General features: G+C 43.7%; 1 protein-coding gene across 6 annotated transcripts; it reads right to left on the bottom strand.

The window, feature by feature from the left end:
* Positions 1-6,710: 6,710 nt before the first annotated feature.
* Positions 6,711-182,071, bottom strand: Vwa3b (von Willebrand factor A domain containing 3B). Of its 6 annotated transcripts, none has more exons than XR_005870130.1 (29): positions 181,936-182,037; positions 175,925-176,147; positions 167,183-167,277; positions 164,286-164,536; positions 161,554-161,716; positions 152,879-153,048; positions 149,801-149,916; positions 118,608-118,733; positions 102,855-103,045; positions 97,110-97,264; positions 91,847-91,985; positions 90,706-90,837; positions 81,713-81,811; positions 75,491-75,670; positions 67,313-67,446; positions 64,438-64,571; positions 57,603-57,710; positions 56,188-56,275; positions 55,937-56,093; positions 43,638-43,756; positions 37,861-37,911; positions 36,184-36,385; positions 23,591-23,702; positions 18,524-18,648; positions 17,033-17,170; positions 15,628-15,728; positions 7,621-7,794; positions 7,172-7,410; positions 6,711-6,767 (listed from the first exon to the last, which is right to left on the bottom strand). XR_005870130.1 is itself a non-coding variant. In XM_040729482.1 (29 exons), exons 3-29 carry the CDS (start codon positions 176,037-176,039, stop codon positions 7,284-7,286), a joined length of 3,702 nt encoding a protein of 1,233 aa, XP_040585416.1. In that variant the 5' UTR covers positions 176,040-176,147; positions 179,126-179,186; positions 181,936-182,071; the 3' UTR covers positions 6,711-7,283. The 6 variants fall into 6 exon arrangements, 5 of the variants coding, with proteins under 5 accessions (XP_040585416.1, XP_040585419.1, XP_040585415.1 ...); XM_040729482.1 differs by adding an exon at positions 179,126-179,186 and having other exon boundaries at positions 6,711-7,410; positions 181,936-182,071; XM_040729485.1 differs by having other exon boundaries at positions 6,711-7,415.
* Positions 182,072-243,793: the final 61,722 nt, after the last annotated feature.

The raw sequence follows: 243,793 nt of genomic DNA, 5'->3' as shown, positions 1-243,793 counted from the left end.
CACAAAATTGGGTAGGGAAGGGAGAGAGAGTGGATCTGGAGGGAGTTGGGGGAGAGGGGTGATTATGATCCCAAGACATTGAAGTTCTTAAAGAACTAATAAAAATGAATTAAAATGAAAAAAGTTAAGCCATTTTTGAAAGAGTGAAGAAAAGAGAGCTGAGCATTGAGATGCATGTGCTCATTGCTCTCTTCTTTTGACTGTAGACACAGTTGGACCCATGTGACCGGCTGCTCCAAGATTCAGCTGCAGTGACTTTTCCACTACTGTGGGCTATATATATCTTGGACCATGAGTTAAAGTGAAATCTTTCTCCATTACAAAGAACCAGATTTTAAACATATACACAAACAAACACTCTCAGAATGTTTCCATGACTTTAGGGCAGGTGAAATTTTCTTAGGATACAAAAAGTTTTATACACCAGAGCAATGAACTGTACTTCATCGAATTGAAAAACATTCTTTCCCTGCCAAACAATACCTTCAAGTAAGTGAAGAAAATGGTCTATGAAATATATAGCATGTACTCTATAAAGTTATATCAAAAATGGTGAATGAGTAAATGAGCGAGGAAATACTCAGATAATAGGAAACTGGTTGTGGTTCAGACCCCCAAATGTTGCAACTTTTTTCTATAAAGCATATTGTGGGGCACCTAGTGAGTTTAGAACAAGGTCTGCTGATTATGAAACCCTGCCGGTGTTCATGTTAGTCATGCACAAGTTCAAAGCCAGTCTGGGCTACACAGCAAGAGCCTGTCTCAAAAAGCAAGCTAACAAAATTACATGACGTACACACGGGAGACAGAAGCAGAGATAATGTGGTAAAACAGAGGTAGATATGGTGAAATACTAACACTTGTGGTTCGTGAGAAAGACTGTGGAAATTCTTTGGACTGTTTTTGCAGCTTTTCTGAAAGTTTTAAGTTATTAGCTCCCACACAGATTAGAGCTGATAAAGGATTCATTTTTAAAGTGAATAAAAAGTCCACATCAACAACAACAACAAAACTTGTAAGTGGGATGACTATTTGAACAGACACCTTGTCAAGGAACATACAATGGATGGGAAATCTTTCCATGAAAAATACTCAATGTAACGAGTAGTAAAAATTCCGATAAGAAGGTTAAAATGCAAACTAACATTACAGTGAGTGACTAGTGTCAACAAAATTGTCCCATGGTTCCTAGAGTCATCATTAGGAAAGGATTGAGACTTATATATAATATGATATATATATTCCCAGCATGGGAGAATCATTCTATATATATCCTGGAAGAATAGAAACATTCACAAAGGCTTCTGAGACTGAGAAGGTTTGCTAGATTGTGCCTCCAAAAGCTCCCAGGGAGAGGCTTCAACGCCTCCCAGCCTTCCTACAAAGACCATGTGCAAGTCCTCACAATGGCGAAACTACTTTTGAAACAAAAATTGAATCAGGATAGAAAGACAAAAACAGTTATGGAGACATTGGAAGAAAAAGGAGTCTCTCACTTAGGAGTGTGTCTGAGGCCACTCACCAGCTGAGAATCAAGAATTCTAGTAGACGGCCTGAAGAGATGGTTCAGTGTTTAGGAGCACTGGCTGCTCTTGCAGAGGACCCAGGTTTAGTTCCCAGCACACACAGGGTTGCTCCTGCAAAGGTCTGGGGGATTCAGCACCCTCTACTAGCCTCCATGGATACCAGGCATGTACATAGAGCACAGATGTACATGCAAACAAAACACCCACACACATAAAATAAAAATAAATCTTTAAGACAACTTCCTGTATAATTATCAATATCTTCAATGAAGGCTGGCAATCTAGAGACAATATTTGTTTTGTTGTATAGAGGAATATTTTCAATGAGGAAAGTCAAATAACAGAAAATCAACCTGATCCTAGATGGCCTCCAAGTGGCTTCACTCCTTTCCTGGATTTTCTGGAACTCTCGAAAACAAGATGATTAACTTTTGTCTACAATGACACGCCCTAACTTCCTGCATCCCTGTGACCTAGGGTTCGAACTTAGGATGATGTGTTTTAATATGGAACAGAACAACGTAAAATGGTAAGATGGTGAATTGTTATACATTTTTACCGTAATTATTTTAGTTTCCTTTCTGTGGCTGTGATAAAACACTCTGACCAAAAGCAATTGTGTGTCTGTGTGGGGGGGGTAATTTGCTTAAGCATCTAGATTTCAATTCATCCTTGAGAGAGACCAGGGTAAGAACACAAGTCAAGAACCATGGAGGGGACACTGCTTGCTGGCGTGCTCACTCACAGGCTCATGCTTAGCTAGCTTTCTTATAGATCCCAGCACCACATGCCTAGGGAATGATACCTCCCACAGTGGGCTGGAGCCTTCCACACACACTGACAGTCTAGGGAATCCCTCATAGCCGTGTACACAGACCAACCTGACAAAAGACAACTACTCAACCAACAGTCTTTTTTTCCCCAGGCGGTTCTAGGCTGCTGACAGTGAGTGCTACCAGAATGCTCCACATAATGAAAATCCCACCCGAGCAGGAGGCACCGGCCTTTGCAGCAAAAGCAAAGGTTTCCAGTCACACATTTGCCAGATTTAGGGAATAGACCTTGTCTTAGTTAGGGTTTCTGTTGCTGCGAAGAGGCACCGCGGCCCCAGCAACTCTTATAAAAGAAACACGTTAAATTGGGGCGGCTTAGGTTTTCAGAGGTTCAGTCCATTGTCGTCATGGTGGGGAGCATGGCAGCGTGCAGTCACGCTGCAGGAGGAGCTGCTGCCTGTCAATACACAGGCAACAGGAAGTAGACAAACACCGGATATGACGTGAGTGTAGATGGGACTTCTAAGCCTGCCTCCATATTGACACACTTTCTTTGTATAGTCGACGTTAATGGATATGTCCATTTGTCAAAGTTCATTGGTAATTCCCCCCAAATCAGTGGTCCGGGCACTTTTACAGATAGGAATATGGTAAAAGCAGTGAAGACATCTACTACCCAACTGATTTCATTATTCTAAGATATATTTAGTGGTGAATTTCTTTTTCCATCTTTGTGCTTATTATCGAGATGATTTCATTGACTGAAATATCCCTAAAGTTGGGGCTGGAGAGATGGCTCGGAGGACTCGCTGCTCTTGCAGAGGACCCGAGTTCAGGTCCCAGCACCATTATGGAGGCTCACCATGGTCTATAACCCCCGTTCCAGGGGCTCCAGCACCACCTTCTGGCTTCTGCGGGTACACATGTGCACAAGTACACATGTAGGCAAACATACACATGGCATAATGCATTAAACAAAGACAGGACAAAAGAAAATAAAATACCCTACAGCTTAGTGCCGAAGTGCCTTAATGAAACTGACACAGAGAAATGTTTTAGATAAACTTCGTTCAGGCTTCTGGTGTGTTGGGCGCGTGTTAACCATCAGTATCTATTAAGGCCGTCTCTACAGGTCTCTGTGAGCCTCTGTTGGCTCCATCCTCGTTTCTGAAGGTGAAGTTTTCCCCTTTGCTCTTCTTTGCCTCTTTCTTCCTGAACCTATGCTTCTTTTGCTACTTGGGGCTTCCTTATTGTTTCTCTAAAACTCCCCCCTGCTGCCATGTGACTGCCTACTGCAAGTGGCTGACCTGCCCGCCCCATCCCCCCATCCCCCCATCTCAGCTTAATTTAAGCAGCAGGGCTCTTTTTGTCTTTTCTGCTCCGTTCTCTTCCTCTGGGCAACTATAGGGATTGTCTGCCCTGTGGTCTGTCTTTTAAACTCGAATAAAATCGTTCCCAAGCTTCTGTTGGAGTTTGTTCTTAAATGATTTCATTAATGATACTATCCCCCCCCCCCGCCCCGCAAGAACACCCTGATTCTAGCAACATATTTGGCAGCTTGTTTTGGAATATTACAGAAGCTCTTCTGCATACAACAGGTGACCAGAACTAGAACTCCAGGTCCTTAGGCAAACTCTTTTATCTCTGTCTTGGAGCTGATAAGCTGTTGGCCTGGTCCTCTGCCTCCCTGGGAGAAAGAAAACACACACACACACACACACACACACACACACACACACACACACACACACAACTTTTTTTTTCTTCTTTCCCAGGCTTCCTAGGACATGTGGAGTGCACATACACGTTTCTGTCTTTCTTGGGTTGTTCGTCCTTCCTTCCTCTTCTCTGGCGCTGTATGTCTGCGGTCATGTGCTGGGAGACTTTGGAGCAGGTATGCAGGAAGGGAGGGAAACACTCACAACGTTATGTGTCCCACCATAACGTTGGGTGAGCACCAGCTCTATCGGACTGCATGGTCCCCAGCCCCAGGCAGATGCTTTTCTAACCCAGTAACGTTTTAAATCACGACTATTTGTAACAAGTTGGTTTCTAAGAGACGAGAATTTCTGCTCACATGGGGAGGAGGAAAGAGGGGGGAGGGTCGGTCACAGATCTGTTCTCAGCTGCCATACTGGGGACCAAGGTTACAGTCTCCTTCCCAGTTTCTCCATGCCGTCTCAAAGCAACAGCGCCACCTATGGGTCTTGGCGCAGTTCCTCATTCCTTCACTTCCTTCATGGGATCCTTTTGTAGCATCTTGTTACCCAGATCAAAACAAGATCCAGATGATATCATTTGACATTCCCAATTACAATGCTGGTAAGACATATGGACTCTTTGTCCTTGGGACACCGTGGAATTCCTTCCTCCTTCCTTTTTTCTGTTTTGCTATTTGGCCTACACTCTCCAGCATTTTCTCCTGGCCCAGCTGCTATCTTTATGCTATATTAACTCGGGTGGGTTTGTTTTTGTGTTTGTTTTGTTTTGTTTTAAAGAAAAGGGATGACTGTCCACATTTAATCTGCTAGATGCTGAATCCCACTGGAAATTATATACTTGTGGGGAAATGGGCTCAATTTATCCTGGAGCTGAGCTCACAATTGACAGAGAGTAATTATGTAACATTGTTACTATTTTGGCTAGTGGTGTCATCAACATGGTAGAAACTACATGACTTGGCCACCATCTTGGCTGGTGATATCATCAAGATAACGATGACCATGTAACTTCATCATCATCTTGGTTAAAGCAACCACATAGCATAAACCAAACGGTGGCACCTATAGACTTCCCAGCATACCCGAGTCCTTGGGGGATTCCCACGTAGAAGCTCCTGTGACACAGGCATTTAGTCACAAATCCCAATCTTTTTCTTTTTCTTTTCCTTTCCTAGCTGCTTAATGGGAGGAGGAGTTGCCCGGTGAGGAGGAGTTGACACTTTTAAGACAGCTAGACTGGCCAGGCGTTGGTGGGCCATGCCTTTAATCCCAGCACTGGGGAAGCAGAGGCAGGTGGATCTCTGTGAGTTCCAGGCCAGCCTGGTCTACAGAATGAGTTCCAGACAGCTAGACTGGGAAGCTCGTGCGTATTTGCAGCAGCTAGGGATCAGTCTTTCTCTGCTTTTGTTTCTGCCCTGCTGTGCTTTGGGTGCCTGACTTCCGTTTCTACTGTCCAGTTGCAGTGTGACACAGTAGCATAAGAAAAAGGAGCAGGCTGACGCCATCTCTTCCTGCGTTCTTATAGATGTTTTCTTATTTCCGGTATTTGGTATTTTGTAAATGATAGGGACTTCAATTCAAGTTCCGTGTGGTAAATTACAATGTGGCTGTTCTAATCCAGGTAGCTTTATTGATAGCCATCTCCCCTGGAGTGTTTATTGTTCTTGATTCATCTAGACTGAGAAATGTGATACAGACTAACAGGTTATACATTTGAGGAAAAGGGGGCAAAGGGAATGTTTAAGAGAAATATTGGATGTTCAACCTACAAAGGCGCTTAGACGCCCCCTTCCCCGACTTCTATGACCGCTGGAGGTTGGCTGACTTCCCTGACACAAGGGTCAGTATCTTCTCTAGGAGGTTTTTTTTTTGTAACCCATTAAAGCAAAGTCTAGTAAGAAAAGGAGGAGGAGGAGGAGGAAGAAGGAGGAGGAGGAGGAGGAGGAGCAGAGATGGGGAGATGGAATATAGAGGTGATCATCCTCCAGTGTCTCCTGGCTAGCCTGAAGCCTGAAGATGGCCCTGATGCCAGACTCGTTGCCAACACTGAGCTTACTTAACAGTTGAGCAAATGAATGAATGCATGAGGGTATCCATGCTTTCAGGGAGTGAAGGAATTCCCTCCTCCCCACCAGTGCTCCCTAGGCACAGAACCACCACACAGGCTTTTCTGTCAGGACTGGAGAGGAAAGTTGCTTCAGGGCTATCCTTCCAATAAGGGCTTGAGTTTTATCCTTGGGGCGAGGGTGTGGGAGGTGTAGCAGCCACCCAAGGGCTCCCCTGCCTGGCTTCCCATTTCCTCCCACACTTCAACGCTTTTCTTCCTCATTTCCTTATCTTTTCCAGCCTAAGCCCGAGCTGATGTTTCTCATTCTCCCTCGAGTTTGGAAGTGGGTTCCTCCTCTCAAGTCTTCAACTTTCGCTTTCAGGAACGTGAGCAGCATGCTTAATCAGCTTGTTCACGTTTTGAGTATCAGAATTCTTCCTATCTTTTCTATTTTCCAAAGATCTCCAATATGTCTCTTCTTAATAACATTATGGCTTTTTTTATAGACCAAGGACTATGACCACTTGGAAAAAGGAGACTTTGAGCTATTTCAGTTTTGAAATTAGTGAGCAGAACTCAATACTTTTTACATTGGTACTAAACAGTTTAAAGAAGACAGTAGCAATGAGTAGCCAGAGCAACGTTTCCAATGTAAGAGTTTATTCAGGTTCTGCACTCAATTAGAGGTACCTACAACAGACTACAGACAAAACCAATTAGGAAGGGCTCAATAAAAATGTTCAGAAAACAGTAACACAGAGAGTGCTCACTCTTACAGATCTCAAACAAGCTACCAACCAGGTCTTAATTTCAATCTTCATGTTGTGTGACAACATTCTTAATTCACAAGGAAGAACCAATTTAAAACAAGGGCGTCGGGGTGGGGCCTAACTATGCAGACTCCCCAAAAGAACCCTGAGAACGTTCTGACAGCTCATCAAAAGCTACATATCAAAAGGCCAGAACAATTTGTGGTGATGGGGGAACGTAGGATACAGAATGGCTAGAATAATCCCCAAATTCAAACAGTAGGTTGGGGTTGTGGGCGGGGAGCTTGTTCTCATTATCGGGGAAGGCATTGGGTGGAATGAAGGCAACCCTTACCTCAGCAGAGAGGCTTGCTCCACAGGGTCCAAAGGCTGGGTGGGCTCTGAGCAGCCCTGGAGGAACAGTGGCTTGCTTAAAGTTAGCTGCCACTAGGATGCCTTAGGGTTCCTCAGCTACGGTTCCTCAGCACCTTGCGCTGTCGGTGGTGGCTGGAATCTGACAGCACAGGGCTGCTCCTGGTGACGGTGTAGCAGCGAAGTCGAGATTGGCAGTGTCCTAAGCCACAAGCGGAGAGCCTTCTCTGGGAAAGTGGGTGTCAGCATGACTTGGAGGGAGGGGCTGGTGTTTTGTTGTGCTGGGACCTGACCTACACTGACCTGGAAACTGGGGCATGAGCTCACATACACTATTCTTGAAAGAGGTTTCAAAGGGTCATAGAGGTTCAGGGTGCCTCCCAATCCCCCACCCTGGACTCAGGGAAGGTGTTGGGGTTAGACTCTGGGGACCTGGTGCCATGGGAAGAGCCATCCGAATCTGAGGACATCGTCTCCTGGAGAAGGGACCTCTTGGTGGACTTCTTTTTCTTTTTCTTAAGGCTCTCTTGTCTCAGTTGCAAATTTTCAGGGTCTTCTTCAGTCACTGTCCAGAGTGGGAAAGATCTACTTGCCTCTAATTCTTCCCTAAAGAGAGAGAGAGACCGAGGAGAGCTTGAAACTAATTTTAGGCACACCCTGCATCTGACAGCTACGGTGTGTTTGCAGAGATCTCCAGCTCATCTCTGCAGAAGTAGCCAAGCCTTGACTACTGCCTGAGGTGTTGGACACTCTAGGCTTAAATTACATTTGGTTCATGTCCATATGCAGGAGCCCCGCATAGAAGGGAAAACCTAACCATGTGGCCCCTACCTAATCAGTCAAGAAACAGCTAACTCATGCTCACATGCCGGTGCACGCTTTGGCTCTAACCACTGTCCCCCACAGGTCATCATTCTAGCTCTATCACAGCTCAGGGTTCTCAAATTATGTGGGTCAAGGTGCATCATCAGGAATTCCCAAATGTCAACAGTGATGTGACTTTTTATTACATTTAATAGAAAAGGCACAGGCATGCCTATGATGTCACACTTATTTAGAAAATGGACTGGATGAAGTTTATCTATCAAGGATTGTTGACTTTTCTTCAGGGAAAGCATCCTGGGAACGCCATGACTTCATCTCTAGCCCACTCACTGCAGTCCACTGATTTGTCAGTTTCTCTTTTTCAGAGCATCAAGGCTGTGTTAAGAGCACTAAATACCTTAAACCTCACTTTTGTTTCACACTTTTACATAGGTTGCCTTGACCACCCTTACTCCACTCAATCAGTTTTGGTTTTCCCTAAATCACTTCGGATCATTACTGTTTCCGATGCTTCTGGAAGATGTGAGAGAAAAAGATGAACTGGGAAGAGGCTTTTAGTTATTTTTCAAACAGAAAATCCCATTATTCAAATTACTCTGTAATGGATCAAGATTGTATCACATGTGATTATTTTCAAAGACTGGCACAAGACTCAGAAGGGAATTCCCAAGAGAGGCTAAAAAATTGGCTCAAGCAGTAGAGGTAGCATGTAATAAAAAGGCTTTCCTTGACTCCCCCACACAAACTATCTTTTGCGAGGTCTGAGCTTGTGTAGATGTCAAATCTCTGGGAGAACATGTGCCTAGAGACATGGAGGCCACACCTCAAGCTCACACCCAGGACACCTGTCCTGTGAAATCTGAACTCTTGACACACTTCTCTTTTACTGTTCCCCACACTGCTACCTCCCTCGAAGCTAAGTCGGCTCTGTTTTGCTTTTCTCCACTGGCCATGCATTAGCATTGATTTGTTTTATGACAGTCAGCTTCTTAGGAAGATTAGCAGCAAGGAAAGGGTAGCAGGGGTTTTCCAGAGGTGCTAGAAGTACTCAAAGCATACACAGAGAGACCTGTCTACCTACCCGAAGGAGACAAGTGAGGAGGAGGAGAGGGGCTGAGAAGCAATACATGTATAGCTTTTGGAGGGGCTGGTCATATGACTGAGTTATAGGCAATCTCCTAATGGAATTTTAGGCAGGCAGTAATGAAATAGCAGGGGTTACTGTTATGGAAAGAGGTAATGAATATATTAGTAAGTGGGAAGGAGTTACACATATTTTCATTTTTGCTATTAGGGCTATGAATAGGCAAGGAAGACTAGACACTTTGAAGTACCCTAAAAACAGCTGCCTCTGGGAAATGGATTCCAATAGAATTGATATGCTCCCCATCTTTTTACATGAAAAAATTCATGTATTTATTTGCTCACTTTTGTGTGTATGGATGTTTTGCCTGCATGTACGTCTGTGTACCACGTGTGTGCCTGGTGACTGTGGAGGGCAGAGGAGGGGGTCGGATCTTCTGAGAGTAAAGATATGGACAGTGTTGAGCCTCCACGTGGGTCTTGGGAATGGAACTTGGTCCTCTGAAAGAGCAGCTAGTGCCCCTAACCACTGAACCATCTCTCCAACCCCATGTTTTCCACATTTAAAATGTGTTTTTGCAACTGTTATACATGATAAGGAATAAAACAGTAGAGCTTTTGGCTTTGAAGAAAAATATGAATCAATGCAGCAGATGAAAAAAATCTGGAAGAATGCTTTTGACATGTTAGGCTGAGGATTTTAAAAGGTTTTCCAGTGGCTTTTAATTTATAAGTACTATTAACTGTGTATTGCTTTTGGAATGAGAACAAAACAAGACAAGTTGCCATGGTTAGAACAAAAGGTTTCATCAGGAGAAAACTTTAAAAAAAGATTCATTTATTTAAGTGCACTGTGTGTGTGTGTGTGTGTGTGTGTGTGTGTGTGTGAGCGCACACCAGGAGATCATCTGGCTGGAAATTGGTTTGCCTTAGTCTACGAGAGTACATCTTCTACACCGTGCTGATATGCAAGCTTCTATCTCTGATAAAGGCTGCCAATGAGCCCATAGACATAAGCCATAACTGTGACTGGACATGACCCATCCAAGGGCTTTCTTTTGTTCATTAAACTAGGTGATGTATTAATTATTTCAGGTTATAGATTTGAATGAATACAACAGGGTTAAATGTCCCTTATCTGAAATATTAAGGACCAGAAGCATTCTAGAATCTGGATTCTTTGCGTATATGTAATGAGACACTTTGCAGAGGGAACCCAAGTCTAAAACATGAAGCTCAGTTCTGTTTCCCGCACACCTTTATCCATCTTGTATAAGCTAATGTATCCTATATCTCTGGCTCTGAATTGTGACTGTGGCCTAGCACCTGAGTCAGCTGCGAAGCTTTTCACTCGTGGCATTATGTTTGTTTTTAAAAAGTTAAGAATTTCTGAGTGTGGTAATTGGAATGGAGATGGCCCCAAGGACTCATAGGAACTGCACTATTGGGTGTGACTTGTTGGAGTAGGTGTGGTGCTGTTGGAAGACATCCTAAGCAGGCTTTGAGTCTAAAATGCTCAAGCCAGCACTAGTAAAACATCCACTTCCTGATGCCTGCTGATCCAGATGTAGAACTCTCAGCTGCCTCTCCAGCACCATGTCTTCCCGCCATGACGGTAATGGACTAGGCCTCTGACCTGTAAGCCAGCCCCAATAAAACCCTAACTAAGACACTGGGCATGTCGGATTTTTTGAATTAGGGACGTCCAAACTGCAACATGATAAACAGGATCCAAGAGAACACAGTGGGATAGAATGGGGAGCCAGTCACTGTGTCTTAACTGGCTCTTTAGAAGGTTCTGGTCTCACTTCTAGGGAGAAAGTGCTGAGAAACCATGGTACGTGTTTCTCCTGGGTTCAAAATTCACCTATTCAGTTGATCAAGATTTGCCAATATCCTGGTTCTCTTGCTGGCCCCCAGAGGCTTGTTTCCTACACTGTCCCTATTGTCTCTTTTGCTCTGGAAAAGGCACCAGACATTTGTCTCATGGTGATCAGGAGGCATCTGAATTGACAACTGAAGGAGCAGAAAGAAGATCAAGAGACTGATACCAATGGTCTAAGGGTCCTTGTGACTCTTGAGGACATCTTGAAAATCAGAAATGGCCTTTGTCCTTATGGACAACACAGGATATGCACAGGCAGAGGTTTTGGCTGAACGCTCATTTTTTAAGGCTTGGCTCCAGGAGAGAAAACGGGACTCTCATCTGAGTACAGGGATGAAGGGATAATGAGATGCACAGACCGTTGATTTCAAACGCCTAGCTCGCTCCCAGGGAAGCACTGTCAGGAGGGACTACGTCAGAGAGAGTGAAGTGATGTGTCCACGCAACGCCAGAAGCAGCACTGGGCCGTGATGTTTCTGTCAATGAATTCATCCCGCTGCTGCTGAGAAGGCAGTGTGCGGCTGTTTCTGCACTGTCCAGGAAGGAGGCTAAGTCACTGGGGAACCGCCTCTCCCACGGAAACATATGCCTAAATCCGTGGGAAGTCACCCAGCTGCTCAGAGAGACGATGGGAGGCTAATGCTTTGTGCAACGGGGAATAGCGAGCTGACCACAGACTCAAACAAACCACCTCCAAGTCCTGGGAAAGTCTTCCTTTTGGCAATCTCACACACAGCAGTGTCCCCAAGACCACACAGCGCCAGTCAAGCAGCAAGGGAAGCCGACACCTTCCCCTCAGGTGCCTGCTTTTCTTTCTTCCCATCAGATGGATATTTCTAGAGTCCCGCCACCCCAAATGATTTGTCTTACTTGGCCTTCCTGCAATCACATTTGGAATATTGTCACTACTGTTGCTATTATTGCCATTGTAATTAAGAAACAATAAACCCTCTCAAGAGAATGTCTTTCTAGAGGGCTGACTTGCCTGGGCCTTGCTCTGTCAAATGGGCAGGCAGACTCCAGCTCTGCTAGAGGGGTTTGCAGCCAGCTAAGGGCACCAGGTGTGTGGATTCTGCTCAGACCTGTCAGATGCCCTGGTCTGGAGATAGATAGCTTCATGACACCTGGCTGAGGTGATTTTCCTCAGGGGAGAAAACCAGAAGCTGGAGCATCAAACCCACCAGGTGCCGCCTTCCCCCTGCGGCAATCAGAGGCCTTAGCCTTCTGACAGGACAGAACAGGACCCTGAAAGAGGTAGCCAGGGAAATCCCTGCCTGGGGGAAGACAGGGATGCCTAATGGGGGGGGAGCCCATGGGGGAGGCAGGTGGGGGGGGCTGGTGGTGGTGGTGGTGGGGAATCTTCCTGTTCTGCTCACTTCTTAGAGCTCCTGAGATCACATAAGAGAAATGAAATGACATATATTTCTTGAAATGAATGTTCTAGAACAGAGACTATTTTCACTCAGAAAGGGTATGTATGATGCCACAGAACATAGAGGAAAGCCCAGGGACACTGAGAGAAAGAGGGAAGGAAGAGAAGTTGGGTCCCCTTGGCGGACCGACTCCTAGTGGGCAGCACACGAAGAAAGAAGCAGCCAGCACCCTTGTCACACATTTCCGGAGGCAAACAAAGTGATGCTGGTACTGTCCCTTGAGAGACAGACTTTTGCTAACATGGTGACATATTTTGCAAGCCACTCTCACTAGAAGTCTCCAAGAGTCACTTAGCTGTCAAGCATGGGTTGAAAATGGAAAACTGCATGAGCTCTAGTTGGTCAGTTTTGATCTTAGCATTCTGTTTAACAGTTTCCTTCCCATCCTTCACTGGTTATACCTTCCATCAAGGACTAGGACAGGGTGGGGCCACCACCACAAATCCACTGGCGGAACAAGACGCCACTGCATCTATCTATAGGAAATACTACATTAGGCAGGCCCCAAGAAGGAAGACAAGGGGGTGAAATGATAGAGAATGTTGGGCATACTGGTCTACCCAGGTGTCTGGAGGTGAAGAGCCCTGACTAATGGCCCCTGACTCATAGGCACAACCGAGTCAATACCTGAAACTAATGTTCTGTTGGAGTCACCACCTGTGGTACTTTAATGACACATGAACATGAGAATCAGGATTCTCAATAATGACCTCCTTGGTACAAAGGCCCGAAGACTTACTACGGATGTTAAAAAGGAGATGGGCACAAATGAGAGTTAGGTACCACTGGAAGACCTAAAAGAAGGTGGAGATTAGAAAACAGCTAAATTTATTCTTGTAATCAGCCCTGGTTATAGAGGCAGAGATGGATCAAGCTCTGAAATTAGCCAGCTGAAGGTGGCTCCTGCTTAGGAAAATTAAACATAGCTTGTTGTTCCTAGGAAGGCATTGAGAGTTAAAAAAGAAAAAAGAAAAGAAATGAGAGAGTCAATGAATACATCTCCTGTGTGAAACCCCAGAGGTGAGAATAGATAATTAGCAGCTAAGAAATTAAATAAGGCCCAGGGAATGTGGGAAACAAAGAGTTTTTTCCTTCATATAGAAAGAAATGAATTTCAATTAAAAATGATTAGTGGTAATGTTGAGTTCGGAGAAAATAGTAAATAGCTAGACTAATATTCATATTGCCTTATCATGGGCTAGAATTTAAGAATATTTTTCTCCAAAGGTTCATATGCTTTGGGGTTGGTCTTCAGTGTGGCCATGTGAAGAGGTGATGGCCCTTTAAAAGGTGAGACCCAGCAGGTGATAATTAGGTCACTGGGGACTTGGTCCCTTTAAGAGATTACTGGGGTCTCCTGGAGTGAGCAAGTTGATAGACAAGAACAAGCCTAGCCCCTCACAGCCTCTAGTTAGCGTGTCTCACCATGTTACTACCCCTTTACTTGTATGCATAGCACACTATCCATCATGTTCTGACAGGACCAGAAAGGCCCTCACCAGAGACCAAATGGATGGAGTCACTTGCCCTTGGACTTTCAACCTTCAAAACTGAACTATAAACATCATTTTTTCCCCTTTGAAAAGTTCCTAGCCTTAGACATTTTGTTATAGCAACAGAAAGTCGACTGAGACAATCGAGCACTCAGGCAATTTTCTGTAATGAAAACCTTCATGAGATGTGGCAGGATCACCTTACTACATGGGAGAAGGTAGCTAGGTACCAGGGCATTTTATGGTAGGGGGAATGCTTGCATCCAATCTTAGGATTTCCTGGGTGGCTAAGAAATAGTGTTCTGAGAAGGTAATGTTGGGAAGTAGTTGGTATGCCCTGGAAGGCTAGTTAGAAGTGACTGGGAACAAGACAGACTAGGGAGACAGGCTCTACCACACTAATGAAAGGTTAAGACAGAATAAGAGGGACCCAGGTGGGGGAGAGATCTAGGGGTTTTTAAGTGAGGAAGATGATACAAGAACCATCTGCAATAAAAGAAAACCAATCAGTCGAGCCCTCCAGGGAATGTGCCTGGGTTTGGGGCTGGCCTAGATTGGAGCAACGGAGAGCTTCTGACTAAAGAACTGAGCTACAACAGAGCTGGAAACCATCTACAAGCCTGGGTCACAGTAGCTTGGAGGAAGATGGGATGTGGTGAATGGCCAACGAATGTCTGCTTGGACTATTCCATGACTCACGGGAGGAAGAGGAGCTGAAACACGGAGCCCGGGATTGGGAGCAGGTGTGGAGACTGAGTTCAGCCTGTATACATTGAATTGAACTCCTGTAATGTCAGGTGGAAACAGTCAGTAGAAAGCTGGGGAAATGGCTTGTTAGGAAAGCAAGAAGACTTGAGTTCAAACTCCTGCCAACTGTATTGAAGCTGGACATAACTACATGTGCCTGTAATCTTAGTGTTGAGGAGTGGAGAGTGGGGGTTCCTGGGAGCACACTGGCCAGCCAGTGAGAGATTCTGTCTTTAAAAACAATGTGGAAAGCCGGGCGGTGGTGGCGCACGCCTTTAATCCCAGCACTCGGGAGGCAGAGGCAGGCGGATTTCTGTGAGTTCGAGGCCGGGCTGGACCGATAGCCTCCAAAACAATACAGAGAAACCCTGTCTCATTAAAAACAAAACAAAACAAAAAAATACCCAACAACATGGAAAGTGATAGAGGAAGATACCCAACATCCTCTTGTGGTCTCCTTAATCACATGTATAGGCACGAGCGCGCGCGCGCGCACGCACACACACACACACACACACACACACACACACACACACACACACACACACACTCCAGCATGCCATTCCCATCATGTAGAGTACCTACATTGTGCCACGAATAGCCATGGACAGTCCCATCTTAGACCTATAGCCCCTAGGTGGGACAGGATATGGATCTAAGACTCAGTTTCCAGAATGTCCTCTCCATTGAAGCTATCTACTACAGCTGCCCATTACACACCCCTGTGTGGCTTTCATAAGGACACACTGTAGGCCCGTTCTTGGGGCTTGTAACTCTGATACAGAGCCACAGACTGGGTTAGAGAAAGAGACACAGGGTCCTTGGTGTGAGTGGCATCATGGAAGCAATGGTGTGGGTAAAACTGATCAGAGAGAAAACCCAGAGAGCCATTGGCAGGCTGGAGAAGGCCACCCACAGAACAAAGGCAAAGATCTGAGCTGATATTTAGGAGGTCGGAGTTGGCTGTACTCACACTGCTTGGTCCTTCTCAACTGTGGACGATTTTATATGAGAGCAAGAGAGAGCATACTTGTTTTGGCTTATCTTTATAAGTGCACTCCGAGGGCAAAATTCCTGCAATCACACCAAAAGAGGTCATGTTATTGAACCCAGGAAGGCCCCAATTCATGAACAAATTTTATTTCAGCTCAAGTCGTTATCATAGTTACTAATCATTACCCCATTCAGGGTGCCACTCAAGAGAGCAGGTTCAGTTCATTTTGCTTCATAATTGTTTGCTGAATAAAAGTCGTTAATTCCTCTGTATTCATCCAAATTCTAGGTCAACTGCCAAGTCTACCCAGGTTAGTCACACATGTACACCCACCCCCCTCCCCAGACACACACACACCTTTCTATCTTTGTTTCTGCCTCAGCCATCTCTTTTCCGGATAGCTGTGATCATGAACCTATTGCTGAAAGTCCTGCTCTCTCTTGGGAGATTTCCCAGAAACCTTTCTTCTGGCCTCCCAGCCACTTCGTGCCCTGAGGGTCAACAACGAAGTCACTCTGGAATCTCAGGCCTTTCTTTAGGGACCCCAGACCATATGCTGTGTATCTCTCCCTGTCCCTGAGGCATGCCTCAGGGACATCATTTCACATATCCCTGACTTGCTTCTTCTCATGGAGATATTCTCAAGCAGCCCTACACACTGGGATGCTCATCCAACAGGCAGACCATGAGGTGGCAGAGGAAGACAAGGCTGAGAAAGGTCCGGGAGATGCCTGTATCTACAGGGCTTGCAGAGCAGCACAGGCAGGAGTACGAGGACACACGCAGAGTGTGGTGCTGAGGCTAGGGAGGTGACTCAGTGGACAAAGAGATTGTTGTGTAAGCATAAGTGGAGTTTGGGTCCCCAGAAACCAGGCAAAAGCTGCATAAGCACAGCAGCCATTCTGTGACCCCAGCACTTAAAGAGCAGAGGCAGGATCCCTGGCTAGCTAGACTCACTGAATGGGTGAGCTCCAGATTTAGCAAGAGACCCAGTCTCAGTAAATAAAGTAGAGGTTGATGGACGAATACACTCGATAGAAACCTCTTGCTTCCACACACATCTGACTGTGCATATGGACACATACATACAGCGTGTGTGTGTGTGTGTGTGTGTGTGTGTGTGTGTGTGTGAGAGAGAGAGAGAGAGGCAGAGACAGAGAGACACAGAGAGCACAGAGCGAACTTGTCCAGCTTTCAACTACAGTTTGACAAGGAAAGCCGAATGACTCTCCCATACAGAAGCAAGGAAGCCATAGTGCTCTCAGCATTAGCAGAGTCCAAACCATAAGGAATGCATGAGTAGCGGGAGTAGATGGCTGTGCTCCCTCAGGTTCCACTGCCTCCTTGGCCTAGTGGGAAGGCACTCGGCTAGGTGGACACTTACTCTGCGGTTGTTACACTTCAAAACTGTGTAGAATTTTTCTGAAGCCACACTCTGATTTGGAAGTGCTATGACAATGGCGGGGACATAGAAGTCAAATCCTTTGCTCGTCATGATTTTGGCAAACACATAATCCCCAACCTGTAGAAGAAAGCACATTTTACAGCAAGTAATTTGTTTAAAGAGCTCATACATAAACTAATACAGGCTTGTTTCACAGTAACCTTTGGTGACTGGCAGGTACTGGTGATAAAATTCTGACACAGAACTTTAAAAAAGCAGATAAGAAAGGGTTCTAGAATTCTCTGAGTTTATTGGGCCACACCTATATTTTGTGAGCACTTGGGAAAACCCAGTTTTGGTAGAAGTTTGGCAACTGACAATGGTCCTGGGACAGTCAGCAAGATGGTTAGGGTTCTGAAACTCACAAAGACTGGGCTAAAGGAGTGTCCTGGATGGAGACCACATCCTCAGTGTTAGGAGGGCTGCCCCCCACCCCACCCCCAGACAAAGGAAAAGAGTGGGTTTGGTGAATGTCAGTCCCAGCAGAGATTACGCAGAGGAACAGATGATTTTGCAAAAGGGCACAGAGTCTGCCAGGTACCTGTCAGTAATCAGGAGGAAGGTGCAGGGTGTGTGTTGTAGGTCTGGCTCAGGAAGTAGGAACAGGTTAACCCATCTGATCCCTTCCTGGCTTATACCATGCGAGAAACAGCAGCACTGAGGCTTTGAAAGGCTTTGCTTCCATGCCTTGCCCTCCAGTTCCATCTTGGTGTCAAGACAGTGGCAGGCAGATGCACCAGACACAGTGTGGTGTTTATTCATTTACAATCAGATGAGAACATATCCGTCAGTCTCATTTGTGGAAGGCACATTGGGGGTAACTGCATTATGACCTCACAGGTTAGCAGCGGCTGACTATAAAGTCACAGAAACTACTAGCTCTACACTTGATACACACAATGCAGGCTTCTGCAGTGAAAGCTTCAGGAACACTGTGAGTCACACAACTTCCTTCTCCCGGTGACAAGTGTCACAAGAGATTATAGAAGCCACTATACATAGTGACCAGCTACATTAAGAGGGAGTTGGTACATTGGTCATAAGCAGAGAAACTGTCAAGTGACAGGCACCAGAAACTGGCGGCTACTCTTCCTGCCCAAACACAAGCTCCTTAACAGGAGCCCAAGAGGGCCACATAGGGACCTTCGGCATCCTCTGTAATCCTAACCCTGTGGACAGTATAAAGCAGCGGTTCTCAACCTTCCAAATGCTGTGACCCTTTAATACAGTTCCTCATGTTGTGGTGACCCCCAACCATAAAATTATTGTCATTGCTATTTTGTAACTGTAATTTTGCTGCTGTTATAAATCATAATAAGAATATCTGTGTTTTCCAATGATCTTAAGGCCACCCTGTGAGATGGTCATTTGTCCCCAAAGGTTGAGAACCACTTGTATAAAGGGTCCCAGAAGGGATCAGAGAGTAGGTACCTGAAGTTGTGGGCAGGGCATGGCGCCCCCAATAGGTGTGATGAAGGAGATGGGTACAATCTTGGTTTCTCCATACCTGAAGTCTACCAGTGCATGGGTGGCACTCACAGATTTCTTCACAACCCCTGGAGGGAATCAGAAGAAACGAAACATGACGATAGCAACAGGTTTGCTCCACCCTGTGGTCTGTGCTGAGTCACAGCACATATCTAAGTCAGTGCACCCCACGATCCCTGGGCGGTGGGATAGTCAGATACAGTCTGATGCCTTCAGGGGTGAACACAAGGTCGAGGAATAGAATGCTCTGGCTTCGGAGGTGCAGGAGAGTTCACTCACTGAGCACCAGCAGTATCCATCCTGCTGACTGCTCCAGGAACAGCCTCCTACTGAGCACCTCCCACAACCAAATCTCCTTATCTGTTTATTCTAGTCCTGTGTCGTTGTCCTACGGAGACTGAACGCAGGCACTGTTAAATTGTGAGAGTACAGAGGAGATACAAAAGCCCACCTAAACCAGCTTTTGATTTCATTTGCTATCAGATAAACAAAAAGGTCACCAGGCTAAACACACCCCATGGCTTTCTTAAAAAAATGGAAAAAAAAAGCAACCACAAGTAGTTTGTCATTTCGTTATACTTAAAGAGAATATTACGTGTATTTTTCAAATTTAAAATTTTATCTATTTAGAAACAGGATCTCATTTTGTAGCTCTAGCTGGCCTATAACTATCTATGTAGACCAGGCTAGCCTCGAACTTACAGAGATCTGTCTGCCTCTGCCTCTCAAGCAATGGAATTAAAGACATGTGCCACTGTGTCTGGCCAATCTTATATTTTTCATGTGTGCATATTGTTATGCTGATGACTAAACACAGGGACCTGTACATTTAAGATAAGCACATGTAATTAGCAAAGTGTAGTATGCGGTCCCATGCCATTTCAAATCCTGTTTGGAAAGACAGGATCACTGAGGTGCAGGCAAGCGGAGTGATCACAGTCAAGCAGCTAATACAGGAAAGAGGGAATTCAGGTAAATGAAAGCTCGAGGTTAACTGGCCAGAAGCATATCCAAAGGAGTATCCTGCCTCCTCTGCTTATTTTTTCCCATTGTAACTTGTATCTATCAGCAGGGCAGAAATCATTATGAATTCACTGATGTAAAATGCTTCTTGTCATTGATCAACAGGAAGAATGAGCCAGTTTCCATGAGTAATAATCTCATAATGTTTGAGATGGGTCTTCTTCCTTGATGGTCAACATCTGGGCAGGACAGGCTACCCATCAGCTGGCCGCTCCCACCCTGTAGGAGACTGTCATTTCCTTCCTAGGTTCCTGGGAAAGATGTGGCTACATGGGAGTCCCTGCCATGATCCTGAGGCTAGCCGAAACAGCCAGCCAGGCTGAATGTGCACTAGTGTAGACCTGTCTTCAGGCAATGGGCACACAGTTCATTACTGCAATGCTGTCTTCTGTTGACAGAATATTAAATCAGACATCTCCAGAGGAAGGATTAGGAGGTTTTGAACAACAGTCACCAGAAAAGAGCTACCAATAAGTTGTCTATTAAAAGCTATTTGACTTTTGTTTTTAAAGAGGAGACATTACAGACTCATACCAACCATATGGTATGATCCAAGTTACTAACACTAAGAAGGACAGATGGACATCATGTACCTCTGAACAGGATGGCACCTGAGTGATATCACCCAGGTTGTCTTCTAGGCAAGAATGTATGTATTGACTCTAAGTTAAACCAAACTGTGTAAGGCCATCCTGTAATTGCCTGTCCTTTTAATGTTAACATCATGAATGTTTACAGGAATGGTTAAATAAAAACTCTAGATTAAGGTGTGGTGGCTCACACTTTTAATCTCAGCACTTGGGAGGCACAGGCAAGTGGATCTTTTTGAGTTTGAGGCCAGTATGGTCTACATAGCAAGTTCTAAGCCAGCCAGAACTACACAGTGAGATCCTGTTAAAAAAACAAAACAAAACAAAAAGCCCTAAGGGTACATGTTAACCAAATGTAACATGTGACCCTGGATTTGGATCTGCGCTAAAGAAAAAGTACAAGGCATTGGTAGGTGAGTATCAAAGGCAGAACCCACACAAGGGTGTACAGTGATGTCAGCCTCCCTGAAGGTCATTTTTATTGTGGGCCTATTAAGAAAGGCCTGTGTTTGTGAGAAATAGAGTTGTAATATGTGATGAGCTCTACCTAACCTCTAATAGTTCAGAAAAGGTGTGTGTGTGTGTGTGTGTGTGTGTGTGTGTGTGTGTGTCTGTCTGTCTGTCTGTCTGTGTGGAGGAAGGGAAAGTGAAAAATGTGAAAAAGTAGAAGACTCACAGATAATAAAATGTGACAAAATGTGAAAAAGTTAGTAAACCTGGGTAAAGAGAACTTAAGAACTGTCCATCTTTCTTGTAACTTTTCTACAAGTTTGATTTTTTTTTCCTTAAGAAAACCTGACTCTGCAGGGGGAGTCACAGTCTCCAGTGTAAAAAAAAAAAAGATCCCTTGACTCTGAAGGGTGGGAAAAGGCAAAGGATCTGCGGATTTCCTGCTCTCCCGTGGGCTGTGTTTGTGTATGTGTGAGTGCCGGTGCGCACACGCCTTGGTACACATGAGAAGGTCAGAGGGCCACCTCAGGTGCTGGTCTTCTCCTTATGTCTCAATCGAGGGCCTTTTGTTTACCACTGTGGATGCCAGGGTGGCTGCCCCGAGGGCTTCTGGGAATTCTCATCCATGTCTCCTATTTCCCCGTGGGAGTGCTGGCATCCCAGACGTGCACTATTGTATCTGACTTAACGTCAGTTCTGGGGCCCCCAACGCAGGTCCTCGTGCTTGCACAGCCAGCGCGTTAGCCACAGACCCGCTCCACTGACGGCCATTTAATTGGGTGGTGTTAGTTTACTGACTAGTCGGAGATCCAAATGACTAGCTCTGTACCTGAACTCAAATGTCTACTTCCTCCACATTGACTTATTTGAACCCAACCACAGCTGCAGATTTAAATGTTTTGATTTGGCAGCTCACATGCAGTTATGAGGATCTTCACCGGCTCCGCTTAACGCATTTAAGAACAAATTGCCATACCGTCTCAGGCACTTTAGGTGGCTGTGGCGTTAGCCCTGCCTCTCTGTCTCCCAGCCTGGGCATGCACAGCAGTGATGCCGGGAAAGCCTGAGTCGTTCTCCATTTCCCTGGAGTATTTACTGGCCAGCAATCAGACCCTAGTCCATAAGCCACCCATTCGGAACGCAGTCCTTCTGTACATTCCACTTAAATGGCAGATTCACTTAGGATCTTCTCCATGGCTTAATTTCAGAAAATTAAGATGTCTAGCCAGAGGGACCTCCTGTGATCCCCTTTCAGCTCCAAGCAAAGGAAGCTTCCCACCCCTACCCTGCCCACCGCCTCAGCACGGTACTGCTTTTATGCTTCGGCCCGTGAGCTATTTCAAATGCCTGGCTCTATTTCCTTTCATCCGATCAACTCCAAGTTCATTTTCCAGATGTCAGAGAAGACATCTTAGTCAATAGTTCTATTCGCATGCTGACTGGAAGCCAAATGTTTTGCTGAGAAGTTACTTCTCACTACCCACAGAGACTATCTAATTAAATTTGATGAATGGCTAAGCTTCTGCACTTTAACTTTTTGTTCCTTACAGGGTTCTCTAGGTTTTCTTCAGGGTCATCTTTTGCCTGCTGACCCTTCCCATGATGTTTCCAGAATCTCTGTCCCTTTCCAGACTCCAGACTCCAATGGCGTCTCTAACGTTTTCTGTCTGGCATCTCACGGGCACCTGCAGTTCATATCCTAAGAACACATCCATATCTCTCCATCCATGCCACTGAGTTATCTCTCCAAGACCCCTCTCAGCTTTAAAAGTGACTTTCCGATGCTCTGAGAGCAAAGTGCAAACTCCTAAGTACCACCTGCTTCGAGCGACCCCATGCTTGCCTCTCTGAAAGGGTGCCAGCTAGTTTTTACAACAACTTGACACAAGCTAGAGCTGTCTGACAGGAGGAAACCTCGACTGAGAAAAGGCCTCCATGCAATCAGACTGTAGGCAAGCTGGTAGGGCATTTTCTTAATTAGTGATTGATGTGTGTGTGGGGGGGCATCCAGCCCATTGTGGGTGGGGCCACCTCTGGGGTGGTAGTTCTTTCTCAGTGCTATATGAAAGCAGGGTGAACAAGCCAGGAAGAACAAGCCAGTAAGCAGCACCCCTCTTTGGCCTCTGCATCAGCTCCTGCCTCTGGGTCCCTGCCCTGTTTGAGTTTCTGTCCTGACTTCCTTCAATCATCAATAGTGATACCTAAATGTGAGCCAAAGAAACCCTTTCCTCCCCAAGTTGCTTTGGTCCTCACAGCCATAGTCACCCTAACTAGGACAGCTTTAATGTTTCTCATTGTTCTCTTGTGTTCCTGATTCTGCAACCTTCTCTGTGACATACTCAATTCTCTTTGTGGCTTGGTTGTCCCCTTACAGTACTGTATCTAACATGTTATGTATGTTTACTGTTTATTTGGTGGCTCTCCTGTGTCCCTTAGTAAGAAACAACTTCCCTGAAGATAAGAATATTCATGTATTTGTTTACTATATTATGTGGTTACTTCCAGGGCTGGCGAGATAGCTTGGGCAGGTAAGGTGCTTGTGGCTAAACCAGATGACCCGAGTTTAATTCCTGGAATCCATATCGTGGAAGCAGAAAACTGATCTTGTAAGCTGTCCTCTGACCATCGCCCCTCCCCCACACTATGCCGCATGTGCCCCGACAAATAATAAGTAAATGTAGACTGGCATGTTCAGAATATTATACACATATGCAACATAGTAGGTTGTAATAAAAATTTGCTCTCTATACAGATGAGAGATTAAGAGAAACATCATTTTTCTACTACTCTTTTGCCTCACCTATGAGAAAGAGAACTATTCTTTTTTATTTGAGAAGCAGAACATCTTTAGTCAAGCTCACAAAATGTCAGTGTTCTAGGGAAAGCTTGGGTGGAAACCTCTACTCCCCAGTGTCAGGTGGCTTAGCAAATGAGTTTGAAAATGTACCTGGAAAATAGAAGCCATTCTCCTCACATCTGGCAATGACCTTCTGGCCTCTGAGGGAATCTATTTTTCTTGATTTGATTTTCTTTGTTGGATACCCTTGTAATTTCTGCTGCTGAAAAAGACCAACAATAAGAAGTGATGAGCAAGAGGTAATGCAGACAGTAAAATTATGAATCGAGGGAGCCTTCTCATCAACTCTGTTCATGTGTGTACCACATAACCATCGGGGACACCTCTGTCCTACATTAACTAAAGAGCATCCTTTTCATAAGGGTAACTTTGGCTCTCTGTCTCTCTCTCTCTCTCTCTCTATATATATATATATTATTCCACTCTAAACTAAAATTATATATTTATATATTATATATAATGTATGTTATATATAATATAATTTATATAATATCTAGTTTTCCTTTTATTCAATTAGTTATTTAATTCTTTTACTCAAAACTAAATTATATATTTTATTGTTTTATATAATTATATTTAATATAAATGTTATGTATTATGTTATATATATTATATATAAATATATATTTTAGTTTAGAGTTCAAGAAAGGGAAACTTTTTAAAAATTATACATACAACTAGAATTCCTAGGATTCTAGATGGCTTCACAGTTCGACACAGATGACTTGAGAACCATGGTCTAAGCTGCTGCTTTCCTGAAACTGTGAGGAGACTAAGCTTTCAACAGAGAAGTCAGCCACAGTTAGCATCTCTGAGAGACAAGTATGAGAACGTGTGTACAAAAACACAGTGGCCCACCCCACTCCTCCATGACAATGATAAACCCTTAGAAACTCTACCTCACAGAACATAAATTCATGGACTATTGACTAGATTATCCTAGTCCTCACTTCTCCTGGTCATCAACTGGATTATCCCAGACCTCACTTCTCCCGGTTATCGGCTAGATAATCTATGAGCAAAAAGGCAACCAATAGGTTCTCATACTGAGATGACCTAGGTGTTAAAATGATTAATGAAGACTTAAAACCAGCAATTGCGATCATTTAAATACTTTAAAATTATAACTTTTTAAAAAAACAGAAATATAAACTGTTATTATATATATGGAAATTTTAGGGATAAAATAGAATATGCAGATAAACATTAAATCTACTTAATAATAGAACTGTCCTATCAGAGGAAAGACCAGTATACTTGAAGACAAACTAACAAAGGACAGAGAAGAAAAAAGAGTTTTAAGGAACAGTGTCTGTCTTCTGAGCCAAATAACTCCTTTTTGGCCCAATTCAGTTATAACTTTACTGATGTTACATTCAGGGCATTTTGGAAAGAACACAAGAAGACAATTTTCTTTATTTCCAGATTGTGTCATAAGAGTTAAAGTTGGAGTGAATGTCTTGGATATGTTGACTAATGAAAAAATGAGTAACATTATCTTACAAATGTCAATAAAGCTTTTAATTACAATTATGGGTCCCTCCCTCCTTCCCTCTTTCTATGTGTGTGTGTGCGCGCGCATGTGCATAGGAGTATGGGAATATGTGCATGTCGGTGTAGGTACCTACAGAGGACAGAAGAGGGTTATCCTATCCCCGGGTAAAGTTATAGGCAGTTGTGAACTGCCTGCTGTTGGTGCTAGAAACCAATTTCAGGTCCTTTGGAAGAGTAGTACATGCTTAAGAACTATCTCCCTAGCCCCAATCCAAAACAATTTTGAAAAGCAGTAATTTGGATGTTTTCTACTTTTTTATTTCAAAACTTACTATATAACCTACAATAATGAAGAAAGCATGACATTAACGTTATATGGATCAATGGAACTGTCTTGAAAGTCCATTAGTTAAAGTTAATAATTGCAGTTAATTTTTTATTTGGAGGGAAAAATCAATACTTTTTTGGGGGGGTTGTTTTTTTTGAGACAAGGTTTCTTTCCTTTTTTTGTTTTTGTTTTTGTTTTTTGAGACAGTTTCTTTGTAGCTTTGGAGCCTGTCATGGAAATCACTCTGTAGACCAGGATTGGTCTTGAATCTCTGCCTCCTGAGTGCTGGGATTAAAAGTGTGCACCACCACCATCTGGCAAAACTGATACTTTCTTAAACAGTAAATTTACCATATGGCTGATAAATATGCATCTTGCTAAGATAAATGGAATCTTATAATCATGCAAGGACTTACAAGCAAGTATTGATATCAGCATTATTAATGATGATAAAAATATATTCAAGTGTCTATTAACTGGGAAGGGGATAAACATGATGTGGTATACAGTAAGATCTTATACAGCCACTTACATATGAAATACACAGAGAAAGCTAATTTATAGAGCTAGAAGTTGATTAGTGGTCACCGGGAGCTGAAGGTATGACCAGATTATTTTTGTTGTTGTTGTTGTTCACTCTATAACTCACAATTTAAAAAGTAACCCTTAACATGAGGAGCCCATTTCCAAAGAACACAGTGAATGGGAATTACAAGAAGGGACACCTGTATTAAAGGTCCTAGTGGTGTTTTCATTCAGGAGCTACTCTGCCACATCTGAACAGTCATTCTGGGCCATTGCTCTCTAAGTTCCTGTCATAGTCCAACAGCTTATTAAAGATGAGTAGTGACTAAGTCCCAATCAATATAATGTCATACCTTTATAGCCTTTGCCATTTTTAGGACAGGGATTGCAGAGAAGTTCATTCACTCAACTAAAATCCTATCACAACACTTCTGGGCCTCAGTTTAGCTTTATATTGAAGAAATTAACCACAGTGTTGTCACTGCATAGAAGGTGTCCACTTGACACAACCTAGAATCTGGGAAGAGACTTTCAATGGGAGAGACATAGGGTTGGCTTGTGGGCGTGTGCATGTGTGTGCTGGGGGATGGGATGGATTGTCATGATTGATCGAGTTAGTTGATTTTGGAATACCCAGTCCACTGTGGGCAGCACCATTCCCTAGGCATTGGGCCCTCAACTGTGTTAGAGTAGAGCTGAGCAACAGGCAAACAAGCAAGTGGGCGTGAATGCATTCATTTCTCTTTGCTCTTGACTGTGGATGTGATGTAAGTCTAGCTGTTTGGATTTTCTGCCATAGTGACTTCCTTGCAATGATGGACTGTAAGCTGGGACTGTGAACTGAAATAAAGCATTTCTTCCTGAAATTGCTTTTTGTTGGGGCATTTTATCACAGCAACAGAAATGCAACTAGAGCAACACTGTGTTAGTTCTGTTAAAAACCACTGAAATGAAACAACTGACATGTAAATTACACTCCCACAAATCTGCTTTTTTTGTGCGGGGGCAGGGGGAGTGTTGTAAAAGTAGGTGGCCATTTGTTTCTGGCTTGCTCTATATAACTTCGGTCACAGTGTTTTGCATATAGTGGGCCAGGTGAGTGAATGTGCACAGAAGTTTCTGTGTCTATACTGAGCCTCATCCTCAAGCCTGACTCTACTTTTAAACCAAAACAGGAGCTAAATAGACCCTTCCCACCTCCAAATTTCTATGCTGCCCAAGCTGGGGGCCTTCTATCCTAGGATATTATTTCCTTTTTCTTTGTCATTAACTTAGTAATTACGAGAGTGCCCATCAAAGTCATTTTTCAGGTTCTCCTCTTTATGGACCATCAAATGCCCCCTTCATCATGACACACACTGCCAATTGGAATGTGGTTTTCCCTGGCATTTTGAGGCTGTCTTTGGCAGTGTGATAGCCATAAAACTGTAGCTGTGAATTTGCTGTGCTATAATTTTATCACAAACAAGTATGCAGCACGATACTTTATGAGCTCATCTGCAGGCTCTCGCTTGGGAGATCTTTAATTCATGATGGAGATGACCATAAGCATACAAATAGCATCAGGCAGTTCCTGAGTCATGATTCACATTCTGTTAGTTGAGTGGCTCATCTTCCTCAGTGCCTGATGCAAGTGGGTCTTCTGTATCATCTGTCATTGTGATGTTTGCTGATGCTTTGGGGGTTCATTAAAAGGAGTAGACACATGGTCTGTTTCTTCAGAGATAAAAATTCAGGCATGGATCTTCAGAAGAGGAAAATCAATGAAATAAGGGGTTAAGGACTCTTCAGGGGCCTGCAGGATATAATCTATTCCTTAGGTGAGTGTTTCCTGCAGTCTTGAAAGATGTGGTCCAAAATGTACAATGCATGCTGCTCATTTGCTATGATAGTTCCACGTAGCCAGAATTTGTGTTCTGCCCACACCCCTTCTTTGGAAGCTGTGAATCACTGATCCAATCAGCCTACCAGAGAGAAGGCCAGCATCATTGGATGTATTGGTAGCATTGATGGTGGATGCTACCTCCTTATTCCAGAACCTAAGCCCTCACAGAAAGTTCAGAATAACCTTCTGCAGTCTGAAAATGGTCTCGGGAGGATGAATCTGCACCAGGACACAGACAATACATTTCTAAATGCGGCCAACTGGTTGTGTGAATGGGCAGCATCTCTTGATCCTCTGACAAAAACCACAAGCTTTCGACAAATCCTTTAGTTTTGTGTTTCTGTCTAGAAAGATCACTTCTGCATTCTAGGAGATAACTAAACCTCATGTGTACCAGGACATGGATACTAATGTGCTACTCATATTTTCAGTGCCAGAACTGTGAACATGAGTTCGCAGATTTCTCACCCAAAGCACCTTGCAGCCAAAATTCACTGTGGGTGTCCTTGTAGAATATCCCAGTCACTAGGAAAATTGAGAGACTGGAATATATTAAATATTAAATCAGTGATGGTGTAAAAAGCCCACCTTATGTAAAGTTTATAATCTCTGTGCCTCTTGACACCCATGTTCACATCATCAAAGATCAAGTTGGCTGCCAGAGAGTCTGCCAGCCTCCAGACAGACCACAGTCTGCTATTCCAAAAGCCACATGTGCACAGCAATTGCAGAGAGGCCACTTCCTCTTTAGGATTCATCAGTGTGGCAAGTTGCTCAGAGAACCCATGTCTGAAGCCCTTTGTTCAGGTCCACAGACTATCACAACATTGATTTGACTAGACTCCTTTGACCTCTGGGTTCCAGCCAGAAGGACATTGATGGGTATTTATTTTTACATTTTTAAAATGGGTTTGAGGTACAAATCTATGAAGTCAAGTTCGCCTCAAACACCAGGTTCTTTTCTCTCTTTTTCCCATTGTAGTTCCCCACTTGCCACTCCATCTAATGTACATCAGCCTTTCACTCCATGCAGACCTCCCCGCCCCATGAGGAGCAACAATGGGTGGGCCGCAGTGGAGAAAGCCTTGGCTTTCATTTTAAATGCCACAAAGGCTTTCCCAAATGGCTAACGTCATTGTTCCCTTCAAATCATTCGGGGACATGACTAGCACTGAGGCATCAGTGACTCCTATTTACTGCTCAGGTTTCCAACTGCTCTCGCCATCAGCAAGAGTTCCTTTCTAGTCTATTCTGCAGCATGTAATTATATGGGAAGGACACCCACAGGGCTTCCTCGGTGGTATTTTTGCACCTCAGCATGACTGGCTAGACTCAGAGATAAAGCCCAGTCGTCAAGGCAAAGCACATCTCAAGGGCTCGCACCAGTACGACAGTTTGGGCCACACAAGCAGAACATGGGCCTCCCAGGATGGAAATACAGATTGTCAGGGCTGTTAGACAAGCTGTTCCTCCAGACAGAATTTTGACACATTTTTCCCAAAAATTTTACAAAGAAATCTGAAGGATGCGAACATCAGAAGAAACAAAGAGACCAAGAAATACTGGTCAACCTATCTCTAAACTTAGGCTCCGAAGAAGAGCAGAAACCAGGCCCACAGAAGAAGTGAGGAGAGCAGCGACCATGGGGAAGAAGCTTCAGCTTTGCCTTCGAAATCCGGACACTACCTTCATCTATTGTTCAGATTCAATCACCGGGTGTTGTACGCCAAGATCCCAAGAGATGCCACCCTCCTACCAAGACATAGCTTCTTTCCAGTTCATGTTCTTGGATTAGATGAGCAGAAGCAGTAAAGTTACTAGATATTTGATGCTTTGAACTTCCCCATTCAGCAATAGCATGTCTACAATTTAACTACTGCTAATCTCCACTTCAAAATTATATAAATAAAAAACTATCACTAAATGTTTTTGTTCTCTGGAGTTGCTAACCTCTACCATACAGAGTCCCCAGATCACTCTACCAGCACCCCAGTTTGCTTAGCACTCCCCACCTTGTCTTTGGTCAAGGAGTCTGTGACTGCTGTAATTAAGATAATGCATGGAAGGCCGGTGTGCTTTGACCCTTCTCTCTAGGGTTCCCAATTATGAGACCAGAAGAGTTGCAAACTGTCTTTGTGAATAATGTAACTCCATTTAGAGGCTTGGTGTACGGGGCAGAGCCAGTGTGGCGTGTTCTCTGCCTTCCCCCACTCCCCTCATGTAGATTTCCAGGGTCTTCCTCAACCCTAAAGACATATATGGTCTTATACTTTTAAAAATGGGCTCCTAAGAAAGAATGAAGAAAAGATACAGAGAAAAATGTAAGTGAAGAGGGATAAAGTCCCAACCAGCTCCGGGAGGTCACTGATGGTGGTCATGGTGTGGTAATCTTAGTGTGATTTCTCTCTCAGTAAACAGAAGGTAGATAACGTGTCAAAGAAATGAGCTCCATGCAGGATTTCCTTAGTCCTGGAGAGGAGGTCAAGTCTTTTCGCAAAGGCTGTCTCCAATGGAAAGTTTGCCACCATGCTTACGAGGGACTTTTGTTCCCAGCCATTCCCAAACCTGTCTCTGGTGCTTGGGCAGCATCTATGCCTGGGCACAGAGAGCAGCTTGGAGGTGGGTGAGTGCTGGGATCCATCCAGCGGGAATCTCCAGTGAGGAGGGAAGCCTTCAGCTGCAGGGTAAAGTGACAGCTTTTGCCACTTTAGGGACTGTCAGAGTTGACACCTTACTCTGGAACAAGATACCAGTCAGAGGATTTCTTTTGGTCAATGGCATTTGTGGTGTGTGCACTCATGCGTGTGTGTGTGTGTGTGTGTGTGTGTGTATGTGTGTGTGTGTGCGTGTGTGTGCGCGCACGCGCGTGCACTTGTGTCCATCTGTCCTCATTCCTTTGATTTCTTCCAGTGACTGGAGTTCCTGGGCAATGTCCTCCGCTAGGGACTCTAGCTGCTGTGGTGCATTGCAGTGTTGGCTGAGTGTCCCTTTTGTTATCTTCTCTCATCCACCCTTCACCCCTCAGTCTGTGTGTCTGAGATTTTGGCTCATTTAGGGCATCACACCTATACATGTTGCAGATCCTATTTCAGCATTGCTGAAAATGTGGCTGGTTTTCACATGTCATTCTTTCTCAGATGACAATGTCATTATTGCATGGTCCAGACTTGTGCCCTCCTGTCTTCACATGAGAGGTCTTACATTATCAGAGAATGTTCACAGTACTAGGGAACCAGTGTCCCAGATCCAGATGTCAGCAGAGCAGACAGATGTTTTCAATGTAACATGAGAAAGGCTCACTCTCGGGGTTAAGGTGTGATGTCTCTTACCCTCCTTAAGAGGGAATCTGAAAACTATAGACAAAATGGTTGTAATGCATGAATAACAACTGGTCTGGTTGCTATCTGGGAACAAGGATAATATACATATATATATTATATTCTGACTTCACTTTATACAATTCAAAGATGTTTCCCAGCATCCCTCTTACACACAGTGTCTAGGTCACAACCTGACATAAGGTCCTAGATTCAAATGGTCTCTCTCTCAGTTGCACCTTACCCAATTCACACATTCCTCTTTCCTTTGTGAATTTTCCTAATACTTTATCCTGGAAAGTTTTTCATAAAGTAGCACACCAAATTCGTCATTCCCAAGATCCATAGACTCCAGATTCCTCATTTGCCATGCCTCTGAGAAGCAAACACATGCCGCCAGCTGTGTGGCTACATCCCCAAGGCTTTGTTGGGAGTGTTGATGACAGGTTCTCACAGCTTTAAAACGATTTCATGCCTCTGTATCACCGCAGGTGGTCAAGGCCATGGGAATAAAGGGGGCTTTGGATCTTTCTGGCTGTGGATTCTGTAGGCTGTGCTGTGAGAACAACCTGCATTTCTGAGGAAAATGTACATCTGAGATTCCTGAGACCAGGCTCCCATGGAGCCTGCAGGAAGTCACTGATCATTCACAGATGCCCTTCACAGCTCAGCTTTGGGAGCTCCGGCTCAGCAAGGGAGAGTGAAACCCACAATTATGGCAGCAAGGTGGTGCTGGCGAGAGGAGTGTAAGAATTTCAGACTTAAGGTTTCTTCTTTTGTTACATGGTCAGAGAGCCAAGCATCTACCTCTGGGGATGTCATAAATCTGATGGATGATGGATCATGGGGGAAATCACTAGGCACTCAAGCATAGAGTGTGCAGAATGCTCGGCGGAGCAGTAAGAATGGTGATTCCCAGCTCCCATCTCATCTACATCCATCCAGGTACTATCAGTGGAAGCCTGAGGCTCCCTGAACATAGTGTCTATAGCTGATCTCCTACCTCACCATCAGAAAAGTCATGATGCTGTCCCAAGATCAAGAGTCACATGGATAGCTATGATGAATGACAACGTCATTGGGGTAGGGGGTATGGAAAAGCCTTAGGTCTCCAAACTCGATCACACACTCTAGTTGGACCAAGTAAGTGACCACAGCCTTTGGGATATACGTGCACATTTCTCATAGATCCCATGGAAAGGAAATTTGATCATTATTGTGACACATTATCAGTAAATTCAGGGGGGTCTTAGGAATTGAAAGTTTCTTCTTCTCTAACTTGCAATCATTATTCCAAGTCATCGTCCTTTGCTAAAAGAATTTAAGATGAGATTATACATATGTATGAAGGAGTCAAAAAGACCTGTGTGGGTTAGAGATTGTTTTCACTTCAGGATCTTAACCTGGCCTTTGCTACCTGGGCTTTGCTTCTACCAAAGTTTCTCTCCTTAGATCTTGGCCTACTAGTGGGCTATGAAACCCGATTAGTGGGCATGATAAAAATAGAACTAAAACAATCTCAGAACTACCATACGTAGTGATGAGTATTATTGTAAGGAAGCTGTACAGAATATTCCATTGCAGAAGGTTATGGCCAAAATGGAAAAAAAAATCTGTGGAAACAAGATGTCGACTGTCCCCTGGTGATTTCTTTTGGGTAATCATGCTGGGCATGTGTGACCCCCTCCAGTAGAGAGTGTGGGCTTTGGAACCCTGTGTGAGGACAATCAATGAACTGGAAGGCTTAGTTATGAAGCTGCAGGGGGGCAGGAGGGGATCCATGATGCATTACACAAACTGATGTCTTCTCCCACACTTGCCTATGCCTCAAGTTCTAGCTGTCCCTTTTCATTTGTCTTCCTGATGAAGATCTGCAGACTAGAGCTAATGCTTCCAATACTGGCTTCCTTGGCTGCTCTTCACCCCTCTGCTCATTGCAAACAGGCTTCTGCTCCCACAATGCCATTGACACTCTCCTGGGTGATGTCACTAACTAGCTGCTTCTGGCTAAGTTGAAAGGCTTTCAGACACCGTTCCGCATGATGTTTAATGATGTTTAAAACACTCACTGGATGTACATGCATACACGCATGCATGCACACATAGATACATACACATGTTTTAGACAGGATTTCTGTCTTAGTCACTGTTCTATTGCTGTGAAGACACAGCATCACCAAGGCAACTCTTATAAAAGAAATTCATTAATGTATTTGGGGGCTTCTAAATTTAATTTTAATAAAATTAATTTAATTAAAAAGCTATTTAATTGGGGCTTGCTTATGGTTTTAGAGGCTTAGTCCATTACCATCATGTGGGGAGCATGGCACTGGATTAGTAGCTGAGAGCTACATCCTGGTCCACAGGCAGAAAGAAAGAGAAACACTGGGCCTGGTGTGGGCTTTTAAAACCTTGAAACTAGGCCACACCTCCTAGTCCTTCTAATCCTTTCAAACACTTCCACTACCTGGTGACTGAGCAGTCAAATATATGGGCTTATGGGGGCCATTTTTATTCAAACCACCAGTTTTACTATGTGAGCCCTGGCTTGTCTAGGACTTTCCAAGTGGACCAGGCTAGTCTTGAACTCACAGTTATCTGCCTGCCTGTGCTTCCTGGGTGCTAGAATTAAAGGCATGCACCACCATGCCTGACCATCGAGAATAGTTTTAATAATGGAAGAAACATAAAAGCTAGTATGTGCTGAATAAATTACCTGTCAACAGTTAGTACTGCCTACTGTCTGAGGGACAGTACCACCTACTGTCTGAGGGACTTACGTGTTTTGTAGGTTGGTACTTTGATTTTTCATTGAATTCAACTGAGGCTTAGAGAGGCTTCGGTACAGCAACATAATATCTGGGTCTGCCTGACAGCCAGGGCTCTGAACCACCTCCCCTTTGTTCCCACACTGCAGCTCTTTGAACTGAGCCTCCTGTTTCTCCAACTTTTCTGTCTTGATCCCTTCTATCATCTCCCCCACCCTATCTGAGTAACACAGATGATTCCAAATCTATCTGCAACCCAGACTCTCTCCTGAGCCCCCAGTCTGTTGTTACTGCCTTGCCTCTGCTGGGTGTCCTGGAGGCACTTAAGAATTAAGCAAACTGCAAGAGAATTATCTTGTTCTCATTTTCGTCGTTACACAGTATTACTTTGGGAGACCTCTAGAAGGGTGAGGACGAGGCAGGCCTGTGACTAGCTGTACCAAGCACACTCCCATTCATAGTCAGTGAACACGTATTTTTGAATGAAGAAATTATAGAAATCCAGTTTATGGAAAGCGAATGAAGAAACAGAACAATTAGTCCAATTAATTCATAGCCTATCAACAATGAGCCTTCGGCTGCCAGTTTTGCAGACAAACTCAGCATAAACTGTCTTTGTCCTAGTTCAAAAGAGGTTTCTTTTCATTCTATTCATAATACTTCCTATTGAAAACTTAATATAAAGCATAAATAAAATGCTACCAAGTTCTGCTGTTAGGCAGTGGTGCCTCCACAGTTGGAATGAGAAAATCCAATACTGGGGTCTAATAAGTCTCTCCCCATCCAAATGAGAGCAGGACCTAGTCTGTGTTCTAGGCATGGCTGGCATCTACCATCACATCTGGCACTCTGGGGGATCCTCATAAATGTTTTGGTTAGTAAATGGAAGGAGGAGAAGGCAGGAAGAGGTAGAAGAACATATTGTCAAGGAAAAGTAGGTAGTTCATGTTTGGTCCTCTGGATTCTTAGGTGTCCTTTGGCACCTGACAGTCAACAGAGGAATGTTGGTAGCCAGAGAGTGCAGTGATTCCTTCTGAGGAAGTCTCTTTTGTTAATAGAAAGCTAGTGCTTTGTGATAAGATCTTTGCGTTCTGTACAAAAGGTACAGCTTCTTGCATTAAGGGGAAAGTGTGATTTGTGGAGGAAGAAAGAATAAAGAAAAACAATGAAGGAAAAGAGGCTGGAGAGATAGCTCAGCAGTTGAGAGTGTGTGTTGCTTTTGCGGAGGACCTGAGTTCGGTACCCAGCATCCATGTTGGATACCACACACACACACACACACACACACACACACACACACAAACCCACATGCAGATACATATGAATAAGAGTAACTAAAAACAAAAACAAGAATTGGGAATTAAAACCAGGCAAACCCTGCCTCATTTGACAGATGCTGAAACTAACAAGAAAATCTTGCATGTTGTCTCGGAATGGTTTTCAGACCTTTGTTTAATGGCTATCTGGAAGCTATCTAGGTCTTAGGATTCTGGATGGACTACCCCATAGCTACAAGTACCTACATGCAGCCAGAAAGGGGTGTGGTATTCTAGAACAGCTATTTAATAGCACCAGTGTTCATGCCTGTGGTCCCCAAATGCCACTCCTAAGACAGCATGTTCACGAAACAATGGTATGCACCAGGGGATTCACAAAAGCCTGAGGAAGAAGCAAAAACAAAACAAGAAAAGAGCAACAACAGCAACCCAGAAGGAGACAGTTCGGTGAAGAGTTAAATACATCCCATATACACCAATGATGTCAGTCTGAAGAGTCAGCAAAAACACAGAGATCGTATGAGATAATGCTAAGCTCAAGGCAGACTATAAAGTAACTGCAGACATCCTGACTATGCCAAAGAAAGAAAAAGAAAGATTTATTTAAGAAGGAAAAAGTCTAATAGGAAACACTCCAGATGGTGCTAACTGGGCAGCGAGGCAATGAGCTGGTTTTCTTTTTAGGTTTGTTTCCTTACTATAAAAACCGACAGCATTTTTGTGAGCTTTCAATACTAGAAAAATAAATGCCCCCTTTTTAATCTAACAGCAACCCAGTGGGCTTTAATACTCTTAGTTTAGATATAAAAATATAAACATTAAGACAGCATAAAGATTAAGTAGTACAAAAAAATATCTCAGGCAAGTACTCAGTCTGGCTTGGATCAAAGTCTGGCACCTATCAGGACAAAACGCTACTATTCAGTTTTGTTTTTCAATTGAAAGGTAGCTTATTCTAAAAATAAGATTTTAAGATCAAATGGTATTTCCTTCATCTCTCTTAGGAAATCAGTATGTGCTAGGCCCAGGCAGAGATGGTGATGCTGACAGCAGGGAGGGTAAGGGTACAGAGAACTGTGGGGGGCCTACCTCCTCCAGAGTCTTGATGGTACAGCTCTTCCTGGCAGCCTCCTGGAGCTCCATGGCTTGCTGGATGTACATTTTCCCAACCAAGATTTCATTTTCCAGCATGGACAGCTCTTTCAGTGAAATGGGCCAATTCAGGCGTTCCAAGGCTTTGTTTAAGACTGCCTTGTTTTCCAAGTATTTTATGGGTTTGATGGCATCCAACCTGAGGAACAAAATGAAAAGAAGAGAAGCGTAAGAAGAAAAAGGTGTAATCAGTTTCTCAATGAAACTCCTCGAGAAGGAATGGAGAGATGGCTCAGAGGTTAAGAGCACTGACTGTTCTTCCAGAGGACCTGAGTTCGATTCCTAGCAACCACATGGTGACTCACAACCATCTGTAATGAGATCTGGCACCCTCTTCTGGCCTGCAGGCATACAGACAGCTGCTGTATACATAATAAAAGTAAATAAATAAATAAATAAAATTAAAAATTGTTTAAAAAAAAAAAAAGCTCCCCAGAACCACGAATCACCTGCTGACACAGACATCAGAGGACTACAGTGCCAGCTGTGCCTTCGGGTTCATCTCTGCAGCCCCAAAGCTCCCATTTTTCAAGATTAGTTATAATTAGAAACTGTCCTTGGAATGGGTGGAAAACAAGCCTGGGCACTGTTCAGAGCCATGTCTGATGCTATATGACGGAGGTCCCCCGATTACATCAGCTGGTGATACAGCCATCTTAGATTATGCTCACACAGGAGGGAGGGGGGCAGATTGCCTAAGGACAGGTCAGTCACCATGCACAGCTGGAGGTAAGTAACAATTATCATACCCAGTGGTTTGTTTTGTTGTGGTGGTGGTTTGGTTTTTTTTTTTTTTTTTTTTTTTTGCTTTGAGACAAAAGTCTCCTTATGTAACCCAGGCTGGTCACAAACTCATGTCTCCCCAGCACTAGGAATACGTGCAACCGCCAACCATGCCCATCCAGCAACCAATGGTGGGAACACAGGGAAGTGGGAACGGCCGCACAGAGCTGGTGGGAATCTGAAGTGGTGTGGTTGCTGACAGTGAGTCTGCAGCCTTCTCAAACACGGAAGCCTAGAATTACTAGGTGTTTGATAAACCTACTCCTCACTGTACACGCTAGGGAAACAAAGGTGTGTTCACATGGAAACATCCACTCAAGTGATCATTATTCATAATAGTTGAAAAAGGCAGAAACAACTGAAATGTTCATTAGTGGGAGCAGATAATCAGTGTGTGTGTGTGTATGTGTGTGTGTGTGTGTGTGTGTGTGTGTGTAACATAACTTCCTTAGTGCATGCATATGTGTATATGTATACATGTGCATATGTGTTACAATCTTCATAAGCACTGAAAATATTAAATTCTCCCATTTAGTAATAGACAGAAACTGAAGACAGAAACTGAAGTATCACGTGTGTGCTTCCTTTCACATGACATCCAGACAGACAGATTTAATGGAAACAGAAAGCAGACTGGAGTTGGCAGTGGTTGGAGAAGTGTAATGGAGAATAATTGCTTTATGGGTAGGTTGTAGCCTTTTTCTGGGGTGATGATGTTTGGGGGGTTAGACTTTCTAAATGCCACTGGGCCATATGCTTTAAAATGGTTGATTTTGTTTATGTGAATTTCATTGGCATTTCCAAAACTGAGGTATGAATGGAATGACTTACTTCTCTTTTTCCTCTTGAGACAGAGCTTGCCAGACGATTTTATTTAAGCGTCTGTTGAAAAAAATACAATAACAATAACTTAAGAGCAATAACGTGTTTTAAGGAAAAAAACTTGACTACAGACTCTGACAAGGATTGCAAAGAGAAATCCAAGGCAGCTGGCAACCATTATTGGATGGTACCACTGTCACCCACTTAAAGAGATCACATAGGCACATCTTCCTCCTAAGCATCACTGAGGAAGCCTTGTGGCTGGGTGGGAGTAGTGTCAAATTCTAAGGAATTCTTTGCTCTCAAGGAAATGCTGTAAGCAAACTGGTCCTCATCAACTCTGCATTAGGAAGTTTTCATTGGCCGGCAAGGTGGTACAGCAGGAAAAGTCTCAATGCCAAATTTTATTTCCCAGGACCCATATGGTGAAAAATAAACTGACTCCCTCAAGTTGCCTTCCACATATGCATTGTGTGTTATCATACACACATACGCGTGTGCCCACACACACACAAGCATGTACGCACATGCCGCATGCACACACAATAAATGCAATACAAATACAAATGCAACACAAACATTTTAAAGATAAGTTTCAGGAGCTACAGATTTGTTCCTAAGGAGAACGTAAACACTCTCAGCTTGCCTTCTGCAGACACTCTTCTGCCTGGGTTCTGAGAGCAAGGGCTAATGGGAGCATCAGCTATACACATTCAGGTTTCACGCAGCAAATCATCCAGTCTAACCACCTTGTTTTCTGGATGGCAGGACAAAGATGGGCAGCCATGCAGAACACCTCAAACATCCACCTGGCTAGCTGTCTGTGGGGCAACTGAAGCCCCTCACTGACCACAGCCTCAGGGAGAAGCCATTTGGCCAAGAGGAAAGGGAGTTGCCATAGTGGCTCTTTTCCTTGTAACCAACCAATGATGCTTCTTCCAATGGATCCAGCCTAATCGGTGACACTATGCCATCACCTCAGGCTATATGGACAGCAGGAGACATAACATTGGCTCCAAAGCTTGTGGAGTAGGGAACATTGCCTTCCACAGGAAGTCTTCTTTTGACCACTGATGCCAATTGGCGTTAGCACAGCATGTAGAGAATATAGTTTGAGGGGAGCTGCTGGGCCACCATGAGCCTGGAGGAGCTGGGAAGTCAAGACGAGGATGGCTCGTGTGGGAGAGGAGCCACAGTTCTGGGGCCCAGACCTGAGTTTCTCCTTTTCCCATGAGCTAGGATGGAGTCAACTTTTCTGTCAACTCAGCATGACAAGAGAATCCCCCCCACCCCGATACAGTTATGAGGACTCTGTGAGCTGGTCTGTGCACAGCATATATAATGTGTCTGACATTGGCAAAGACCCTGTAAGCAGTGGTAAAAAGTCAGGAACAGTGGGGGCTAGAGACATAGTGTGGCCATTAAGAGCTCTTGTTGCCCTACAGAGGATCCCAGTTCAGTTCCCAGCATCCACACGGTGACTCACAACCATCCCTAACTTTATTTCCGTGGAATCTGATGCCTTCTTCTTACCTCCACAGGCAAAACACTCATCAAATAAGATAAAATAAAATAAAATAGGTATCAAGCTCAAAGAGCCAGGAAGAGGGAACTAGGCCAGCTAATGCTTTGGTTTTACTTGAAGGTTATGGCTCTTTGGGTTCCCTTAGGAAATTGGGTTTCTTTAGTCACTTGGTTCATGTGACAATGATCAGGGCTTCTAAGACTGTTCAGTTTTCTGTGCTTTTTCTTAAAATACACTCAACACTCTCTTCAATCTAAACTTGAAAGCGGGCTCAGTGTAGCGCGAAGCCGGGAGGGTGGAAAAGAGCTTCAGTGCAACACAGATCCAGGGTCAAGCTCAGCTCCCAGTCCCACCTGGCTGCTATGTGATCTCATTGGACAGAATCCTTTGAAGCTCTGCTTTCTCTGGGATAGAGCAAGGCTAACAGCACCCATCTGTGACTTTGAGAGGACGAAGGAGAAACACATGTAAAGTACCAGGAGTACCTCAACGTTCCTCTCCTCTGATGGATCAAAAGAAGGGTGAGCCTAGAAACACGGACAGACCACTGGTGATGTGGGTCTGGTGGGCCCAATTAACTAGCATGGATCAAATTTGAACTCAGTACTTGAGAAGTTATTTCCCAGGGATACATATTCATAACATCTGTGTCCCCTCTTGTCCACATGTTTTGTACAATTTCAGTGCTTTATTGAGTTGGCAGAGTGATTACAGCAAATCCACCAAGAGCATGTGATGACCATTTCTCTTTGGCACCTGGAGGGCATTGAATGTGTGCAGGCTTTTCTGAAGCTGGTCCAGGCCCTTAATCCTGACTGCTGGTTTGCATCCACTGGATTGCTGTAGCTCTAGCTGTAACAAGAAATGAGTTGTCTACAAAGCAATGTGTAACTACCGGCACATCATAAATCTGACCAGCAAGAAAGAGAAGACCTTAAATAGAGTGGAGAAGCATAGCCCCAGACCAGACTAGAACTGAGGTTTCTCCTGTGGATCTGAGGACTGTGATCTTGACTTTGGCAATCAAAGTAAGCTGCAAGAAAAACACTGACTCTGAATTTAAGCAGTCCTAGAAACTCCGCAAAGCTCAGACTCTGGAAATACTTAAACAGAAGGACACCCACCTATGAACGTTGTGTCTAAAATAGTTCCTTTATAATATCCTGTAAACCTCCGTTTTCTTGGTCACTCCTACCTTGAATGCACTTATGAATGTATAATACCATTTATTTTCAAAGTGACATTGGCTGACTTTGGAGAAAAACATCACAGAGGTGTGACAGTGGATGTGGGACAGTGTATGTGTCCATTACTCATCGTTTGCGCACGATGAGAAGGTTGCACATAATGAAATACAAAAAAGGGAACTGATGTTTATACAAACACAATTCTTCAGTACTATTGAATTCAAAGGCTAGGGAAGTTTTTGTCCTATATAATATTGTTACTGTTAATACTACTGAACTAATATTAAATAATTTAACACACACACACACACACACACACACACACACACCAAGGCAATAAACCCACTACTAATTAAATGAATAAACTTAAATGTTAAACACCAGCCATACTAAAGCTAATGTCATTAATGCAAAAATTATTACTGAAACTACACATTGAATATCTCTAATCCATAAATGTTTGGGATTTTGTATTTTGAAATATACATAATGAAATATTGTAAGGATGGGACCCAAGTCCAAACACAAAAATTATTTAGCTTTCCTAGCTACCTTGTACATATAATCAGAAATAAATTTATGCACAATTATTATTGCATGTACCACCATTTTAACTGTGGTCTTTCACATGGGATCAGGAATGGAACTTATTGTATGTGGCATCATTATGGGCACTCAAAAACTTTTTGAGTCTGGAGTATCTGAGGTTTGGAACTTTTCGGAGTTTTTGTTCAACTTGTAGCAACAATACTCCTCTAGTATTGGCAGAAAAGTTTTTGAGAGTTACTTGTAGGGACAAATCACTTACTCTGTGTTTTCAACTTTTTTTTTCTCAAGGGAGTGTTGTTCTGCCTGAGAATAGGGGTTTCCTTCCTTTCTGAGACCCTCTGGAAAAGGTCGGCATGGCAGAAAGGGTCTAGGGACTACTATGGTACAAAGAATCATGGTTATTTTAGGATCAACAGATTCAGGATGGAAAGCGGATCCACGTGGAAGGCTTCTTACATGTGAGCTGTACAATCCTCCCAACGGCCCTGTGGTGTGGGTTCTGCAGGTAAGTTATCTGCTCTCATGAATGTCACACCCTTACCTAAAAACAGGCATTGGCCGGGGCTAAGACAAAACACGCAAGCACGGCCCAACCGCCACGCTCTAGCCTGTGGCTCTGTGCCAGATGTTTATACACAAATGATTACAAAACACGACTATCTGAATTATTCAAGTAAACTGCATTAGAATTTGAATGGAATTAATTGCATCTGAATACCCAAATCAAATGTGAACATTTTAATAACAAAACTTGGAATTACATCAAATTCGAATGAATTTCAAATAGTCAAGTGTACAGGCCTCTGGTAGGAACTGATGAAGGGGAAAACGAGGCTGGCCCAGCTGTAAACTAGTGAACCAGACTGTCAATGAGCTACATAGGCCAGTGCAATAGTTCAGAGTGTGGCGAAGAGAGGGTGTGGAGAGTGCTCTCTGAGGCCGCCTTAGGAAGAAGGACCAGTTGGGGACAGCAAAACAACAGTCCCTTGAAGGGAGAACTTCGTGTAAGCACCAGGCCCAGGGAGAAGAGGAAGCTTAGGATTGGCCATCTTGCTACCAAGATAAAGATGGAAGACAAAAAGATGCAGAAAAACAGGCGGAACATCTCTAATTCAAAACCACTCTAAACCAACCTTTTTGAGTGCCAATGTGACAAGTAGAAAATTCCACCCATGCCATAAAGCTTTGTTTCTGGCATGAAATTATTTCAAATAGTGGGGAAAAATGTTTGGACTTGAGCCCAATTCTGAGGGTACCCCATTTATGCATAGGCAAACATTCAAAGATACAGAAGAAAACCTGAAATTCTCCTTTTGGATAAGGTATCTCACCCTGTGCTGACAACCCTATAAACACCACTGATGGGGCTCCCGTGAGGGGTACCAGTCCTAACAGGAGGGCAGTGAAGGAGGCTGGTGTGAAGACTGGAGAGCCATGCAGTGGTGGGAAAACACCTTACTGCGGATTAGCTGTGTCGCCCTGTGGGCAGGAGTTGGGCTATGAGTACTTGCTAGGCCCACCCCACCCTGAGTTATGATGGATGGATCAGTGGTGGGGTGGGGGGAGGGACTGGCCACATCACTAACCTCTATATGCTTTATTACTTATCCTTCTCACATGTTGATAATTAAAACCTGACTGCAGAACTTCCAGCATCTAGAATAAGCTTCCCAAAGAAGCTGGGCACCTTCAAAGGTCCCTTAAGTGTGTACACTAAGGGTCAATTCTAGGCAGGTGTGTAGGTCATGGGTGACAGCCATGCCACCTGCCCCTAAGGAGAGTCTCCACCTTTTGAACTGACTGAATGTAGACTTCTTTCTGTAGTCAATTTAATCATGGTCTTGATACATAAACATATAAACAATAATCTATACTTATAGAGTTACCCCTCAGGGTTTGTGGGGGGCTGGTCCCAAGATCTCCCCCTTTACTGGCTACAGATTTCTCAGGGTCATGGACACTTAGTTCTTGTATGTCAAAAGCTATTGCATTTGCATATAATCAAGGCATACCCTCCCAGATACTATAAATCACATGTAGATTGCTCATAAGACCCAAGATCATGTAAATTCTGTCTACATACTTGTTTTGTATTTGGAGGTATATGGCAAGAAAGCAAAATCTGCCCAAGTTCAGGTAAGACGCCATGTTTTTTCCTTATTTTCATTCTGTGGGGGTTTGAGTAAGCAGCTCTGTCTCTACTGTGGCGTTTGTTAGTTACTTTTCAAACTGTTAAATGCCAACATAATCAGATTCAATGAATGAAGAGTAAATTTGGAAGGTTTCCTGGAAACACAAGATATCTATAGAGTTTAGGATGGGAAGGTGGTTTATTGTAAGCCATTGGAAAGATCAGATTCAGGAGCCTAACCCAGCACCCAGCAGGGCCATACATGAGCTGTTGCTTTGTGTTGATACTGGGCCATTTTTAAATTGCTATTTCAGATGAAGCAAACTAAGGAAAAAACAAGAGAAAAGAAGCCAAACCAAATTATCTATCAGGAGCATTTGGGAATAATACTCACTTTTCATAGGATTTAATGGCCTGTTCCACCTTTTGCTTGTAGATATTGAGTTTGACTCCTTGGGTGTTAATCAATATCATCTGATTGGTGTCACTGTCCACATGTTCCAGAAGGGACTCCTACACAGCAATGTCAGCAGAAAGTAAAGTGTCACTTGATAGGTTCATGCAAGCCTTAAAATGTGCATTTATACAGGCACATGCTTCTCTGACTATAAAAACCACATTGTATGTGTAGAAAAGTAGAATGTAGCAAATCTTAAAAGAATAAGAGATATAATTACTAACCTTTCTTTTTCATTTTTAAAAGCTATACATTTAAAAAATTACCACCATAAAACCAACAGCAGAAAATCCAAATTGTTTCAGGAAACCCTTGTCATTACTGAGTATTATCTTTAGAAGCTTATTTATATAATCATATATATATATAAGTATGTTTTGCTTGTGTGTATATATGTGCACCACATGCATATCAGATGTCTATGGAGGTCAGAAGAGGACATCAGATCCCTTAGAATCAAATCTATGGGTGGTTGGGAATTACCATATGGGTATTGGGAATCAAATCCAGGTCCTTTGCAAGATCAACAAGTGCTCTTAACCACCGAGCCATCTCTCAAGACCCCCAAAAGTTACTTTTAATGAGGAAATCATTTAACTTTCAGTCAAGGCAATGCAGATCATCCTGTTATGTCCCCCAGCTTCTAAAATTGTGCAAAAATATATTAAAATAAGAAATTTGTACAAAAACAAGAAAGAAGAAAGAAACTATATATGGATATAGTTATAAAAATTGAAGGGAAGCATAAACAGGTAGATGCTGTGAGTTGCTGGTTCTGTGTCCAGTGCTAACATGGCAGTGAGAGTCCAGCTCCTAGAAATAAATGAGACTATGAATGTTCTGGAGAACAAGGGTCCACAACAGGCTCAGTGACCAAGGTTAGCCCTGTATAAGGGTCACTCCTCCTTAGAAGAAGGTACTGACTAGCAAGAGGGAACATTCACATAGCCTCACAAGCAAGGATTAAGCCTTGAGAGGGTTCCAGTGTATAAATACCTCCTACATTGCCTTTATCTATTGCAAGGAAGAAATCCTTCACTCTTTCTTAGCTGTGCTTGTTTGGGGCTTTGCACTCAACCAAGATGAGAACCTACTGTTGTTTGGTGTTACTTAGGTTGCTCCAAGACATGCGCGAACTTACTGAAATTCTAAGAAGTGGACGCAAGTTGTTTTGAATCTTGGAAGAATGACATTGGAACTGGAATAAAGAAATAGTCTTCATAGATTGAACAAAGTTAAAGCTAGGCAAGGCCACTTAAAAAGGACTTGTGAAGAGGGTGATGCATAAAGACTTCCCCCACAGACAGAAGCACAGATAAATGGTAATAGAGAAACGGATATATAGACAGATACTGAGAAGCTTCAATGTATAGTAATAGGAATGTCAAAAGAACTGAATCAAAGAGGAAGGTCATACCAAAAGCAACATCTGACAGCATGTGTGTACATGGAGGCTTCACAAATGGTGGCTGTATCTAAGCATTAAATCGTAAAAATGGTTGAAAAGACACCATTTGTTAACAAGTGTTATTGGTGCTGGCTAAAGTCAAGCTGTTTGATAAAAAAAGAAAAAAAAAAGGCCAGACACTGTCTGTCTGTGTGATTTGGGGAATGGGGAGGGGGCGGGTTCTGGGTCCTAGTCCAGAGGGTACAGCTGTTAGCGATCTTTTTCACTGTTCAGTTCTCAAAGTAGGGAAGGAAGAGTCTGCAGCCAGTTCAAGGGTTCAGCTACTAAGCTGTCTTGATATATAACATCAGCCTTGCCGCCCAAGCTCATTTCCAGTTCTCAGAATACAGGTTGCACCAGTTTGAATATTTTAACAGCATAGGTTTAGGTTAGAAAATGGTTTGGTGTTTTAGTATTGAGGAATACACAAAAACTCAGGTTGAGGATTACCTTTGAGGAAGGAGGGAGGGGAACTGATCAAAAAGGTGGCAGGGGGGTTCTCTACATTGCTTCTAATTCCTTAATCCCAGCACTCAGGAGGCAGAGCAGACCTCTCTGAGTTCAAGGCCAGCCTGGTCTGTAGAGTTCCAGAACAGCCAGGGAGATACAGAGAAACCCTGTCTTGAAAAACCAAATCAAAACAAGTAATCTAAAACATGTATAGCATTGTGTTTTAAACTATCAAAAGTAGTTACATCTAAAACTTGAGAGTTACAGGAGGTAGGCAAGACTTTGATGGTTTTACTGTTTAATTCTTTCAAACTACATATATTCACTCTGGAATTAAATCATTAGGACCCACATAAAGCAAAATAGGCAAAGGTTTAGAGATTGGAAGAGAAAGGCATGAAGTTAAAAGTTTCAGAGTTTAACCAGCTACTTAGAAACCACACAGAGTCAGCATGTGGCTCCCAAACACTCCTTTCAAAGGGAAGGAAACAGAACAGGGGGTCAAAGATGAAATGCCTGGGCTTTGAAACTGAAGATTGCATAAGTTTGTTAAAAAAATAAAAGAAAAGAAAAAGAAAAAAGAAAGAAAGAAATCATCCCTCAAAATAGGGCAATATCACAAAAACTTGACAGGAAAAAAATCAACGCCAACACAAATAAAAGACATTTATGTTTTCTGTGACCTGACAGGAAAGTACCCCTTTAGAAGTCTGTGTGTTTCTCTCCTAGTTTACTGGTTTAGGGTTCAATGATAAGGCAGTATTTAAAAAAAACTCTTTAGTCAAAATCTTGACTCGACTTCACCTACTTAACCAAAGGTAAATGCATATAGTACTTCCCTCTTTGGTAGATCTAGATCTCACGCCTGCCATGGCCATCATGAACTCAAGCGTAGCTGTTCAAATTCGACTTGTGCGCACCCGCTCTCCTTCCTTTCTGCACGCAGGATTGGGGGAACACAAAGGCATACTCCACACCGTCAGTCTTTGGTCTTAGTTTTTACAACATGGTGGTTACTTGGAGGCCAGATGACCAACTCTCTTTATGATGTCAAATTTAGTGTCACAAGGGACATTCCAGGGCTTAGGGGATCACAGTCAAGCTGCCTAGCAAGGGGGGTGGGGATACTTGGGGAGGGAAGTGAGGTCTGTGAAGAGGCTGAGGGCTCAGTTTGAGAGGGAATAAAGGCATGTGATCGCAACCCCTTGAAAATGACTTCCTTTGTACTTTTTAACTTAGCGGGTGGGGGTGGGGGGAATCCTTCCAGACAATATTTGGTAATAAAAAGAAGCCTACTTATTAATAAGAAGAAGCATCATCTACTTTAGTTCTCTAAGGCAAAACTAGAGTCCTCACCAAATTCATACTAATTCACCTCTTAGTGACAAGATTTTAACTATGAGAGAGGTGGACTAGAGGGGCATGTGGGGTGCAGTTTGTAGAAAGGGGGAGGAATAGAGAGATGGACAGAAAAGGAGAGAAACCATAAAGGTAGAAATTCCTAGAATTTATGGGTGAGCAAAAATTGGGCTGATAGTTAAAATTTTCCCTCTCATATATGTAATGCTTTGGACCATTAACTGGAAAATAGCTTCATGAAAATACCACTATTACTATAATAATAATAATAATAGAATTTATCCTCTCTGCCAGGCATTCTCTACATATGTTCTCATTCAATTCCATTATAGACCAATGCAATTGTAGTTTTTGTTATATGGCAAGCTAAACTGCCCATTAAGTTATAATTATTGTTTTTATATTTCATGTGTATGAGCATTTTGCCTGCATGTATGTGTGTACCATATCTGAATCTGGTGCCAGCAAAGAAAAAGGTATCAGATCCTCTGGAACTGGAGTTACAAATGGTTATAAGCTACCATGTGGGTTCTGGGAATCAAACCCATGTCTTGTGGAAGAGAAGCCAGTTCTCTTAACTGCTGAGCCATCTCTCCAGCCCCCTTTTTTGATTTTTATAAGTATTGCTTATTGGGGGTTAGTGCAATGCCTCAGTGAGTAAAGGAAGTTTCTGTACAACCCTGTCCACCTACATTCAATTCACCAGGATCCACGTAAAGCTAGGAGGGAATCTACTCCACAATCTACTTCTCTCACTTCTGTATGCACACTGTGACACGTGTGCCCTGTCTCCCATAACACACAGATAATAAATTGCTGCTATAACAAATGCACTAAATATGAAATATATGCACAATATTTACTGAATAACATGAAAGACTAGAACAAAGGCTCAAAACATTTTTAACAGTCTGATATACTATAAAATATAATCAAGTTTAGATTCTGCCAAATTCATCTTGTTAGAAATTGAGACATGGGACAAAGGAGGACTTTATCGGTTGGGGAAGAAGTTTACTGAATATGAGTAATATGAAAAAGATGTTTAAGAGATTTTTTATTTTTTATTCAAATGTGGTATAATGATTGAATATTGAAATGAAACCATGTCACTTTCACACAGTAATAGAAAAGCTCAAGCTTTTATTTGGTTTATGTGTGTGTGCTACTGTTTCTTAGTGACACCAGAAAGATAAAGGGAAATGAGTACTCTCAGAACCCCATGTTAGTTGCCCCAAAATGGGAGGAATAGTTCAATAGGTTGTCACAACTTAATGTGTTATTTTAAAAAGATATTTTTAAAGTTTTAACTATGCGTAGGCCTGTAGGTCTGTGTTGGGTATGCGCATGTGTGTGCAGGTGCCCATCAAGGCCAGAAGAGGGAGTCAGATCTCCTAGAGTTGGAGGCGTAGGCAGCTGTGAGCCATCTGACATGAATGTTGGGATCCAAACTCAAGTCCTTTGGGAAGACCAGTACATGTCTTCAGCTCCATAATTCATATTAGTAAATGCTGTTAAAATTTATCCAAACATCACCGGGCGTTGGTGGCGCACGCCTTTAGTCCCAGAATTCGGGAGGCAGAGGCAGGCAGATCTCTGTGAGTTCGAGGCCAGCCTGGTCTACAGAGCGAGTTCCAGGACAGCCTCCAAAACAATACAGAGAAACCCTGTTTCGAAAAAACCAAAAAAACAAAACAACAACAAAATTTGTCCAAACATCATCGTTACATGGGAACATGTTCAGAGCAGATGCTAAGTGAAGAAAATACCATGTGTAGTTATGTACACAGCTATCAATTTTTAAAATAAATCAGAATTTACCTGATGACATTAGAATTAACCTCAGAATGTGAAATTGAGAAAACAGTGTGAAATCGATGATTATACATTTCACTGTTTAACCTAGACCAAATTTACTAATTTCAGTGTTTTCCAATAAATATCTCAGCACTCAGGGCCAAACTAGGCAAGGAAAATCTCTGATTGGATGTGTCTAATCCACACGTACAGCTCTGCACGTCTTGTGTGGACAGATTTCTGAATCCAGATACGATGGTGTTCTAGAAATGACAGCTGTCAAAACCGCTGAGCACTGAATCTGAGGGGTGTGCTCTCCAAGTGGAAGCTTCCAAGTGAAGAAAGACACAGAACCGACTGGCAAAGTGGTGTGTCGGTGAGATCACTCAAAAACCATGAAAGTGTGTGACTGTTGCTCACATTTTAGCGCTAAACTTAAAAAGTCAGAAAGCATTTGCGGGCATTGAGTGATTTTGAGAGACACCTGAGTGAAAACAGAGGCATGAAACTCTGCTATGCTCGGTTTGACTTCACTGTGGTTAGAACCACAGGGAAGAACAGAGGGTATTTATGTATCAAGGAAAAGGCCTGGTCATTGCTTCCTTTTCCTGTGTCTGTATTGTTCCATCTTTCTGTGTGGTGAATACACACGTAGCTTTTGTAATGACTGTCATTTAAAGAGTTTAAACTTTCCAGTCAGTAGTTTCATGCTTAATCCTCCTGTATTTGTTGTTTGTTGGTGTTGTCTGGATTTTGTTGTTGTTGTTGTTTGTTTGTTTTGTAGCCCAGGCTGGCTTAGACCTCATTATGTTGTAGCCCAAGCTGGGCTATAAACTTGTATATCAGTTTTCTCGTGTAGCCTCCTGAATGCTGGGGATATATATGGGAAAATATGATTTAAACATCCCTGGTCTCTTTGTAGTTAATATTCCTAAATGACGAGATGAGTAGATACTTCACAGGTTGCTCTAAGATTTAGGGCAAATACTTTAATGGCATCAATGCTTTTCTCAGAGTCTAGTACATGGTAAGCATTCATTATTGAATAGATTAGTCCTGTCATGGTCCTCCAGGAGTAAATGACAGAGATGTTGTACTAAGGCACAAAGCTATGCACAGAGCCCAGAGGACAAGGCAAAAGGCCTTTATGGGATTCTGTAACAGACATGATGATGATGAAGAAGATGATGATGATGGATGCTGTCAGCTATTAGATAATGCAGGCTAATCTTCCCAAATTATTCCAATTTCTTTTTTTAAAAGCAATTGTCAATAAAGAGCCCTGAATTCTAGGCTCATCAAATGACTAAAACAATTTTATTCTGTGTATGGCTTAGTGATGAATTCATCTTTTTTAAAGAGCTAAGATAAAATTATTTGGCCCATTTTCTATCTTGTAATGAACAGTTGCTAGGGCAACCTTTCTGCTCGGTACTTCATTTCCAAGGTGACAGATTTGCTACTGGTCCAGGGAACTGGTAAGCAAAACATAACTGTGCTTCCAAAGAAGAAAGATTCCCCCAAGTAAGCCATGAATGAAACAAAGAGTCCTTACAAAGCCAGACATTGCTTCTTGGCCTATGCAGATGTTGCTGTGCATTGAACAGAGGAGAGCCAGTTAGAGCTTTCAGTGCAGAGGGAGCAGATTCGGGCCCAGCTGCTTGCCAGCTCCATCTTTTTCACAAAATGATCCCTTCAAACTCAAAAAAGAAAATCTCTAGTAAGCTGGGAGACATTTTAGCATATTGTTTTTCTATCCTTCCCACTCAAAGCTGAGGGTCTCTTCCAGTCTAAGGAACTACTAGAAAACAAAAGATACAAATAGAAGATACTTGAAATTTACTCTTGCAGTCATTTTGCAATGCATACTACATTACTCAGTACTGAAGTCGCACTACTGTGCAACAGGTCTCAAAACCTATTCCTCCTGTGTGTCTAAAACTGTGTGCCCTTTGATTAACAGCTCCCCATTGTCTTCCTCTCTGCTCCCTCCACTGCAACCTCAGGAACCAGCACACCACCCTATTTCTAGGTGTTCCATCTTTTCAGACTCTTATCATTTTTCTAAAGTGGGTGGGGGCTGAAAAGTTGGCTCAGCTTTTAAGAGCAATTTTTTTTTACAGAAGAACCTGGTTCAGTTCCCAGCAACCATGTCAGGTAGCTCACACCCACCCATGACTCCAGCTCCAGGGGATCCAATGCCCTCCTCTGGACTTTGTGGGCACTATACTTACATGTGCATATACACGGACACATATGCATAGAAATAATGTTTTAAAAATCACAGGTAAGCAAGGTGATGGATATGCTAATTGGCTTGAATTAACCATGACACACTATAAACAGATATCCAATCATCACATATAGGTACATTTGTCAAAAAAAAGTTAGAATTTTAAAGACATAAACTATGCTTTGGAGATGAGATTGAAATGTGTTATTATCTAACTCTATCATCATCTAATTCTCGCCCTTCTGTTAATGATGAAGGAGAGTTTGCCGGGCAGAGCACTATCTTGTCTGTATGCTTGTGATGGGAATGGACGGTACCACAAAAGGCATCAAACACAAGTGTCCAAGGGGAAATGCCCACCCCCTTCTCTTTGGCCTTGCTTTCTGGAGGTGAAATGCTAGAATGCTCCCCCAAAGATCAGGGTCCTAACTCCTACTCCTTCTGAATTTTTCCTCCATAACAATCAAGGCTGGAATCTGGTTTTTATTAGCATACAATGTACTAGTTTCATTGCGGTATTTTTCAAGCAAACTTTGTTTTGCTTTTGCTGTTTCTCCTCCCCTCCCCTCCCCTCCTCCCTCACACTCTCCCACCCCCTCGTCCTCCCATCGGCAGTTGCCTCCTGTCTGTGTCCTTATGCCCTCCTATCTTTCCTTGATAACATACTCCCCTCATGAGCTCCTACCTGGTTTCTCCTATTCAGTTTCAGTTTGTTTTTATGCTCGCTCCCTTTATTTACCTACTACAAATATTGAAAGTTAGGATCGATGGTGGTTTTGGTTTCTAGTTAGTGGCATTCTTTGGAGGGATTTGCATGATGTGGCCTTGCTACAGGAAGCTTGTCACTGGAGGCAGGCTTTGAAATGAAAAGCATTATGCCCCTTGCAGGTTTTTGTCGTAGTTCTTGTCATTTCTTCCTCTGTTTTGTGCCTGCAGTAAAGGATGTGAGTTCCTAGCTTCCTGCTCTGGACAGGCTTGCTGCCATGCCTCGCCACCAGGATGGACTCTTATCCCTTGGGAGACATAAGCCAAAACTCTCTCTTCCTTAAATTGCTTCAGTCATGGCCTTTATCACGGCAACAGAAAGGTAACTGACCCAGGATCCACATATGAGAATGTGTGATTTTTGCCTTTCTGACTCTAGGTCACTTCACTTAATATAATACTTCCCAGTTCCATCCATCTCCCGCAAATTTCATTTTTAACAGCTGAGTAATATACCATTTATTATATATGCCACATTTTCATTATCCACTCATCTATTGATTGACATCTAGGCTGGTTCCATTTCCTGGATATTACAAATATAGCAGCAATAAGGATGGAGCTACAGACATCTCTGTGGTAGGATATAAAGTACTCTGGGTTTTTAATATCCAGATCATTCCATAGTTCTATTTTAAATTTTTTTGAGAAACACTTCCACACTCCTCCCAGCAGTGATTCAGGTTTCCCCATCTTTACATTCTTGCCAGCATTTGTCATCATTCATTTTCTTGATGTGAACCATTCTGACTGGGGTGAGATGGAACTATCAAAGTAGTCTTAATTTGCATTTTCCTGATGGCTAAGGATGTTGAGGGCTTTTAAAAATACTTCTTGCCTAGTTCTGTTTCCTGTTTGGTAACTGTTCATTTCATTATCCTATTTCTCAGTGGGCTATTTCATTTTTTTATTGTTTAATTCATTCAGTTCTTTATATACTGTAGACATTAACCTGTCTGAAGTACAGCAAAAGTTTCCTCCCATTCCCTGGGTTGTATGTTTTCTCTGATGATAGTTTTCTTTGCTGTAGAGAAACACTTTAATCTCATGTCACTCTATTTGTTGATTCTTGGGCCAATTTCCTGTGCCACTGGGGTCTTGTCCAGAGCATTCTTGACTGTGCCTGTGATTTCAAATGCATTCCCTATGTTTTCCTCTAGCAGTTTCACATTTTAAACCAAGGACTCTGATGCACTTTGAACTGCTGTTTCTCTGGGATGACAGCTGTTGGTGTAATTTCATTCTTGCGTGGGGCATACCCAGTTCTGCCAGGACCATTTGTTAAGCAGTCTTTCTTCCACCGTATGCTTTTGATGCCTTTGTATGGGTGAAATCTTAAGAATCACTCTGGACACTTTCTCAGCCCCACACCATTCAGTCTCATCAACGTGACTTCACCCCAGCCTCCACCTATGCCCAGAGACATCATTGGGTTATTGTTGTCCAGACTTGTGCCTTGACTGTCATGTCTTCTCAGTTTCACATCTCTGCTCTGTCTTTTACTTAGGCAGCAAAAGGCCAAAGCTGACTTTTCCCCATGATAAAAATCTCTCCCATTTTCCTCAAGACAGCTGAAAATCCTTAAGCTCAATTAAAGCTTTTCTTTCTCCTCATATATGTAGAGACCAGAGAACAACTTGTAGGAGGAACTTTTCTCCTTCCCACTAAAGTCAGACTTGGTGGCAAGTGTCTTTATCCACCAAGCCATCTCACTGCCCTTTGCATTTTTTTAACCTTTCAATTTAATGGGGAGTGGGGTATCCAGTTACTTTTCAAATTGTATATTTCTTCCCTGGTGTATCTGGTTACCACTAAAGTTAATATTTTTGTCATTTTGTCTTTCCCCCCTTTTTTCTGAGGTTTCCCACCAGAGTATTGGTGAAGATGTGTGTGTGTGTGTGTGTGTGTGTGTGTGTGTGTGTGTACAGGCTGAACACCACTTTATGCACACACTGATATACTGAACCACACATGTGCATTAATAATGTAATTCTTATGACCTTTCTTCATTGTATATGCTACAAACGTTTTCTTATATCTGCTTTTACTTCATATGCTTTTTATGCAGAATGTCTTTTTGTTAATTCTTTGCAAATTTCATATGATGCATCTTGGTAATATGCACTTTCCTTCTCTAACTCCTCCCAGATCATCATCCTCACTTTTGTCTAAGCCCATGACCCAGTTGTGTTGCCCATGAACTCCTGGATGTTGGGCCATTCCCTGCAGCATGCTCTGCCTACCAGGGCCATCCCTTAAAGAAACTAGCACTCCCCATCCCAGCAGCTATCAGCTGCCAACAGCTCCTCAGCTAGGGTAGGGCTTTGCGCCTACCTACCCTGTCCATGCTGGAGTTTGGACTGGTTTGAGCTTGCCTAAGTCTTGTTTATGCTGTCACAACCACTGCAAGTTCATCCAACTGCCTGTCTGTGTCTGGAAAAGCCTGTTTCTCCCACTGCCTCTGGCATCCCTCTTCTGCATTGATCCATTTTGACATAATTAGGGGATACATGTTCTCTTTATGGTTCCTCCCTTTGATCATATGCTTGGATTTCCCTAGCCTGCTGCATTTGTTTTGGAGAACTTTCCACTCCAATGTGTCTCAAGTCGTGGGGAGAGCTACAAGGAGGAATGATATAAGTCCAAGAAAATTCTACTTCCGGGAGGAAGTCATTAAACAGGTTTGTTCCAAATAAACCCCTAGTGTATTAATAAAAGAAATACACAGAACGTGAAGAAAATGTCACCAGATTTCCTGGAAGAGCAAGCCAGTGTTCACCCACTTTATTGCCTTTGGAGCCTTCAGGCAGAGTAAGAGAACACAGTAACCAACGTCATCCACAGCCTCCAGGGTGTCGCTGACCTCCACTGCTCACAGTTTTGAATATGACTAATGGCTAACCAAAGAGAATCCCGTTGCTCTGTCTGCTGCTCTAAGTATACCCATCCCAGCAAGGTCAAGGCCAGTTAGAGCCCTTTTCACTAGGTGTTCTCGTGGGAAATCTCAAATATACAAAAAGCAGAAAGAATTTTTTTGTGCAATAAACCTTGTCCTCCCTGATGATCTTTTCCAAATTTAAGAATTGCTCCAGCCACTCTTAGCCCCTGCCACCCCTGTCCCACCTAGACATCCTGAGGCAGACACCAAGCCTCCCATCTGTAAACATTTCAGGATGTTCCTTTAGGGATGCCACCCCTGGGAAGTCTGATGGCCGCTACTTAAACTTCCAGCCTCTTCCTATTTTCCAGGCGACAGTATTGCTTGGTCCTCATGTTCACCTCTGTGTTTGCCATGCCGCTCTCATGTGGCTGCCTGAGAAACTGTTCTCCCTGAAGACAAGGCCTTCCCCCTTCCCACACTCTGCGGCTACTTCTTATTACAACTGTGGGAGGATCGGCTCTCGAACACACAACCATCACTGCCAACACTTCCCAGATGCTCCGGACCCTTACGTAAAATGGAGGGGTTTCTGCACATAAACTCCCTCCACCCTCCTGTGTCTTGTAAGCTATCAATGACTCCTAAAACCTACTGCAATGTAAATGTTACATAAGTCACTATTAGACCGCACCGGTTAGGTAGTGATGGGGAAATGTGCATGGTCAGATGCAACTTTTGATCTAAGATTGGCTGAAGCCATAGATGAAGAGCTCAGACACCAAGGGCCAGCTGGACCGAATTGTACATGTATGGCCTTGGCCACATATACCCTCCCACACTCTCATGTTGAAGGCTCTTTTTCTTCTCCAGGAACATGACTACCTCAAATCTACCCACCACATCCTTTCTCCTTGCCTATGGTGGTTTTATAATAGAGAAAATGTCATTCAACTTGAAAAAGGAAAGGGTCTCATCTCCCTAGCAAAGCCTCCCTTGTCTTCGGGGGATGCCCATTCATAACTCTGAGCTGAAGAACTTTTCGCCATCTCTGAAGGCTCCACACATCCCCGCAGCAGCAAAGAGCCACAAACTTCCAGCACAGCAAAGGCCAGTTCCTCCTGCCCCAGAAGGGGAGGTCGTAAGAGCCCCCTCCTCTCCTCCCCCTCATCTACTGCCTCTCCACATAACTTCTTCCAATACATCTCTGTTACAACTCGCTCAAGAAATTAAAGCAGGTTATTTTTTATGTGAGCAGAAAACAAAACAGCTGGAGCAGGGGCACACAGATACTCAAATCACATTACCTCTTTAAAGACCTTGGAGACAACATGCTTATTCAGGATGGGAACATAGGTGGCGCTGTGGGGCACCACCGCCCCCGCCAAGGCATCCATGATGGTGAGCTTCTTGGCCACAAGGCTATGGGTTCGGAGCCACTCTTCAGAGGACATGTCTGAAGAGCTAAGAACACAAGACTGCAGAGTTTAAAACTTGCAACTTAGCCGTTCGCAAACAAAACCAGAACCAATTGTCCCCCTCAGATTAAAGCACTCACGTGTGGTCATTGACTCGGCTTTCATTTCCAGTGAGTCTTTCGGACAACTTGTCATCGAAGTACTTATTGATCATCAGGATGCTCATTTCTGTGGAACGAAACAGCAGCTGTGGATATTGGGCTGACATAAAGGATCGATCATGCTTGCTCAGATGGATGACTAATGGTGGCCTACACTTCAGAGGCCATAGTTTAATCTACCAGAAAAGGATCTCAGGCAAAATGCATCAGGTGCTTCCACTGGTGGCCCAGGCACAGGTGATACAGTCCTGCCTTACCCACTCCTTCGCTAGCCCCCATGCAGTGAGCACGCTCTATGCAGAAGAATCAGGTGTGCTCATAATCTGTTTTTTCAAAAACCACATTTAAAATGTTTAACAAGACTATGATTTACCAGCGACTGGTCAGCATTAGGCTTCCCCACAACTACCAGGGGATTGACTTGGTTGACATTTTCAATTCAGGCATTTTATTTCATGGCTCTTCAGCTTGATGCGGGGAAACCAAAGACTGTTAGAGTCTGTTGAATCATTAAGTTCAAATTTTGAAATTAGTATGTGGGGTTTTAAACATATATCCTTATATAAACTTGGATTTCTAAACAGAAAGGAATATCCTTCACTGAATTAGCAGCAGCTAGAAACAAAGAAGTTCAGATGTGCGTTGGTTAAATGCTCAAGAAATCTCATTCTAGTCATCATGTGCTAAGTTCCATAATGAATGGACTGCATGTAGCCAGCTGAGGACATGCAAGCTAGCAGACTGCATGTAGCCAGCTGAGGATATGAACACAATCAGAATGCATGTGGCTGGCTGAGGACATGCAAGCTATTTGGAAAGGTTTCCCACACAGCGGCACTGAAGCTAACAGAGTCTGATGCAACGATGACAAGCTAACACAGGGGCACCTTTGTCATTCAGGTGCTTCCTACTATATAAGGGACTGGTATTGTGCTCAGGATTTAGTCATTAAATGTAGAGAGCACACTTAGGATTCAATTTGTTCAATTCAAGAAAAATCATCTTACAATTAGCCACTGAGTGGACAGGTTATACCTTCCTCGTGCTTACAAGTTTGACAATTGGAACCAGAAAGGGGCTGGCTGTGTGGCAAGAGTTTCAGAGTTAAAGCACAGAGTGACAGACATTTCTACCGACATGGCAGCCAAGTGAGCCATGAGTGTGCCAAACACCCAGGCACAAGTAGCACCAATCTAGCCCTAGGAAAGCCCAGTGCACTAAAGTAGGTGCATCTGATTTTCAAGGGAGCCTTTGAAGGAGGAATCTGCAACATTTTAAGTGTGACTTTTTTGTTTTACTCCCCCCAACCTATCCCACCCATGTCTTTCAGGCATAGACCATGGGCAGAAAGAAGAGGAAAGGGGTTTCCTGGGGTAGGCTCCTCTTATGCTTGCCTCTGTCACTCAGAGCGGTAGTAACGCAGCTGCTGGAGTTGGAGCTGTCCTTCATGTCACTGCAGCTCTTGGCTAGGAGGCTTCTGAGCAGGCTGGTTTTCGTCGCTTCTGTTGATACCACAAAGAGAGGGTTATAGGAATTGGGGATGGAAGGAGAAGTTTGACTAGGTGGAACTACCTTATTAGATTAATATAGCTTTAGGCTCAGTCAAGAAAGGTCTTGCTATACTCTTACAAAAACCTGGGTTTGATCCCCAGAAACCATTTGAAAGCAAAAAGCCAGGTGTGGAGGTGGCAGCTCCTTAGGCTGATTCACCAGTCTAGCTGGCTGGAGAGATCCAGGCCAATGAAAACCCTGTCTCAAAAAAATCAAGGTGGAAGACAGGTAAGGAAAAACACCCAAAGGTGACCCATCTCCATCTCCTCCATAAGTTTACACACACACACACACACACACACACACACACACACAAACACACTTAAAAAAAGAATATAACTTTTGTTTTCAATTTTTTCAGAGGATGGTCTGCCATACTGATTGCATTCTTCAGTTCAATTCAAGCTGTGCCCCTACTGAATAGGAATTTGCAAGCAAATTCATCCAGATTAGAGGAGGGGGAGGAGGGAGAAAAAGAGGAGGAAGGGGAGAGAGAGGGAAGAGAGGAGGGTACAGTTTCTTGCAGTTGTAGAGCTGGGGCCCATGTTTCCTTACAGGCAAGGGGTCTTTCTCAGCTCCTTGAGGCACTATTCACATAGCGTGTGTGTATGTCCCCATATTTAGGTCAGTCATGATGCATTAAATTCCTTTCATGGTTCAGGTCTCCTAGACTTTCTCTTCTGCCACCAGCTACAGAAAGCTCCCATTTAAAGGGATTTTGTGTGGTTATACTAAACCCACCTGGATAAGTTTGTGTTTAGGTTAGCAAAAATAATCCATAATTATAAGAGTGGTGTGGTGTAGGGCAAGTCATCTCTGATAGGTCACTTTACAAATCCTGCCTACCACAGTTGCTGCCAGGCAACTTACATTGCCCTGTAACCTTTGTCGGTCTTTGCTACTAACGGACGACATTTATCAAATATTGGCATTTACTTGCGTGCTTTAAGGAATAGTGAGTCTATGACAGGGCATTTTTATTACTTTCCACACTTGATAACACAAACAACACATTGGTGGTACATGAGTGTTCTGTGCTCTTTACAAGCCAGGGACACAAACACCACAACTTCAAGTAGACACTGGTGAGTGAATCCTGCTGTGTTCTCAACAACAGACTGGCTCTTCCCCCACAGGACAGCCAGAATGAATACTAGCGGGAAATCTTTAGGTGCTCAGTTTCTTTCCTCTCCTTTTGCACACTATAGTAACCCCAAGTGGGTTTCCGTGACTGGATAAGGGAGTTTGCCATATGCAGTTCATTGGTTTCTAAGTAACTTGAGGTGGAGCTTTCTTGGCTGCTGCTTCTTTAGCCAGGAGATTTTTAAAAAGACACATTTTCTTTTCTTGGGAATGATGTCTGTGGGCAAGAGATCAATGAAGCACAGAGGAGAGGTATGTGAAAACCTGTACTTGGCAATGGTGCAACTGCTCCCCACACCGTCTACTCACGTCTACATTGGACATTAGGGTAAAATTAAATTTAGTAATGGCTGCCTGCTGATAGCCAGGATCCAAAATCTAAGTGATGTGATGAGGGGGACAACAGTCATTAAGACACTTAGAAGAAGGATGAAACTGCAGGTCTAGCTAAAGTCAGGCTCACCAGAGTCAGGATGGCGAAAAGACACGCCCAGGGAGGGAAATGGAGCCTGTTTGTTTCCATCAGCCTAAGATATTTCCCTCTGGACAGTGTCATCAAAATCAAGTAGACAGGATATGCATGAGGCTTAAGGGTTGATTGCCTTTTCTCGCCTAGACACATGAGACACCAAGTGACAGCACTGGAAGAAGTCACTCTGCTCCTAACATGCACTTAGCAATCTGGTCGGAGGAGCCCGATGCTGCAACCTCAAGCAGGACCAGCAGAGCCACATAAATCTATCACAAATGCAGAGTTTCTAAATCATTGGAACCACAGCCCACAAAAACAGGCCAGAGTCAACATGTCTAAGAAACACAGTGGCAAAATAAAAAGATCTCAGTAGGATCCAGTGTCTCTAACACAGTAGAGTGCTCAGGGTACAATTTTAAAACATCACTTGGAGCTGTAGAGATGGATCAGTAGCATTGAAAAGCCCATGATGCTCCTGCAGAAGACCAAGCTCAGTTCTTAGCACCCATGTCAGATGGCTCACAACAGCTCATAAACTCTAGCCCCAGAGGATCTGACACCCTCTTCTGGCCTCTGCAGTTACCTGAACTCATGCAAGTATACCCAGTACATACACATGCACATACACACACACACACACACACACACACACACTACATACATAACACATGTACGCATACAGCATACATACACATCACTATACACACAACACACATGTATATACACACACAATAAAAATATTTTTCAAAACTTTACTCTTCTGTCAAGAAGAAAAACATACCTTGAATAACAAAAGGCAATAACATGTCATCAACGAAAATCAGAAATTAAGATTATTTGATGAGAATTTCAAAGACACTGTTCATAAAAAATTGATGAATTAAATAAACAGAAAATGAAACTGACAAACTCCCTAACAAGATTGAATAAAAGACAGGCACAAATCATAACGTCAAAAGACACCGGGACATAAGGATAGGTCTTGCAGCAACTGAAAGTCAATAAAGGAATACAATGAACAACTTGCTTTAAAAGGTAAGAATTTAGAAAGATAATGACCATGTTCTCAAAACAAACAAACAAACCAGAAATCATGAATTTCCAAAAACCAGACAAGATGAATAGATGATAAGGATCTCTTAGAACCACGAGAAATCAAACTCAGGACGAATATCTCTTTTCAGAGATTTCTGGGCCCAATTGGCTCCACGATAGTTTTATACAACCCGCAGAAATTGCATCACTTCCAAGAAAGGAGGAGGAGAAAAACTTAACCCATTTGATGAGGATGGTGTTAGCATAACACAAAAACTTGGCAAACAGTACTTTAAAAGAAAGAAAACTGCAAAGCAGTAACTTTTGTGAAAGCCCTCAAAATATATTAGCAACTAAAGTGATAGATTACAATCATCATACACAGACCGTTTAGGAAATATTTAAGGTGTTGTCTTAGTTAGCCTGAACCGACAACTTGATGCGGCCTAGAGTCACTGCAAAAGGGAATCTCAACTGAAGGATTGCTCAGATAAGATTGGCCCAGGGCGGGGGGTGTTTGATTGTTGGTTGGTGTAAAAGGACCTGGTCCACTGTGGGTGGCACCATTCCCTGTGCAGTTGACCATGGGCTGTATGAGAAGGCTAGTAAATAATGGGCCTGGAAAAGCAGCAAGCAGTGCTCTTCCAAGGGTTTGCCTCAAGTTCCTGCTGGAATTCTTATCTTGACTCCCTCAGTGGTAGACTATAAAATGAAATAAACCCTTTCCTCTCCAAAGTTGTTTCTGGTCAGAGTGTTTAATCACAGCAACAGAAAGCAAACTAGAAAAAATATAGAAGGCTGATTGAGTATTTCAAAATAAATAATACAATCCATCCCATCAATAGACCAAAGAAGAAAAATCTGATATCAAGTGATGTAGAAAATGTGCCTAACAAAATCCAGCACCTATTCATGATGAATTCATGATGAAAAATAAAAACCTTCCAGAAAGTTAAGTGGAGCACGTTCTCAGCTTTATAAAGAATAGATGAAAATCTGCACAGCTGAAATCTTATTTAATTGTGAAAAATTTTTTGCCCCCAATATGGGAGAAAGAAAATGATGACCACTGTTACCTTTATTAAACATGGTACTAGAGATTCTAGCTACTGAAATGAGGCAAGAAGGTGAAATAAAGCCAGAAAGGATGGAGACAAGAAATTCAAAAGTGTCCCTACTTATACAGTGTGATCATATAGAACATGACAAGAAATCTACCCAGAGTAGAGCTCTTCATACTACTGATTGCAGCAAAGTACCCAGCTACAGATTCAACAAAAGTAGCTACTGTATTTTTATGGAACATGCTGGAAATTACAAAATGCTACTGTCAGACATCAAAGAAGACTCAAATGAGCAGAGAGAAATCCCATACTTGTGAGTTGGGTGATCTGCCAAACAAAATCAGACATTTAATGCAATTACTAATAAATCCCAGAGAGTTTTATAATAGAAATGGACAAGTGAATTCTAAAGTTCACACAAACACATCAAGGCCTAGAATAATTAAAATATTCTTTAGAATAAAAACATAAAAGAAATCACCATTTGTGATGTTGATATCACATCAATCAACACCAAATGGTATTGGCAAAGGGAAGAGAAATGGAACAATGGAACCGAAAACTGAAAATAGATTCAGTGCACATTAAACATGTCCCCCCCATCTTTACAAATGTGTAAAATTAACAAAATGAAGTAATGGGTTTTCTAAAAAGATTTGTTTTTATTTTGTGTATACTAATACTTTTTCTGTATATATGTATTACACTGCAAAGGCCAGAAGCAGATGTCATATCCACTGTAACTGGAGTTATACAGCGTAGGTTTCCATGTGGGTGCTGAATAACTCTGCAAGAACAACTGCTCTTGAACACTAAACTATCTCTCCAGCCCCAAAGTATTGTTTTTTATCGCTGTTGTAGGAGTGAGTACAGGGAGATACAGCTAAAATTAAGGGGTATTTGAGGGGTAATATGAAAACCTAGTACAGTAGAAACTTCCTAAGATATATACTATGTGAATATAAATTAAGATTTCAATCTAAATGAAATTGCCAAGTAATGTGGGAGACAGAGTCTCAACTGGCCATCTCTTGTCACCAAATAAAGTTTCCAGTATCAGGATTGGGTATATCTAATTGAGTCGTTGCCAAAGGGATCCCATGGAAATCCAAATAACCCAGGCTGTTGCCAAGACTATAGGTTGATCTCTACAAACTGACAACAGGGCCCCATTGCTGAAGACAACATCTATACAACTCATTGAAGATGGAGATGTTGAACTGGTACCTACACAGAGCCTTCATTCCTACGTTCCAGCATCTTTGGAATAGGAATGTACTCTGTATGTTCTCAAAAGAGAAATATAAAGACACAACCCTTTATCTGCAATCATGTCCCGCCTACAAGATATGCTAGGGCAATGGTGGTACAAAGCTCATGTGAGTAACACATCAATAGTGTTTTAAGGCCCACTCGGTGAAATCATACCCATACCTGACACCGCTTGAGTAACCAAGAACCTGAGACTAGATAGGCCAGGGACTTATGGTAAAGCCAAATACTAGTGGTGTAAAAAAAGAAACTATAGTGATATAATGACTCCTAATAATACACTGCTATACTCATAGAGCAGTGCTTTATTTGGCCATCATCAGAGAGGCTTCTTCCTACAGCTAATGAAATTTCTAGACAAAGAAAAAATCTTCAAGACATAAAACTAGTATTTACATCTGACACCAAGAAGGGTCCAAGCAAGATACAGTAAAATCCTCTGCTTGATGAAGAACTCTACTGTGGATGAAAACACAAGTCACAAATGGAGAGAAAAACTTTCAAATGACTCATCTGAGTCCTAGTGCCTAGAACATTTGAGAACTCTTAAAACTCACCATTGAAACCCAAAGCATTCATTTAATATTCACAGCACAAATGCACAGACATCTCACTAGAGATGATCACCAGTTGGCAAGCAACAACAGTAGCAAGGAAATGCATGAAGACAGTCAACACCATTAGCAACTATGGAAATACAAATTAAAAATCACTGTGCTCGAACACATGACCATCAGAGAGACAGATCTTAAAAATCGCAGCAAAACATTATATGATTGAAAATGTAGAATAACTGTTCACTCACTCAGGCAAAATGACAACAGTTGCTTTGGGAAAACTGTTTGGTCATTTTCTTCACAGTGAAATGTTAAATTACCATGGGATTTGGCAATTGCATTATTGGCTATCTATCCTAAATAAATAAAAGCTTGTGCATACAATGACTCTGTACATAAATACTCATATTCTGCTTTATTTATAATAGACTAAATTTTAGGAGTAATTTGGATTAATCAATAGGTACATGGTTAAACCAAATGTGGTATACATATTACCAGGAATACTACTCATCAATAAAAAGGAATGAGCTGTTAACACATGTATAATCGTCTATGGATTTAGAGAAAATCATGCTAAGTGAGAAAATAGTCAATTTTGTGATTCTGTTCCTAAAACAGAATTTTTGAAATGTAACATTTTAGAAAGAAAACATAGTGATTCCTAAAGGCCGAGGTTTGTAGGATGTATGGGTGTGACTGTACAGGGGCAACCTATAGAGCCCTCAAGGTGATGGAATTTCCCTGCATCCCTACACATATGATAAAAACACAGACAAGAAAAGCTGGGACAAATCTAAATAAAATCTTTGGGCTTTACCAATGTCAATATTCTGAATGTGGTGTCATAATATTATTCTGTAAGATGTTACCATGCCGGGGGGGGGGGGATGTCCACAGGGTAATGCTGTGATATCATGCAAATTGTCTTAATAGAAATTTCATTGAATAAAACACGCATAAGAAATTGAGGGTAGCTCAGAGGTGGTAGTCTTGCCAGGAATGAGCAAGACACCCAAATAAAGAAACAGAGGCTTATATTAGGGTCTTAAAAGAAATCCCATGTGGGTTTGGTTTTAGTCCATCTCACTGAAGGAAAACCAGCCACGAGCCACGCCATTCTGTGCACAGGTACCTGCATGGAGGATTTTCTTTTTCTGTGTCTTTCCATCCACATTTGGGGGTGAAACAGCCACGGAGTCAGCATCCAATTGAAAATTTGCATATTTTTCTGAGGTTGAAACCATGGAGGAGATTTCCTTTTGATGCCTGTTTGGTTCAGATTTTAAAGTAGACCAATAAAAAGGAGGGTGAAAAAAAGTGTCCATTAAGAAGGAAGATAAGTGGATTAATACACTTACATTGAACACTGAAGACTGAAAGAAGTGGGCATGCCCAGGCTATCTTCTCAGCAGGAAATCCTTTTTTAAATAAGAGAGTCAGCAAAATGGGCAGACTAAAATACATGCATTAATCCAACCTTCCTGTTCATCAAGACTCAGTCTTCCTATTATCAAATTAAGCATAATGTGCCTCAGTACACGGGCATAGGAAAGCGTCAGGACAGACATAGGAGAGCATCAGGATAGACATAGGAAAGCATCAGGACAGACATAGGAGAGCGTCAGGACGGACGTAGGAGAGCATCAGGATGACATAGGAGAGCATCAGGATGACATAGGAGAGCATCAGGATGACACAGGAGAGCATCAGGATGGACACAGGAGAGCATCAGGATGGACACAGGAGAGTGTCAGGATGACATAGGAGAGCGTCAGGATGACATAGGAGAGCGTCAGGTCTAGTCCTTGAGTCAGGTAGTGTGCCTGCTATCACAGATGTGTGACTTCACTCCCTCACTCAAGTCACTCAATCCAAGCTAAGCTTCTTCAGTTTTGTCATCTATAGCCCTGGAGCTTCATCTGTGCACTGACCACATGGGGGCTGCTGTGAGGACCAATGAGAGGCAGCATGCCAGCATTCTGGAAACCCAGTTCTCTAACCGGTGCCATTTAGCAAGCTCTTGTAAAAGATTAGACTTCCCAGACTGGCAAAGAGGGCAGCAAATGATTGTAGAGAATCTCTGGGACCAGGAGGGATCCAGAAATGTTCAAGTCTCATCCAGACATTTCTGTCTCTGGGCTCTGAAAACAGCAGCCACAGGACAGCTGTGTGAGCCCACCCTATGGTCTGCTCTTGGTGTAACTTCATCCACACTGAGTGTCCATCCCACAACAGGATGGACCAGGATCCACTTCTCCTGGTGCTGCGCTTGTCCTCAGTACATTAAAAAAAGAAAAAGATTTGGAGGCTGTTACATTTTTATCTCTAATGGAAAACTTCAAAACAGTAGTCTGTTGTTGATAATAGCTAAGTGGGAGAAATTGCTTTCCTAATGCCGTTAACTAAACTGAGAAGTGAGGTAGTCTGCAGGCTGAGCCTTGCTTTCTGCTGTTTTCTCTGTTAAGTCGGAGTCTCTACTGTGAGCCACACACATATCCACTCAACCACCTATCACCAGCCCTTCCCGCATTACAGATGGGAAAACGGAGGCTCCTTGAGATAAGCAACTTATCCAAAGTGCGACACTTGCAATAGTAACAAGTCTGTAACCCAGCACGTGGTCCTCCCAGCCCTGGAAACGGAAAACACAAAACAACATCGCCTTCACTGCTCAGTCAGATAACAGTCGAGACAACAGACCAAGTTCTAAGCAACAGCTGGTCATTTTGTCTAAGATTTCCTTTGTTTAAACAAGGAAGGCAGTCAAGGTGCTGGCTGAAAGAATGGAAAAGCTAGCTTATACTCAAGTGATGTTTACTTATTTTATTTTCAGTTTATTTGCGAAGTTTAGAAACACATTTGTGCTTCTCCAAATTCTCAAAAGAAAACACTGCAAAATTTCCTCCTGAGACAACTCACTGTAGGACAGGCCTCTTTTTCTCCTAATTTGGTATCTGTGTTAATGCTTAATTTGTTAATAGGAAGACTTTGTTTAGATGAATAAAAAATTCTGCTTAATAACTATTTTCAATCTTTCCATTTGCTATCTCCCTTTTAGCTATTTTGGCAGGATGGGCATGAATATCTGTACAAACAACCTTAGATCACTTTAATAAGATTTGACACATTTCCTGAGTGTTTTTTTTTGGAACCACCACAAATGAGAAGTGCCATACAAGCTGGAGAAAGACTGAAGAAGGGTCTCTGCCTGACCTGCCACCACAGCCCTGATAAGGAAACAGATTCGGTCACAGAAAGGTGTAAGAGGAAGCTAAGTGCCTATCGATGCTTCACAGAATGAAGCCCAGACCCCAGGCTAAGTCTCCACCTCAGGCACCCACTCCTCACTGCCCAGTCACCCCTCTCTGCCCTGTCACCCCTTTCTGCCCCGGGGTGGGGCTTTCTATACTGGATAGAGAAAACAGAGTGTATCTGTGACCTCAAGGCCACTGTTACCAGGCCACCTTCTTTCTATAAAATACCCTAACATGACCAGACTGCAAGCTTCTCTCAATAGATTTGCCAAGGCCCTTCAGAAAGGGGAGAATGGGGGGGGCAGATGGAGGGGAGACAGGGGAGAGGAAACAGAGAGAGCAGGAGGGAGCAGGACAGGCAAGGGAGACTTGAAGGGTAGAGGGAGGGCTGGGGGAGCAGAGGGAGTAGGAGGGAGTGCGGGTGGGGAGGGGAGAGTTGAAGGGTAGAGGGAGGGCTGGGGGAGCAGAGGGAGCAGGAGGGAGTGCGGGTGGGGAGGGGAGAGTTGAAGGGTAGAGGGGGAGCTGGGGGAGCAGAGGGAGTAGGGAGGGAGCAGGACAAGCAGGGGAGAGTTGAAGGGTAGAGGGGGGGCTAGGGGAGCAGAGGGAGCAGGGAGGGAGCAGGACAAGCAGGGGAGAGTTGAAGGGTAGAGGGGGGGCTAGGGGAGCAGAGGGAGCAGGGAGGGAGTGGGGTGGGAGGGGCTTGGGAGCAGGGGAGAGGACCCAGGCAGCCAGGCAGGTGGTTTGGCAGCTCACTTGCTGTCCCCTTCCTTTTCGCCATTGTACCACCAGTCCATGACTAAGGACTCGGAGTACAGCTCCTGCATCTTCTCCAGGTAGCTGTAGCCCTGCTGCATTTCCAGAATCAAAAGGTTCACGTCTTCATCCTGCTGAAATGAGAAGGACAGTCAGGAGCTCCCAGGAGAGGGGAAACGCCCTGAATGGGGGCCAAGCAGAGAAGCCTAAAGAATCTCATGGACTTCTCTCACCATCCCGTGCCCAACCAGCCTGAATGTCTGTAGCACATACAATAAAGGGACTTCACACACTTGGGACGTTCTTATGACAAAAGTAGTAACCATAGCCACCACCTCCCCAAGGCACCCCCGCCCCCACTTGTAAATCTGGTCTCCTTCCCTCTCCCTGGTTATCAGGCAATTATTCAACACATTCTGTCATTACACATCAGTTTGAATTCTCTACAAATGGAATCATACAACAAATGCTGGAATCCTCTGGAGCTTCCTGCACTCGTAATTATTTTGAAATTCACTCATACCGCAGTGTGAACCCACCATTCACTCATTTTACTGTTAAATAGCTTTCTACTGTAATAATAAATATAAAAATGTATCCAGTCACTTGTTCATGGGCAGCTGAGCTCTTTCCAGGCTTGGGCTGTTGCAGATAAAGCAATGAACACTTGTGCGTGAGTCATTTGGGTGGACATAAGCTTTTAATTATTTTTGGTAAACAGGAATCTTGGATAACTAGCTCATGCGGATGGTGACATCACTGTTTTTCAAAATGGTTGTTGAATTTATAATCCTGCCAGTAACGTATGATCCCAGACACTCCACATCCTTGCAAATATAGAGCATAGCTGGCCGCCATTCTAACACTCACATAATAGTGTCTATTTGTGGCTTTAATGTGGATTTCTCATTGCTAACCAGGATGTGCATCCTTTCGTGTTATTTACCATATACACATTCTTCTGCTAATGTTTTGTTTTACCCTAAAACAGGGTCTTGCTATATATCCTAGGTTAGCCTTGAACTCATGGTCCCCCTGACTTTGCATTTTCAGCAGTGGGATTACAGGTGTATACCCCCTTGATCTGGTCCCATTCATATTCTTTTCTGACAAAAATGTCTGTTCAAAAGTTTGGCTCATATTTTGAGTTTCCTCATTATTGAGTTTTGAGATAGGCATTGTGGCAGGTACCTGCAATCTCAGCCCTTGGGAGGCCAAGGTAAGAGAACCAAGAGTTTGAGACCAGCCTGGACTACATAGGGAGACCCTGTCCTCCACTTTTGTTCTTCATGAAAGTTATGTTGGTATGCTAATCCTTGGCCTTTCCAGTTTGCTGGTATGTGGGTGTGTGCACCTGTATGCATGTGTATGTGTGTGGGCATGTGAATGTGCAGACGTAAACAAACGGGGTCCTGTCTTCTGCCTTGAACACAAGGCTCTCGGTGGACCAGGGACTTCACATTTCAGTTATGCTGAAGGTCAGCAAACTCTCAGGATCCACCTGTCTCTGCCTATGATGCCAGAGTTATAGGCACCTGCGGCCACACCTGGCTTTTCCACATGGGTGTTGGGGATTCAAACTCAGGTCATCACAGTTGCAGAGCAAGGGCTCTTACCCACTGACCTACCATCCAAGGCCAAGTTGGTTGGTTTTTACTAAAATCCTGCTTGAATTTTGACTGGGATCTTACTGAATGACAGCTCCGTTGGAAGAGAATGGACAGCTTCCCACTGTCAAGTCCTCCGACAAACACTGACTGCACCTCTCAGCCGTGTTTCACTGTGGTCCATGCAAAGACCTTTCATGTCTTTTGGCAGATGTATCCCCACATAGTTTTCTTCTTCTTTTTATTTCTGATGCTGTTGTCAGGGAGTTTATTTAAAATGTCTATTTTCAGGACTATAGCTCTATAATAGAGCTTGAAGTCAGAGATGGTGATGCCTCCGGACATTGCCTTGTTGAACAGGGTTGTTTTGGTGATCCTGGGTCTTTTGTTTTTCCATACAAAATTGATTATTGTTCTTTCAAGGTCTGTGAAGAATTGTGCTAGTATTTTAATGGGGATTGCATTGAATCTGTAGATTGCTTTTAGCAGGATTGCCATTTTTACTACATTGATCTTACCTATCCAAGAGCATGGGAGATCTTTCATTTTCTGAGGGCTTCTTTAATTTCTTTCTTTAAAGACTCAAAGTTCTTGCGATACAGGTCTTTCACTTGTTTGGCTAGCATTACCCCAAGGTATTTTATGTTGTTTGTGGCAATTGTAAAGGGTGATGTTTCTCTGATTTCTTTCTCAGCCCTTTTATCATCTGTATATAGTAGGACTACTGATTTTCTTGAGTTGATCTTGTAGCCTGCCTCTTTGCTGAAGGTGTTAATCAGCTGTAAGAGTTCCCTGGTAGAGTTCTTTGGGTCATTTATGTAAACTATCATATCATCTGCAAATAGTGAAAGTTTGACCTCTTCCTTTCCAATTTGTATCCCCTTGATCTCCTTTTGTTGTTGTATGGCTCTGGCTAGAACTTCAAGTACAATATTGAAAAGGTATGGAGAGAGTGGACAGCTTTGTCTTGTTCTTGATTTTAGCGGAATTACGTTGTGTTTCTGTCCATTTAGTTTGATGTTGGCTGTTGGTTTGCTGTATATAGCTTTTATTATGTTTAGGTATGCTCCTGTTATCCCATATCTCTCCAAGACCTTTATCATGAAGAGGTGTTGGATTTTGTCAAAGGCTTTCTCAGCATCTAGTGAGATGATCATGTGACTTTGTTTTTACAGCTTGTTTATATGATAGATTACATTGATGGATTTTTGTATGTTGAACCATTATCCCTGCATCCCTGGGATGATACCTACTTGATATCATGGTGAATAATTGTTTTGATGTGTTCTTGGACTTGATTTGCCAGTATTTTATTGAGTATTTTTGCATCAATGTTCATGAGGGATATTGGTCTGAAGTTCTCTTTCTTAGTTGTGTCTTTGTGTGGCTTGGGGGTCAAGGTTATCGAAGCCTTGTAGAAAGAGTTTGGCAATGACCCTTCTGCTTCTATTGCATGGAATACTTTGAGAAGAATTGGTATACGCTGTTCTTTGAATTTCTGGTAGAATTCTGCACGGAGGCCATCTGGACCTGGGCTTTTTTTGGTTGGGAGACTTTTGATGACTGCTTCTATTTCCATAGGGGTTATAGGTCTATTTAAATTGCTTATCTGTATTGGCACAAAAATAGACAGGTAGACCAATGGAATCAAATTGAAAACCTTGATATTAACCCACACATGTATGAACATCTGATCTTTGACAGAGAAGCTAAAAATATACAATGGAAAAAAGAAAGCATCTTCAACAAATGGTGCTGGCATAACTGGATGCTGGCATGTAGAAGAATGCAGATTGATCCATGTCTATCGCCATGCACAAAACTTAAGTCCAAATGGATCAAAGACCTCAACATAAATCCACCTCTTAGAAGAGAAAGTGGGTGGTATTTTTGAACGAATTGGTACAGGAGACAGCTTCCTGGACATAACACCAGTAGCACAGACAGTGAGATCAACAATTAATAAATGGGACCTCCTGAAACTGAGAAGCTTCTGTAAGGCAAAGGACACAGCCAGCAAGACAAAAAGGCAGCCCACAGAATGGGAAAAGATATTCACTAACTCCATATCTGACAGGGGGCTGATGTCCAAAATTTACAAAGAACTCAAGAAGCAAGTCTCCAAAACACCAAAGGATCCAATTAAAAAGTGGGATACAGAACGGGACTGATCAAGACACCCTGAATGTGGGTGTCAGTGAGGAGGCCTAGGTAATCTATTGAGCCTTGGGTAGTAGATCAGTATTTATCCCGGATATACAAATGGACTTTGGACTCCCATCCAACAGTGAGATATGTACTCTCACCCTGAACTCTTGGGGGAAGGTCTAGGCCCTGCCCTGTATGAAATGACAGACTATGGACACCCCCATGTAGGGCCTCACTCTCCCTGGGGAAATGAGGGGATATTGGGGGGTTGGTGGGAGGGCACGTGAGAAGGGGAGGGAAATGGAGAGGGACCTGGAATTGACATGTGAAGCAACCTTGTTTCTAATTTAAATTTAAAAATAATATATATATCTATTATCCTTTGCTAGAAGGTAGACACAAAATTGTTTTTTTGCACATTTACTCTTATGACTTGTCATCTAGCTAACTTAAATAATTAGTTCCAGTAATTCCTTTGTGTATTCCATGGTATCTTCTAATAGATGATGCTGCTGAATGAAAATAAACATAGACTCCTGCCATCTGGTGCCCTTCACTTCTTATGCTTCTGATGCGGTAAAGTGGCGAGAGCAAGCATCCTTGTACCTTGCCTGGTATTTGAGGATTTTATTATTACAAAAGTATGCATTGAATTTGGTAAAAAGTTTTAATGTATGAATCAATTGAAATGGCTATATTTTTAAAAGATGTATTTAATTTTATGTTCATGAGCGTTTTACCTGCATGTATGTCTGTGCACCACATGCCTGGAACCTGTGGAAGCCAGAAGAGGGTGTGTGATCCTGGAGTTACAGTTGGTTGTCAGTTGCTATGTGGGTGCTGGGAAATGAACCTGAGTCCTCTGGAAGAGGAACAAGTATTCTCAATCACCAGGCCATCTCTCCAGCCTTAAGTTTTGTTTTGTCTTTAATAAGCTGGGAAACTATTGGTTATTGACAGCTGCTTATGACCCAGTTGATGACTCATACCCATTCACACATGGTCAGCACTGATTGGACTCAGGAAGCTATTAATATTTTTTTAAAGACATGAAGTCATGAGAGACATGTGTTGGTGGCTCCTAAGAGAGTTCAAAGGGAATGGTGGAGGATGTGTACATGTATGAGATTTCCAAAGGATAAGTAAAAATAACAATATTTGTCTGGAGAGATGGCTCAGAAGTTAAGAGCACTGGCTGCTCTCCCAGAGGAGCAAACATCTGTGATCTAGTTACAGGGGACCCAATGTCCTCCTCTGGCCTCCAAGGACACTAGTTATGCATGTGATACACATGCAGGCAAAATGCTCATCCACATAAAACAAGAAAAACAAAAATAAGTGTGCTGATATAGTGAGCTATATGTTGATTTTTTAAATGTTAAACTAGCATTCTGCACTAAATCCAACATAGTCAGGGTATGTCAGATGTTTCATGTATTTTATTTGTTAAATTTTGTTGGTGATTTTTGCATATTTATACCTGAGGAATATTACATTCTAGTTAGATTTCTATATCAAGTCAGTGTTTGTCTTATAGGAGGAGTAGAAAAGTGCCCCCTCTTTTCAAAGTTCTAGAAGACTCTACCTACAAAGATCAACTTTCTTTTCACGACAGAGGATCAAACCCTTGCATGTGCTAAGCAAATGTTCTTCCATTGAGCTATACCTTCAGCCCTAGAACTGATACCACTTTCATCTTAAGTATTTGGTACAATTCAGCAGTGAGGCCATCTGGGGCTGGAGTCACCTGTGAGGAAACCACTTAACTATGAGCTCAATCATTTTTGATAGATAGAGGGCTACTTATACTTTATATGAATATAAGCTTTCATTCTCTGAAATGCATGCCCAGTAGACCAAGGGCCAGGTCATATGGTAATTAAATATTTTGCTTTTATAGAAATGACCAGCCTGCTTTTCAGCATGTCTGTATTTTGTACTCCAGCCAACAATGTGTTAGTGACGTTTCCTCCGCCATTCTGATGGACATGGAGTGACAACGCCTGGAATTCAGCTTGTGTTTAAGGCTGGTGGTACCCAGCCCCCTCTCATGTGCTTATTCAGCACATCCATGGGACCTCTTCAGCGGAATGGTTGCATGTGTCTGCAGGTTTTCTAAGTGGACTTTGTTCTTATGGCCCTGGGGATTGAACCCAGGATACTGTCCATGCTAGACAAGTGCTATACCACTGACCTATATCTCCCCTGACCCTCTTTAAGCTTTTCTTAAAGGTTTCACTACATTTCCCAGGCTGGCTATTCTAGTGTGCTTTCTGTTGCTGTGATAAAACCTTCTGACTAAAAGCAACTTGGGTCAGATTGTACGGGTCACTGTCCTTCACTGAAGGCAGTCAGGGCAGGAACTCAAGCAGGAACCTGGAGGCAGGAAGTGAAGCAGAGGCCATGGAGGAGTGCTGCTTACTGGCTTGCTCCCTCTGACTCCTTCAGCCTGCTTTCTTATGTGCCCCAGGTCCACCTGCCGAGATGTAGCACTGCCCATGGTGAGCTGGACCCTCTCACATCAATCATTGATCAGGAAAATGCTCTCAGACTTGCCTGCAAGCCAGTCTGATGGAGGCAATCCCTCAATGAAGGCTCCCTCTGCGTCAAGGGGTCCTGACTCTGGATTGTGGGGAGTTGACATAAAAAAAAATACAAACTAGCCAGCACACTGGCCCTGGATTAATACAACCCAGGCAAATCTGGAACTTCTGATCCCCTTGGTTCAACCTTCTGTGTAACTGTGATTTCAGTCCTGTGCCAGAGGCCTAGCTTCTTTCTAGAACATTTATGATTTTGTGTTTTATATTCAAGCTCATGATCCACTCTGCGTGTGCATGATCTATACGTGCATGAAGGCCAGATTTAGGCTGAGGTTCATCATTTTGCCTGTGGGTGGCCAGTTGTTCCAGTTGTTGCTGGAAAGGTGATCTTTCCTTCTCTGGATTGTCTAGAAGCAGTCAGGAGTGTTGTGGACGGTTGTTCCAATGGTCTGTGTAGCTATCTCCCACCAAAGCCATGTTGTCTTCATTAGCACAGCTTCACACACACACACACACACACACACACACACACACACACACACCTTAAAACCAGCTACAGAGCTTTTTTCCCTTTCATTATGGGTAGATGTTTCCCTGCTGTCCAACATACCTGGTAACATCTGATTGGTTTCCAGACAATGTAGACATTTTTATTTTCTTATCATTACATGCATATGGTTGAGTTACTTGGAAATAGTTTCATTCTCTCAAGCCTTATCCTTAAGATTTCCACTATGGAAGCATGACAATTCTGTGTGTTCTACAAAAGACCCAAAGGAGGACGAGGTTTCCCATTCTCACTGACCAAGCCATTACTATTGATTCCCTGCCTTGGGTGGTCTCAGCACAGCACAGTTCCCTCTGATCCTCTGCCGAGTTTAGTTCACAGACTCGAGTAGTCTTCTCAGTCTAAGCATTGCTCAGCTTCTGATTTGTGCTTATAACTCCCTGCTACAGTTTAAAGTCTCTTCCTGAGTATACAAGAAGGCAAAAAAGCAACAATCCTACATTCCTTTAGCAGAGCTCTTTGAGGATTAGGGAATACTTTCATTTACTTCCCCCGCTTTGCCCATCTGAGTGAAGTGTTTTATTAGATGGTCACATGGTTACATCCCCTTAGAAATTAGGAGACAGCTATTTAGCATCTGTGATTATTTTTTGAATGTTTCTCATACATATGTGTTTATACAGCAGAAGTTAAAAGCCATTATATGTATGGTCTGGAGAATTGGCCCAGGAGTTAAGAGTACTGGTTGTTCTCACAAAGGACCCAGGTTTGATTCTTAGCAGTCACATGGTGACTTGCAACCATCTGTAATTCCAGGGCATCTGAAGCTCTCTCCTGGCCTCCTTAGGCACCAGGCATGTGTGAGGCATACAGATATATGTGCAGGCAAACACCTATACACATTAGGTAACAAAACAATATATTTTTTGAAAAATTAAAAATAAAACACTCTTTACATATGGATCCCTAGGATCCCTTTTTTAAAAAACAGACCTCTGAATTTTGACAAAATGTTCCTAATTATTGAACTAAGTGGTGGTTAAATTGGATCCATGTAATTTTATATTTTTGTGTCTATATAAGGCTTCCTATCACAAAAAGTAGAAGAAAACAAAATTTATTAAGATCCTTGGGCCATTATATTTATAGGACTTCCTGGCTTGTACCTTTTACCATAAGGTCCAAATGTCATAAGTGTCCTGAGATCCTTGGGCCACTTTTGGAGAAATACTGGTGCATCATTAGTGTATTGGCTGCTTATATACTTTTGTATATGGCTGCAGTTTTCCCAACTCAGGTGCTGGCCCGATCTGAGACTTGTAACACTCGAATAGATGAATGAACCATCTTGTTCAGTGCATCAAATTCCCACCTGAATATCCTGAAGAATGGGATCCTTGCAGCCAAAATTATAAGCACGGAAATCTCCTCCAGTCAAAGAAGCAAGCTCCTTCAAGAACTCATTTGCAACCTCATCATTGTAATTGAAGGAGATGGCGTAGATAGGAATATTCTGAAAGAGTTTGACGTGGTCCATCACCATTTCCGGTGGCTGAAATGATAAATAAGAGAAATGGGGGAGGGTAAAAAAAGAAAGAAAATGGTATCATGTGACAAATTCTTCATATTTGCCATAGGCAGTCAAATTCTGAGATAGGAATTGTGCATACAGTGCGTGACTTTTTGTCTATGTGTTAGTTCACTTCAATATGCAAATCACCTACCAAAGAGCACAGGGACCCCAAAGGCCATGGTTTTCTCCCTCTGAAATTCACACTGTGGTAGGAAAAGGAAGTTAGGAAAAAGGTTTGTCTAACAGAATCACCTCAACTTGCAGCGTAGAAGCCATGCCAGCTGTGCTGTGGTCTGGACTAGGTAAAGGATCCTGGCCACTGGGATCCCACAGAGTGGGTGCCTGGCTTCCCAATTTGACTTCTAAACATCTCTATCAAGAGAGTAAGTTCTGCTTTTGCCATGTAAGCAAGTTGCTTCTCAGAGATAGAGGGAGAGAAAAAGAGAACTGTTTGTTGAAAGTCTTTCCATGCACTGGGTATTTCATTAAGGGCTTAAGTTCCTTGTTCCTCTTTAGTTAATCCCTTTAAGCATCTTGTGGGGTGGTTCTGGAAGGAATGCTGGCTGTCCCAGCTACTATCCATTCTTCTTGTCTTTTTAAACTACAAAACACTAGGTTTATTTTTTTATGACAGTAATATTCTCAGTTTAAAAAAAAAACAAAGCACAAAAATCATCAGTGATAACACAGTACAATTTACCATTCACAGTTACGAGTGGCCAAACTACCCAATTCTGACACACGAGATCTAGAAGTTCTCAGGGAGAGATTCCCTTTCTCCATATGAAGACAGACAAGAGTCTAACATCCTTCCCCATCCCTGGGAAGTGGCTCTTCCTCCCGCAGCAGTAGCAGCTGTGCTGCGACCATGAGGACAGAAATCATATTCAAAGATGGTGGAGTGTGAAGACAAGAGAAAGCCTGCATTCTGGGACACACGCGTGGGTCGTTGCATAACTAGGACAGCTACAGCTGGGTTTCTCATCCCTGCATATGCAGCTCTTAGTTGTCTGTCATTTGCCTGCTATCCTGTCTTTCCCCGGCCATTCCCTCCATTTAGTGGTGGAGAAACCGAGGTTCTGTACGATTAAGCTTCCCCGTGTCACCAAGTTCTCGGGTGATAAAGGTAGACAGCACACCCACACTCCAGTTCTAGGAACACTGGCAGATGATTTACTCCCCCGGAGTGTGACAAAGATCATCTCTCGGTGAGGATCAACTTGCAGTACCGTTGCTTGCCTCCCAAGAAAGAATTCCTCTGCCATCTTCCTCCCCATGACAGCCCAACTAGTACCTGCAGAAACTGTCCCCAGCTGTCCCAGGACCCTCTGTACCCTCGGTAAGAAGTTCCTCTTTGATTATCCATCTCACTGGCTCCATCGTCTACCTGTGGTTCCTGCCCTTTGTCCTTTGACCTTGCCTCATCTGCTTTCCCACGATCCCTGGGGAAGGGGTGATGAATGAGAGGGGACTGTATTCATAGCCGACTGGCCTTCCCTGAAGAGGCTGCTGTTCAGAAGGTCCCCAGAGACTGAGCTTGTGTAAGCCATCGCTCAGACACACCCCAGTCTGTTTAGCTCTAGCCTTGAGTCTACACTACTCATAAACATGTTTACTCTGACCATCAGCTGCTTTACTAGCCAAACATCAATTCAACATAACCAACAAGCTGCCCCCTATTTCTCTTGTGACCTACAAGGCCTGAGAGAAATGTGCCATTGTTGGGGGATGTCCTTCTGCATGCTGTGAAAATACGTTTCTCTTATTGGTTGATGAATAAAGCTGTTTTGGTCAATGGACAGGCAGGATTTAACCAGGCAGGAAATCCGAACAGGGACAGAGAAAGGTAGCAGGCAGAATCAAGGAGATGCTGTGTAGCTACCAGGAAGGTAGGACACAGAGTCATTCTCCAGTAAGCCATGACCGCATGGAGATACACAGATTAATAGAAATAGGTTAATAATTAAGAAAGAGAGAAAAAGCTAGCCAATAAGAAGCCTGAGTCATCAGCCAAACAGTTTATAATTAATGTAAGCCTCTGTGTGTTTATTTGGAACTGAATAATGACTACAGGACAGGGAGGGACAGAAACCTCAGTCCACATGCCATCCCTGCCGGCTTCCAGATCAGCTCCCCTTTCTAAGCGCTTACTAGATACTAGGTAAGTGCTGTGCTTGGGCTACTCTTCTGAAGGAAGTATTCAGGTTTCATTTCTTACTAGGACCATACAGCCTCTGCTCCTCGACTCAACAAGCCAGACAAAAGACAGACCCTCACTCTGGTCATCAAATGAATGGTGTTGTCAAGGCACCACTCTTACATTAACTTACAGCTGAGATACTTGCAAGGGGAAGGAAAACAACAGTGCTATAATTCCAACTGCATGCTGGGAACCATAGCTGGTGTCTCTACTTTGTTAGCTATATTACATCATGAATTCATTTGCTCACTGCCTCTCATTCCACTAAAAGCTTCCCTGGAGGCCAGTACCTTGTCCATCTTGCTCACCATCGTAGCTTCAGGAGAGAAGAGAAGCTCTGGTACTCACTTGATATTTATGGACGTCATTTATGGAAATATTTCATTTATTTCCTCAGAGCAACCCTGGGAGGAAGGAGGATTAGCCTTAAACCACAGATAAGGAAACTCCAGTTGCCCAAGGATGCTCTGATGGACAGTGTTGGGTCAGTTTCTAACCCAGGTTTCCATCTCTAAGCTACTTCCATTACTCTATCCAACTAAAGTGCACATTAGGAGCAACATAGTAAGCCCACCACTGTTCCCAACCCCTGCTCCATAATGCTAAGCTTGCACGGTGTTCCAGCACCCCCTGTGGCATTAGAGAGCTGGGGAAGAGGGAAGGCGTGCCCTAGACTGGAAAGCAAGCTCCATGCAATGCAATAGCCATTCCTATCTTCTGCCTGCTGAAGACTGCTGCAGCTGGTTTACAGCCTGGGGGCACTGAAGAGGAACACTCCAAAGGTCAACATCAACTGCTCCTCACAGCAGCCTGGCTCACTCTGATTCTTCACAGAGGCTTACTGACAGGTTCCTCTGGGCCATGGAGGGGAGGAGCCATCGCCTCTCACACTCCTGTGAAACAGTGAGGAAGCTTTTCTCAGCCCAGGGACTCTCTCCTATGCTCCTCACAGAGGCTGCCAGCTCTCTTCAGTCCCCTAGAGGAGACTGAGCAGCAAGGTGTGCAGTGAGCTCTCCATCATCAACCCAGAGCCATGGGAAAGCGGGAAACTGGATTTCCTTGCTACCTTAAGGTCTAACTAGACAGGCTCCTCATCTGTGACTTCCCATCCCCTAGACTTCACAGGGCTCATGCTAGGATCTATCTGCTATTCTCAATTTAGAAGGATGCAAAAATATTCATCAACTCCATTTGTAAAGACTTTGAAGGAGTCCTAAAATAACCATAGTCAAAGTTGGACTAGACTTCACCCATAATGAAGACTGGTGTTTCTAGAATTCTTGTAACATGATGAGTTTTAAAGACATGTGTCACCTTCTAATGCTGGCCTGACCATGCAACAGACAGTAAGCAGATGTCGGTGGATCTAGATGGTCCACATGTCCATCCAAGAAGGAAATACACTGCCCCGTATTTTGAGTCACACCGGCCTTACACAGTGAGCTTCCTCAAAGGTAGTGAAAACTGACAAACAAACGACTCCACCCCATTTCCACCCCCAAGGGATCCTCCCTTCTTCCATCTCAACTTATATGAAGAATGTCCTGAGAGAGCTCAGGGCACCTGAGCCACGTGTAGGCTTGAACTTGTTTTCACTCCTAAAAAGAGGCTGGGTGGGACTTGTTAATATATTTTACACAGAACACAAATATCTGGTATCCATTTGCTTTGTTGACAGGATCTTCAAGACAACACAAAGAGACCCACATGTGAAAGAGTAAACATGAACACCAAACACTTTTTTGAAGCATTTATAAATCATGTTTTGGGCAACTGTCATTCTTCGAACTCCAGCTGTCACCTCACTCCTCAGTGTTTCGTGTTTAAATGAATCAAAGTCTCTCTCAGGAAAGCTACTGATCCTCAGAAAGCTACGAGAATGTGTTTTGGATATACTGATGTGAGATTTTAGATCCTTGGAAGGTTATGCTGTGGGCAACCCTGAGCCACTGAACCACCCTCATATTTCTTGGGGCATCTGGACATCCATGTAGCCCAAGCATACAAATAATCTGCTCACCAGCACCCCAGACCTGTTTGCTCCTAATTGAAATTCCACTTGGGTTGCTAATATCATAGTGAGTCAGAAAACAGTTAACCACTTTCTACCCTCCTCCTGCCTTCTCCTCTCCCCCCCACTGCCTGATCCCAAGCTGGGTACCAAGCCCTGTTGACTCTGAAGGAACCCTCTCCCTCCCCAGGTGATACTGCTTCCAGGCCCTTGTCGAGGCCCCAGCAGAAGCTCTGGTACAGCTTGTCCCTGGCACTATCAGGGCATCATGTTTCCAAGCTATGGAGGGGCGGCAAGTTCTGTTCTTACGAGAGGTCCCCACTGTGGTGACGCCCACCCTTCTAACCTGCACAGCAGCCCCTCCTCACACTTCCTCGCCTTACATCCATTGCACATTTCCCCCAAGCCCTGCCTGTTTCTCTGGGTGTGACCCTCCTGCCCATAAGCCCGCTCTTCTGTATCCACCACCCAGGACAATTTGGTCTTCCCTGTTCAGAAAGCTCTCTCTCCTTTCCAGATACAGTACATATGTCTACTAGGGGACCCTCCCTGGTTTTCTGTCCATCTTTTATAGCTAAATCCATCCCTCTGTGCTGCTAGACATAGACCAGACAATCTCAGCCCCTGGATTGTATCAAAATGAACTGTATACATCTAGCACATTCCGTAAAGGTAAACTCCCCTAAGGCAAGGATCACTCAAAGCTTGGCACCACCTAGGACACACAAGAGAGTCACAGACTGCTTCTGAATAGAAAGCCCAGTGAAGTTGACAGGGAAAGCATTCCAAATTAAATTTCACTAGAGCACCACTACTCTGCCATGAGTCTAATGCAGTGATAAAATCCGGTGGCTTCAGTATTTAATCCTTGAGCCGTTTGACACAGGGTATTTTAGAATAGGCAGTCTACACATATAAACATCTTCTGAGGCAGGATACATGTTGATACTAATTCACTTTAGCAGTCAATTTACATTGTGCTGGCCTGGAAAATCCTCGTATTTACTTAATGCCTGGAGTCCTCGTCTTTCATTCACAAGAAACAGAACAGACTCTTCTGAAACTTCTCAAATATTTTCCAGGCAGACTAAACAAAGCCAAGAGCATTTCAGTTGAAAGGCATGCTTTTTGTTTAAGGGAGGGTAAAGCTAAAATTGGGGATAGAACCAAGGATGTTGCCCAGTGACATGTTTAGATTGAGTCCTCAAAGGAAAGAAATTGAGAGCAATCTCCATGGTCCTAGCTTGTCATAAAACATAAGCCATGTACAATGGAAGGCAGGCGTCTCCCTCCCTGGGCATGGTCTCCAGGCCTGTGAATATGGGTCACATTAAGCATAAAACATTCATTGCCATCAGTATGGCCATAAATGTTCCTTAGAGTTACAGAAGGCATGGGTGTTCCTTGGTGTCTTTTCTTACTTCACTTCTGTTTCCCCTATGCCAGGGACATAACTCTCAACACCTCTGGGGGTGGGGGACTCTGGATATTTAACCCAGAGCCTCCTGAATGCTTAGGCAAATATTCAACCCTGAGCTATATCTATAACCCTCTTTTCAAGTTTTTCAAAACAAAATTTTGACATGGGGTCCTTGCTAAGTTGCTTATGTAGCCTTGAACTCATTCTATAACCAAGTAGCTATTGAACTTGCCATCCTCCTGCCTCAGCCTCTCATGTAAGTGGAATGACAGGTCTGAGTCACCAAGGTCAGCTTCTCTGTGATGTCCCCTGTGAAAGTCTCAGTACCCCTCTCAGCATTCCCTTTCAGGACATTCTTGAACTTGTCTTTCTAGCAGTTGTAGTGAGTACCTGATCGGGTCTCCCATCTGTCAAAAGGTAGATGGCTTGCGTTTCTTTATCAGCAAAAGCAATTTTCAGGGCGTTCAGGGTATTTGTGGAACTTCCAACCTATGGGGGAAGAAAAGAGACAACCAAAGGAGATTGCACAAGCAAGTGAAATATATTCTCTGCTCAATGGCGTGCGGGGAGGTGGGGGGGGCGGCTTCTGAAATAAGAAACAAAATTTCATTGAGAAAATGATTTAGGACCAGCTATTCCAAGAAACCAAATCTCCAGGTGTGCCATCAGGGTCTCTAGCCAGGTAGTCCAAGGTCTGCTATAAGTCAAGGCTGTGGGTTTCCTGCCTTGACAACTGAGGTCTTCAAGCAATTTCATCTGTGTTTTTGTGTGAGATGCTCACTCAGTTAAGGATGGCTTTGCTGTCAGCAGGGCTGAATCAAGCAGCCTGAATGCATCCCAGTTGGGATCATGTTTGTTTCAACTCAGGATTTATTCATGCCACCCAGTACTTGGCAAACTCGAGTGTGGTCTTATTGATGGCCTAATGATGAACACATGAATGTTTCCAGCATAAACCTACAAAGACTAGGGTGGAGAACTGACCTTAAAATACATGGCATATTATTGGGTCTTATGGCATGGGGTCATGATGTTCTGTTTTGTGTATGATGAAATAAACAGACATAGCGTGCAACCTGGATCTATGGGTTCCATATTCTTGGGATTCAATCGAACAAGTTAAAATATTTAGGAAGAAAATTACACAGATACTGAATATCAAAAAAGTTGTCCCCCCCAATATAGTAAGTATGCACTATACTATCGTAAGTATAGTTTCATTTATATTATGTACATATACATAACTTGGTAACTGAAAAGATATACAATGATATGCATAGCTCATATGCAAACATGTTCCATTTTATATAAGCAACATCTGTCAGTTTGGGTATCCATGGGGGAAGGGGGTGATCCTAGGACCATTTTCCCATAGCTACTGAGGGCTAACTGTATAAATTAAAACCATAATCAATCAAAGAGAACAAATGATGGCTTATTTTCTCTCTCACATATGACATTAATCATAACACCATCCACAATTCTTTGTATAAAATAGAAAGAATATACATATTGCATGTCAAGGAGAAATAATGATAGGTTTTTAACAATGTCACCAAACATATCAAACAATTATAAATTAGAAAATCTCATGTATTGGTACAGAATGGGGTGAAATCAGATAAATTAGACTCACTAGAATGCACTTTATTTAACATACAAAAATGAGCCTTACCAAGATATAATCTCTGTCAGTAAGACACACAGGACTTCAAGATTTCCAAAGCCTACTTAAGTCCTCCCTCATCTCAGAACCAGGGTATCAATTCAACTGGAGTGAGCAAGAAAAGCAACAGTGATTGACCCAAGCAAGCAGGAATTTATGCAAAGGGCATCTGGATGGCTTACAGTGTTGCCATTTGGCAGGAAAACCTAGCTTGGGACCTCACACCATGGAGCAGGGACCCAAGTCCTGCTGCAAGCCCGCCTGGCAGGGGCCCCACTGCAATACCACCAGGGCACCAGATGCTGTGGTTAGCCACACCAAACCAGGAACTGTCAGCCATGAGATGGACCAGCAGCCCACTGCCTCTGCCACCCAAGAAGCTTGACAAGTCTGCATGTGCCACTGCTGTCAGGATGCTCGCTGGTAGACCCACCATCTGGAGTCACTGTCTCTCAATTCAAATCCAGGGAGGGTACTCTGAGGTTGTGCACCTGAGCGGCGTACTTGCTCCTGAGCCGAGTGGAGGCCAGAGTTTCAACTTCCGTAGGGTGGGCAGGTTCTGCCTCCCTTATAGGAATCAGGCTGAGAAGATGAAAGCTGGTGATGAAAGGGATGACAAATATCCAGCTCATATCCAAATCTTGTCAAGCTTCACTGTGGGCCCTGAATGCCCTTTCTGCTAAAGCTGCTTAAACTCAGACACAGGTATAGGTGCTATGTATGACTCCTCCCATGCAGTTCCTTTCCTCTTCCGTTAGCCTCCACTAACTGTCTGTGGGTATTTAATAAGCACCCAGGACCCACTTGACGTGCATCAAGATGGGACTAGAACACAACTTAGCAAACTGGACCAAACCCTGTCTTAAGAAGAGCTGACAGGGTAGTGCCGAGAGCTTGGAAACACTACCAAGCACTATGCTAACACTGCCCCAATGATGCCTGGCATAGGCTGCATTGCTCTAGCTGAGTGGATAGTTAAAGGCACCTCAAGGTGGGGCCAGCATGGAAGACTACCAAAACATGAACGGATGAGCAGGCAAATAGAGATTACTATGCAGGCGCCCACTTCCTATTTTGTTCAGGATTGGACAAGTAATTTTAGTGCTGCAGCATCCACATGAAGCAAAATGTTGGAAAAGTGGGGCAGTGCTGAAGGTAATAATAAAAAAATCTACCAAGTAAATCTACTGACTAAGTAAGTCTACTGGACTAAGCACACACTGTTCCTGCATTTTTACCCTATGGCATAAGGAGACTTGAAGTTAGCAATTTCTATCCCTGTGTCCCCAGAAGGTCTCCCACCAGCAACAGGCAGCTCAGGGATTCGCCTTGCACCCCTATGACAGCACCAAGCAGGAACTGAGGGGAGTCCCGGAAGCATGAGGGGCTCTGCAAACTAAATTGTTGCTGGTACAAAAGCCCACACACATGTAAGCCAGATCAAACAGGCTAAACCTAAATACGGTGACTGCTTGCTAAGTGACAAGACTTCAATGGGATTAGAGTCTCCTGACATAATAATAAAAATTCCCCAGAATGCAATAAAGAAAAATCACTCATCCTACAAAGAACCAGAAATAGCGGAGAAAAGTGGTCCAACTGATGCCCTCAGGGATCGCAGAGACAATAATGCAGATAGAATATTAATACTATAAGAGTTTCTGAAAAAGACAGAGGGGAGAGTGAAGAATTAAAAAAATATTTACGGCTTTTTAAGAATCCCCAAGGGCCTGGAGAGATGGCTTGTACTTTTAGAGGATCCAAATTTCCTTCCCAGCACCCACACTGGGTGGCTCACAATCACGTGTGACAGCTCCAGGGCATGTGATGCTCTGACCTATGTGGGCACCTGCATTTACATGCATAGCCCCACTTTATACACACGTACGTATATACAATTTAAAATCATGAAAAATAAATCTGGTCCATTTGAACCTGGGTGTTCACTTTAACATCTCTCCCTTCTCTGTCCTAATGGTGTTTCCCCTTTTGACACCCTGTTTGGTTTTAAAGGTTGCTTCTACTACATTTATGTATTTACTTTGTGTTGGCGTAGCGGGGAGCTTGGACATGCCAAGGCAAGTGTGGCAGTCAGAGGACAACCTGGAAGAGTCAGCTTTCACTGCCACCGTTTGAGTTCCGGGGGACTGAATGTCGTCAGACTCCGTGGCAAGCACCCACCTTTACCTGCTGAGTCATCCTCTGGTCTTTGAGTTCTTCCTTTCTTACCTGTTTCACCAAGCACCTTCCACCCTAACTTATTTGCTTTCTACCTGTCTCTCTTAAATGCCCCTCTCTCCTACTGAGAACCTAGCTTGAAAATTTGCATCTGATATGTAACTAATTAGTCCATAAATATTTACTGTTTGACAACTTTTGCTTCAAAAACTGATATATGATAGTTTTTTTACTTTATCCTACCACATAGATGGTTCAGAAGAACAGATTTATATAAAAATGCTAATGCAGTAGTAATTTTACAAGGGGCTTATCACAGTGGTTTGAAGAGTTTGTCTATAATCTTAGTGGTAGAATGAGGCAGGATGGTCACAAATTCAAGTTCAATGCTAGCCTGAGCTATATAAAAAGTCATACCTCAAGAAGAGCAACAACAACAAACATAAAAATTTTGACAACTGTTAAAAAGAAATAAATATTTTCTTAAAAAATCCTCAAATTTACATACATGGCCTCCTGGAGAAGGGAAAAGGGACAAGAACTCCTGAGCAAGACTAGGGAGAGGGGTAAGGGAGGTAGGAAAAAGAGAAGGGGAGAAGAGGAGGGGTAAGGAGGACATGAAGGATCAGGAAGACAGAGTCAGGGGAAGAATAGAAGACAGCAAGAAAACAGATACCTTAGTAGAGGGAGTCATTATAGGCTTAAAGAGAAATCTGGCACTAGGGAAATGTCCAGAGATCCACAAAAATGACCCCAACTAAGAATCTAAGCAATAGTGGAAAGGCTACCTTAAATGCCCTCCCCCTATAATGAGATTGATGACTACCTTAATTGCCACCCTAGAGCCTTCATCTAGTAGCTGATGGAAGCAGAAGCAGAGACCCACAGGAAAGCACTGAACAATACTCCTGGAATCCAGTTGTAGAGAAGGAGGAGTGATGAGCAAAGGGGTCAAGACCATACTGGAGAAACCCACAAAAACACTGGACCTGACCAAGTGAGAGCACATAGACTCCAGTCATAAAGCTGGGGAACCAGCATTGGACCGAACCAAGCCATCTGAATGTGGGTGCCAGTTAGAAGGCCTGGGCAGTCTATGGGACCTCTGACATTGAAACCAGTATTTATCCCTAGTGCAAAAATGGGACTTTGGGAGCCCATTTCCCATGGAAGGATGCTCTCTTCACCCAGATACATTGAGGAAGGCCTAGGCCCTCCCCCAAATGATGTGACAGACTTTGGTAATCCCCCAGGAAAGGACTCACCCTCCTTGGGGATTGGATGGAGGGTGGGATGGGCACATGGGAGGGTGGGAGAGGGAACTGAGATTGATATGTAAAATATGATTGTTTCTAAACAAAATAAAAATACCCTCAAATTTGCTGAAATTATAAAAACTACAATTCAAGAAGCTGAGAAACCCCAAATAGGTTAAAAATCTCTGACAATCATAGCTAGACACATTGTATGTAAATTTCTGAAAATTAAAGGCACACACACACACACACACACACACACACACACACACACACACACACACACACACAACCTCCCTAAGAACAGCCAAAGAGAAATAGCATGTTACAGTGCCCATTAAGGAATTCCAATTTGGGTGGCAGCCACTTCTCATCTGAAACCACAGAGACATAAGGAAGTGACCCAACTTGTTTCAAGTGTTGAAAGGAATGAATCCCCAGTCATAACTTATATCTGGTGAAAATATCCACTCTAGGGCTCATGGAGAGCTATGAGATTCTATTGCTGGGAGTCTCATCTTTAAAGGGTGGCTAATGGAAGCTTATGGCTCAAAAGAACAATAATAGAAAATCAAACCCTGAGCATGGAAGTCATTACAGAAGACCATCCTTAACTGCCCAAATTTCTCAAATCATGTGTTACAGTTTAAGCAGGTTTCATACCAATAATGACTTACAGAAGAGCCATTTCAGTTACACTTCTAATATGTATGGAGCATAAAGGGTGCAAATTGAGATCAGGCTTGCTCACTTGAAGTCATAACACATCAGGATCGGGAGCTGCAATAAATGATAACTTTGCATATGGAGAACCACTAGAAGGAGCGCTCAGAAAACCATATGAGGTGTTACAGTAAAAAGTAAAATGAATAAGTTAAAATGGAACACTAAAAGTACCCAAAGGACCCACTAGAAGGCAAGAGAAAAGAATGAAACCAAGGATTCCACAATAAGCAAACAACCAAATGGTAGACATTAGCCTTAGATATCAATAATACACACACAGTCTCAATACCCCAAAACTTGACAGGGACTGGAGAACTTACAAAATTTTGACCAGATCCCTTAATGTCTACAAAAAAAAAAGCCACTTCAAATACAGAACCATGGATAAACAAGGACAAAAGTGACACATTGTAGGTTTATTCTTTTAAGCAGGAATAGCAATGCTAACAGCACACTTCAGGTTTTCTGGAGTGGGGTTGTTGGGTTTTTGTTTGAAGTTTTATTTTTGTTTTTGAGATTACATCTTGCTAGGTAGAGAAGATGGCTTTCCAACTCATTACCTTCCTGCCTCTACCTCTTAAGGACTGGGCTATTCATATAGGTACTAAAAAGCCTGACTTACTACACACTTTAGAGTAGTGAACATTATTACTAGGGACAAAAAGGCCTATTAACTAATGACAGAAGGCTCAATCTACAAAGACAGCAACTCTAAATACATATGCACCAAACAACAGGGTTTCAAAATACACAAAACAAAATTTGATGAAACTGAAAAAAAAATAGAGAAATGACCAATTATGGTTATTTTCTTTAACAGACAGCACTGTGGGAGTTAGAGTCTATATTTTCCATAATTTCTAGTAAGTTTTAAATTTTTATGAAACATATTACAAATATAAAAACAATTTAAATCATGCCAAGTTTGCCTTCAGCCATCATGCAATCAAAGTTAATAATAGAAAGATAACTTGAAAACCTCCCAACACTTGGAAGTCAAATAATGGGTTTTAAATAAGTCAATGGTTCAAAAAAGAAAACATAAAGACCTTAAAATTTACTAGATATTACAGGAAATTAAGTAAAACACTTAAATCTATAGAATGTAGCTGGTGGGGAAATCTGTGCCAACTAGTAGTTTACTCTGGGATAATGGAAACACCTCCAAAAGCAAGCTGTGTTATTAACTAAAGAACCTTGGAAAAGAAGAGCAACACCCACTCAGAGCAAGCACAAATAAAGAAATAACACAAGAGCAGAATCAGAGAAATTCAATAGTACAGCAATACAGAAAACTAATGAAAACAGGGTGGCTGGTTTTAAAAAGCCAATGTAGCTGGGTTCAGTGATTCCTGCTATGTTTTTGCCAGTTGGGAGGCTAATGGGAAGCTGGATTTGGTCCAACCTGGGCTACACAGCAAGAGACTACCTTAGAAGAAGTCAGGCATGGTGGCACACACATGTAATCCCAGATACATAAGAGACTGCAAGTTCAAGGCCAGCCTAGGCAACTTAGCAACCCCAACCTCAAACTGAAATTTGAAAGGGCTAGGGCTGAAGCTCAGTGAGAACACTTGCCTAGCATGTTTTAGGCTCTGGTTCAGTTCCCAGTGTCACAAAACAAAAACAAAAATCTGAAGAACATTCTAGAAAATATCAGTCAGTGTTCTTCAAAAGTATTAAGATCATGTAAATTCAAGGCAGACCAAGAAGCTTTCTCCTACTGGGGAAGACTAAGGAGATACTGCAGTCAGAAATGTTTTTTTTTGTGGCAAATCTGATGCCTCTGACTGAACTGAACTGCCATTCTGCTAATAGTAAGAATGTGAATAAAGCAGAGCTCACTAATGTATTCGCCCAATAGGACTGAATGTATAATACCTCAGAAGACAGCCAGTTCTGTTAGCAACAGAGATAGCTCCTACTACTGGTAAAATGGAGAACACTGCTACTACTGGAAACTTAACAAGTTGAGTATGACCCTGACACTCTACTCCCAGGATAAGATGGTTAATTACTTAAAGATTTTTACCTTCTTATTCAACATTCTTCCTTCTTTTCTCATTTTAAAAACAATCCCAAAAGAACTGGGACATCCCAGGGTATGCCTGGGCCTGTTTTGATCAGTCAGGATTCAAGGAATTCAGCTAACATCTGGTGTGGCTGCTGGGCAAATCTAGGACTCTATACTCATGCAGCAAGCTATTTTAAGCAACTTTTTAAACAGTTCTGTCTCAGATATTTAAGTGTCTCTCAAATATCTGGAATGCCATATGGTTCTGGAGCATATTCAAAATTAAGAGAAACTTAAGGCAAGAAAAAATTCTAGAAGAAGAAAATCTTTCCCAGTAGTCCATGTGACAAAAAGCAACAGCCTTGCGTATCTCCAAGAAAAATGCAGACCTGAGACACGACTTTACTCTCTCTCAGCATCCTCCTTCTCTCTCTTCTTGCTCTCAGCCTTAGATGCTCACACTGCACTGTCTCCAGGAGCTCGTTGCTTCTGAACAAAGTTCAGTGTTAGGAACAGCTGCAGTGGGGCCTCTGAGCCTCTGAAACACTGACGGAGTGTCAGACGGGGCAGATCTGAATGCTTGAGTACCCAAAATATAATCTGTTGAAATCTGTTTTCATCATGAGGCTGCAAAATGGGCCCAGGACAGATTTGGAAAGAGAGCCACATCTCCTTGTCCAAGGTTACACACCCACAAATCCAAACAACTGCGGAATGTGTACACACACATGTGCATGCACACGAGAGTGACTGTGTCTGGGGATGGGGAGACGGCTCAATGGGCAAAGCCCTTGCTGTGCAAATGATGAGTATCCGAGTTTGAATGCCCAGGACTCATATAAAAGCTGGGTGCAATTGTGTACATCTGTAATCCTAGCACCCCTATGGTGAGATGAAAGGCAAAGAATTCTCAGAAGCTTGCAGGATAGCTACCCTAGTGGATGGAAGCAGCAAAAAACAAAGAGGCCTTGTCTAAAGCAAAGTGGAAGGGCATAGAAATAAGACTGTTTTCTGGTCTCCACAGAAGCTCGGTGGCTCATGTATGCCTGCATTTGCATGCACAAATCTGCATATACACTCATATAACATACATATGCACACTATATATAAATACACACACACATAAAAGATGCCTGTTTTTATTCCCCAAATGATACAGTATAACGCCAGTTACTTGTACTGGCTGTTGTAAGCTGTGCAGAGATGATTTTTGGCACATGGGGGTTTGTGTGGGTTCTCTGAAAATCTCACAGCATTTTATATTAGGGATTTGAGCATCTGTGGCTCTCATAGGATGCAGGGGAGGTCCTAGAATCAATCTCCCATGGATACCAAGGGATGATGACTATAAATAGATGTTATCTAAACGTTAAAATACTGACTAATGAGACTGGATGAATGTGACCTTTGTAGCCAAGTAACTGCCCATGTATAAACACTGCCTTTCTTGGAGCTCAATCCATTTCTCAACAATTTCTATCCTATGAGTAAACTCAGTACACTTTCAGACATTTTCAGACTTTTCCCAGACTAGACATTTTACCTTAATGTTTCTAATCCATGACTCAGCCTGTTCCAAATTATCTTCATTGATTTCAGCGAGTTTTTCCCGCCAAGCAATTGCCTGACCATCAAACGTCACAAAATTGAATTTACTCTTGTACCTCAGCTGTTCCTGTAAGAGACAGTTATTATTTAACCATAAAACCACTCAGATGTAAGAAAAACTGAAGAGAGTCTCTAGGATATCCATTTTTAGTTCTAGAAGCTAGCTAAAAATTATGTTCAATTGAAAAAGAAGTTTCTGCTGCAAAAGGTATTTGAGTCAAAATTATACAGTTTGGATGCTTGGCCTCTACAAATGTTATCTATGAATGTATAGCTAGAATTATTTGTCATATATGTATGTGTAAGCAACATTGTACTATAACATTTAATACTGACATTAATGCTGTGCTGAATAAGCATGTTAAATCCTTAAAGAAGAAAATTCAAAATGTCATCATTTCGGTCACTACCTCTTGGGAAAGGCTCTTATTTGGTACAGACCTAGTTGCTTGCCTGTCATCAGCCCCCCATCCCCACCCCCAGGAAGCTGGTTATGAGCTGCATTTTGTATTTCTTAAACATTCTCTACTCTTAGCACAACAGACTCATGACAATAATGTGAGACCTGGTTACTATGGAAACTGGATTCATAAAGCAACCTGCTTCCAAGAAAATGATTCTAGGCCGGCCCAGGTGAATGGGACAGAAACTGGGTGATTCCATCACGAGCCTACCCACTTCCCATCTGCAGCTTTGGGGTCAGTTCACACAGCTTCCCTATTAGACAGGAAATTCAATAAAAAATCAAGATAATAAATATCTGGGAAGCAATAGAGATTTCTTTGTATCATAGGTTAGAGACAGCTCTGGGCAGAAAGTATAGATGCACACTTAAGTGAGCCAGGGGTCACTTTATGACGGTGACATAAAGGACCCAACAGAGGACAGGTCTGATTGCCAGGGAGCACTGGCAGTTGGAGAATGGAAAAGGGGAGCATTCCTGGACTGGGTTTCTCAGGCACCCTTTAGTGCAGTGTGGCCCTGTTCCCTGCCCAGAGCCGCTACAGACAATGACTATTGGAGATGTGTTTAGGAGACACCAGATCAAGCACCAGAATGTGACAGTCCCACCTCACCTGTATGAACTGAATGATCTTATCCTTCACCAGGTCCAGTTTGCTCTTCATGGAGTGAGATGTGTCAATGAGGACATAGATGCAATCTCCACTCACTTTCCCAAAGAGGACTCGACTTCCTTCTTGTAGCCACTTAATCCTAAACAGGACAGAGTATCAAAGTAAATAGCGTCTATGGACAACAAGATCGTCTTCATCAGAAGACAGAGCTACAGAGCCAGGACACACAGCCAGAGCGCTGCTACATTGTTTGTATCTGATCTTTGATGAGTGGATTGTTTACTTTCCGGGTTTGGGGGGGGGATTGTTGTTGTTGCTGCTTGTTTGTTTTTTTTTTTCTGTAGAGAAAAAAACTAGACTTGAGGCCAGAAAAATAACTCACCACCTAAGATTGCTTGCAGCTCTTACAGAGGACTCAAATTCGGTTCCCAGCACCTACATTAGGTACCTCACAACTACCCGTAACTCCAGCTCAGAGGGACCCAAAACCCTCTTCTGGCTTATGAAGGCACTTGCATGTGTGTGTGTGTGTGTGTGCGCGCGCGCGCACGCGCACACACACACACACACACACACACTAATAAAAACAAACCTTTTTAAAAGAAAATTTTACATTTTGACTGGCCTTCTTATCAGGCCCCTCTATTGCCCATCACCAATTCAAGCAGAACAAAATTAAGAAAATCAGTACAGCAGAAAAAAATGAATGCAAAAAAAAAAAGCCATGAGCCAATAACTTCTAGCTCTGTACTGTGGGGAGGCTCTCAGCTATGGCTTCAGAGGTCCTGAGTGCAGCTCGCTCCTGACACCTGCGGCGTCTGTGGACAGGACTGAACTAAGCACTAGGTGGTTGTGTGTACAGGGACGCTGCTGTGGTCAGTACGCAGGGGCTCATCACAGGATACACTGAAGCCCATGGTTTCAGGAGAAGTCTTGCAGTGAGAGTTGTGGAGAGGGGATAGAGAAAATGGAGTTCAGCAAGTCTCAGGCAACTAGAATTTGTAACGCAAAATGCCCAATGGCAGTTACTGTATGGAAAGGTACAGAGACTGCGATGGACATAGAGCAGGTGGTGTGAGATTCCTACTCCAGATATTTGTAGGGCTTCCTAGGGATTTGGATTAAATGATGATCAGGGCATGTGTGTGAAGAAATTACAGACGCCAAAGAGAAAAACCATCCAAAGAGAGCTCACTGGAGCTTACACGCCTGGGAATAGTAGTTCATTTTCCCAGCAGCCAAAGCAAAGTGTCAAATGGAATCCTCACAATGGTGTTACCTCACTAGTAAAACCAGATCAGCCCTAGGATAAAGACTACTGTGGACTTACTCATGTAATTTACAAAATAGGACTAACACTCAAATTGGGTCTAAGCTGCTTAGCACTATCACAAAATACATATAAAAATACTGTCAAGTCTAGCATCCAACAGTGTAAAAATTCAAAATGCCTGGAATCCAGAAAAAAAAGAAAGAAAGAAAATAACTCCCAGGCATACAAGGAAGCAGGAAAATAATCAAGATTAGTAGAAAATCTGATCAATAGAGCCCCAAGCAACCCAGATGTTAGAATTATCAGAAAAGCAAAGGGTCCTTGGTGGTCACTACAAATACATTTCACATGCCCAGGCACAGACCTAGCAGAGAAATGGAAGACATAAAAAAAGATCCTAAACATTGCAGAAGAGGAAGCAGAAAGAACATAGGAGAAGAACACTGTGAAAGGCTGAGTCCTGGACATGACACGGTGCCGCTCTCATGAAGGCAAAGCAGCTGTGGTTACCTGTACAAGATCTGCTTAAAATCCAGTCAGTCAGAGTCCTGGAGTCGATGGGGAGGCACCCCAGGCCCCAGGAGAGCACTTACTGAGGAACTCTTGATAGCTGCTGGGGGCGGGGGGGGGGTGACTCATTCTTTTTTTTTTTAACATGTTCTCATAGACAGGTTTCTCATGCTCCAGTGTATGGCCTCATACCTATTCATATATGGACAGCACTAACTGGACTTAGTGGAGAAGAAAAGGAGGAAAAAGAAGAAGAAGAAGGAGGAGGAGGAGGAGAAGACGACATAGCATAAGATTGGGGCAGGGGCATGTTAGGGGTTATAGGTGGTATTGGAGGAGAAAATTTATATTTCATTTTCTATATGTTCTATATTCATATGTGTAATGGAATTCTCAAGCATAAATACAAATTACAATAAATAATAAAATTCAAAAGACCCAAATAGGGACTCCTAGAGGGATGCATCTGAAGTGAAAAGTAAATTATATAGCATCAATAGTAAGCAAGACAGCAGAAGAAAAGATCAGAGAATTTTTTTAAAGCATAGCAGTAGGACACAATTCAAAGTGAAACAGAAAATTAGAAAGACAGAATTTTGTAACGCACAAGAAGTGTGTCTGTAATTAGACTCCACAACAGTCAGGAAAGGGAGAAATAGAAAAGACATTTTTTAAAAATTCTATTTTGATGGAAACAGTGTGCCTACAGATTCAAAGAGGTCCAAGAACCCAACAGAGGAGAAGAGAAGAAACCACAGCAAAGTGCATCATGAATTTGATGAAACCTAGTGATTAAAAGCAGCCAGAGGCAGAAAAACTCACAATGCATTCAGAGGAACAAGTCTAAGAATAAAGGTCTTTTTAATCACAAAACACACAGACCAGAATACATGGAAGATTTTAAAAAGAAACAACTGATAAAAATTTCAAACTAGAATTCTGTACATAGCAAAAATATCTTTTTTAAAAGGTGGGGGGCAAATTAAATGGGTTTTCGCTATAACAGTGCTAATATCATCATGAGCAGACTTGAACCACAACGGATGCTAACAAAGCCTTCCAGGTAGAAATAAAAGAATGCCCAGGGGAAGTTTGAATTTATATAAAGGAGTAAAGAGTAATAGAAATAAGCATGGAAAAATACAGCATGCTTTTATTCTAATTCTTAGTCATTCGATTAGGATATTAGACTATTTGTACTGCATTGTTGGGTTCATAGATCCTACGCATATAACGTCTGTGGTAACTGTGGAAGACACACAGGGGATGTGTAATATTCTTACACAAAGCGGTATGTATGATCTTGTCTGAAGGCAGACTGAGAGGTTAATATGTATAATAAAAATATAATAGGTAGGGTTAATATGACAACAGTGGAGACAAAGGGAAGTCATAAAAAGGTAACAGAAGAAGGCACAAAAGCTAAAATGTAAACAAAAAGGAGACAGGACAAATAGAAAAAAATGACAAGATCCCAGATTTAAGTCTAACCAAGTTAATAATTGTGACTCATCATGACACTACAATCACTGGTACACATTCTGTTTCCAAGAAGCCCAGTTAATTACGAGTCAGATGGAAAAAGACAAACCATGGAGACCATAATGATTGTTAAGCTAGAGAGACTAACTATTCAGATATCAGACTAAGTGCATTGCTTAATAAGGAATTTTAGCAGAGTTGAACAGGCCATTCCATATGTTAAAGGAGCTGATCCACCAAGTGACAGCAACAGTCCGCAACATACATGCACCAACTAACAGAGTTTCAAGGTATCGAGGGAAAGCCGACAGACCTGAAAGAACCACGCAGACATGACTCGGTGACTCCAACAATTTTCTCAGTGGTTTATAGAACACGTGAAGAGAAAATCAGTGAGTATGGATGACTAACACAACACTACCAACAAAATGAAACATATGTAACTGACAAAAAAAAAGTCTGATTTCCAAGTTGTGTGCCACAAAACCTTCCTACAGAGAAGAAAACTACAGGCTTCAATGGTGTTAATGGTGAATTCTGCCAAACATACAAGGTTGAGATGGTGCCAATTCTCAGAGTTCTGCAGAAAATAGAAAAGGAAAAGAGCTCCTGCCCACTCTTGACACCAGGAAGGCAAGGGACAAAGGGACCCAGAGGCAGGAGTGCATTGCAAGCAGCATGGCCCCTACAAGACTGGAAACACAAACTCAAGAGTCAGCTCTGAAGTCATAGCAGAGGAGACTCTCGACACAGGGACAGCTTTCTGTGAGTAATCCATTACCAAGTGGCTTTTGAGATGCTGGGGCTCTGGGTACAAATACTGTGCAGGTGGGTGTCTGTTACGTACGGCTTTGTAATAAAAACAGCTTGAGGACAGAGGGGATGTTCAGTTTTGAGTGGCTACAGCAGGCTGCCACTGGCTTAAACCCATTAGATTTAGCATCTGGAATAATCCACAGAGCAGATTTACAAAATGTCATCACTATTCCCACTTTATAATCAAGGAGACAGATGCAAAAAGACATTAACTAACTTGCCCAGGGCCAAATGACAAGTGGTAGAGCTGGGGTCTTCATCATTTTCTTTTAATTTCTTGTTTTTCCAGTTCTCTGAGACTTCAGGGCCAATGCCCCTCTGAGAATTTGATCTCCATGGTCTAAAGCTGTCTCCTGACATCTGAAACCTAAGAGTGTTAATTTAAATCATCCACAGGGAGTCAACCCTGAGGTCATGGCATCAGTACACCATACTCATGAGCATGGCAGATTGTAAGAGCTCAGCAATATAAAGACAGATAGGAAGGTCACGTATTTTCATTGTCTTCTAAAATATATATAGCATCTGATTATTTTCCTATATGTCACAGCTACGTAAGAGTTGCCTTGAGATGAGATAGTTTTGCAAGAGAGAGTATAGATGCAGCATAGTCTGCAATACACCCATGGTCCACAAAAACCCCCAAAGTACAGACATAACTACCCTTAATCTCCTAATAGCCATCACTTTTAAATAGCTCCTTTGGAAACTGAGGAGACGGCTACGTTGATAAAGTGCCTGTCACAAAAACATGAGGACCTCAGCTCCGATCCCCAGCAACCACATAAAATCCAGGTATAGTGCTGTGTGTCTGTAACCCCAGGCCGGGGGAGACAGAGACAGGCAGCTCTGTGCAGTACATTAACCAGCCAGCCTAGCTAATCACTGAGCTCCAGTTCCGTGAGAGACTCTGTCTCAAAAATTAAGATGAACACCAACCTCTGTCCCCTTTCACATGCATACATGTACCTCCACCATGCACACACAGTAACTCCTCCATGTTCTGATTCTGTTGAAATCTGGATACTAGTATTCCCCTCCCCCCCTTTGTTAATAACATCATCAATGAGCTATCAGATGGAAACTTTGACAATGGTGTCTATTGGCCACTTCATTCAGGGGCTCTCTCGTAGTATTTCACAAGAGACTAGATCACTAGTGGGCACATTCAAACATACCAACCTCCTCTGGATCCTGGCCAGGGCTATGTGAATTCTCTCATTGTACCATTTGAACTTCTCCTTGGTAATGATGACGTGGACCAAGTTCCCATCCTTCCAGGGAACATGGATGAATCTGCTGCAGTATTTGGCGTGGACTGTCTTCCTATTGATGTCCTAAGGAAAGAACAAAGTCATAGGCTAGAGCAGGTTCTTAGGAAAACAAAAACCACGACTCCTCATGTGGGCCCACAAAATAACTAAAAATGGAATAAAATCCTGTCATCTCTGCCTCCATTTTGTAGATATCTCCTCTGAAGCCATCACCTGAGAAATCTGCATATTGTCATACTAATCTCCAAAGGAGTGCCCAAGTATAGCATAATAATGGCTAACATTGCACTTCCCTGCAAGGATAAGGATAAGAGCAACAGAAACATCTTACTGTGCAGCGTTCTGTTCCAGATCCCCTGCCCCACCCCAATACCACCCCTAAAAGGTGCCTGAAGGTGCATAGTAAACCTGCAATTACTCTGGATTCCAGGACCAGCAGAGTCTCAAAGACACATGACTCTATAATAAGATGCCCCACCATCACCACACACACACACACACACACACACACACACACACACACACACACACAGCAGTAGCCAACTTACAGGAACCAGACCACTCCTCTTGAAACAGCAGCAGTAACAACTTCAAAGCTCAGAGAACTAGAACTGAGACAAGATCAACCAGATCAAGCCTGCCCAGGACAGCTGAAGTACACAGCTCTTCTCCTTTGTCCCAGTTCTTCCTGCATTAAGACTACAGCTCAGCCAGGCGGTGGTGGCACACGCCTTTAATTCCAGCACTTGGGAGGCAGAGGCAGGTGGATCTCTGTGAGTTCGAGGCCAGGCTGAACCAACAGCCTCCAAAACAATACAGAGAGAGAAACCGGTTTCTGTCTCGTAAAACCAAAAAAAAAAAAAAAAAAAAAAAAGACTACAGCTCAAGGCGGTGCCCCAAAGACACACTTGGGGTCAATGAACCCCTTTTCCATACTTTTCAATGTGACCAACAGCCATGTTGATGGAATCTGTCTCTGCCAGTCACTGTTGCCTCTCTAAATGGAATATTGGGGTATGGAGGAGCCTGTTCTGTGGGGATCCCAGGACTTGGGCTTTGGGGCTAAACGTCTAATAACAAGGCCACTCAGAAACCATGTAAGAAAGAAAAACAGCCAGGTGGCACCCCATGCCTGCTTTATTTGCACACCTCTTAGCACACATCTCCACAGCAGGACCATTCGCTTCTAAATTCAACAAGCAATGCAAATAGCTTGGGGATTGTGCTGGATGCATGAAATAATCTAAAATGGGAAAAAGTTATGAGGATGAATGGGGAGGGACAGACACACAGAGACAGGATGATAACCTGCAGACCACACTGAGGCTGACAGTGTGGTGGTGGTCAAGCCACAGAGGAAAAGCCCTCGAAAAGTAATCTAAGTGCTATGGTTAGAGTTGATGGTGTGGGCTGTCTGCAGTTTTTCATAATAACAAGGTCAAGGGCACAGCTCTGGCGGTGGGATGGAAGAGGAAGTCTTTAGAAGAAGGATAAAGAAATGAAAGATCAGAGGGTCATACAGGGTCATCCACATGGGACTGACATCCTGAAGAATGAAAACAGGGCTTGGAGTCAGAAGTGGCAAGGAAGAAACTTGTCTTCAAGGACAGGAGCAGGCGGGGTGATCTCAGCATAGCCCAAAGGGGTGCTGTGACAGTCTGATGACTTGGTAGGATTAGGCAGGAAGCAGCAAGAGGAGAAAGGGCTACCACCCACACCAGACAATGGGTCCAAGACAGAGTCCAGCCCCTAATACAGAGGGTACGAATCCAAGGGTCTCATAGGGACAAGCACCAGGAGACAGACGGTGGGTCAGTGGTGAGGCCAGAGTTTATCAGCCACAAGCTGCCAAGGGGGATTGGGAAGGGAGCTGTCCTCTACCATGGTGACTTTTCTCTTCTTCTCAACCACATCCCTGGGGCTGTCACACAGAAGCTTCCTCCCTGCCTCTCTGTCAGTCTCACGATGTCATGTCCCTGGAAGTCTGAAGCAGAGCCAAGTGAAGCAACAGCAAGCCACAAAGCTGTGTGGAGGCAAGCTATCAGACAGCGGCATGACAGAGCGATATGGTAACATGGCAGCAAAGATGGTCCCATTCACACCAGCCTCCAGTGGGAAACTGAGAGCACCAGCAGCTCAGGTATCTTGATGGTGCAGAGCACAAAGCACTCCCGGGGTGGATTCTCTACTTGTGATGTCAATGTCTATGATGGAAAAAAGAGCACGGCTACTGGGCATCTCCTAGCTGCTGGGCCCTGTGCTTAGACAGGCATTTCCCATTGTACCTGACAATGCCCGGTTTAAAGATATGAAGAAGGAAGCTCCGGGTAGCAAAATGATCCCCACCTCTTCATCCATCTTAGAAAGCCTATGCACAGAGATCTTTCTAGTCATTAATTTCCCAGATGTGGAGAACTATATCACATCTAAACCAGTGTTTATATAGATAATCATACAGGGGATGATTAAGAATCTACCTATTTACAGCCACAGTGTAAATAACACAGCCTTAGGAGTAACCCAATTTGGGACCTATCTTCTGCAAATATGAAGAAATAATGTTTTTTCCCACTATCTATGAAAAAGAATAGTTAGCATAATTCTCAACCTTAGTCATATTAGTCATTGGCACATGAAATGTGAGCTAAGCCTGCCATTTATAAGCCATGTTCTTCAAACTGACCCTTAAATTTTCATTGAGACTATCAAGAAGGAAGGGAAAGTTCAGCATTAGAGCTGGCCCGGAGCCTGCCATATTGCCAGAAGCTCACAGCGGGCTATGTCAAAATTGGCAAGGATTAATATTTTTAAATGCCCAGGACTGAATGTTTTCTAAGTGAAAATTTAGTTATGGATGACTTCCTGAACATGACTGAATGATGTCTACAAAGCTAGAAAACTGTGCTCAGGAGGAAAGTCACTAATGAGATTTCCCCTGTGCTGCAGCAATTACTCTGCCTCCTAGGATACTCCAGGAAGCAAGCTTTTCGTCAACGCTGCATTTTTCTAATTCAATTTATATATTTTCCTCCTGTAGTCCATTGTAAACACGCAGGGGTAAGGAGATAAAAGCACGGCATGGCTGAACCTGAACCTGAACAGCTAGAAGAAAACAGCCTGACTGGAGACTGAGGATGGGCAACAAGTTGGGTGGTCAACCAGTGTGGTGACACATCCCTCTGTTGGGTCTACAAGCCTCTCAGTAACAGCCTTGATCCTGAAGCACAGCCTTTAAGAATGGATGTATATCAAGTGACCCTGTATGTGAGCAGGGCCTTGATCCTCCCACAGCCTCTATTTCTGGCACATGCGTGTGCACTCATTCACACAAATACATGCGCATGTGCATGCACACACTCACGCACACGCACGTGCACACACAAGGATTTTCTGCTTCACACTGTGACATTACTTAGTCTCTGGGTGTATTAACAACTGATGCTATACATGCACAGGACTGTTTCTCAGTGTGTAGCACTGTGACATTGCTTAGTCTCCCCGGGTGTATTAACAATTGATGCTATGCATGCACGGGACTGTTTCTCAGTGTGTAGCACTGTGAATTGCTTAGTCTCTCCGGTGTATTAACAACTGATGTTCTATGCATGCACAGGACTGTTTCTCAGTGTGTAGCACTGGTCCTCTACCTTCACTCTCGTCTGGGTGTTTGCTATGGTTTGAATGTGGTTTGTCCCCACCATGTTGAGAGATGGTCCCCAACATGGCAGCGCCAGTAGGCGTTACCTTAAACGGTGATTAACAGACACTTGACTATTTCTGTAGCAGTGAACCAACTAGAATTAGTCACCCTAAGAGTGGACTGGTACAAAGTAGGTCAGCCTCCCTGCCTCTGCTATTTTTCTTGTTGCTGTCACAAGATAGCTGACCAACCCAAGTTGAGGGAGGGAGGGAGGAAAGGAGGGAGGGAGGGAGGGAGGGAGGGAGGGAGGGAGGGAGAGAGGCAGGGTGGGAGGCAGGGAGGGAGGCAGGGAGGGAGGGAGATTGTCTTGGCTAATAGTTTGAGGGTGCAGTCCATCGTGGGGGAAGGCTGTGGCAGCAGGAATGTGAGGAAACTGCTCACACTGCATCTGCAGTCAGGGAGAAGAAAGATGAATGCTGCTGCCTGGCTCCCCTTCTCCTTTTTACTCGGTCTAGAACCCCAAGCCATGGCCTGGCGCTGCCCACATCTAGGACAGTTTTGTTCACATGTAAGGTAGGTTTTCCCACCTCACTTAACCCAATCTAGAAACTCCCTTGTAGATATGCCCAAAGATGTTTTCGCTTGGTGATTCTAAATCCAGTTGAAATCTGACATCAACCATTGCTGATCAACCTATCTCCCCCCCCACCCTCTTTTCTCCCCCTCTCTCATCTATGTGCTTTTCTACCCATGCCTACTTTCCACAGTGAGTTGACACAGCGTGAAGTCTACACCAGAAGCTGAGCAGACGCTACACCACACCCTTTGACCTCTAGAACTGAGCTAAATAAACATCTTTTCTTTATAAATTTCCCAGCCTCAGATAGTGTGCTATAGCAACACAAAATGGGCTTGCTAGGACACAACGAATGTAAAATCCTGGTCTCCACCTCAGACCTGACGACTCAAACGCATGATGTGAGAGTTTAGAAATCATTCGTACTGAGAATAACTTGGTCTTCGGGAGTGAGAGTCAGATACTGTGAGTCTCTGCCTCCCTGTGGACCCCACTTGGTACAACGGAATTACATCTTTCAGAGCTTGAAACACATGCTCATCTGGTGCTATGAGTCTTTGGAGACTCTGGTTTTGTGTTTACTGAAAATCCACTATATACTGGCAGGTGCTCTCTGGAGTAATGCATCTTCAAGATGCTTGAAATTCAAGAGGACTACAGAGGTGCATGGTTCTTTACATACTCACGGCACTTTCTCCCTTCTATTCAACATGGGAGAACAAAGAGCCTCTCCTCTGGCATAACAGTGAACAATCCAGGCACGTATAAGACTTGAACTTCTATTGGCACAACTGGTGGCTTGGGTATAATTCACTTATATTTGCTGTTATAGCTTAGAAACTGGAGCGTGTCTCCAAAAGTGTCTGTGGTATAGGTCCCCAGTGTGGCAGTGCTGCGTGGTGGGAAAGCTCTAGGGCATAAGGTCTATGGAAGATCCTGGGGTACGGCTGATGACAGGAAGTGAGGCTGGTCTCACAGCATGAGATCTTGTTAGAACGGACTGCTGCATGGCTGCATGATGAAGTCATCAACACATCAGACTTCTGACCATGGCTATTTCTCTTTCTGCTCCTCTGTGACACAGCTAGGAGCTAGGGAACTGCACCGGAGCCACCTACCTGGTTTTAGGCCTCCAAAAGTGTGAGCTAAGTATAAGCTTTTCTTCATGCACCTAACATCAGGCATTCTGTTTTGGCCACTCAGAACAGACTAAGTAAGACATGTAGAAGCTATGTCCAGGCTTTGACTACTCTCATGGGCACCATTTAGAGAAGGTGGGAAGTGAAGGGACATCTATTTCATGGAAACCCTAGATGATATCCTCCTCTGCCACCTTTCAATGTGGTCTTTCCCTTGGCTTCTGATCTGAGAGAGGCTTTACTCCTCTGGCCCCAGGCAACAAGAGAAGACCCATAGTCCCACCAGCTTCCACCTACCGCACTGGTCTGCACAGACTCGTCTTCTGGTTTGGCTTTTATATCAACAACTCCATCAGCATGGCGGAAGGAGCAGTTGGCGAGGACATCATAAAAGGTCAGTTTCTGAGCTTTCAAGCCATATTTCTGGAGCCACTTCTGAGAATCCCAGGTGTCTTCTGAATTTTCCTTATTCTCAACAGACACTGCTCCTGGAACCACAGTTCATCAGCCACTTATATTGCATGACCAGTTCTTAACACTCCCAACCTCGTATTTACCAGTCTGGAACATTTCTGCTGCTAGACTATAGAGCCCACGTGTCTCCTCAGGAAATACACTACAGCAGGACTCTTACTTTTTACCTCATTTCTTCCTCTACGTGTGTGGTCTGGCCTCACATCAGAATGGCTCTGGCTGAGAGATCAGGGTCATGTGTCAGGAAAGCATTGAATACAGGATCAGAAGCTATGGGTTCAAGCCTGGGCTGTGCCATCTGCTATCTTAGGCAAATGGCTCCAATGTGATCCACCCATTTGGCCATTCTGAGCTCAAGCAAATATCTTTACCTGCAGATGGAAGATGGTATCTGCCTGGCCTTCTTGGAGAGAATCTGATTTTGTATTTATTGGAAATGTATTCTACGCTTCCAGGTCATTGAAATAATGCATTCACTCTACTCAGTATGGGGGAAGGGTGGGCTTTCTTTTGACACACTGTTAACTAATCCAGGGACTCCTAATGCCTGAATTTCTATAGACCCAGCTCATGGCTTAGACAAGTGATATGACTTAGAAATGTTGTGAGACTGAACCCAAAACGTGGTAGATATTTGGTTCCCAATATGGCAACAGGGCCCAAATGAGTATGGCTTCTAATAGAGTTTAGAAACCACTGATACTGAGAACTGCCTAACAACGTGCATGGCAGCCAGGATCTGAGATGTAGACCAAGATTTTGCATCAGTGTGTCTTAGTTCATTTTGTGTTGCTGCAGCAAACAGCATTCAGTGAATCTGGTCACATGAATGTGCTTTGGGACAGGGGGTTAAAAGGAGGAGGTCCATGCAGCCTGTAGACAGGCAAGGTCACACAACATACCAACATGGGAGGGTACCTTCCATGAGCTCCCTTGCCCCTTTGGTAAAGTTAATCCCTGTTTAGAGTGTGGCCCTGGGCTCTGAGGGCTCAGAAACCTCATCAGTCAGCTGAGGTGTCTGTAGTTATATCTAAGATGTCTCATCTCATCTTACAGGTTACAGATCAGAAGGCTAGCCATCTACCAGCTTTAGGCATAAAGACTGTTTCAAGGACCGCACAGTGAGTACCTTAATCAGAGGCTGCTCAAACTCCTTGTGATGATGCAGTGTAGCTCAAAACCTACATCCTTGCTCCTGTACACTTCAGGTCATCTCTAGATCACGTATAACGCCCAGCACAAGGCAACGCTTACAAACATGCTAACTGTACTGTTGAAGGAACGGTGACAGAAAACCTGCACATTGCTGGTACAGCTGGCTTTTTCTTCTTCTTAAATATTTTTATTCATAGTCAGTCAGGGCCTGAGACTACAAGGCACCGACTGTCATTAAAAGTTGCTCCCAGAGTTTGTCCTGCTTTGCTTTCTGTTGCTATAACAAAACACTGGACTAACTGAAAGGGTTTATGTCAGCTTATCATTTACAGTCCGTCATCTAGAGAAACCAAAGCAGGAACTTAAGGCAGGAAGTGAAGCAGAAGCCATGGAGGAATGTTGCTTCGAAGACACGCTCACCTTGCTTTCTTAAACAACCCAGGATCATCTGCTTAGGGGGTGGCCCGGCCCACAGTGGGCTGGACCCTCCCACATCAATCATTAATCAAGAAAATGCCCCACAGACAAGCCCAAGGGCAGATCTGATAGCAGCAATTCCTTATTTGAGGTTCCCCTTTCCCAAGTGACTATAGTTTGTATCCAGTTGACAAAACGTAGTCAACATGGGGTTAGAGAGATGGCTCAGTGGTTAATAGCATGCACTGCTCTTACAGAGGGCCAAATTTGTGGTTCCAGTAGCTGCATTGGGCAGGTAGCATCTGCCTGTAACTCCAGCTCTGAAGAATCCAATGTCCTCTATGACCTTTGACACCTACACACACACCACACACCACACACACACACACACACACACACATATTTAGAGATTTATTTTTGTCTTAATAAAAATAAATAGCTAAACAAAAGATTAAATTACTTTCAGGCATTCCACATTTAAGAGTTTATATAATTAGAATAGGACTTGGGGAAATGAGATAGCTCGCAGCCAACTAGTTCTCGATAACATGTAAAGGGGCTACCCATGAGTGAGTCAGATGAGCCAGGTCCTCAGATTTCAATACAATGCCTTGACAGAACTCACTCTGAAACCTACTAGCATTGGAACTGATCAAAGATGGTTTCTGCTTTCAAACTTTCAGCCAGCGTGGCACCAAAAGCCCTTCTGAGCACCATCCTGAATGCCAGCAGTTGGCTTCTGCATAAACCAGTGTCCTCCTACCCTTCTCAAGGAATTCAGTCAGATGCCTCCCAGAACACCAGCCCCCTGAGCTTCCCTGGAGGGCTCCTGGTACCACTGAAAGCAGATGAAAGATGTGGCTGTTTCTTGTGGGGAGATCAGCCTCCTTGGAGAAGCCTTCCACTGACTTCTTCAGTCGTTGTTAATTACTCTCTTCTTTATTTCCTCCTTGTATAGCTGCTTCCTTTTTTCCTTTTCTCTGTTCAGTCGGAGTAATGGGAAATAAAATTTTCATTCAATGGTTTCTGTAGCAACATGTAACCGTTCACTCTGTTTCGGGGGGATGAAGGCCCTTCATCAAGCATTAAGTTCAAACTCAGAAGAAAAAGAACTTTCTGAAAGCCATACAAACCAGTCCTAGAAAGGGTTTTTCAAGAGTCGAAGATGAACCTTCACCTTCCAGCATCATGCAGGCCCAAGGGTGCCGCTGCTTAAGGGCAGGAGTCAGGCTCCCAATTATCATCAGAAAGGGAGCAAAGATGCCTTCCAATCTGAGCTTCATAAAGGAAATCAGAGGCAGTCAAACAATCAAAGCAGAGAGCTCAGGCGTTCCAGAGCTGGAGAAATGAGGGGAAAGTGAAGTGCTTTTCATACTCATTCACTGCTAATTACACCAATTAGTGGCTGAGCCTCGTTAGCCTGAGGTGGGTAAGGGCATCGTCTGTTCATTAGCATCACTCACTAAGGGATCCTCTCCCAATTCTCCTGCAGTTACTTTAATTAAGAGTGCCGTACGAATTCTCCCCTTCCGAGCCTTTGCATACTGCAGAGGTGTGAGCTCACAGTGATGCTGAACACACGGGCCTCCTCATCCGCATGGCAGATTGCTAAAGACGTTCTTGAAGTTCTGCACAAGGGAAGCAGACCGTGGAGCGCATCCACGCTGCAGAATTTACTTGCCTGGTCCTCTCTATCCTACTGATCCATCTCAAAACATTTTTTTTCAGGCAGGAAGCCATACTGAATAATGCTTTAGAAAACCATCACGGTATAACCCAGGACTCAATCAAAATGATATTGAGTATGGCTTACCAGGACTCATCCCCTGCTTCTGACTCTCATACACCTACCCTCAGAATCAGATGCTTAAGGATTTACCCCCCCCTATACCGCACCCTCTATCCTCCTCCACTGAAAGCTATTCAACTGCCATATCATCCCTGCTATGCTAGTTCCCTGTACTGTCAGTGAATGAATGCATTCCGTTTCTAGAGATAGCGTCAATCTGATGATTCTGCAGAGAACTCCACATGCTCTGCCCCCCACTGAGTGCCAATCGCTGCTACTCAGAAAGAGGGCTCCTTAGACAAAGAGCTGAGGAGCCCAAAAACCTTGGGGATTATTGATGACTTCATTTTAAGTGTTTTTTTTTTTTTTTCCAGAGCATGGGCAAGTAGTCTCTCCACAAACAAGATTCCCAATCCTACTGTTTGGTTTCTGAAGCTATTTAGTTCCAGAGTCTTTCTGTCCAGATTATGGAGGGCGTGTAGCCTACACATCAGAGCCTGAAACACACTGGAAGGGAGGGAGGGAAGAGAGAGGGAGGGGTCAGAATTGAGGGCAGCTGGGAACAGAAGGAGATGAACAGCAACTCTAAGGAGTTCCAGTCCCTCCTGCTGGGTGACTCCCTAGGAAGAGAAGAGCTGCAGTCCTGTGGTTCCTCTGAAGGTGATGCCTGCTCTGGGTGGGAGCCCGGGGATGGGTGGTGACTGTGTATGGCATGAGCCAGAGGTCCACTTTTGTGCAGTTGCACACATCTCTGTGCTCGTCTGGTATCTGTTATGCACACCTGCTAAAGCACTGGATGCCGAACGCATTGAACGCATGTGCTCAGGGCCTCACAGGTACCAGCAGGGAGGATGGAGATGGAGGACAGAAACCCATTGTTCAACAGATGCTTCTCGGCAAAGATGAAGGAAAATAGCCTTAGTGTCCTAGGTACTAGGCATGAGGGTTGAGGCCCGATGGGATGCACCAAGGGGCCTAGTGTCGAATGTCAAATGTGTTCCTGAGTCCAAGCAGGAAGCTCTAGACTCTGCTCCAAAAGGGTTATCAGGTAACTTTCAGAAGCCTGTTAGAATTTGAAACCCTTACCTTCAAGGGAGAATGAAGTGGAGTCCCAGGGAGCTTTAGGCCTGTTCTCCCCTGGAATACTGTGAAGTGATTGTATTTATTTATTTAATTTTTACTTCCCTCTTGTTAAATCTGTAAAAATCAAAGTTTGGTTTTCATTGTAATGAAGGGCTCTGTCGCTCACCCGATTTGTTTATTCCAATCCTCGGGTCACTAGCTCCCAGAATCCTCTGAGGGTGGAAAAGAAAGGGAGAGAAAGGAAATGAGGCAGAAAAGACCCAGGTTAAAAAGAAAGCACAGTACTAACAACGGAGAGAACACGGAGGAGGAACAAGAGTCCTTTGGTGCCCACTTCTCTGCTGTCTCTTCTCCATCACTATGAGAGATGCACTGGAAATGGCTCTCATTGCTGGCAGCATCTCAGCTGTGAGTGGGGCAGCTTCAGGAGGACGCTAAACCATAACACCCGCCCAGACTGCTCAGTGTTGGGGAGCAATAGTTCAGTCCAGTGACAAACCCACACACAGACAAGGAGAAAACATTACCAGGAGCTCAGACTACAGGAGAAGAATCACAGAGGCATGCTCAGATGAGCCTGCACCCAACGCCCACTTCAAGTGTGAACCACGGGGGCAGGCAGCAACTTTATACACCTCCAACAGCAACTTTAGAAACAACTGGGCTGGGAACCAGAAAGATGGCTCAGCAATTGAGAAGGCCCGAGTTCAATTCCCAGCACCCACTGGTGGCAAGCAACTATTTGATGCTCTCTTCTGGCCTCCTGAGGTACTACACACATGTGGTGCAGATACAAAACACCCATACACCTACAATTTAGAAAAATAATAGTAATAAATCTTCTTTAAAAACTGTTTAAAATAGCTAGGTTGTGGCAAGATCTATAAACCAATTCAGAATTTAGGTAGAAAGTGGACAGATGAGGTTAAGAGAAAAGTCTAAACAGACTTTGGGAGTTTGGGAAATTGTGAGATCTGAAGGTCTCATAAGTATGTAATGAAGGCTGGGTTCTCAGTTGTTTATTTCCAAACTGCAACCATCCATTGTTTTTCTTCACCTAGAGTCTTCATGAACATCTTATTTCTAAAGACTTCTGTTCTTGGGTACCTGTTCCTTTTCTCCATAGTGTCCACTGAGGCATAGTGTCACACTTCTGAGGTTCCTGTCTTAGTCACTGTTCTGTCGCTGTAAGGAGACAGCATGACCAAGACAACTTACAGAAGAAAGCATTTAACTGGGGGCTTGCTTACCGTTTCAAAGGTTCAATCCATCCTCATCATAGTGGCAGGCAGCCAGGCAGGCACGGGGCTGAAGAAGTAGCTGAGAGTTCTCATATGGTTTGCAGCTTGCAGGCAGAGAGGGCAAGCAAGACTCGGCCTCCTACTACCCCTCCTCCAACAAGACCACACCTCCTCCAACAAGGCCACGCCTCCTCCAACAAGGCCACACCTCCTCCAACAAGGCCACACCTCCTAATCCTTCCTAAACAGTCCTACTAACTGGGGATCACTGAGAGTCACTCTCATTCAAACCACCACAGTCCCATTTATCTTATCTCCGCTACTCTTGGTATTGATAACAGACAAACCACTGCTGAGCCTAAGACAATATGTATTCGTGTGTATGTTTGTTCCAAAGTATTATAATTTAACAATTACATTGAGGTATTTAATGCATTTTGAGGTAATTTTTTTGTGTGCGTATATGGGTTAGATAAGAGACCAAGAGCATTGTGCATGTATACAATCCAGTTGATCCCATGCCATTTGTTGGAAGGTTATTTTCTTCACATTGAAATTTTTTGTCAAAATTAAATCTACAATAAATATTTACTTTGGGGCCACTCTGTGAACCTGTGCATCTGTGTTTTCAGAGGGTTTTTCTGTATAGTCCTGGCTCAATGGAAACTCACTTTGGAGTCCCAATTGATTTTGAAGCTGCTGTCTTCCTGCCTAGGTCTTCCAGAATGTTACCACACATAGCCTTTATGTATCCATTTTTGGCCAGCATTACAAGGCCTTCGTTATTACAGTTCTGTTGCAGATTTTAAAGATGAGACACAAGCATCGTCCAACTTCAATGTATCCTTTGCATTTCCATGTAAGTTTAGGAACAGCTTGTCAATCTCTGCCAAAAAGCCAGCTGAGATTTCTGGCAGAGATTGGGCTAAACTCATAAGTCAGTTTGGAAGAGGCCATCTCAAACAAGCTTATCACATGACTTTGTTTGTTTGTTTTTGAGACAGGGTTTCTCTGTATTGTTTTGGAGCCTGTCCTGGAAGTCGCTCTGTAGACCAGGCTTGGTCTTGAACTCAGAGAGATCCCCTGCCTCTGCCTCCTGAGTGCTGGGATTAAAGGCATGTGCCACCACCGCCTGGCTGATCTGCATCTTCTTTTCAGTATACAATTCTTATGCTACTTCCAATAATTTTTCCTAGTATTTAAATGTCTATGCATGTGTATGTATGTGTGTATTCATGTGTGTGGTGTGTGTGTGTGTGTGTGTATGTGTGTGTGTGGTTATGTGAACTCATGTTCGTGTGAAGGCCAAAGGACAACCTTAAGTGCTTTTCCCAGGAACACCATCCCTTCCTTTAAGACAAGGTCTCACATTGCCCTGGTGCTCGTCAATTAGGCCAGAGTGCCTGCCCAGTGAGCTAGGGATGTCCCTCTCTCCACTGTTGCAATAATAAGCATGTTCCATCTTGCCTAGCACTATCTGGGTTCTGTGGATCAAACTCAGGTCCTCCTGTTTAGGAGGCAAGCCCTTTACTAATGGAGCTCTCTCTCCAGACCCTTAATTTTAATTTTAGGTGGATTTATAAGTGGAATTCTTTCCTTAATGTCACTCATGGCCTATCCCTTGCTAAGCTATAGAAATACATTTGACTGGGTTTTGATGTTCTCCTCTTCATGCAACCAGAATTTATTAGCTCTGATAGTTTCTTTGTGGATTCTGTAGGGTTTCTATATGAGTAACTGTTTTCTGTAAATATTGTTTTACTTCTTGGGTGCCAAAATGGGAACATATTCTTTTTCTTGGTTGGCGGTACTGTCTAGACTCTCTTGCTTCTGTTTAGCAGAAGTAGTGAGAGCGGACATCCTGTCTTTCCTCTGACACCAAGAATATTATCAGGCCCTCATTGGTTACTTTAGCTGTGCGTATTTCACAGATGCTCTTTCTCAGGTTAAGAGTGAGACTTTGGGGGTCAGAGAGAAGACCCGGCAGTTAAGGGCACTGGCTACTCTTGTGGAGAACCTGAGTTTGATTCCCAGCACCCACATTAATTGGCTTACAACCTCCTATAAATCCAGCTCTAGACGATCCAATGCCTCTGGCTTAATAAGCTCCCATACACATGTGGCATGCACACACAAACACATACACACATATAAACATAATTTAAAATAAAATAGAGGCTGAGGAGATAGCTCTGTGGTTAAGAGCACTTGTTGCTCTTGTAGAGGACCTGGGGTCAGTTTTCAGCATCCACATGGCAGCTTATAACTGTCTGTAACTTCAGCTCCAGAGGATCCAACCCTCTCCAAACTCCCATGCAGACCAGGGATGCACATGATACCTATACATCATACAATCAAAAACAGTCATATACAGAAAGTAAAAAGAAACACGAGAAATCCAAGAAAATATTTCTCTCATTTTTCATGACAGGGTTTCTCTGTGTAGCCCTGGCTGTCCTGGAACTCGCTCTGTAGAACAGGCTGGCCTCAAACTCATAGATCCATCTGCCTCTGTCTCTGCCTCCCAAGTGCTGGAATTAAAGGCATGCACCACCACCACCTGGCCCCAAAATTTTTAAAGGATATCTTAGATTTCTGTTTTCTTGGGGCTTTTACCTTTCATTTTGTTTCTGTTTTCATGGTGGGCTATTGCATTTTGTTGAATGATTGTCCCATCTGTGTTGAAATGACTGTGTGGTTCCCTCTAATATTCTGTTAGTACTGTATATGATATTTGTTGACTTTTAGATATTAAATCAACCTTAGGTTTCTTTGATGTCTCTCATCTGGTCAAGTTATATAATTCTTTTTTCTGGTGCATGTAGTTTTCCATTATTTTGCAGAATTTTTCTATCTTCATAGTAAATATTGAAATTTAATTTTCTTGTAGAGTCCTTGGTTTTGGTGTGAAGGTGACATTGGTCTCATAGACTGAACTAGGAAGTAACATGTCTTCCTCTTATATATTTTTAAGATGTTTCTAGAAGTGGTACCAATTATTGTTTTAAGATTAATTTAATATTTTAAAAATTTCCCATGCATGCACACACACACACTCAACCACTCATACACTTAAGTGTGGGCACCTGAGATCCAGTAGAAAATGTCAGATTCTCTGAAGCTGGAGTTACAGGTGGCTATGAACTTCCAGACATGGATGCTGGGAACTAAACTCAGACCCTCTGCAAGAACACACCCACTTGTAACCACTGACCTTCTCCCCAGCTCTCTACACATTTTAAAATGTAGCTTTCTTGAGGGCTCACAGTTTGCTTGTTTAGAAAACTGTGGCACAGATAGCATCTTTACCAAGAGGTACATGGCAGGAATGTGCCAAGCCAGCTTTAATCTTTAATACATTCCCAACTGCAGTTCCCTGCATCTCACCACTGCTGGGGACTACAACAAAATCTTGCTGGTTATTTAATACATCAACAACAAAATGACCATCTTCCCTCTCCATTGGTTCAGTAAACACTCTCTCAAAGCCTGTCTGAAGCCGGGTGGTGGTGGTGCACGCCTTTAATCCCAGCACTCAGGAGGCAGAGGCAGGCGGATCTCTGAGAGTTCGAGGCCGGGATGGACCGACAGCCTCCAAAACAATACAAAGAAACCCTGTCTCGTTAAAAAAAAAAAAAACCTGTCTGAAGGGCTTGAAAGAGCCTCTAGCCTCGTGACATTGAATTTGATATTTTGGAACAAGTCAATATTCAGAGTCAGAACTTGGGCACGGATAGTAAACACTGGGGCTCTCAGGGTTCAAGATTAAACCAAGGAGCCCTTGAAATGTTTCAGTTGTAGCATAATCCAAAAAGAAGTTTGTCAAAATTCTTTAGTACTCCACGACAAAGGTCAGATTCTGCCTGGATCCTACACAGAGGGAGTGCCGAGGTGGGTGTGCCAGGGCCCCTGGGCAGCCAGCCCACCTCCTGGGCTTTATCAATAGCCCTGTATGGAGATATAATTAACCACAACAACCAATTACACGCTTACCTGTGGAAATCAGCACCCTCTGAACAGCGTATGGCCAGGTAAACACTCGCATTATGGCTTTTCCCTATGGGCCAAACCCATTTTCTGTCCTTTATTTTTTTTAAAGTTTTTATTTTTATTCAATTTGATATCTCATTTCATCTCCTTTGTTGTATTGTTTGTAATCTTAGTGATTGTTTGCAACTAACAGTGCACATCTTCAACCAGTCATGGTCTAACGTCAGGTGACGTATCATTTCATCAACAGCACGGGCTAATGGTAAACTCAAATTGTGTACGTCTAAACAAGTACTTTGCCTGTGTGTGTGTGTGTGTGTGTGTGTGTGTGTGTGTGTGTGTGTGTGCACATACACATGTGTGTGGAGACCAGAAGCCAATGTTGAATATCTTCTGTTGCATTTATTTATTTGTTTGTTTGTTTTGAGGCAGGATCTCTCACTGAAGTCAGAGCTCACCGGGTTCCAAATTGCATGCCTTTTGTTTCCTTCTCTTGACTGAGTGTTCTGGTTCACACTACAAGAGCTCTGCTGAATAAAGGTATTGAGGTGGGCATGCTTGGTTTGTTCTAGATCTTAAGAGAAGGTACATAGATTTCGCCTCTCAGTATATTGCAGCTGTTTGGTATAATACAAATGACCCTCAATATGTTCTTGTCATCAAACCATCTGACAGATTTTGTTTCTTTCAGGTTATCAAACTTGTCGGTGCATAGTTGTTCACAGTGACCTCAGTGACCTCCTCCCTTTGTGAAGTGTCAATTGTTCTCTATTGGTCTCGCCTGTCCTCTTTCTCACTTAGTCTAAGTCAGGGGTTGTCTGTTTGAAGAACTCTGATTTGCCAATCTTTGGTGGGTTTTATCCTTTCTACTTCCTCTCTGCTCAAATCTTTCTTTCTTTCCTTATATTCATGTGTGGCATGGCTAGTTCTCCCATCTCCAGCTCCTGGAGAGGCAGTGATAAGCAGTCTTAGATCTTCCAACTTTCCCAGTGGGGGCACAAGTTGGTATACACTCTCACTTTGATAGCACTTCTGCTGTAGGCTTTGATATGTGGTGTCAGGGGAAAAAAACTAATTTTCTTCTTGATTTTATCATTGATCCATTGTTTACTTTCCAGGTGTCATGTCACCCGGATGGGTGCCACCATCCAGGATAGCTATGATGCAACCCAACGCAAGATCAGAAACATTTTAAAACATTGTGAGGGGCTGGAGCAATGACTCAGTGATTAAGAGCACTGGCTGCTTTTCTAGGAGACCTGGTTCAATTCCCAGCACCCACATGGTAGTTAATAGACATCTGTAACTCCAGTCCCAGATAATCTAATGTTTTCTTCTGGCCTCCATGGGCACCAGACATGCATAGGGTGGATAGACATAATTGCAGGCAAAACACATACACACACACATATTTAAAACACCCTGAGCATGAATCCTGTAGATGACAATAACATGTCTCAATGTCAAAAAGGTTGGACATACCTACTAGATGCATATTGACATATGAAATCATGTGGTCACTTTCATTAATTCAGCACTGGGTGGCACCCAGGTAGAGATAAGCCATGAGTCTGCTGTCAGCATGTAGTCACTGTTTCAGGATCAAAGGGCAACCCAAGCCCAGATTTCTTGAATATGCTGATTGTGTGTTGTTCAGCAAGAACCAAGACAGCACATCAAGTGAGTAGGCTGTCCTCACAAGCCACGCCCTGTGACCTAGAAAGGTCCACATGTCTCATTCATAGTCACCAGCCCGAGGGCAGACACAGAAGGATTCTGTCTGGCTCTGACCATAGTCACAGTGTGTGATTAGTCTCAAGCTATGTCTCCCTAGTCGCAACTATGGCTACTAACATCACCAACCTTTGTACACCCTAATCCAACAACCTGCCAAGACCAGCCCAACAACTAGGCTACAGCCCAGGCCCACAGGGCTATGGATTGCCAGCTGATCCTGTGAATCTCTGATCCACAACCATTGCCACCACCATATTCAATGGCAGCTGAGACAGTGATCCATGTCCCAGTGTGGTGTGTCTTCTAGCACTACAAATACTTCACAGAGGTCCCATCTACTGGCAGATCTGGGATGGAGGCCATTAGAATATGCCTAGCCTTCAGTTTGACCAGCTGAGCACTCAATTCCAGAAAGTCTTTTGATTCTGATTGTCTTACTCACATCAAATGTGATGCCATGCCATTCTAGATTGGGGTGATGTTGGTGAATGCAGTCCCTTAACCATCTTAGCATATGCTAAGCCAAGCTACCTCTGAGTCTCACAGCTGGAAGTACTCACACAGTCTTGGGTATCTGAGGCCTATCACACAGCTGGCAGAGATGTAACCCAAAACTCAAGTATATCCCCTTGGGGCACAAGTCTCTACCAGGTTGGTAGAACAGTTGTGTCCCTGTCTCTAAGCAGTGGTCTGGTAATAGTTGTGATACCCAAGTTGTGGGATGGGGATGGTAGAGACAGTCCCTTGGCCATCAACAGTGATGGTAAGATGGGCTGCACTTGGTTTTCCTAGTGACAGGAATCTGCACTGGCTCAGGAGGGGGTGTGCTCGAACCCACTCTCAAACCAGATACAGTGTGGCTAAAACTAGAGTCTGTCCCATTAGCACACAGGTCTCTTCTCTTCCTGAGGCTCCATCCTTGAGCTCGGGCCCACCTCCAGTTCCTACTAGCTGCTGGGTCTTACTGCATCGAGCTTGCAATTGAGCACTACCACAAATCTTTTGGACTAACTTTCTGGCCTCTCCCCATGGTGAGCTATGTCTTACTCCCTGCTCTGCAGCTAGGGTTAAAGAAGGGTTAATGGAAGCAGTCAGTCACATGGCCCCACACAGTTCAGCTGCCCATTCTGCGGGTAGTGGCCTAGCGGTAGGTATCACATAGCTTTGCCCACCACTGTTTCATTGTGGCAGGTCTGTACTGAGTTTCAAGTCTAAGGCCCGGGCATAACTCTTTCTCCCTCCACCCATCAGGGAGGCATCTCAGGCTGGGCTACTCAGAATCAAAGAAGTAGTGATGAGGGCCAGTTGCCTTGCTTTCTTTGCTATTGCTGTGATTAAAACATTGATCAAAGCAATTTGGGGGAGGAAAGCATTTATTTGGCTTATATGTCTACATCATAGTCCATCATCAGTGAAAGACAGGGCAGGAGCTCAAGGCTGGGGCCTGGAGGCAGAAACAGAAGCAGAGACCACAGAAGAACCCTGCTTACTGGCTCGCTCACTCAGCTACCTTTCTTATACAGCCCAGGTCCACCTGCTTAGGGAAAGGACCACCCACAGCAGAATGGACCCTCCTCTATCAATTAATAAAATGCCCCACAGACATGCCCATAGGCCAATATGATAGAGGCAATTCTTTAATTAAAGTTGCCTCTCTCCCGGTGACTTTACTTTGTATAACTAACCAGCACAGGAGGCCATTACCCGAACATCTCTCTCAGCTGCCATACCATTCTGCCTCTCCCCTGTCCATTTTGACTGACTGATTTTTTTCCCCTCTTCAAAGGTCACCTTTTCTTGCTTCTTTTCCTGCACAATAGTCTTTGACTGAATGCCAGTCATTGTGAATTTGGTCTTGGTACGTGCTGAACAGTTCTGTGCCTTGCAAATCTCTCTGAGCTCTATTGTGAGATGTAGTTATGTTACCTGGAAACTGTTTTTTTTTTTTTTTTCACGTCTCACTTTGATGGCTTCTGAGGAATGCCCAGAGCAGTGTTCTGCTTGAGGCTCATCATTCCCGACCACTGAAGTTAAGACCTTCCCAAGTAGTCTTAAGGACCCCCCCATAAGATACAGGGTCCTCTGACTCTGTTCCTGAGGCTGTGTGAGGACTATCTGTCTTTCTTCCTATTCCTTCCGGTAGCCCCCACCTGTCAGACACCTTTCTTCCGAGTGCGAACTGATTCTCAAGGAGGAGCCTCTACATGCCTCTTTGCTTATGCGTCTCTTCCCATTCTGGCACGCTCCGCTGTGAGCTGCAGCTGCCTTGTGCCTTCCAGACTCCAAGCTCTGTCTCTGCAAACTTGGCAAGTTTTGACAAGCTCCTCCTGGCTTCCTCCTCCATGTCTCACGGCCTCCTGAGGCAATCAACAGGGAAGAGCAATGGCACCTTTCTTCTGCCCTGTGCCTTGTTGCTTGGTGTCCAGAGACCCTTTGTCTAATTCATCTGCAGTCTACACAAATGACAATCCAAGCCTTCCCTTTCCCACCCCCCACCGCTATCTCCTTCAGTCTTTAGGTCTTGAGCAGTCAAACTGAGGGAATAGCCACCTTCCCACAAAGCAGACATGGGGTCTTTGCCTCACTGACCATGGGCTGTGACTAGGAAAGGGGTAGTCAGACATCCTCCGTGAAGATGCTGGAGTCAAATTCAGACAAAGGCTTAGATGACTACCCAGTGGAAGAATGATCATGATCAAATTTCCCCTTATAATATAAATGGTACATCCTGAGTATTTTTTAAATGGCTGCTTAGAGTTGTTTTCTTTGGGAGATATGGGTATGTTAGGTTGAAATGGAGGGTTTTACAGATCATTATCGAATTTCAGACCTACAGTTCATCCTAGAAGAGGCTCTCAGATCTGTAGAGCTGCCGGCAGAGGGCAGAGAGCTCCTGGTGAGTTGTCACCCATTGCCAGTGTGTGCCTTCAGCAAGGCACTGCCTTTGGGTTATCCCTATTCCTGTAAGTAATTCCAATAACTCATGCATTCACCAAGTTGGGTTTTGGTAGTGTTGTTACTTTGGTCTGTCATGTGCTTGCTATCTTGGGAGAATAGACTTTTGCCCATGTCTCCTCAGAAATAGTTCACACGACGGTTGCCATTGCTACTCTCCAAAGGTTGAGAAGTGCAAGTATGTTTCAGTGACTTCTTTTCAATAGTGGCAATATGCTACAAAGCCTATCCCACCCAAACTGCATCCACATTCAACAAGTAAACTTCTGCTGCTCAAAGAAGAGCAGTGGCCTTACATCAGGATGCAATGAGTGTAACACATGCAGCTTCCTTTGTGGTTGTGTGAAGGTGAGCGGATGATGGCCTGCCAGTCAGTTGGATGTGATTCGGTCTGCAGGCAAGGCCATCCATGAGGCCTCACATGCCCCGCCAGGTGAAGGGGCACACGCACTTGGGAGGCAGAGGCAGGCGGATCTCTGAGTTTCGACCAATTTGGTCTACATAGTGAGTTTCAGAGCAGCCAGGGTGACATGAAGAAACCCTGTCTCATAAACAAAGAAAACCCCCACATGCCTCTTGGAAGATTACCCCCTGACTAAGCTTGAGTTGCACTTCTCTGCGTCTTCTTTTCAAATATCCTCAATCTTTGGACTTCAACTCTGCAGAGCTAGCACAAATCTTAATATAATGCTACAACCAGGATCTCCACCCCCAACTGATAAAATATCAAGTTCAGTATTTCAATGGAATTCCTCATGCTCACCACATCTGATCAGGCCTTCAGTAAGAATCCTGTTGTGGCAGTCTAGACTGAAGCCTTCTTATTCATCCTGTCTCCTCTAAGGAATAGATGTCTAAGGAACCCCACACTATAGATGTCTGTGCTGTGTGCAGAACTGAGCCCAGGCCTCTACCAAGTCTTGATTCCTCCTCTTCCTATGGGCAGTTCCTGCCTTTATAGCTTAACTACTGTCCAGTCCTGATTCTTCTTTGGGAATGAGCAAAAGCATGTGTGTGTACATATCTCTGGGGGGGTGTGTCCACATATGTACACACACCCCACAGCTCCGGAGACTCTCCCCAGCAATGCCTCCAAGCTGAGCTAAGGAGTTCTGTTTAGAAGCATGGGACTCCAACCCTCCCACCTGCGCGTCCCCAGCCACCAACATCACAGCCATTGAACTACACACATACATAAACAGCACCTACTGCAGTCTGCTGGGGACACATCTGACTGAGGAGACTTGTCCATCAGCCTCCGAACCTGAGCCAGTGTGCTGCAAGCTTCTTCCATTTCTCTCCAAATGAGAAACACATCCTCTCTGACACCAGCACCTGGAAAGGGAAACACAACGTAAGCAGGCAGCCGAGACAGGCCCCCAAACCTCTGTGGGGTACAGCAAGTCATGGCACATCAACTCACTGAGGACATCCAGCTACATTTCCTCGACTAGTCTCTTTATGAGAATCAGAACCGGAACCCCCAAGGGAGCCCAGGCATGGTGGTATTAACCTGTGATCCCAGTGCTCAGGAGGTCAAGGTGGGAGGACTGGCCCATGCTCAAAGGCAGTTTAGGCTACAGGTCACCAATATTCTTACCCAACTGGGAATCCTGTAAGCTACAATAAAAACCAGCATGGTAAGATATGCCCATGGGTGCAATGGTGGTACAAATGTTATGGGAATAACTAATCTCTTTCTGTTAGTATTCAGGCATCTGTACTGGCCTGTCCTCGGGGTTCTGACAGGATACGACCTCAGCTGCAGCCACCAAGAGCACCACCTGTGCACATTCACTTTTAAAAGGGCCCTGCCCACCTTCCATCCCTCTCTCTTTCTCTCACTTTCTCTGTCTGTTCTTCTCTTTCTCTCTCCCTCTCTCTCCCACTGTTCCTGTCCCCAGAGGCCAGTCTCCCCTTTAATAAAAAACCTCTCCTCTTGAATTCTGTCAAATGGTGTCTTTCTCTCTCAACCCACTTTTTAAAAAAGTTACAACACTTTCTATTTGGATTTAAGGTCCACTCTACAGATACTTGCTTGATACCAAGAATCTAGCCAAGGACTCATGGCCGAGGAGCTCACAGGCCCAGAGGTGAAGCTACCACGATTATACTGTTAAACGGACCAATATCAAGCTCCCTCCAAGTTCACTTCTTTATACTCACAGATTGGTGCAGCTCTCAGACCGTTTGGCAGTTAACAAGGAAACTCACAACTGGTCAAAGTGCAGAGAACAAGTGTTTATGGAGCCCTCAGCCACAAATGGAGCATCTATATTAACCCCTGCCTCTAATTTTCAGAGACCACTGAAGGAGAGGGTTGTAAAGATAGCAAGAGCCAGAAGTCAAGGAGGACCTGACAATGGTGTCTTCTGGACATGTTAGGGCCACTGAACTCACGAACTTACAGCTGTAGTTGCCTCCACAAGACCTATACAAGACCAAAGCAGCCAACCCGATAGCACCTCCCCCAGAGGGTCTGCACATGTAACTGAGGGGTTATTAGCATTTGGTGGCTTTTGGGGAGGGAAGACCAGTTTTCTTTAAGGGTATAACCCTTGGTAGGTTAACCACACTCCAGTGGATGTCCACATACATATGAGTTTAGGCGAAGCATAAATTAGACTTCATGGGATATGTAAAGACAAAGGTGGGGGCAGGTATGAGAGTGGGATGGTAGGATGGATCTGGAGGAGTTGGGGGGTGAATGCAGGTAAATATGATCAAAGTACATTGCATGCATGTACGAAATCCTTAGAGAATTAATAAATATCACGTTTTTAAAAAACCAACAAAACCAAGCCAAAAAAGAAATGTCCCCCTAGAGAAATGCTGCCACCTCCATGAACCATCCAATCAGATGCTGGGATGCACCTGGTGCCTGTAAATATCTGTGGCAGCCAGAAGAATAGTTTAACATACATTATACATGGTCCTTCGGCAAGATAAGAGAAGAAAGCAGAGGCATCTCATGAAAGCCACAGTCACTGCCAGGAGCCAGTGGAACTGAGTGGTCTGTGATGGCATCAGTCCCTGAGACTTCTTATGTTAGCTGAGGTGTCCAGCATCTTTGAAGTTACCTTCATTAGTCTCTCCTTTACTCTAAGGTAGCAATGACATTTTAGCCTTCATTTCTGAACTTCTGCTGTCCTTGGTATAGGGTGAGGTTTGGCGGCATGATATTTTTTAAAGCATACTATTTAATTAATATAGATGTTTATGTCCCCATGGGTAAGTGGTCCAGGTCTGGGATGACATGCTGTTGTCATCAAGATTCAGGCCTAGGAAGGGCTTCTCTAGAGGTCAAGGAAGCTGTAGGAACAGGAGGGACATGGTCATGGTAGTGAAAACACACAAGTAACTATTTTTTTAGATTAAAAAATATGCATAGGAGTATTTTGCCTGTGTGTTAGTGTACCTCCTGCATACAGTGTTCTTGGAGGCCAAAAAAGGATGCTAGATCCCTTGGAACTGGAGTTACAAATAGTTGTTATCCAGCATGTGGGTTCTGGGAAAAATGAACCCAGGTCCTCTGGGAAGAGCAGTCAGTTGTCTTAGCCACTGAGCCATCTTCCCAGACCAACATAAGAGATCTTAAGTGTATCAAAGTGAAAATCCCGGCTGTGGCAATTCCTACAATTTTGCAAGATAAAATCCTCTAAACGATACTTCACATATCTATTTCTTCGTGTAAAGAAAGTCAAGATCCACACTTCATCTTGCTGCTGTGGTCTCCCAGCATATCCACTGTCCTGAAAGCCACACTACATTCAAGGTGGTTTCCAGAATGACAGGTTGCATATCTTGCTTAAAGTCCAGAGGCAGGACAACTATCCCCTTTATCAATCGCTCTCAGGCACCCTTCCCTGAAGTTCTACACAACAGCTTTATTATCTACCTGTGACCAGAGCCTCATCACAGGGCACTGTCCAGCTCTGGTGGAAACAGAATACACCGTGGCCCTAAGAAGGAGTGGGCCTGGGTGGCAACTGGCACTCCCTGCCACATCTACTGAGACCTCTTCTGTGCCCAAGGCACACAGCAGCATGGGCCATGACATGTCGAGTATTCCTTGCTAGGGCCCCATTCTCTGCTGCAGTCAAGACATGGTTTCCAAAGCCCACTTCCTGTGCAGAGCCTGACTGCTCTGCTCTACCTCGTGAGAGGGCAGAGTGGAGGCTTATTATCCCCCTTTTAGTCAGAAACCTCAGTAATGTTTTCTTCAAAGACTAATGGGGACATGAGTGCTAAGGAAATGCCTCAGTGACTAAAGGGCTCGCTGTGCAAGCATGAAGACTGGAGTTTGAAACCCAACAGTGCACGTGAAGCTAGGCATGGTCATGCACATCTGTAGTCTGGGTAAGATAAATGAAGGGCAGAGACAAGGAGCTTCAGAAGCTAGGAGACCAGCTAGCCTGACACACAGGGTAGCAAACAACAAAGAAACCCTGTCAAAAATAGTTGGAAGGCAAGGACATACAAGGCTGTTCCCTGACCTGCACATGTGTGCTTGCTTACATGAGTGAACATGCATGCACATTACACACATGCAAACACACACACACACAAAGATTTTTTTAAAAAAAGAATAAAAAGAATGACAATTTCTGGAGACCTTATGTACCAGGCTTTCTTTTGGGCCACCAACCAGTTCTCAAATCATGACATGGAGACTACTTATTAGTTAGGAATGCTGGGCCTAGCTTAGGCTCCTTTCTGGCTAGCTCTTTTAACTTAAATTAGCCTGTTTCTCCTTCTTATCTTTTGCCCCAGGGAGTTTTACCTTTCTTTCCTTCTGTGTATCTTACTATCACTGCTTCTTGTGGCTGGCTGGCAGCCACCTGGCTTCTTGCTCCAGGCATGTCCCTCTTGTTCTCCCCTTCTCTTCTCCTTCTCTTGTTCTTCCTTCAAGCCTGGATTTCTCCTATTTATTCTCTATGCCTGCCAGCCCTGCCTATCCTTTCTCTGCCTACCTATGGCCGTTCAGCTCTTCATTAGATCAATCAGGTGCTTTAGGCAGGCAAGGTATAGCAAACGCAGCACATCTTTACATAATTAAACACACATCTTTACATCATTGAACAAATGCAGCGTAAACAAATGTAACACATCTTTACATAATTAAACACAACCTTACATCATTGAACAAATGCAGCATAAACAAATGCAACACATCTTTACATAATTAAACACACATCCTTACATCATTGAACAAATGCAGCATAAACAAATGTAACATATTTGCCCAGTTAAAATGATATTCAACAACAACCTTATGACTGGTGGTGACAGATGGCCTTACCCACTGCTATTCTGATCCCCACCTCTTAGCCCCTGTGCCTCTCAGTCATAGCCTACTAGGCATAAGAGATCCACGCTGAGCCTACAATAAGAACCCCTAAACCACCTTCTCGTTTGAAGAATGTACTACGTTGGCTCAGGGGCCACTGGTGATGTTATCATGAGAGTCGACAGAGGAGTCAAACTGTCGGGTGACAAATGCCTTTGTAACTGCCATGGGCCTTTTTGATCAGGAACTCTTCTGAAGGGGCTTAGCTAGACATCTGAGATTTAAGCTGAGGGAGAGAAAGGCCCACTGGAAATGTAAGGGGACGGAGGAGGCACAGGAAACCTCTGTGAACTGGAAATGCATCAGTCTAAGTCAGAGGGGAAGAACCCACATGAAGGCCTGTGTCCTAACAGCTGAGGACTAGCCCAGCTGAGACAGCCTCACACAGAAACAGTATCAAGTTGACAGAAATATCCCAGAGGGCTCCAGGAGCCTTCCTCCCAAACAGCCCCCATTGCACTGACCACTGACCTCAGAGTAGCAATTTGGAACTCATGTTAAAACATTGGTACCACCTGGGAGTGAGATTGCATGAAGCTGCCCTTTTATGTGACTTTGTGTTTGGAACTTTCTAAGTATTTTCCCACTTTTTTCCACCACAACCCTGCAGGCAAATTCTATTTACTATGTACAGCTGGGTAAATGGAGGCAGAGAGGGACTGTCTAGGATCAAGCCAATGAATGACACAGCATAGATTACACCAACTTGGCTGGCTTGTCGGCTTTCCCTAGAAATGGATCCCGGAGCCCCTCCCCAAAGTGCCCACTGACCACTCCTGTCTACATCATAGTTGACAGAAACCCAAGATTCTATAACCAGGGTTGGAGACTGGCCACCACTCCCTACTCAGACCAAAGGACTGGAGTTAAGCCATCAAGACAGACTTGTGAAATGCAGCCAAGAAGGGTAGAGCAGATGCACAGGGACATTGGTGTCCTGGCTTTTTCTTAGGTAACTAGATCAAGTAAGATGGCATTGATGGCTCTAGTCCTGATGATACCAGTGACAAGCTCTGACAAAAAGTCAGCACAGAGGTCAGCACAGCTTCGCAGCAATGCCTAGCTCAGGGAGCAAAACATCAAGTATGCTGAGCTCCACGCTGGGGACTCTAGAAGAATCTTACTGTTGCCAGTGCAAACCTGAAGTCCACAGGACTCCTGACCTCTGTGAAACTGAGATGTACCAGCTGCCTGCCTTAGCAGGGGGGTGTTAAGTAGCAAAACTTACTCTTCAAAAGTTTCAAATGAGACAAGCCTTTCCTCTTGCTAATGCCTCAGTACAGTCTACTCAAAGTCACACCAAAGGAAAAGCCTCCAAGGAGACATGGTAGCCTCCTGTCATCCAGGGACAGGAAATCGGGGTGAGGGAGGACATGAAATGACAGACACTGGGTTATCACTCTCTGGCAGGAACTGAGATTTTCACTACACTGATTGGTGGCTGCACTTAGCACACGTTAGACTTCTACACTCACTGGCAATTGAACTACAGATAGCTTTGCAGAAAAGGAGGGGGGGTGACAAAAACCAGCTGGTGAAAAGCCTAGATTGTATAAAGGTGTGATTCAGGGTGGACACATTTAATTATAGGGCACTACACAGGCGGTGAGGAGGGTTGGTATTCTCATCAGGGACTCTCTCTTTTCACGGGGCTTAGCTGGACATCTGAGAGCTGCAACCAGGAGAGAGAGCCACCCACTAGAATTGCGGAAGGTCAGAGGATGAAGCATGGGCAACCTCAGTAGGTTCTGTGAATTGGAAATCCTTCAGACTGAGTCAGGGGAGAAGAATCTGCGTGAAGCCTTATGTGTCCTGACCTCTAAGGAGTAAGTCAGCCAAGACCAGTCTCAGACAGAAGCAAGATGAGCAATCAATCTCATAGAGATAACCAAGAAGCCTCCAACCAAATAGCCCGGTGCTTGTACCGACCTCTGGCCTCTGGGTGGCGATCTGGAGGGTTGTGTTAGAACACTAGCCTCACCTAGGAGCGGTATCACATGAGGCTACTGTGATTAATGGGCACAGAACTGATTTTCTGACTTGCTAGTTTGACAAGTGAAATGAGACCTGGGACAGCTAAGCTCTGGTGTAGCGGGGGGACCTGGCTGCCCAGGATGACCTCTCTGTCATCTATGTCTCACCTGAAGGACGAGTCAAGTTGTCATAATCAAGCCGATATTTGCCTTTAACAAAGATGTGACAACCTACTATGTGTTGACTGTACTACGTGGGTGCTAACAATATAGTGATGAACAGGGAAGCATCCCTGAGTCTAGAACTCAAGGTTCCCCATCATTGTCCCTCCAATACTCTGCCTTTATGACCTACTCACAGCACTGTCCTGCCAGCCCTCTAGGACTCCTGTGCTCCCTATATCAGGGCACTCAGCCTCCCTTGCCCACGCTTGGTTAACCCTCCCCCTTCTTCAAAGGCTCACTCTTTATCCTGCCACCATCCATCGTTGACCAGCTACCCAGAAAACAGCTTTCTGCAGCATCCCTGCCTTCCTGCCCATGAAAAACACCAATAACAACCACTGCTGTGATGGTTACCACTGACTGTCAACTGGACAGGACTTAGAATTATGTAGGACACAAGCCTCTGGGTGTGTATGCAAGGGAGTTCTCAGTAAGTTGGAAGACCCACCCTAAAGGTGGGCAGCGCCATTTCATGGGTTGGGGGGTCCCAGATTGCATAAAATGGAGAATCGAACTGAATTCCAGCATCCATCACTCTCGGCTTCCTGACTGCGGACACCATGTGACCATCCACCTCACACTCAGGCCGCCAGGCCTTACCCCTATCATGACGGACTATATCCTCAAGATATGAGTCAAATTAAACCCTTTCTCCCTTAAGTTGCATTTGTCAGCCATGTGGTCACAGCAGCAAGGAAAGTAACGAAACTTGTATGTTTGTTTGCTGCCGGGACAGACTCACTGCTCTGCTTATGCAGGAGAATACAAAACAAAAAATAACAGAGAAAGAAATGTGGCAGCAGGGGAAAGCCTGGTTGACTTTAGTCTATCTAAGCTTTGTTCAGGCAGGAGGCTTGTTTGGGAAAGCCCAAGCTATGCCAGCTTTGGAGAATTGGGTCCTCTTGACATCTTGGAGCCAGGCCACAGGGGAGGCTCCAGGCTCCTCTGTATCTCCCCTTTAATAAGCTATCTCTTTTCCTCTACCTACCCATGCATCTTTGTACGGTGTATTGTCAAGAGTTACAAGAACATGGAAACTCCCGTTTCTGTTCTCTAGACTCAGATCTGCACCTGTCACACCACCACTGACTGTTGGAGCGTATTCCTGGCTGTCACTCCAGCCTCAGTTCCAAGGAACACAAAGAAGCATGAAGCCAGTGCTGGTGCCGTTAGTGTACACATCGTCTCGAGTCCAGTCTAATTTAAGGCAATCCCTCACAAACAAGAAGCTTATATTTAGGAGACAGCTGCTCACAACGCAGCTCATCTCTGCAGCCTGGCCTCCAGCCCTGCTCCAGTGTTCATTGCGCAGGCGCAGCTGCTGCTCTGGCTTACATAGACCGCCTGGGACTGAGGGTTTGTGAACATTTTGAGAAACAATGTATCTGCTTGTTTATACCCTCCATATCACTCAGCACAGGACCCAGAATTGTGATTAAATCTAATCCTTCCTTGCTTTTATTTTGCTGGTTACAAGGACACGCTTATTAGCCACCTGCTACTTTCTTCTGGACTTGCTGGCACCTGAATGTATGGCTATCAGTACTACAAGAAACTCTCCCCAGTGGTATGTAACACAGGGATCACTGAAGCAAAGGGCTCTGCTCTGGGGATCCAGACATTAACTGTGGCAGTCCCTGAACAAGTCACTTGGTGTCTTAGTCCAGATCTTGCATTATGGTGAGGCAGGATTGTCTTGAGTACATGATATGCTATGAGTCTAAGATCAGGAAGGAAAAAACAAACACAAAGAAAGTGGATATGGCACAATCCACAATGAGGGGTACTTAATGCAGCCCTGGATGATGGTGATGGACAAAAGCACACATGGTGACTCTCAAACCCCAGTCCAGTCCCTAGGTGCCCTTTCCCCACCCCCCAGGACTCCTGAGAGAAGGACTGTTCCAGGTGAGCGGCAGCTTTGCTGTGGCCTATTACTCTTATTTGGCCATGAAGACCTTAATGAGGCCTTAATATAACCACAAGAAGGCTATATGCATCAGGAAAAAGCAGCCAATAGTTTTATTTTCAGAAAGTAAAGCACTTTTAAAATTATAAACTGTGTTAAAACTTACAAGAGACCAAGCCGGGCGTTGGTGGCACACGCCTTTAATCCCAGCATTCGGGAGGCAGAGGCAGGCGGGTCTCTGTGAGTTCGAGGCAGGCCTGGTCTACAAGACCTAGTTCCAGGACAGCCTCCAAAGCCACAGAGAAACCCTGTCTCGAAAAACCAAAAAAAAAAAAAAAAACTTACAAGAGACCAAAGGGAATAATGACAAGGGAGGTTCAAAGAGAGGGATGGGAAGGTAGGACAGAGGACTAGGATGGGAAAGGGTAATTAACACTAAGAATGTTAGGGAAAACCGTATTAGACTTTCTATGTTATAAGCTTTATATATGCATTATATATAGGCTTCACGTATATATACATACACACACATATATATATATACAAATGCATATATATAACAAATATATATATATGTTCCATATAGAAGAATTTAATTGGAGTTGCCCTACGAAGGAGATTTTGCTCCTCTGAAGCTATAGACTGTCAAATAAAAAGCCTGGTGTCAGGTGTGGGACACCACCACTCTAGTTGTTGGCCAGAGACCCCCAAAATAATACAGTATCTTGCTGTTGCTCTTGGTTGCCTATTGGAACTTGATGGTGAGACCCTATTGCTGAAGATAGCACACACAGGTCACAGGACATAGAGAAATCAAGTTGGTACCCACCAGGAAGCTTCCTCCCCTCTGGGTAGCTCTCATAGTACTGCAGACACTATGTGGGCTGCTGGAAGAAAAGCAGTCTACAACAGCTTCTACCCAGCTGTGAGCCCTATGAACCACAATAGCGAATGATGTGGCACCTGAGTGCAGTACTGTGAATGTCCTGGGTGTAACCGATCACTTCCTAGTTGGACTTAAGCCTACTCCACAGGATGAAACACGGGCCTAGTCTGTAACTCTGGCCAAGAACCTGTGATTAAAGAAAGAGCTCACAGGCTGCCGGCGGTGGTGGTGCATGCACTTTGGAGGCAGAGGCAGGCGGATCTCTGTGAGTTCGAGACCAGCCTGGTCTACAAGAGCTAGTCCCAAGACAGCCTCCAAAGCCACAAAGAAACCCTGTCTCAGAAAAAAGAAAGAAGGAAAAGAAAAAAGAGCTCACAGGCCCTACTATTATTCTACCAAATGGTCACAGCATCGAATCCTTCTCAAATCATATCTCTCTGCATGTAGATTAATGCAGCTCTCAGATCCTGTCACAGATGTTTCTTTGTGCTGTAGACTGTAGTTAATGCAGAAACTCACAACTGGTCCAAGTGCATAGAATCAGTGCCAAGGGAGTGTTCAGCTACAACTGGGACACCTTTTGTGGTTGTCTACACAAGAACTGTATAAGTTGAAGGCAGGCAATATTGTAGCATGAAGTGGGAGGGGCTCATAAACCCTTACCCTTTACTGCAGAGCTATGGACGGGTCAGTTCAAGGGTGTGGCTGCTGGTGGCCTGACCACACTCCTGTGAATGGTTTTACACACACCTATACAGGATACAAAGTTGGAGTGTTGGTAAGGTTGAGGTGGCTCTGAGAGGAGCTGGGGTGAACACGATCAAAATGCACCATATGAAATTCTCCAAAAATCAGTAAAATATTTTGCAAAAAATAAAATTCCCCAGAGAACTAAAATTACTGTGTGGGTTTGATAAAAGGGGCCACATTACATCCATGTAGGTAGAAAGTGGTAAAATCAGTAGTTTTTGGGGAATGAAAACATCTTAGTGTTGTGACATATGTTAAAATCACTGTTGATCAGTGATTAAAATCTGCTGACTGGATCTGGGCTCACAGCACTAATGCCTGAGGCACCGTGTGGAGAGAGCATCACTCCGTCCCATTCCATGGAGATTACCCATTGGTTAATTTAAAACAAATGTAGAGCCATCCAACCATTTGGGAAAGAAAGCATGCTTCCTTGAGCCAGAGAGTATGTAAGTTTCATAATGGGTCATTCTGTGGCTGTCTCGGCAGCAATTCCAAATGCAAAGGATGGGCCATGTGAGCTCCAAGCAAAGGCACAATGTGTGACTGTCTGCTGGTTCCCTAGTCCTCATCTAAGCAGAACACTGTAAAATGCAAAGGTAATGTCATCTAACTATCCAGCAGTCACTCGGTGAACCTGAAAGTAACCATTCCTGTTCTCAGGAGACACCCCTTCCCCCCAATAAGAAGCACCTGCCCAGGCTCTCCATGGGACTAGTGGACAGATGATGGAGACCTGGGCAGAGAGAGAACAGAGACACGAAGAACAAATATACTCCCGCCTCGCTGCCATGATGAGATGCAGTCAAGGGGCTCTCACTAGAATTAGAGCCATCCTGTTTGGACTTTCAACCTTCCAAGGTGTGAACTAAGTAATCTGGTTTTGTTGTTGCTGTCAGTGTTGCCTTTTGTTAGTTGTGTAAGTACTCGACCTTGGGTACTTCACTACAGCAATAGAAAACTGGCTAAGATATCTGACTGTGGCATCCGGAAGGACAGAATTATGTTTTCTCTTTTAAAACAGCGAATACACCCATGACTATTGGTTAATAACTCCAAATAGACTGCTCTAAAATCGACTTTTTGAGAGTCCTTCCTTCTTCATCACCGTCTACTCCAGAGCCCAGCAAAGCTCTTAACTTTAAAATAACACATCTGGAGGGCTCTTTCTGCCTGAAATCAAAGCAAGTTTATTCTAATGTAATCAGAATTCATACTAGGTCTCTTTTCCCTAGCAACTGGGTCTAAATTTTTAAAAGACCTTTGATGAATGTCTCTCCACCTCATGTGTTGTGAGGTGATGCCTGAAGGATGCTTGCACCTGCTTGGTTGGTTCCGGGGTTCGTTGCATTGGCTGAGCTCAGACTAGAACTGATCTCACCACTGTCCAGCATGAAGGGAACAGGCCACGCTGCAGCTGAAAACCCTAATTAAACAAGGAGCCTAGGAGAGGATCCCAGAATGGAGACAGGAATACAGGGGCCTCTAGTCACAGAGGCTCACTCTTACTGAGAGAGCAAAACCTACAGAACCATCAGCTCTTCAGAGATGAGAACTGAGGGCAGAGGAGAGGGAGCTACAGGTGGGTAGTTCTTACATCAGCTGGGCTCTTGGAGCAATGAGGGAGGGAGCAACCGGAATCATAGAGCAGAAGCAAAAATGGATGCTCTGAGAGTCTGGGGCCCCTGGGTTCAGAGCCTTGTCCTCTATTTCTTTGAATTTCTTCATCTTCACCCTAGTGAGACTTTAGATCCCACAGAAGATGCTCCATAAACCCTCACTGACCGAGCCCTGTCTTAAGCAATGAGAAGAAAGTCAAGGCACCAAACTGGCAGGAGGAGCAGGAGTCTGGAGGTCATCACACCTCTCTGCCTGATAAACCATAATATGGCAGCAGCTTTGGAAGGGCAGCGTTCTGGCCTTGTCCACAGAATTAAGCTCAATTCTAGGGAGAAGGAAGGCGAATTCCGAGAGAACCTCCTGCTGCCAATAGAAACGGCTACAAACAGGCACCAACCAGCGCTTCTAAATTAAATTGGAGACTGGAAACAAGGAGGCGCGATGCCAGGCCTGAGTGATGGGCCACTGGACTCGGAGTCTAATTAAAGATCACCTGTGTCTGCCAAGAAGAGGACAGCTTCTTCTTTCCTTTTTTTTTTTTTTTTGTCTCCTTAAACATAGCAACCTGATGCATGCTCAAGTAAATAAAATGTAATTTTTAAATGCATAGCCTTAGTTCATGTTTTTCCCCTCTGCCGACACACAGAAAAGAAAATTTCAAAAATAGTCAACCAAGCTTTTACAGCTTTTATTCTTTAAAAAATAGCTTGTTGTGTTTTTATTTATTGTATGTGCATGAAGGTCTGAGAACAGCTTTCAATAACTGGCTTTCTCCTTCCACCATGCGGATCCTAGGGGTTAAACTCAGACTTGGCAGCAGGAGCCATCTTGCTGGCCCCAGAGCAGTTCTTCTAGCTCCATTTTGTTCAAAGTACCAGATACAAACGAAACAAACCTAGCAAAAGCATCGCTGCCTTTTGGTATGGCTTTGCACTATGGCACATTCCTTTTCATTTGTTCGTGACCTAATCTTTTCCTCTTATCTGGCAAGCAAGATCTGGTGATGATCACAGCAAAGCTTGTCTGTCATTTTACCTCCCATCAATGAGCTGGGCTGGTGACTAAGATCTCTCAGCTGTGCTGAGAGTGCCAAAGCCCAGTTACAGGCTCAGCAGGAAGAGCTATTCAGGTCTGATTAGTGACAGCTGCCTAATGAGACGAGCCTTGTTGCCCCTTGCAGTTCAGCTGCAACAAGGAGAGGGTTCTAAGCCGTTGGGACTTGGGGTGGTAAGTGTAACATCAGATTAAAGTTAGCCCCTGCTGCATGTTTGCACCAGACTGAGGCTCTGCCTTGAAGCAGAGCCACATGGCTCTGAGCGCGGCTTGCAGCCCAAATGATCATGCCACCCCTAGGCTTCTTGAATTACCAACCTAAAGAGCCTGGCCATCTGAGACAAGTTCACTGTCAGCCTGAGCTGGCTGCATCAACATCAAAATGATTCCGTTTTAATGACAGATGCTCACTGACAACTTCCATTCTGATCTAATTTTATAAATCCATATTCATTATTTCAATTTGTCTTTTATTTCTTTATGATAAAACAATAGAAAAGAAACAGAAATGGAGCCTGCTCCAGACCTTAATACCTACAAGTCTTCTTCCTGACTGAGGGTTCCCCAGACCTTTATTGTGGGCTCACCAGCTTTCAGAGCCTCAGGGGCAGCCCAAGGATCAGGTAGGCAGCCCAGAGGATGCCATCCCTGAATGCACCAGCAATTGAAGCCCCTTCTAAAATATGCACAGCCCAGCCTGCAAGCAGAGCAGTTGGATCTCTACAGGTGAGTTTCTGAGCATTATTGTGTTTGACTTTACAAATGTTTGAACAGTGTTCTGACCTCTCTCTGAGCCTACTCTTACAAAGGAGTGGGTGAAGTCACTTCCAGAAAAGGTCCAGCTTATCATCCTACCTTCTCCTTCTACTTCTAGGAGAAGAGGGACAGGGGCTCCTGGTTCCCACAACAGGAATGCCCGCCCTCCTTGGTTACCCTATACCCTACTGACAGAGAGAGCTGTCTCCCATCAGGACAGTTAACTATCACGTCCACTTCCCTGTCCTGAATTCCAGTTCCCAGATATCACTACGAAAGCATCACTGTGTGTGTCAGTGTAGTGACTCTGTAAACCATTATGACAGAGGCCGCCATGCTCTTCTGGGCTATCTCACGTTCTAGAGCCGGCATCTATAGGAAATGCTCATTTGAAATTCTAAGAAAGAAAAAGGCAAATGCCATTGATTGAATGCTGGTTAGGGATGAACATTTCTCTGTGTGTCATGTGCTTTAAGACCTCCAACACTCATGTAAAGCAGACACTGTTATTCCCATTCTATAAACGAGAAGGCATAAAGTTTTGGTAAGCATGTTAACATCATGTAATTTGTGGCAAAACCAGATTTTGAATCCAGATCTGATACCAAGGTTGATTCATTTTCCCACACTGTCTCCTGGGGCCAAATCCAGCATCACATTGGAATGAAAAGCTGTGGTAGCATGCATTACTGTTTACCCAATAGTTACTTCCCTCCTCAGTTCCCTGCTGATACAATAGCCCTCCCCACCATGGGCACCCGACTTAGTCATGTGATTAGCTCTGGCCAATGTTAGCCTTGAGTGTGTCTGGCTGATTGGCTTTGGTTCTTATGCAATTCACCACGATAAAAGTATGCCTTGAGTTTTTCGGGTCACTTATGTAAACTATCGTATCATCTGCAAATAGTGAAAGTTTGACCTCTTCTTTTCCAATTTGTATCCCCTTGATCTCCTTCTGTTGTCTTATTGCTCTAGCTAGAACTTCAAGTACAATATTTAAGAGGTATGGAGAGAGGGGACAGTCTTGTCTTGTTCCTGATTTTAAAGGAATCACGTTGAGTTTCTCTCCATTTAGGTTGATATTGGCTGTTGGTTTGCTGTATATTGTTTTTATTATGTTTAGGTATGTTCCTGTTATCCCTGATCTCTCCAAAACCTTTATCATGAAGGGGTGTTGGATTTTGTCAAAGACTTTTTCAGCATCTAATGAGATGATCATGTGTTTTTTGTTTCTTAGCTTGTTTATATGGTGGATTACATTGATGAATTTTCATATGTTGAACCATCCCTGCATCCCTGGGATGAAGCCTACTTGATCATGGTGGATGATTGTTTTGATGTGTTCTTGGATTTGATTTGCCAGTATTTTATTGAGTATTTTTGCATCAATATTCATGAGGGATATTAGTCTGAAGTGTTCTTTCTTAGTTGTGTCTTTGTGTGGCTTGGGTATCAAGGTTATTAAAGCCTCATAAAAAGAGCTTGGCAATGACCCTTCTTCTTCTATTGCATGGAATACTTTGAGAATTGGTATTAGCTGTTCTTTGAATTTCTGGTAGGATACAAAATCGACTCAAAAAAATCAGTAGCCCTACTATATACAAAAGATAAAAGGGCTGAGAAAGAAATCAAAGAAACATCACCCTTTACAATTGCCACAAACAACATATAATACCTTGGAATACTGCTAACCTGTATCATAAGAGCTTTGAGTCTTTAAAGAAAGAAATTAAAGCAGATACCAGAAAATGGAATGATCTCTCATGCTCTTGGATAGGTAGGATTAACGAAATAAAAATGGCAATCTTGACAAAAGCAATCTACAGATTCAATGCAATCCCCATCAAAATCCCAGCACAATTATTCACAGACCTTGAAAGAACAATTCTCAACTTTATATGGAAAAAAAACCAGGATACCCAAAACAACCCCATACAATAAAGGAACATCAGGAGGCACCACCATTCCTGATTTCAGGCTCTGTTATAGAGCTATATTCCTGAAAACAGCTTGGTATTGGTACAAAAATTCACAGGTAGACCAATGGAATCAAATTGAACACCCTGATATTAACCCACACACCTACAAACATCTGATTTTGGACAAAGAAGCTAAAACTATACAATGGAAAAAAGAAAGCATCTTCAACAAATAGTGCTGGCATAACTGGATGCTGGCATGTAGAATATTGCAGATAGACCTATATCTATCACCATGCACAAAACTTAAGTCCAAATGTATCAAAGACCTCAACATAAATCCAGCCACACTGAACCTTTTAGAAGGGAAGGTAGGAGATACCCTCAAACGAACTGGTACAGGAGACTGCTTCCTGAACATAACACCAGTAGCATAGACACTGAGATTGACAATCAATAAATCGGACCTCCTGAAACTGAGAAGCTTTTGTAAGGCAAAGAACACAGTCAACAAAACAAAATGGCAGCCCACAGAATGGAAAAATATATTTACCAACCCCACATCTGACAAAGGGCTGATTTCCAAAATATACAAAGAACTCAAGAAGCTAGTCACCAAAACACCAAATAATCCAATTAAAAAGTGGGGTACACAACAAGGACATCTTTTCAGCCATTTCATAGCAGCATTATTTGTAATAGTCACCTAGCAACCTAGATGTCCCTCAACTGAAGAGTGGATAGAGAGAATGTGGTACATTTACACAATGGAGTGCTACTCAGTGGAAAAAAAAAACAATGGAATCTTGAAATTTTCAGGCAAATGGATGGAACTAGAAGAAACCATCCTGAGCAGGGTAATCCAGTCACAAAAAGACAAAAATGGTATGTACTCACTCCTATATGGATTTTAGATATAGAGCAAAGGAGTAACAGCCTGCAATCCACACTGCCAGAGAAGCTAGGAAACAAGGAAGAGAGACAGACATACATGGTCCCCCAGAGGAGGGGAAGGGGACAAGATCTCCTGAGGTAACTGGGAACATGGGGGAAGGGGAGAGAGAGTTAGAAGAAAGAGAAGGGAAGCAGAGGAGGGGAGAGGAGGACAAGAGAGAGCAGGAAGATGAGTCAGAAAAGAATAGAGGAGAGTAAGAAAAGAGATACCATAATAGAGGGTTTAAAGAGAAATCTGGCACTAGGGAAATGTCCAGAGATCTACAAGGTTGACCCCAACTAATAATCTAAGCAATAGTCTAGAGGTTACCTTAAATGCCTTTGTCTGATAATGAGATTGATGACTACCTTAATTGCCATCCTACGGCCTTCATCCAGTAGCTGATGGAAGCAGAAGCAGAGACCCACAGCTAAACACTCACCGAGCTGAACTCTGGAATCCAATTGCAGAGAGGGAGGAGTGATGAGCAAAGATCAGGCTGGAGAAACCCACAGAAACAATGAGTTGCTCATGGACCCCAGACTGAAAACTGGGAAACCAGCATAGGACTATTCCAGACCCCCCGAAAGAGGATGTCAGTTTGGAGGTCTGGTTAACCTATGGGGCCTCTGGTAGTGGATCAGTATTTATCCCTAGTACATGAATGAACTTTGGGAACCCATTCCACATAGAAGGATACTCTCTCAGCCCAGACACACTGGGGAGGGTCTAGGCCCTGGTCCAAATGATATGACAGACTTTGCAGATCTCCCATGGAAGGCCTCACCCTCCCTGAGGAGCAGAAAGGGGATAGGATAGAGGTCAGTTGGGGGCAGGAGAGGAGGGGGGAGAACTGGGATTGACATGTAAAACAAGCTTGTTTCTAATTTAAATTTTAAAAAGGGAGGGAAAAAATTGCCTTGAGTAGTATTAGTCAAATAAGGATAAGTCTGTTTTAAATTAATCAAACCACAGTTGGCCTGAAGCTGTGTGGCTTTAAAAGAAAATAGTAACAATGACAAATAATTGTTGAGCCCAGCCAGGTGGTACAGACTGGTAATCCCAGGTACTCAGGAGCCTGAGTTAGAAGGATCACAAGCTCAAGGGTTGCCTGGGTTACAGAGTGGGTTCAAGGTCAGCCTGGGCAACTTGGTGAGATCATATATCTCAAAAAAAAATTTTAAGTAGAAAGAGGGCTGAGGATAGTTCAGTGGAAGGGTACTAGCCTAACATGTGCGAAGCTCTAGAGTCAATCCCTACTACTACAAAGTACCCCTGCCACTACTGTTGCTGTTGCTGCTGCTGCTAATCCTACCACTGCTAATGGTAATGGTAATGGTAATGGTAATGGTAATGGTAATGGTAATGGTAATGGTAATGGTAATGGCTGGGACTCTCCAGATCCATGAGATAAACTGAGAAGCTCAAGGAACTCCAGGTACAAGGAATCCACCATTAGATGGAGGGGGAGGACTCTGCTCCTAAAAAGAAATAGTGAGAGGCTTCAGGAAATGAAGATGGAAAGAAAGGAGAACCAGAGAGCATTTCCTCCGCCTCCACTCACTGCAGCTACTAAAATCCACTCAATGGAAAGGAGAGGGCAGGAATGTGCTGGGAGGAATATGATCTTCTTCCAGGCTAACATGGAGAACCAGACACAGTGTGGGCAAACAGAAGACCCCAGAAGGGTAATGGGATGAATGGTTGTTACTCTTCCCTGGAAGTCTATGGAAGTCCCAGGGGAAAGCTCACTGGACAGTACTGATAATACTGAATTTCTCTTGAAGATCATAGGGCTGGGTACCATCATCATATCTGTGTTACATTTGCACCAGAGCCCTGAACAGTTCCTGAACAGAGTAGGTAACTCTGAAACCTAATCCCCTTCTTGTTCTCTGTCTTCAAGTTCCTCCTAGCTAAAAACACAGGTCATAGACTCTCAGAGAACAATGTAAGAAAATGAAAATGCAATGAACCATTAAGTAAGTGTGTTGACCAGACTCTGCCACTGTGATATAATACCTGACACAACTCTTTTGATTTTAGAGATTTCTACCCATAGTCACCTGGGTGTCACTGCTGTGGACCTGAGGAAAGGACCTGACATCACAGTAGGAACAAGGGGTGAGGCAAATACGCTCACCTTGTGGCTATAGGCAGAGTGATCAAAAGGAAGGTCTGGGAAACATAGGCATTCATCAAAGTCATGGTTCCAGTGACCTACTTCCTCCATCCAGGCCTCGCCAACCAGTGTTCCCCCCCCCCCAGTAATTCCATCAAGTCGGAGTCCGTCAAGGGATTCATGCATTCATGATTTCAGAGTCATCACGATCTAATTACTTCATGTGTACACTAAGGTCAAGACTTTAAAACATGAACCTTTTGAGGAGACATTTTATATCTAAAACATGACAGTGGGCCATCCTAACCTGCATACAGTGCCCATGTCAAAACACTAGAGAAGCTTCCCATTACCCAAGGAAAGTCTAGCCCAAGGAAAAGAAACAGAAAGAAAAGTCAAATTGAGGGAGAAATTCCTCCAAAGAACTAACATATCTATGAGAAGCCAAATAAGCAAAAATAAATTACTTTACATGAGGGTGTGTGTGTGTGTGTGTGTGTGTGTGTGTGTGTGTGTGTGTGTGTGTGTTTGCTTGCCCTTGGAATGAGGCAATAAACAAGGCAAAATTCTTCTTAGCCTACAATCATTTTTTGTTCTGAGGAGCAAGTTGATGTAAGGAATCATCCCCAAATACAAGACCTAAAACTTTGCAATCATTCACAAATAATTCATTATATGTGACATTATTACAGCTTATAAAACCTGTTCAATGAAATACAAATTCCTAGGTATATCTGCTTAATAAGTATAAAATTACTTTTCTGTTGCTATGATAAAACACCATGACCAATACAACTTACGGAACAAAGAGTTTATTGGAGCTGAAAGTTTTAGAGGGGTAAGAGAATCTCTTGGCAGGAAATCAGAGCAGCAGGCAGCAGGCAGCAGTCAGAGCTGGGAGTTCAGATTTCATACCACAAACAGGAAGCAGAGAGAGTAAGCTGGGAATGGCATATGAGGTTGGAAGCTGAAAGTCTGCCCCCAGGGGCAGACTTCTGCCATTAAGACTGTACCTCCTAAACCTACACAAACAGTGCCAACTATTTAAACATCTGGGCCTATGGGGAGCATTCACACTCAAACCACTATGAGTATCAACATAAAGATTAAACAAAATCAGATTTAATGTCAACATATTTATCTATAACATACCTGGGCTCTAATATTTAGAGTGGGGCTGTCCAAAGTCCTCTGGAAAATTTAGAGAATACATTCATAATTTCATATTTCCAATTGCTAATGATTAAAAATGCAATGTTGTTGTTACAAGCATTTCAATGTTTTCTTTACTTCACCAACAAGCAAATCTGCAGTAATTTGCAGATTTCTTTGTCCTTTCTCATTGCAACACCAGAAATCACTAAATCTATACTGATAGAGTGGAGGGGCAGGAAGTAAAATGACCAGAGAAGGAAGGTGTGTCTAGTGAGAACCCCCAAAAGCTTAGGGTATCAGTGCAAACAGAGAAAATAAGCTTAGATTGAATGAAGCAGCTTGCCTGTGTCCTCCTAAAAGATTCAGCCTGGAAACATAGCAAACTAAAGTTCACTTGGATAACACTAAACCCATTCCTACACTTAAGATAAACATACAAGAAAAAAAAAAGCCGGGCGGTGGTGGCGCACGCCTTTAATCCCAGCACTCGGGAGGCAGAGGCAGGCAGATCTCTGTGAGTTCGAGGATGGGCTGGACCGACAGCCGCCAAAACAATACAGAGAAACCCTGTCTCGTAAAACAAAAGCAAAAACAAAAACAAAAACAAAAAAAAACATACAAGGTGATAAGGAAAATCAGTGTCAAAAATCATGCATGAGTAGCCTTGGACTAGAATGGGAACTAGGTGGTTCAGGAGCAAGCCTATCATAGATGAAACTGCATTCAGAATGAAAAGAGTGAATGGTGTGGACACTATTAGGATATATTTAGGAAAAAGCCCACTCATCTCATGCCGTCCCATTCCATCCCATCATACTTCAAAATAATCTAGTTAGAACAAAAATATTAAAATATTTTTGCTTTTTTAATCTTCTCTCTCTCTCTCTGTCACACACACACACACACACTTCAGAAGATAAACAAAATCACAAAGGAGCTAGAAGATAAAGATTTATAGGCTGCCATTGCTATATAAATTTAAAATTTTTCATATGAAAAATAGCCACATGAAAGAAAATATAATTGCTACTGTAAGTTACCCACAAGTCCCACGCCTGACAGAAAGATAATTTATGAAAGAAGTTAATAAATATAAAATGTGTTACATTCACTATGAGTTGGCATTAATCTCCTCATTAAATAAAGCCTAATTGGAACAGTAAGGTACCATTTTGATGCTAATTGAGATGCATACTCTTCATATACCCTTGGTGTGAATTGTATTATCACAAAACATTTTGAAACGACTCAAAGGAGAAATTATTACCCTTTGTCCAGCATCACATTTTGATCCAGAGTTTTCACTGCTGGATATCTGTTCCTTTAAATCCTAAGAATATAGGAGGAATATATCATATAAAATATAAATGTAATATCTCTAACTGAAACATTAAATATTACTGAAATATCTAATAGGCAAAGATTGACAAAAATTATACTAAACAACTCAGAAAAGTACTAGATATCTAATTGTCTGTAGTATAAAACACTTTATACTAATTTGAGAAAATACTGCCATAATAATAAATATAATATGAAATGTTCAAATTATACAATAATATGATGCTTACATTTTGATTAGATTTTAAGTATACAGCAGGAAGACTAAAGGGAAAGACCCCAAAATGTTTTAACAGTGAAAGTTTTTGTGTAGCAAGAACACCACTCTCCCTGTCTTCCCAGAGTTCTCAAAGTGTCTATACTGACTGACAGGCACTGAGGACAGCCCATGCTCAGACCTCCGGCTCTGCCCTACACCAGCCATGCAATTCAACTAATTACTTCCAGGCTGTTTCACTCCTAGAAAAAAGGACTGAAGTTGTTCTGTCACTCCCTACACATGACCAGTATGACTTTTAAAAGAGATGTGTATGAAATACACTTGGGAGCACATACTTATGAGTAGGTTAAAGGGGGGTAATTATGAGAGAAAGACATACACATACAGAGACAGACACACACAGAGAAAGAGAAGAGAGAGAACAGGCTTTATGCTTTAAAATAACAGAAGGCAGCCACCGGGCCAGTAAATGTCATTGTTCTCATTCAATAATTTAGAGACAGGATGTAATCCATGTGAATTCTAAGACTTTCACATTCCCAGGCTGGCTCCTGCTGGATTAAATGCAGTTTTTTTGCTCTACAGAAGCTTTTCAATTTCATGAAGCATCCCCCCCTTATCAGTTGTTGACCTTATTTTCTGATCCTTTGGAGACAGTCTTTAACCTATTCTGTATCTTGAAGTGTTTTACCCTATATTTCCTCTAATGATGTCAGTGTTCTGAGCCCTCCACTAAGGCCTTTGATCCATCTGGAATTGAATGTCGTGCAGGGTGAGTGGCAGGGATCTAGACTGACTCTCCTATGTTTCCCCAGAACTGTTTGTTGAAGAGCCCATCTTCCTTCCTTTGGATACTTCTAACATCTTTGTCAAAACGTGTAGCTGTTGCTGTCTAGGTTTATATCCTGTGTTCTACTTTCTTCCACTGATCTATGTGTCTGTTTTGCGCCTACACCATGCTATTTTTGTTTCTGTAACACTGTAGTATAGCTTGAAGTCATCTATGGAGACCTCTTTCTCAGGACTGGTCTGTCTACCTGGGGTCTTCTTGCTTATATATGAACATTAAGAATTTTTACAAAGCTTTTGTAAAAAATGGAATTGGAATTTTTGATGGGCATTGTGTTGAATTTATAGATTACTTTTGGTAGTACAGTCATTTTCATAATTCTAATTGTTCTAATCCATGAGCATAGAATTCTATCTTCTAGTGTCTCCATGATGTAGCATTAACATATACACATATGTAAATAAATATATACATATATATGTATATATGCTCACACGGTGTATATGTGTGCATCCACCATCTCCATGGTAGAAGACTGCAAAGCAGAAATTTGAGAACTAAAGAATGAAACATCCCAAGTAAGACAATAAACTAGGGACCTCTGTGTGAACTATTGGAGAGTCAAAATAGAAACAGACTACTTAACAAAAACCCCAGTCCCAAGTATGAGAAATCTGCCTTTGAGTTGTTGATCAGGAGAGTCCAAGAGCCTCCTTAAATAATGTAGGTACACCACCATTGTCCTGGTCAACTCCCAGAACTCAAAGGTAAAAACCTATTGCTGACCATACCAGATACTTTGGATACAAGTCCTGGAGGATGACAAGCTCGAACTGACCAAGAAGCTTCCTCCCTGCACACTAGTTCTCTTAGCATCCAAATGTGCCGTGCAAGCTGCTAATGGAGAAACCAACTAATCGTCCAACCTAGCTGTAAATCGTACCAACCACAGCGATGACCAGCATGGACATACTCAAGGGTGCAACAATGGCATTTACATCTCAGGGGTAACCAACAGCTGTGTAATTGGACTTAAGTCTTGCTCAATAGGAGGGAACTCATTCCTGGCCATTTAAACCTAGATTACTATTTATGGCTGGAGAGATCATGAACCCTAGAAGAGTACCTACTGCAGTCACTTTCCTAAATTAACATAATTTCCAAGTACATTCTGAACATGTCCTGATATTCCTAGGTAGGTGTAGGTCTCACTCCTCCTCAAGGAAGCTTCCTTTTGCCACAGGTGGCGATTATCACAGAAACTCACAGTTAGTCAAAATACCAAGAATAACTCATTGTTGAGTGCCCATCCCCCACTGATACATTTACAATATAACCCAGACACGTAAGGCTCAGGGAACATAGTGGAAGAGGGAAAGGAAGGATTGTTAGAGCCAAAAGAACAGAACACCTGCTGTGAGACAGTACCTTCTATATATGACAGGGAATTGCCCCAGGAAATCTTAACACCATGGCTACCTAAACAAGACCTGCATGATGACAACACCAACTGACATTCCAAGGTGGATGGGGAAAGTCTCACAAAGCCTCATTTCTAAATGAGGAGATACAGGCAATTAATGGCTGCTCAGAGAAGGAGATCAGTCTTCTCCAGGGATGAGGCCCCTACTAGGTTACTCAACTCCAGCCCGAAACACATATGTAAGCAACATTAAATGGACTGAGCAGGTGTGTGTGTGTGTGTGTGTGTGTGTGTGTGTGTGTGTGTGTGTGACAATAATGTATAAAGAGATCAAGAATTTGAGCAGTGAGATGGAAGGAGTTGGAAGAGAAAGGCAAAGGGTAGAACAGATGTAAATACAGTACTCATAGATGAAATTCTGAGAAAAAAATTAATCCCCCAAAATAAACCTAGCCAAGGAGGCAAAGGACCTTGTCTTAGTTAGGGTTACTGTTATTGTGAAAATACACCATGACCAAAGCAACTTGAGGAGGAAACGGTTTATTTGGCTTACACTTCCATGTTGTTATTCATCATCAAAGGAAATTAGAACAAGAACTCAAACATGGCCAGAATCTGGAGGCAGGAGCTGATACTGAGGTCATGGAGGAGTGCTGCTTACTGGCTTTCTTAGCATGGTTTATTCAGCCTGCTTTCTTATAGAACCCAGGACCACCAGCTCAGGGATAGCTCCACCCACAATGGGCTGGGCCCTCCATCATCAATCATCAATTAAGAAAATACCTTATAGGCTTGCATGCAGCCTTGTCTTATAGAGGCATTTTCTTAATTGAGATCCCTCCTCTCAGATGACTAACTTCTGTTGAGTTGAAATAAAACTATCTAGTATAGACCTCTACCATGTAAACTTCCAGACACTGAAGACAGAAAGATTTCTTTTGCTCATGAATTAGCAAAATTAATATTGTGAAAAGGCTATAGTACCATTTATAGAGTTGATGTGATTCCCCATCCAAATCCAAAGGAGACCAACATCTAAAAATACAAAAGGCATGCTAAAATTCAAATACCAAAACCCAAATCAAGTAATTCAGTCAACAAATGGACAAGTGAACTGAACAAACGTTCTCAAAGGAAGAAATACACATGGCAAGTAGACATTCCTACACGTGTCCATCATCCTTTGACACAAGGAATTGTAAAGTAAACCTCACCTGAGAGTTCAAATCTGGCGAGGAAGTGCGGGAAAAGGAGCCCTATCACTTGCTGGTGGGAATGCAAGCTGGCGCTGCTACTGTGACAGTCAAGAGTGGAGGTTCCTCAAAAAACTAACTTAGAACGACCACGTGTCTCAACTACACCTTTCCTGGGTATGCCTGAAAGAATCCTGCACACCTCAGAGACACCTGAAAATCCATATTCACTGCTGCGCTCCTTACCGTAGCCAGATAATGGAACCAGCCTAGATGTCCATCAGCTGTTGAATGGACAGAGCTAACGGGGCACATGTACAACAATGGAGTTGTATTGTTCCCTTAGGGACTGCCCATCCTTCCATACCAACACCCATTCCTGACCACCTCAGGCTTGCCGCCTGTCGGCTGAGGAAATAGCAATCATGACTCTTCAGGACAATGGATACAACTGGAGATCATTAATATAAACAAAATATATAAATAAATCAGCCGGATTCAGAAGGATAAATACTGAAGGTGTTTAAGTGTACAGCGTGTGTGTGTGTGTGTGTGTGTGTGTGTGTGTGTGATGAAAATACAAAAGGGACCTGTGAAGGAATAAGAATGGGAGGGGAGGATAAAAAGAGAAAGCAATAGAATACATGTGACATAAAGGCAAGAGTGGGGACAATCTGGCGGGAGGGGGACCAGCAAGGGAGTGGGGAGGTCCAGGTGGATGAATAAAGACAAAGTGTAATGCCACATGTGTGTGAAGACATCATAATGAAATCCGTTACTTTGTGTGCTAACTTTAAACAGAAATAACCATTGGATGTAACAAAAGAGGGCGGGGGCAGGAGAGAAGGAAAGGAGGAAGTGCGCTAAAAAGATGCACCTGACGGGTGACAGCACACACACCACACCCGCCGGAGAGCCAGAGATGTAAAACGGTGCACAATTAAAAAAGGCAATCAAAATTACATAGATATAAGAGGAATAAAAATCCACATGCTGAAGTTAAAAAAATAATAATAGCAAGGGCATAATAAAAAGCATAAGTTAAAGAAAAAGACAAACAAGAAACAAAACGAATTTTGTGAAAAAATAAACCCGACCCACGAAACCAAGACATTGGAGCAGCTTCTTTCTGCACACCCTGATACTGGAGCCGATCCAGTTGATGGGGAGGTTGGCTGAAGGCAGACAGCGTTCTGTTTCATCTTGTAAAACTGGTGCTGAGCCAAGAGGCCCCCAAAGCACTGCAGCTCTCCCTCCTCTGCACACAGCACCACTTTCTGACCACCACAGACTTGCAGCCTGGAGGTGAGAAAGCTCAGAGAATCCCCGCATTTGTCCATCTTGGGGTGGCTTATCCTGGAGTGGCAACTTGATACCCAAGCACTACTAAGGATCTCTGACCAAGTCTCAAAGAAGGGATCCCCTACAGTGGCTGGGAGTATTTTCCAGCAGGCTAGAAAGAGACTGGATCGTTATCTTGATCATCATGGATACTTTGCATCCATTTTGAATTTTTAAATACACTGTATTTCTTTCAATAAACTCATGAGAATGTTAAATATCACTACAGGAAATACACATCAAAACCACACTGAGACACCCATTAGGATGACTACCATGAAAAATACAGAGAGTACAGAAAGTAACAGATGTTCACAAGGACACAGGACACTTGTACACTGTTGGCAGGAATATACAACAATACCACTGCTGTAGAAAACAGTATGGAGGCTCCTCGAAAAATGCAAATAGAATTACCATGTATGACTCAGGAATCCCACTTTGAGGTATATACTTTAAGCTATACACTTAAAGTTACTGCATATGTGTGCGCATGTGTACATTGGGGATCATGAGAATGGGGAAGGAGCCAGAAGGGGAGTCGGGGGTGGAACAACAAAAACAAAAAATGCATAAAAATGTTATAATAAATTATTTTTAATGACAATTCAACATTATTTTGGGACTGAGGAGACTAAGCTCAAATCCCCAACACTCACATAAAAGTCTGGTGTAAGCAAGAATGCCTGAAACTCAGTCATTGAGAGGTTGGAGACAGGAGAGATTTCAGGGACTTACTGACCAACCAGCCTAATCAAAAAGTAGCAAACTCTAGGATCAGTGGAAGACTGTCTCAAGGGAATCCAGCAGAGGGTTAGAGCAGGTCATTAGGACATGGAATAATGTGTATCATACACAGAGATGAGTATGCACCACACATACACAAGCAAGAATTAATTTAATTCTCTGTGTGTGTCTCTCTGTCTGTCTTCTGTCTATGTTTCTCTATCTCTTTGTCTCTCCCTCTCCCTCTCTACCCCCCCCCCAGTTATATGTGTGGATGTATAACCCAGAGGTCAAGGTTAGATGTTTTCCTCAGTCACTCGGGCGTCACTCTTCATCTTATCTTTTGATGCTTGGAGCTTGTTAACTGTCCTTTTACCTCCAAATGCGCATTGTGCCACAGACATGCACACACACACACACACACACACACACACACACACACACACGTGCGCGTGGGGGTGTGGGGGGAGTGGGAGAGAGAGAGAGAGAGAGAGAGAGAGAGAGAGAGAGAGAGAGAGAGAGAGAGAGATATGCAATAAAATACTTTTTAAAGAAAGCGGGGCACTGAAGGGAGCTCTGTTTGCGGTTTCCTGCCTTTTCATCTCTTCAGCCAAGTGAGGATCCAACACATGTACCCTCTGGAGGATGCAGCAGCAGGGTACCATCTTGGAATCAGGAAGTGCGTGAGACACTGCATCTGCCGGCATCTTGATCTTAGATTGCTCAGCCTTCAGAGCTATAAGAAATCGATTTCTGTTCTTTATGAATATCCAGGCTCTGATGTTTTGTTATAGTGGCACAAACAGAATAAGACATGGGGAATTCATTGTTTCACAGGTGCAGAGTTTCCACTTGAAAAAGACAGAGTTCGGGAGCTGAGTAGCTGTGACAGCTGCTCAGAAAGTGAATGTTCTTAATAAAGCTGAGCTATACACTTAAAGATACTGTCATTATGTGTGTGTCACATATACGTATCATATGTATATATGTATGCACACTATCATTTACAAACTATTCTTTATCTTGGCTGCAGAGTGATCCTTTTGTCTTATTTTTATTCTGTTTCTGTACTAGGGTAGAGCAAGGAGAGGAGCCAGACTTTAATAATCAAATATACAGAATCTAAAGTTAGCAACAACTGGAACTTTCTCTCAGGTTGGCGAGTGGGTTCTCTAAGTAGTGACTGTCTAAGTCTCCCTTTGAAAGGCTGTTTTCTGCCCAACGAAGAAAAAGAGATCTCCTGAGGAGTCAGACTCGGCCCACCCTGTGGGAGGTTTGGAAGACGATAATGTAGCAGCTGGTGTGGTAAGGGGGACACAGAATGACAACTATAATAACAACAATGACAAAAAGATTAGAGAACTGCTACCAGAGCCCAGGTGAAACAGGAAACCACACATTTTCTAAACCAAGATCAGCTGCCAAAGATTTCTGGGCAGTTTTTGAGTGGAAGAAGTCAACTTTGGAATGCTGGCATTTCTGGGGCATTGTGATGGATAGACGAGATCGCATATTTAGGACATTATATCTCCCTCCCAAATCTGGAACGCATGATTACTAAAATGAAGGCATTCTGAACATTTCATTCTTAAAAAAATATTTCTGTCTTTACTGTAAGTGGTCTGCTTCCAGGGCTGAGAAGATAGTAGCTGTGGAAATGCTATCTAGCTACATGGGCAAGTGTTTCCCTTGTCACCGGATGTCAGGTGCTGTTGTTTGTATGTGACACCCCAGAGCAACAGAATTGGGAGTGGGAAGTGGGACTTGCTAAGAGGTGATCAGGGCTCTGCCCTTGTGCATGAATTAATGGCACTGTTGTGGGTGGGGGTTAGTCACTGTGAGGGAGGACTTGATATCAAAGTGAACCCCATTTTCCTTTCAACCTTCTTCCCTGGCAAGGATGCATCATAAAAGCCCTTTGTCCTCGCCAGCTACATGCTCTTAGATTTCTCAGCTTTGGGGACTATGAGCCAAATACATCCCCGACCTTTATAAATTATTCAGGTATTGCGGAGTAGCAGCAGCAGCAAACGGACTAGGACCTCAGAGAATGTACAGGTCAAAATCAAGTCCCATTTGTAACAGTTGACAAGCCTTGGGGAGCTGAGGACAGCTCTTGTTCTCCACCCTGACCGAAGCACCCAGTGGTTGGATAAACACCATGACCAAAAGCTGCTTGGGGAGGAAAGGGTTTATTTCATCTTTAGAGCTTAAAATCCATCATTAAGAGCAGTCAGGGAAGTTACTCCAGGCAAGAACCCATACAGAGACGACCATGGAGGAACATGACTTACTGGCTTACCCCCCATGGCTTGCTCAGTCTGTTTTCCTAGACAGCCCAGAACCACATGCCCAGAGGTGGCATTGCCCACAGTAGACTCGGTCTTCCCACATCAATCATTAATTTTAACATAAAAATTGCTCCACAGTCTTGCCTACAGGCCAGCAGTATGATGGAGGTATTTCCTTAGCTGCTGTTCCGTCTTCCCAGACGACTCTCACTTGTGTCAAGTTGACAAAAAACTAACCTGCACAACTGAGCACCAATCATTTTCTCAAGTTATCTGGACATGTCCACTTCATGATCAGAAAAATGTGCCGGTTACCTAGAGCAGTGCTCTATAGAAATCTCTCCCTGGCTATACTCTCTGCAACGTGAAGAATCTGAATATGCAAAGCGTGTGTCAAGTGTGGGCTTTCTGCCTGATACCCTGCCATTCTCTCCATCTTGAAGACTGGCCGATGATGCAAACGCCCTTCTCCTCTGAGCCTTGGCAACACTGTTAAGCAAAGCAAGGACTCTTCAGCGTCTTCCCTCCACCCAAGGAGTCCTCCTTGCCTTACACTGAAACTAGAAGCCTGTTTAATAACTACAGTGGTGCAGGAGGGCAGAGGCAGGCACTGGCTCTCTTAGTCAGAGTCGTTTTTCTGTTGTTGTGGTAAAATACCATAACAAGGACAACTTACAGAAGGGAGGATTTATTTTAGAGGGATAAGAGTTCATTATGGAAGGGATCAGGCTCTCACCCAGCCCTCTGCTCTAGCAGCCATGACAGGCTGCAGAAGACTCAGCAACATGTGCTTGCCTGACCTTGCCCCTCCACCCAGTCACTAGAAGGTCAGATCCCTCCACGTGGCAAGTAACCAATCAAAAGTTAGCTGGTGGGTTTTGGGAGTGCTTAATGGTAAAAGTGATATGCAGAGCATAGCAACAGCCCTGGGAGGGCCTATAGTCCATAACAACCAGTTGACCAATCAACACAGGACAGGTCACCCAAGCCTGGAAGCACACCAATTCTGAGACAGTTTCATATCCCTAGACACTCCCCCACCCCTTGCACACCCCAATAAATTCCCCACCTCACAGTTTCTCCAGGTCCTTCTAACACCACCTGCCATGATAAACAGACGAAGGGCCAGAGTTAAAGACAGTTAACTCATTAAACAATGAAAGATTCTGTTTTTATATCAGAATGGATCTCCTGGTGATTTGGGGGTTCAGAATTTGGGCACCAGAATCCCCATCATGTGAAGAAGATAGCAGCAGACAGGCATGGTGAAGGGAGCAGCAAGCTAAGAGTGTAGCCCTGGCAGTCCTGGAACTAGTTCTATAAACCAGGCTGGCCTCAAACTCACAGAGATCCGTCTGCCTCTGCCTCCCAAGTGCTGGGATTAAAGGTGTGCACCACCAACCCACAAGAGTTCACATCTTAAACTATACGCAGGAGACAGAAAGAGTGAACTGGGATTGGTGGGAGGCTTTAAAACCTCAGAGTTCCCCCCAAATGTCACACTTCTGAGCCAGCTCACAACTCCTAAGCCTCTCCAAACATCATCACCAGTTGGGGGTCCAAGTATCTAAACACCTGAGGATGCAGGGGGCATCTCAGTCAAACCACAACAATTTCTAAATAGTTGCGGTGCCAGGCTGTGCTGCGTCATGTAATATTCAGACAGGACCCTCCTTCCCTGTCTTTATTCAGAGTCTAGCATTTTGCCATTTCATCAGCCCCAAAGGAATTCCCATCTCTTGGCTTTCTGAGTACAGTTCCATTACTGGCTTTCTGAATCATAGCTCCCTTTCTCCCTAATTTGTGATCTCATGCACTAGACCACATTCCTGAATGAAAAATGAGGTTCCCTCAGCATCCATAAAAGTCCCTGTTTAGCCTTGACCCTCACAAGGGCAGGCTCACCCTGCAAGTACAGCTTCCATCACAAGAAGCACAGAGAGCTCTCCTGAGAACTGCAGGGACCCCAGCTAACCCAGGCAACAGCTAACCCAGGCAACAGCTAACCCAGGCAACAGCTAACCCAGGCAACAGCTAACCCAGGCAACAGCTAACCCAGGCAACAGCTAACCCAGGCAACAGCTAACCCAGGCAACAGCTAACCCAGGCAACAGCTAACCCAGGCAACAGGGTGGTTCTGCCTAACTTAGACCTAACCCCAGAAATAGCATGGCTAGGGTCACATCTCAAGAAGGTTTCTATGTCAGCAAGCACACATCACTTAGATTCTACGCATGACACATTTAAAGCAGTCTCCAGACAGACCAACCCGCTATGAGGTTCCATTGGGTGCACCCTTGTACCACAGAAATAATGCGAAAGATATGGGTGGTCCCTGCTTTGTCCTTTATTTCCGAACTGTATTGCAGACCACTTGAAATGACTAAGATTATAAGTGATACTGCTCCTTCAGGATTCCAGGTACCTGGAGGGAGTCTTCCTTTCAGTTTCCTTGAATTCCAAGTCATTGAGCTGTCAACATCCTCTGTGGAAAATGCGGAGAATGCTAGACACTCGGTCCTCTCAGCAAAGGCGTGGAATCTGAAACATGAAAGGTGTTATATAATTGGCACATGCGTATCAATTCTCTCAGTCAATTTGCTGTCTTTGGTGCTCCAAATCTTGATTTTGTTTGTTCGTTTTGTCTTCTCAAGACTGGGTCTCACTATGTTGCCCTGTCCATCCTGAAATTCTAGGCTCAAGCAATCCTCCTGCCTCTATTGCCCAAGTAGCTGGGACTACGGGTATACAACGCTATACCCAATGCCAAGTCTCTACACCTTAACCATATCCTCTGATTTCCCTATACCTTGCCTTGTCAACTCCCACAATCCAAGCCTGGCAGAGGAGATGGCTGGCTCAGTTTGTTGAGCAAGTACGGGGACCTGAGTTCAGATCCCCAGCACCCACGTATAAAGCTAAGGGTGGCAGCATACACCTATGATCCCAGCACTGATGAGATATGGACAGACAGATTTCTGGAGCTTGCTGGTCAGTCAGCCTAACTCAATCAGTAATCTTCAAGTTCAGTGAGAAGCCCTATCACAGAAAATAAGGCGACAAGTAACTAGGAAAAATGCCCAGCATTGACTCTGGCACCCATATTCAGCTACAGACACACACACACACACACACACACACACACACACACACACACACACACACACACACACACACCAGAATGGTTTGGGATTTTATGTGGTGGTTTCGCTACTCATATAGCTCAATACCAAATGGTATTTCTTGATTCTAGGAAAATGATAGTGTTATATTGTCTCTAAGTCTCTATCATATTAACATAGTTTTCATGGCCCAGGCATCAAATGAGGGACCCTGACTAGCAGCCATTAGTGTCGATTGGGGGTACAGCCAGCCTTGACTAATTTGCCTATTGCTGAGTGGCTTCAGTCAACTGTAGCTCAGCAAACACGTACTGCCCCAGGGCTTGAGCTTAAGAGCTAATGAAAAGAATTCCTGTGTGGGCAAGTTTGGGGGAGCCTGCCAACTCAAAGTGTGGTCCGAGGAACAGCAGCAGTGTCGCCTGGGAGCTGGTGAGAGATCTGTAATCCCAGGTTCCTGCCTGGACCTGCCGAGTCAGAATCTAACTTTAATAAGATCCCAAGAGGGTTCATGAGCACTTGAAAGCTTGCAGCTGCTGGTGTGGTACAAGGTGATGGATGGGCTCATCTCTTTCTCTTTCTCTCCCCCGTTTCTGTGCAGTGCTACAACTGGATTACAGGCCCTCACACACGTTAGTCGCACCTTGAGCTACATCATCAGCCCCTAAATTGCACTCCTGAAACTTAGCCTCTGATTCACAAGGAAGTCTCTGGTGATGCTTATCAGCCTCTCCTCACCACTGCTAGTTCAACTCAGGAAATCCTGCTGGACCACTTGGAGTGGACAGACGGACAAATAAAAGTGGGAGTGGTCTCGGCCTCCTGGATTGTGGAAAGACTTATCATTTTCCTAAAGAGTTCCCGGTGAGACTGGCACAGTGACTTGAACAAGACAGCCTCATTCCTGTGGCCTGGAGGCCGGGGCACACAGTGTGGCTATGCCTACCTCCCTACGCACTTTCTAGAGCAGAAATGGCCAGTGCCCCTCCTTTGGTGACCACCTAATAGGGCAAGGTGTGAATGCGGGTTGGGGAGTCATGAGTTCTGTCTTGAGTGTCCTTGAACCCTTAGTGCCAAGGTCTTGGGTGTCTAGAACTTTCTACTCTCTGATCTCTTCTCCAGATTAGAAAAGAGAGCAGGGCAGAAGTTCCTCTAATGGGGTGAGACACAATTATGAAACTTCTTTGGAGAGTATGACTGTACCACAGCACCCACACCGACACTGGTGGTTCTACACAAACATGCCCTTGGCACCTTTGGTTGTGGGAGTGGGGGGGGGAATCAGAGTCCAGCTGGAGAGCCCATAGCCTAAGCAACCAGCACGCTATGCCCAGAAAGACATGCTTGTTTCCTGCTGGGTATTCACGGCCCTCTAGCTGGGCCCAGAAGCCCAGAGCACAAAGGAGCAGCAGAAGGTGTGGTGTGTCTGAGCCCACACTATAACAGGCCGTAGCACTAAGGGCTGTGCACTGGGCTCCCTTGTGAGGGGCCAAAGCACACAGAGGATGGCATACCTCTACCTGACCACTGTATGCAAACCCGCCACCCTGCAATGGACGATCTAAAGTCAGTAAGCAGCTGAGTCAGTGCTGCCTGTGGCATGCTGTTCCCTGGGTGCTGAACGTCCTAGAGAAAGTTCCCCGGGAAATGGGAGGCAAGGATAAGCCAGGGAGGGTCCTGCCAGCATGTCTTCCTACCCCAGAGAGACTGGATGAGGAGCCCCCTTTTACGTATTTGGGGATACTTGGGATCCCAGGGTCAAAACCTTGTGTCTGGTGATTTCAAAGTGTGTGAAGAGTTTCTGGGGTAGTGAGCTCAGATTCTCACAGGTCTTGTTGCACATGAAGAGTCCTGGCCCTCTTGAGACATGGATTCCTGGAGCTGTGGACAAAGATAGCATTTCCACCAACTCTGTTAGGCAAAATGGTGGGTGAAAATATGTGTTTCCGGCTTGCCTTTGGTGTCAATAAAGGCTAAGTCCAGGCCTTAGTATCACTAACAGTTCCCTCTTATTTAACAGCAATAACTTATATGTTTAAAAAAAAGATTGGCTAATGTGAACAATTGCAGTGAGCTGTGGAGTGCAGGGCTATCTCCAGCTGTCCAATATCTGGCCCTAGGGTGTGGAGCTATCTCCAGTCATCCAATATCTGGCCCTGGTGTAATAACTGCCCTGGGCACCCGCGCCTGTAACCTCCAGGCAGTACTTCTATCTCTAGGAATCAGCTGACTGAGAGGGCCCCGAGACATGGAAACAGAAGAACTGGATTGATGTATGATAAAGAAAAGGGTACACAAGCCATGGAGACTGTCCACAAGGACACATGGGGTAAGCATCTAGACTGCAAGTTGTCCACCCACTCTTGAGTCCATCTTCTGCCTACCTGCTGTGGGCCTTGGCACTCAGATCCTTTAGGAAAGCCACAGTTTCTTCTCCTCTGGCATTGAAGGACACTGTGCAGACGGGATATGGGATCTCCAAAACCCTCTGGAGAAGAATCTTCTGGGACTCCTTGGGAACATCCCCCACCACAAAGTAGTAAATGGCTTCGATCTGCAAGACAGAGGCACCAATGACAATGACTTACCACCTGCCATATACTCCAGCCCTGCACTAGACTCATCAGCAACACATTTTCTAATTGCTGAAAAAAAAGAGAGGACAGAAAGAAGTTATGCTTAGTATCTTGTGATGACGTTGAGATGCAAGGCCAGCAAGTGAGTCATTCAGGGTCTTGTGACAGTGGTCGTGGTCCTTGGGTGCTACACAAAGAAGATAGTTGACAAATTTGGAGAGCAGCTGCCCCAGGCCCACAGGGACATAGACAGGAGAGGGAAGGTTTTGGCTCAGCCAGCCACTGAGGGCAGGGAGCAGCCACTGAGGGCAGGGAGCATATGATTATCCACTTCCCCAGGTGGTGCCAGAATTCTACAGCACAAATTCATCCATCGTCAACCTGAGGCAGGATGCAGAAGAGAGGGTGTACCCCAGCTGGTTCATCCTCTGCTCTTGCCACACTAGGGAAACACATGCCTGGGAGATGAGGCCGTCCTGACTTTACACAGCTGGTCAGGAGAAGGATGTGACATCCCCTGCCCACCCCACCCGACCCTGCTCTGCTCCACACAGCCATGCCAGAGTAGAACGCTGAATGGATTGTCCATGTCAGAAGCAATACACACACAAGCATTCCCACATACCATACTCACATGTACCCCACACACCATACCACACCACACCACACACACACACACACACTGCATACATCACACACACAGACACACCACACACCACACCACATACATACATATAATTAACACACACAAGCACTCCCACATACCACACTCACATGTACTCCACGCACCATACCACACCACACACACACACTGCATACATGGCACACACAGATACATCACACACCACACCACATACATACATATAGTTAACATACATACGACATATCATGCATCACACTCACACCAAACACAACATGTGCACTGCATACCACCCAATGCGACACAGACATACACCACATCCCCTATATACCCCAGACCACACACACACACACACACACCATACAACATACTACATACCCACACCATACCCCCATGCACACACACCACACCATACTCAATAGACACATAACACACCATACATTACACACACACAAACCATACTACACATACTATAACCATCCACACCATAATACCACACATACATATATCATCACCACCACACAGACACACAACACACATACTACACATTACACTCAGACACACTGTACACAGACACACACACACACACACCACATACACCACACAAACACACACTACACATACACGTTTTTGTGTTGGTGCACATTAACTATACAAAATCCTGGGTACCTCTACCCTCTCTGTTAGCCTCTCTTATCTTCCCTCTTGTTCCTTGTCCCCTTCCTGTTGTAGATTGGATGTGAAATGTCCCCCATTGACTCATTTGTTTCAGCATGCAGTCCCCAGCTGGTGACAGGGTTTTTGAAAAGTTCTAGAACCATTAGAGGTAGAGCCTTGCTGAGGCAAATGTGTCACTGGAAGCAGGCTTTGAGGTTTCACGGTCCAGTTCTGCTTCCTGTCTGCTGCTTCCTGAGTGCCACAGAGCTCATCACACTCCTGCCACCGTGCCTTCCCCGCAGTGACAGAGTATCCCTTCTTAACCTGCCAGCCAAATAAACCCTTCTTGTTTCCTGTCACAGCAACAGGAAAAGTCACAAATGCACGTCTTCTATGACCACCGCCCCTGAGAAAAGTAACAGATACACCTCTTCTACGACCACAGCCTCAGTTTGAGCATCTGTGAGAGCAAACATGCAAGACTTGGCTTGACTTACTTCCTCGACTACAGTGGCACATCCATATTAATCTAGGGATTCTGGGAAATGCACACTTCACCAGAAATCTTGGCATAATCCAGGGATATGCAAAAGCCTGAAGGAGAAACTGCTGCCGGCCTACCCAAGCCGCAATCGCCCTGACCCCTGTGCCCAGGCCAGCCCTCACAAGCATGTGCACGCACAGCAGGCACTTCCTGGGCCAACCCACCAAGCCTGCCTCAAGGCCCAGAGACTGCTGATGAAGACAGCCAGAAACACCAATGAGGAAAGGACATGCAGCAGAGTCAGCCACCTGAGCCAATGGGACCTTGAGAGGGTGTATAAAGGCAGGTTTAACTTTCTTATAAATGCTTCTGCAGCACGCTCTGCTCCTCCCTGACTCCCAGTGCTTGGTCTTCTCACCCCCTCCCCCAAGGGGTGTCCGAGCGAGCGAGCGAGGTCACCCTCAACAAAAGCCCAAAGGGGCTGTGAGATGTGTCCTCAATGGTACCACTCTTGTTCTTCTCCTGACATGAATGCATGAACCCAGGCAAGAGACAACACAACTCATCCTGCATGGCTTGGTTTTCTACACTTCGCGAATCTATACTCATGCCAATATGTGTATTTTAAAGAAATCTCCGAAAGTACAAATCAAAGCAAGCCAGAAATATAGACCATCTGAACCTGTCCCTCAAAATCACCTTAATTGATCATTTCCACAGAGAACTGGGTAGAGGCCTCTACAAATTTACTGTGTGGGGGTGAAAAACAGGCTTCTTAGGCCCATGGTTTATTTATGCTTTAATCTCAAATCCTTATAATCTGAAGCTAGCCAATGTGTTTCCGCCTTAACTTTGAACCTGGTAGAGAGGGGATAGACTCATGACTGGTTGCCCAGTTGGTTAAGAGCCTATGTCTGTAGCAAAAAAAAAAAAAAAAAAAAAAAAAAAAAGAGCATACTAAGCGTCTGAGGGGGCAAGTAGAACAGGGGTAGCCAAGGACCCAGGCTGGGAGTTAGATGGCCAAGGTGAGAACCCAGATTGGACAATGCCAGCCACTACCTCCACCACAGGCACAGAAAAGCCCTGCTCCCTCCCATGCCTCTTTCTATCCAGTCTGTCAACACTAGCTCCAGATTTTTAAAAAAAGTAACCTCTAAGAAACAAAGCCCGATGAATGTGGTACATCTCCCACCAACCACCCAGCAGGCAGGAAAAAAAAATCTATGAAACAGCCTTCCATGAAGTGTCAAGTTGACTAGATTGTGTTTTCCAGCAAATGCTTCCCAGGCCATTCCGCTTCCTGGTGTGTGACACAGGCCTTGTGCCGGGTGTGCAAGCGAGGCACTGTCACTCACAAGTGTTTTCCCGTTACCTCTGTGCCCAAGTCTAATGTAGGAATAATCTCTCAAAGGCATCGGAAATGACACATGGCCCAAGACAGGGAACAGACACGGCATCTCCCAGGGTCTGTGAGAGCAAAAGGAAGATAAGGACCTAGAGATGGGGAGGGTTGTACTAGCAGTCTCGGGCAGGATGCTTCACTGCTTCTGGCAATGGCCCAAGAAAAAGAAGCTCTCATGCAGAGATGTTATTCCCTTGAGATGTCATTGAACTGAAAATTGCTTTTACCGCACTGAGGTGTTCAGCCTCTTTGGAGTGAGCCAAAAGCTCCTGCCATTTATTTCCCATAAAATTGAGTGGTAAGGTCTGGGGAGATGGTTCAACCCATAAAGCACTTGAAGCTCAAGCATGAGGACCTGAATTAGATCCCCAGGACTCTTGCAGAAGTCAGGCTCAGTGAGTGGTGAGTGTCTATAATCCCAGTGCTTGGGATACAGACCAGCGGGACCCACGGGGCTCACTGGGCAGATAGGCTATCATAGAGCTCCCGGTCCAGCCAGAGAGCCTGTCTCAAAAGGAAAGGTGGAGAGCAGTTGAGGAAGATCTCTGACATCTGAAGACCTCGGGCCTTCATAGAAATTTACACATGTGTAACCCCTTCACCATGCACACGTGTGTGCACTCACTCATGCACATCCACACACACACACACACACACATGTGTACACACACACATAATTAGACAATTAGAAGGACACCCTTATGTCCTGTGTCAGTCTGGACCATTACATGGTAACCTGCATTCTGCCCAGACAAAAAGATCTAGGCATCTTCCTGGCATCGGCTTTGGAAGGAAGAAAAGAAACGGACAGCGAGTGGGCACTTCTACTCCAGCTACCCACTCTGCCACCAGTCCAAGCCAGCTCTCATCCCAGAGCCTCCCGCATAAAGTCTTCCCTCTTCAAGAAGCAAAATGGAGAGCAGCCCAAAGCACAGTAAGGAGGCTGGCAAAGACTCTGCCTCTCTTTTCATATGGCGAAATACTGCAGCGTTGTAAACCAACTCCATACCTGGGGCTCTAACTCCTGGTCCTCCCCATAGCTCTGACAGCCTTCCCATCTTTGAAACATTTTTATTTTCTGGTTTTCTTCATGGTGATGATTCCTCCTTATGGTCAGTGTTGGCATCAGTTCTCGTTGGCTTTTTAGATCCCTCCTAATACCCTGGACCATCACTGACTATCTCCCTTCCAGGCTTTAAGGTCTATGTTCCACCCATTATCCCCACCAGAGTCCTATAAGGCTTAGCAAATTCACCTGCCTAGCCCAGCACCATCCATATCTCTTTGGTTGAAAAAACAAACAAAACTCAATTCTATGCCATGTGTCCAGGACCAGAACCCACCGGACCTACACTTAGGCCCCAAACTCAACCATATTGACAGTATTTCCGTCCTTTCCGTTCCTTCAATGTCCAATATATCTTTCAAGAGCCCTGATTTAGGCATCAAGGGACACAATGAAAAATGTTTAGACCTGTCTAAACTGTTCCAAGGAAACAAATGAGGTGTCCGTTTTACAGACTGACAGTCTGGCAATCAGCAGGGCAGGCCCCTTCATGGGATTGGGAGATTCTATCTTTAATTCATTCACTTAGTCTCCCTGTGAATATGATTTAAAAAAAAACAACTATCTAAATGTGTGCCTACTAGGCACATGAAGGAAGGAGTGAGATAAAAACAGAAAGCCAGGCATCCCGTGGGGCAGATGGCCTTCTGAAAGCATGAAGGAAACTCCTCAGATAGCTTTCATGGGTGACCAAGGACCAGGACTCTGCTGAATATCCCTTTCTTTCCCAAAGACCCTTCAAGCACTGTGTCTGCAGGTTCCCAGGGCCTGCTGGTACCATGGAAACCCTGTGCTGGTCAGCACAGCTGGGCTCCGAGGACCCTAGTCCTCACCTGCCAAGCACTATCTCAATAGCTCACAGGCTGCCCTTCCCACAAGCCAGGTCCTTCTGCACAGGATACAGTGTGCCCTGCAACTGTTAGTATTGAAGACATGACTTAAAAAGACCCCTCACACTCTACCTGGGCTCCTCTTAGACCCCATCCATGCTCACTTCCCCCTTCTTGTTCTTTCTTCTAGGTGACTACGTCCAGTACTGAATGAACCCATGGTCTCCTCCACAGATGGGCTTCATATAATATAGGTTTCCCTGTTAATTTTGGGGTATTAATATCTATGACTTTCAGGGCCCGTGGTTGGAACAAAACAACCCAAAGCAGGTTGTCATCAGTAGGAAAAATCCAGGTGGATATAGTCACTATTCCAAAAGTAGCTTGACATTTAAGTCTTTTCTATTCCTAGCAGACTACATGGATAAATTGAAATTCTGTGGGATGGTCATGAGGGACATGGAGCAGAGGAGTGGGCCCTTAGAAAAACCAATCTACCCCACCATAATTTTTCACTCTTCCAAGACACAGAGCCTGGCATTTTCTAATACACAATACAGCTATGTTCTCTAGGGGTTCCTTGAGATCACCCACAGATAGGGCTATTGGTGAAGGACTTCTGTGGTTTGTATACACTTTGAATTTGCTCTAGTTTGCAGGTTGAATGTGATGGCCAGTACCTTTCTTGATTCTTCTTCTATAGAACACCCCTAGCACTCACTAGGTTGTTCATATTTTCTAAAGTGGGGATGAAGCCAGGGGAGATAGAGGAAAGCAAACTCATCTGGAGATTGGAGTCATATCAGATGGCCAGAGTCAGCAATGATCAATACAGCCAAGTCCACAAAGAAAGAGCAAGTTCATGTGCACACACACGCAAACACACACATGCACAAGTGCACACACACACACACACACACACACACACACGCATGCACGCATATCCAAAGCCTGGGATACATTCTATTTTGATCCAGACACTTGGAATTTTGCAGATGTTGAAACAGACTTGAAGAAACCAAAGAACACAGTGATTTGTATCTGGTTCTTCTTTAATGGAAAGCATGTGTTCAGCTGGCTTTGTGAGGGCAGAAAAACGTGTTCCCATTTCAAACCATCACCTTAGTGTCGATAAACATGGGCTGGTGGCCAATGGGGCTGTGCCAGCATGCACACATTTATTTATTTGGAAAGAAAGAACTCCTGGATCCAGCTACATAAAGACTGAACTCAACAGAGACTCCTGTCTTCCAGAATAGAGGAAGCGAGTATTCAGCATCTATATCTCAAAGACAAGCAGACCTCCATCTCCCACTCTGGAGGAATTGAAACTGGCTAAGGAATCCCTCCCACCCAGAGAAATCCCTTGCCCTTGTATCAGTCTCTTAAAAAGTTCCATCTCCACAGTCACTCAAAGAAACATGCCTCATGGCAGAAGGAGACACCAGGCACTACCTCTTGTCTCAGGAGAAGTTTTATTATTAAAGGTGCCAATCAAAAATCATGTGTCGGGGCTGGAGAGATGGCTCAGAGGTTAAGAGCACTGACTGCTCTTCCAGAGGTCTTGAGTTCAATTCCCAGCCACCACATGGTGGCTCACAACCATCTACAATTCAATCTGGTGTATATGTAATAAATAAATAAATCTTTAAAAAAAAACCATGTGTCAGTACATCAGAATGCATGATAGGTTCTGTCTTGGTTTTATTTCTGTTGCTGTGATAAGTATCTTGACAAAGAACAACTTCGATGAGAAATTCATTCATCTGAGCTCACAGTTCCTGGTTTTAGTCCATCACTGCAAGGAAGTCATGGTGATGACAGAGCTTGAAGTAGCTGATCACATGGCATCCACAGTAAGAGCAGAGGCAAATGCATGTGTGCATGCTGTCTGACTTGTGCTCAACTCGTTTACTCTACTCTTACGTAGTTCAGGCCTCCTAACTAGGCACTGTCACTGCCCATAGTGAGCTGGGTCTTCCCACGTCAACTAAGACAACCCCACACAGACATGCCCACAAGCCCAACCCAGGGTAGACTATTCCTCATGGAGACTCTCTTCTCAGGTGGTTCTGTGTTGTGTCAAGTTGACCAACCATCATACGAGGCTCATCCGCTTAGATACACATAATAGATCCATCCATGAAGAGAAGGAACTGGGAAAGAGCCAGAACCTGGATGCTGGGGAAAGCCAATTTCCTTGTTCTCAAGATTCCCTCCATGTCCTATAAGATAGAGACTCATTTCTCTAATTAGCAGGAGGGCAATAATAGAACTAACATGTTAGAGATACATGGCCTGGTCACACCCCTGTGTGTTTCCTTCAAACTAGCTACGTAAAGTTCTATCCTGAGGCCATAAAGGCCCCACAGTGAAGCTTGGGTAGACTCACTGGATAAGTATATGGGCCCTGTTTGGTTTTTCCAACTCTGCCATCACCAAAACTTTCACTTTGATCCCTACCTGAAACCTGGAACCTGCTTCTTCCACTGGCTGTGGATTTGGGGGTGAACAGGATTATGCTTTGGGGACCATGCTGGTTACTTTTGTCAACTTGTCACCATCTGGAATCAGCTGAAAAACTGCTCATTGAAGGATTACCCAGATCTGATTGGCCTGCGGGCATCTCTGTGGTAGACTGCTTTCATTGCATTAATTTATATAGGAAGACCCAGCTAAATGTGAGCAGGATCATCCTCCAGGTTTGGGTCCTGGGCTATATAAAAGAGAAGATGATTAAGAATCATTGTGGTGGCAGCTTCTTCTTCTTCTTCCTCTTCTTCTTCTTCCTCCTCCTCCTCCTCTTCTTCCTCCTCTTCCTCTTTCTCTTCTTCTTCTCCCTCCTCCTCCTCCTCCTCCTCTTCTTCCTCCTCTTCCTCCTCCTCTTCCTCTTTCTCTTCTTCTCCCTCCTCCTCCTCTTCTCCCTCCTCCTCCTCCTCCTCCTCCTCCTCCTCCTCTTCCTCTTCCTCTTCCTCTTCCTCTTCCTCTTCCTCTTCTTCTTCTTCTTCTTCTTCTTCTTCTCTTCCTCCTCCTCCTCCTTCTTCTTCATTGAGGGTTCTTCTTCTTCCTCTCTCTCCCTCCCTCCCTCCATCCCTCCCTTCCTCCCTCCCTTCCCCCTTGACTTTGGGTACAACACGACCAGCTCCTTCAAACTCCTACTGCTTTGACACCCCCCCACACATAAGGACTGTAATCTGGAACTATGAGCAAAAATAAACCATTTCTCCCCAAAATTGCTTTTGTTGGGGTACATTATCATAGCAACTGGACAGGAAACTAGGCAGATACTCTCAGTGACAATGCTAGGGTTTCCATGAGAAGCATTTAGAGTGAGGCCCAGATCAGCAGTGTGAAGACATTGCATGTATCCAGTTAAGCTTAAAGCCCCATGGGTACACACTTACAGTTTCATCTTTCCCAGCTTCCAGCAGAGCATCCAGGCAGCTAACCTCTCTCACAGATGTTGGCTCAAAAACTATTTTCTCAACCCAGCTGATGGCAGCAGCAATGGATTGTTCAGTCACAGAGATAGCATACTCTTGCCATTTCACTGGCTCTTCAGAAGCCCTGAAAAGAATCATATGTAGCAGTCACCAGACTGTGGCTAATGCTACCACAAAAGTGTCAGCCTTTGGTGTCAACCAAAAGTTACCTCAGTGAGAAAGAAAACCAAACTACCAGTCCCCTGAAAGCTACTGTGAAAATACATGAGCCAGTTTGGACACACCTGTCTTGCTCAGGAAAGCATGCTGAGTGTAATTTGTGATTTCAAAGCACAAATCACTATGACCTCCCACAGGCACAGTGACCAGGAGACAAGACTGGGGTGATGTGGGAACAAACAAAAAGGTACAAGTTTTAACTAGAGCTTTAAAAATATTAAGAGAGGGGCTGAGGAGATGGCCACTTTGTGAGATGCCTGCTGGGTAAGCATGACAACCAAAGTTTGGTTCTTTAGCACCCGCATAAAATGACAGTATGTCATCATACACTGCAATCCCAAAAGTAGACAGGCAGAGCCTGGAGGATCCCTGGGGCCTGCTGGCCGTCCAGCCTAGCCAATTGGAGAGCTCCAGGTTCCATGGAAGACTGTCTCAAAGGGGTGGGGGGAATAAGGTAAAGAGTTGTTGTGGAATATTAGTTGAAGACATGTTAAATTCATTTATGCTGTGAAATATTTGTTTGATGATGTGATTTTTTTTATGTTGAGTTTGTTTAACTCTATGATGCTGTGTTACTTTGCCTGCCTAAAACACCTGATTGGTCTAATAAAGAGCTGAATGGCCAATAGCTAGGCAGGAAAGGGTAGGTGGCGCTGCCAGGCAAAGGGAATAAATAGGAGAAAGAGAGAAGGGAGCAAGAAAAGGAGGAGAGGAGGATGCAAAGGGCCAGCCACCCAGCTACACAGCCGGACACGGAATGAGAAGGAAAGAAAAGATATACAGAAATAGAGAAAAATAAAAGCCCAGAGGCAAAAGGTAAACGGGGTAACTTAAGTTAAGAAAAACTGTCTAGAAATAAGCCAAGCTAAGTCTTGGCATTTATAAGAAAGAATAAGCCTCCATGTGTTTATTTGGGAGCTGGGTGATGGGTGCCCAAAAAACAGCAAAGAGTAAAAAACAACAACAACAAAGTGTGATTTAAAAAGACACCTCTAGCCTCCACATAGCTGCATACACATGCACACACAGAGACTCATGTACAAATCCACACATAAATACTAGGAGAAATTATTTTCATAAACAGGCAGGATGTATGAAACTGTGTCTATAAACAACAGATTCATAACAAACTTACAGTATTACAGTTTATGAGTTGGTGGCAACTTATTGGTTTATTTTAAATATTTTATTTATTTATTATGTATACAGTCTTCTGCCTGCATGCCAGCAGAGGGCACCAGATCCCATTCAAGGTGGTTGTGAGCCACCATGTGGTTGCTGGGAATTGAACTCAGGAACACAGTCAGTGCTCTTAACCACTGAGCCATCTCTCCAGCCTTGCAACTTATTGTTTTAAGATTCATTCCCAGTGACACTGTTGTCATTGTCCTAGCAGAGTCCCACCAGCTCTCCTTTCTGGATCAATAAAGTACTACTTTAAGTTCAGCAGAACGTATATTTTTAAATTCTGAGAACATTTGTTTAAACCATTTATTTAGGGTTTAGCAATGACTGGAGGGCATACTCACCTCAAAGGGAGGAACCGTTTGAATGTACCCATGTTTATAATGTCAAGTAAATTGGCTTGGCTGTTGCTAATGGCCTGTTGCCACAGCAGGTGCTGCTTCATACCTGTGTCCCCTTGGTGGAACTTCTCTGGGTTGAGAGATCTGACTAAGCAGCACATTTGCTATGGGAAACAGTCTGAGAAAGTGAAGGCTCTGTGTACATCAGCACTCAAGTCCCTCAATAACATACCTGTGTCAAAAGTCAAGATCTGGACCAGAACCACCTGCAAGGGTGCCCTCTATTTAGATAAAAGTGCATTACTCAATAGAGAAAAACTCAATTAGGCACATTTCTCTCCACCCTCTTATCCAGATGTTTCTTGTCAAGGAGGTGAAAGCACTGACTTGGCTGAGAAGTTAGCACTGAGACCCACATTCCTGTGGCTCCAAGAATCCATAAATAATCAGTCAAGAAAACTCTAAAATAAGTGAAATTCTAGAAAGGCAACCACCTGCTGTTCCGATTAAAGGGGGTTTAAACTCATAAGAGAGGTCAATGTGTGTCACAAATTCAGTCTGGAAAAGAGCACAAAAGCTGTGGCCTTTAATCATGTTATCCAATCTGAAATGAGACTCACACCTTCAATACCAGCACACACATATACATATATCATATGACTACATAATTCATAGTCTCATATTTTGGCCTGCTGGTGGACTGAAGAACAGCAAGTTTCTAAGTCTATCTTAACATGAAACCTAAGGTGCCCTGAGAAAAACAGATAAAGGTTCCCTAAGATTTATTATTTATCGTGGGTTTCCTGCTGAAATGGTATATTCTACGGAATTATGATAATCCTCTTCCCTTGCCATCAGGCTAACTGTGTTAGCTCTGCTACTTAATTCTGAATATGTGCAAGTCGGTGTGAAGTTTCAGTAAGACGAATGTTTACACTGGGAACTCACCATATCATGTTGAACTTGGTGATGAGAGCCACTTGCTCCTGGAGGACCATTGTCAGAGCATCCTGGCACAGATTGAGCTCCTCCATCAGAACGTCCCTGAAATCCAGAACTATGGTGACCCTCTGTTCCAAGATGACACCAAAAATCTGCCGGCTCCTGCTGGTAAGCCAGTCCATCCGCTGCTTATAACTCTGCACAGCTTGTGTCAAATAATCCACAAACTGGTAGATCAGCTCTGACTTTGCTGTCAGCTGAATGGAAATAAGAATGGGAAAAAAAGTAACAATAAGACAGTAGCAAAATAAGCAGTTAGAACTGCAGTCACAGTAGTGCAGCTGGAGCCATGCTACTAGAAAGATTCTATAAGTGGTCTTCAAAACCCACAGGATCCGGGAAGGAGATTCTAGCCTCTCAGAAAGATAATTCGATCTCTTCAAACTGCAATGAAAAAAAAAAAAAAAGGTTTCCAGAGATATAAACAGTTGTTTTTTAAAGTCTCACTAAAACGTTTTCCTGTGTAAGACACTGCAACATATTTCCGCAAACATCTCCAATTCCTGGTAAGAGCATGCCGCTCAATTACACATTCCAAAGATCTTAACTCTTGTCGCTCTGCTCTCTCTCTCCTGTGCCAACCTCACCTGGACCTGAGTCACCCGGCTACTCACAGCCACCACTGACATCTTCGGGATCCCCCAAAGGTGACAGAGATTAGCAGGCAACTTCTTGTATGTATGCATCCTTCAAGCAGATCAGGCCCGCAGACCTGGCACAATCTGCAAGGCACTTTAAAGCAAAGAGGTAGACAGCAGAAAAGGAGAACGGAAAAGTTGTAGCCTGCACTGTGAGAAACCAAAGTTTAAAAGATCTGATAAAGTCCTCCTCGTACCCCATCTACTTCTCTCTCTTCGTCTCCCTTGAGCTGGCTCCATTTCTCTGCAGCATCCTAGCGCTGTTCGTGCATGTTCAGTGCTCTTCCACTAAGCCACGCCCCCAACCCTCTACTACAGCTCATTTCCTGTTTTAAGACCTCACCAGCTTCCAGCTTCCGGGACCTGTGTTTCCTCAGCTATGGGGAGGGAGGGGACTAGCTTTGCTCATCTTATTGGTATAACGGCCTTTTTTTCCCATGATGCAGTTGCCATTGAGTCCCTCATGTTCCTTCAGATAACCCCAATAGAGTCCCCGGTTCTCTAAGCCAGACTTGGAAGGAGCCCTTCCTTCCATCTGTCGTCGATGCCCTGTCTGGGGTTAAACATGTTTGTTCACATCCCCTAAGAAGAGTCACAGCGCAGAAAGATCTTAGGGGATGTGGCGGTAGGTTTATGTGGACAAAGACATCTGTTCTACTGCTTAGTGGCAGTTTTAATGTGCCAGTTAAAAACAGCTCTAGTGAACCAAACAGAAGGGCAATTTTAAAATATTAAATACAGGCAGCCCTCCCTATCCACGGGGTCAATATTCTCAGATTCAGCCAACCTAGGGTGGAAAATATTAAAAAATAAACTGCATGGATGCTATGGACAGGTTTTTTTATTGTTATTATACCCTAAACAATATGATGTAAGGTGTATCCTCACAGCATTTATATTGTGTTGGATATTATAAGACATCTAGAGATAACTTAAGGTATAAAAGAGAATGGAATAGGCTTTAAGCAAATGCCGTGTTCTGCCATAACCAAATTTAGCATGCTGGATTCAGCTGTGATTGTGATGAGTCACAATCAGTTGAGGATTGTGATGAATATTCGTTGTCTACTTTGACTAGATCTGGAATCACTCCTGTGAGGGATTTTCTTGATTGGATAATAAAGATGGGAAGACTTGTCCTAAATCTGGGTCACACCTTCTGGTAGCAGCCCACATGAGAGGACAGGAAAGAGAGAGACCTTTTTAGTTTTCTTTCTGCCTGTTTGCCCCACTCTCTCACTGGCAAGTTCATTTATCCTGCTGCCGAGGCACACCTTTGCTGGTGGTAGGGCTTACTTCTTCAGGATTCCACTGTAGACTAAAGGCCAGCAGCTCCTAGGAATTACCCCAAGACTCCAGCACCCAGCAGGGACTGCTTAGACATCTAATCCCATAGACCAAACAACTACAAATTCTTGGCCTTTCCCTCTGGAAGTAGTCATTGTTGGACCAGCTGGATCAGTCTGTGAGCCACTGAAATAAGTCCCCCTTTAGTATATATATTCTTTCTACATATCCTATTCCTTTAGACAACCTTGACTAACCCAGGGGTCCTGGGAGGGCCTCTGTGGATTCCAAGAGATGACAGTATTATGAAACAACAGTCCCAGTGGCACACGGATGTACCTTGACATACATGGACAGGATGAAGCATGTGTCTCCAAAAAGACCGTGAACTCCAGTTGGGGGTCCTACTATGGTATGTGTGAACTCTCAGAGTATAGGGCTCCACTTTCCTGGTCCTGCATTGGGTTAAGTTCAGAGAATACTGTCATATTGTTTTTTCTTCACCCTCTTTTTCAAGGTAAGACAAAGTGCTGGTATGTAATCAGGAGTTGATGGTCAAGTATCTGATCAAGAGCTTCCTGCTCTCATCTCTTTTAGGCCATAGGCTAACCACAACTTCCTCATTCTACACTGCCCAGAGAAAACCTGAAGCCGAATCTCCATAACCCTGGGATCTTTTTTGTTTGTTCATTTGTTTTGTTTTGTTTTCCTGTATGTAGCCCTGGCTATCTTGGGACTTGCTCTGGAGACCAGGCTGGCCTTGAACTCACAGAGATCAGCCTGCCTCTACCGACTGAGTGCTGGGATTAAAGGCATGCACCACCTGACTGCTCCCCCACCCCATTTCCTTCCCTGGGATCTTAATGTGACTACAACCTCTTTCCACGAGACCTGACCACTGAGGGAACACTGACTTACGTTGTAAAGCCTGCCATCTTCTGCTGTGTAGAACTGTGGGAACAGGCCATCAGCATACCGAGAAGCCACGAGTCTCCTCAAAGAAGTCACATAATCTGCATTCGTATAAAGGCAATCAAGATGGTGTATCAGCAAAGCTTCTTATGCTTATTTTCAAACATTTTCCCAATAACCTTTGATTTTATGTTGTGTCCCAAGTTATAAAGTCTTTCTAAGAACTACAACAAATCCAAGTGCCCATGGCATGTAGAATCTTCAAAGTCATGAATGGGCAGGGAGGAAGAATGGGCTCCATTTTCTAGTTCTTCTGTTGTGGGGTATTCACCAGAGAAGGTTGTTCAGGTGTGGGTTTAGCCAGCCTGTGACCACACTAGGTGCTTGGGATCCCAGTGTAGCCCCAAGCCTTTCTCAGGGTGAGCTTCTAAACCATGTTCTGGGTTGACATACTTCAGTTAGCAAGAACAGTTAGCCAGAAGCAGAATTACAGGAGCCAAAAGCAAGGCTAGTACACTTAGAGACTTTCCCAGAACTATAGACCTTGATGGATTAGGTCCTTGTTTTCATTTTTGGCAGGTGGTGCTGTCTACACTCTGAGTTTTACAGCCGGAATGGCATCTCCACCATGGAGTCAGTTGTGCTAAGGTCTGGGCGCCTACTAATGTCTGGAGCCCTGTTACATTCTTCTCTAGGATAATTAAGGCAGAGATCAAAATCACAACATGAAAATTGTGCTTAATGCCTGAAATTTTACCGAAGGCTTGTACTTAATTTACAAAACTTGAAAAACAAAAATTCCAGGCATGGTAACTCATTCTTTCAATCCTGATACTTGGGAGGTAGAAGTAGGAAAATGAGCTCAGAGTCAGCCTGAGTTAAATACATATTAGACTGTCTCAATAAACCAGAACTAGGGCATGCACATGTACACATGTAAGCACATGGGAGCATGTACACTACACAAGCACACTCCACTACACACATACACACACACAAATAAAAATTCCAAGATGAAAGGTTGTTTCTTTGACCAAAGATAATGAGCAAATGTAAAAACTCAACTTAGGTACTTCCTACTGCTCAAGCGTTGATTCATGACTTAGTCAGATGAAGTGAGCAAGTAATTGATCCAGGAGAGCCAAGCATGATGCCGTAACCACGAGATTTGGCTGAGGCTCCAGAGGTCTATGGAAGTCCCGGTAGCTGGGTGAAATGCACACCAAGTTCTGCATGGAGGGACTACTGAATGCTCTACCTAGCACCCTCTGTCAGAGGTAATGCATACTGGACGGAAATTCAGTGTTGCCTAAAATGCATGCTTAATCCTTCCCAGAATTGCCAGTGGACCACAGAGCCTCTCAGGATGAACCTGAGGGTGGGGCAAGACTTCTCAGAGACATCCTTATGATAATGATGATGTCACTAAAGTTGTTGTGGATCAACCCCAGAGACAGTGTTCTTGACTCTAGCACTGCCTTTGCCCTGACTCTAGGGAGTTCCCTATCTCTACTTCCTCACCACTAAGGTGAGGGGGGTACTGGTCATCCAAACCCAGGGATTCCCAGCTCTGAAGAGGCAGGGAATAAGCCTCCTTAGAAAGGAAGAAAGGAGGGTCTCTTGGTTAGTTTTTTGTCAGCTTAACACAAGCTAGAGTCATCTGAGAGAAGGAACTTGCTTCACTTGAGAAAATGTGCCCAATCCTGTAGGCAAGCCTGTAAGGTATTTTTCTTGATTGACATTTAATATGGAAGAGTCCAGTCCACTGTGTGTGTGTGTGTGGTGCAAGGGGAGTGCCATCCCTGGGCAGGTGGTTCTAGGGTGTGTATAAGAAAGCAGGCTGGGCAAGCTATGAGGAACAGGCCAGTAAGTAGCTCTCCTCTGGTTCCTGACTCCAAGTTCTTGCCCATCTTGACTGGCTATCTTGGCTTCTATGCTAGTTAACTTTTTATTACTGTGAAAAAACACCATTACCAAGGCAATTTACAGAAGGAAGAGTTTATTTCGGCTTAGGGTTCCATAGTGGCAGGGAATTGGGGCATGGCAGAAATGGTGACAGGAACGGGTGAGAGCTCACCTCTCAACTTGCAAGCAGGAAGCAACGAAAGCAAACTGAAGTTGCAAGAAGCTTTGAAACCACAGTGATGCACTTCCTCCAACAAAGACACACCCCCTAAGCCCCCTCAAACAGCACCAACAGGGGACCAAGTATTCAATTGCCAGATGTCATGGGGACAGCCTCATTCGAACCACTACAGCTTTTTCCATGGTCATCTTAACCTGGGTGCTATAAGATGATATAAACTCTTTCCTCCCAAATTGCTCTTGGCCATGGTGTTTATCACGGAAACCAAACTAAGACGTGTCATGGAGGAGGGCTGGAGAACTGACTCAAGGGTTAGGAGCATGTACTGTTTGCTCTTCCTGGGGACCTTAGTTCCCAGCATCCATGTCCGGTGGCTCACAACCACCTGTAACTTTAGTTCCAGGGGGACCTGTCACCTCTGGCCTCCTAGGGCACTGAGCTCATGTACACATACCACATACACACATACACCTAATTACAATTCATTTTTAAAGAAACTTCTTAGATAGAAAAAGAAAGGAAGCTATCAAGATGCCTCAGCAAGTAGAAGGCACCTGCCAGCAAGCCTCATGACCTTAGTTTGATCCTCAGGACCCACATGGTAGAAGGAGACAGATGACTCTCATATAAATTGTCCTTCACCCTCCACTCACATGACAAGGTATGTGCACACATACACACATAAACAAATAAATGTCAAAAAACTAAACAATAAGAAAGGTCACGGATGAATTTTACAGCCTCCTTAGCCAGGTGGATCCCAAATCACAAGGATTATAAGTTGTAAAGTCTTAAATCCAGCCCTCTCTCATCAGTAAAGAGTAAAGACTAGATATCTGCATATTATCATTACTGCCCCCCCTGCCCATTCCCCCACACCCAGAAGATCTACAGACTGTGAAATCCCTAGTTCTGAGATTTTAGCTTCTGAGATTTTAGCTTCATTGATTCAGGGGCTTCAAGTCAGCAACCTCGGTCTTTCTTTACCAGAAGCATCTATCTTATCTTAACTCCAAAGAGGGACTGTTTATGGCGGCAGGAGGGAGCTAGGTCTGTGGGAGGCTAACTTAGGTGACAGAAGTGCACTGTGAGTTCTGCATCCAACAACAATGGTGCAGATCCTATCTATGGGCTAACCTCCGCACAATTATAAACCCAGAACCAAATGCAAAAACATCTGTCTGGAGGTGTTAAAGAGCAATCGGAAACAGACAAAGCCTGAACTTCTCTCTATCCTTGAAAGAAGGCACCGGCTGGTGAGACTGAGTTTAGTGGGAAAGAATTTGGAGTTTGGGTTTTGTGACGTTCACTTCCAGTTAGTATAAAAACCAGCTTTCCATCTACTGACTGATAATCAAATAATTAAATTGTGGCCTGCCTACACAATGATATGGTATGGCTTGTTCTTGTTTGTTAAAGACCTTGAGTGCGGCATTAAGTTATTTGTTTGAGCTGTCCTTGCTGCTGCTGCTCATCTTCCTCTGCCCCCTGCTCCTCTGCCTCCTCCTGCTGGAGCTCCTATTCCTACTTGTCCCTTTCTCCTCCTCCTTTTTCTTTTACATATGTGTGTTTTACCTGAACATGTGTCTGTGCGCCACATGCATGCCTGATGCCCAAACAAGCAAGAAGAGGGAGTTGGATTCCCTGGGACTGGAGTTACAGTGTGAGCCACTCTGTGGGCTGGGAATCAAACTCTGGTCCTGTGCAAAAGCAGCAAGTCCTCCTAACGGCTGCGCTAGCTCTCCCGCTCCTCTCTGCTTTTCATGTAAGCACCCGTAGCAATAAACCTCCATCGTAGAGCTCCCTTCACTGTGTCCAGTCAGTTCTGGTAGGCTGTGCTGCTGTCTCCACTTGATTCTAGGGGGCTTTTAAGATTCCCTCCTTGGCTTTTTTCAATGACCCACTAATTGTTGAAATTCATGTTGTTCAAATATCGCGTGCTTATATGCTTTCTGTAGTTCTCTTGGCTTCTGCTTTCTTCTTTCATGTCATTGTGTTCCGATAAGATATAAGATATTGGACACACACACACACACTCAAAAGAAAAACAATGGGCAGTCAAAATGGCTCATCTAGTAAAGACACTTGCAGACAACCCTAATTATCTGAGTTTGATCCCTGGGACCCATAGGCAGAAGAAGAGAACCAACTCCCCCAAATTGTCCTCTGGCCTCCCCATACACACTGTGGCACCTGTGCAATGCACACACTCACACACACTCAGAAAGAAAGACAGAGACAGAAAGATATTTGTAAAAACTATGAACACACAAAGAACAAATAATCCAGTCAACAAATGGCCAAATATGCTTAAATAGATGCTTCAAATGAAGGACAATTAGCCAATAGCTATATGGAAAAAAAGCTTAGCCTCTTTAGCTATCAGAGAAATACAAGTCAAAACTAAATAGAAATTCCACCTCACCTCAATCCAAGTGGCTATCAACAAGAAAACACCAACTAAGAGACTCTGGCAATCATGCAGGGACAAGGAGATCTGTTTGCTGCTAGCAGGGATGTAAGTCAGTCCAGCCACGTGGAGGACCCTCAAAACACTAAGACTAATTACTATATAATCTGAGTGTACCACTGCAAGGTACATGCCTGAAGGAACTAGAGTCAGCTGGCAATAGGGATGCTGGTACGCCTTCATTCACCACAGCACTATTCTCAATAGCCAAAGCTACAGAACCAGCTATGCCCAACAGTGAGCAAAACAATGCATAGGGAAGACGTGGTGTGTACCCTGTGGACTATTAGTCAAGCATAAAGAAGAAAGGAATTGCGTTGATGGTGGAATTAGAGGATATCGTGCTGAGTGAAACAAGCCAGGCTCAGAAAGACAAGGATCACATTTCTCTCCTAGGTAATCAAGGAGTAGACAGCGTTCAAAAGAATGGAGACTCTTTGTGAGGTTAAGGAGGGAGTATGAGAGAGTTATATGAGTGTGAATACAGTCAAAGGACATTAAATGTATGTATGGAAGTGTGACAAAACCCATTATTTTGCCAGTAATAACGGTTTTTTTTTTCAAGATAAAAAAGGAGAAATGAGCTGCTGGATCTAAATGTTCTTTTAAAAATAGGATAGCCAAAATTAAAAACTCAGTGTATGGACTCAGGAACGAAACAAAGAGTAAATGAAGGCAGAGCTATAAAAAAAAGTAGCCAATCTAGACAAAAGATGTAAAAATACCCTGACAAAAAGGGAGAGGGCCTTCAGTTTGATCTCCATCTTAAGAAATAAAAATAAGAAAGACGCAAACTGTATTATCTCTTAAATGGTGGACAGTTGGGGTGAGATCCGTGGTAGGACCCTGGCATACAGTGCACCAGCCCCTAGGTTTGATACTGGCCAAGCTAAGTGACAAATTCATTTGCAAAAATTACTAAATATATGGGCAACGCACTGTCAATGCCCTTGACCTAAACAACACTTATAAATATTCTCGAACAACTACTAAGGACCAGCTTGAGCCACAATGCAAATTCCAGGTTACCCTGATCTATACAGCAAGACCTGTCTCAAAAACCAAAAGAAAAACAGAAAAGAAAAGAAGCAGGGTGAAGTGGCGGACATCTTTAATCCCAGCACTTGGGAGGCAGAGGCAGGAGGATCTCTATGAGTTTGAGACCAGTCCAGTCTACAGAGTCAGTTCCAGGACAGCCAGAGATACATAGACAAACCCTGTCTGGAAAAACAAAACTGGAAAATAAATAAATAAATAAATGAGAACAAAACAAAACCTATAAAGAGAAATGAATATTATGAATATTAGAAATAAAAGGTGACACCAATGTAGATTCCACAAGCAATAAAAGCCCATTAAAGGATATTGGCAACAATATTTTCTTAACATATTAGAAAATCACAGGCAAACTCCCAGGCTATAAGTATGTAAATAGCACACAGTCGTGCTAGCTCATATACAAGAAGGCAGAGCACTGCAGAACAAAGTCTTGTATTCAGAGGGGTCCAGATCAGTCTGTAGCAACTGTAATGATTTAGACTTCAAATGACTACCACAGGACTAGTGCCAAGAATGATGTCAAGGAATTCAGATTCAAAATTTGTTATTGCTGGCTGCCGAGTAAACATTTGCTTTACATACTGTGGTAGTTTGAATGTCATTGGCCCTCATAATCCCTCAATCCCATAATCTCATAGAGAGTGGCATTATTAGGAGGCTTTGCTGGAGTGGGTATGGCCTTGTTGGAGGCAGTGTGTCGCTGCAGAGGCAGGCTTTGAGGTCTTATACACTCAGGATACTGCCCAGTGTGTCAGTCCATTTCCTGTTGCTTGCAAGACAGGATACTCTGGCGCCATGTCTGCCTGCATGCCACCATGCTCCCCACCATGACAGACTGAACTTCTGAACTGTAAGCGAGCCCCCTCAATTAAGTGTTTGCCTTATAAGAGTTTCTGTGGTCATGGTATCTCTTCATAGCAATAGTAAACACTAACGAAGACATAGACTAATTCAGAGTTATCTGGGATGGTGAGATAGGGCAGCAGTGACCATGCTTGCTGTCAACCCTGACAGCCTAAGTTGGATCCCCAGAATTCACATGGGAAAAGGAGAAAACTGACTCCTACAAGTTGTCCTTTGACCTCCATGAATACACACTCATGCCCCCATGTGGACACGGGCATACGGGCACGCGCGCGCACGCACACACACACACACACACACACACACACACACACACACACACGATAAATAAATAAATTCATTTTGTTAACTGAAAAAAATAACATGAGCTACTAGGCCACTGAAAGGGAAATGTCCATTCTTTCTGAGACAGCTCACAGCTACTATCTTAATCAATAAAGCAATCACTTCAATCAGTCTAAAAGGGGGTTGCAATCCCCAAGGATAATCAAAACCTCTGTTGGTTTAATCAAAGTATTTTCTACCTTTTCATTACAAAGAACTAAATTGAGGGCTGAGACAATGGCTCTGTTGGTAAAGTGCTTGCCAAACAAACATGAGGACTTGAGTTCAGATCTCCGGCACTGGGCAAAGCATGGGGCAGGGTGGTGCACTTGGGAAACAGGGGCAGGTGAACCTCTGTGAGTTCAAGGCCAGCCTGGTCTATATAAGAAGTTCCAGGCCATCCAGGAACTCCAAGACCAAAAGTGACAGTGAGCATTTGTTATGCCAGCACTGGGGAAGCAGGGACACTCAGTTCTTTGGATCTTACTGGTCGCCACCTTAGCCAAATGCAGGAGCCCCGGGTTCAGTGAGAGATCCTGTCTCAAAAAATAGAGAGCTGGAGAGATAGCTCAGCAGGTAAAGGCACTTGCCACCAAACCTGGGGGCCTGAGTTCGATCCCCAGGAGGATCCACACAGTGAAAGGAGAGAACTGACCCCCAAGTGTTGTCTTCTGACTGCTACATACCCCACCATACAGTTAATTAAGTAAAATGTAGTAAAAATAGTTTTTGAGACAGAGCCTCATTATGTAGCCATGCTGGCCTAGAAAATCAATATGTAGATCAGGGTAGCCTTGAACTCACAGAACTCTGCCTGCCTCTCCTCCCAAGTATAGGGATTAAAGGTGTGTACCAACAAACCCAGCAAAAAATTGTTAACGAATTAATTAAAATGGAGACTCAAGACACCTTGTGGAAGTCTTCACACACACACACACACACACACACACACACACACACACGTGTATCACACATATATATATACAACTCCCCCAACAAAAATAATGAAATTAATGGGTCTTGGAAGAGGGCTTAACGGTTACACTGCTTGTTGCATAAGGATAAAGTTTTGAGTTTTGACTCACCCAGAACCCAGGTAAGAAAGCCAGGCATGTCTGCACATACCTATAATCCCGTTGTTTTAGTTAGGGTGTCTATTGCTTCGACAAAACACCATGACCAAAGTGCAAGTTGGGAAGGAAAGGGTTTATTGGGCTTACCCTTCCTTGTTATAGACCATCACTGAAGGAAGCCAGGACAGGAACTCAAACAGGGCAGGAACCTGGAGGTAGGAGCTGAGGCAGAGGCCATGGAGGATGCTGTTTAATGGCTCCCTCCACTGGCTTGCTCAACCTGCTTTCTTATAGATCCCAGGACTACCATCACAATGGCTGGGCCCTCCCCCATCAATCACTAGTTAAGAAAATACCTTAGAGCCAACTCTTATGGAGGCGTTGTCTCAATTGAGGTTCCCTCCTTTCAGATGAGTCTAGTTTGTGCAAGTCAACGTCAGACTAGCCAGCACACCAGTGCTGAGGGTGGGAAAGAGAGGAGACCAAAAGATTGCCAGGAGTTGGTGGTTGCCAGCCTAGCCAAAAAAGCTGTGAGCTCCAGGTTCAGTGAGGGACCCTGTCTTGAGCAAATAAGGCATACAGAAATAGGGGGACACCCGACATCTTCCTCTGGCCTACACACATGTGCACATCCACACACATGGGCACACACACACCACACACACTTGCACACACACACACACACACACAAACGAAGTGAAACAGCACTGATGCTGAATCTGTGTAGTTACAGTTGCGTTTCTATGTGGCGTGTAGATTGGAGTGGAGCATGTGCGAGCATTTCCCCCTGGAAGAAACACAGCAAGTGCAGAGGCCTATGGTTTCTCAGGAGCTGAGGTGGATTCCCTGAAGGCCGTCTGTGAGTACTGTACCTTCACACTGCGGGAATCCAATCTGGGACAAGATCTGCTTCAAGCTCAGTTTCTTGCTCTTAAGTCCGTGCAGCTGAAGCCATTGTTCAGATGAAATGAGACTCTGCTCAGCCATGCCTGCCTTGGTGGTGTTCTGTCCCTCCAGCCTCTGTGGCTATTGCTCCTGGACAATGGAGGGAGATTCCTACATCTTTAAGTCAAGACTGGAGTCACAAGGGACCTCCTGCAAGGAAAATTGTCAAGCTCAATACTCCTGAAAACATGGCGGGGTAGGGGTCTAACTAACATCAACATCACCATTGACTTACTATAAAACATAGTACAGTCATGAAGTAGAATTTTATTTACCCATTAAAATTACAGTATGGATGCATACTACCAGGTGGGATCCACAAATTACATATCTACATATATGTGTGCTGCGAAGCATCTAGAAAGATAAATACCGATGGGTCTATAGTAGAAGTGTGTGAAGTTTTTTTTCCATAGTGTTTCAGTTTTTGCATTATTTGAACATTTCTAAAATGGTATTTACTTTTATAATTAGAAAAATACGGGGCTCTTCCATTTTGGAAAATAAACACAGCCCCTGGAAGCCACATTACACATCCGCATGCTAATTATATTCACACAGAATATGTTGAACTCGAGGATAAAGAAGGTTTAAAAAAAAACCCTGCTATTGACTAGCTAACTGGGCGATGGCAGACAGCAACTCAACTCCACTGGAACACACAGATCTACATCCCGAATGCTTTGTCTTCTAGGGCTTCACTCTAAAATTGGACTTCATCATTCTGCCTCGTGGAACCAGCTGCTCTGGGATCAACTGGACTCAAAGCAATATGCAGCATATTAAACTCATCTCAACTGGCCTAAATATAGCTAGTGTACACAAGAGGGAGAGACTGCCTAAACTGTAATACAATCTTAACCTGCTCACCACAACTGTGCAGGACCTAAGACTGGGAGCAAGTATAACCTTGTAAGGCCAGAGTTCACCAATGTCAATAACTGGGTAGCAGCTAGAAGGTTCTAACTACTTCATGTCCAGTGTTCAGTGTTTAAAAACTGTTTCCCAAGACGGTGAAGCCTTTCATTAACAAATAGATGTCCCTTTCCAGTTTCTAAAACTGGATTTCTAGGGACTGGGGAGATGGTTACTCATCCTGAGGGCGGAAGTTCAGACCCTAACACCCTTGTGACAAGCCAAGGTTGTTTCCCATCATCCTCACTTACGCTCATAGACACACACACACAGATGTGTGCCCATGTGAAGATAAATCTTGTTAACATAAATATAAATAAAAACAATACAAATAAAAATAATATAAATAAAAAACAAATGAAACTCAACTTCTTCAAAATCTTAGTGTTATGACATGGAAATTTAGTCAAGCACAAAAATCAGGTGGCCCTAAGCCAGGTATGTTTTGAAAAAAGAAGTTAGAAGCATGAACAGCAAACACTTAATGTTATGACACATACATTCCTGTAACAACCTTATGAGGTGGAGGGCTCAGTGGTGAAAATGTTCTGCTCCTCCAGGGGACCTGAGTTCGGCTCCCAGCATCCACACTGGACGGTTCACAACTGCCTTCAGCTTCAGCTCTAAGGGATCTGACACCTTCTTCTAGCCTCCAAGAGCACCGCACACATGCCCACACTCTGACCCATCTGTATGCACGCAATATTTCATCTAAATTTTAATAAAGCCAATCCAAAACAACCTTACAGGAGAAATAAGACTGTTTTTCTCATGTTACTAACGAGGAAACAAAGACAGGGAGGGTTAACAGACTGGCTCACAATCTCACAGCTAGTAGGAGAGCTGACTAAGAGTCTGGTGTAGGCCCTTCAGCTCTAGAATCTGTGGTCTCTGACTTTTATTATGGTAGGAACAAACACCGGCAGCAGCTTCCATTTGTCAATCAGCCTTTAGGCTGAGCCCTTCCTCTCGAACCCTCTTACAGATTGCTCATGAGCACAGCAGTTACACAGTGTTAACACCCTGCTTGTAGCTGAGGAATTGGAAGCCTTGAGAAATTCAAGCGCTTTTTCACAGGTTCTGTCATAGTCAGTGAGCAATGGGACCAGAATCCAAAGCCATTTCTTAGCCATCTTGTTATCATTAGAGCCAAGTGCATTCTGGTATGGCTTCCCCTGTCCTTAGGCAGAGGGCACTAACCTTGGTTGTCACGACACAGGCTCAGCTCTCAAGCGGTGAAAGATAATGATTCCATGTCAAGTTTTCTGTGGATTTGTGCTATCCATAGAGGGTCACTTCTAATAGTCTACAAATCCATACAGTGGGGGAGGCTCTTGCCTTGTGAGAACAAGGTTACAAGACTCATTTTGATGGATATGTGACAAGTTGACCTGAAGAGCATCATGATGGGGGGAGGGGGTGGTAGAATCAAACTTCAGTGTGAGCCACGCTAGCACTCAGGAGAATGAGGCAGGAGGATTGAGATTTGGGTGACAGCTGAGATACATAATGAAACTCTGTCTCAAGATCAAAACGAAAATCAAACAAAAAATTTCTAACAAACTTCAGCATAAGCCTGTCCTGTAACTATAGCAACTGACTTTGTCCCTCTAGAATAACACACCTGCATGACACAGTAACCCGGAGGCCAAGAACAAAGGTGCCAAAGTTTGTATATATAAGTGTATGTATAAGCACTTAATAATCAGAAAGAGCTAATGTAAAAATTATCTAAATATCTAAAAGTTGTCATTGAAGTAACTGCTTTTGTTTTGTGATACACTTTTACTCCAAGCACTTTTTATGTGTGTGTGTGCACGATGTATGGTGTCTGTGTGTGAATGCATTTGTGTATGTGTGAATGAATATGGAAACCAGAGGCCAAAGTTGGTGCCTTCATAAATCACTCTCCACCTTATTGTTTGAGCCAGGGTCTCTCACTGGGCCTGGAGTTCACCAACTGGCTAGACTGGCTAGCCATGAAACTCCAGGAATCCTCCTATCTCTGCCTCCCAAGGCGGGAATTGCAGGTGGTGTCACTGCATATGGTTTTTTTAAATGGGCACTGAGAATCCAAACTCAGATGCTTATCTCCCAACAGCACTGTACTAAATGAGCCACCTCCCTAATTCTTCTAAGAATTTTTTCTAATCTCTACTATCCAATCATGCTGGGCTGTGAATAAATCAGAGAGCATGGAAACAAGTACAGACCAATATGCCTTTGGAGATCTATCCACAGAGAGGGCAGCTGAAGATCTTGTCTTTGATGTTCCTATAGAAACAAGAGACGCTAAGAAGAATGACCTGGTAGTTTCATCAAGTGCAGCTAATCTCTCACTTCCCAGAGACACACCACCTCCTCCATTCCTCTCACTGGGGAGGTAGTGACTTGCCTTAGGTTTTCAAGGGAGGGCCTTCTCTACAATCCACCCTAAAAGGTTTCGTCGCAGACATTTACAACCTTAAAGGCTGTAGGAAGAGACACACACTTGGTTTTTAAGCCAAGGGTAACATTCTTTAATTTGCTTGGCTCCACCTTTCTTACAACACATGTCCCAGCCTCTTTGGAGACTCTGATGACTTCCTGTAAAGTTAATTTTTTACAAGGTGTGACTGGCTCTGTCTGATCTGAGAAGCTGTGTGAGTCATTTTGGACTCAGATCTTCACCCTGGGGTTTTATAGCCTGAGATACCTGGAGGGAAAGGGCTGGAAAGTAAAACTGAGCCAGAGAAAGTGAGCAAAGGAGAGCAGGTACCTCCCAGGGGAGGGGATGACGGGTTGTCTGTCAGAGCAAGGAAGCCTGCCAGGGCACAGGCCTACCAAATGCCCACCACACACAGCCCACCCGCTTTCCTCTCCATGCTGATTGCCATGGTCCCATGTGGAGCCTTAACCTCCAGCGCCTGTGTCAAGAGTGCCTTCCTCTAAGACTGCTCTGAGCAACCCTCAAAAGCCTACCTTCTGAAAAATGTGTGTTGTCTGTCTCTCTGGGTGTATTATATATGTGTGTATGTATTTATGTATGTATGTATGTATGCCACCTGTGTGCCGATGTCCTTGGAAACCCTGGAGCTAGAATTACAGACCAAGAACCAAAATTGGGTTCTCTGTAAGAGTAGAAACTCTTTTTCAACCATTGAGCCACCTCCCCAGCTCCCAAAGCCTAGCTTTTACTTTGAGGCTTCATCCCTGTGGCCTCAGACACAGGTGTGTCCCCTCTAGACCAAACAGAAGCTTGATGGCTACAGGGAAAGACTAAACATGAATGTGGTCAGAGTAGCATGCTCTACGTATAGTATTGAGACGAGCTCAGTCACAGCAACTGAGAAAATCCTGATTGTCTTCAAACAAGGCAAAGGTTCTAGGAAAGTTATAATCAGGAAATAGCTACCCCTTTAAACATAGGCACACTGTTTTCTGGGTGTGACTATGCTATTTGTTTAGTATGATTACTCAGGAGTTTCCTCTGAGGCAGGGAAGCCCAGAAATCAGAATATATCACTGATGAGCACAGCTCTACAATGTGGAATAATAGGATTTTTGTTGGTTTGGTTTTTGATGTTTTGAGACAGGGTCTGACTATGTAGCTCAGGCCAACCTTGAACTTGTGACACCCCCTGCCACAGCCTCCTGAGGGATGGGATTGCAAGCATATACTACCACCTCCAGCTAGCCTCAGTTTTTAAAATTGGAATTGTCTAACGAGCCATAGAGTTCAGAGAAAAAGGATTTCCCGAGTATAGGAAGCAATCGGAAGCCTGTGCTGAAGCCATGGTCAGGCATAGCTCCTGGGAAAACAGAAAGATGAAGGTGACCAAAACCTGTAATCCCAACAATTGAGAGCCTGAAGCAAAGGGACTGTGAGCTTGAAGTCTGCCTAGGGCTAAACACACACTGTGCTCACCTGTGCACATACATATACACATGTACATATACACATACACACACACACACACACACACACACACACACACACACACACACACACACGAATCCAAATGCCCCAACCAAAAGAAGAAAGGACCCTTTTGTGTCTGCCACCGGTCTTCTCCCAATAGTGAGCCACAGATACCCATCACTGCCCATGCCCTTGATGAGAGTCTAAGTTAGACTCCATTAATTCAGGTTAGTACCTTGGTAAACTTTTTGATAAAAACCTCTAAATTTTCTTTATCTTTGCTAGTTTAAAAAAACAAAACAAAACAAAAAACCGGAAATCTGGGCTGGGGTGAAGGGGTTATGTTGTGGGAGTTCTGAACTCTGATTCTTTTGGGAAGAAAGGAAGCTAGGATGATGTTTCATGATGTATCCTATAACAGTTCTTAACAGCCTCTCCCGACCCCATCTTTCTGTCCTTAAAAGGCAAAGCTAGGCTGAGACCATGAGCAGAGTTAAGGAGATTGAAATGGCCTGTCCCGCTGTTGAGAGATCAGGACTAAGAACTGAACATTCAAGCGTCAGAGTGCTTCAGTGGGGTAGGTCATCGATGAGAAGACAGGAAATGGAGCGCTCCCAAGATGAGAGGAATTAATACACGAAGTCAAATGTCCGTATTAAAAAGAGGAAGTAATGTGTGGGTGAGACCCCCAGAAGAATTTAATTGGAGGCAAATAGAGGCTCTCCCCACACTAAAAGCAGCAAACAGCTTTCGCTCAAGAAGATCGCTTTGGATTCGGGCTTTCAGTTCTGATCATTGCTTCTTAGAAACAAGTTTCTAATATACTGATTTGTGTGCTACATCCTCCGGTGACTGTTAGCCTGTGGATAGACAGGCATTATGGGGCTTGTTATCCATCAAGTGACCGAGGTTCTGCAGGGAGTGAGGATGGCCAAAGCCCTCTGTGTAAGAAGAGCTCACACAATGTCTGCGACCCTGACTCTGAAACCCAGCTATCCTGACCACTGTGCTTTCCCAGCAGAAAGCAAGGTCCAGTTTGGAAACTGCAAACTTGTTTTTCCCTACACAACCGGTTGGAAACCTGGAAGGTTCTGGTCTGGAAGGAAGGTATCCCACACTTACTAGGAAATCTTTCCGTTGCAAAGCCAGGCGGCTCGCGTTCAGCAGCGTCCCTCCCACCCTCCAGGGCCTCGCTGCCCGGAGCAGGAGGGCGCAGCCAACATCCCACTGCTGGGCAAGGCTGGGACTCCCACAGGAGCTGGCGAAGGGTCCCGGTCCCAGGGCGCAGGGTTGCAGGAGTCCAGTCTCTGTTGACAACCGCACCGCCACGGTTGCTAGGACACCGCCAATCGCGGCGTGGCTCGGCATCCGGCTCCGCCCACCGCTGCACCCTGAAGGAGTAAAGAGGAGCTGGGGGCTTCAATGAAGGTACCTGATACTAGTGTTGCGAACCCAACAGGGAAGATTAGGGGCCTAAGGCTCATCCTCTACGACTGGCCCTGAGAAAGTTGACAGTGCTGAATATTAAGAAATAGGTTAACAAACAAATACAAAGATGGGCAGAAATGCAGGCAGGATGGAGCTAAGGGAAGAAGACGGGTGATGTTGCCAGATGAAGGAAGTCTATTCTCTCACTTTACTTCAGGCAGATCTCCACAGCTTGCGGCTTTTGATTTCCCCCTAGGTGTTATGAAGAGATTTTCGTTACATGGTCGAGGGAAAGAAACATGGAGTTGGAGCAGTTCCTTACAGGAGCTCAGTTTACAGGGAGCAGAGACAGAAGGGGTCGTCAGAAGAGCGTTCACAGTTTTGCTCTGTTACAACTCTGGATGCAAGGGCTGCCATGATCAAAAAAAAATTGTGAATGAAAACTCCGGAAAAGACTCTGTGTCTGCACAGGTTGATTGACTGATTAGGTTTTCAGTTCTGCAGAGAGATTGGAATGTTGCAAGTCTAGAAGCTAGTTACCTTATCTTGGGCTAGTTCTAGCCCTCAGGGACAGCCATTCCTTGCCACATGTGTCGGAACTAACCCTCATGATTAACAGATAGAAATCTTTTAGAACCTATTAACTTAGCAGACAACCTGTCTCCACCAACCCAAAGCTAAGAATGTCACATAGCATCTTGTGCCTTTAGGAAAACTTTTCCATCTTTCTGTACCTGCCTCTCTGGTGTACTCTCCAGTGTATTTTAAATTCACCTTGATTTATGAAGTTCTTCAGTATAACTAGAAAAGCTTCATGAAACTGTTTCCACTTTGGAACTTGGAACTTGGGGTAACCTAAATCTGTATTCCCAGGCCATTGCCACTCAGAATGGCTCCATAATAAACTCACTCTCACTCCTTTTAAGAAGAGTGCTGTGGTTTTTGACTATATACTTAACGCTTCTTTAGTCTTGACTTACAAGCCTACAAATGGCTCAACATGAACACTCAAAATTGTGCTTGTGAAAATCTGTCAATGATAGATTCCACTAGCAAGTATTGCCTTAGTGTTTGGACATTAAATTAGGTTTTGGATTTCAAGACTGAAGAGCTGGCCAGATCATTTGTTGAGTTTTTATAAACATATTGTTAATCCTACTGGTTGAGAATAAGACTACTACCACAATGTAAAGCCAAATTTGAAGCAAGCTTTAATTGGTGGATGGACTCTGGCCAGGTCTCTGGGTTTCCAGAAAATGGCCACAAGTCACATTTTTCAGAGGCCTAAAAAGGCAAGCCCACACGATCACCGTGTTTCTCATTGGATCCAATCAGGGGCAAGCGTGCATCCTGACATATTTCCTGACACGTACCTTCCACCCACTTGTGATCAAGCACACCTGGCCTAGTTGTGTCAAACAAACCTGTTTAGGGGAGTGAATATATGGCTTGTTACCTTCCATAAACCATAGCCTCCAGTATTTCAGGAATTATCTGTCCTCGGGCAAGGGTCTTACAGACTAGAGGGCATTTCTGTTTCATGGATCTCTTAGGAAGAGTAATTGAAACTTAAAATACAACTTTGGTTCTCACGATACATGCATACATGGTTGTTTGTGTGTGTGTGTGTGTGTGTGTGTGTGTGTGTGTGGTAGTGAGTGTGTTGTAAAAGTCAGAGAACAACTTGTGGAAATTGGTTCTTTTCTTCTAGCATATGTTTTGGGGGATTGCCAAGTTTGATAGCAAGCATCTTTACCTACCACGCCACATTTCTCTTGGTTTTTGGGTCAAAGATTTAATAAAAGACAACTAATCTTAGAAATAATTCTGTCTCCAACAGAGAAATCTGCTGCATCCTCAGGGGTTCATTTTTTCTTCATTCTTTTATTGCCTTAGTAATTTAAAAAGTATTGAAAGGTTTGATCCTTAATCACAAATCATCCTGTGGAATTATTAGATCACATACCCTTGGCTACACAAATAACAGCATCTATTCACACCACCAAAACCCAAACAAAGCCAAACAACTTTCATCAGCCACATTTGCCAATGCCAGGATTTTCCTGCTGTCCAGGCCCTGCCAGGGCCATGGGGGTGACAAAGAACAGTTAGCTCGGTGTCCTCACACAGTAGTCTCACCAAGCAGACCCACTTCCCCTCCACCCACCCCATTCTTGCTCCCTTTGCTGGGACACTTGCCATAGCCACACAAGTCCCTGTGGTTGACTGGGACCCCCTCAGACTTACACGACTATAACGTATGTTCTAGTGAAAACGGTAGACGCTCCTTAAATTGCAGAAAGCCAAAGGTGGAAAAGTTCAAGGTCATTTTGAATACTGTTTTGGTGCCTGCAGTCTGGCTGGCTACAGGTGGGTTGTGTCTCTTTTGTTTGGTGAGTGATTTGGGACATGATAGTCCTCAATAGTGACACGTCTTTGCTCTGAACTATGACAGGTTTATTTTGAAAATAACTGGTAGCCTGCCTTCAACCAGCAATTGACTGTTGTCATGATATACCTATCCTGAAATAACATACCTAACCTGCTGAGTTCACCATCCAAAGTCCGGAATACACTTTCAGATCATCCTTTTAACCTGCTGCTCCCAGTCCCAGTCCTCCAAGAGAGACTAACCCTTAGAGGTCTCTCCCTGTGAACAGAGATGCCTTCACTCTGGCCGCCCTGCTCATGTGGATTGGCACAGCTTGGGAATAGCAACACACTGGCTCCTGCAGAGAAGTCCTCCCTTGGAAACTCTGGCCCCAGTCGATGTGCTCCACCTGCCCAACCTCAGAGCACGACTCTGAGTAAGTACCAAACACTTGACAACTGCCTTCTGTCTGTGGTATCCCCTCCATTGTTATTTGACCTTTGAGTTGTTTACTTTTCAGGTTGAATGGCTTTCCTTTTTCTTTATACAAGTCTGTCCCTGACACCGCCTTTGAGTTTATGGCTATAATTAGAATCTGTGGTAGGGACAGGAGAATGATAAGTGAAATGAAGGGAGGAAGTTCAACTTTGCAAACCCAGAGAAAAAGGAAAATATAATTCCAGGGAATTAGGTGTATGTATGAGGAAGAAAGGGATGAAAATAGAAGCACTAATTCTGTAAAAGGGCACACAGCAACTGCATCAAGGAGCCATCCCTGCTGAATCTTTGCTAGAACTTTTGGTGAAGACACTTTGGTCATTGAAGATGGTCATGAGAGAGACGGCAGGGGTACGGGAGGGTGGAGCCCATTGGTGTATATACCTACTTCTCCATTTAAGAGGAGAGTCCAATCCCAATAAACCCACTGTTATAGATATGAAAATATCGTAAGTTGGGAGGAAATACATTTGATCTACCAAGATGACCAGAAAATGCAGTCTAGAGACATAGTTCACTGTGGGGTGTTGGATTCCTTTTATGATGGTGGGGTTGGCTGGCTGTGAGCTGCAGTTAGTTCTCTCTGTTGCTGTCTGGCTCTTGAAGGAAAGCCCAAGAAAAGGTTTGACTTTGTAATCCAAAGTTCAGCTCCTACTCAATGCATTCGACTTTTGCTGCACAGGAAAGTTGAAAACATCAAACTTCAAGCTTCATAAGTCTGGGAATGCCTGTGCTGCAATGTTGAGTTCAGTGTTTATTATTTGGGAAGAGAATGGATTCCAGGCTCTGGACAGCTCTTCTCTCAAGCAGAGCTCAAAGGCACACATCATCTTTCACAGTTACAATGTTCATTGCTACTTGAAGGAATTAGCATTATGAATAATGACTATAATTTGTTGAATGGCAAACAGCATTTTAATTACTTTGAATCCATTACTGTAAATGGAGTTGTAATTGGTCTAAATAATAAAAGCCTGGAGTCAGATATAGAGGAAAATGCTGAGATCAGAGAGAAGGAGCAAGCCAAAGCCACCTTTATCTCATTATCCTTCCTCTGACCAGTCATCTCACTTCCTGTCTCCACCCAGCCATCTTACTTCCTGTCTGTCTGTACAGACCTCCAGACCTCTGTGGTTAACTAGTGGCAAGCTCCATCCTCTGATCTTTAGACAAGCTTTATTTGTACAAGCAAGATATCATCACACATTACCTCCCTTAATACTGATAAAATTTCCATGGAGGGCTTGGGGGCAACATAATTATCCTAATTTTATAGAGAAAAAAGCTGAGACATAAGAATAAGCACATTTCTCCTTTTTATTGGTTTTCCTTTTGAGACAGGATCTCAGGCTATCCTTAACTTCATTATCTACCTCAAATAGCCTCAAATTCTAAAATCCCCCTTCCTCAGCTTCCAGAGTGCTGGCTACATTTCAATCTTTTTATTGTTTTTTTCTTCCTTTTTTTTATTTGAATTAGAAACAAGCTTGCTTTACACATCTATTCTAGTTCCCTCTCCCTCCCTTCCTCCCCTTCCCACCACCGACCCCCTATCCCATTCCCTTTCTGCTCCCCAGGGAGGGTGAGACCCTCCATGGAGGATCTTCAAAGTCCGTCACATCATTTGGAGCAGGGCCTAGACCCTCCCCCGTGTCTAGGCTGAGAGAGTATCCCTCTATGTGGAGTGGGCTCCTAAAGTCAATTCGTGTACTAGGGATAAATACCGATCCACTACCAGAAGTTCCATAGATTAACTAGACTTTCAAACTGACATCCTTGTTCAGGGAGTCTGGGACAGTACTATCTATGCTGGTTTCCAAGCTATCAGTCTGGGGTCCATGAGCTCCCCCTTGTTCAGGTCAACTGTTTCTGTGGGTTTCCCCAGCCTGATCTTGACCCCTTTGCTCATCACTCCCCTCTCTCTTCAACTCGTCAGTCTTAGACAACATGAAACAATTCTGTTTCCTTTTTGAGAAGCCCCACCACTTTTAAACAGATCTGGAGCAGAGTAGCCATGCCACACGGTGACAGCAGACTAAGAGCTGAACCACAGTATCTTCCATAAATACAAAAGTTCCATAGGTTTGCGACTTTAAAATCATTCTTCAGAATACACTTCCAATGTTATAACCTGGCAAAGGCCATTATTAACCATGAGGTTTTGATTACATGGAAATGGTAAGTGTGAATGGCCTGAGTCTTGCTTGGTCTGACCATCTGCTTCCCTGTGGTTCCTGGGAGGTGGACACACACCATGGATGATGACAAGGGGCAATATGGCCTTCTCTTCTCAGGAGCCTCTAACCCTAGTGCAAGGTCACCTGGTGACATTGTGAGGGCACTGGACATGGGCAAGGGGCTAAAGCCTCCGCGTCCTCCATGCTCAAGTTCTCCTACATATCCCTTTCTGAGCTGGAGCTGTGCAGTGCTGCTCATGTGGGAGGGGAGAGACGAGAAGAAAGCCTCCTCACCCCAGTCTAGGTTTAATTAGATTATAAGGGTAATAAGAGGAGAGTGTCTTTCTGGGTGGAAAGAAGCCTTGTTTACTGATCTTTTCTTCTGGAGTGTCTGTGTGATGTCATCATCATTCCCCCCACCCCCAGTCAGCCATGTGACTTGTTCCCCCAGGCCTTGGCTAAAGTCACACACGTGAGTCCCACAATGTTCCATCCAGGTGCTCTGCTTGCTTTCCTTCATGCCAAGTCACCAATAGCATCAGTAGCATTGGTGATGGTGCTTATTATCTGACTTTCTGTCAGAGAACATGAGCTCTCTCTCTCTCTCTCTCTCTCTCTCTTTCTGTGTGTGTGAGTGTGTGTGTGAGTGTGTATGTGTGTGAGTGTGTATGTGTGTGTGTGAGAGAGAGATCTGCTTTTCTCTGCATTCACATGGAAGTGGGGTGAAGGGTTGGGGAGAATTGGGGGGTCAGGGGAGGAGGGGAGGGAGAGGGAACTGGGAGTAACATGTATAAAAAGTTAAATAAAAAATTATTATTAAAAAAAGAAAGAAAGACCCATCTTCCTCTCAGTGAGTAGAAGCAGAGGGTCAGCTGTGAGGATAGAATGACAATAGATTGGAGGCAATTGTGACTACTCATTGCTGTAAGTAGGCAACCCAGAAACATAGACTGCATCAAACACATCGGATGCAAGTTCCTCTTGTGATCATGGAGAGCCCCAAAATTCTATTCCTTAAGCAGTTCTCAGCCCTTGGTGGTCAAATGAACTTTTTACAGGGGTCACCTGAGACCATGGGAAAACACAAATAATTGCATTATGATTCATAACAATAGCAAAATTACAGTTAAGAAGTAACAATAAAAACAACTTTATGGTCGGGGGTTACCACAACATGAGGAACTGCATTAGGAAGGTTGAGAGCCACTGAGCTAAGTTATCTGAGAACCTGGGCTCCTCTGTCTTTGGATCTCCCACATCTACCAATGACTTAAAGCACTTGTCTCCATGAAGCAGAAGTAGACAGGAAACTGAAGAGAGATGGGTGGGGGGGTTCGTGTTCACCATGTGGATTTAGAAGAGACATTTGTCACTTATATGCTGTTGGTTACATTCAGTCTCAATGCCACTGTCACTACTAGGGAGTCTGGGAAATGAGGCCTTGCTATGGGTGTTGTGTGATATTTTGGTTGTGTTCTGACAGAGCTTGCTTGGAGTCAGAGGGCAGAGCTAGTCACTAGCTGACTATAGAGGTTTGGAGGACTGTAGAGAGAGGAGACGGGAAGTGGTAAGGTGGGAAGGAGAAAGGATCTCAGCCCTTTTGGACAAATGAACTGAACAGGGAAGAAATGACCGAGCTGCTCCCTGTTCTCTGATCTTTCAGGTTCTTACCCCAGTATTTGACTCATTATTTTTTCTAATTGATTATGATTAATTAGATTAATGCTTCATGTGGGCCCAGGAAGAAGAAATGTATGAATATGCAGAAGTTCTCATCCCCACACGCCCTCACCTGGGTTTCCCCTGACTTACTCATGGGTTAACTGAGTGTTTTAAGCTGAGTGACCTCAGCACAACCAGCTGAGTCTATTAATAGCAAGTCAGCAATGTGCAGACAATGATCTAGTCAAGGAGGCGGCATGTTACTGTATCAAATAGGTATCAAATTTGTTCATTCAGGCTGACTACACTCCTAGTATGTGATTTAAATTAGGGACATGTGGAGGTTAAAAGAGAAAACAATTCTTGTCTGTGAAAGTTTGGGTGGATGAGTTGGAAACATCAAATGGAGGTAAGCTACCTCTTCAAGTATTTTCTAGTGCTACAACAGAATGCTTGAGACTAAACAATTTATAAAGGAAAGAAGACTTATTAAGCTCATAGATCCAAAGGCAAGAAAGATCATAGACATCAGAGGACAACTTTGGGGGATTGGTTCTCATCCTCCATCTTGTTGAGGCAAGGTCTCTCTTTTCTGTCACTACACTAAGAACTCCAGTTTAGCTGGCCAGAGAACTTCCAGATTATTCTCCTGTCCCCATCTCCCATCTTCCATTGCAGTGTTAGGACTGCGAAGTGATCTACCATATCAGAATCTGGGTTTTTTTCTGTGGGTTCCACAGTGATGCTCAGGTTGTCTGCCAGGGTTATCTGTCAGATTTCAACCACGAAGCTGTCTCCCCAGCCATGTTAATAATTACCACAAAAAAAGTTTTAGGAAAAGGGAAAAGCATAGCTCTCATTCAAATGTAAAAGTGAAGACACTCAAAAGATTTTAATAAGTGCATCACCTGAAAAACTTTGAAAGAAAGGTCAAAACAACAAACAGCACAGGGTAATTAAAACTTGCCCAGTCCTCCTTGCATGGCAGCAAGCTGACTGAGACAAACAGAGAAGGAAGAAAAGCCAAACATAGCCAGATCCCCAGACACCACACCAGGATTGAGTGCTCCGGGCTCTCTGCTAGAGAGGCCACAGCAACCAGAAGCTTTGCTCATCCTCCATGGGTCTAAGGCTCTGGTCTTTGGCATGGGTAGCTCATGTCCACAGCAAACATTCACTGACAATGCAAATGGACACAGACTGGATATTTATAAAGAAGCCAGACACTCTCTAACATAAGACTTCTTAAACATTTTCTGCTGGTGACCCCTTTTCAGCCAAGCACGTTTTACACAGCTCCTGAGGAATATAAACATATAACATAGGCATGCAAATCAAGCACTACTTATAGCAAATAATAAAGATCTTTTTCAAAGTCTTCATTTATATAGATAGGTAGCACTTACTAAAGACAAAGGCAGACATGCATACTAATGAATTGACATGTTTACTTTCACATGAATCTTGGCTGAATATTTAATGTGGACAATTTCCCTCATGGCTGAATAAAGTGGACAATTTCCCTCATGAATATCGATGCAAAAATACTCAATAAAATACTAGCAAACCAGATTTAAGAACACATCAGAAAAATCATCCACACTGATCAAGTAGGCTTCATCCCAGGAATGCAGGGATGGTTCAACATTAGAAAAATCTATCAGTGTAATCCACCATATAAACAAACTGTGAAAGAAAATCCACATGATCATCTCACTAGATGCTGAAAAAGCCTTTGACAAAATCCAGCACCCCTTCATGATAAAGGTCCTAGAGAGATCAGGGATAACAGGAACATACCTGAATATAATAAAAGCAATATACAGTAAACCAACAGCTAACATCAAACTAAATGGAGAGAAACTCAAAGCAATTCCTCTAAAATCAGGAACAAGGCAAGGCTGTCCACTCTCTCCATATCTCTTCAATATTGTACTTGAAGTCCTAGCTACAGCAATAAGACAACAAAAGGAGACAAAGGGGATACAAATAGGAAAAGAAGAAGTCAAACTTTCACTATTTGCAGATGATATGATAGTTTACATAAGTGACCCGAAAATCTCCGCAAGGTTACTCCTAGAGCTGATAAACACCTTCAGCAATGTGGCAGGATACAAGGTAAACTCAAAAAAAAAATCAGTGGCCCTAGTATATACAGACGATGAAGTGACTGAGAAAGAAATCAGAGAAACCTCACCCTTTACAATAGCCATAAACAGCATCAAATATCTGGGGATAATGTTAACCAAGGAAGTGAAAGACCTGTATATCAAGAACTTTGAGTCTTTAAAGAAAGAAATCAAAGAGGATACCAGAAAATGGAAAGATTTCCCATGCTCTTGGATTGGTAGGATCAACATAATAAAAATGGCAATCTTGCCAAAAGCAGTCTACAGATTCAATGCAATCCCTATCAAAATTCCGGCACAATTCTTCACAGACCTGGAAAGAACATTAATCAACTTTATATGGAAAAACAAAAGGCCCAGGATAGCCAAAACAACCCTATACAATAAAGGAACTTCAGGAGGCATCACCATACCTGACTTCAAGCTCTATTATAGAGCTATAGTCCTGAAAACAGCTTGGTATTGGCACAAAAATAGGCAGGTAGAACAATGGAACCGAATTGAAAACCCTGATTTTAACCCACATACCTATGAACACTTGATTTTTGACAAAGTAGCTAAAACTATCCAATGGAAAAAGAAAGCATCTTCAACAAATGGTGCTCGCATAACTGGGTACTGGTATGCAGAAGACTGCAGATAGATCCATGTTTATCACCTTGTACAAAACTTAAGTCCAAATGGATCAAAGATCTCAACATAAATCCAGCCACACTGAAACTTTTAGAAGAGAAAGTGGGAGATACTCTTCAACGAGTTGGTACAGGAGACCACTTCCTGAACATAACACCAGTGCCACAGACACTGAGATCCACAATTAACAAATGGAACCTCATGAAACTAAAAAGCTTCTGTAAGGCAAAGGACACAGTCAACAAGACAGAAAGGCAGCCCACAGAATGGGAAAAGATATTCACTGACCCCACATCTGACAGAGGTCTAATCTCCAAAATTTACAAAGAACTCAAGAAGCAAGTCTCCAAAACACCAAAGGATCCAATTAAAAGGTGGGGTACAGAACTAAACAGAATTCTCAATAGAGGAGGCTAAAATGGCCAAGAGACACTTAAGAAAGTGCTCAACATCCTTAGCCATCAGGGAAATGCAAATCAAAACAACTCTGAGATACCATCTTACTCCTGTCAGAATGGCTAAAATTAAAAACACCGAAGACAATTTATGCTGGAGAGGATGTGGAGAGAGGGGAACACTCCTCCACTGCTGGTGGGAGTGCCAACTCGTACAGCCACTTTGGAAAGCAGTATGGAGATTCCTCAGGAAAATGAGAATCAATCTACCACAAGACCCAGCAATTCCACTCTTAGGCATATATCCAAAGGAGGCAAATTCATACAACAAGGGTATCTGCTCCACTATGTTCATAGCAGCATTATTTGTAATAGCCAGAACCTGGAAGCAACCTAGATGCCCCTCAACTGAAGAGTGGATAGAGAAAATGTGGTACATTTACACAATGGAGTATTACTCAGCAGAAAAAAAAACAATGGAATCTTGAAATTCGCAGGTAAATGGATAGCACTGGAAGAAAACATCCTGAGTGAGGTAACCCAGTCACAAAAATACAAACATGGTATGTACTCACTCATATATGGATATTAAACATGGATCAGGAGAGTGCCAGTCTGCACTTCCACTGACAGAGAGTCTGGGAAACGGGAAAGAACCTAAAAGATATACATGGTACCCAAGAGAAGAGAAATGAGGCAAGATCCTCTGAACAGATGGGGAACACGTCGAGGGGTGGGGGGGAGGGGTACCTGGGAAATAGAGAGGGGGAGAAGTGGAAGAGACAGTAGGACGTGGAGGAACAGGAAGGTCAACTGGGGGGGTAGGATAGGGGGAAGAGGGAATCATAGGTTAGAAGACAGATCTGGCACCAGTGAGACCTCTAGTGATCTAAAGGGATGACACCAACTGGCAAGCTAAGCAATAGTGGAGAGACCACCTCGAATGCCCATTCCTGATAATGAACTTGATGTCTATAACCATCCTGGAGCCTTCATCCAGTGACTGATGGAAGCAGAGGCAAAAACCCACAGTTAAATACTGAACAGAACCCAAGGAACCCAGCGACAGAGAGAGAGGCGCGAAGAGCAAATTGGCAAAGAATGGGCTGGCAAAACCAGCAGAGACAGCTGCTCTGAACAGGGGAGAGCTCTTGGACCCCCCAGACCGACAACTGGGAGGCCAGCATGGGACCGATCCAATGAGGAGGCCTGGGCTACCTATGGGGTCCTGAGCAGTGGATCAGTGTTTATCCCTCGAATACTAACAGATATCATGTGTCCATAACACAAATAGGGTTGCTCTCTCTGCCTGGACTCTTAGGGAAGTGCCTGGACCCTACCCTGAATGAAATGATAGACTCTAGATATCCCCTATGCGGAAGGAATTGGCAATAGGGTAGGAGGATGGGGGGGATGGTGGGGGGATGCGGGAGGAGGGGAGGGAGAGGGAACTGGGATTGACATGTAAAACAAGCTATTTAAAATTAAAATAAAAAAAAACCCAAACACAATGCCATCCAAAAAACATATGATACCCTCAAAATGAGGAATGACAGTAGGAAAATACTAACAAGTCTTTGTTTCCCATAATTCAACCATTATTTTTCTATAGAAGCTGAAAATTTTATATAAACAGTAAAAACAAACTGAAATTCATAACACACCACAGGCTCAGATCTTGTGCGGTAAGCTGGCGTGGCCAGTATCAAGTGCACGTGTTTCAAAACCAAGGATGCAGCAAAGTCATGTGACGTGAGACAGGAAAGCCCTTCCAGACACACCTCAGAGTCATTACAGGTTTGGTTTTTTGTGTTGATTTTTGGCTACTAGCACGTTCAGAAACTTTTTACCATTACCGCATTTTTTTTTCATGACCACCACACTCAGCTACTGGAGGTCTACTGTATGGGGGCCATGACCCACAGATTTGGAAGCTGTGTGTGGGCAGATAATTTCCATGTTTCTCAGATTCCTACAGTGTCCGGATTTGTATTAATAGTCCCCACAGATGAGTCTGATAAGACAGAAACATGACCATTGACGCAGAGTTTCCTACTTAAGCCTTCAATGCAACCTTGTGTCTGAAGGATGGGAGATGTATGAGCTGTATGAAGCATGAAGCTCTGCTTGTTACTTTGGTTCCTGTTTTTCTACTGAACTGGTTATCAAGCAGCCAAACTCCTAAACAAGGGAGCCTGAGCTAGAATTTGCTCCCTTCTCACCATCAAACTAGTTCATTTCCCTGAGCAAGAAGAATGGTTTAAAGACAGCAGTTGAGCTGGGCGGCACACATCTAAACGGCTGGCTGGGTCTTGTGTAGATCTTGTATAGGTCACCATAGCTTCCGTGAGCTCAGGTGTGCAACAGTCATGTCATGTCCAGACGGTAGCATTTTACAACCTTTCTCCCCATCCTCTGGCTCTCATGTTCTTTCTGCCTCCTCTTCTGTGATGTTCCCTGAGACTTTGTGAGTGATATAGATGTCCTACCTAAGGCTGAGTCAAAGCCCCACCACTAGCTGAGAAGCTATTTTACAGCTGAGAAAGGAAGGGTCACTTTTCTTTGGGAGCGTGGTCACTGGTAAGTTCCCTCAGGCTCCAGTTAGTCACCTCACACTTCTGTACACATGGGAAGCACTAACTGGACTCAGATTGTTAAAATAAAACATATAAATAAAAAATTATAAAAGGAGAACATGAAGTTGCAAAGAAGGTGTTAATGAGTGGTCCTGGAGGGAGTTGGAGATGAGGGGAGGAGTGAATCTGACCAAGATATGTTATATAGATGTGTAAAACTTTCAATGAACAAGTGAAATTTAAATTGAATAAATAAATCAAAATAAAAGAAAAAATGAAAATTGAAGAAGGGTGAGTGTTGGCAGCTTATGAAACAAGCTGGACTTGGTGTTGCATCTCGGTAATCCAGCATTCAGGAGACAGAAGCAGGAAGGTGGTGAGCCTGGACTGTAAAATGTTGAGACAGGGCCTCTCACTAAACCTGGGGCTCACAGATTGTTTAGACTGACTAGTAAGTGAGCTCCCAGCATCCTCTTGTCTAGGCCTCTCAGTGCTGGGATTAGAGGTGCAAGCCATTACACATGGTTTTTCCCATTGGTATTGGGGATCCAAACCCAGGTCCTCATGTTTGCCCAGCTAGCTCTTTACCCACTCTCCAAGCCGGAAAACTTTGTTATAAAATAAGTATAAAACTGGAATTCATTATCTTATGAGCACTGAGCATGTAACAGTTGGGAGATAGTGAAGGTACTTGGGGATTTTCTGTACTATTTTCTAACTTCCGGTGAATCTGTAATTTTTTAAATAATTTCCTTTGAAAAACAAAATTCAACACCAAGAGAGAGACATTCATGGATACCACTATCTGGAATGTCATCTGTATGAGGCAGGGACAAGAAAAGGTGGCTTCAGGGCTACAGCCAGTACACCTGCCAGAAGACATCATCAGAACCCAGGGAACTTAAGTTCTGAAACCAAAAATAGTTTGCACATGGTGGGGTGTGGAGAACTCATAGCTGGTAGGAGTCGATCTTAGCAGATGGACTCGCTCCTTTTCCTGAGTTTCAGGCCTCTAAATTGAGGGTTTGTACCTTCCAATATCAAGAAAGCAGTGGCAGAGGGCCAGTGTCGATGCCAATTTCCTGGTTTTGATGGTGAAACACAGTTATACATGGTGTCACCCCTGGGACAACACAGGGAACACATTCTAGCTTTTTGTAACTTCTGAGAGTCTACAACTATTTAAAAATAAAAGCTAAAAGAAGAGCAGTGGAAAACATAGTTGTGCTGTATTTATGGTGTTGACTTGAGAGCTTTTTCTGTTGTATCTTGCTCCTAAGAGGCAGGGCTGTAATCGCTGACGTGTAGGATCCACTACACGGTCAGCTGTGCTGCAGAGACAATAGGAGCCACTGAGAAGTTAGAGTATCATTGCTCTAAGTACAAATGAACTTCCTCAACGATGTCTCAAGCTTCCTAGATATTTTGACAGGTGCCTTTTATACCTCTAGGGATAGGCAAAGCCTTCCTTCCAGGATAACAATCAAAAGTTGAGTTTCCAGGGCTGGAAAGAGCATTGTTGTTTCTATTCTTTCTGTGTAAGTGTATCCACGGCCAACAATGGAAGGGGACATCATTCCATAGATTCAAGTCCAACCCAGCCCTACTCTAATGATGCATGTCTTCCTTACAAAAATCTAGGAGCCCAAGTGCTCAGTAATCCCTGATACCATGTTCATGACAAGTGAACACTCAGTGTTCCTGGTCCTGATAGACATCTTCATAGCCAGTCATGGGACTCTGTTAAGACAAGAGGCACCTTGACTTGAAATATCACCTTCCACCCACTCACAGATAGAACAGCCCCTAAACCACCAGCCTTGCCCACTGACTTTCTGGCTTGTTTGTTCTTTGCCTTGGAAACGTCTTTGCTGCCACACGGGGGAAACTCACATTAGGGATGTGAAACGGTTTCTTTGTAGACCAGACAAGCTCCTGAGAGTAATGAGCATCATCCCAATCATCTAATGACCATAGCCTTTTAAAATGCACTTTCTCTAGGAGACAGAATCATTCTGAGAAAAGTCGCTTTTAGCAAAGTACTAAGTGTCATTGTCTTACAGACACTTGTGCAGAGAGCTTTTTATCTAATGTGTTTGAACTTGTGTGGGTTTATCTCAATGGTGTACCATATACTCTTGTCCCAGTCGAGTGGAAATGACAGAAAATGTGGATTTGTTCAAAACTGAGGCCCTTTCTGTGGCTGTATTCTTGTGTTCAGGACTGCACGTCACAATTTGTCCTAGAAAAGAAAACAAACAAATCTTAGAATCTTCTCAATGGGACTTGAAATTATAAATGAAAGAGTATTCTTCTGTCTTCTACTAAGCACCTCATCAAAAACTCAATATGTGGTTAATTTCACGGAAAACTTGCATTTTCATTGCAGACATAGTGTTAAAATAGTTAATTTCTTTAGTTGAACATTGTGTTCTGAAAATACATGTAATTAAGACAAGGGCATTCTCCACCCTAAAAAATATGCATCTAAAGTCATCAATAAATAAAATATGTAATATATGTATTTGTACATATCCATATATGTAAAAATGGCGTGAACACTGTGGGAGTAACAAACTACTCTCTGAATGGATTAGCATCTTCTCTGCAAAATGGAACTCATACCTAGTACTGTTAACTGGGCCAAAACCCCACGGCTGCTGTCTTTGTGTTTCTATTGCTGTAATAAAACACCAAGACCATAAGCACCCAGGGGAGGAAAGAGTTTATTTCTCCTACACATCACAGTCCATCATTGAAGAAGTCAGGGCAGGAACTTGGAAGCAAGAACTGATGCAGAGGCCATGGACAAATGCTGATTACTGGCTCCCTCCTCCTGCCTCACTCAATTTGCTTTCACATACACCCTAAAACCATTCATCTAGGGGATGAGAGCACCCACAATGCCTGGACTCTCCCACATCAATTATCAGTTTTAAAAAAGGCTTTACAGAAGTGCCTGCAGGCTAACTTAATGGAGGTCTTTTCTCCATTAAAATTTCTTCTTCCTAGATGACCTTACCTTCTGACAAGTTGACATGAAAACTTGTCAATAGTGAAATTTTAACACTATTAGTCTCCTAAATGGATATAGAAATAAACTGTCTCCTAAGTTCTTGTACCCATACGATAGGGCATCTTTCAACTCCCTTTAGGGAAGTTTCTTTTGGCAATAGATAGAGATTCATACAGATGTCAAAGAATAAGGGACTCTTGAATGTTCAGCTCTCAATGAGACATCGCAGCCCCGAAGTTCAGGGAACGTTGTAGAAGGAAGAGTAAAAAAAACGGTAGTAGGCACCTGTGGCAAAACAGTGTTTGCTGAGCGTGACAGTGTTGTGTACACAGGAACTCACAGCAGCCATGACTATATGCTCAAGACGTATGCAAAGTCAAACCAGCCTGAATCTCAGCATGGACAGGGGGAGGGCTAATGGAGCCCAGCCCCAGGCTGAGGAGTTGTCAACCACTGATGGCTGCTGGCAGAGCAAGGGATGTGTTCTCAGAGAGGCCGGCCATCCTCTAGTAGACACTCCTAAACACATGGCCGTGCAGGCATCACAGGTGGACTGGATGGATTTAGAAATGAAGCAAATGAAGTTGGTGTGGGGGACAGGAGGAGAGCAGAGTAACTGACAGGGAGGGATTGGATTAAAACTTGTTATGTGCGTGCATGAAATGCCCAAACAATAAAAAATTTTAAAGAAAAGAATGTACTTATGATTTCTTGACTGCACATGCTATTTCTGGAAGGAAACTCAAGAGACTGCAATGCTGGTTGCCTCCACGGACAGGAAATCAGTGTTTAGGAATACAGACAGAAAGAAGAATTTTACCAAACATTGTTTTCCTCTGAATGTGAGGCGTATGTAAAATTTGACTGAACTAAAGCTTGAAATTTAATATTTTAACAGTATAAGCTGAATGTTATCGTTATCAGCCTTAATCAAGTCCCTGCTTTGGTGTCACTGGTGACTCCTCTGTGCCTGGAATCTCAGTTTATTCCTGAAGTTTTCTGTCTAACTCACTGAGTAACACACAGCTACCAAAGTACAGACATGGCTGCTGTGTCCAGCAACAAGATGCTATAGATGGAGCATTGGTTTTTCTGTTACTCTGGGGACTACAGCTGACAAAACAGCCTGCCCGTTACTGGGTCTTATTTGCTACACAAACTACCTGCCTTCTTAGCTCTCTCCTCTGGCGAGAAAGAAAAGAGAGAAAGGGAAATTCATTGATTAACTGACTGGGTGAAATATATTGATCTCAGAGGTCATAACTGGCCCCATTACTGTAATGGCCACACCAAGACTTCCAAGTATGGGGCTCCACCATAATCCCAACCTCCACCCTTGCTATTGTGTTGACCAGTATTTGGAAAGCAAACAGTTGAAGGTTTGTTTCTGTTCTCCCTGAAACATCTGCCTGCCCTTTAGGAGAGGCGTTCCCTATCACTTCATTCCTAGACCACTGAGGCCACTCAGCATTCCTATGGCACCTAGACTCTGAGTAATATCTTACTGCCTTAAAGGCTCACTGTGGTTGTAGTTTTGTGTCCAGATAGATTCTCAACTTCCTGAAAGAAGGAACATGACCTTCATTGTTCTCCCTACTAAACCAACCACAAAATGCTTATTATTGCTTACTTGACCTACAAGAGAAATTATGCTTGCACACACAGTCTTCCCTGGGGCATTACTTTCTGCCTCAAGTTCCTCTTATTCTCCACCAGGGAAATTCCTCTTCATGAGAAGCCAAAAATGATGTCACTGACTTGATAGAGCTTCTCTCTCATCCTTAGAGCACCATGTTTCTAGGACTAAAAGGATCACTGTGAATGACCAATGAAAAGGCAGGGACACACATATTCATCAGTACATACGTACAAGCATATGCATGCACACACACACGCATGCACTCATATATTCACATGCACTTGCATGCACCAAAAAAATGCACAGCCAGATACATTATAATAAAAAGAGTGTTGAAAGACAAAGACAAAAGAAAAGTCTTCAAAGCAGCAGATAAAAGTAACTTATCACACAGGAATGATCTGCAGATCAGCAGCTGACTTTCAGTCAGAGAGATGGGAGGCTGGGAAGCAAGAAATGTTGAAAGAGATATTGATCAACATGCTAATACTTATAGCCAAGAAAATATTTTGTTTGTTGTCCTTCTGTGGAAACTGAGGCAAAATAAAGACATTTTCAGGTAATGAAATAAAACGTAGATTTCCTTATGTGGACACAGGTGAGCTAGCGTGAAAATGCAGATCCACATACATGCAGGGCAATGAGCTCCTGTGAAGGGAGCCATGTGCTTTTTAAAAATAATGTACAGGCTGGAGGGATGGCTCAGAGGCTAAGAGTGCTTGCTGCTCTTGCAGGGGACCAGAGTTTGGTACCCAGAGCCCACAGTAGTGGGCTCACAACCATCCATAACTCCAGGTCCAGGAGTTACAATGCCCTCCCCTGGCCTTGGGCACTGTGTTCACATGTGTACACTCACTGACTCACTCACACACACACACACACAGACACAGAAATAAAAACAAAGTCTGTAAACACATACAAATAAATACAAACAAAACAAATTTAGGGAATGTCTACACATGGACATTAAACACTAAGAACTCACAAATTAGAAAATACTCTGAGATGACTAAATATGGAACTATGATGGCATGCTTACGGGATGCAGTCAAGGAAATAACTAGAGGAAATGTTTCTCTTGCAGCAAATTATTATGTTGTTAAAGATACACCTAAAAGTCATAAATTAGTAGTCTAATTTTCCATCTTATAATGCTGGGGAAGAGAATAACAAACAGCAAAACTAAAATTAGAAAAGAAATTGATGACAGACAACAGAAAGAGTGCAAGCTTTTAAATTGATAAGCCTTTATCTAGATTGACCAGAGAGAAAGGGAAAAGAAAATCAAGAAACAAAGAACAGCAACTACTACCTAACCTACATGAAAGAAGCAAAAACAATTATGAAGAAATTCTATGAATAAGTGTAGCACAACATATTAGATAAGGGAGATGATCACACCTAGAAATACACACACTACAGAAACTACTTAAGAAGAAACAGAAAACATGAGTAGACCTATACAATTAAAGACACTGGGTTACCTTGTCCAGCCTTAATAGGAGAGGAGGTGCCTAGTCTTACTTAATATTCCATGGCTGGCTGGTATACATGGGGGGCTGCCCTTTTCTGAAGAAAAAGGAGGAGGAGTGGGTGGGGGGAGAGAAAGCGGGGGTGGAGGGAGAGAAAGCGGGGGTGGGGGGAGAGAAAGCGGGGGTGAGGGGAGAAGGTTGGGGACCTGATTGGGAAGGAAAACTACTTGGTTAATTAATACATTTTTACAAAGAATTAAAGAATTTTTAAAAAAACATTGAATTAACTGACCAAGAAACAACCAAACAAAAATCTCAGACTACATTGCCTTATTATAAATCACAAAAAAATGTCTAAAGAACACCAGCAAGCTTGGTGGTACATGACTAATCCCAGCATTTGGGTACAAGAGGAGGAATACATTCCTGGCTGACCTGAGAGTCAGTCAGACCCCATCTTTAAAAAGAGAGATAGCTCAGTACTTGAGAGCACTTCCTCTTCCAGAGGGACTGAATTCGGTTCCCAGCACCCACATCAGGCACCTCACAAATGAAACAAACTCTATATCCAGGACATCCAATGGGCTCTGCCAGCATGCACAAACCCATACATAGACACAGAAACACACACACACACACACACATACACACACACACACACAGAGCACAGAGAGAGAGAGAGAGAGAGAGAGAGAGAGAGAGAGAGAGAGAGAGAGAGAGAGAGAGAGAGAGAGGGAGGGAGGGAGAGAGGGAGGGAGGGAGGGAGCGAGGGAGAGGGAGAGAGAGAGAGAGAGAGAGAGAGAGAGAGAGAGAGAGAGAGAGAGAGAGAGAGAGAGAGAGAGAGAGAGGAAGCCAGAGGTGGGGTACAATTTAAAAAATAAAAATTACTCTTAAAAACAGGGGCTAGGAAGACAGTTCAGCAGTAAATAACATAAGGACCTGGGTTTGGATCTCTACAACTCATAAGAAGCCAAGCATGGCTGCATACTCCTGCAACCCCAGCACTTGGGACAAAGACCCTGAGACCTTGCTGACCAAAACAGCAAGCATACAGTTCAGTGAGAGACCCCGTCTCAAGACAATAAGATGAAGAGCTATAGAGACTGGTGCTCTGTTTAGCCTGCGTGTGCATGCACCACACACACACACACACACACACACACACACACACACACACACACCTCAAATACAAAATCTTCCTAGAATTTTGTGAGGAGCACTCACTTCACAACTCATTCTATAAGTGAGTGGAAAAAAAGAATAAAAAGGAAAGGAAAGGCCATGAGTGTTCCTACGTATGGTGGAGGAGAAGATTTATTGTAGATATGTGGGAGAGCATAGAGCATAGTTAGAGGCAGGGACATCTGTGAGAGTCCAGAGTGGACATGACCAGGACATGACATGTGGGGAGAGCAGGAGAGGAAGAGAGGGGAAAGAGGAGAACCAGGTGCAGCAGCCAGGAGGCCAAAGGTACAAAGGGGGCAGGTAACCAAAGTGTCTGGATTATATAGGGAAGAGTCTCTGGATGAAGGGCAGCCCAGATCCAGGGCTGGAGAGTTCAAGGTGGAGGGTGGGGTAGGCTGTGATCCATGCCCTGTACCAGGTAGAGACTGAGGAATGCTGGGAGAACCTGGTAACCAGGTCGACTCTGATATGTTAAATAGGCACTTCAGCCATTTGTCCTGAGTTTGAAACTTAACAAATAAGATCAAGTCTAAACCAAACAATCTATACCCAGAAATCTTCAATAAAATCCTAATAAACTAAATCAAGCAAAAAAGAACCATGCATCGTCTGGTGTTCATTCCGGGAACTCAAAGTTAGTTCAACCCATAGTCATTTACCCCATTAGTAGATATTTTTAATTACATGTTGCTGTTTATAAATTCTTAGATATTTATGTTATTGTATGTGTATGTGTGTTTTCCAGAGTGCATGTGTGTGCACCACGTGTGTACAGAAGCCCTCGGGGGTCAGAAGAGCCCACACACTCCCTGGAACTGGAGTTACAGATGCTTGTGAGCTGCTAGGAATTGAGTACAGGTCCTCTGCAAGGGCAGGCAGTGCTCTTAGTGCTGAGCCACCTCTCCAGCCTCTCATTATAAGAAATGTGGGGAAACGGGTTTTTCTTCCATTAGAAACTTGATTTCAGGGACAGGACTAGACATTTTTTATGTGACATCAAACGCTTTATCTCTAGAACCAAGAGAAACTTAAAAAGCATTTTTTCCTGACATTTGAAGATTAGATTACATGAAAATAAACTTATTGGGAATGAGGAACTAATGAAAATCTGAGCTTTTTAGTTTTGCTTGTTTTATGTTTTGTTTTGGTTTGGTTTTTGGTTGCTCGGAGGTGTTTCACTTTGTATATATGTGTGGTGTGCCCTGCATATGTCTATGTATGTTCTCTTGTTTGGATAAATGTGTGTATATAAGGACATATGAACATGTGCCTACATGTGTATGGAGGCCAAAGGCTAATGTCAGTTATCTTCTCCAATTGCTCTCCACTTTACTTATGGAGACCAGATCTCTGTGGCACCCAGCAATTGCTGATTTAGCTAGTCTAACTAGCCAGCTTGCCCCTGTCTCCACTTCCTGACTGCTGGTGTGACATTTTTATGTAGGTGCTGGAGAACCGAACATTGGTCCTCATCCTTGCCCAGCAAGCATCTTATCCCCTGAGCCATCTCTCCAGTGACAATTGGACAGTTTCTTAGAATGCGCTACTGTGTTATAAGAGTTTTATGTAAGGTTGTTGAAGCAGGGTAAATTTCAGGATACATTTAAGATAAGAGCAGAAGGCTCAACACTTAGTGGCAGGAGGATTCTCCAGATTCTAGAAATAGAGGCACAGATCCAAGCATGATAGAACAAGGGGATCACGTGCCTGTGATGGGTTAATAAATCCAGGGAACTGAACAGCCTTGCCCTCATCTATTCCCATCCTCCACCACCCCTTCTTAAACCAGAAGGTCAGAGTGTGGGTAGATGGCACCTGCCTTTAATCCCACCAGGAAGGAGGCAGTACATCTCTGTGAATTCAAGACTAGCCTGATCGACATAGCAAGTTCAGGACAGCATAGTGAGACCCTGTCTCAAGGCAGGAAAACAAAGACAGATACAAATACGTCTGCCGGTCAGGTCATGGGATTTTGTTTTGTTTTTAAGAACATTGACTTGTTACCCAAATCTATGATGTCATGATTGCCATCTTGGATACTAAAGGCTTTATTATTGATATAGTATTGATAAGGAAGAGAATCCCAACTAAGGCCAAATTCTGGCCACTCCTAGGAAGCAGACAAAAGGGCTGGTCTTGCAGACCCCTGGGTAGACGAGCATGTCCCTCCCTGCACAGGCACTGAGATCCCCTGGAGAGAGTGCATCCTCGGGAAGTTACACAGAGTAGTAGGCACTAGCATAGCTTCGTTCATGAGTCTGGCCTCTACCCAGTCTTTCCTAAATTTAAGTTGAGACTCCAGGAGAGACGAGGCTATGAATGAAGATACAAGGAAACAATCGCACTTGCCGTATTTGAGGGATGGGAGCGGCCCGAACCAAGTGTGGCATTCTGTTTTCCCTGAGCCAAGCTGATCTCGAGCAAAACAATTGTGCAGCTATTTTTGGTGTCTCTAGGATTCGCCAGTTGGACGTGGGTGGAAGTTATATATTTCCTTCCTTCCCCACCACCTCACAAGCAGATGGTGTGTAACAATCAGTGCTTACCTCGGATCAGATTCTGGCCTTTGGTCAAGCCTTATTATTTTGAAATGAGGCCCCCAAAGTCACACAACTAGGTCTGTGATGTCAGTTGGGTTATGACCCTTTTTGACTTTATTGAAACTCTGATATACATTGGATTTATTCTCCAAAGCTATGGTAACAGGATACTACAATTTTTCTAAGAAAAAATGTTTTACATTTATTTATTCTCCCTCTCTTTTCCTCTCCCTCTCCCTCTATGAGTGTGTATATATGTGGCTGTGTGTGTGTGTGCATCACACTCATGCATGCGTGCACACATGTCTTAGCGTGCTCATGGAGGTCAGAGGACAATTTGCAGGAGTCAGTTCTCTCCTTCTACCAAGTGGGTCCTGGGGATCAAACTTAGACTGGCAGGCTTAGCAGCAAGCACCTTTACCTGCTGAGCATTCCCACCAGCCCCTACAATCTTTCTTGGTTATGTTGAATGCTGGGATTAAACCCAGGACTGTATGTATGCTCAGTAAATGTTCTACGCCTGAAACTCCAGCTCCAGGCTGGACTTAAAGCCACAGAAATTTCTTCTCTCCATTCTGGAGGCTGGAAATCTGCAAAGCATCAGCAGACCAGGTTCCCTCGGTAACTCCTTCTGCAACTGAGTGGACTCCTGCCTCGCCTCCCTTTAGCTTTTAGCTATTAGCAGGAAAACGCCATGCCCCTTGACTAGTGTCTGTACGCTCCCCATCTCCGCCTCTGTTGGCCATGCCTCTTGACGGTGCCTGTACCATTCCAGTCTCAACTCTCTTGTCACATGCTGTTCTCCCATATGTGTGTGTCTATTCTGCTTCTCACAAGTACACTGGATACTGGACCTGTGTGGTTACACCTACGAAGACCATGTTTGTAGAATCAATCTACTCTAGTATGGCATCATCTAAACTTGGTTACATCTGCAGGATCCTATTTCCAGAAATACCACATTCTCAGCTGCCAGGAGTTAAAACTGAATCATCTTCAGAGGATACAATTCAGAACAGGCAACTCAGAACACAATGAAAACCAAGTGGGATCCAAATCCTAGAACAAGAAAGCTTTGTACTTCTGGGTCACCTGAATCTTTTTATTCATTTTTTTTAATTTGGGGGGAATTATTATATAATTACATTATCTCCCCATACCCTCTCCTCCCTCCAAACCCTCTTATGGACCCCCATCCCTGCTCTTTTTCAAATTTAGGTCCTCTTTTTTATTCTTTTAATTGAAAGAATTTTTTCATACAATATTTTGATCATGTTTTTATTCTCCCCCATTTCTTTCCATATACTTGACACCTCCCTATCCATTCAGCTTTATGTTCTTTTTATCTCTTAAAACAGAACAAAGCAAAAGGGACACATACCAAAAAATCCCCACAAAAAATGGAAAACAAAATAACCAATCAAAAAATCAACCAATAAGACGAAAAAAATGCTTAAACAAAACAAAATTAGACACCCCCCAAAAAAGTCTACAAAAACACCATTGAGTTTGTTTTGTGTTGGTTGTCTATGGCTGGGTATAGGGCTGCCCTGATGTATGGCTGATATGCCCAGTGAGGCTCCATTGAGTAAAACTAATTTTTCTTTGCCAGCAGTTTCAATTACAAATAGCTTGTTAAGTGGGGATTTGGAGCCCATGTCTACTTCCCTCTTTCAGTGCTGGGGCCCCATCTGCCTTGAACCTATGTAGACCGATGTGTGCTGCCACAGTCTCTGTGAGTTCATATGTGCATCAGTCCTGTTGTGTCTGGAGGACACTGTTTCCCCGGAGTCATCCGGCACCTCTGGCTCTCACAGTCTTTCTACTTCCTCTTCCACACAGATTCCTGACTCCAAGGGGACAGGTTTGATAAAGACATCCCATTTAGGACTCGGTAGGGTAAGACACTTAACTTGAACATCTCTGATTACAACAGTGAGAAACACTTATGGACATTCCTTATGACAATTAACCATCTAGGGCAGGGTTTCTTAAATGCCTTCTGCCATGGATGCTCTTAGCAGTCTGGAAAGCCTTTGTACATGAGAATTCCTGGAAAGAAGCTGTGTCTGCAAAGACCGGAGGGCTGATTAGAACCCCAGTGATGGGGAAAGGTTGGAATGTTGCAGGTTCAGAGCCTATTACAATTTATCTTGAACCATCTTTAGCGCCCTAAATAGCCATTCTTCCGTCACCTCTGAATCTAACCCAATGTTCTGTGACTAACAAATAAAACTCTTTTGGGATGTATTAGCAAAACCCTAGTTCCCACCAATCGAAGGGCAAGGGAAGTCTAAGGCAGTATCCAAGGCCTATAGCAGAGCTCTCCCCATTTTACTATAACCCACCTATGTGGCGATATTTTGTTTATGATCTAACAGGTAAAGCTTGCCTGGAGATCAGAGTGCAAAGCTAGCCACACTAGTTAGCCATAGAGGCCAGGCAGTGGTGGCATACACCTTTAATTCCAGAACTAGGGAGACAGAGGCAGACAGATCTCTGTTGGTTCAAGGCCACCCTGGGCTACACGAAATTGATCAAGTCTAAAAGAGGAACAGAGCACACACAAAGGTGATCCCAGCACCTGGAGTAATACATGGAGAGAAGAATATAAGGCAGGAGGAGACCAGAGAGAAATGCAATCTAGGCAAGAAGGCAGTCTGAGGAGCAGTGCAATCTGAGGTTGGTGGAGACAGGCGCAGTCTGGAGATGCAATCTGAGGGCAGGATCACTTCCGCCTTACGGGTGGGTCCCAAGGATTGAACTCAGGTAGTTAGGTGTGCACAGCTGCCTCTGAGTCACCTCACCAGCTCAAGGGAATGCATTCCTAATTAAGGGACTAATGACCTTGGGGGATGTGTTGGGAGTTAGTTCCACTATACTGTCCACTTTAAATTACTTTAAAGTGCACTATAAATCCTCTCTCCCTCCTACTTCCACAAAGAATTTTGGGATCCTAGGACCATATGTGTATCATGAAGGGGGCTAAGATGGAAGAGGGGTGGTCTCTGAGAGACAGCAGGTGACCCACAGGAAGCGGGGTGGGAATGGCCCAATAAATAACTGAATAATGTAGATGATGGACAGACCAGTAGACAGGACCACAGCAGCAGAAGACACTGAATTGTAGAGATGGCCAGGAACATTTGTGACTCATTTGATGGACTTGTGGATATTTCAAAGGTGCTCACGGACTAGACATGACCTTCAAGCATGCCTGTCATGTTTCCTCTATGCCTCGAGCCAACAAAGCATGAGTTGTGTTAAAATGTTTCAGATGAAGTTATCTATAGCACAAGTTTAAGACTTGAACAAATCAGTTAAGTACAATGCTGCTGCTATTTCACTATCTACTCAAAGTTAAAAACTGAACCTAACTTTTAGAATTTAGCAGCCTTCTTGAGGGCTATTCCCTCAGAGAGGAGAAATGGGTTATGTTCATTTGTGAATCGATAGCCCACTCTAGATCCTTCTGCCTCCAACTCCTAATGCTAGGTTTACAGACATGCATCACCATGGCCTCTGGATCTTTTTTAAGAGCACAAAAGGACCTTCCACCAGAGAACCATTGTGGAATTGACTGTCCACATACCATCCATTTTAATAATAGCCCTTGGGTAAATCCTTCATCATCCCCTGAACTTACTCGGATATAATGACTCAGTGTATAAGGATGATCGAGGTCCAAACTCACCTCTGCTCGTTTTCCACTTGCGCCCGACCTACAGAGGACATGCACCAGGAGTCTCTGCTTTGTGGAAGGAAAAACACAGCCCAGCCTCTGGTAAGAGAAGGCTTTGCCATCTATCCATGTAATCTAAACAACCCACTGTCCTGGATCGCAGTTCTGCAAGTCCGTGCCTTGGAAAGGGGCCCTGGCTAGACTTGCATGTCACAGCCCAGCTTTGGATTAGTTACCTGACCTTGGAAAAGTCCCTTAATCTTCCGGGACTTCAGTGTCTTCTCTACTAAATCTCTGAAGAGATTTTTTTCCAGTTCAAAAATTGTTCTGCAACAGCACAATGCTTAAAGAAATGTCCTCCTGTATCACTCTGGCATTTTTTAATGCTTTTAATCAAAATATGACTTAAATATTCAATCCTAAAACAAATCATTCCCCTATGCAGATAATTTTAGAGTTGTGAAACAAGCAAAGTAAAAATAATAATAAAATTTTAGCTGACTAAAATTCTGTTTCTGTATATATATGCATGTGTCCACATGAGTATACGCACATATGTACACTTGCACGAAGTCAAGAAGAGGGTACTGCATGTGCTCCTCCATCATTCTCCGCCTGTTCCTTTGAGGCAGAGCCTCTCTCTGAACCCTGGGCTCCTGTTTTTACAGCTTGGCTGGAAGTCAACAAGTCCCAGTGGTCCTCCTGTCTGTGCCTTCAGCAGAGTTGGGCTTATAGGCACCCACAGGACACCCAGCCTGTCATCTGGATGCTAGGATTGAAACTCCAGACTTCACAGTTGCACAACACCCACTTCAACCACTGAACCTTCTCAACGGGCCCTGTTTTATCGTAGGTTAGTTACTTTTATTCATTAATGATCAACGTGATTAATTCAGTGTAATAGTACTGGCTTGTTGGACTTGAATTGCTGCTCACACTAGAAGATAACTTTACTGAAATTGGCCCCTACCACCTGTTCCCTGTGATACTCAGGCCTCTCACCCTTTCATCCTTTTGAGCAGTTGGGAATTTCCTTCAAGCCATGGCTTCCTCTCTGCCTCACTTGGGAAGAGGACTCTGTCTACATAGTTCTTTATTCCCTAACCTGTAGTGATTGAAGTAAAATTCTTTGGCATCAGATGATGTTGCACCTGAGGGCTGGAGCATCCTCCAGATGATCCCAGAAGTATTTTCACCGATGCTTTTGTTACATGACCATTGAAATAAAAGCACAAGCGTTAAATTCTTCCCCTAAGCTCATAGCTCTCTGGAGAGGTATCCCTGGGTCTCGGTTCCAGGAAGGCTCTTTGATGGCTTGACGGCAGGTTTGGTGGAACTGTCCCCTCACCTACATGCCACCTCCAAAGGAAGGGTGCAATATACCTCTAAGATGTTCGGTTCCCTCTCTCCAAGTATTATTGGAGAACAGAATACAGAATTCAAGATCTACTATCCTGATGGGCATGGTGGCACATATCTGTAACCCCAGCATTCAGAAGGTTGAAGCAGGAGGAGCCTAAGCTGTCAGAGTACCTGAGTTACACAGGAAGACTCCAAGGAGAGGGAGGACCCACAGCCAATGCATTTATCAAAGACCGCCAATTCCTACTCCCTACTGACCAGGGAGTGTTTAAGTAAGGAAACAGATGGATAGGACCCAAGGTTAAAAGGCATATTACTCCAGAAGAAAACACAGCCATGTGCTTGCAGGTGTGACATCTACTGGGGCTTCTTTGATTATTCATTTTACAGATAAGCTTACAAAGCATGTTCCTCCATACCCAGTCTGGCCTCAAACTGCCTCAGCTTCCTGAGTGCTGGGATTACAGGCCTGAACTCTCATGTCAGGACTTTCCTGCATTCCTCTCCTTCCTGGCTGCCATTGTTATTAGCTGACTGTTTTTTGCCTTCTATTTTTCTATAACTTTATTTTAATGTATACTTTTAGTGAACTTTATCTAATTTATTAAACATTTAAGACAATCTCAAATATTTCCTCTATGTTCATTTAAAACTGTATCAGAATGAATTACCATTTTTCTTTTATCATCAAACACTTGAGATCAGGAGAGAGGAAACTAGACAACTTTGGGGGGGTTGTTTGTTTGGTTGTTTTTTTTGTTTTGTTTTTTGGTTTTTGTTTTGTTTTTTGAGAAAGAGTCTCTCTGTGTAACCCTGGCTGTCCTGGAACTAGCTCATAAGACCAGGCAAACTCACAGAAATCAGCCTGTCTCTGCCTCCTGAATGCTGGGATTTAAAGGTGTGCATCCCCACTGCCAGGCTGGCCCCAAGTTCTTTCTTTTTCATGCCTTTGTAAGGTTCCTTTTCTATTTAGAGAACTTCCTTAGTTGTTATTCAGGGACAAATCTGCTGATGATGAGTTCTTTACTTTCCCTTTACCTACAGATGTCTCAGTCCTTTGATTTTAAGCACACGCATAGTGTGTTGAAAAGATTCCCAGCTAAGAGTTCTCTCTCCTCTTTCCGCTCTTGACAAGGTTTGTGGCGCCTCCCTTCAGCCTCTGAGTTTTCTAATGATCAATCTCTTGTTATTAAAGTTGTTTTCACCCAGTTGTAAAACCCTTCTGATTTTTCTTCCCAGATTTTTGTTCTTTTCTTTAGTTTTCAGACATTTCACCATAATGTGGGTGGGTGGTCATCTTCATCTTCTTTCTGTTTTTTTCTTTCTTTCTTTCTTTCTTTTCTCCAGTGTGGTTTTCTTTACCTTAATTCCACCTGGAGAATCCTTGCTTTTTCATATACCCCTTCCCACTCTTCTTCAAATCCATGGCCTCTTTTTTAAAAAATGTTATTGCGTGCACATATGCATATGGATATACGTATATATTCCTATAAATAGCCTGTTCCGTCTGATATATATATATATATTGATTTTTTAGGAGAAAGGGTTTCTCTGCATTGTTTTGGAGGCTGTCGTGTCTGCTATATTTTTAAGTCTAATTTTTGTTGCTGAAATTGAGTCATCTCTGTTGTTCTAACTTCATGTTCTCTTCTTTTCTTCAGCTGCTTCCCTTTTACTATTGCGCTTATCTGTTGTGGTTTTGGTCATTACACTTTTCGGTTCGGAAACGTCCGCTTCTTTATTTAGATTTGTTTTATGTTCTAATTATGTGTATAGATGGCGGAGGTCTGCGTGTGAGTGCGGGTACCCATGAAGGCCAGAGGCATCAGATACCCTGGAGCTGGAGTCACAGGTGGTTATGAGCCACCCACCGTGGGCACCGGGAACAGACCTCGGGTCCTCGGCAAGAGCAGCAAGCACTTGGAATCCTGGACTCATCTCTCCAGCCCCTCCATGTAGCTCTTTGTAGTCCCCATTTCGTGACTGAATCTAAATTGATTTCATTTGTTTCAAGCATATCCAAAGTTGTTCGTTAAAGTTTCTTTTTGGTTGTGGATGTTTTTAAAAATTCTCATCAGATAACCTTGGTGATTGTCACTTTAGGGCTGGAATTTATCTGTTGTTTTAAAATTCAGTTTGTGAGCTTCCAGGTTTTATTTGAATGTGTGACGCTTTTTTTTTTTATAAATTGTATCAGCTTGAGCACTACTCCAAGAGACTTTGAATCTTATTTAAAATGTATTTTAGTTATTTCTTTTGATATTGTTCTGTAAGAAAAAAAATGAGTTGTTACCTTTTTATTGCCAGGTGTAGGGAGAGGCCCAGGTACTCTACCAGGCTCCTTTGATACTGGGGGAGGAAGGATTCTTCTCACTGTCAGGTAGGCATTCTGGGTCCTGGTAGGCTGTGCCTCTCTGACAATTAAAGACACAAGTGTGGGGATGCTCCCCACAGAGCCTCCATGGGTGTCAATGCAGATGACCTTGTTGCTAAACTGCATGAGAAGGACATTCAGCTTGAGTTGCACCTGTTGAGAAGGGCCTCAGCAACAGGCATCAATTGGAGGAAGATCTCCAATAAAGACCATTTCCAAAGTGTTCTAAAGGCCAACAGGGGACTTCTGGGCAGATTTGAGAAAGTATATTATTGCTCTTGCTTGCAGTACTGGGAATCGAACCCAGACCTCCATGTACAAGAGTGCTTCACAACTGAGCTTTCCCTGCTTCGGTTTTGTCTGAACCATTGGCATTTCTATATCTCCAGCTTCTGCTCTAGTTCTGGAATATATGAGCAATGCCAAATATGTATGTGAATATATACATATATATGTGTGTGTACAAATATATATATTTGTGTATAATATAAATGCCATGTATGTATATATTCCATATATATGGAACTCACCACAGTGTCATTCTACAAGTCCTAAAGTCCCTCCTAGTCTGTCTGCTTTCCCCTCTTCCATCTTTCAGAACCTTCTGTTTGTTTGATGAATAATTCTCAGTATTAATAAAATATTAATTTAAACACATAATTGGTCCTTTGTATCCCAGAGTTCCCCATCCTCAGATTCATCCAATTGTGAATAAAAGAATATTATACAGAAACAAAAAAATCATGTCTGTATGGGACAGGTAAAAACTTGGTAAAGCCAACGTAGCTCTTTTCATAGCTTTGACATTGTGGTAGGTACTTTCTGTCACCTAGACATGATACAACGTCTGCCAGACGATTTGTGTGGGTTATATGCAAATACTGTGCTATTTTATATAACCTGAGCAACCCAAATTTTGGTGCCCATGGGGTTTTCTTTGTTCTGTTTGACCCTCACATGACATACCTACAAAGCAGCTACTTATATTCCCGTCCTACTAATGAAGAGAATGAGATTCAGTGAGCAAGTATTTCTCAAATGTGTCAGAAAGCCACCACCAAGCCCGTTTTTTTCCCAGAGCCTTGAAGTTACTGCCCACTCCCACCCCTAAAAATTCTTGCACACAGGATAATATGCTCCTTTGGGGGCTAGTGCCTGGACTCAATTCTCCTTCACTTATAATGGACATGCTTCTTCACTTAAATTATAAATTTATAACTAAAAGGGGCACACACATTTAATCCCAGCACTCAGGAAGCAGAAGCAGGAGGATCTCTGAGTTCAAGGTCAGCCTGAGCTGGTTCCAGGACAGCCCAGGGTTATACAGAGAAACCCCATCTCAGAAAAGAAAACAACAAAGGATTTATAATTGTTAAATTATAAAAATGTTCAAATCTGTTCTCACTAAGTAGAGTCTGATGAAACAACAGAGCATTCAAGGGGTCGGCACTTGGGCTCTCACTTAGCCCGTCTCCTGCTGCCTCCCTTTGACTGCCTGGTGTAGTCCACGGCCACCCACCCCTACTTTTGTGGCTACTGCTCTCTGCTCCTTCCAGGGCTCTTTCCTTCCCTCAAAACCACTCACATTTTACTCTTGCATTGACCCAACATACCGGTTATAAAAAAGGAATGTTCATGAGCCACGAACCTACAAGAAAGTCAGCTGATTCAACACAGTCTCGACACCGTAAAATATTAAAGCCTTATCTTTAATATTAAAAGTGGCACCAAAGGGACATCCAGCCCATCACACTGCTTCAAAGCCACTCCGGTTCCATGGCTCAATCTGAATCGGTCATGCCAGCTAAGAACCCCTTTAAAGAGTTCTCAAAACTGCCGACTGCGATGGAGCAGGCTCCTTCCACACTCTTACATGGGTAATCAATTATGTATTTTGTTGTTCAGCAGAATCCCAAGAGGGGACATTAAAGGGCACATCGTGAGTTCTGGCCTTATGTTTGTGTTCCACTGAAAAGCATGAAGGAGTTTCACACACCTGTAACCTCAGAAGTTGGGAGGCAGAGGTAGCTGGACTGAGAATCCAGGGCCAGCCTGGGCTACATAGGGAGACTCTTCAAACATAAGAAGCACAGAGGTCCAGATCCAGGCTGTCCTCCACTTCCCTGAGCCCTCCGCCTCTGAGACCCGAAGAGCAGAGCTTCAGTTGGCCCTTTATTCGGGGGCACAGGTGAAGCACGGTCCTAGCCATAGTGGAGCCAATGTTTGCTCCACGTCTGCCACAATCTGTGTTTATTTTCTCTGCTTTCTTGTGTTGCTACAGGGAGACTCCGCTCTGTTCTTGTCACAGTTCCCAGCGACAGCTGACTGGCAGGACAGGCTCCTCCTGGGCCCACATCCAGGCAGCTGGCAGGAGCAAGATCCACGGACTTGAACAAGCCTATCTAGCAGCAACCTGAGTATAGAAGGAAAGCAGGTGGGCCGGGGGCAGGGCAGAGGGGGTGGGGGGCCCCAGCTACCCTGTTGCTGACTGAACTTGGGGCCTCAGGGAGCAGCAGGTGTACCTGGAGGCTGCCATAGGCGTCCATATGCCCATCCACGTGGAGCTTGGATGCCACCCATGCAGGCGTGTAGAGAGCACACCCATGGCTACATTAAATTAAAAGCGCAGGTGGGAAAGCCTACCTGGAGGAGGGGCCTCTGCGGCTGTGAACACGGCTGCGCCCAGAGAAAGCCAAGCCACCGAAGCTAGGTTCTTGTGCAGGGCTGGCAAACGAGCTAGTTCAGACTATTTTAAAGCCCTTGTTTAGCCCACTGGGGACTGAATGCAGAAGAAAACAGCGCTAGAGGTGTCGCTCAGGCATAAAGCAAGTAGATGCATTTTATAGTACCTAACTAACAGGTCTTCAAGTGAAAAACAAACAAGAAGTGCACATGTATTTATTCCTATTTCTTTGAGGCTCCTGGTCCATCCAGATCTTGGCTCCAGATTACATCCACATTCTTGCCTGTAAATCAGCTTCACTGAAGTATAACTTACATACAATTACGTGCACAGTCTGATGCACTTGACGGATTGTCTTCGGTGTAACCATTGTCGCAATCACGACAGAGGACATTTTCATAGCCCTAAAAAAATTCCCCTCTCCCCAATCCTGGCCCCAAACCACAAGCGATCTGCTTTCTGTCACTATACGCCAGTTTTGACTTGACTGAAATTCACATAAATATACTCTTTTGTGCCTGCCTTATTGTACTCCACACAAGGTTTTGTTGAGATCCTTCCTATAGGCCTCTGTAAAATGAAATAAAGCAAACCAAACTTGTGTCCATGGTGGTTCATCCCGAGCAAGGAAGCCAGCGCTGTTTCAAGAACAACTTTCCCAAATTAGGAGACAGCTCTCCTTCATCAGTCTGAGGCTCCTGGCTGGAAACATTTCTCAATAATAAGTTTAAAGAAGGAGCCAAACGCATTGTGTAGAATGCGTTATCCTGGATACTAATAAATTATTAATAATTTCACTTTGAATTTAATACCCTCATTAAACTGAAGGGACAAGAAAGAGAAAGAGACAAGCTTAGGTTGGAGGGAAAGAAACACACACTAAGACAAAAGCGTTTACATTAGAAAACGTGTTGAAAGATGACAGGTGTTCAGTTTCCAAGGCAGGCAAGTCCTTAAGAAAGGCAGCATGGGGCCAAGGAGATGGCTCTGTAGGTAAAGCATGTGTCAGACTGAGACTGGAGTTCCTCAGCACCCACAGGAACACCAGGTGGGTATGGCAACCTACCTGTAATCCCAAACTCTCAGGAGGCGGTCAGTGCAGATCCCTGGGCTGGCCCTCCAGGAAACTCTGAATTCATGTGAGAAACTCTCCTCAGTACATTCAGTGCACAGCACTTGAGGAAGACTCCCAGTGTCAACCTCCGACCTCCACACATCTGTATGCACAAGTCTAGCAACCGCCAACACAGGCACGCGCGCGCACACACACACACACAGGCAGACACACAGAGACACACACACACCATATACATACCCTAAAACAGAAGGTATATATTTTTTTTTTTTTGGTTTTTCGAGACAGGGTTTCTCTGTATTGTTTTGGAGGCTATCAGTCCAGCCCAGCCTCGAACTCACAGAGATCCGCCTGCCTCTGCCTCCCAAGTGCTGGGATTAAAGGCGTGCGCTACCACCGCCCGGCTCAGAAGGTATATTTTATCTTAAGGCATGAAGTAGAAGTTCAAGTAATTTTAGTGGTCAACTCTACCCTAAACACACATGTGTACAAGCAACACTAATTGAACTCAAAAGGTGTGAGATATATACATATACATAACATACATACATACATGATTATAGAATAAAAAGGTCATGAATTTCAAAGGGAATAGGGACATGGGAGGGCTTGGAGGAAAGAAAGTACTAGAAATGATATAAAGACTGTAAGAAAGCCGGGTGTTGGTGGCGCACGCCTTTAATCCCCAGCACTCGGGAGGCAGAGGCAGGCGGATCTCTGTGAGTTCGAGGCTAGCCTGGTCTACAGAGCGAGTTCCAGGACAGCCTCCAAAGCCACAGAGAAACCCTGTCTCGAAAAACAAAAACAAAAAAAAAAAAGACTGTAAGAAGTTCTTAAAAAAATAAGCAATATAAGTATTTAAGAAAAAACTGGATGAGTTCTAAAATGTTTGTAAAGCTCAGAGCAGGGACCTCCATGGCTTCCTACATACATGACAGCACCTGCCTTCAGTCACGGATGACTGTCATTCAGCAACAGTCACCCTGAAGATGCAGTGATGTTTTAAAATAAATCAGCCACTGGAACAAAATGTGCCTATTGGGTGACAGAGAAGGCCTACACAAAGAGGAATGGGAGGCTTAGGAACCACTACTAACGGCAAACATGGCGCCTCAAACCATTTGAGCCCCTTGAGGAAGAACAAGCTGATGAGAACAAACAGAAGAGGCCTCTGTGCCTAGCGCAGCTGCCATATTTGCCTTCACCAGAGAAACAACAATGTTTGGTTGATCATCACCTGAGGCCAGTGTTTCTTCAAACTCTCCATTTCCAGGCATTTCTAAGAAAGTGCTTATGGAAGTCTGTTTTTACAGGCAGCACGTACAAAAATACCTGAAGTGGCCCAAGCCTCCCTTTCCCTGACCATCTCAACTAGTGGTCATTTTTCAACTATTTCACCATCCCAACGAAGAAGAGTATCTAGGAATCTAAACACATACACTTCTTTGCTCTTTGTACGTCCCAAGTACCATCGTCCTTGTCACTGTTTCGTTATTATTTTGGTTCACTTTGAGTATATTAGTCTATTTCCCATTACTATAATGAATACCTGAAGCTAAGTAAACTTGATAAAGAAATGAGGATTATTTAGCTACAGTTCTGGAGACTCAAGGGTAGGATACCTTCACCAGCTGAGCTCTGGTAGGACCTCATGGTAGATCACATCACAGTGGCAGGAACATCCTTGAGAGGGGGGATCATATCTCCCAACAGGACACCACAGAGACTAGGTTCCCACAGTCTCTTCTAAGGTAATGTGCCCAGTTGACCTTAAAACCGGTCACTAGGCCCAGCCTCTTACAGATGTCGACACCTCTTAACATCACCACACTGGGGACCAAACTTGCAAAATATGAATCCTTGGGGGACAGACAACACTTGAGCACCAGGTCATTGAATTCTCTTCTCACAAACAATCTGGGGTCATCCATCCCACCAGCCCAGTTCCCTTTGACAGCTGGGTGACACTGTTATATACAGGGACTTTGCTTATGCAGGGACTTAAAACTCAAGGAATGCTTGCCCAATCTAAAGCCTGCTCTACGCCTTCTCTAGTGTCCAGTTGAACTGTGTTCTTAGTTGGTTTCTGATTCCTGTAGAATGTGGCTTTATTGGACATACCATCCTAGATATAAATAGTGAACAGGAATTTATACTGGAGAAGTGTGTCCACCTAATCCAACATGGCTGATATCCTATCAGAAGATGACCTGTGTCACATGCTTCCTTGTTATGAGGACCCTGAAGCCATCTGTGAAGAGGCCTACAGGGTGAAGAACCGAAGCCTGCTGCCAACAGCCATGTAGGACTGCCTTGAAAGAGAATTCTTTCTGAAGTTCCCCGTGGGATGCAGGGCTGCTCCTGTATTGAAGAATCTAAAAGGTTGACTGGCTGATGAGACCGTCTCTGGCTGTAGAGAGCTCTCATGTTGCAGGTCCAGGGCCAAGCTATCTTGAGCTATCATAAGAACTCTTGATAGATGGTCTTTGCCTACCTCCATCTGTTCTCCTAATAATCAATAATAGTAAAGTTATTTTTATTGAAAAAATTATGCACTATATTTTGATCGTGTTTTCCCCTCCCCAAACTCTTCCCAGTTCCTCCCCAGTCCCTATCCACCCAACCTTCATGTTTTCTTTCCCTCCTAAAAGAAAGGAAAGCAAAGATAAAGCAACCCACAAAACCACAAAAGTAAAATGAAACAAAAAGTCCTCAAAAATATTGCTGAGTTCATTTTGTGCTGGCCAACATTCCTGGTCATAATAATTTTTAAAAATTAGCCGGGTGTTGGTGGTGCACACCTTTAATCCCAGAACTCAGGAGGCAGAGGCAGGCGGATCTCTGTGAGTTCGAGACCAAGCCTGGTTTCCCAAGCGAGTTTCAGGACAGCCTCCAAAACAATACAGAGAAACTCTGTCTCAAAAAAACAAAAAAAAATTAATGTAAAACAAGCATGTTGCAGCTTTGGGAGCAGGTGATTTTAGGAAGCTACCAGCTGTTATTTTTCTCCCTAGTTGGGCTATTTGCTATTTGATTCCTGCTTTGGTTTGACTTGTCAAATAGTACCGAAGGTGACTTAAAGGACTAGTGTTCTTACCGAGTGCATTAGGTCTCTGGAGAGTGTAGTAACTCTCGTGGGACTCCATTAGTCACAGTGAGAGTAGCCTGTTACCAAGTAACTTTGCCTTGCTCTCCTTGCCCTCACTCATGTTCCTTTGCCATGAGATCTCTCTCACAGGCATCTTCCTCTTCAATACACGGCCTCTATGTAATGTGATGCCAACCAGTGTGGCTGCGACATAGCCAAAGGCCTAACAGATGAGCTGATCAATGTTGGAGTTGTAACCTCGGAAGCTGTGAGCTAAGTAACCTTCTTTATTTTATACAAATGTGTCCATTCTCTCAAAGACCTCAACATAAATCCAGCCACACTGAACCTCTTAGAAGAGAAAGTGGGTGGTACCCTTGAACGAATTGGTACAGGAGACCACTTCCTGAACATAACACCAGTAGCACAAACACTGAGATCGACAATTAATAAATGGGACCTCCTGAAACTAAGAAGCTTCTGTAAGGCAAAGGACACAGTCAGCAAGACAAAAAGATAGCCTACAGAATGGGAAAAGATATTCACTAACCCCACATCTGACAGAGGGCTGATCTCTAAAATTTACAAAGAACTCAAGAAGCAAGTCTCCAAAACACCAAAGGATCCAATTAAAAAGTGGGCTACAGAACTAAATAGAGAATTTTCAATAGAGGAGTCTAAAATGGCTGAGAGACCCTTAAGAAAGTGCTCAACATCCTTAGCCATTAGGGAAATGCAAATCAAAACAACTCTGAGATATCATCTTACTCCTGTCAGAATGGCTATAATCAAGAACACCAATGACAGTTTATGCTGGAGAGGATGTAGAAAAAGGGGAACACCTGTCCATTGATGGTGGGAGTGCAAACTTGTACACACACTTTGGAAATCAGAATGGAGATTCCTCAGGAAAATGGGACTCAGTCTACCACAAGACCCAGCAATTCCACTCTTAGGCATATACCCAAAAAATGCCCATTCACACAACAAGGATGTCTGTTCCACTATGTTCATAGCAGCATTATTTGTAATAGCCAGATCCTGGAAGCAACCTAGATGCCCCACAACTGAAGAGTGGATAGAGAAAATGTGGTACATTTACACAATGGAGTACTACTCAGTGGGAAAAAAAAAACAATGCATGCTTGGCCATCCATGGGTAGCAGGGTCTCTGATTAATTCTCACTTTCATTGAATTGTTTGCATTGGTAGCACCAGAAAAGATTGAATTTAAATTTGCATTCAGTTCCTTAATTGGGACTTAAAATGACATTCAAAAGACCAGAATCGAAAGTGAAGATCTTAGGGTATGCAAAGCATTTCTGGGCACTTCTGGTTTAAAAAAAAAAATGTGATTTGAAGAGGGCAATTTCCCTTTTATCTGAGGAGTCACCCCAAAGCAAGAAGGAAAGTGAGAACAGGAACACGACTCAATCTTCAAAGAAATGGAGCATTACCTGCAACCCCGAATCGAAACAGACTAGAAAGGGCTGCCAGGGACAGAAAGGTCAAGGCAGCCTCTGGGAGGAGGAAGCGAGGATGGTTGGGCTGGGAACATTCAAAAACATGAAAGCCGTCCTCCTCACAGCAAACGACACACCCAGAGTTGCAAAACCAAGGAGCTCAGTTGGGAAGAATGGGAGAACAAGAAGGTTTAAGATTGCCTAGGCTGAAATCCAGAGTCCTGGCAATAGGAAAGGCAGAGCTAAGAGAGAAAGGGCACAGACAAGAGCCATCTACACAGTGATGGGAAGGCAGGATGCCAGTTACGGAGCCAGCCTGGGCTAACATGAAATCCTGCCTCAGCAAAAAATGGAGGGAGCCGGAGAGATGACTCTGTGCCCCAGCTCTGTCCCCAGCACCCTCACGGCAGCTCACAGCCACTGCAACTCTGGTTCCGGTGGATCTGATGCCCTCTTTGGGCCCTTAGTCACTGTGCACACATACGTGGTACACAGACATGGTCAAAGCACTGATACGCATAAAAATAAATAATTTAAAAAGAAGTGGAAGAGTAGACAAAACAAAGATTATTCAGTGGTGAAGTCTGCCATCACTGTAACGGTTTCTAATAAGTGGGAAAAGGCAGCTTCTACATAACTAAAGGCAGTCCCTCACATAACTGACGGGGGGGTATTTATGCGTGTTAAGTATGTGTGTTTATTCCTAAGAAAAGGCTAACACGTCAGGACTTCTCTTAGCTCCAGGTGGAGGAATAGGAATCACACGCAGAAAGCACTGGGGTGGAGTCTGGTTTTGCCCAGGAAATTGACGTCATACCACACAAGTTCCTCTCACTGATAAAGGGCACTCACTCACACAGATACACAAGTGACTTTATGTCCTTGTTTCACATTGCTACAATGGGCTGTGCTAATGAGACTTAATAACAATCACACAGATTACAGAAGCTGGGATTACAGATGCAAGCCACTACGCCCAGTGCAGGCAGATCGGTTCAGAATAGTATCCTAGCAAACAATTGCCCAAAGGTGGAGGCAATGGACGGAGGCAGCACTGTGGAGCCCTCCCAGTTCTATAAGCACAGAAGAATTATGACAACAGCCCCAGCACCCAGTTACAGGTTGAGTTATGCCTCCAGCAGAAGGTGTGTTGCAGTCCTAACACCCCAGGACCTCAGACTGTGACGTCACTGAACACAATCTCTGTAGATACTGTCCATTTAAAATAGGCTAGTTGGATGGGCCCTAGTATTATACAACTGGTGTTCTTATAAAAAGAGGAAATCTACACACAGCAGTAGATGAACAGAGGAAGGAGAGAGAGCCACGTGAAGATGGAGGATCGCAGTGACACATTTACAAACCAAGAAACACTCCATCTTCACCACACTTCAGAAGGCCTGTAACAAGAGGCCAAGAAGGCCCTCCCCTCCAAATTCCAGGGGGAACATGGCCTTGATTCTAGACTCTTAGCCTCAAGAACTTTGAGTCAATAGATGGCAGTTGTTCTCAGCCACCTGGCCTGTGGTGCTTTGTTGCAACAGCCCTGGGAAACTGATGCTGAGGGAAAATTCCTGAGGACAGTTAAATGCAATGAAGTATATTTAAACAATCAATTATAAAAAAGAACACAGGAAAACAACAACAAATTAGCTAGTCCTCAGAACCTTGAGAGGTTCTGAGAACTGGCACCAACAACATGATCTGACAGCATTTTCAGAAAACACATGAGTGGTACTGTGACAATTTGATTGGTTAATTGGTTACAGAGTAACCTGTAATTAACCAAAGTCCAGCTTCGATGATTAAGCTGAATACGTGGTTGGCTGATCGCTTGATCTGTCTGTTGGTTGGTGGAAAAAAAATGAAATAACCGGAGGAGGACATGACTACTCCTAAAGAATAGAGATTTTTATTGTAGATACAAGGGAGAAAGCAGACAGAGAGGAGTCCAGACTGAACATGGCTGGCAGACTAAACTGCACCGTGAGAAAAGAGAGGTGTGGGAGAGCAAGAGAGAAGCCTCTGACCAAGAGGCGCCGGGGGGGGAGGCCAAGAGACTGGCATAGCCAAAATGGCTGAATTATAGAGCTCAGGCTGGGGAAGGCAAACAGAAGCCCAGCCCTTGGGAGGGAGAGATTTAGGGGAGGGGAGGGGTGAGAGAAATGTAGGAGAAGCCACATGACCTAAATGAAGCTGGGAGAACTGGGAGGAGCCACAGGTACAGAAGGATGCTGGCAGAGCTGACCAGTGTCCACTCTGATATGTTGAATAGGCACCTCAGTCAGTCATTTGTCTTGGGCTTGAGATTTGACGGTTGGCTGGCTGGTTGGCTGGCTGGCTGGCTGGCTGGTTGGTTGGTTGGTTGGTTGGTTGGTTCAGGAAAGGGGCAGACACAAAATTATTCTTCAGGAGTGAGCTTTATTAGGAGAGAGGGCCTTGCCACCCTAGGAGTCATGATCAGTTCATAAGGTAAGAGAGCACATCCTATCAGAAGCAACATGATGGGGCCTGAAGAGGAAGGAGAAGCTTCCCTTAAGACCTGAAGAGGATCATCAAGAAGGATAGCATCCACCTTGGATAGGATGACAGGAGGAAGCCCAGGGGGAGCCTACAGAGATGCTCCCCAAACCATGTGATTTAGTCTGGGATATCCACAAGAAGGAAGACCAGAAGGAAAAATTATATAAGACTGATTAAGCTCTACAGATTGTGTTGATGTCCACTCCTGTTTTCACTGATGGACCATAGTCATACAAGACACTGCTAATGGTGTATGTTAGTGTAACTACTGCCACAATAGACACAGAATTGCCCTGTCACTACTGAGATCTCTCTCACTACTTTTTACATGAATGTACAGTCCCACCTTCTGAAATCACCATAGCTATCATTTTTCATCTCAAGAATGCTGTATAAATAGAATTACTTAATATGTGACCTTTGGAGGCTTATACCTTTCTTACTTAACCTTTGTGGTTTATTCATGTTGTGGCATATATCAATATTCCTTCCTTTTTATTACAGAGTATTATTCCACATCATGAATACAAGATGAACATCCCTGATGTATACTTTCTCTTTCTACTGTTTCAGTTACCTATGCTCAGTTACAGTTCAACCATATTAAATGGAAAATGCCAGAAATAAAATCATGTATAACATTTAAATGGCATGCATTTTGAGTAGCATTATGAAAGCTCACACCATTCTATACCATCCAGCTCCAACCCATTCAAGGTTTGGCTCACCTGTCATCCATGGTGTATATACCAACCCTCTATTAGTCACTGAACAGTTGATTTCCATTATCACATATACGTGGCTTGGGATTAATACTGTCCCAGTTCCAGGCACCCACTGGGGGTCTGAGAATGTGTCCCTTGACCATTAGAGAGCTACAACACCACAATTTGTTTGGTCATCCATTGAAGGACATCTGAACTGCTTCTAGCTTTAAGTGATTGGGAAAATACAAAATCAGCTCTGCACAAGTTTCTGTTGAGTAGAAGCCCAGAAGCACAACTCCCTCACGTTTGGCAACTGCATGCTTAGTTCTCTTCCTTAGAGAGCTGCCGCACCATTTTACAAAGACACCAGCAAGGTGAGACTGGTCTGCTTCCTACATGTCTTTGCCAGCATTTGATGTCACTATTTTACTGTTAAGCAGTAATAGCTAATAATATCCAGCACCTTTTTGTAAGTAGCTCACCTTTTCACAGCTAACCTTTGTGGATTTTTGAGACAGAGTCTCTCTATGTAGCCCAGGCTAGCCTCCTATCTCAACCGCCCGAGGGCTAGGTAGGGGTCTAGCCTGCACCTCTTTTAATGAAAGGCTTCTTCATATCTCTTAGTCATATTCTAATTGGACTGATTTTGCTAGAGAACTTGAAGACATTATGTAAAGTGTTCACAGCAGGCTTCATGTAGATGGACAGCTTGCTGACAATCTCTTTTTTATTCCGGGTTGTCAAGTTTTAACAAAAGCAAATGATGCATTTCCCAAATGCTTCTCCTTCATCAAAAGAGATGTTCATGAGGCTTTTATATTTGAGCATGCAACATTGTAAGTATCAAGCTCTGGTTGATCTGAATGAGGCTTGCACACAAGGCATAAATCCCACTTGGATATGCTGTTCAACTAATTCTGTTCACTTACTGCTGAATATGATTTGCTTATACATTACAATGGAGTCCTGTAAGTTCTTGAAAAAAGTGGAGAGTGGTTTTCTTTCTGTGCACATGGAGGGAGACTGTCTTTCCCTGGTCTTAAATAAATAAAAATATTCCCTAATGAGGAATGACCTGTAAATGTTTATTATTGGTTGATGAATAAAGCACTGTTGGCCAATAGGGAAGCAAGATTAGTGGGACTAGGAGAGGAGGAAGATTCTGGGAAACATAGGCAGAGTCAGTCACCATATAGGTTGCCGGAGGACTAACACCATACTGAGCATTACTGGGTAAGTCACAGCCTTGTGGCAATACATAGAAACGCGTTAATATTTAAGACAGAGTTAGCCAATAAGGAGCCCGAGTCAAAGGCCAACAGTTTCATAATTAATGTAGCATCTGTGTGCTTCTTTGGGGCAAGGCAACTGTGGAACTGGGTGGGAAATTCTGTAACAAAATGGCGCCCAACGCACTGAATGAACCCATGATCCTGAGACAATGTGTCATGCTGGTGGTGAGATGGTTCACTAGATAAAGGAGCTTGCTGCCAAGTCTAATGATTTGAGTTCAAACCGTGGGACCCACATGGTCAAAGGAGAGAAATGACTCCCACAAGTTGCCCTCTGATCTTCCCATGCACTTGTATACAATCAATGAATCGATCAATCAATGTAAAAAGAAATTAAGACATTTTACAAAATCGATGCTGACCTTTCCTTACATGTTTAACAGAATCTTCTAGAGATACCAACGTTCACCTGGATAATTGTGGTCACCCTAAAATCACAAGCTTGCTTTTCTTAACAGCCCTGGGGCTCTGCAGGTTATTTGACTTGTCTTCAAGAAGCTTTGGGAGCGCATGCTTTCCAAGAGAAAATCCATTCTTACCACGTTATGGATTTATGAGAACGAAGCTACCTAGAGCTGCCCCTGGAGCTTGTGGGGACCAATCCCAGTGCCCCTGTGTCAACCCGGACCATCCTGAGCTGTTTTCCCCCATTGTCAATCAGTTGCTAGAAGCTTTCAGCATTATTGATGTTTTTGAAGGGTCAGCTCTTTGTCTCACTATTTCCACTTTCACTGGTGTTCCATCGCTGAGCTACATAATCTGTGTGCCACAAAACTCAACCCCACAAAGTGTACAATTCATTAGTTTCTGGTACATTCGCAGAGTCAACACATTTTACCAATGACCCCACAACCTTTCCCTCACCCCACAAAGGGGCTTAGCCATGATTGCTGCTGACGAGCCCTCTCCCAATCCTTGACCACAACTCATCGACTTTGTTTCTCTGCATTTGCTGATTCTGTATGTCATGTAAATAGACAGAACCAGGTGTGCGGGTAAGCCCAACATCAAGCCAGCCTGGGCTACAAAGAGATAAAAAAGAGAGGAAGAGGGGGGAGTCAATTACTAAATTGTGTTTATTTCCTTAGCATATTTTTCATTGCTACATCATACTCCAATAATGAAACTGTTGATGTAAAACACAGGTCTGACCTCAAAGGACTTTAGGGTTTATTCTGGGCCAGATGTGACTAACCCATAATTCAGGGACAGAGCAGACTCTGGCTATCCCCCAGTGACCTGTTCCATCATGGAGGCAATTATAGCAGCTTTTCCATAGTCACAGAACAAAAGCCACAAATCACAATATTTACAAAATACACTGATGGTACGTACCATCATGCAGGCAGGCAGGTTACAAGGCAGGTAAATCTCTGCCGTGGGCCTCATTTGCTATCTGATGGCATTCTTAGCTTTTTGATTGGTGGATGCCAGTGGGCCGATAAGAATACATTCCAAAGGTTTTATCTGGTAGTCAAAGGATGTTAGGTGAGTTGCAGAGGGGGACAATGAAGGGCTATTAAAGAGACTAAAGTTAGCCCAAGATTCTTTTGCTCTGGATCTGCAACATTCCAACTCTTGGTAATCACAAATTAATTGTTCCATCAGGCCTGTAGACTCTTGAACATCAATGCAGTTTTCTTCAGTTCACACAACGTAAGTCAAGGCTTTGCTCCTTTTGATTTTCCCCAGATGCTGGGAATTGGATGCAGAGTCTCAAACATGCTAGACACATGCCCTCCCATTAAGCAACATCTCCAGTCCCTTCATTCCTTGTAACTGAAAAATATTCCATCATATATTTGCAAAGCTGAGATCTGGAATGTTCCCCCAAAGAGCTTGGTCCATGGTCCATGATGCTATTGGTAGGTCAATGAGTTTTGTGGAATAGAATCTGGGAACCTCTCTCTCTCTCTCTCTCTCTCTCTCTCTCTCTCTCTCTCTCTCTCTCTCTCTCTCTCTCTCTGTCTCTCCTCTCCCCATTCCTCCCTTCCTCCCTCCCCTCCCTCACTTTCTCTTCCTCACTCCTGCTCACTCCCCCCAGTCATGAGATAATGACTTTCCCCATACGTCCTGCTGCAAAGGTAACTGTCCTAGGAATCAGCCTGCAGGTCATAGCTCCCCAGATGTCCAGGAAGAAACATCACCTTCCTTCCCTCTGTTTCTCCTTCTGGTGGCTACCAAGATATTTGTTGGTCTTTACCTTGACTGTGGGCAATTGGCTTGCAGAATCCAGGGTGCTGACCATTGCACAATGGAACCAGCCATTGGTTTTCAATGGCTCTACAGAACATAGGGCAAACTGAAGTGTCAGAAGACTCACTGTTCTTGTTCCAAGAAACCTTGTCAAACAGATACTCTGGGATTGATGGCAGCCTTTGGTTCATTTCCAGGGTTCGTTTTTTTTTTAAGTTGATTCTGAAATGTCTGACATTTTCTCATGGCTTTTTGGAAAGACTTCTGTCTATCTGAGTTGGCCATTTTCAATGACGTGGCTTAATTTTCATTGATTTGGACAGTGTTGTTTCTTCTCTTGGCATGACTTTCAGATGCAGCCCAAAAGAATTTGATATACGTACTTATTATTCAGGGTTCTCTAGAGTCATAGAGAATGGAATGAATGAATATAAATTTATTGGAATGGGCCTAGGTAATCTATTGAGCCTTGGGCAGTAGATCAGTATACATCCCAAGTACACACATGGACTTTGGACTCCCATCCAACAATGTGAGATGAACTCTCACCCTGAACTCTTGTGGGGAGGGTCTAGGCCCTGCTCTGGATGAAATGACAGACTATGGACACTCCCATGGAGGGCCTCACCCTCCCTGGGGAAATGAGGGGATAATGGGGGAGTTGGGGGGGAGGGCACGGGAGGAGGGGAGGGAAAGGGAGAGGGACCTGGAACTGACTTGTGAACCAACTATGTTTCTAATCTAAATTTAAACATAAAAATAAAAAATTAATAAAAAATTTATTGAAATGACTTGGAAGCTGTAATCCAACAATGACTAGCTATGAATGTAAAGTCCAAGAATCTAGTAGCTACTCAGTCCCACAAGGTTGGGCATCCCAAATTGTCTTCTGTATATGCTGGAGTTCTGAAGAAGTAGGCTCCAATGCCAGTGAAGGAATGGATGTGCTGACAAAGGTAAACAGGCAAAGAAGAATGAACCCGTTCTCCTTCCATTGACTACGTATAGGCTTCCAGCAGAAGGTGTGGCCCAGGTTAAATGTGTGCCTTCCAGCCTCAAAGTGTGTGTTGTTCATCTCAAGATTCTGATCAAAGTCATGTTGTCTTCTTGCCTCAAGATCAAGATCACAAGTATGCCCTCCATTTCTGGTTATAGTTCATTCTAGATATAGACAAGTTGACAGCCAACAACCAACAATAGCCATCACAATGTGCTACATTTTATTTTCATTCCATTTCCTGTATTGTTGCCCCTGAGGCTCTCTCTTTAGTCCATAGATCACTTCAAAGTTTTCCTTCCTTCCTTCCTTCCTTCCTTCCATTCATTTATTTGCTTTTTTTGAGACAAGATTTCTCTGTGTAGCCCTAACTATCCTAGAACTCACTCTGTAGATAAGACTGACCTTGAACTCACCTGCCTCTTCCTCCTGAGTGCTGGAATTAAAGGAGTGTGACACCACCTCCTGACTCAAAGTCTTTTTGTTGTTGTGGTGGTGGTGGTGGGTTTTTTTGTTTTGTTTTGTTTTGGTTTTTCGAGACAGGGTTTCTCTGTGTAGCTTTAAAGGGAGCCTATCTTGGCACTCGCTCTGGAGACCAGCGTGGCCTTGAACTCACAGAGATCTACCTGCCTCTGCCTCCCAATTGCTAGGATTAATGGTGTGCGCACCACCGCCCGGCTCAATCTTTCTTTTCTATCGTTTCATTTTTCCATGAAAAATGCCCTTCAACCATTGTTTATAAGTGGTGTCCTATAATTACATTCTCTTGGTTTTTCTTTGTATAAGAACATTTATATTTCCCTTGCCTTGTTGATGAATAATTTTGCCAGGTGAAGAATTAATAGGCACCAATTCTTTTCCAACATTTTGGCCTCTGCACAGCTTCCTCAACAAGCTCTGAAAAAGGATAACACCAATAGACACGCTGATGTGGAAGGGTGAAGCTACATAGAGTCCCGTCTCTAACAAAGAGCTATAGGCAAATAAGGGATGCTGAAAGTCAGAGATGTAGTCTTCCCCTTGCGAGATGCCCCTAATTGGCTATCCAATACCAAATGGTCAGCCCTGAAATTATGTACATGTTACCCATCCTGAAGAGACTTGGCAAGTTGTAATCCTATGTTTATAAATACATACATACATTCATATATGCATTTGTGTATACATAGGTACTTACATGTGTGCATACAAACATACACACACATCAGTAAAAATTAAAGTAGTGAAATCCAGAAATAAGAGAGGACAGGGGTATCTTGGGAGGAATTGGACAAAGGAAAGAGAATGGAGGGAAGTAAGTATTTATATTTTAAATCATCGCATAAGGTATTAAATATCATTATGGTATTTTCAAACAAAGTGTTCTTTTGTAGATTCTCTTCCCTTGTACCCCCCACCCCAGTCCCTTTTCCTTCTGTGTCCTATGTATGATTTTTGTCCCACCCCCATCTGTCCTCATCAACTATTTTTCAATATGTTGTTTTATTATTGTTTTCTCAAAATAAGGAAATGTTCTGTGGAGGTTTGAATAAGAATGGCCTCCATGGGCTCATATATTTGAATGCTCAGTCATCAGGAAGCAATATTACTTGAAAATGATTAGGAGTTGTGTCCTCTTTGGAGGTGTGGCCTCACTGGAGGAAGTGTGTCACCGGGGATGGGTTTGAGATTTCAGAACCGAAGCCAGGCCCGGTGGCTCTCTCTTCCCCTTACTGTGAATCTGGATCTAGAACTCTCAGCTGCTTCTCCAGCACCATGTCTGCCTGCACGCTGCCGTGCTTCCCACCATGGTGATGATGGACTAAACCTCATTAAATGCTGTCCTTTATTAAGTGTTGCTGTGGTCATGGTGTCTCTTCACATCAACAGAACACTGACTAAAACATGCGCTATTCTTATTGCTTCTATTATTTTTCTAGTTCCATTATCCTCTTCTGCTAATTCTAATAGTCCAACGACAGAAAAAAAGGCTCATTTTTCCAACTACAATCTCCAAGCCTCTGTTTTTTGTTTTTGTTTCCTTTTCAGTTTACTTCCTCTATGCTGCTCACATTAGGTCATCACTATTATTCTATCTTCCACTTAATTATCTCTTCTATTATATGTTTCCTAATGCCATTTGAGTCTATTTAATGATACTGGCTTATTTTGTTTTTGATGGCTGTATTTTTCATTCTATAATTTCATCTATTCTTTGTTATTTTTAAATATTGTCTGCTTTTCTGAGATTATCATTTTTGACTGTGTTTCCATCACTCATTATTGCTTCTTGAAACATTTTCCTTTTTTTTTTTTTTTTTTTTTTTTTTTTGGTTTTACGAGACAGGGTTTCTTTGTATTGTTTTGGAGGCTGTCGGTCCAGCCCGGCCTCGAACTCACAGAGATCCACCTGCCCCTGCCTCCGCCTGAGTGCTGGGATTAAAGGCGTGCCGCCACCACCGCCCGGTTTTTCTAAGTTTTTTTAATCTTGTGTGAAGGTGTACACAGAAGAGGGCATCAGATCCCCTAGAAGTGGAGTCACAGGCAGTTGTGAGCCACCCAGTATGGGTTCTGGGAATGCAACCTGGGTCCTCTGCAAGAACATTGAGCACTCTTAATCCTGAGCCATCTCTCCAGACCCTCTTAAGGCATTTGTGCTTTGTTTCAGACTAGCTCTTACTATGCAACGCTGTTTAACCTATAACTGTCTTGTAGACCAGACTAACCTCCAACTCATGGAAAGCCACCTGTTTCTGCCTTCTGAGGGGTGGGATTAAAGATGTGTGTCACCATGCCTAATCTCTTGCTTATTTTTAAGTTTTATTTTTAATGATGTGTGTATGTGCATGGGTTTGTGCATGGAAGTGGAATGTCCTCAAAGACCAGAAGAAGATGTTGGATTCCTGGAGCTGGAGGCACAGGCAGTTGCTGGCCACCTACCATGGGTGCTGTGAGCTACATAACATGGATGCTTGGGACCTCTTGTCAGCTGAGCCATCTCTTCGGCCCTGCCCTGCCCCTTGGAGCATTTTTATGATGGTTGATTTAAAGCCATTGCCAGGTAATTCCAACCTCTGATTCATCTTAGCATTGGAATCTGTTCATTGTGATTTGAGGTGTGATGAGTGATTTCCGGTTGTATACGGAACAGTTTGGTTTATTACATTTTGACTGTAAATCCTATCCACCCCTTCCTTTCTTTTTTCTTTTCTTTTTTTTTATATACTCATTCGCTTTAGGTGCAGGTAGTAGTGTGGGTGGGTACCCACCTCTCCCCTCGTCCTACTGACAGCAGTTGAACAGTGACTCACACTGCTATGAATGCCTGTCAGTAGCATGGAAGTTCACCAACCCTCATAGTCCCAACTTAGGCTTCCTTGTTGTCTACAGACAGCACAAACTCCAATCCCGGCTAGCCAAGAGGACATGAGTCACTGACGGACCCTACCTACCTGCCATAGAGCAAGCAAAGGTGAATGCTCACTGATTCTGGGTTCCCCTGAAGGTACCAAAGCAAGGAAACTGGAGAACAGATGAAAAGTGTGATCCCAGTACTGGAAGTGGATACAGGAGAACTGCTAAGGAAGTGTCACACCAGCCTGGACCGGAAAGCAAGACTATCTATCCTGAGGCAGAAACTGCCAAGACTCAGAAGATTGGTCCTCCCCTGGGTGGGGAGAAATGGGTGGGGTTCACTGCAGGAGGGCAGGCACCTGGACTTAGCCTCTCTTCTCCTGATCCCCTGTCCAGGGGAATACACATTCCTTAAAACCCTTGCTTTCCCCTGCACATGCTGTCTGCTGTGCAAAAAAAAAAGACGCCCAAGGAACTCACTGCCAATTCCCGATGCCCTCAGTCAGCCTGCCCTTGTCCCACCCATCAGACTCACCGTGGCTTTCATGTGTGCGTCCAGAGCTTCATAGGTGTGGGAGGGAAGATATGGGAGGAATGCAGGTATTCCATCTGGACTAGACGCAAGAACCCCGATTATTTTATATAAAGAGAGAGAGAGAGAGAGAGAGAGAGAGAGAGAGAGAGAGAGAGAGAGAGAGAGAGAATGCTTATTTAATGAGGTAAATAAAACACTTGGAGTAAGGAGGTGTGTGTGATTGAATTCCCTTCCTCTTTATTTTTTCCCATTGATCCCAGTTCTGTAAATACAGTCTAGCATCCACCCCAGACTTGATAAAGCAACCAAAGAAATCTAAATTCATTTTGAGTAAGTACACATGAGCCTCTCCCTCAGATCACCTCTTGCATCCCAGCCTTCATTTTCTTCTCATTATGATTCTGTTATCTCTATCTCAAGGGCTTTTTTTTTCCTCAAAAAGAATCGGAGTATCAATAGTTCGACTATGGTTCTAGCTCATCTCCCCTGACTCTTAGCTGATTATCTCCCCTGCTCCAGAGAAACCTGCTCCCTCTCTCAGAACACTTACAACCTAGGCTGCTCTGTCTCGTCTCTACCCCCAGCAGAATAAACTCCTTAGGTCCCTGTTCCATTCTCCATAGTACCCGCCATAGACTACGAAGCCTAGAGAGTCAGATGAATGGACAAACAAAAGGAATAGACCGGTGTTGGATGAATGGGTGGAAGGATGAATTGATTTGCAAATGCGCCCTCAAGCAATGCTCTATTTCCTGATTCCCATCTGTCCACTTCCTTACACCAAGCCTTAATATTTCTCACAAGTGTTCAGGGTTGTGTTCTCACTGAGATTTAACTTAGGGTTGCTATGGGTTTGTGGGACCTTTGGTATACACAGGACTGGGAATAGCTTTACATACACCCGCCCAGGCCACCACCCCTGTGAGGGCCCACAGTCCTGAAATCATGCTCTATGAACATCAACACAACAGACTTTTCTCTCCACAAGCATTTTTCATACCCCAGAGAAAATCTGTGTGTCACAAAACTTTCACATCACAGAGATTGTTTTCAGCTCTGGATGCCATTGTACTTGTAAAAGAGGAGGAAATTTTTTCTGGAAGATTTGATACTGCATTGACTCTTTTTTTTCCCTTTCTTTCTTTTATGAAAAGATTTATTTTGTTTTATTTTTAATTATGTGAATGTGTGTGCATGTGAGGGCAGGTACCCACGGAGGTCAGAAGAGGCACGGATCCCTTGGAAATAGTACCAGGAAGTTGTGAGCCTTCCAGTATGGGAACTGGTAGCTAAACTCAGGTCCTCTGGAGGAACAACAAACACTCTTAATTGCTGAGCCACTGGTTCCATCTTTTCTTTCTTTTATATAGTCTTCCATTCCAATTTTATATGTTCTTTTTGTTTGTTTGTTTGTTTGGTTTAGTTTTGGGTTTTTTGTTGTTGTTGTTGTTGTTGTTTTCTAGACAGGGTTTCTCTGTATAACAGTCCTAGTTGTTGCAGAACTCACTGAGCAGACCAAGCTGGCTTTGAACTCAGAGATCAGCCAGCCTCTGAGACTAGATTTTATTTGAAATTGGCCCATTGAGAGAAGATGATGGAGCTTCCAACATCCTAGAAAGTTCACCTGAAAGTAAACAGGATCATTGTTCCCCATCCCTTACAGAAAATAACTCACCAGTGTTTTTTGTTTCTTTTTTTATTGATGATCTTTGTTCATAAGATTAAATAAAATATTCAGTTGGTAATATGTTTCCCCCTAATACGTTGATAATTTGGGATTTTCTCTTAAAAGATTTCTTACTCTGAAATACCTTAAAAAACTAAATTTAAGTACATTTGCTATGATTTGTATTATTTGTTCAGTGTAACTTATAGAGAGCCTACTAAGCATCAAGTACTGCACTGTCCCTGGTGCTTGGGCTATAGCAGTGAAGAAAACAGACAGAACTCTGGGGGCCAGCAAGATGGCTCAGTGTGTAAAGGTGCTTGCTACCAAGCTTGACAACATGAGTTCAATCCCCAGGCCCCACATGGTGGAAGGAAAGACCCAACTCGTGCAAGTTTTCCTGCTACTCCCAATACACACCCACAGTGGGACCCATGCACCTGACCCCTGAGCCTCTCTCTCTCTCTCTCTCTCTCTCTCTCTCTCTCTCACACACACACACACACACACACACACACACACACACACACACCACACACACACACACACACACACACACACGTAAAATAATAAAATTTTTTTTGGTTTTTCGAGACAGGGTTTCTCTGTGGCTTTGGAGGCTGTCCTGGAACTTGATCTGTAGACCAGGCTGGCCTCGAACTCACAGAGATCCGCCTGCCTCTGCCTCCCGAGTGCTGGGATTAAAGGCGTGCGCCACCAACGCCTGGCTAAAATTTCTAAAAAAGAATTTCCTATTCTTGTCTGGGTCTAGGGCTCAATGGTAGCTACTTACCTAGTATTCTCAAAGCCCTGGGGTTCCATCCCTGGCAATTTAAAGGGAAAAGAAAATCCCGATTCTAATAAAGCTTATTTTGAGTTTGTGGGAGATAAGATAAATGATGAGATTACAATGTACATCAGGCAAAGATTGATACTGTGGAGAAAAGAACAGTGTGAGGAACAGAGTGACAGGAGTGATATCCTCTGCAGAGAGTGAGGACCAAGCCCCAGTGCGCATGGGTGGATGAGCAAACTGGACCTGAGAGCTTACGGAGAAGAGCAGGATGAAGAGCCAGAGGATGCTCTGGCCTTCATGGGAGTGTCAACATCCTCTCGAGGCTAGTACGGTTAAAGGACCTTGACAGAGAGTGAACAGAAGGAGACAAAGGAGAGATACATAGGGTTCAAGTCAACTGTTCACAGAGTAAGGGAAAGTCAGCAGAGGGGTTCTCGTAGAAGCATGATATGAGCTAACTTATGCTTTAAAGGGGTCGCCGTAGTTTCCAGGTGGAAAAATAGACTGAGGGGGGTCGAAAGCTGAGAGGCCAATTTGGGATCATACGGGAGAGAAGATGCTGGCTACTTCAGACAAGCACCTAGCATTAGTTTTAACATCGCCCTTATTTTGAGGAGACTGGGACTTGTTGAGAAAGCTTTAAGAAAATTAGTGATATGACTATCACATTACAAATTATCCTTATTACTGAAAATTTGACTAAAAAACTTGCATGGATATATATCAAAGTATATTTGCATATTGCTAGCAATCTGTGCCTTTTGAAAGTGTTCTATTGAGTGTCTATTTCTGATGGTGATGACGATGATGACAGAAGTTATTTCACAATATCCCTCCCTCGGTGGCTACCATAAAACTGGAGAAAACATACATGAACTCTTTGAAAGCACTAAACAATACATGACACAGGACTGAGACAAGGTAACCCATAAGGTGAGAATCACAATTGCCCAAATCTCTGTCTGGAAAACATTTTCTAGCTGCAGAGAAGTAGGCCCAAAGCAGAACTTGATACTCTTGTTGAGTGCGGAGGCCAAAATGATAATGGTGCACAGCTTCGGGGGCTGGAATCTGTGGGGGGACTTGGCAGAGAAAAAGAAGTCCATGTGGGGTTTTGCAGGACAGGAATCTGTTGATGGGGTAGTCTGTCCGTGTGCCGGGCAAGACCCTCAGTAGCTTGCTAGATGGCCGTGACAGCAGCGATGAGAATGGGACAGAGATGGCAGAGACCAAGCGATAATTGAGAGTGGAATCAGCCTTGCCAGAGACCAGTGAAATCCCTTTCACCTGATCAATATCACTTGCTTCCAGCAGAGACACTGGAAAGCCTGCACCTGAAAAGGCCCTGGAGCAGGATCTTCCAAACTCACGTTTTCTCCTGTGGGTGTCTATGTATGTGACATGTTCATGTGTGCAATGCACGTTTGTGTGCTTTCATGCGTATGTGTGTATGTGTGTGCATGTAAAGGCTAGAACTTGACATCGGATGTCCTCCTCAATTACTTTCTACCTTACTTTTTTTTCTTTTGAGGCAAGGTCTTTCAATGAACATAGAGCTTACCTATTCATCTAGACTGGCCGCCTGACAAGTCCCAGGGAGTCTCCTGTTCCTGCCTCCCCAGCACTGTGGTTATAGGTGCATGCCATCACAGCTAGCTTTTTTATGTGGGTGTTGGGGATCAAACTCAGGCCCTTGTGTTTGTGTGTCAGGCACTTTCCCACCCTTGCTATCCCCTATCCTCTCCAAGCCCACCTTCATGAAGCCAGGTTCCACCACAGCGTGTGTGACATAAAGCCTCTTGGGGCTAAGATCTGCTGAGTTACAAGGGTTTGGGAAAACAGCTTTCCACATATTGGTACTAATGAATTCTAAAGTCATGATGATTGGGCCCTAATTAATCATCATGGTATCTCAATAATGTCTCCCAGGAAAATAAAACAAACATTCTCTAAAATGCAAGGTAACAATAGTCAGTGAACAATAAAAAAGGCTAGACATGCAAAAAAATGAGATGGCATGCTCAATTAAAAATCACTCAGTTGAAGCCATGCTGAAAAAGGACCAGGTGAAATTAGGAAGAAATTTGAAGACAGGTGTCAGAGTTAGGCTCCAAGAATTAAAGCAAAATGTGGTCTTTGCGTAGTCAACAGGTAGGGAATCTCATCAGACAAATCAAAACTATTAAAAAATGTAAATCTCTGAAACAAAAAGCATGTTACTTCAGAGTCTTCTGTTTGTTTGAGAATTCTGTAGGTGAATAAATGAGAAACGTGTTCTAAAAGATGCACATAGGTTATTTTTCCTCTGCTCTACCAAGCACCCCTTACATATTCTCGTCTATCTGATTAATTACTCATCTATCAAAACTTACCTTAATAGTCCCTTTTTGGGACTGGGGAGATGACTTGGTTAGAAGATACCTCATGTGAAGCAAGCATGAGAACCTGAGTTGGGCTACCTAGTGTCCATGTAAAAGCCAGGGTGAGGTGGTGTGAGTGTAACCCAGTACAGGTAGGGTAGGAATGGTGAGGAGAGCAGACAGGGGCACCCCTCAAATTCAGTAGACAGACAGCTTGTCCAAACTGATGAGCTTCCGGTTCAGGAAACAACCTTATCTCTGAAAAGACACTCAGCCTTGACCTCTGACCTCACATGCACATAAACATATACATACACATATAACACACAAGAATAATCAAAAATAATATTCTCCTTTTTTTCTGATTTTCCCAACTCCCTTCCCAGAACTGGCCAGAACTCTTCAGCAGTGCCCACTGCCCCACTATTGCTGTGCTGTGCTATAATTGTATGTTTACATGGCTCTCCATCTTGTGACCTCTTTACGGGACTGTCACCTCCTTGAGGGCACTGGGTAGTGTGAGTCACCTAGATTTCCTCAGCCACAACACAAGGCCGAGGACTGGAGGCATCGTAGGCATTTGTGGAGTGAGCAACATCTTACTCCAGAAGACAACGACCAATGAAAAGCAGCCAACAACATGACACATGTTCCAATTTTTAGCGGCATGACGGTGAGTCGCCACAGTCCTCAAAAGTATGGTGCGTTGTGGTGATTAATAACCCAAGTACTAGGACCAGAGTGCCAGGGTTCCTGCATATCGATACTTTTATCTTCTGTTATCTTTATAACTTAAGGCAACTTATCTAACTTATCTAACCATCTTTAGCCTCAGAATCCTCACCTGGAAAGTGAGGGTGCGCGCACTCTCTACTCCCTGGGGTGTGTGAGGATATATGAGGTGACTGGAGGAACATGGGTACACAGCCCTTATATGCAATGTGCATGGTGAGCAGTAGCCATCGTCACCTGTTCCTGGTTGTACTCTGTCTGCCACCACCTCCTCTCAGAAGCACCAGTTACCAACATTTCCCCTTTACCTTCCTTCTCCACCTAACCCCCTGTTGCAACACCTGCTCCCTAACAACACCTTATCCACCCTTGCATGCCAATACGGTCCAGCCTGTGCTTAGCCTGCATGGCTAGGAGAGATCTAAGTCTCTCTATTTCCTTCTGGTCCACATGATATGGCAGTTTGGCTGCATTACGCATTGTTGTATATATACAACTTTAGAATGACAATGGCCTTACTCAGTGGAGCCCTACACACGTTCCATTTCCTCCTGTGATTATTTCCTGGACTCAAGGCCCAGGGGAGAGCATTGCAGAATAGCTCTGGGTGCACTAGAACATCAGAACAACCCCTCTGAGGCTGTGACGACTGTACAAGCAATAGTTATATGCTCAACTACAGCAGCCAGGTTGGCTGTTTGTGTTAGAGAAAGTCAACATTTAAGACAACTGAGCATCAATGCTGGGCTGTGGTGGCACATTCCTTTAATCCAAGCACTTGGGAGGAAGAGGCAGACAGATCTCTCTGAGTTTGAGGCCAGCCTGGTCTACAAGAGCTAGTTCCAGGACAGGCTCCAAAACTACACAGGGAAACTCTGTCTTGGAAAAAAAAGATAACTGAACATCATAACTCAGTGGGGTAATGTGTTATGAGTTTGGATGGTCCTGGGTGGCATGGACAGCAACCTACATCTTGTCAGATGGCGAGCCATACTGTGTGTCCTTCCTGATGCTCTAGGATACACAAGGGAGGAAAGGAAGACTATTCCATCATCTGGAAACAGCATCAGAGGATGAAAAGATGGAGGACTTGAAGACCATCAGCTGAGACACAAAGCATAGATAAAGACAGTTGGTGTTATTCTAAACCTTGACATCCAACTTGATCATGGCAGAGCTAGAAGTTCTTGAACAAAGGCATTTTATCAAATCCCCTTCTACAAAACCTTGTTGATGAGAGTTTGGGGCAGGTGCTTTCTCTTTTCTTTCCCTCACTCTAATCTTCGTATAGAAAGACTAGCCTACATGTGTCTCTTCAGATCAGGCTTTCAAACAATATGAATTAGATTCTTCAGAGTGTGGAGTCTGGCCGTCAGCAAGGACAGGGCTTCCTAACCTCTACTCTCAGTGTGGGCTGTGGGTGTTATCTTGTGACATTTGGACTGTATTACTACAGGGGTGTCAAGGCTCTCATGCACGTCCACGGGAGACGGCTAGAAGGGAGCGACACAGGAGCTGTAGCAGATGCTGGGGCAGCTCAAGAATTGATGAGAGTGAAACAGCCCAAGACAGATTAAATGCTCTGAGAGAACAGGAGTGATTACGGTTCAGGTAGAACTGTGGAGAGAGAGAGAGACAGAGACAGAGACAGAGAGACAGAGAGAGACAGAGACACAGACACAGAGAGAGAGACAGACAGACAGACAGACAGAGACAGACAGAGACAGAGAGACAGAGAACAGAATTTGGAAAAATTAAATCAATATGATGTGAAAAAAAGAATGTCAAGATCTGGTATAAGTCCAATAATAGCTCAAAGGAGAGGGTGGAGAGAATGGGGAAAGGCAATGTATTAAAAGAACATGGCAGAGAATTTACTGGAATCAAAGGACAAGTACTCAGACTGAACAGACAACCTGAATTATGAGTAAGATAAGAAAAAGTAAATTCGCTAGGGTTTTGTCATAGTGAAACTGAGGCGCGTCCAGTGCAAAGGCAAACTAGTAAGTCATTCTTAAGAAAAAGAGCTAACTCAAGATACTGAGAAGTTTTGTTTTATCTTGTCTGGTGGCCTGGTCATCTTTGCTTCCAGGCAGAGAAGGGGATAAGAACTGATAAGAAGCCAGGCATTGTCCAGGTGAAAGATACTTGCATCATGCAATTGCTTAAGCTGCAAAAAGAATCTGCTTGACTGCTCCCAGACAGTCCATGTATTGGATCCTATCAATTTGCAAAAATGCATCTTTTTAAAATTTTGATTTTATTATTGTTAGTGTGCATGCAGTACACATACAAACATGTGCACCTGTACATGCATGCACACACTCATACATACACAAGCATGCACATGTTCACCTACACATGCACACACATGCACAAATGTGCACACACAAAAGTATGTGTGATCATACACACACACATACACACACTCACACACACACACACATGCACATATACATACACAGTTTCTATGACATAGTCCTTTCCTTCTGCCTTGGGTCCCAGGAACTGAATCTGGATAATCAGGTTTGTGCAGCAAGCACTTTTTCCCACTAAAGCCATCTCACCAGTCCTGCAAAATGTGTTTTGAGCCTATTTTTTCCTCTCTCTCCAAGGTCACCACCTTATCCAGTCACTGCCATCTCTCACCTAGAGCACTGTAGTGGTATTTGGACATCGCTCTTGTTTCTATTCTAATGATTGCCATCCAATGCAAAGCAATTTTCTTAAAAAACAAATGTGGTCATATTTCTTCTCTGTTGAAATCCCTTCAGTGGCCTCTATTTGGTTTTAGAGTCAAGATGAAAGGTCTCGGCCAGGCTTAGGAGGGCCTGCCTGACCTCATCGCTACCTGTCTCCTTGGAGCTGTTTAGCACTGCTCACCCACAAGCTCGGCAATTCTAGCCATAATGTTCCACCTTCCTTTGGATTTGGAAATTGCCTACCAGAGTCCTCCCTGCCCTGAGTCCTCTCCTCCTGCCATTCCCTTCTGCCTGGAACACCTCTCCTTGCCCTTTGAAGGCCAATTCCTACCACCCATTGAGCTACCATTTTTAATTCCACTTATTCAAAGAGGCCTTTCTGAACCACCACCTCCCAACAGAATCTACACCCCCACCACAACACTTTCCCTACACCCTCCTCTTTTTTTACATTACAATCGCCAGGGTCTGTAGTTTTGAACTCCCACCAGACAGCAAGGGCTGCAAGATAATGCTCACCCCGAGTCCAGAGCAGAGCTTGACATAACTTCAGCACTTTGGGGACATTAATTATATGAATAGATAACCACATCAGACATGAAGGGATAGAGCCAAAGTGAACAACTAATAGGTGTTGAATAAGGTACAGATGGCAAGTTTGCCCAGACCTTTTGAGAAAGTTGGTGACACTGGGGGTATACAAGAAACTGCTGGGAAGCAAGACTGTTTTGTTCTTGTTTTCGAGATAGAGTCAGGATGCTTTTGAATTTCTCAAATGATGCTTAGGTCTCTGAGCAGCAATGACTAGGTATGAGCCACTGCTCAGGTTGGAGGACAGTTTCCATTTAAACTATTTAGAAAGTGGCACCAATGATGATGATGTATGCAGTGTCACAAGGCCGCCTTCTCTGTGCAGGCACCAAGGGAACTAAGACAACATGCTCTGTGTATCAGGGGCCTCCCAGATCTGCTCCTGAATTATTCATGGCAGGGTTGGGGTTTTCTGTTCTCCTGACCCTTCTTCTAACCACTGAGGTCTCCATTGCATGTCTCCATCCACGTCACATCCTCATGGAAAGGGTGGGAAGACACCTTTGTAGGCAACTCATTCTGCTAACTGGCTAAGCATGACCTTTGAGACACTGACGGGGTGATTACAGCAGGAACCAAGAATCCCTTCATGGTTTTCAGTTGCAGAATGACAAGGGGGAGAGTGACAGCTCAATTTCAGTAATGTGTCTTAAGCATCTTCATCCAAAGAAACCTTCCTTTGGTTTCCGACACAGAGTTTGATGCAATGTTTTTGGTGAAACCACTTCTCTTGTGTGAGGGTTCAGACAATATGCTTATCTGAGCTTCAGTTTCTTCAGAAACAAAACAAGTGACAGAGCTGGAGTTTAGTTGTGGTCAAGGGCGCACACACATGCTCACACCTCACAGGGGTACTCTCCAGACTAGGTCTTTGAGAGTGGGGACCATGCTTAAGAACTTTAAGAAGACTGCAGATGGTGCTGACCTGTGCTGGTAGTTACTGCTTCAATTCCTCCACCCCCGTTAAATTTAATATTATATCAATAGCTCAAGTTTGTTTACTATAAAACCTTGACAAGTAATACTATGAAATTTTCCTGCACAACATTTTGGTACTTTGGTTATAGGATTTATCTAGTCAAAAGAAACTTTGGATGAATTATTTGTTTATAGTAAAAGAATTCTGGGTACAAATGTTGTGTTAATTCACATGACTCTCATATATATTTATTAAGTTGAAGTATATTTAATGAATTATATTAACTTAATGAATTACCTTCATTACAAGAACTAGATAGTTGGTTAAGGGGGAAACAGCTACTGTGTATAGTGAGATAAATGCCTTGCTAAGAAAATGTTCCCGTGGCATTTATGATGAGAAAGCACATTGTAGGAGTCTGTAGGCTAAACTACCCCGTTCCATTACCAAACTTCTAGTCCTAAGAACTAGAGGAAAGGTCTTACATCAGGCCTGAGAATCAAGAACTGAAACATACCATGGAATTGAGAACAGAAATTACAGGCACGGCTAAAAAGCAGAACCCAGCTCTGAGGGAATTGCCTCATAACTGAATCCAATAGGTGAGTGAAAAAGAGGTGACAGATATGGGGTAGGCTTAGAACTCTGACCGGTGTCTCCATCCTGCACAGAGCAGAGACGCACTGTCCCAGCCATCTTTGGGTAAACAAAGCACTTTACCCCATCGCAGGAGTACGTACAACCTCCACCCCTTCACCTCTAGGCAAAGGTGAGGTGGAAGTGTACCATTGCCTTCCAAGTTTCCAAGCATAGACTGTCCTTCCTCTCTCCCCCACCCATTCATACCTTCTCCTTTGCTTCATTCATCTGTTCTAACAACGACACACATCAGAGACCACCTTAGGTAACAGAAACACAGCAGGGGACACACAGGTGCCTTCTCTCTTGACGACTGTGTTCTGAAGGTGAAAGGGAGGCTGTAAGTCAACAAATACATAATGGGGTCAAGGGACGACAAGCAGTTTGAAGATAAAAATAGTTGGGGAAGGTAAAGAGACACAGGAGGAAGGTACTGTTTCAGAGGTGGTCAAGGAGGCTTTGATGCTGGTCGGACTTGGAGCAGACAGCTCTGTGAACTTTTAAAAATACTTCATGGACAAGGTAGTCTCAGATGATCTGCCAACTGGCGTAGCAATGGACCCCAGGTCAGGCTAAATCAAATGACCTCAAAAAGGCAGGTAAATGCTACTACCTGAGTACACATGTTGATAGATGAAAGAAAGAAAAAAATGGCAGCAGAAAAAAAAGGAAAGAAACTAAGAGAGGCATGGGAGATGGCTCCATTATGTAAGCATGCAAACATGAGGACCTGAGTTCAATCCCCAATACCCATGGGAAGCCTGGGCACTGTGGTGTATGTAGTGCATTCCAGCACTGGAGAAACAGAGCCAGAAGGGCTTGCCAAACAACTAGTCTAGCCAAAACAGTGAGCTCTGGCCTTAGTGAAGAGACCCTGCTTCAAAACAGGGAGTAAGCAACAGCCGAGACACCTGATGATGACGTCTTGTTTTTACATGCCGGCATATATATACATGCACAACAATCTCTCTCTCTCTCTCTCTCTCTCTCTCTCTCTCTCTCTCTCTCTCTCTCTCTCTCTCTCCTCCCTCTTCTTCTTCTCTCTCACTTATTCATACACACACACACACACAGTAGAAAAGAACTGTTATTGACAACAATGGTTCTGTAACATATAACATATGGAATATTATATTTAGCAAAAGAAAAATTTGTAACAAAGTCTACATATCAAAACTGCCCAATTGTTGTTCATAGCTAAGGTTTCATATGTCAGGATTCAACATTCCATGGACTGAAAACATTAAAAGCAAAAAAAAAAAAGAAAGAAATGTACTGAACACATATAGACTTTTCCCCTTGCTGTTATTCTCTGAAAAATAAATTGTAGAAATTATTTACATATCATTTACATTTATTACCTAAAGATGATTCAAAGTTATTGGAGGGTGTGCATAGGTGCAAATACTGTACCATTTTATATAAGGGACTAGAACATCTGTGAATTTCATTATCTGTGGTTAAGTCCTGGAACCAGTCCCCTGTGGATACCAGGAGATGATTACAGTGTGTCTCATTGTACTTTAATGACTGAAAGGAGTGAG

Source organism: Mesocricetus auratus, unplaced genomic scaffold (assembly GCF_017639785.1).
Source record: "Mesocricetus auratus isolate SY011 unplaced genomic scaffold, BCM_Maur_2.0 Super-Scaffold_100021, whole genome shotgun sequence".
In the NCBI taxonomy this organism is placed as follows: Eukaryota; Metazoa; Chordata; class Mammalia; order Rodentia; family Cricetidae; genus Mesocricetus; species Mesocricetus auratus.
The sequence above is the reverse complement of the archived record's forward strand: the minus strand, read 5'-3'. Positions and strand labels throughout refer to the sequence as shown.

Coding starts and splice junctions, on each gene's coding strand:
- Vwa3b (XM_040729482.1), bottom strand. CDS start 176,039: ATGGCTGAGCAGAGTCTCATTTCATCTGAACAATGGCTTCAGCTGCAC. Junction 161,717..164,285: donor ACCAAGTTCAACATGATATG/GTGAGTTCCCAG, acceptor GATTCTTTTCAG/GGCTTCTGAAGAGCCAGTGA. Junction 7,411..7,620: donor GGCTCTTCCCATGGCACCAG/GTCCCCAGAGTC, acceptor TTCCCAGAGAAG/GCTCTCCGCTTGTGGCTTAG.